The sequence below is a fragment of the Centropristis striata genome, chromosome 4 (genome assembly GCF_030273125.1).
Source record: "Centropristis striata isolate RG_2023a ecotype Rhode Island chromosome 4, C.striata_1.0, whole genome shotgun sequence".
NCBI lineage: Eukaryota > Metazoa > Chordata > Actinopteri > Perciformes > Serranidae > Centropristis > Centropristis striata.
In genome coordinates, this window is record NC_081520.1 from 14,492,049 (window position 1) to 14,780,406 (window position 288,358).

The 288,358-nt window shown below is 38.7% G+C and overlaps 15 protein-coding genes and 1 non-coding gene across 19 annotated transcripts; 11 read left to right on the top strand and 5 right to left on the bottom strand.

The window, feature by feature from the left end:
• Window positions 1-876: 876 nt before the first annotated feature.
• On the bottom strand, window positions 877-30,994 carry cog6 (component of oligomeric golgi complex 6). Of its 2 annotated transcripts, XM_059331725.1 has the most exons (20): window positions 30,768-30,994; window positions 29,490-29,633; window positions 28,798-28,869; window positions 28,518-28,576; window positions 20,567-20,678; window positions 19,862-19,944; window positions 19,550-19,620; window positions 18,467-18,560; window positions 16,042-16,170; window positions 14,186-14,277; window positions 13,059-13,123; window positions 12,864-12,955; window positions 12,171-12,288; window positions 11,197-11,328; window positions 10,905-11,072; window positions 10,289-10,396; window positions 8,504-8,557; window positions 8,308-8,387; window positions 2,862-3,050; window positions 877-2,029 (listed from the first exon to the last, which is right to left on the bottom strand). In XM_059331725.1, exons 1-19 carry the CDS (start codon window positions 30,900-30,902, stop codon window positions 2,903-2,905), a joined length of 1,956 nt encoding a protein of 651 aa, XP_059187708.1. In that variant the 5' UTR covers window positions 30,903-30,994; the 3' UTR covers window positions 877-2,029; window positions 2,862-2,902. The 2 variants fall into 2 exon arrangements, with proteins under 2 accessions (XP_059187708.1, XP_059187707.1); XM_059331724.1 differs by having other exon boundaries at window positions 877-3,050; window positions 30,768-30,993.
• Window positions 30,995-33,897: 2,903 nt separating this feature from the next.
• On the top strand, window positions 33,898-76,150 carry LOC131969427 (LHFPL tetraspan subfamily member 6 protein). The gene is made up of 4 exons (XM_059330421.1): window positions 33,898-34,223; window positions 35,092-35,609; window positions 71,755-71,853; window positions 75,367-76,150. The coding sequence occupies exons 2-4, from the start codon at window positions 35,225-35,227 to the stop codon at window positions 75,483-75,485; spliced, it is 603 nt and encodes a 200-aa protein (XP_059186404.1). The 5' UTR covers window positions 33,898-34,223; window positions 35,092-35,224; the 3' UTR covers window positions 75,486-76,150.
• An 11,252-nt stretch (window positions 76,151-87,402) lies between these two features.
• Window positions 87,403-87,475, bottom strand: trnak-uuu (transfer RNA lysine (anticodon UUU)). The gene has a single exon. It is a non-coding gene; the product is annotated as a tRNA-Lys (tRNA).
• Window positions 87,476-88,145: 670 nt separating this feature from the next.
• On the top strand, window positions 88,146-97,996 carry nek3 (NIMA related kinase 3). The gene is made up of 14 exons (XM_059331531.1): window positions 88,146-88,164; window positions 88,327-88,447; window positions 89,364-89,457; window positions 89,548-89,645; window positions 89,735-89,818; window positions 90,179-90,246; window positions 90,361-90,447; window positions 91,852-91,906; window positions 92,170-92,370; window positions 93,623-93,740; window positions 94,599-94,751; window positions 94,837-94,968; window positions 96,590-96,707; window positions 97,614-97,996. The coding sequence occupies exons 2-14, from the start codon at window positions 88,331-88,333 to the stop codon at window positions 97,678-97,680; spliced, it is 1,392 nt and encodes a 463-aa protein (XP_059187514.1). The 5' UTR covers window positions 88,146-88,164; window positions 88,327-88,330; the 3' UTR covers window positions 97,681-97,996.
• A 10,559-nt stretch (window positions 97,997-108,555) lies between these two features.
• lpar6a (lysophosphatidic acid receptor 6a) lies at window positions 108,556-111,320 on the bottom strand. Its single transcript, XM_059330523.1, has one exon. It carries the CDS (start codon window positions 110,452-110,454, stop codon window positions 109,357-109,359), a length of 1,098 nt encoding a protein of 365 aa, XP_059186506.1. The 5' UTR covers window positions 110,455-111,320; the 3' UTR covers window positions 108,556-109,356.
• A 9,815-nt stretch (window positions 111,321-121,135) lies between these two features.
• rcbtb2 (regulator of chromosome condensation (RCC1) and BTB (POZ) domain containing protein 2) lies at window positions 121,136-133,448 on the bottom strand. The gene is made up of 12 exons (XM_059330522.1): window positions 133,226-133,448; window positions 131,397-131,531; window positions 129,803-129,953; window positions 128,166-128,332; window positions 127,546-127,704; window positions 126,404-126,511; window positions 126,162-126,304; window positions 125,630-125,820; window positions 124,420-124,546; window positions 122,833-122,972; window positions 122,608-122,738; window positions 121,136-122,496 (listed from the first exon to the last, which is right to left on the bottom strand). The coding sequence occupies exons 2-12, from the start codon at window positions 131,520-131,522 to the stop codon at window positions 122,356-122,358; spliced, it is 1,584 nt and encodes a 527-aa protein (XP_059186505.1). The 5' UTR covers window positions 131,523-131,531; window positions 133,226-133,448; the 3' UTR covers window positions 121,136-122,355.
• A 4,174-nt stretch (window positions 133,449-137,622) lies between these two features.
• On the top strand, window positions 137,623-189,142 carry fndc3a (fibronectin type III domain containing 3A). 3 transcript variants are annotated; one of them, XM_059330519.1, is made up of 26 exons: window positions 137,623-138,045; window positions 141,850-141,993; window positions 155,343-155,418; window positions 167,195-167,271; window positions 167,377-167,629; window positions 168,404-168,703; window positions 169,676-169,734; window positions 170,894-171,060; window positions 171,166-171,225; window positions 171,316-171,454; window positions 172,296-172,349; window positions 172,465-172,589; window positions 172,780-172,954; window positions 173,531-173,617; window positions 176,075-176,213; window positions 176,782-176,850; window positions 176,969-177,087; window positions 178,215-178,320; window positions 178,548-178,723; window positions 178,881-178,994; window positions 179,133-179,282; window positions 180,445-180,791; window positions 182,224-182,436; window positions 182,705-182,871; window positions 184,670-184,794; window positions 186,618-189,142. In XM_059330519.1, exons 2-26 carry the CDS (start codon window positions 141,883-141,885, stop codon window positions 186,939-186,941), a joined length of 3,732 nt encoding a protein of 1,243 aa, XP_059186502.1. In that variant the 5' UTR covers window positions 137,623-138,045; window positions 141,850-141,882; the 3' UTR covers window positions 186,942-189,142. The 3 variants fall into 3 exon arrangements, with proteins under 3 accessions (XP_059186502.1, XP_059186503.1, XP_059186504.1); XM_059330520.1 differs by lacking the exons at window positions 137,623-138,045; window positions 141,850-141,993 and adding an exon at window positions 152,120-152,927; XM_059330521.1 differs by lacking the exons at window positions 137,623-138,045; window positions 141,850-141,993; window positions 155,343-155,418 and adding an exon at window positions 165,669-165,865.
• A 3,276-nt stretch (window positions 189,143-192,418) lies between these two features.
• On the top strand, window positions 192,419-196,597 carry mlnr (motilin receptor). Its single transcript, XM_059331710.1, has 3 exons — window positions 192,419-192,471; window positions 193,016-193,847; window positions 196,290-196,597. Exons 2-3 carry the CDS (start codon window positions 193,064-193,066, stop codon window positions 196,595-196,597), a joined length of 1,092 nt encoding a protein of 363 aa, XP_059187693.1. The 5' UTR covers window positions 192,419-192,471; window positions 193,016-193,063.
• Window positions 196,598-202,065: 5,468 nt separating this feature from the next.
• Window positions 202,066-217,897, top strand: zgc:153184 (uncharacterized protein LOC751652 homolog). The gene is made up of 6 exons (XM_059331961.1): window positions 202,066-202,201; window positions 213,772-213,855; window positions 214,380-214,451; window positions 214,979-215,047; window positions 215,936-216,139; window positions 216,815-217,897. Exons 1-6 carry the CDS (start codon window positions 202,196-202,198, stop codon window positions 217,199-217,201), a joined length of 822 nt encoding a protein of 273 aa, XP_059187944.1. The 5' UTR covers window positions 202,066-202,195; the 3' UTR covers window positions 217,202-217,897.
• Window positions 217,898-219,245: 1,348 nt separating this feature from the next.
• LOC131970541 (TPA-induced transmembrane protein) lies at window positions 219,246-224,915 on the top strand. Its single transcript, XM_059331962.1, has 7 exons — window positions 219,246-219,764; window positions 220,746-220,823; window positions 221,025-221,111; window positions 221,346-221,478; window positions 221,837-222,003; window positions 223,025-223,095; window positions 223,212-224,915. The coding sequence occupies exons 1-7, from the start codon at window positions 219,693-219,695 to the stop codon at window positions 223,405-223,407; spliced, it is 804 nt and encodes a 267-aa protein (XP_059187945.1). The 5' UTR covers window positions 219,246-219,692; the 3' UTR covers window positions 223,408-224,915.
• Window positions 224,916-228,829: 3,914 nt separating this feature from the next.
• guca1c (guanylate cyclase activator 1C) lies at window positions 228,830-232,656 on the top strand. The gene is made up of 4 exons (XM_059330993.1): window positions 228,830-229,039; window positions 229,586-229,735; window positions 230,797-230,884; window positions 231,528-232,656. Exons 1-4 carry the CDS (start codon window positions 228,845-228,847, stop codon window positions 231,662-231,664), a joined length of 570 nt encoding a protein of 189 aa, XP_059186976.1. The 5' UTR covers window positions 228,830-228,844; the 3' UTR covers window positions 231,665-232,656.
• Window positions 232,657-233,431: 775 nt separating this feature from the next.
• Window positions 233,432-234,145, top strand: thrsp (thyroid hormone responsive). The gene has a single exon (XM_059330991.1). It carries the CDS (start codon window positions 233,512-233,514, stop codon window positions 233,920-233,922), a length of 411 nt encoding a protein of 136 aa, XP_059186974.1. The 5' UTR covers window positions 233,432-233,511; the 3' UTR covers window positions 233,923-234,145.
• A 259-nt stretch (window positions 234,146-234,404) lies between these two features.
• Window positions 234,405-236,262, bottom strand: ndufc2 (NADH:ubiquinone oxidoreductase subunit C2). Its single transcript, XM_059330992.1, has 3 exons — window positions 235,998-236,262; window positions 235,162-235,305; window positions 234,405-234,599 (listed from the first exon to the last, which is right to left on the bottom strand). Exons 1-3 carry the CDS (start codon window positions 236,125-236,127, stop codon window positions 234,550-234,552), a joined length of 324 nt encoding a protein of 107 aa, XP_059186975.1. The 5' UTR covers window positions 236,128-236,262; the 3' UTR covers window positions 234,405-234,549.
• Window positions 236,263-236,290: 28 nt separating this feature from the next.
• Window positions 236,291-241,586, top strand: rab30 (RAB30, member RAS oncogene family). Its single transcript, XM_059330990.1, has 6 exons — window positions 236,291-236,307; window positions 237,452-237,564; window positions 238,908-239,006; window positions 239,102-239,185; window positions 239,287-239,470; window positions 239,866-241,586. Exons 3-6 carry the CDS (start codon window positions 238,914-238,916, stop codon window positions 240,114-240,116), a joined length of 612 nt encoding a protein of 203 aa, XP_059186973.1. The 5' UTR covers window positions 236,291-236,307; window positions 237,452-237,564; window positions 238,908-238,913; the 3' UTR covers window positions 240,117-241,586.
• A 1,713-nt stretch (window positions 241,587-243,299) lies between these two features.
• prcp (prolylcarboxypeptidase (angiotensinase C)) lies at window positions 243,300-258,978 on the top strand. Its single transcript, XM_059331711.1, has 9 exons — window positions 243,300-243,854; window positions 250,021-250,161; window positions 250,250-250,351; window positions 251,124-251,305; window positions 252,206-252,363; window positions 254,164-254,336; window positions 256,194-256,361; window positions 256,480-256,667; window positions 257,981-258,978. The coding sequence occupies exons 1-9, from the start codon at window positions 243,693-243,695 to the stop codon at window positions 258,201-258,203; spliced, it is 1,497 nt and encodes a 498-aa protein (XP_059187694.1). The 5' UTR covers window positions 243,300-243,692; the 3' UTR covers window positions 258,204-258,978.
• Window positions 258,979-262,511: 3,533 nt separating this feature from the next.
• Window positions 262,512-264,460, top strand: LOC131970276 (protein FAM181B). The gene has a single exon (XM_059331636.1). The coding sequence runs from the start codon at window positions 262,657-262,659 to the stop codon at window positions 263,617-263,619; it is 963 nt and encodes a 320-aa protein (XP_059187619.1). The 5' UTR covers window positions 262,512-262,656; the 3' UTR covers window positions 263,620-264,460.
• The last annotated feature ends 23,898 nt before the right edge of the window (window positions 264,461-288,358 follow it).

A 288,358-nucleotide genomic window follows, 5' to 3' on the forward strand; every position in this document is an offset into this window, starting at 1 on the left:
TCACAGTGGCCCCGTTCCTGTGCTAATAGACAAATTACATAATAGCCTCCAAAGAGAAAGAGGTTTGACATGATGTAACCTTTCCAAATCATAAAAGGGATGTGGAGAAATAATTACGAGTTTTATAGATATGAGGCAGGAGATTTTTGAGCTTCATAATAAGATGGATGACCATGCCCTGTGATGCAGGAGCTTGTGCACAAAGCATGGAGCACATGTTACATAACCAATGTCTTTATTCTAATATGCTTAATAAGGTATGTTGGGGTGAGGGGGGTGAGTGGCTCAATTCAAACCAAGAATTTGGCTGAGGCGATGAAATCCAGAAACAAAGCATTTTCCAAGTATTGACTAAAACCACATTACACATAATGACTGATAAATTAGATTTCCGGGGATAAAGGCATCTCCTTTTGTACTCAATGTTAGACAAGGCGGCAGGGTGTGTTGCAACTTTCCATAATCTGCAAGTAAAGCACAGTTTGTGAAATGAAAAGTCTAATCAAAACAGATAACACGTCAATATTGTACACCTTACAGTGAAGTTTAGGGGCACAAAGTCCATTATTTCGTCATTCATTACTTAACAACTTTCTATCGGACAGAATGTTATCTGCGTGGGAAGATTGGAGCTGGAAAGTGTTTTTACCTAAAACATGGCTCTTAGGTCAGTGTGTTCATAATCCAGAGGCTGCTATTTTATCATTTTAGTCCATATGTTCTGACTTAATTGTTCTAAATTTAACGCAAAGAACCACCAACACAAGCACAACTTAACAGCGTCTGGGATCGCAAAACTGTGATCTAAAAAAGTTAATTTTGAATAATAAAAATGCCTTAACAACATTTAAAATTCAGCACATGAAGTTTATTAATTTTACAGACAGAAAGGAAATCATTAATAAACTGTACAACCATTTCAAATTTGACATAGGCCCTAAATCAAATCATGAACATATTAAATTAACATGACAAAAGACTGCAATATGACATTTGTAATATCCTGTCTCTGCTGCTCAGGAGCAATTCGGGTCAAAATGTAATTCTAGTTGATGTAAGAACACTTCTGACTGAGCATCAAATTCATTTGTACAATGATCACTATATTATTTTTCATGTTTCCCCGTCTGCATTTCTCCTGAATTTGAATTGTGGCTGAAATCCATTTGAACAACATGACATTGTTGTGACACAAAATCCTTATTCCTCTTATTTAACTAGTTGCCAAATCATTCTTTGACGAGCTGATGATTCATTTCCTATCGAGGAAGCAACTCAGTATGAACACGGAGAAACAGCAGTATTAGTTCAGTAAGCTGTGCAGTTGTTTGAGTCATTTTCTTTCAAAGTTTCTGCTGAGGCAATAGATAAGACTCAAGTTGTTAGCTCTGGATCGACATTAATCATCAGTCACTGGAGCGAAAGGGAGGGGGAAAAACTCAATATTTTCCTTTAACCCAGATTCCTGCTGGTCTCATGCTTCAGCAGGCAAAAGCTTGGTGACCGCTGTCATATGGAGCGGATGATGGGATGAATGTTTGCCACCCTGCTCACCACTACCTGCCTCTAAGTGGTGACTCCATCACCTCTCACATCTGCTAACTCATTAATACAGCTACCGGCAGGAAAAAGCTGTCACATGCTGAACTGTGTAAGTCCACGTGCATTCACACACACAACTAATGTGAAGCTGAGTAAGTGCACAGTGCGTATTGTTACACATGAACAATATGTTGTTATTCAGTAATCTTGCTTCTCAAACATCATCCCACTTTCTGCCAAAGAGTGCTGAGTAAAAACATTCAAGAATCCAGCTTGTATCCGACCAGAGCCAAACAGTACTGGAAGAGAGAGCTGGTCTATTTAAAGGATTTAAGAGCGCCGTCCAGATGCTGAACTTTGTGGTATTCCATTTATTCCCAGTACTCAATGTCCTGGCCAATGATATCCGAGTAACATCCGGTGAGCTGGGGAAATCCTGGGTCTCAGTGCTGGCTGCGCTGCCAAGATCAGGCCTGCTGCCATGAACCTTGATGTCAGATAGCAGAAATGAAATGCTGCCTCTCAGGCCAGATACAATAACAACAGACTGGATCAATATTCACTTATCTTTACTGTTTCAATCATGTTTTATTGGGGATTATGTGGGCTAGGTGGTGTCAGATTTTCACTGATATGATACTAAACCTCATCATGTCACAACAGTCCAATAATATGGAGTGGAAAGTGAAAAACAGCAAGATGAAAAATACCACACTACTGACATCAGCTGTACTCTATGTGCATTTAGGTCAACAAATCTATGTTAAATGATTAAATCCAGTATGATTACATTGTTGTTTATACATCTTAACCAAACAGATTTTTCATTTTATTCCGACAACTTAAAACAGTTGAGATTCAAATAAACACAGCGTTGGTGCTGAAGCTTCTGAGGTTCATCTTAACATTGTGGCTGAATTTTTGCCTGACCACTCGTAAGAGTGGAAAAAATAAAATCAGTCTCTTAAATCCCTTTGTTTTATATAATGTTCAATGTTTTCAATAAGAAGGCAGTGCTTTGTACAATTATGAACATGGTAGAGTACATGATGTGAAAAGAAACAGAAAGAGGTTGGCTTACAGAGAGAAAAACAAACGGACCGTCAGCAACAGTGAAAGTAAATGGATCATATACATATAATGTTCTTTCCTCCTGGCACACAGGAGTGTCTCTCTCTGAGGTTAGCAACCCACAACCCACATTCCCCACAGAGAACCCCACCTTAACAACTACTTTTATATACATTTGTGTTATTATGTTGTATTACAATTACACAGCTCTTTAAATAACCTGCAGGTTGTCCTTCACTGGAGCTCACCTCATGTTTTTGAGATCAGCCAGGTTGGACAAAAATGTCTCTCAGGAGAGCAAGGTCTGAACCTGCTGGGGTGATCGGGGTACCAGGATCTCTGGATCTTTGTAGCTGTTAGCTGGGCTGGTCAGTGCTGTGTAAACCTCCCCATACGCTCTGCACACCAGCTCCGTGGACTGACGGAAAATCTGGTCCCTGCACAACAGATAAAACTCATTAAATTCTTATACTCCTAAAACAAAGTACCAACACTGAGTGGGCCTTTTAAAATCCAACATTTCGAGTCTAAATCAGACAAGCAGAAAGAGCTCTGCTGTAATTAGTCACTGACCAAGAGCTGAATAAGTTAGCTGTGAGTAAGAATTTGTCCTAATTACTTTTTTTTTGTTCAGTGACCATTGTGTGCCCCCACAGTGTCAAAACAATAAGTGGCAGTATGTGGTGCACACTGCCATCTATGGATACATATTACAGCATAAATGCACAAGCAACTGATTTAGCAAATAAAAACCCTTCAAACTAAATACTTTTATTCCCTGCAAACATATGTGCACCCATCTTTAAATTTATAAATGCTTAGAATAACTTATCATTTTGTGGATATTTGGATCCACCTCTACCGATCTTTCAAATACAATTTGGTTATGTAATACAGATTTTTGTGTTTTTTTGGAGTGGCAGCAATTACTGGATCAAAATTACATAACTTTGCTAATCAATTAATAATTTGCCATTTTTCTAACAAAAATACCAAAAATGTGATGTTTCCAAGTTCTCAAATGTAACAAATATGTTTGTTTGTTTAGTCTCAAATTAAAGCTAACATTTTTGTGATGTAGGTTCCAGCACTTTTTATTTATTTATAAAAAATGTCACTAGAAACAACACACCTTGTTATGCTTATTTGGGTTCTGTTTATCATTTAGTTCTTCATTGTGTTTTTCTTTGTTTAATAGTGATTTAGAAAAAAAACAACAACAACCCCTCAACATATACCATTGAGTGAAGGAGATAACAGCATACAGTATGGCACCATTCAACAATAAGGCAATTCAAAGTGCTTTACATAAAACATTAAAAGCATTGGAAAGATACAAAATGGCATTCAGATAAAAAAATTAAAATTGAAAACAAGCAGTTACAAAAAAAAAAAAAGCAGTTATTGTTTACTGATAGGCAGTGGCAAACAGAAAAGTATGGAAGAATTATCCTATCTTTATTCAAGAGCGTAGATTTTCAGTTTGAGAGCATAATTTGTCTTTTTCGTGCTCAGATTTGTTCTCCTCATGCTCACATTTTGCGCTCGCACTCAGATTTCTGCTGCTTTCTTTCAAAATGTGTGCGTGCACTTAAAAATCACATGCTTGTGCTCACATTTCTTCTTCTTGGACACAAACATTTCGCTCGCACTCAAATATGTCCTGTGCGCGCTCAAATCTAAAGTCTACGCGCTCAGATCTCAACTCTGCGCTCTCAAAACTTTTGTGCTCGGACTCAGAACACGCACGTCCTCTCAGGTTGAGGTGTCTGCTCAGACTGAACGATGTCCCGCCCTGCGCTTAAACTAGTGTGTTTCACCAGCCAATAGGGAGACAGCTAGATTGTGACCCCGTCTTAGGTGCGTTCCCTTGCCTTTTTGAGCGCTCCGTCGGGGCGGGTATATGGTCTGTTTGTAAAACTGCTTCTCTCTTAAAATACACCAAGTGACCATATTAGCCAGCTATTTGAATCGTCACCTATTTAAGACGCAGCATATTTATGTAGAATTAATCTTAAATAGTCCTAAAAAGAGTTATCGTAGTTTAGATTATATATATATATTTTATATTTTTTTATTTTTCATCATACAGTGGTGTCTCGATAGTCCAGTGGTGAAGGATGCTACCATCTGTTGCATTTTAAACCATGGGACGCCGGTTCGCATCCCGTCCGCTGCACTCTTGCTACATGTCTTATTATGATTTACATTTTTAATTGATAAATTAATGTAACAGTAATACAATCCGTGTAACCAGCTGCTTCTCTTATTGAAACGTTTAACAAGAGATGATGGGTAAATAGACTTGGCTACGTGATTAAAAAGGTATAATGAAAAATACGCTATGATGATGATAATGATTTGAGGATAACATTTGTGCGTGTAATGCAGTGTATCACCGTCCTATTTACGGGGTCAAAGCCAGGGAGCGCGTAATTAGGCTAATGTTGGTAATGCTTTCACAAGAAGGAGACTTTGAGCAGGATTTGGAGCGCGGCAGCGAATGAATGGGAGACAGATGGATGGCCAAAGACCTCAAGTAAGTTCATTGCTAAATGTTGCTACAACTCAAAACACTCGTACTTATCAACATATATAGCGGGCCTTTGTCGGCACTAGGGACAGCAACTCATTATGAATGAAGTGACGTCAGCGGGGATTCCCTTCAGCTCGCGCATCATTATGTGTGCCTACCTGCCGCTGGTACGATCATACGCTGCCAATTATTGTACTTCCGTTGTACATGTTACAATGAAGGCCCGCTATATATGTTGATAAGTACGAGTGTCAAAATGATTACTGTACTGTTATTGAAACTACTGTATATGGTCGATGTGTTTTGAGTTGTAGCAACATTTAGCAATGAACTTACTTGAGGTCTTTGGCCATCCATCTCGTAGACCATTCATTCGCTGCCGCGCTCCGAATCCTGCTCAAAGTCTCCTTCTTGTGAAAGCATTACCAACATTAGCCTAATTACGCGCTCCCTGGCTTTGACCGCTTAAATAGGACAGTGATACACTGCATTACACGCACCAATGTTATCCTCAAATCATTATCATCATCATAGCGTATTTTTCATTATACCTTTTTAATCACGTAGCCAAGTCTATTTACCCATCATCTCTTGTTAAACGTTTCAATAAGAGAAGCAGCTGGTTACACGGATTGTATTACTGTTACATTAATTTATCAATTAAAAATGTAAATCATAATAAGACATGTAGCAAGAGTGCAGCGGACGGGATGCGAACCGGCGTCCCATGGTTTAAAATGCAACAGATGGTAGCATCCTTCACCACTGGACTATCGAGACACCACTGTACAGGTGAAAAATAAAAAGCAATATATATATATATAAATAATAATTAAAAAAAATATATATATATATAATCTAAACTACGATAACTCTTTTTAGGACTACTTAAGATTAATTCTACATAAATATGCTGCGTCTTAAATAGGTGACGATTCAAATAGCTGGCTAATATGGTAAATTGGTGTATTTTAATAGAGAAGCAGTTTTACAAACAGACCATATACCCGCCCCGGCGGAGCGCTCAAAAAGGCGAGGGAACGCACCCAAGACGGGGCCACAATCTAGCTGTCTCCCTATTGGCTGGTGAAACACACTATTTTAAGCGCAGGGCGGGACCACGTTCAGTCTGAGCAGACACCGCAAACTGAGAGGACGTGCGTGTTCTGGGTGCGAGCACAAAAGTTTTGAGAGCGCAGAGTTGAGATCTGAGCGCGTAGACTTTAGATTTGAGCGCGCACAGGACATATTTGAGTGCGAGCGAAATGTTTGTGTCCAAGAAGAAGAAATGTGAGCACAAGCATGTGATTCTTAAGTGCACGCACACATTTTGAAAGAAAGCAGCAGAAATCTGAGTGCGAGCGCAAAATGTGAGCATGAGGAGAACAAATCTGAGCATGAGAAAGACAAATTATGCTCTCAAACTGAAAATCTATGCTCTTGAATAAAGATAGGATAATTCTTCCATAGAAAAGTCTTCAGTCTTAATTTAAAAGAGTTGAGAGTTACAGAAGACCTACATTTTCTCTGGTTTGTTCCAGATATGTGGTGCATAAAGACTGAACGCTGCCGCTCCATGAGAGTTCTGGTTGGTTCTCAGCTAAGCAAGATCAGAAATGTATTTCGATTTATGAGACATAAGTCCTTTAATCCTTGACATAGACTTTAGGTGATAGTAGGCTGACTTCGTCAGTTGTTGAAGTTGAGGTCTGAGTCCATGACTACATCTACGTTTCCGGCTTGGTTTGTGGTTTTTAGCATTACTGTTTGAAGCTGGGTGCTAACTTTCAATCATTGTTCCTTAGCTCCAAAAACAATAATTTTGTTTTTTTTCTCTGTTTAATTGGAGAAAATTCTGCTCTATCCCATCATTGATTTGCTCAATGCATCTACTCAGTGCTTGTATTGGACTATAGTCCCCTGGTGATATTATTCTGTAAATTTGTGTGACGTATGCATAGATATGGTAACATATTTTGTTGCTTTTCATGATCTGAGCCAGTGGGAGCATGCAGATGTTAAACAGAAGAGGCCCCAGAATGGAGCCTTGGGGAACTTCACATCATTTTTGCACGCTCAGATGTGTAATTACCTATAAATGAAAAGTAGTCCCTGTCCTTCAAGTAGGATTCAAACTATTTTAATACTGTAACAGAAAGTCCCACATATTTTTCCAGTCGGTCTAGTAATATGTTGTGAGCTACTGTGTCGAATGCCGCGCTGAGATTCAGTAATACTACTACTGAAATTCTGAAGGGAGAGTCATTGAAGACCTTTATAATAGGATGCAACAGTCTGACCGAAGAGCCCAGTGAGAGGACTCAAGGACACGGTGGGAGCGTCTCAGTTGTATCCAACTCGGGCTCTTGAGATCCATATTTTTAATTGGCCCATAGAGAACACAGAACCATAGTGCTGGGTATAACATCTTACTCCATACCAAGTGCACTAACGCAAAATGTGAAACGATGGGAGTCTAAAAGTACATTTCCATTATTTGTGTGTTCCAGGAGTGTTTTCAGAGTGCTGCCGGGTGTTTTTGTGTATTTAGGTGAACAGAGAAGCAGACTTGAGAGACAGCGAGATAGATAGCGAGAGAGATAGTGTAAGAGAGAGAGAGACAGAGGGAGAGAGAGAGGGAGAGAGAGAAAAGACAAAGAGGAGGAATGATTTCAGGGAACGAGTGTGAGTGAGAAATGGACCAGAAGCTAATTAATGGCGTCCTGCCCATCAGTCCTCCCATGTCCATTAATAGAGAACATTAACCTGAGGTACAGAGTGCTCCTCAAGCCTGCTGCACTTCCCAGTAAACGTGACTCATAGAAAGAGCCCCGCAATGTAGCAACAAATACAGGCAGTCCTGCCGACCACTCTCTCAATGTGTTGGTGGCTTTAGCAATTTAGCATCGAAACACACGATGCATTTAGTTGAGTGTTTTGTTGAAAAACAGTAATGATCGTATTATATCTGGGAAACTAATTAGTGTTGAACATTATTAGGTCAACGCTACGGTTTCTATTTTTATCACTCTGAATATGCTCTTTAGCCTGTTGAAACACCATGCGATGTTGTAAACATTTAACATGAAGCCTGAATATTGCACGTTTGCTATTCTTTCCCTGATGAGCGACTGTCAACAATAAGGATAGGAACTCACTTGATAGCTGCACTGAGCAAGAAGTTGAGCTGTGGCATCACAAGAGTGTCCGGTGACGACAAGTACCGATCGAACTGGACCTGTTGTTCGTGAAAGTTAAGAGCAGATGGTGAGTCACAGAAAATGTATTCATTAAGTTAGAATCTATTGATTCCTGCAAGCAAAATGAGCTTCATTAAGACACAAAGTTACTCACCATGGCTGCTTTCACAGAGGAGCTGTCCATACTAGGGAGGAGGGACAGAGGACCCTGAGACAGAGAAGTAAACATCAGCTTAGACCCCAACTCAAGGTCAGTGTTTGAACAGTAACAATGTTGAATCTCACAACCAAACATTAATTCAGGTTTGCAGGCAGTGTTGAAACGCTTTCTTCCGTTCTCATTTGTCTACATTGTCCTCGGCAGCTGCTAAAAATGGACGGAGGTGCGGACACAATTATAACTGAATGAATGAATCACCTCCGGCCACCTTAGTGAGTAAGAAGGATACTTTCTTTTTCTTACACTAAAAAGAAAGTGAATTAAAAGGTTTTAAAAAATACACACATCTTCAATGTGTCTTACTTAATCCTTCCACTTGATGAAACAAAAAGATGATATACATTTTGGATGGACGATATGATTTGTATCACATTAAATTATACATTTATCTTTAATACCAAAAATAGTACATATGCATCAGTACAGGATTTTTTTTATTATTTTATTGTGCCTGCTTAATTTTTAAATGCCTGACTGGTTGGTTAAACATCTGTTTGATGTCACGGGTTGTTGTAGAACTCCTCTACTTATATTGGATTCAGACTATTTATTTTTTCAAAAGCTGCAAAGAAAGACAAATAGGGACAATAAGATCCCTAATTTTGATGATTAGATAACTTCTGTTTCGTATTTTACCCTAATTTACTGTACCGAGGAGATTTATTGGGAAACATTTTCTTTAATACACTGAACTTGATTTGGACATTTGAACAGAGAAAAGGAGAAAAGCCCAGCCTGAATGTTGATAGGTAAAGACATGACTGACTTTGTGACCACAACAGCAGGTACCTTTAAGGCAATTAGCTGAGGCTGATTATCCAGAATTGCAACATTAAGTCAAGCTTAAATGCCTAAATTGCCAACATTAAAAGCAGCAAATAGAAGGCAGTGCAAGGGTCAAAGCTACAGTACAGTGCCTAGAGTGATTTTATAGGGATGTGGGCACATTAACAAACACACCATGAGCCTGCAAACTCATCTGAAAGCTACAAGCCAGTGTTGTTTTCATCACTGTCTTGTTCATCTGATGTATCACTGAAAATTACAGGGATAAAATGTCAAACAGATAGTGAAAGTAAACCTGAAAAGTCTAAAATAAACTTGGGGATTCTTTTCGGTCATTGACATCTGGTATCCCGTCTAGTGTGGACAGCTAGACTTAATCTTTTCAAACAGAAGACTATTTAAAGAAAACCCAAGACAGGCCACCCGAGGAGAGAGGTAGTCTGTAGAAGAATGACAGTTCTTGATTGAGCTTTGCGTTGAGCTCCAGCAGCAGCAGCAGCAGCAGCAGGGTGTGGTGTGTCCTGACATGACCCAGGGTTTCAAGGCTCGCATGCTAAACCACAACTATGGGACTCAGTCAGTCCAGTGGCAAAGTGTGTTACAAAGAGGGAGGAAGGCTCCAGGGCATCAGCTCTCTCATCTGCACAGGACAATTCTGGAGAATATTTGTAACAGAATAGAGCATAATATGATCTGCCTCCGAATAGAAATGCTATTATGCCATATTAAGGCATTGGCAGTGTGGTTACCATAGCAATAGCTGGTGTAAAGCCCAAGATTTAGTGTAAACAAAACTGTTAGAGCTTGTACAATGTAAAAAAAAAAAAAAAAGAGGACCATTAGGGACTAACACGAGAGATGTGAGAGAAAATGCATAATTTCAATAACTTCATGAGTGAGTGTGAATGTGTAGTGAAGAGCTCCATGTGAGACCTGTTCAGCGCTGTGCTGCTGGACACAACTGTAGATGTAACTCAGTCCGGCTCTGGTCAGCACGTAGGATGCCTGCTCGTTGATCAGAGTGTCAAGGTGAGCCTCGATCTAGAAAATGTGGGAGAGAGTGGCTTAACATCCAGTCAAAGCCTGCATTGTGAACCAATGGTACTTGTGGTTAATAGAGAACCACTGCACTATTGATAATGAAACTTCCACAGGAGCTCTTGTGGTACTCCATTACAAAAGACATGCTAAAAATAGAGGATTGATGGGGCATTTGTGTATGAACAACAATACATGACGCACACCCTTCTATGAGACAGCGAATTAAATCTTTTTAATAAAAGATTTGGGCTCTATGGGCTTTATTGAAAGGAACAAGAATATTTTTCAATGAACAATACCCCTACGCACAGACAATGTTATGACTGTAAGCTGGGTTATAATGTTGGATAACGTACGTCATGATTCAGTTTTTCTTGTTCAACTAAGGTGTGGTCTGTCATTATTAGTTTCGTGCCCTTGACTAATTGTAATAAAATGTATATAGAAAAAAATGTTTTAATTGCCTGATTCACTTTTAATTGTAAATTGTTTAAAAATTGGGACTGACCTGGAACTCGAGCATCTCAAGCCTTTTGTCTGTGAATTCAAAGAGAGCCAATGTTGTCTTCATGACATAGAGTGAGTTGACCATGTAGGTAGCCATGTCAGCAGTGCCTAGGTTACTGGCAGACACAGTACATAACTGTAGGAGGGGATCCAGGATGCAAGAGAGCACCTGGGTTGACAAAAACAAATAACACTTTTATAGCCAATACATTTACAGCAATTGGTTAAAGGTGACAATGAAGGGAGACTGGTTTGCCTTTTCTACCGTTCTCATTGTTCAAATATGAGTGTACCTGAGCAAAGTCAGCCTGGCGGGCATCCAGAGGAACCACTGATGAGTCGTGGGAAGCCAGCACCTCCCTGAGGAGGGAGAGTGTCTGAGTGAGGGAGGCTGTCGGTCCCAGATCTGCAGGAGGTAGCTCCACCTGCCCCGGTACACAGTCAGAAGAAGACAGGGCATTAGTGGATAGAGCAAATGAGCAAAGTTATTCTTGTAGAAGTTATATGCGTCTTCACCAAGACAAGCGGTCCTCACAACATGATCAAAGCATTAAACATCCCTAATGAGCAACATGACAGACCGAACATACATCTGCTTCCTGCAGCTACTCTGAGCCTCAGCTTGTTTAGAGTCAGAAGAGCTTTTTAATGAAAAGGGTTTTGATTTCATCGGCTTCTGGATACACAACACAGAACTGGGCCCAGCCACCGTTGTCTACCTAATAGAGCAAATTATGAGGAGGCTGTGTTCCTGGCATTAGCTGGAATTGACACCAAAACCCTGAGGGCCTCCAATTTGATTAACACCGAGCTACAGGGATAATTCTTGTAACTGCTATTGATCAGGACACAGCCAGCATGTTATGTGGAAGAGCTCCTGCTCGTGCTGAGGTATATTTGGACGGCAATTTAACTAAAGTTTGGTGTTTTCTGGCAGCTAGCGCCATTTCGATGCTGTGGCCAGCAGGCTGAAAATGTTTACAAGCATAAGTGCTTCAGAAATAGCCTTGTTGTCTTTAAGGGTTTCGACGCAGAGCTGAAATACACAATGTGTGTCCACAGGGTGCAATACTGAACTTCTGCACTGTCATTTAAGCAATTTTATGAAAGAACATTGTGAACCGCCTCTATTTAAAAAAAGACTTCTTCGTCGTCTTCTCAGGTGATTGATTGTTTTCCCAGCATTCAATTTTTAACAACCGTAAAGAGGAAACAGTAATAAATAAAATAAATATAAAATACAATAATTCATCCTATTCATGCTGACCTTGTCCATGAGTCTGCTTGCATGAAGGCTCAGGCTGTTGAAGAACATCTTTTTGCTGAGGATGTGCATTTCCTCAATAGTGATAAGCAAGGAGGCCACGCTGGTCCCAATGATGGAGCTACAAGAAGATAAAGTACACAGATTAGTCAAATAGGTCTGCATCTGGTTATTTATGACACACGCTCGTGTCGTTTCAGCCACACCATTTAACATTCATGTACATTCATGTATGACATGTGCAATAGGCGTTATTTTTACTGTACATGTGCAATAAGCTTTTTTTTCTGTGTGTGCAATAGGTTTTTCCTTTACAGTGCGTCTCTGTTTACAGTCCCTTACTTTTCTAATTTGTGTGATGTCCTTTTTTGCTTTGTTTGTTTGATGGGTGCATGCCTTGGTTGGTTATTTATTTAATATTTATCTTTTTTTGCACTGACGGGAGAGCTGCTGTGCCTCAATTACGTTGTGCTAACGTATTTTTTTATACTACCGTGCAATGACAATAAAGACTCTATTCTATTCTATTCTATTTACATTATCTTTTCTTTTTCTCTTGAGTCATCAAAAATCATTAATCTGATCTACTCTAGTCTGATCTAGCAAATATCAAAATATAGCAAAATGTTCTTTACAAGGTCCAAAACCCCAAAATGACATCTTCAATGCTCTCTGTTGCAAAGTAGATTGAAATACCTGATGGTGTGATGGTAGAACTTGAGCAGGTTGGACAGCTTGTAAAGCAGGACAGCACCTGGCTCGGCCACAATGACCTGTTCTATCCGAACCTGAGGATCAGATCCACAACACACATAGTGAGCACATGATATGTATTCAACAGAGCTGCTCTGTGTTTCTATAACAGCATCTTAAACGCATTTGGTTGCTCACTTTCAGCGGCCTGCAGACTCCCTCAGTGATGTGTCCAACCACCTCCTGCATGTTTTCCTCTACACCTAATGTAAGATGAAAGCACACACACACGATTACACACAGTGAGCACTAATTGGGATTGCATACGTCAATATGAGTATGGTGTTAATTAAAACAGTATTGGGGGAAAATATCCTCTTTTTGGATCAAAAGTAAATCAGCAGTAACTGTGTATATCATAGGGAAATAACATTTTTTAATTAATTCCTGTGTATGTCTTAAATTTTTACTCCAACTCTTACATTTAGTGTTTTGAGTTCTACGTGTTTAGGGGAGATGACAGCAATGCTATCTAGGGCTGCACTAACAATGATTTAATTAGTCTATAAAATGTCAGAAAATAGTGAAAAAAGACCATCCCAGTTTCTCAGAGTCGAAGATGTCTTCAAATGTTTTTTTTCTTCGTATCCAAAACCCAAAGACATTCCATTTATTATGATATAAAGTAAAACAGAATTTTTATTTTTTATGATAAATCGACTGTCAAAATAGCAATTATTTTCTGTCGATACAAAAATTCAAATCAATTAGTGTTGCAGCTCTGATTATTCAAACTATATGGTATCAACATGTATACACACATTTAGCCTGCAGGGCTCAAACTTTTTCCAAGTCAACTACCACATAATTTATCTTATCCCCCAAACGGGTAAAAGGAGATAAATGTTGTTATTGACTGGATGTAAGAGCTTAACATAACAAAATGGACAAAGGACAAATCCTGATCTTGACTGACCCCCCGACTGAGCTGTGTTAATTCCTTACTGCTATGAGAACCAGAGAAGTTAAATTAGGAAAGCAAGCACAGGATTATTCCATCAGGCTGAACTAAATGTATTGGAATTAGATTTGTTCACACTCTAATTGTTGCTGAAATCTCTAACCTCACTGACCGACTAGTTACTCAAGCTACCTGTGACAAATGAAAAGATGCAACAAAGCAAAGGTTTCCAAATGGGGCACAATTGAAACAAAGGGAGAAAAGCTATAGGTGTGATTGCGTCGTTTGTTATTTAAGGCATGGCATGAAACTGAGATGATGGAGAACGGAAAAATGTGTAATCGGCATGCAGGAAACATCAAACCTTGCAAAGTGACTTGTTTCAGCAAAGCTTCTAGGTGCTCCTTCTCTGAGGCGGTGGCTTGGTGCAACCAGGCCAGCATGTCCCCAACATACCTGAAAGAGCGACAAAACAGTCCGAATTAAAGAGTATGTCACTGAGGGGCCAACTCGAGGGGGCGAATCTTACTGCACCGAGACCACAGCTACATCGAAGCATGGGTCATCGTGTTCCACACACAAACAGCTCTTGGTGTTACATAACAGTGGAAAACAGCAAGGTTAAACTTGAATTATTGTGTGTAAGCCTGTGTGTGCGTGTTTGTGTTTGCGAGTGTGTGAGGACATAGGGAGGTGAGAAAGAACTTGATGTTCTCAGAACTGCTGATGCCTCCTATAAAGTGGAGGTGATTTTGTGTTCCACACATGGCTGGTATTCTGAGAAAATCTCCTATTTGGCTCCTGGGCACAGGAGGAAGAGGGAAGAGGACATGGTACAACAGGAAACAGACACATAAAGACACTGACAAATTGGCATTTAACATCTTCTTGAATTGGAACTAAATTGAATAGATTTATAGTTCACAAATCACGACATTTACAATCATACAATAGTTGCACTATAAATACTTAAATATTTATTAAAAGGGTAAGTTTTTAAAAAATATAATTGTACTATCTGGCAAAAATGGATTACATATGTCTCTACCATAAAACCGGATTTCAGGTAATCTCAGATTGGACTATCAGAATACTTTCATTTCTTTGTACTTTTCCTTTTTTTTTTTTTTTGGTGTTTTCCAATCCCATTTTGTACGCTTTTACATTTCCCTTGATATTTTCTGTTTGTTCATTTACATGTAAAATCAAAAACCAATTAAAAGTAAATGACAAAAAAAATATTGTACTATAATACTGTAATATCTTCAGACAAAGCTATTGATTCTATTTGAATGTCTTAGTATGTTATTTGGTTTGATGAAGTTTCCCAAGTTAATCTATCATCGTGATTATTGCATTATTACTAACTATTGTTATTATTAACAGTCTGGCATTATTACATGGAATGTATAAAATATATAACTAGTATGAGTATTAATCAGCTCTGGTTCTCTGTAAACAGGAAATAGTTTAAAAGAATGATACAATATTATAATAATAATAACTTGTGGTTAGATTTCAGTAACCATTCATTTTTGGAAATGAATAAACATAGATGCTTCTTCTTTAAGTACAGACATCCTTTAACCCTTAATAGGGCACTCATTGAAATACTTGCAAATTCCACATTTCAATCCTAGGGAATATTGGAGGATATTACATACTGCCAGAATGTATAAAAAACATACAGACCCGGGGGAGGGGGGTACTATTTTGAGAAAAAAGTTTACGAGATTAAAGTGGCAAATCTACCAGAAAAAATGTGCAGATTTATGAGATTTAAAGTGGTGAATCTGCGAGAAATAATTTTTTTTTTAAAAACTTTTTTCTCGTAAATCTGCGACTTTTTTCGAACAGATTTGCCACTTTAAATCTCTTAAATCTGCGACTTTTTTCTTGTAGATTTGCCACTTTAATCTATTAAATTTGCTATTTTTTTTCTCTAAATATTACAAATCCATGTGGTTCTGCGACCTCACAGAGAGACATGGGGACCCCATTTTGATATCCACTGAAGTTACCAAATATAGTTCTTCGCCCAATAAAGGGTTAATTGAGCTGAGCTAAAATGAACTGATCAGTCAGCATACCTCCAGAAAACAATGCAGAGACATAAAAGAAACATTCATGAGTTTCCTAAACTCTGGTTATATAAAGAAAGTGGTTTCCATAATAACTGATAGTTCCCTCTGGTTTTATAAGCTCATACATGAGTTGTACCTCATAGGGTCGTGTGAATGCATCTCTATGGGCCGGGGAGTCCCTGCCGGCCCCCCGCGGGTGAGGGCATCGATGAAGCCTCGTACCACCGCACATCTGCGCGCAGTCCCAAACTCATCCAGAGTGTACCTGATCAAACAGAACACAAAGAAGGCAACATTATACACCCAGGCCTCATGTAAGGAGACGGCAGCCGCAGTGTTTTCATGCAGACTGTGTGTCAGAGGTCAGTTGCTGACATACATCAACAATGCAGACAGCTTTTCCAAAAGGAAAGACTTTGAGGTTGTTTTGATTATTTGGTGGTGGCAGGCTCTGTGACAGACTAAACAGAAGATAGTGCTGAATTAAGATTCCAGGAACGCTATTCTCCACTCGCTCAGCCTCAACATCCCCAGCCGGCGCATGACCTTGAAGACTTTCTGGGCACTGAGACAGGTGCATTTCAGAGAATGCAGACAAACATAATGAGAGTTTGCCATGAAAACACATCTTGGGGTTTGCGTGTGAAACTTTCCTTTGTGTTGTTTTGTTCCTGGGACAAAATTAAACTCACAGACAGCTTCAGGAAATCTGTGTGAGTGCTATGCAATTCTTTGTTCTATATGAGCACAAATTACTTTCACTGTACTAGAGGGTATAAGTCATTTGCATTAATACTGACAGTCAATGAGTCAAACATTTTTCTTAACTTTATCCATTATGTGCTTGTGTGTACTTTAAAATAACTGCGAGCAATCGGTATTAGTAATACTTACTCATATGTACTTCAAAGCACTCAAAAGCAACTACAAGGAGCTTTTCAGTCGTTATGAAACCATCTCAATTTAATACTGATGCCTCTATTGGACCTACAAAAGCAAATCATCAGACAATCAGTGAGGAGACTATTTCTATCTAGTTAGTCTGAATGGCTTTCACCAGGTCATAATCAAGGTGAAAAATGTTTTACAATATGAAAAATATACACTTGAATGTGTACTCCTCACACAGTATTTGTAAGCAACCTGCAGATGCAGGTTTTTTTTACAGTAATAATTATTTATATTAATTTTCTATTTTGGTGGCTCTGCACTTTCTTCGTCTGCTGGCTGGGTTGTGGCAACATTTTCTGTTGCTTCAGGCTGTTTGCTCTGCTGTTTTCTAGTCAAGATCCTCTTTGTTACTCTCACCAAGAACACAGTGACAAGAATCTCCTTGGCAATACCTTCTCACAAATCACCTGCGAGTACCCACAGAAGACAGTAGCAGAGTGAAATACAGAGTTGCATAATCATTTGGGCACCTGCCATTTAATTTTCCATTTAACTTGCATGTACTTCTGCTCCTATGATAGATGTTGATGGGATGAGATGGGGGTGGATCTTTCCTTTATCGCCTGGATCACAGATTACCTGACAGGAGGACCACAGTATGTCAGGTTGGGAAACTCTGTTTCTGGGACATTAATGAGCAGCACAAGGGCTCCACAAGGCACTGTTCTGGCTCCATTCCTGTTCACACTGTACACAGGGGACTTCAAATACAACTCTGAGTCCTGCCACATCCAGAAGTACTCGGACGACAGGAATGGACAGGAATCTGAATATAGGGACCTGATAAAAGCCTTCAGTGACTGGAGTCACAAGTACTATCTCCTACTGAACACCTCAAAGACTAAATGATCATAGATTTCCGCAGGTTCAAGCCCCCTCTTCAGCCAGTGAATACCTGTGGGGTGGACATGGAGGTGGTGCCAAGTTCTAAGTATCTAGGTGTATACCTGGATAATAAGTTGGACTGGTCCCTAAACACAGACGCTCTCTACAAAAAGGAGCAGAGCCGCCTCTTTTTCTTAAGGAAGCTCAGATCTCTTGACATGTGTAGTAAGATGCTGCAGATGTTTTATCAGTCTGTGGTGGTAGTGTGTTGTTTTATGCTGCAGTCTGCTGGGGAGGCAGCATCAGATGCAAGGCGGTTGGACAGGTGGTGGAGAGATGACCTGTCAAGATATTCGAGGCCATCTTGAAATACCCAGATCATCCGATACACAAAACCTTTATGGACCAAAAAAACAGCAGTGGACGGCTCCTCTCTCTCCGTTGCAGGACGGAGAGATACAAAAGATCCTTCGCTCCTACAGACATCAGGCTGTCTCATTCTAACAGAGATTCTACCAGACTAACTGAATTTCCCCTCTGGGATTAAAAAAGTAATTTTGATTGAGTGATTTGATTGGTTAGTGAAGTCTAGTGCCTGTAGCTATCCGGCAAAGATATAGTGGTTTGAAAACATTTTCAGGGCCAAATTTTTACAGTTATTATTAATGAGAATAAATAAATGGAGAATGTCTATGGCTTGATTTTGGACATTTCAAAACATCCACAACTGCAGAGGTCTACTCCTAGCAGCTGTTAACGTTCTTAGAAGATGTGTAAACACCTACTTGTAAAGGACAGGTCGGTCTTGTAAGGCTTCCATGGCTTGAGTCAACACAGGGCAGATATCACAGGTCTCTTGTGTCAGTCCTCTGCATTCATCTTTGTAGAAAGAAAGAACATAGGACAAGAAATGCATCTATAGGAATAAGACACTGTCATCCCACAAACTAAACAGCTGCAGTCTTTGTGGTAAGTATGCTTGTGTTATGCCCCATTCATTGTTGCTAAATGTTTTGGACCATGGTAACCATCTTGGCAAGAAGCACATCAAAGCACCAAGAACATTTTTCAATCATATTTTCCTACAAGCTCATACCAAGAAGTCAGTTAGTTTACTTATGCTTCAGACAATACAAACAACGAACAGGCAGCAGCCAATCTTCCAGACTATGGAGAAAATGGGTCAACACACTCCACTTTTGCCAGACCGTATCCAATACTGGACGCACAAGTAAATGCCCTCTTCAAACAATGTGCATTACTGTCCTTGTCAAAAATGTTGTTCTCCCTCTTACAAATGGTTATATAAAAAAAGAGACAAAATAAACTTCTATTTCACGAAGAAACAGAATCTAAAGCACAGCACAATAAGTGTCCTTAAAGAAACTCATAATTTAGTGGATGCTGTATTTTGTTAAAGTGTAATTACAAAAGTGAGGTTCCTGTGATCTAAATGGTTTATTTCCATTTTAATTTCAATGACAAAACACATGGCTAAGCTGAGGAAAATTTGGCTTTCTGGCATTCTTTTGGCAAAACTCAGACAGAGGTTATGAGTCATATGTGTCCACAAATGTGTTCTTTACACGCCATTACTCTCACTTGAAAGAGACAATGTTTGTATTCAGCTCAATCGAATTACAAAAGAAAAACAGCTAAAAAAATCAAAGAGTAGAAGGTTTTTGGTTTTCTGAAAACGGAATCAAATCATAAATTATGTTTGTAAAATTTCATTTTTTTCCCCCCAAAACGCACCCTCTTGATTTCAAGTTTAAGTTCAGCATGGAGGTCTTGTAAAATGAGGGACACAGTGAGTCAGTTTTACCTATCAGTGTGCTTGTGGTATTAACTCTGTGTACTGTACTCACTCTGAGCCCAGCGGTAGAGCTGCTCATATGATGTCTCCTGTAACACGGCCATCTGCTCCATGATCTCTAACCTGGAACAAGCACACAAACCAGGACCACATATTACATACCCATAACCTGCAGCATAGTGTCAGATCCCCAACAGTGACATAAATACCAGACCTAGATGGGGGTTTTTCCGCTCGTCTGTTCCACCGTTCGGATTCAAAATAAATGCCATGAATTTAACAAGAATGGAATCACTGTAAAAAACACTGTTTTATTATCAGAGGAAGTAGAGCATAAAGGAAGACACGGATCCAGACACCTTACCCTGCAGTTTGCTGGTTGGTTCGCAAGAGAATTTTCACATCCTCGTGAATGTGCTTCACTCGGCTGAGAGCTTTGAAGAAATCCTGGGAAATTGAAAGACACATGAATATATTAGGAGCAATACGGCTTGCAGATTTGCAGAAGTAAATTTACATTTTTGGGCAAAACACAGAAAATTATAGCTTTAGTAAAAAATGTTTTTTGTGTGAACAGCTTTTGTAACTGATCATCTAATATTGATGATAACCTTGATTTGAAGCTGACAGATGTGTGGTGTTATTTCACATGCTAAATTATTCATGTGCAAATCATAATCATATAAAAAGTAAAAGTCTCTTAGATGATTTTTATTTGTTTTTAGCCTTAATAGTAGGTGGAACATAGTATATTGATTGGGAGGATGGCAGGAAAAGGTAGAAAATCACCTAAAAAGAGAATATTACTGTTAATTCACTATGTGATTTACTGACCATACTGTATCTTACAACTTATTAGATACTTTGGCAGCATGTTGGCAGAGTGAGAGGATCAAACACTTCAACTAGAAGACAGATAATGGAGCCTCTCAAGCAAACAAGTGAAGGGAAAGGCAGCTACAGATTAATGTTTCACTGATCTGATATTTCATCCTCTCTCCCTGTGGATGCAGATGGCAGGATTCTTTACATGATTTAATTAATTAGTATAAATTAGAATGGAGATTACCTCAGTAATAGATGCATCCCGAGCCCCTCGCAGTGTGGCCATCTCCTCATTAGATAGTTGGAACTTGGCAAGAAAGGCCTGAGCAACCTGAGCTCTAACCTCCAGGCGGTGACTGAGAGGAAAGAGATACATTCATTGTTAGAAATTGTTGCACTTGAACTCTTTTTGATTGTATTAATATTTCCTTCTAATGTTTTGTAACTTAGTTTCTGTTAAATTCACTTGGGCCTGTCTTCAAGAGCCTTGGGATTTTTCCCTGACATATGCATCCAGATTTTTTTCTCCGTCTTTTATCACTGAGTTTAATCACTGTATTTTGTCACCCCACTTTTGTTTTCTTACAAGTAAAAAGATCTGCCAGTGTGGATAAGTGGAACAAAAATGGTGCATGTTGTCAACAAGCTGTAATGTTTGAAGGCCTACAGCAGATGGCAGTCATACTCCTCCCACACACACACACACCTTCGCTCAAACTGGACTCTGAGTGAGACAGCAGGGTGGGACACAGAGTAAAGATATCATGTGCAGAAAATAAATAACAGAGGAAGACAAGAGAGACAAGAGACACAAAAAGAATACAGAGCCAGATACTGGCCAGGTTTTGTCACTATCAATAACAGCAGGGCGATCACTATCAGTGTCACGATAAGTGTCTCAACACAAAAGTGACCATGGCAACCGCCCCAGTCAAACAGGGAACTCTGTCACGGGATAGCAGAACAACAGTGAGTTCTCCCTCTGTCCCCATCTTTCAATCCAAACCACCTCGTCTATATTCTCTTCCCCCCCGTCTGCCAAAACAAGGCTGGATCAGTAAATCACCAGGTTGTTTTGGTGGAGGAGAAGAACCCAACATTATCTGACCATTGTCTCTCACACGGCTATTACCAGTGCTCAGCCAGCTGAAAGTAAAAGGTTGTAAATCTGTTACAGGATTCTATGATTTAGTATTTCTCTGTACAGCCCACGGAGCCTCACACGCAGGACCTCAAGGCATCTTTGCCCTTTATGCGTTTCGTGTGTTGAGATTTTGTCGCAGCACAGAAAGACCACATCTTAGCTGAACCACTGCCTTTTATTCCATGCACACGGACTTGAGTAGCACACTTTAAACATTGCTTCACCTGGCTACATCATCAAAATCCTGAGTAGTGACAATAACAATGATAATTGTTCTATGACAAGCAGACACAGCAGCACTTTCTCAACTAATAAAGGCTTAAAGCTTCACAATGTCTTAGTCTGTCACAAGGATTAACGCTGCTCAAAAAATCTACTGACTCAGAAAGGTAATAATTTCATACTCTGAAACATAAGATGTTTTTTCTCTTTTTCTCTTTTCACTCTGCTGAGAGTTTGCATATCTGTAAAAATATCAAATAAACTCTTCAGTCTCGCTTGTATGAACAGACATTCAGTACAAAATACTTATATAAACACCCACCACCATCCACCTAACAATGCAATGTTTTCCTGCAACCATCAGGCTTTCTCGGTGACTTGTCTTCCCCTAGAAACCATCATTCAGTACAGACTGTGCATTACTCGTCTCCACTCTCTGCTGTCACATCTCAAGCACTCTCACACAGTGAGGCAGTGGCTGGGCGGCGTGTAGCGCTTGTGTCGGAGCTGACATTACCTAACGATATAAATACGCAAATAAATTGCAAGATGCTCAAGTTATTTAGTGACATCCTTGTCCGTTTAAATAAAACCCTTCAGAAAGTCTTGAGCCCAAGACTGTAAGCTGGCTGAATTTAACTTGTGTAAATAAATCACTTCAGCTAACTAAATTAGCCTGGACTAAAGCACTGGAAACAGATTGATCCTCATTTAATTCATAAAGAAAAACACCTTGCATTTTATGATTTAGTCACTCAAAAAATTCACCAGTGTCAGTAGCTAACTGGCTAACTAGCCAAAGCCGATTTACCATACAAATTCCTTTTCACATCACAAACTGCAACCATATAGCCAATAATACAGTTGTACAGTACAGCATTCTGTGCATGTTTTAAGTTGTTTTAAAAACTGTTTTTATTACTAAACTGGAGAATATTGTCAGTGAGTGAGTCCGTTATTACTATTCACCAGTGATTTGGTTTGTGCTAAGGCAGCACCCGTACCGACTAACTCTTGTCAAAAGAGCTTGTCACTAGCAAATCCACAGCTACTTACTGCCACCTACTGACATCACAAGGCCACTATTTATGTTTAAAGGACTTGCGTCTGGCCACCGCTGCACACGTGAGAACAAAAAGGCACTGAAGTTGTAGACGGTGAGGAGAAAAGTGAATAGATTCAGAGAAAGCCCACTATGCTGAGAGATAAGTTACATCAAGAGGCACTTCAGCTACCTGATATCACATCACAATTACAGTGATACATTAAAATAACAAGCTATGCTAATGAGGCCATTAATTAAACTAAGTGATGCATAAATTTGAGAAACTATTTCCATGTGAGCATGCTTGTCTTCACACAACACATGAGCAATATTAATATGGAATCTGTTAGCCCTGTTCAGTGAGAAGCTACAGTTGTTTCAAGAAAGGAGATTTTATCACTAATATGCAAATTTATGCAGCAAGCTTTTTCAAAAATCTAATTGGATCATCTGTTCTATAGTGTGAAGCTGTGGTGCAAACTAGGATTTTTTATTATTAAAGATTGTTGAGTAATTATCTTCATAAGAGGGAGAAAAAAAGACAGAAACGCACACATACACAACATTGAATCTGGGATAAAAGGTCGCATTCCAGTTTTATGGTTCATAAAATTGATTGCCCATCCAATCTTAATAGTCATAAAGGCTTCATAAGCCTTATATCATTGGTCACATTTAACATGCCATAACTTGGAATGTCATCTAAAAAGCATTTAAGGCATAGACTGCATTTCAACAAATGGCATGTTGCCTTCAAATTACTTTCAATCCACAAAGGTGTACCATGACACACAAACATCTCACCATACACACACATGTATTTATTATTTGTGAGGTCTGTCACTGGAGCTGCAGCCCACTCTTTCGGTGAAGTCTCCTATAGGGACGTGAAGTGAGGGATTGTAGGGTGTGCTTGCTAATGCTTGTTGCATTTGTGGTCTGATAAACAGTAAATTCCTCAAATTCAGTGCTCCATAATGTCGCTATTTTCCAAAACAAGTGAGCGCAGTTTGGCAGTCGCCAAGGCTTTTATCATATTTAAGTAGATGTAATTTCATCCAAAGTAGATTTGAAAAACAAATACACATTCAAGTCTGTCCTCCTCTGTATGTGTGTTCATGCATCACCAACTACTGTAGTTACTAACTGCACCTCAAATTTGTGGACTTTTTATCGACAAAAGTCCAGGAACAAAAATGAGTCTCAAATGTCAATCGGCCCACAACTGACAGGAAACAACCCGTAAGTGCACACGTACTCATTACTTTTTTTTAACGCAATTGTTCACAATCGCTGATTTATTGTTGTTTCCGTCTATGGATGTGTTGAACATGTGAGTACCAGCTGAGAAAATCATTCTCACATGTCAAACTGAACAACAGATGCACCTGTAGAAGATAAGAAATGCCTCCAATTTCTCATGTTCAGGCCAAGAGTGACAACTTGTTCCTCCAGGACGTATATCACAACAGAGACACAGGCTGCACACGCCTGTACAAGGTGAGAAGACAAGAATTGTGCGAGCCGTTGCAGCAGAACAAAGGAGAGCAAGGGAACGGTGGAGAAGCAGGATCATTTTCTACAGTGCTGTCAGAACATGACACATTTTTCTCCAGACTGCAATTAACGAATACCAGAGAGAGGAAACATACTTGAGTGAATCTGCAACGTCACTTTGGCGAGCATGTGGAGACTCTGGATCTCTTGGATGAAAGACTGAACTCAAATGAACTTAATACTCAAGTTTTTCTCGAGGAACAGTTGCAAAGTGAAATAAGATCCAGGTTACATAATGTTACATGATGGGATGAAAAGTTACAGTGTTTGTCTCTTTGTGCCCGGGTGTGTGCGTGCTCAGATTTCTCAACGAGGCCAATTGATTTTGTCTGTTCAAGCACAGAAATCGTTTAAGCAATATAACACAGTGCAATCTTATAAACAGCTTCGTCAAACTGAAACACTGAAATTACCGATGCCTGTTTAATAACCTCACAGAGCTGAGCTGATGGTGCAGCACCAAGATTATAAAAACTGAGAGCTTGATCAGTGAATAATATTTACAAAACTAGTTATTGCATACCTACTTACATACAGCGTGTAAAATAGGAGAATTAAAAACTTGACTTGTATAAAAAGATTTACGATACATTTTTATTTCTGACTAATACAGAATAAATGATGGATCAACAATTCTTTCCAACAAGTGAATGTTCAGCCCTCTCATAAGTTGTAAACCATGTGGGTCGATTATCCATTAAAATCTATTAGGGGCCATTTCAAAGGCCTGCGTGGAAATTTGGCACTCACAAAGCTGTTAGTTAGCCACGCGCCAATGATCACAGTCACATCAGACAACACAAAGGCATACTCACAGCCATACCCTCATTAACAACCAGCTGAGCCTTAATAAGGCTCAAGTGTCATTTTACACAGGTTGTCATTTACACTTTGATGTCCCTGATCATTCTCTCGAGGGTTTTCAGAGCTCTTTATTCAGTAATGACCTACACAGAAGTCATACTGAGAACATTTGCTTTATTCTCAAGAAAAATTGTCTTACTGAATCACAGGGCTCCATGTCTGATTACGGTATTCATCAAATGCTTTAGGAATTACTCTGGAAAACGAGCCAAACGCAGGTACGTTTTAGTTGTGGTTACTACATTTATCTGCAATGCCCTGCTCTTTGGCATGTGGCCAAGTAAGTCCACTGTTGCAGCCTGAGTGGTTCAGTAATAGCTGGAGAACTAAACCAACAGAACAAGCCCTTCAGCTAGTTGTTAGTGAGGTCACAGTCTATAGAAACATCCGTTTGTGAGACGTCCCAACTTGTTCAGCAGATAACATGTCACGCTAATGCAAAGATCACACAGTGCAGGACAGGTGGGTAGCATTGCATTTCATTATGGAACAACACACAACAGCTATTAAGTGTTCTTGCTGACAGCACCTTTGAACAGGACCAGCCCAAAACAATAGAGCAGCACGTCTGAAAGCTGCTAGACAAACACTGGTCGTCTACCCTCATTGGCCCAACTCTTCCACCTTTAGTTCTGCGCATGGTAAGCAACGCGCCGTTCCTTTCCGTTTCATTAAAGCTGACAAATGACACAGTGCCACTGGCAGATAAGATAGCAGAGCAGTTCAGAAGAGGCCTGCTCTGCCGGGTAAACACACATCAGGAGCATCTGCAGAGCTTTGAAAACCACTGTGCTCTCTCAGCAGAGAGCTGCCCTGTAAGCACAAAACATGAGATTATGCTGCTAATGTTGCACTGCCATAATAAGTGTCAACAGGAGAGACATAAAAGAATACAGCGGCTTGAGACTGCAGAGGATTGTGTGACCTGAAATAGATCTGACCGAGAAAACTGGAGTGGTGTGGTGCAGTGGGCTGACTGGTGGGTGGCTGGAGGAGGACAGCTTGACTGCACACTTCCCCTGGCAGCTCTTCTGAGACAAAATTGCTAAAGACAAGGTCAAAACCCAGCATGCAGACACTATCCCATCTGGCTGTAGGGTCATTGTGGTTTTGCGAATGAAATGTCACACAGACGGACAGCAGGTCCCAACGGGACCACTATGCAAAGAGAAAGGCAAGGCAAAGGGGCACTCAGAAGGTCATTCATGTAAAACCTCTGACCAGCTACCTTCAACAAGACCTATTTCACCAAAGAATACGACTTGAATTAATTAATTGTCTGCACGTATTGGCTTTATCCCCTCCGGTGTCTTTCATTGCTGTCAGATTTAGAGCCCTCCCCTCATATGTCACCTTTCTGTCAAGGGGGTCGTGCTTTGCTAGCGGAGCATGGAATTGCCTCGGTAAATCACGGCTGTAGGCAGTGTCTTTTGCCAGAAATCTACATTATCTTTGCCCATGTCAACTCACAAGGTCACTGAGCAGAAAGGTCACTGCCACCACAATATGTTAATAAAGCACATCCCAACCCAAAGCTATCAGTGAACAGGAGCGGGTGGTTTATTTTCACATCCCTGTCAACACTCTGCCCAGCCAAATTCTAGATTAATGATAGCTAGATTAATTTTATTGGCAGGCTTTAGACCAAAAAAAAAATCCATCTGTATTCCAAGAGCTGCAGCTGGATGAGCACCCAAGATGCACTGTCTGACTCCACTTATGACTCTATGTCATGCTGAGCTATATATATTGGATCTGCATATCTGATGGCTCTTAATATGTGTTGTCAGCAAATCTCAATGCACACTATCAAACAGAGAAAGACTCCGATGGGCTGCTCTCCAGTTGTAATAGTCTGCCTTCAATATGATAAGGGAGTAACGCAGTGTAAACAAGAACCACTTTGATGTGTATCTCAAGGCCAAACATCACAGGACATAACGAATAAAGCAAATAAAGCACCATTAATGATGATTGCTGCCCTCCTTATGCAAATAGACAACTGCAGGAGAAATATTCATCAACCTCATGAATCATTCATCCATCCTCATCAAAAATAAAGATGTGCTTGCCAGCTCCTCCTGCCCTGAACCATATCTCTCTAACTTCTGACACTAAAGTGAAGTTGCATTTCAGACTAGAAATTTACTCTTCAACTAATTAGTGTTTTAACTTGGCGAGTCATATCGTTATTTGTGCAAATATTTCAAATTATCAGTATATATTTTTAATGTAACGGTTTGGCTCTAATTAAAATGGAAAGTACCCTTTAGTCAAAAACTGTCAGCAGCAGCTCCTGGAAAACAAGGAAGTGTTTGCACATTTAACAAGCTTTCACTCTTCAAATAACATGTGTGCAATAAAAGCTTATCACTTGCAAGGTGGACTATACTTTTCCTGCAGTGTGCTTTGATTGAAGTGCGATTTGTCTGGAAAGTTCCCTGAATACAGAAAAAGGTAATTTCTCTGCAAGGGAAATGAGACTACAGAGGGTGAATTGATGGTGTCTAGCTTTGGACTGATGAAGATGATTATCTGTGACGTATGCGATAGGTTTCCAAAATGACTTGTAGCCTCAGAACAGATAAGGGGAGAAATTGCAGCATCAGATTTCTTTGAAATTTCTGCAGATATTTTAGAATAAAGTTGCCTTTTTATCTCTCTTATCTCTCTGACATTTTGAAATGCTAGTTTCAGGGCGGCGGCCTCGTGGTGTGGTCTCTTTTTACATTTTGGTGATTCAGTTACAGTCAGATTGAGAAACAGCTTGTGCTTGCTATGATAGAATAAGGTTGAGTCTCTCAATTAATTCCCATATCAACAATGGCACCAGAGTAAACAATGCTACAAGTCTTTCAATGTTATCTACAATAACAGCCCTACAATAAGCAGTTCATTATATAAAACTTCAGTTTCTGTTTAGATTTCTGAGTGCTCACTAAATTCTACAGAGCAAGTTGAGGTTGTACATTATAGAAGTGTGGTGAACTTGACTGCATAATAGTAGAAGAAATACCTAACTTTGTGTTCTACTGATATGTGGAGCAAAATATCAGAAAAACCTAACAATATAATGCAGCCCAATACAATTATACCAAATTTCTGCCAATAAATGAATATGTAAGAAACAAAAGTAATGATTACACGTAAAGTAAATATATGTTTTAAAGATGTCTATGAAGATTCTTAGACAAACATTGTCAACAGGCAACTATATTTGCCGTTTTCTTCTCTGATTCCAACTATCTATCTTAGTTTAAATACACATGTATATGTCTATAAGGTTAACACTGGGCAGTAAGTAACACACACACACATCCCAAAACATGCAAATACACATACAACCCTTAAGAATAAACTCACTTCTCTCCCTGCAGCTTGTTGGTTTTTACTATGAGGTCTTGCGTTTGCTCCTTTGCAGCCTGTTGAGGGAAAGTTTGTGTTTTTAAAAGATGGCTTGCAAACATTATGTTCTTAAAAGAAATGTAAAATGTCACTTATATGAAGTGATTCATTTTCATACATATGAAACGCTGTACATAAATAGTCTACCTCCTGTTGTTGTTATGAAGAGTATAGCTTAAGTAAATCATTATATGTACAGAATAATTCTCAAATGACATGCAGAGATGATATAGTGTACCTTTAATCTGTTGGTCATTTCTTCACAACATGTGCTCATGGCCTGGACATCCTCGTGGACACTTTCAAGCTCCTTTGGAGAACATGAAGTCACAGTTACAACAGCACTGAAGCAGATACACCCCTCATACATACAAAGTCAAAGGGGCAACACTACTGTTTAAATAAACATTTAGAAGTAGCCAGCTTTTAGGCCTGGAACTAACAATGATTTACACTTTTTTTCTAGATGAATCGATTAATGGTTGGGTCTATAAAATGCCAGAATTTCTTTAAAAATGTTATTTTGTAAATTCATAACCCTAAGACATTCAGCTTAATCTGAAATCTCCATATCTGAAAGACTGAAAACAGTATTTTCTGTGATTTTGCATGACTAATACTTTAAAGATGAATCACTCATCAAATTGTTGCCTGTTACTTTTTCATCTAACTGTCATTCAACTGATTGACTAGTCTATTAGTTGTTGAAGCTCTACCTGCTTCAATTACAGGTTTTCAGAGTCTCCATTACAGTCTTCGGTCTTGTTATGGTCACTGCTCATAAATTCTCCCAACACCCCTTTAAACTTAAAACTCTGTGTCACTCCCTGAACTTTGAAGCTTGTGTGTGTAAATATTTAACTAGATATATTAGACTAGCGTGGCGTTTAATGGTAATGAACTGCATTTTCTTGCAGAACACTATGTTACCTCTTTTACATCCTTAAATATTAGTGCAAACTCCTCGTTGATTGCAAGGCTCCGTCTCTCAATGTCCCCGCGAAGATTTCTCCTGGTGCGCAAACTGTTCTCAGTGAAGAACACAGAGAGCGCCTTCAGAGCCTCAAGCATCTCCTGAAATCAACAAAATAGTGACATTATTAGAGCTGCAACAATTATTTGATTAATTGAACAATTATCGGTTATTCAACTACTACATCAACTATTTTGATAATCTAATAATTGGTTTGAGCAGTTTTTTTTTTTAAAGACAATCAGTCAAAATTCTCTGATTTCAGCTTCTTCAATGTGAATATTTCAGGTTTCTTTGTTCCTTTATGACAATAAACTGAATATCTCTTCGGTTTGTGAACAAAACAAGAGATTTGAGGACGTCATCTTGTGGTTTGGGAAACACTGATTGATTTTTTTCAACATTTTATTGACCAGACAACCAATAGATTAATTGTTTAAATAATCAACTAGATTAATCGATAATGAAAATAATCGTTAGTTGCAGCCTTAGACATTATAATGTTGGTATTTTGACAAACGTTTTTTTCACTGATAAACCATCACTGCACAATCTGTGCGGAACAAGCAGTGTTTCTCACAATCAGAATATATTTATGATGCAATGTTTAATAGGAATGAAAACGGGTGTGTGAAATGACAGTAGGTGGTTATTGTTGACGTTTTATTTTTTAAATGTATTATTACTATTTTTCTTTTTTTTGTGTGTGTTGTTGATTTGTTTGCTTGTTAATTGTTGTCTCATTGTGACTACATGGGTGTATGTGTACTTATGTGTGTGTGATATGTATGTGTAAGTTAATAACAAGGGATTTAATAAGCTTTGACTCCTTTTAGACACAAATAAGTGTCGAGTCTTGTTGTTGTTTCATTTTGTGTTGTTGTCTTGAATTTATTGTTGTTCATCTTTTATTTTGTGTTCATATAAATTCTCAATCAATCAGTCAATCAATCAATGTTTATTTTCGTAATAAGGATACAAACTAGGACCCGACACCCAAGTTTATACAGTAACACTGAATGACTGCAGCAACACGCTAACTGTTAATTGAATAAACATTTTTGTTACTATGCTCAACCACAGACAGCTGCAACATCGTTTCCTCTAAACAATTATCCCCGAGTGGGTGACAACATCACCTAAGAGCAGAATTATGTCCAGTAATGACAGGACTGTCTCGCAGATTTGGCTAATGTTAGCCGGCTAGCTAGAGAAGCTAAACCCTTCCTTCTTACCTTGTCATTGTCAAGCCTCGTATCCAGTATTTTGTTTAGCTTTCTTGACAGTGGATTGTTGGGTTGAGAACCCGCGTTTTGGTTCTGTATACCAGGGGAGTTATCAGTTGAAATATCTACTTTAGTATCAGCCATTGTACACAAACACCTCCACGTCAACTTTCGGAAAGATGTTTTGGTCCGTCTGGAAATAGCTTCCGGTTGGTGCTAGCTCCATGTAGGAGAACGATATAACGTTCCGCTACATGGTTATTTATTTATTTTTCTTGAAGGGGAAGATGCCATTAACGACTGATGAGGATACTAATGGGTATGATATCACACAAGTATTATATAATATAATATTTAGGCTTCCTCATTCCTTGAAGAAGTTGTGTTATTGTGTTATTGCATCCAGTTATTCCAAGTAAAGAAGATAAACAAAATTATATACTCTACAGAGCGGTCGGTTTAAGAATCTTGTTTAACCAGTTTATTTAGACCGTATCTTAGTCAGATAAACTTTTAAATGATAAGAGAGAGGAGAATACTGATATACTTGAATACTCTACTTCTACTCTCTCTCTCTCTCTCTCTCTCTCTTCCCCTCTGACTCTCACATACAAAGGAAAATATTTAATAGCCTACTGAGATTTAGAGAGCAGAGAGCAATGCTGCATTCATGTACTGTTCGAAATATTCTACTTATAAATTATTCTTGCAATTATCCTAGCATTAAATTATTAATAGCCTATTTTGGAAATTCAGTAATTACTAAAAGAAGAAAATAACATCGTTTTTACCATCCCTTCCTGTGTCTGCACAGTTATTGCAATGAACCAAACGTTTTTATGGATCCTTTGCCTCTATAAATTTAAAAAGAGTGGGAATACTGAGCAATAATGAGATGGCCTTGTGGTTATTGAGGTGGTTTTCCAGCTGCACAGGCCTTGGCTTGGTAACCTGTAAATTACCTGTCTAGGAACCCCTGACAGTAAGTGACCTGGCTAACAAAAGTGATAAATGACAAACTGACATCAAATAAATTATTTAAAAAATAATAATTAACTTAAACTTCCACAGATTTCTGCAATTTGTAACTCAACTTCAGAGTATAGTAACCAAATCATTGGTATATATGATCAACATCAGTTCATAAAGGGCAAAATAATAATTACATCAGCAACACGGTAGCACATTAATCATAAACAGCTGTCATTTTTGGGGTAGTTTTCATTTTTTGTCAATATCTTTAATAAGGCCTACATGGTATGTCACTGACCACTAAATTAATCTCAAGAGACACAAGAGGTGTCCTTAAATTGGTGTTATAAGCCTAAAAACTTTTTGCACAGGGTTTCACACAGTCAATCACAGTATAAAGCATGTTGAGGTAGTTTAAACATGTATCAAACGTAAATAAAATATCCATAATTATATCAAAAATGATGCTATAGCCTACAATAAAAGCTGTGATCTGATTTCTAAAAGTCAGTTTCAAAATTGCATGAAATTAAGACCTCATCATTGAGTCAGTATATGAGAAAAATATAATAAGAGTCAATTGAATGAATAAAATATTAATAATCATGATGATGATTCATTAAAATAATATTAATATAACTAGTATTGGTATTTACAATATAGTAATATTTTGCTATGACGTTTTTTTCATCACTTAGTTCGGGGGTAGGCAACCTGCGGCTCTGGGGCCACATGTGGCTCTTCAGGCCGTCTGCAGTGGCTCCCTGTGGCTGTGACAAAAAAAATTGTACCAAATGAAATTTCTTTTCTATTCTCTTTACATTTTAATTTTCATTGATTGTTGGTAGGCCCAAAGCAATTTGTATTCCTGAATTATAACAATGTGTTGCTTACATACAACATGACAATTGATGTTATTTTTACATTTTAGTCAACTAAAATGTGCACCATAGATGAATAAAGTCTAAGGCTTGGCATCTTTACCTCTGAATTTAGCCAACATCAAGCCTAGTTTTGAGTTTTTCCTTCAATTCGAAATCTCCTGAGATATTTTTGGTGTCCAGCCTTGCATTTGCACTTGGGTCCTGGCTGCACTCTAACAAAATCATACAAAAAAAAATGCTCATTATTGTTTATTGTTAATTGTCAAAAGGATCCCCATTAGCTGTTACCAAAATAGGACGAACTAATCTTCCTGGGGTCCAAATAAATAAATAAATAAATCACTTAACGATGATAATGGTAAAACAACGAAACATTGTAGACATCATTAAAAATCAACAGAAATTATTCAAATTAGTTATTACATTCACAAGTATTACATTCATTATTACATTCATACAGTCCATTCCTTACTCAGAAATTTAAATAGTGCATTCTCAAATGGTACTTGAAAGATATTTTGCTATTCAGCTTACGTATATTCAGTACATTATGACCTATTAGTATTATGGGTAGGTTCATTTAGACTTAGTAGGCTGTTTATATTATTTGATTTTTATTTTATCATATTATTACTATTAAATATTACATATTATATTATATACTGTACTATTACTAGATACTGTCTAGTCACAATAACATTATTACTATCATATCATCAGTATAATTACCATCATCTTGCCACTGTACCTTACCTACCAACTTATCATCTTTTTTACTTCTTAAGTGTCCTTGTTCTATTCTGTGATTTTTCTATTGTTGTTTTTATTTATTCTACCTTAGTATTTTATTTTATTTATTTTATTTTATTTTATTTTATTGCTTTTTTTTTTTTTTTTTAATCTATCTATCTTCATAGTAAGGCTCAAAATAAGGTATGCGGCTCCATTATGATATTTTTCTATTTTTTTGGCCAACAATGGCTCTTTATTTAGTAAAGGTTGCCGACCCCTGACTTAGATCCCCTTACATTTCTAATTTTCGCTACATCAACTCAGTAACTAGATTGAGTACTGTTATTTCTTAGACGGCTCTCGCAGTTTACGAGGCGTTCTTGAATGCATCAGGAGCATGTAGGGAATGATAGTAGCGGTGAGTCCGGCCCCTGGGTGGGGATTTCTGTGATTGATGGTCACCTCCCGAGAGTGTTTCATGGACTCGCCCCCTCCCCGCCTCCCTCTCTCTCTCTCTCTCTCTCTCTCTCTCTCTCTCTCTCTCTCTCTCTCCCTCGCGCTCTCTCTCTCTCTCTCTCCCTCTGAGCAGGAATGTGGAAACAGGAGTCCACACTCAGTCAGCCGCACGTTTCTGCGCCGCACAGGAGTGAATAATTGATCTTTGCCTCGGTTAAATATATTGATGAGGAGGAAGTGATTTGTGAACGGATTCTGCGGTCACTTTTTGGATTTTCATTCCCAGGTCGAGCGCATTTCCTTTCTCTTTCCCTCGACTGAAGAAAAGTTTGCTTTGAGACCCAACACAGCTGGAGTCAGCAGATGGAAATAACCCCTCAGTGTTCACCGAGCGCACCTTATTCCGGACCTCTCCCAACATGTAAGATTTCTTCTTCTTTCTCATTTTCTTTGCCTTTGCATTCACATTCCGACAGTGTGAGCACTGCGATAATACAGCGTGTTCCGTGAGGTCACCCCTAACGAAAAATCACTCCGTTCCAGTAGTGGCAGCTCCTGCAGGGACTTCTAGTGTGTTTCCTCAACTAAATATCCAGTTTCCATTGCTTTTGTGCTATTTAATGGACATTTCATTTCATATTATAGTTCCATCCATCACGTGCCAAAGGCTGTATTGTAGTTTTGCTGCCGTGTGTGTAGCCTATACCATCATTATAAAGTTGTTTTGTCGAAGAGTTGACATTGTTTTAAAATAGCCTTACTCAATAATACTAGTTGTTCCAATAATAGCCTACCTGTTGGGAAATACTAGCTATTATTATGCATATTCACTGCTGCCTTAAGGTAAAGTCTGTGAACTAAAAACTGTGATTTTTCTTAACATTCCTATATGATGAGAAATATAAAAAAGCTTTAAATAAATAAGTACATTGGAGAAAAATCAAAGCTCATCTTATCAAACTTGAGTTGATTATTTATTGGCCTGAGTTTGATTATTGTTGGATTGTGTTTGCTTTTGTATGTGATTCAAATCATAATATTGAATATAAAACACAAATCTGTGCCTCTTATTTATCTGTGTACTTCATAGTTTAGGAAAAAGCACTTTACAGAAGAAAATCCATTGAGTCTACTTGGATTCCTTCATATGTTTGTGTTTATAGCTGCGCTTTCAGCAGCTGGGGAACAGGTTTTTGGTTTTCAACTCATTAAGCTGTTGCTTTTCATGTTATTCCAAAAGCCGCCAACCTCTTCCCTCAGATGACTTTTCTGTCTTTTCCTCCTGACAGGGACCCGGAGTCACTGAGAAGGTGAAGGCTGCTTGTGTTAAATGCTCGCTGCAAGGCTTCCCACAACACAGCGACTGCTCATATAACTGCTGTTAGTTCAGTGACTGTGTGAACCATTCGCAGACTGTTTACCATGGCGTCTAGTCTGACATGTACGGGTGTTATCTGGGCCCTGCTGTCCCTGCTGTGTGCTGCTGCCTCCTGCGTTGGCTTCTTCATGCCCTACTGGCTGTTGGGGACACAGATGGACAAGCCAGTGTCCTTTGGCACGTTCAGACGCTGCTCCTACCCAGTGAGGGATGAGGAGAAGCAGGCCACGGTGATGCTGGAGCAGTGTGGGCGCTACGCCTCATTCCACGGCATCCCGAGTCTGGAGTGGAGGATCTGCACAGTGGTGACCGGCGTGGGATGTGGCCTCCTCCTGCTGGTGGCACTCACGGCTCTCATGGGCTGCTGCATCTCTGACCTCATCTCGCGTACTATTGGTCGTGTGGCAGGCGGCATTCAGTTTGTTGGAGGTGAGTTAACGTTTCTGAAATGTTTGTGTTTGTTCCTGCTGTGACTGGGAGTCCTGCTCTGACTGAGGCTGTGCAGAGCAGGGGCTCTCATTACAATTTTGACAGGCTGTCAAAAGAGAACTTGGAGGTTTTTAATGGTTGTAATTAACTTCTCATAAAATTTGGTTTGAACTCTTTGACAGAAATGTTGTTCATTAAAAAAGATCACATTGGTGAGGAAACAAGGAGGCATAGAAATCTTGATAACCATGAAAATTTCACTTCTGGCCAACTTTTCTTTGCCAACAAACCTGTTGCCGGCTCAGAAAAGCTGTTTTTCTTCTCAGATACTTGGTTCCACAACAAATGACAAGTGTCCCAGTGAGATGTTGGTCATGCTACCTGATTAATGATGATGAATAGTTGGGTCAGTTTACATTTGTTAACTTGTGACAGCAGTTTAAAAACAACAAACATGGTTGTGGACATTGCTGAAGTGGATGGAGTGAATATTTAAGAGAATACTTTAAAAAGTATGACATTTATTAACTGAATTGTGTTTGTGTGTGGCTTTGGTCCCATTTGAAAAAGCTTGGATTGGGCTCATGTATTGTATACAAGTGGAACATATAATTTAGTGAAGAAAAAAAACTTTTAATTCTCAAAACACTTTCCTGTATTGTTCTCTTTGTCTTTTGTGCAGCAGATTTTGGCATCATTTCATTCTTTTGTTTTTAGATCAACAGATGAAATGATGGAAAAGTGAGATTCATTTGGGCTTTCAGCATGCCCAAAATATGTCACTGTGATTTTCTGCTCTGGGTTTGATCCAGAGTACACCCCTTAAAGTTTAAAAGAAACCCAAGCTCTTCCTCATTCTCTTTGCAAAAAAAAGAGCCCTGCCCGTGCTGCAGCTCTGTCCACGGAAATGCCATTTTGTTTGTTTGTTTGATTACAGTAAGTGGACACGGCTCCGCACGGCACCAGCTTTGTGTGTGTGTGCTGTTGGTTTTGCACATGTGTTCTCCCGGGACGCGAGGTCTGAGGGAAGGCTTCCACTGAAGCTGCAAGTTTCTCTGCCCTAGTTTAAGAAGCTGCGGTGCTCCAGCCCTCTCATTAACTCAAAAACGTTTGCTCGCATACTGTGGCTCACCACTCTGCTATTTACAATCCCCATCACTTTAGTTTGGCTTAAAAAAAGTGATGTGACAGGAAAGCAGGTTGCAGGCAGATTTGACAGAGCTGCCAGGTTTTTGAGAAGGATAAATCTACAGCGGACCACCACAACGTGCCATGTCCTAGTTCTTAGCTACTTAGGAACATCAGTATTAATGATGTATAATATGGAGGATGATTAAGGTGAAGGCTGGCTGGCTTATTCAGAAATGTGCACTTTTATGTAAGGAGAGCTCCTTTTAAGCTCACAGCCATCCCATACATATAGTATTACAGCAAGCTGCTATTTCTGGTTATAGGATTAAAAAATCCCTGTCTGTCTTTCTTGCAATTTCTCTCTTTCGTAGACTCACAAATCCAGACTCACATGAATTTCGATGGAGGGAAAGCGAGGGAAGGCGTGGTACAATTCAAGGGGCACCGCTAGGTTCTTTTTAACTTGAATGCTTGTGAACCAAAGGGCAGAGATGTCTCAGAAGGGCTAATTGGAAGTGACACAATTGGGAAGCTCAGTGGGCCGCTCCATGTATTGTCTTCCATCACTTACAAAAAGTGTAGAAATGTCGAGGCGGGCAGGTTGAATTGGGAGAGAAGAAAAAATACCTGATGATTGAAACATTCAGAATTCACTTCTCATTAACCAAGAACCTGGCTGAGAAATACAGACCCGCAGGGGGAATACTAAAAAATGTGCAGAGATATGATCAAATCTCAGCGATTAGCGGCAACAGTTAGAGAGAGTAAATGAGGCGAACAGTTGGTGAGGCAACGCATTTGTATTCACCAGATGTAAAGGAGCTTCGTGGTTCACAGGCTGATGCCAGTGTCTTCCTGCTTTTGTGTTTCTGCTGCTCCTATTGTAGGACACTAATGAAGAGTGTCTTACCAGAGAGGCCAGGGCCCCTGGCTGCCACAAGTAAAACATCCACTTTATATCTCTCTGCAATTTATCTCAATCCTATGAAATAGATTAGAGCTGAAGGGATTTATCAGTGCTTGATCTCATTAACTGCAGCCCAGACTGAAGGAATACCTTTTAACAACAACTATTATTGTTGCTGGTGTTGTTGTTTACCTCCTATAATGCTTTTTTCTCCCAGTTCACTTTGGGCAAGTTGCTCCAGAGCTGGTTAATTGCTAATGGCAAAGGCCCAGGTTTCCTCTACAGGCCAGAGAGTTGGAGTTTTGAGTATGAGACTATGAGACTATGAGGCTGTTCTGGCTCATAAATCAAAGGCCTGAGAGCTCTGTGCTGCTTACATTAAACAACTGCCTGTACTGTACTTTCTTGTCTTAGTTATGCAGTGGTGTGGACTCCAAACGACTGTGGCACAGACGGGAGGCTCAGACTTTAAAAGATTCTTGACTTGGATTTGGTTGTTAGGGATTTTGATTCCCCCCCTGCAGAGCCTCGCCTTGTCTTTTGGGTTCCTCTAGCAGAGCTGTGCACAGCAGGAAGAAAGCTATTTGACATTTGTTTTCCACAGGCATAATATAAAACTTCTATGCACCTTTTTTAAATACTTTGTTTTTCCCCTCGGCACAATCTCGTGCCTTTAATTTGTGTTTTTGTGCCCTCTTTTATTTAATCTCTTTCCCTTCTGAACCTGACGGGTAGTTTTGTTTTGACATTTTGCTATTTGATTGCCTCATGATGACTGACACTTTGACAGGAATGTGATTGGATGGCGGATCTGCTCCATCACCAATTAAATATTAAGGATAGTGATGGGAGTGTGGGGACTCACCAAGTCAGTTTATAATGGGATTTTTTTTTAACTTTCACTTTATATTATTTATGATGGGCGGGGCCATTTAAAAATGCCTGAACTGGTTATGGGACAGTTTGGAAATGTTTTGATATCCTAGAGAAACAAACTTTCTCAAATGACTGTGGTGCAGTTGGAGTTTATGAAAGAATAACAGTACACAGCAGTCAGAGTTTGTGTAGACTGTGCTGAGAAAGAGACAGTTAGGGCTGAATGCCAAATTTGGAAATGTGAACAGATAGAAAAAGCAGGTTGAAATGGCTGTCTGTAGTGCCAGAGGCAAATTGTAAAGGCAAGTTAAAATAGCTTCCTAGATTGTGCATAATCTAATGTTATAATATAGTTAGTGTAGAGGAAAAGTTTTCCTCCCCTTCTCTGAAGTTGGGTAACGTTCATTTAGTAACATGAATTGCAAATGTAGAAAACTACACCCTGTTGCCCTTTCAAGACAATCAATCACATAAAACTGCCGTGATCCAAAAAAACAAAGGTGCTGCAGGTTGATTTGCAGCATTTGAATCCCAAATAACACCTCAGGCCACATTAGGAGAGATACTGAGGAAGCGTTGTTCCGAAACACGTCTGAAAAAAATATTACCTTGACCCTTGAAGAATGTCAGCTGGATTGAGATCTCTGTAACGTTTGATAAAAATGTCAGGATATATAGATGCTCGAGGTTGGAGGATAAAGGCTTTATTGTTTTGAGAAGGTTTTGAACTGCTGCATCCTTGAAACCGAAGGAGAAATAACAAGACAAACAATATGACGCATGACAGGCTGCACTTGGCCTTTTTCTGGGGGATTGTTGGGGCAGTATGGAGGGTGCAAGCAGAGGACTTAATATGAGCTGCTGCTGTTTCACAGGAGGTGCAGACCTGTGAGGTATAGTGTCCCGAAGGGATATGTAAAAAAAAAAAATGTTTGAAATAGCTCGACGCAGCATATTTCACTGCCATATGGGAAGGTTGTGGTCAGCAGGGAATCCATACAATCTAATTTTGTCTGTCATTGTTGGGAGAAGTACCGAGAGCTCTTTACAGTTTTGGGAGGGATTTTCAATGCCATCACTGCAGGATGGGCTAAAAGCATTTATTATTGATTAGAGACATTTAATGTCTATTACATTAAATATTACCCCTGGGTTCTGACAGTCCTTTGATGAAATGAGATGAGAAAAATGTGGGTTTTCACATCCATTTCTGCTTTCAGATGCGAGGTCTTGCAGAGTGAGATGACAAACTTGTAATTTATTTGGCAAACATTTATTTTGGGCCAGCTGCAAAACTTCTGGATTTGATTCATCAAAGCAGACTTGGCTCAAACTTCAATAAGAGTAAAAGTAAAAACAGAATTTAATAAAAGTAGATGACTGTATTAGGCGGGTTTGTCTGAACAAAAGGACATGTTTGTGGGGGAAACAATGCGATGCGTCGGGTCAAGCCTTAGCATTGTGCTGGTTAAATACTTCCCACACCAGCCTCGGATGAAGCTGCTGTGGATCTGAACTATCAAATAATTGGCTGTGTTGCCTTCTGGGAAAGCTTCTCCATTTCGTTTTCTGGTTGATTGGCTCTGTTTACACGTCTGTGCCAGCATCTCGTTTGCCCACACTGGTGTGGAATGTCAGTAAATGAACAAGCCGCAGAGAGGATACACACATGAAATATAGTCAACTCTGGGTCTGTTTCACTTAACTTTGCCTCTGTTTTATGTGTATCATTTTCCTGAGTAGCTCTTTTGTTCCCCCAGAGGTGACCTGTAACACACAACATGTAATACAGTATCCTGGTCATGTGTGGTTCAAATTAAATTTATCACATCTGCCTGCACCACCTCTGTGGCTCAAAGTGGATGTCAAGGGCATGAGCACGAGCGATAAATTTAAAGACGTGTAAATAAATTACAGATGGGCTGCCATTTTGGCTTCCGTAATGTTGCCAAGGGCTATTTGGCACAGGAGTGTGTTGTCCTGTTTGAGAGCCATACCAACACAGCCAGGAGCTTTGTCCTTGTGTCGGCTTTGTGAGTTCTTGCCAGCTGGATCCCACCCAGTCCCAGAATGTGTGCTTCCACTCCCCTCTCACCACCAGCACTCATTTTCAAGAGGTACAACAAAATGAAATCGCATCCATATGAGGAAGGCTTTGGGATGAAGAGCTCATGTTTCCGGGGGAGTATTCTGTCTAGAGCAGTGTCTCTTGACAGTCATTGTTTAATGGTGAGACATTTCCGGGGCGGTGGGTAAATATTCCCTGACGTGCCGTGTTATCCTTTTACTTCCAAAATCCTATCTGTATTCCTTCCTGCCAGTTTGATGTGATGATGATGGACTACACTGTCTCATCTGCCATGTAGGCATTGCATAAAACTAATGAGATAGCACCGGCCCATATGTTAGAGAGGAAGAAGCCAGGCCTTTCCACTACGGACAGGAGTCTTGTGTAATGGTTTTTAGAACGCTTTCTTGCTCTTCATTGCTTACGTTTCCGGCCACTGATGGTTATAAAGTGGACGTGTCTTCCTCTGGGTTGATTGATCACCTAAAGTGCAGACCTCTCTTGCAACACTGTAATGCACTCATTGAGCCTGGCAGCTATTTTTGCTCAACATACAGTTCCCTAAACACCCACCAACATCACCACAAGGGTGTTTGGAGTCAGAGCGGTGAAACGTGGTCTTTGCACCATAGGCAGTCTATTCTGTCTGACACTCTGCTCTATCTTTCTCCTTCACCCTTCTCAGGATGAACTCACATCTCCTTTTCTGCCCCCCTTTCCTAACCTTTTGGTGACAGTATTATTTCCAGTGCTCTCAGTCTTTAACTCTCTAGTTCAGGCTTGTTTCACCTTTCCCCTCATTCTGCTTTCTGACCACCCCTCTGTGTCCTTCCTCTCTCCTTCTCCATCTCCTTCCCTCACTCTCCTCCTCCTTCGTGCAGTGGCTGTGCACATTGCTGTCGGCTACAAGCAGGAAAAAAATAGATTGGGCCAGTACTCAGTGACCCGAAGAGTGGACCTGGGCACAGCCAGAAAGACAGAAAGAGAGAACGGATGAAAAAAAAAAAAGAGTGAGACAGAAACGGAGAGAAACAGGGCGGAAAGCCCAGCATCAACAGGGATTTAGTTTTGTCAAACAGGAAGTCTGGGGAACCAAAGGACAGACAGAAGGGTTATTTCAGTCTGTTTCTCTGTTAAGTCATTGTTTTCACTGCCATAGTAGCTGGCGTGCTGCATATCGGGTTGTTTTTGTCACTCAGAACTGTTCCAGAAAACGTGTCTGGTGTGTCTGTATTCGTGTCTGGCATTAATGCAGCTATAAAAACAGAGACCGAGAGCAAGGGAGCCTGACAGTTGTGGGGAATGAATGAATTTGGGATACAAATTTGATCGTGTCAATTGTTAATTTGTAAGGAGTTAACCAAGCGAAAATGTCAAACGTTTTCTGGTTCTTGCTATTAAAATATCAGGCTTCTCATATTTCATATTTCAGTGTTTTTCTTCAACATTTAAGAGAAAAATGTAAGTTAGACCAAACAATCACTTTGAATGTGGATCCATCAACAAGACCAAGAGTTAGCTATGCTATCAATGTTCGCAATAACAGTACTAGGATGCTAATATTTAGTAGGTATAATGTTTGCCATGTTCACCATCTTAGTTTAGTATATTGTATTGTCATGCCGACATTTAATGGATGTATTTGTTGAAGAAAATATTCTTTCGTTGTAGCCTTGGAACTAAGGAAACACATTAAACATTTCCTTGTTAAGACATTGTTTGGTGCCCTTCTCTGCTTTAACAGAAATGGCAAAGCAGACAGAAAGTAATTGTTAACACATTCTGCATCTTAACCACTGATACCTAAAACAGCGAATATGTGTGAATCACCACACAGACAGATGCTTAACAGATGGTGGAGGCTCCGCTTCTCCGTATCACTGGTGACACACATTGTGGAGGGCATGTTTCATGTCAGTGCCCTCGCCTTCACTTACAGTGAGCAATACTTTAGTCACAGGTAGGGATACAAGAATAAACCCCTTTCATGCGGTTTGAGCCTTCTTAGTCCTTGTTTCTGTGGCGGATAAAGTCCATTGTGTGATCAGAAACACAAAGAGAGAATGAGGGAAAGACAAAAACAACAACCTGTTTTTCTAAACTTCACCACATGTTATGTCTAATTAGGGATGAAGAAGATGGAAAGCCCACATTTGACCTGTTAGACTTCTCCGAGGGAGTCATAGGCCATGAGTCGGCTGAATAAATGAATAAGTATGGATTGGATGGATTGGGTCTGAGTCCTTTGGGATAAAGTAGTTTGCTCAGTATTCATACCCTGTTTTACAGTCTCAGAGGCACCGTGCCTTTAACACTACAGTTAATTATACCCTGTTCTTCCTAGTGAGGGGGAATGTGGGGTCAATACTTCTTTTGTGCTGCCTTCTCGTAGGTCAAATAGCAGGCCAGCGAGGAAATAGAATATGGGCTGGATGTATGGAGCCAGATCTGCGAATAAAATGGCAGCGTAGAATAGCCCCGGAGAGAAGTCTATTTTTGGTAAAAGAATCCACAGTAATTGCCTGTCTTTAGTTTCTTTACCCTCAAACCGCAGATACATTATATTGTAAACTTCCATGTCCCAAAGCGGCCATGCGAGCACCACTTCAGAATGAACAACTTTTCTCGCCACTTTGACTCGTGTATGTCTCATTTAATTTAACTCCCAGTATCTCCTGCATCTTATCCCTGAAGGGCCAGGAATAGCACCAAGAGCTGCACGAAGAGTCGAAGCACTCTGAGTTGGTAATGTGTGGAAAAGAGTGGCCTCTGTCTCTGGGAGAATTAGATCAGGGTCAGTGTGCAGCTCTGGGGGAGAAGCTTTGTCCCACAGTGGGTCACTCAAGCACATGTGGCCGTGCTGCTAGACAGTGAGGACAGGTGAAGGCGACGTAAAAAGCAGCTGAAGATCAGATGAGAGGACGGGGGTCACCTGTGCACAAGCATTTGTCTGTCACCAGTGGCCTGCCGTCTGTTAATGACTTGGTGACGGTGTGAAAGGGGCATGTGGTGTTGTAAAGTGTGAATTTGTTGCTTCATGTATCTCTCTGTGTTAGTTGGAGAACGCCTGTAGTTTAGCCAGCATGTGGCTGAGTTTATTAATGTCCCCGGTGCTGAGGCCAGGGCCTGCCCTTGCTGTCTGCCTTAAGCAATGCTGGGAATTTGGGGTAAATATATTCTGTTGCCCCCTGCCCCCCCCTAACTTCCCTTTCCTTAGAACCACTACTAAGTTAAATTGAGGCTTTTATGGGGTGAGTTTGCATGTGCTGCACAAGAGAAAGTGTTAGAATTGAATAAATTCCACAGCTTTCCTTTTGTTGTCTTTATAGCAGTGGGTGAAAATCTATATTTAGCTTGTGATTGTGAATGCTCAGAGTCTAGGATTTTTCCATTATGAATTCATCTTATATAAATTAAGAGGCGGCAAGACCCTTGAGAGAATGAGTGTTGGTGTGTTTAGTGATCAATACAAACAAGACTTCATGTGGGATGTGTATTGTGTGCTTTTTTGAAGCCTTGCAGAAACACACCATCAAAGGCACCTTGGCGTAGTAATAAGCAAAATGTCACCGCCGTCATTATCATAAAATGACAACCCTGTAATTGTGCCGCATGAAATTATGTCTCCGTAAAAAAAAGTGTGCATGCTTTAGTTTTTGTGAGGCTGACACAAGCTGAACAATAATCTCCATTTTGTGGCCCACGGCCTGACTTGGGGAGACTAGGGAGGGTTTAGTGTTTGGGTGGAAGGCGACGCAGTGTGATTCCAGTCTTGCTTTGCTTCCCAGACTCTCATTCCAGCTGGTCAGCAGCAGTTGGGTGGGCTCTTCCCTTATAGGATCTGGTTTCCACAGCAGCAGGGGGTGCAGACCCAAAGCAGACAGAGAGGGAGGGTCAACATTTGGAGAAATCCCCGGAGCCTTGTAGCAGCCAGAGTTTTGTTGCTTAAGATAAGCAAGTTAAGCTACAAGTTGCCTTAAGATTCAAGAAACGGCACTCCGCCATTCTGCTGATAGTCAGTTCAGCTGCAAAAGTCTATTTTTACCCTCCGCGAGCAGATTGTAGTCAAGCCTCAAGAGTTAAACAGCACCTTGTTGACTGGCCTTCCTGTGAACCCAAATGAGCGAAAAATTCAGCAACAACAGCAAGACATAAACAACACCCGGCGAGAAAGAGCCTGAAGTCAGGCATTTACCCAATCTAGCCAGCAGACAAAGGTTGTGAAAGTGCTGTAATAAGAGGCCCTGAGATGGGACACCCATAAGACAGAGTGGCTGGATGTATTTTCAGCCACTCTGTCCAAAATGCAGCCCTGTGGAAGCATAACACCAGTTCTCTGGAATGCTTAAAGAGAGCTCCATCTCAAACAGAGCTAGAGGAGGCTATAAACAGGGCAGAAGACATGCTCTACCCATATTTGTATGTGTTTATGAAAGTCAGCAGGAGCTGATGACCATATATAGGATTGTTGTGAAAAAACAGCTTGGTGGAAGAGCTGTAAGGAGCCGACTGAGCTTTATTAATCGCCACGCAGAGACGAAATAAAGAAAAAAAGTAATGTTGGTGTTCAAATCTGAGGAACTTCCTTTTCCAAGTTGTCGGGGGCAGTTTACAAATAGCTGTGTGATAGCTGGGGATAATCAGCAGCGATACCTTATCTCTTTCCTCACCTGTTATAAGAGCAGAGAACATTAGCAAGACAATGTGCCCTCCATGCCCGCTCCGCCTCTTCCTCTGCTGCTTTCATGCACTTTATAACCATTAGTCATATATTCTCTTTTCTGTTTTCACTTATTTCTTGCTTGACTCATGTTCTCTTTGCTTGGACAGAAACAAAATGTCACAAAAAAAGCTGAGCGTTGTGCTGGCTTCCAAAGGGAGCATGGGAACAAAGGTACTCTTTGATCCAGCAGAGACTTTGCTCTCTGCACTAATTCTGGGTCTGGACCAGTCTGAGCCCCCCGGTGTTGTTCTCTCAGGCCTGACAAGCCAACTACACCCAGTTTCTGGCCCATGGGCTCACTGGGGGTCCCCATGGCAACGGCGACCTGGCTCCTGTTACAGTTACATCAGAATATTACAGAAAGTTTTCCCCGGGAGTGATTTAAAGTCATACTGTGACTGAACTCAGGGCTTTTTAATCACATATTCCAGCTATTGCTTGAGCGTACTCACAAGTTGATGTCTCTAGCGGGAGATGGTGTGGATGAATCGAAATGATTAAATGTGACTTATAGTCTGGCTTTATAGACTCACAAACATAATGAAAACACCAATCTTCAGTGTATGGCTCCAAGATAATACAAACACTGACCACCATCATTTGTATTCTTTGTGTTGTGGCGTCCTAAATAAATCGTTGCAAAACAAAGTAATCTAAATCCATTCAAAAGTGAAAATTGTATCAAATTAATTTCCTTCTGGCAGTGTCTCAGCTATTCCACTATCCAACATGTGAAGAAAGTATTGATTTTTTTATGAAATACATGAACCTCATTATAGTCCCTACACCCAAGTGTGTATGCATTGTTACATGGGAAAATTGGAAGGACACCAGAAGGCTTTTAACAGACACAACTAAAGACAAGGGTGTCACCTGTTAAGGTGAAGCAGAGTGGAGGATTTGTAATTACATAGTGATTATATGTGGAGCCAAGCCCTTGGGAGGTGAAGCGTACTGCTGCGCTGCCAGAGATATCACTCACATCTACTTATCTCCTGCACCGCCAGCTAAGACTTGATCATTAGTGAATGTGTCGCTATCATGACCGTCCTGATAGTGCTACTCTAATGCTGGTCCTTTGTTGGTATTCCCCTCAGGGCAACTCCCTTTCCTGCCTCCTGCTGCCTCCTGTCTCCCTGCTTCAGCACGTAAATGCAGGAAACCTGAAGATATGGCTTTCATTAGAAAATTGTCCGAGAGGTTTTTTGAATTTTTATTTGGCTTTTTCTCAAGGCACGCACCTGATGTGATTATTTCAGGGCTAAATTACACAAATAAAAGGAGATTAACCTGATTGTTTGTCATAACAAAATAGTTTCAGGGGCTGGCTGAACTCTTCTGACAAAGTCATACCAGGATAAAGTCAGTGTTATTTTCTCAAAAAATCGCTGAATCTCTGTAAGAGCTGCTGGATCAGGAAGTGAAGTCCTTCAAAGCTGTTCTGCTCAACATGTTTCAGGCTGACCGTGATGTGCTTTACCATCTGACATTTGAAGATAACCACGGAGTAAGTGGCTGGCCGGAGTGTGCTTCTCTTTTTTTTCTTTTTTCAAACAGATAGCACTCAGCCTCACTCATGATGGATGCCGAATGGCTCGTCATGTGCAAAGAGGGAGATAATAGAAGCCGAGAAGTCAGGCACTCAGGCCTGCTGATAACACGGTGCAGACTGTCAGTCACACAGCGGAGTGGACAAAGCGTAGGTTGTACTGTTTAGATTGCCTGCTCGATATCTGATTTTTGATTTGATGGTATACCAACATCTTTCTCACACAGTCGACTGGCCCTGAAATTAAATGTTACCCAATATTGTTTTTTCCACCTCTGTAACGGATCAGCTCTCTGGTGTGGGGTGGCAGAGGTGGCTATTATAGAGTTTGACATCCGTCATTCAGCGCTTTCACTGCACATCACCCATGAACAACAGTGACATCAAGGTTAGTTTGTAAGCCATCCGGTAAACTGACCCAAGCTGCATGCACAAAATGTCAATAAAAGCAGAGACAGCTGTGCGGTGTACAGAGACTCTGCAATACCCTGCTGGGCTTTGGCCACTAAATGTCCATTATTATCTCAGCATCTTCCCTGCCAGCCTCCACTGTGTCTGGAGCTCTGAGATCATTTTGCTTCCACTTCCTTAGGCAATGCAGTTGAAAATGAGTTATCCATTATTTTGCTTGTCAGAAAAGACGAGAAACAGCTGAAAAGCATGTGGTCTCGCTGGCTGTTGATCTGAGCTGGAAATGTCCTCCAGGATATGAGCAGGATTTTATTATGCATCTTAGTGGATGCATTCTGTATGATCAACTTTTGGAACAGACTGCAAAGCAAGAGCTGCACCTCCTAATGAAAAACAAGTGGCTGCTCTGCAGTGTGCTCTGCTGGAGGAACTGGTGTATCCGTCTGTTCTACGATGGATTTCAGCCAGTATGATTGTTGCATGTTGCTGCAAAATGTTAAAAAAAGCTCTTGATTTTACATGTAGTGACCTGGTTTCTACTCTATTACTGATGATTGCTCTATTATCAGCATACCTGCACCGAATATACCTTGACATGCTGTTAACCAAAATCGAACAGAAAATATTATTCCCAGTCACACATGGTGTTCCCCAAGGCTCGGTGCTTGGTTCCCTCCTATTCATCCTGTACATGCTACCCCTCGGTCACATCATACGCCACCAACCCTCTGGAACTCACATCCACAAAACCGACTAACCCTCCACGCCTTCAAAAATCAACTCAAAACCACCTTTTCAAAATAGCTTACAAGACCCGAACTCGAATCTCTCATCTCTGTCTAGTTCTGTTTTCTTCTGCATTTTGTGTTTGTGTGTGTCTAAATTCTGTTATTATTATATTATTATATAAAATAGATGTTTTTTGAAACCGCATATAGTTTTTAGAAGGAGTTTGCTTCTAAAGCTGCCAAGCAGTCAAAAGTATTATAAGTATTAATATTAGCATGTTCATAGCCCATTAAGGATTGAAAATATGTGGTTGAACAAGACAGGAAAAAGGTACAAACAAACATTTAAAAATGAAATGTCAAAAGTTTCAAATGAAATCTAATGGCTTGTTATTTCAAAGGACTGCTTACCCAATGGTTTGGAGCTTTTATGTGCTGGTGGGCGTCTCACACTCTCTGCCTCTTCTTCTCTCAACCCAAAGGAAAGTGCATGCTGAAAAATGTCAAATATATGGTTGCTGGTCAATCCACAGCTTTGTTCTCCAAAGCTCCAGAGACACTTACAGTGAAAGACTTGAGAGGAGCTGAGCACTTTTTCCTGAGGAGTTGTCGGCCAGCTACTGGCAACTGGCGCGTGGAGATTTCCCCGGCGACATGCATTCAGTTTGAAAAGACACATTTATACCACACATACGCCACTCCAAACTTCAAACAAAAAGGCACTGGTGTCTTACAATTACTTTCAGCGTAGTCACTAACAGTTTTCACTGCTGTACCGTGTGATGGAAAGATATCAGTCCATAGTGAAAGCCTGCATGGTTTCAGAAGAAGTGAAGTAAAGTAAGTGGGTGTTTCTTATATTCGTCTTCTTTGGACAAGAGTTTGAGATTTCCTTTATGGAAAAAGAGAATTTCCCTTCTGAAATCTAGTCGGAAGCTCCCCTGGGTTTTCACAAACATCCTCTTTCTTGGAAGGCAACTGAACAAAACAAAATTTCAAAGCAGACAGCTTGTACAGTGGTATCATAGGGATTTAAAGGAAGGTGTGTTGTCGTCGAGCCAAAGTATTCAAACAGTCATCCTTCCCACTGCTTATTGACGGGCTCTCAGCAGGGTGTCGCTGAGTCAGGAAGACACCTGCCCTGAGCCACAGCAATCTGTAATCATGATCAAAGCTCAAATCTGTCAGCTGGGAGCCTGGTAGTGTCCTTGCTCTTGGCTTTGTTGTTTCGAGCGCGCTTTTCTACCCTTGGCAAGCCCTGCAGGCAGTTACACAGGAGACTAGTGGTGGTCGTGGGGACATTGAAGGTGGGGGGTATGAGCCTGGCTTGTGACAGGGGCATCTGCAGGACTTATTGATTTGTGAAAAGAGATATACATCCTATCTGAGCTAGCAACAGACCACTACTTTGTAGTTGATGATGACTGACATTCTGCTGCCTCGCTGTGCACTCTGTACATGTTTCTCCAAACACTTCTTTTTCTATGTTGTAGATTAATCTACATTCTTCACATACAGCACTTATTTTTCTCTCTCTGCCATCCAGCCATTGACCTTCTGATTTTGTCTCGCCTTAAAAAACCCACCAAATGATTGATCCTACACCACGCGTCGAGCAATTAAGGAACCCCCCTCACACTTCGGCTAAACACATCATCCTCTAACATCCTCCTCTATCTCACCGCTTTGTGATAATTACCCCGTTGTTAGACCTTGAGCTTGAGAAGTAACATCTAACCAAGGGCAACGTGTCGCGTGCAGCGCAGGGCCGTGATTCATTGGCATGTATATGGCTGGCTATATATCTTCAGGAAGCAGTAATAGGTGGGGGTGGTGAGGTGGACATGGGGGAAATGGGCTGCTGTCGCTTGAGTGGCTGCTAATGTGGTCTTTCCCGGGATAATATGAAACCAGTGGAAAGACGATCTGTTATTATTATGTGCTAATGGACTAAACAATACAAATGAAAAGCTGTACATAGGTGCTTCATGATAAATATTAATATGTTTAGGGGTGCAACTCATTTCCTTGAGCGCAAGGTGATGCCTTCAGATTGCTTGTTTTGCCAAAGCAGCAGTCCAATACCCAAAGATAATCAACTGTGATATATAACAGAGAAAAGTGCCAAATCCCTCAGTCTAAAAAGCTTGAACCAGTGAGCAGTTAGAAATAAACAATGACATCTTAGTTTCCTGTTGACTTAATCATTTATTATTTTATTAAGTGTTTCAGTAAGAGCTATGTATATCCATTATTTTCTTTAATAGAACGTTTCTAAACATCTGAAACACACAGTCACATGTTGGCTGCTCCACTTTTGAAGTACAGGAAAAAAACACTCCACCCTCTTTCTCTCCACCATCCCATTGCTTTCTGCTGAGGCACGTCAACTGTGATCCAGACCTAATCTACCAGCCCAATAGTGAGGTCCCTGCAGGGAGCCCAGGGGCCCCAGGCCCAGCACCATTGCCTCATCCGTCTTCAAGACAGGCTACAGGCAGGGGCCAGCCTCGTGCCTGTCCTGTCGTGCGTGCATATGCAGAGCTACAAGGTGATGCTGGACCCTGAAGCCTTCATCTGGTCACCAGGTGGGCACCGGAACAGTGGCCTGTCTCTTCCCCCACGCTCTGTCAGTGAGCGTGGAAATGAAAATCAGCGAAGACTGCCCTTTTTCCCTGCAGGGAGCCCCGAGCCTGCTCAGAGGCAACAAGCAGGCGTGACCATGCTCGCACTCAGAGGTGACGATGAGCAAATAGCCTGGGAAGTTAGTTTCACTAGCTGTGCTGTTTGTGCCGTTTCCTGTTTTCACTCCGGGTTCCATTTTGTTTTGGAAGCTGCTCACATGTCATACATAAATATTTACTGAAACAACATTTAATATTTTTGTTTTCTTCCTGTTGTAAATTTCAGTCGTAGCTTTGTCACACAGCCAGATTAGAGCAAACAATCAGTCTCGCAGTTATGCAAACACATGCACATGGTGCCGAGGCAGCCAAAGATGCTCCCCATCAGTGTGTTTGTTCTCTATTACGCTAAGATCTTAGGAAGATAAAGAACTGTTTGCAAGTCATTTGTGTGCTTCTTCTGCTTGTGTTTTGTCACACAATGCATCCATCTCGCTGCAGTTTGAAGGCTTCACAGTCTGGTTCAGCTGAATTGTGCATTTTTGTTGTTCTATTATCAACTAGAAACCCTACTATGAGGATCAGTTTTACAGAAAATTCAATGAATAAAGTATAATCTTGGTGATGTTTTGCACACACTGATGTTTGCACATGCTGTATATAGTTCAGCATTCAACAATAAAGCTCCGTCAGACAGACGGCCAGCCTTATGGTGAGTTATTTATTCTGGCAAGTACACTCGGAAAGTCTTGCAATTGTGGCAAAGTGAATGACATGTTGCCCCTGACAAAGCTGCTGGAGGCCAAGCTCCTTGTTTGTTCCTTTTGAGAGGAAGTCAAATACAGCTTCAACAAACTTCAAGTTAACACTCCAGTGAAGGAGACAAACGACCTGTTTCAGCTGAAGCCAGATGCTGATTAATCATCAGGTTAGAAATTGCCCAATTTTAAAGTTTTTTTTTTTTGCAGAAAAATAACCCATGAAACGAGGCATTTGAGATAGCAGCTCATCTTTAACCGTCCCTTCCCTCATTTCACCCACTTCTCTCTGCACCAGCACACTGAGTAAAGAATACATTAGAGGGTAGTGAAATAAGGGCATTTAAAGAAAGATTTGAATTGAGTGTCAGTCATGGGTAGACGATCACATTACCAGTTGTCCGTTGCAATGACTTTCCTTCCCATTAAGAGGTATTATGATCTCCTCTAAAATGTAATTATAGGGGAAATGGACTCATGTCTGTGCTGCTGAAATGTTCAGGAATATACAGAGAATTTTATTTAGCTATTCTTTTTCTTGTTGTCGGTGGCTATGTGTCAGGTTTTTGAGGATTCATTAAATAAGAAAATCATCCGTTGGCAGCTCAGCTCTGCTGCCCTACATTTCCTGCTGAGAGAAAGGAATTGCCACCTACTCTTGCTCCATTTGTAGGTACAAATCCTTGAAAACCCTGCACATCTTTATTTCGAGGTAAAGGGAGCTTCAGAGGGTAAAGATGTTTTTTAATCAGCCTCTTCCTCCTCTGTGCCCCAAACCTCAGCTCTGTTACCTCCACTCGTTACCCCTCCCTTTTAGGGGCTGCTGAAGGTTGATGGAGCTGAGGCTGGGGGAGGGTTGTGCAAGGAAAGGGGCTCTGGAGGCCGCCTGTGGAATCTTTGCATACCACCAGAAAAAGTGGGAGGGATTTTTACACCTCCAGAGGCTCCAGACCCCCCCTTCCTCCCAATGCCTCCCAGCCAGCATCATAAACTGTGCAGCAGCAGCTGGTGTCAGAGAAAAAGACGGAGAGAGGAGCGACGCCCTGCTATCTCACTTACCATCTTCTTTAAATAAAGGCCAGTAAGCAGAGTGGGGGGAGATTGCACAGAACAGCGGAAGATGTGGCACCCATCCCTACAACGAATCACCAGATGGAGCAGATCTAAATCAAGTTCCCCCAGCTATAAATACAATGGAAAACAGGCAGACACAGGGAATAATAAGCGGCAGCATATGCTGTGGTCAACCTCTGTGGGTAGAAAGGAGTGCTATTCCTCCATGCTTCACATTTCTCCTCTGAATTCATCCATGAAGGCGCTTAGTTTAGCACGCACCACAGCAGAGGAAGCCCAGGCAGCAGGACATGCCAATCAGACCAGTGGTCCTCTTTTCATGTTTCCTCTGCTGAGGAAAAACAACTTGTACCCAATGAAAATTAAGTTACGTGATAAAACGCCGCATTCACCTTTATGGTCCGGCAACTGCTCGATATTACAAGAGACTCTGTGCCTTACAATTCTGTAATTTCTGTAATTGAATGTTGAACAAGGGGGCAGTTGGGTTAAAAGCTGCTGTGGTCGTTGTTTTTCACTCCTATCGGGTGTCATAATCTCTGCATGGGTGGAGGAGGGTTTACTTTGTTGGCCCACAAGGATCAATTAAGCCATCAGGAGGGAGAGACAGTAATAAGACATGTAATGGAAGGCCCTGCTTCCTTGGGGAACAGTGTTAAATTCATCACCGCTTCGTGTTCACACATTTATCACTGGCACATTACAACTTGTAATCAGTCACAGATGTCAGGGGTGGTGCTGACTCTCCGTCACTCCTCATGTGTTGACACTGGTATCAGTTGCTGCATAATGCATTTAATGTACGTGCCTGCAAACTGTGGAGCGCAATGTGAGGAAATAATTAGATCAGTTATAATATTTTAACATAAAATTATTTAAAAAGCTTCGATTCAGAAATGGAAGATTTTCATCAAAAATCGGTCAAAGTTCAGTTTCCCTCCAACAGGATGCCTGTGCAGAGGAAAGATACGGTGGTAACACCTTGAAAATGAGCCTGTAGAGAGTAGCTCTCGCAACACATGAAGTGTGATCCTGTGGTACGATGCTTCATCTTCACATTATAACACATACTTCACCTGTCTGTCTGCCACCACAGTTTGCCAATTTACACCTTTTTTCTCCACATTTGATTTCACACCTCCTTCAACGAGCTTGTTGCATTCTAACGATGCTGGTGCCAAAATGGGGAAATTGCTATTTGTCAGAATAAACAAAAGGGTAAAAACATTAACCAAGGTGCTTTGTACTTCTCCCAGCCAGACACAAAACAGCCCAACTCCTAACAAAGGAGCTGATGGGCGAGTTTATATGTTGGGTTGCCAAAGCTGAAGTGCAACAGTTTCAGTCCAGCAGTTCAGTGTGCACCGACCAAAATACTGCTGCACTGCACCTTATAATTTCTGCATTTTGGGATAAAATGGTGTGCTCACACAGCCAAGCCGCAAATTTCACTCATTGTGGTCTGGCAGGAATTTCAACCACACTGTACAACAGTGACTGACAGTGCTATCTGTCACTCATGCATTATTATAAACCCTTACTTCCTGCACCTGATTGGATGAACACACCACTCACTTGGCTGTTAGCGACTTGTGATTTTCAGTTCAACTTCCAATTAACAGTTATTGTCAGTATTGTCAAAATTTTCTGTAAATTATCCAGCAAGTGTGGACAGAAATGAGAGATTCAGCTTCAGAATCCCACTTTATTTTACATCCACAACACCTAGGGGAAGTAGTTATTCTCCAGGTTTTGGAGTGTAGAGAGTTTTGACTCATGTCATCATCAAAACTGCTCCCCAGAGTTTAGTGATTGGTTTGCCAGCTGTCAGCCTCGTCCACTCTCAGTGGATGTTTTCTCAGTTTACAAGCTGTACGGTGGAGGAAGGACGAGGATTTTGGGGGCTATTAGCCTTCCAGACAAACTTCCTCTACCACTGAACTACCTCCTGGAAAACCAACTATTTTTAATGATGACCTCATGATCCTTGAATATGTGCAAGTTAGAACTCCTTCCTCTGGCCGTGTGCAGTAGAAACGCATATACAGGAAGTTTTAAGGGCACAATTCCATAAGTCATCAGAAGATATAATCATTTTTTAATGCAGTATGCATATTTTCTATAGCTTACTTCATTACAAAAGAATGAGGAGCCTAAATGGACAAACTTATGTCAAGAAATTGCTGCACTGATTTACAAAGAAGCTCTTACCTGAAAAGCTTCCTGAGGCCAGCAGTAGAAGTGTGTACTACCTGTTATCCAGGGATACTGTCCTCTGTTCTACTAATTTCTCTGCTGCCTAGCTGTTTCCTGATTGTATATGTCAGGGATGGGCAACTTAAATGCTGGAGAGGGCCACAATTTTTCATCAACACTACCACAGGGCCACATATAGGACCATGCACTTAACCAGATATGATGAAACTGCAATTTTAAATATGTTTATAGTGCAGTAACTTATAACATGCATAACTCATGCTCAAATGCATGTATAACAGTATAAATAGGAAAACAAAAGGTTTGAAGCAAATAAAAAATAACCACTTACTGTGATTTATTTTTTTCAGTGCAAGAACAGCAGACCAACATTAAGAAGTAATTTTGTGTATTTTACTCTGCACTTTTAAGATTTAATGCTCAAATGCATGTAGTCGTACTGAGGGCCACTTCAACTGAGGGTTAGGGTCTCCAGCTGCCCATCCCTGTTATATGTGTTGGTTTTTTTGTATATATAGTACAGTAATAACCCCTGTAAGTGTTTTATCAGATCCCTTAAAGAAAACATGGATAAAAGAGACGCTGTGAGGGTCTTGTGGAGTGCTGCCTGCCTTGTTGGCCTTGCCATATGGTGCTGGTGAAGGAGCCAGCGCCTGGGGAGGATGCAGCCGTATGGTGGCAGGAAATACACAGACACAGCAGTATGGCAAAACAAGACAGAAGAGGAATGTGAGTCTCCTTGCTGCAATGCAAAAAACAACAGACCTAACATGAGTACATGTGCTGTGACAGAGACAAATGAATGAGAGGAGGAGAATGGAAAGGGTCAAAAATGACCTTCAGACTAAATTACAAGGTGCAAAGCGATTCATTTGTTCTCCACACAGCCATAAAGACTAATGTCTTTTAATACATCACTCTGCATCTCTACCCGCTCGCTTCCTGTCCCATTAAACATTGTAACAAAAGGGCTGCGATAAAATCTGTTTTCCTCTAAAACGCCACAAGCTTCTTATTGAATTCCGCCATGGCCACGATCCCATCAATGACAGTGCGTGTCAGGCCTGCTGCCATTTGACATTTTAAAGGCATTTCTGTTCTGCTCTCTGTAACACACTTGAAAAGAATCATTGTAGAGCATTCAGAGGATTGATGAGGGACTAAAAGCCCAAGCTGAAACCAGCCTGCGGAATCTGTTCGGAGCAGTGAATGGGTGCGTGAGTAGGTGGCTCTCCCGTATTTTTTTTTGACCTTTTCAGAAAGACTCTGAGGATTTCGGTGCCATCTGTGCCCTCCGGGTACCACTAATCCCATTGCTGCTACACTCAGCAGTAATGGGTACCTTAAACCTTTGCAACATGCCCCTGATCTTAGTCACACACTCGCATACACAGGTACACACTCCTTCCTTTGTTGCTGTTTCCACTGGGCTACACCTCATATATCTTCCTTTACATTTTTACTTCTTCTTGCATTAGTGTCATTGTGTTTTAGTGTGATTTATAGTTAATGCTTACCCTCTGCTTTTCTGTGTACGTTTTGTCAGAACAAATGGGGGGATTTGCTAGAAATCATATACTGTATATCACTTTGCTATTCTGTATTGTTTACTCTTCAAATACACAAAATTAATTAACAAGAAGTCAAGATTTAGACATTTTTAAAAAAACGCATGCTTTTCCTTCTTTTGACTTGAACTTAAATGCACTACAGATGTATTTATTGTAGCTATTGTTGCTTCCTTATCAGTGTCTGTCCATCTCAAAATGCATTTTCAGCCAGTGCAGATTCCTCTTTATTCTTTTCTATTCTCTCTTAACCCCGCTGGCTGAACTTTGAAGTACTCCCTCCTTCCTAAATGAAAGTGTGCCGCCTGGGTGTGTTTATCGACTCACTCTTGCTGTCACGTTCATGCTTATGTGCCTGCCATGCCTGGGCTCCAAAAGAAAATCTTTTGAGACGGAATACTTTGGTCCCTGCTGAGAGGAAGCATATTTTAGCTTTGGCTCCATGACAAAAACTAAACACGGCGCAAAAGAATTCCCATCCTGTGTTGGACGAAGGAACCACAAATAACCGAGGATTTATAAATGAATTCTCAAACTGAACTGATAGCTCGTAAGCGCACTGATATACACACCTCACAACCACCACCAGCACCAAAGTCAGCATTATTCTTGATGTTGGTGATCTATCCTTGGCAGTCTCTGTCTCTGGCAACTTAATTTCCACTCTTGTCGTGACAATCTGGAGACCGTGCACTGTGTCAGAAAAGGTTTAGCAATTTGTTTTGTTTGACACTTGCCTCAGCAGCTTGGTTTGCTGTCAAGTGTGTTGCAGAGGTTTTCCGCTTTTCTTTTCATGACAGTTCACCTCATTTTCCTCTGCTCTGCATTCCCCTGTGTGGAGAGCCCAACTCTTATGCCCTGACTCTGTTTTCCTCTTCTCCTGGTGGTTGAGATGCAGTGTAGTGGATGATCAAAGTCTTTCTTCCTCATTGTGGTGGGGGAAAACAGAAAGGAGCTTCAGGATATGGCACTGAGTTCTTTCTGGGATATACACTGTGGACTGCCAGAGCTGCTCTTCCTATTATTCTCCTTTTGTTTTTGTTTTTTGTTTGTGTTTTTAAAAAAAATGGTAATTAGTTTTATTGCAAGCACCTTAAAACTGGTGCGGGCAAAAGATCTTTTCTCAGCCATCCAGAGACCACTTGAAGCGAAAAAGCTTAAATTGCAATATTAAACCCTGAGGAAGCGTTTTCTCCTCTGTTTTATAATGCTACTCATACTCATAATTTAAAAATCATTTTCAGATGAAGGCAAGTGATGACGAAAAGATTTGTATTTTGAGCCGCAGGTCAAATTGATAACAGCCAGATAGAAGAAAAACACAAGATTGACAGTCCAGCTGTGAGAGGAGAGTTAAGCTAAACTCTATTGGATTTGTGCACCATGGCCGTATGCAATATTTTTCTCCTCGCCTGTGATTTATTATTGTGACGCTTTCATGCAGGACAGGTTTTTTTGGTGTTTTTCATTAAACTGGCTGAAGTGTGTAAGTGCTTCCCTGAGGAATGATTCATCACTGGTTTGCCGGGACGCAACCAAAGCTCGCCTCCCTAACTTATGAACCATTGGAGCAGCCGGAAGAGTTCTCTACCTGGTGTCCCCCCTGGCTTGTGCTGTTCATTCATCTCAACATTGATTTTAATAGGTGTGGAGGGTGGGGGTTGGGGTGGCAACTTTTGAGGGATGGATGGTCTTTGGGCTACAAAGTCTGATCTCATTTTTATTTTTTATAGCTTACAAGGAGAAACACTATATTATAACGCAGCAAAACAACACTCCCTCCTGGGTGATGAATTGTGGGTGATTGCCTTCGGGGACAATCAAGCCAAAAGTCAGACTCACATTTACCTTTTTCTCCGGCACAGTGTAGGTCTTTGCATGCGGGCAACAACACAGCGTGTGCAAATAAAGATCTTAACACTGAGCCACACAAGCGCTGTTTGCCTGTGATCATCAGATCAGTAGCTGAGTAAGGACACAGTGACCTTCAGGTTTGGGGGGATGGGGCGTTTTTTTTATCTGTAGGGACTTAACCCAGTGGGCTGAACTCAACCTCTCCTCCATCAAGAGTTCCCATGTTCCCAGACACCAGCGATTGTGTCTTAATGAATTCACTGAATACTAATCAGGCAGCCTAAGTCCAGGGGGTGGGGCAGGGTTTAACACAGACAAGGTCCCATATAAATATGCAGAGGAATTTTTTTTCCCGCCGTCATCACATTCCTTCTGATTTAGGAAAACAGCAAAAATTAAATTGGGGTTAGTGACTTTGAGATATGTCTTTAAGTGTTTTCTGTTTGGTAGCCTGTGTTGCTGTCCTGCTTCATCTGTCACTTAATGCGCTTGTTTGCCTCATTATAGAGTTGTGACAATTCTGTTTTGATTTAGCTTGTGTCCTGGGGATACCCTGTGATTATTTCTTCCTCACTGACTGCAAATCTCTCCAATTCAGTGTGCTTATATTTTGCCGCTGAGACCCTGTTTATATAAATCTTTCAGCACCACTGGCCAGAGGTTATATCCTCTAACATTAATCAAGACTCAACCGACTCCTAATCTTTTATCCGAGTCCTGTTAGCCCCACGGACAAACTCTTTATGGCTCAATCAATCAGACTGACTAGCTCTGAAATGTCCGGTGGTACATTCTCAACAGCCGCTGTCAGGCTATTCAGTCACTGTTGGGCTACAGTAATCAACATTCAAGAATAAAAAAGGAGTTTGCACATGCAATGACCTATGATCTCTGACAATTCATTCGTAATTTGTGAGCAGGAACAAGCCCCTCTCAGAGCCACATGCACCCACACGGATTCAATCAGCAGACGTATTGTGGACGAGCTCTTTTGACACTGAATAGGAGCCTTTGTGGACACATGACATTACACAGGCAAACTTCTCTGGCTCATCACTGAGAGCTCTATAATGACACAAAGTTAATTTTGCTGTAAAGTTTCACAGTTTCCTCCTACAGAGTTGATCTCTAATTCATCGTTAGTGCAGCGGACCCAAATTTTATCTCTCATTTTAAGCTTCTGAAGAGAGTCGTTCATGTTCATGAATACTGATGGAACTTTATAAAGCCCTGTTTGCACAGAACTAATATATCCTGAGGTTGGGAAGTGATTTGTGTAATTGAGGGAGATCGTTGATGATTTTAATCCTGATGTGACTCAGGATGCCGTGGTTGTAATCTAAGCGAAATTCCAGAGCAAATTACCTGCCACATTTTGGTGAAGTCAGAGGTCTCAGGGTAACACTTACTAATCCTTTGCAAATTGAATTTGTTTTTGGCATTTAGTGGTGTCTTTTTCTTTGAGATGCAAAACTTAGCACTTAAAGCTGGAGGCAACAGTGGGAACTGTAGACGATGGCTGTGAACGTTTTTTGGAGGAAATTTGAAGCTTAGCTTGCTTTACATGGTGACAAATTATAAAATGTTTCATGATACAGACTGGTATCCAACATACTGAATATCATTTTCTGGTCCTTATGCTTTGAGCCAAGGAGCTAATTGATGAATTACATGAGGTCTGAACATAGTGTGCTATTAGTCCCATGAGAATTGAGCGTAAGGCAAGAAGAGTAACTCACCACCCTGACTGCAGTAGGAAACCACTGAAGCTTAAATAGCGTTGTTCCTTTCTTCTGGGTTTTTTTCTTAGAAACATCTCAGCGAGGGGCACTTTTGCAAGGACTCGGGGAACTATTGATTTTCATTCGTCCTTGCTCCCATGCTATAATCTGTGGATTCATGCCATCCACTGACTCTTATGACATGAATGCCTGCAGCCTGATTGAAGCCATATGTTTGCAGCGAGGCAGTAGTGTAATAGAGGTGTTAAGTCAGGAGCATAGTAAAAAAAGAAACCGAGGCACCATCCTGTTTTAAAAGTTCTCATTTTATTAGAAACACATCAAGCTGGATAACTGCACCATTGTTCATTCTGCATTACGTCGTGTTTTTCCACATTTTCCTAAGTGTTCACAGGTGTAAACAAAGACGAGCCGTTAATCTATTTATTATAATTATGGGTGTTCTCTGTATTCTCTGTACTTACCCATATAAACTGCTTCATTTTCAGCCCACCTGCTAATTATCAAGCCTCAAACTGCCCCAGCTGGTTTGATTTCTTTACCATAAATGTTTTACCTTAAATTGCCTCAGGGCTTAACTGACAAAAAAACAAACTGTTAATCAATATGATTTAATGAATGTGCATGTCAAAACAAGAACCAAGTCATCACATTTAGCCTTTGCTAACCAAGAAGCAAAAATAATCATCGGTTCGGGAAAACCCTCAGGCGTTCCACATATTTCATCATGTTTTACCACACCAGACATTTTTAACACCAAGACAAAATAAACAAGTGTCCCTGTCATGTATCTTTTCCACACAATCAGCGTTAAGAAACTGCAGTTTATTTTAGATGTTATTTTATTACCCATGGGTTCAAAGAAGACCCGAGCAGCTTTGTTAAGACGACAAGGCAGGCTGCAGTTTCATCACTAACATTTATCTCAACATAATAGCATCCGCTTCAATTTACCTCAGTACTTTTTACTACCCTGTCAGAGATGGCACGGCAATATACAGCGGCAAGATAATAGTAAATCTTCATATGAAATGGAATTGCTAGCCTTTTCTTGACATCTGTTTAGTTTCAATCTGTCAGATCATCGGGGCAGAAAAAGCTTTTCATCCTTGAGCGGACAGGATAAACCAGATATTATATGATTATGTAGGATCACAATACCAATTCAATATCATACAAAATATCAAGAGCACACACAGTCCTGCATAACCTGATCTCTGTCTCTCCATTATTGTCCTATTGTATCGCTCACAGATTACTTGGCACGTTACATAATGTGCTCCCATTTCAACCATTCTCCTCTTTCTCAAGGGCTCTCAAATGTCACGATAACAGCATGGGATGAAAGAGCCACTTGAGCTGCAGCATATAATCTTTATGTATCCATAACCCTGATTCCATAAAGGTCAGGATGCTATGTAAGACGTAAGTAAAAACAGAATGCATTAAATTCATAAAAACTATATCAACCTTAAATATCTTATCTTTGTACTATATTCAAGAAGGATTAGCATTTTTTTAAATATAATCTATACCTGTTTATACTGCATTTTTTTATAATAATTCCTGTATATATTGCATTATGATTCACTTATTTACTGCTTAAGCACTTCTGGTTAGATGCTATCTGCATTTCATTGCTTTGTACTTGTGACACGTGCAATGACAATAAAGTTTAATCTAATCTAATCTAATCTAAGATCTATCTAAGCATTGCATGCTGTCCAACAATTTTTTGAATTGAGTTGTATACAAAAGTATAAGATAAAACTTTTTAAAAGGTAGCTTCCACGAGCTTTGAGTTTTCTATATAAAAAGAATAGTTTGATTTTAAGGGAAATACTCTTTTTCTGTCTTGCAAAGAGTTATATGTGAAGATTGATACCACTCAGTGAAAGCAGAGCTACTTTACAGATATCCAGTTATCTTAGCTCAGCATAAAGACTGGACACAAGTACAATCATGAAACTTGAATAAAATGTTATTTTCTCAATGTCAAAATGTATTACCTCCCCTGAGGTTTGTTTGTCTGTTTTTTAGCGGAACAATACTGGTGCCATTTTTAATAAAACTTGGAAAGTACATTTAGAGTGCATCAGAATCACGTGAAGGATACACAAATTATTTTTCTCTTAGAGATATGGACATGTCCTTGGCAGACGTCTGCCCTCTCTGGGTGCCCTCCTAGTTTCCTACTGAAACTGTTAAAATCTACAGCTACGGTTTGATGCTTTGTTTTGAATATATATGTTATAATGCATCACTGTATGTGCTGGTGTTATTACAACCTTTGTATGGCTTTGAATGAGCCTCTTGGCCTTCTGAGAATTCCATTCATACTGAATTTTTTCGCATCACACCCACACAATGAAATGCTGGAAGCAAAAAATGACCTGTTGCTTTAGAGAATGTTTGATTTTTGGAGTTTGGGATGGCTGCTTAAACTCAGTCCCCAAGGGGAATAAGCTAGCCCGGTGGGTCCCCGAGGACAGTATGAATGCAGTGGGCCGGCACTTTAAACACATGCTATGGACTACTTTGTACACTTGGCAGTGGGAGTCAGTTTTTCCTCAATCCCTGAAGCGTTGCATTGTCTTTTGAAAGAAGGCTCTTTGTGTTTGCAGTGTGGAGCTGCTCACATGATGAGCCACAGTACTGTCAGAGAGGCATTTTGATGTCTGCCAGTGTCTATGTGGAAGATACTAAAACATTCATTGCATATTTGGATGCTATTAACATGAATATTAAAATGCAGATTGCCATGTCTTTGACTCCCCTCTCCCCAGAAGGCCTTGCGTTAGCATGTTTACTGCTCATTGTAAAGGGTAATTAAGGCAGGAGTGCATTGCTGTAGGTTAATGCTGACTTTAAGACACATGGCCTACCGTTGTGCTTTTCTGTCAGTGGGAGGAGGCTGCAGCTCAACACATCAGACATGACCCAGTTAGAAGAGCTACACTTGTAGGACCTATAAAGTGGATCCTACCCTGAGGAGGATTTCCATACCCTTTGGCTTTGTTGTTCTCCTCCTCGCCTTTATGATGGATGGAACAGCCATCCCTTTTTAAAATTGAAATTCCAGACTAGTATGCTTATTTGTATAACCATTTCTAAAAAAGGTGCTCATATTCCCTTTAAAGCATGTTTTTCCACTTACTTTGATTTTTTTTATTACTGAAATGTAAGTTAAATGAGGCTGGGAAAAACTGTTGCTCTGAATCTACTGTAAGTTGGCTTTGACTCTATCTTTGTCATGTGCAAGAAAAGGAGCTTATTGCCACCACCCTGCTGCCACCAAGCCTCACAGTGATAATAAGGCATTCGAATATTGCAAGATATTGCAAAAGCTAATCTTCCCTTTGACTGATAAAAAAAAGAGCAAGAAGTAGAAAAGGCAGCGAATGAACCCCGATGCAGCGTGGTAGCAGTCCGGTGATCTTGACATGGCAGGTTTTCTCAGATAGCCTGCAACATGTATAGTCATTGTTCCTTCTCCTGCATTCCAACACTAGTTTAGCACAGGAGTGACATTTACAAGACAAAGGTAAAATTGTGCAACATTTTGGAAAAGCTGGAGGAGGAATTTCTCTCATGCTGCTGAATTCTTTCTTTGTGTTTTTTTTTTTGTTCCCTGCCTCTAAGTTGACTTCTCTTGTAAATGAAAGCAGGGGGAAGAATGTCCAATTTGCAATATGAGATCAGAGGAGACATGGCTGAGGTCACAGGGAGGCGTGGGTTTGTAGCTGGAAAGAGTGAGACATACAGAAAATATCTGCGCCCTCGTGTGAAAAGCTTATTCTCCCCACACATCCAGAAGACGTCTTTTGAAAGTCATTTGTTACATATTTAGAACAACCCAGTTCCTCTATATGTGTTGTGCTCCTGAGCTGCAGACCTAATGCTGTTTTTCCCTCCTCTTGCTTAATACATGCCCACTGCTTAATGAACCAGAAGTTCATTTTGCACTTGTAATTGGTGTGTTTATTAATTACCGGTTGTATCCGGAAACTGTGTGACAAATGAATGGTGTGATTAGATAAGACCTGCTCCTGACAGAATGCCTGTAGCAAAAGCGCTGAAACGGATCAATATAACACAAGCTGCTCTTTCCGCCCAGGGCCGGTGATGGTGACTGATGGGTGGACAAGGAATGAAATGAGACTGTGTAACAGGAGTGGCAAAAGCCAACAAACCAGCACACACTCTACTGTACTTTGCTTTGGGCTTGTTTTTGTGGCCTGTTCTCAGTATGTTATCAAAACTGACAATGTAGCATTTAACATAGTCTCACTTTTGACAGGTTTCCATTAGCATAACCTTTCCACAATGTGAACTTTAAGTACCTGTCAGGATTTGGTTCTTTTTTGCATTTCCTTTGTATTTTCACAAAATGAAATGGTGGCCCAAAACAGCACCCAGTGCATTTCATCACATGTTTTCCAGGATGTTCTGCTGCACACTTAACCTTTCTCTGGTACTGGCTGTCTTGTACACTCCAACTCTTTGGTACACCTTTCTGTATTCACAATTGCTTGCCCAATAACATTGGACAGCACTGCTGGCACAGCCTGAATGCACCTGGATTTAGCATCAACTAGTCAGACTGAGAGATAATAGCTAAAACACTTTCCATTTTGTTAAGTTCCTGTAATGTAAAAAGGCAATTACCAGGTCTATATAGTAAGAGAGATGCTTTGGAGAACCAATTTAAATTCTAAGATAGGTGAGAAATGATCTTGTGCTGATGGCTGTTTAAAACACAGTTTATCATTAATTAGTCCCAGAGGGAAACTGATATGCAGCAGATAAAACAAGACGAGCAAAGAAGCAAGATATGGCCAAACAGCAAGTGAAAGACACATGAAAACAACAGTCTGTTTGCAGGATGACTTGAAAATATAACCATGCAGACCTCACATGAACACGACCAAACAAGGAGTCTTGTTAAGTCCTTTGATGGCTGCTGGGATAAAAGACTGTTTGTAACTGTTTGACCTTTTCTTGGGCCTGCGGGAGCAGATACCAGAGGGAAGAGGGAGAAATTTGTCATGGAGAGGATGGTCACACTCTAAATGAATAGTCAGAGTCTCACTTCTTACTGGGCCTGGTCAGTAATAGGGTTTCCTGTGTTTGATATTCCAGTTGTAAAGCCAAAAAAACATGGAGAAGCATGAAACCGACTCAACAGAAGGCTGCTGGCTGGAAGATCTTCTGCGGGAAATGTATCTCAAAGTACTACAGTTAACTAACCAGAAAAACATCTTCACCATGACCACACCTCTCGTCCAACTGGATTAAGGTGTTATATTTGGGAACACTTTGGCAAAGTAATATAATAAAACAGGTACACTTTTGGCTAAAAAACACTTAAATGCCAGGCACTGGCAGCAGCAAGTATTTATATGCAACACTTTGCACATCACATAGCACACGTACTTCAGATTCTCTCTTTAAATCCCTCCTTTCTCTGTATCCCCCTCATCCTCCGTCTCTCTCAACTCCAGAATCTAACGTTTCAACTGAATCTCCAGATCCCAGTCTCTCTCACATAAAAACACCAGCTTCGCCGGCAAAAATGCTCACATAGGAGTAAACCCTTCTGAAAAACCACTGTGTTGATCCAACTTGAATGACGGTTGGAATCAAAACTTGGTAAGGGAAGCAGGAATGCAAGCTGTACATGCTGATGTGTGCCTTGTGTTTCAAGTGAAGGAAAGAACATGTTTCAACATGCAGGGATGGTGCCGTTGACAGATCGGTCACATGGCTGTTGAGACTGAAGTGAAACTGTCAATTTCTCTGATATACAGCTCAGAATAGCATAAACATGTTTATAATATACTACTAATCACACTAAAATGTATTTATTTATTCATTAAATGCAAGGAACTTGTGGCAGCTATTTTGCAAGTAAAGACAAGATTGCACAAAAAGTCTATCTTGCATTCATAGTCCTTAAGATTTCAGCCCTGGTTAAAACCAGGTTCATCACAGTATCAGTGAGTGTGGTTTAATACTAAATGAAACACTGCATGAGCAGCTTATTTAAGATACAACACTACAAAATAAATAAGATAAAAAATCTGAGGGAAATTATCTTGCTGCATGGACAGGTAATTTCACTTGACAATATTTCTTGAATTAAGATTGTTGAATCTAGAAATAAGCATGTTGAACGCTTAAAATAAGAAATTAACTCTTAAAACAAGATAAATTATCTAACACATCTAAATATAAAGGATTTTTTTATATTGGTAAGAACCAAATAATTTGCAGTGCACTCTGCTCGGGCCAGTTCATCGCTGCTTGCAGCTTTAATTTATCTTGTTTTAAGAATTAATTTCTTATTTTAAGCGTTCAACATGCTTATTTCTAGATTGAATCATCTTCATTTAGGAAATCTTGTCAAGTGAAATTTTCTGTCCATGCAGCAAGATCATTTCACTCAGATTTAGTGTTTTTATCTTGTTTTTAGTCGCCCCTTTTTTTGCAGTGAACAGAAGAGCAACTGGTACATCTATCTACAGGGTAACTTTACATTAATAGAAGCAGAAGTAATTACAACTGACAGTTTTACTTAAAACAGCAGGACACAGCTAGGTGTGTTTAGCCTGTCAACTGCAACTCTTCATGTAGCAGCTCAGTGTGGCTGCTCCTCCTTGTTCCATTACTCCCCTGAAATATTTAAAACTAATTGTTGTCTTGTTTTGTAGAGTGCTTTTTTATGAATGATCACTGTCGGCACCAGTATCAGGGGGCTTTAATGTGGAGCAGCAGCAGCAGGAGGAAATGTTAGGTTTGCATTAGCAGTTCTGATATGGCAGTAGGAGAGTGAGCATTATCAATAAGATAGAATTAAAACAGCAATGCTGGATTACATGCTTGCATTGCTGAATCCCTCATACATAAGCAATTTATATCCAGTGTGGGACTGGCTAACTTCACCACTAACAACGAAAATTATGGAGATAATTACTGAATATAAATTTGTTGAACGACTACTGCTGAAAAATGCATTTGACTCTATTAAAATATTACGGATTATACCTTAACTATCCATTTAGCATTCCACCTTCTGTTGAGATTGCTTCCCTTTATACAACTGGTTTTGTATTTAGGCATTTATTAATCCTACCAGCGTGTCTTTTTAAAGTTACTGGGACCATGCACATTTATTTAAATGTTCCAGATTAGCCATCTTTGTTCATTATCAACTGCAGCCCCATGTGCAGGTGTAATGTCAGATACAAACAGCACATGAAGTACACTAAAACGTCAATAATGTGCAGCAAACACATATACTTTAAAACAAGGACAACAACTGACAGCAACAAATGAAATATATAACAGAGCATGCCTGAAAAAAAAAAACTTGGATTATTACTTTGAACAGAAAAAGACCAAAGGACACGTAAAGGTGAATATTATTGGCTCTGCTCTGGCCTGCTCTCCCAGGTGTGGTTGCTCTTACATTTCCCTCCCTCCATTGGATGATCCTCCAAGCCCAAAAGGGAATGTCTTACATTAAGCCAGCCCATTCAGGCACATCCCCACTCCAATTCCCTGGCCACCAAAATTCTCTCCAGCTTAGCGGCAGCCTTTTCTCCCTGTCCTCTTTGGCCTTTTGAATGATAACCTTGAATGGTATTGTCTCGGGGCATGAAGGAGGGTAAAGAAATTCCTTGCTTCTTGACAGAGAGCAGGAAAGCTTAACAAAAGGCATCAGCACTCCCTAAATCAGAGAATGTGGGGGATATGAAAAGGGGGCAGTTTTTCATTCAGGTAAAAAGCGTTGAGAGAAAAAGGATGGGGAACAATAGAGCAGCTCTGATGGAACAAAGCACTTCTCTGTGTGCTTTTAAAGCGATTTCAAAAGTGAGCTCAACTACGATGATGAAATCTGAGGCAACGATATGCAGAAGAAAGTTCACTGTATTAGAGCAGATTTTATGGATTGAACACTGATATGTGGGACTGATTGTATTTGGATAAGTCCATTTATCCAAACTATTTCCCAGTTCATAGAATAGCCTTTCAGAGAAGCCATTAGGCCCCAGATAGTCATTGTGATAACGACTTCATGGAGATCAATTGAAACTCAATCTGTGAATAAGTTGTCTGGCCTCTTACATTCTGCACTGCACACTCTCTCTGGCCCTTTCCTCTTACTCTTCACCCCCTCTGCCACAGGAGGCTATCAGCATCAGTCGGCTGCCATAGCAACTGATATAAGACTCCAAAATGGCCTAAGGTTTTACAAACAGTGGTTGTTGGCAAAAGGCAGCAAAGTAAACAAACAATCCTCCCTGGTGTTGATAGAATGGCACTTGAGCCTCTCCCGGTCTCCCAGAAAGCTCAGGGCATCTTTAAGTCTGACCCGAGGGCACGGTTGATGCTGCTCAAGGGAAACTAGTTTTGGTTCTTAATAACATCTGTGGAAGTCATACTGAGTTTGTGGATGCATTTGATGGCATTTCTCCCATTTCTGATCTTTCTGTCCGTCTGTTCTACACTGTCATGAAGTTGCCGTGTAGTTGCAGTTACAGCCTCGTGGTGACTTCGACTGCTTTTCTCATGACAGCTGAGAGGAGTTGTGCAACGATTTCATCATGAGACGGCCATCTGCTCACAGAAAAATGAACCTCTTGTTGAAGTTGATCATGCTGTCTGAAAGTAGAAAATCTGTGGTTTGGGGAAAGCAGCGAAATTCACAAAAGACATTTGTTGAAGCCAAAATTGTTATTTTAATTTTAGCTGAAGTTATTTGGGCATTTTGCACTTCACAGTTTTTCATTCAAGAGTTGGAATTGTCCATTTTTGCTGTCACAGAATTGTTATTTGACTTGCATTTGTGCTCTTCTATCTCTATTTTCCACCACAGAGAACCAATTTTTCCAGAGGCGATCATTAAGTTTTATCTTATCTTCTGAAGTCTACCATGTGGTTTAGTGCTTGTGATTGTAGCGTGTCCGCTAGCTCAGTGGTGTTCAAGCCGGCGGCCAGGACGCCAGATCTAGGTCATGAAATTGTGGAGGAAAAAACACATTTAATGATACGAAGTGTCTTCATATGCAGTCTGTGATGGGAGGTCATGAGAAGGCATTGCCTCAGTTTTCGAGGTCACAAGCCAAAAAAGGTTAAGAAGCAGTGCTGTAGCTGACAGCCACATGCTAAATGACACAAATCCCCAACAGTCTGTTTGTGTAGATCAGGGTGCATCTGTGTCAGCTTAGGAAATAAGAAGGACAGGAAGTATCAGTCTCCAACAGCACGCATGGAGAATCCGAGCCTGAGGTAGCTGCCTCTCACAAGTTCACACTACTCTCGAGCAGCTTGCCTCATAAACATTATGTGAAAAAGCATTTTCCATTCTTGATAATCTGTCTCCCACAGTCACCAGCCTCCCTACCTCTGGTTCTCAATAACCTACATCGTGAGTGTGGAGGATGGGATTTGATGGAATTAACTATAGTTGCAAAAAATAAATTAATCATAAAAAATAACAGGCAACAGAGAAATGTAGGACTACATATGATATGGAATTGAATTACACCTTGTTGATGTGTTTATATTTTTTATATATGCTCCCACATGGATTTTTTTTTTTTGCAGTATCTGTCTCCATAGTGTCATGGTAACATGTGAGTGCTCACATTGATTCCACCCACTGCAGTGTTGCAGGCTCAGTGAGTTTATCCCAAAAAACCAACAGAAAACACTGGCGGTTCACCCAGAAACCTTTGATTTTTATGTGGTTACACAATGAAACTGAGCTTTTGTCTGTGTTGCAGCAATAATTTCCTCTCAGTCAGTATGCAGTCTTAGATATTCAGCGTTCCATCTCATCATCATCATCTGACCTGATGTGGAAACTATGCACTGAAGTCTTTTTCCCCCCCATTCTTCACTCTGATGCGCCTGCTACAATGCAGCTCTTTATGGTTTTGATCATTTGAACAAATGTGTTAATCAAAGAACAACTGAGAATCCTCATAAATCTTGATTTTTCAAATGGAAATATTACACTTTGTGGGATAGAATAACAATGTATTTGGGAAAACAAAGCCACATTCTGTCCTGTGTTATATGTTTTTTTCCTACTTGTGCTGCAAGGAAATTCAATTTGATTACATGCTGCTGTATCTCTCTGCATTACACAACACTTGAAAGAGAATTTTTGATTTTGTTAAATATTAATCATGAATACATTATCATGCTCACATGCTTTACAGTCTTTACTGTTACAAATTTGAATCAAAAGGCATTCCATAACATTATATAACTGAAAATATTTTAATGACTGTGTGTATGCTCACTTGCTCCTAAATGCATTTTTGTACCTTGTAGAATAGTGGGTTTTTATGTTCATCAGAGTCCCACAGTGGCTGCATGTACAGGGAATTACATCAAATGCCCCGGTGTTACTTTTGCTGTACAGCTCAGCTAAAGGTAGTAATTTTGTGTCTGAAGCAGAAACTCGTCTGAAGTTTTCTTAAGGGGCTGAAGAAGAAACGGCTGAGTTGTTACGTACGACAATCCCTGGATCCCCTCTGATCCTGAGCTGTAATGACACAGACTTGGTCAGAGCCTTTTTATATCCCTTCATTCTCATCAACATGCCAGAGTTTCACTGAATTGATTTTCTACCACAGGTGCCATAATCAGCCAGTCTATTTTCTCCCAGAAGCGAGCCGATGACATTCGCCGTCCTTTTGGCTGCGGCTGGGGAAAACACAGATGTCTTTTTCACTTTTCCTACTCCACCTCCGATGTTAGCCGGTTTGTCTAGCCCATCTGCATTAGCATGTGGATTAATTCCTGCTTGTTATCTCGGCCTAGATGTAATAAGGCAGTCCTGGATGGCAGGGGTAATCAGGTTGGAAGGCAGAGCTTTCTTGCCTTCTCTTCCTCTGCTGCCATCCTCACATCCCAAAACTGATAGCAGGGTAGACACATCGGAGGGGATTAAGCTAATGTGATGGCAGAGCCACCTACAGGGTAATTTCAAGAGACAGGCCTTGGCATCCAGGGAATAACTTGTCAAGACCTGGCTGTAGGCTAATATTGAGGATATTAATCCTTAATGTAAATGGCCTTGACTAGATTTTACTCTTGTCTCAGTGCGCAGCTTTAAGCGCAGTCATAAGTCTCTTTAATCACTGACATAAAGCAGTCCCTCAAGGATTTTCCAGAGTTTTACAGTAATTATTGTGCACCAAAAAAATGCTTGGTTTTTAGCTGTTGCCTCTGTGAGAAATTGCCAAGCTATTTGCATATGTTCGTTGTTCATTTGCAGCAGTTTTATGAGCTGCTGGCAGAGGAGTGCTTTGTTTTGTTGCTGTAAAAACATGATGAAGTGTTAAAATCACAATCCGTGTCATTTTACAAAAGGATTTGAGGCTTGTTAGGTAAAACTGTTGGAACAGGTCAGAGCTGCCTCCCCATCAGTATCTGCTGCAAACGGTTGATAAGGTGAAAAAAAAAATTCATAGAGGTGAGTTCTGCTGGAAAGCACCAGCTCATTGTCTTTTTGATCATTTTAATTAAAACATAAACCAAAAGAATGAGAGAGAATAAACACAAAACCTGAGTTTCATTCCACCTTGCTGGATATCTGAGTGTAACAAAGAAAAAAACAACACACTGCTTTGCATTTTTCCTCCTCATTAATGAAAAGATTCTTAAATTATGAAAACCCACATAGGCGAGGTCGCACAAAAACAATGCAGACCTTCCTCAAGGAGTTGAGTGAACACCTTGATGGTGAGAGTTTGTCCTTGCTGCTGTTTTTACCTCACCAACGGTGTGTCTTGTCAGCCTCAAGTCATACTTGTGATGTTTTTTGAACCCCCAGTGATCAATCAAGCTACTGCGATTCCTTCATCACTGACAGACTGTCTTCCTCTTGTTCTCAGGTCTGCTCATAGGATCTGGCTGTGCACTCTATCCATTGGGATGGGACAGTGAGGAAGTACAACAGACCTGCAACAACAGCTCGGACCAGTTTCAGCTAGGTAAGATATCTACCATGCAGATCCAGTATGCATACACACCTACAGCCTGCGCACTGCGACGAAATTACACACTGATGCTTCAGCCACGACTGTGTAAATTTTTCTCGTGTTTGCTGAATGTTCCAGTTCCAGAACAGATAAATGTATGAAAAAGTGGGAAACTGAAAACAGACTTTTCTATCTGGCCCTTGACATTCTGCCTTTTTTTAGAAACTGAGCAGATGCATCTCTCTGGTAGCGTCGTATACTGAAGACACATGATCCCTTGGTATTTGAAATGTATGATAAAAAGTCAACAGAACCTCCAGTTGCTGTCGATTTCTGAAGTGTTTTATAGCTATAAATATGTGCTGAGAATAAGCAGGAGCCTGGTTTGTGCTCTGTATTCAGCTGGCATTCTCAGGACTATCTCATAGAAAATAATATGCTACTCTTTTAGACACGAGGCAGGTGGAGGGACTATTCATACTGCAGCTGCTCTTTTATTTGATGTTAATCAAATAGCGATTGATCTTCTACTTAATATACCCAGACAAATTAATTTGGTGTGATTGTAATATTTTAATTAAATGTCAAAGGTACATTTTTGATAAAGCTGTTGAGCCCATACCTTACATAATCAGGTACACTTAGATTTTCTCTCTTTCAATATACATCAATGTCCACCATGCTGGAGTTTATCCCACTTCAAACTTTTAAGTTATTATTTTCTGCTCTCGTCCTCACACATTAAGATAAACAGAGCTTCTATCTGCTAGTTGAACCAGAATACTATAATGTCTATTAGCTGCTGAAAAGGTGCGAAAACATTAGTTTAGTCCCCCTGTATGGTGTGAATACAACCATTTTTGCCATTTTTGCTGTCAATCAAAGGTAGCCACGCCCCAAATCATACGATTCTTTATCTTCTATTTTCTTCTAAATGGGGCCATTATTTACACTATTAACATTAAATTGTCTTGAAGAAGTTTTTTTTTACTAGTGATTGAGACCATAGTGTTGTCCTAAAAAAAATTCTGAGGTAATAAATCAAGTGAGAAGTTTTCTCATTTTGCATTGAAATGAATGGACAGAAATGTTTTTGCAGCCAAACTTAGCACCTGGTACCACATACCGCCTGGTGTTAACCTGGACAGAACCAAACGTCGCCATTCTTTGAAACCATTACCGAAAAGGCAAACATAGCAACAAATTTTGTAAGTTTCGTTATTATAAATATAAAAAATACAAGTTAATAAATGCAGACTACAGCAGCCAATATGTCCATCCTCAACGATAAAGGTCATCTTTGCAAGCACTTTATTATGACCCATATTGACGTTTTTTGTTAGGCAGCGACCTCTAGTGGTTATAGTAATTATGATGAGAACAAAAGAGGAAGTCAAGTGACAAAAAAAAGCAACAAAGTCGGTGTAAGAAGGACAGGGTGGATAAATGGGTCAAACGAAACACAGGACTTCAACCCAATTACTCTCTGGTTTAAGGTTATTTAAAAGTCAATGATTTTAACTTTAGGACATAACAAGGTTGCGAAACCAGGTCACTTAGTATATGTCACATAGTTATTTTAACCCAAACCATAATCATTTCCCAAACCTAATCAAGTAGTTTAATTGCCTAAATTTAACCAAGCAGTTCTCTTTCACAATGCTAGCCACGTGTTTAAAACTGTGACTGTTTTGCAGTGTTAAATGGATTGGTCATGTGTGTTCACAACATTAAACAGTCGTGTCATTTTAGGAGTCATTGGCAAATGACTTAATCTGGCAGCAGATAGATGTGACTGTTTAAGCAGCATTTGATTCCAACCCATGTCTGTATAATTCTGACAAATATAATTCTGACTGATTTAAATTCCTCAACACATCATCTTAATTACTGAAATTTCCAACCGTGTCATCAGAAGTAATTATGTTGTAAATCAGGTTTTAATTTAGTAATTTCCTCTTTGAAGGAACAGGCTCTTGGTACATATAAATTATTGTTAACAAGTGTGTTTGCTGTTCAGTTGAAGACAACTGCACCAGTTATTTCACCTCTTTCTGGGTTGCATAATGACAAGACTCTGATGTTCTCCCATGAGAAGTTATGCCACAATGAAGACTTTGAATCTCTGCTCCATAGACTCTTTCATTAACCATGAAGAGAGCACTCTGAGTGATTTAGTGGGACACATTAATTGCATGCATGTTTATTGTGAAAAAGTTAGAAAAATTGTCATATTTCTCTCTACATAATGAGTGCATGGAAAATCCAAAGTCAGTGCTTTGACCTGACATGTTTTTCAAAGAGAATATTCCCACATGGTGTTAATAGATAAACTACAGCCACATTTCAAAAAGAGGGGAAGCTAAGTGTGACGCTGACACAGAGAGAAATTTGCAACAGAAAATGAGACTCTAAGAAATAAGTATTTTCAGTTTTGGCAGTTGAATCAGGTTTCCACAGTGAGGAGACGGCTGATATGATTTGCTAATGAGACGCCTCCTCCTCCTCCCACCCGGCTGGTAATTAGATAACTGCACACAATCAGGCATTTTCCCAAAAGTTTATGTTTATAATAAGAAGCCTTGATGGTCATCACAACATTTTCCAAATTTAGAATCAGATGTGGGTCATATCATGATTTAATAATGCACATAATTTCCTTTGAGGATTATAGAAGATGCTTCTTAAGGAGGCCCTTTATGTTTTAATTTGTGCTTTGCTTTTGGCTTTTGGCTCCATTTCAGCATTTTTTTGCCACTGGTGTGCTTTCCAAAAGCCTGTGTATTGAGAGTGCATTTGGCACATACCAGACTGTCTGTTTGCAGATGAAGTTAAACTATGTTCAGCGCCTTTGTCCTAACAATGCTAACTCTTTTTCACAAGAGGAGGAGAAATGTTGTGGCTTGAACAAAAATGTTAAACAGTTCTCAACATTTTCTGCTCCCAACGCCAAAATGTTAATGCTGGATCTAAGGCAAAAGAGTGTGAAGTATTCTTATGAAACGGTGCATGCAAATAGATTATGGATGGGCACTATGTGTACACAGAACAAAGGTAGAGATATAAATTTTGGATCACAAAAAAAGTAAGATATAACCAATATCAACAACAGCAAAAAGAATATAAGGCCTTGTCAAAAGTAAAATGTCTCCAGTGCCTTAAATATTAACATTGCAGGTTCATGTCTAGAATAGAGACAACTTTATATCCTCCAGCAGTTTATTTATCTCTGTGGAATAAACAGTTTTAAACCTGAACTCTTGTATAGACGTTTTTCCCCCTTTATTGTTGAAGTGATGTGAGATTTATGAGCAGTATTCCCAAAAAGTCTCTGTAAATTTAGAGTAAACAGTGCAGACATTCTGGTTAAACCAAAATCGAATCAGTTGCTCCCCGGCCAAAGGCTTATCTGTCCAAATTTCATTGAAATCCATTCATGGGATTTGGAGATATCCTGCTGACAGACGGACAGATAAAATAAAGAGTGAAGAGATATCATTCTGAATCCTCTGCTTTCCTCTGCAGGTTCCTGCCAGATCGGCTGGGCGTACTACTGCACAGGGGCCGGAGCGGCGGCTGCCATGCTGCTGTGCACCTGGCTGTCTTGTTTCGCGGGGAAGAAGCAGAAGCAGTACCCGTACTGAAGGGAGCATCAGAGAGATGGGGACAGGCAGAGACCTCAGGCGGTATGACGAAAGGGAGAGGACTCTGACTCTGTGGACTCACAGCACATCAGGCACCAAAGACACCAAGTCATTATGGTGCTCTGGACATCATGGGACACAACTCATCTGACAACTGCAGGGACTGTTTCATAATGCAACACACACATGGCTTTGAAAACTGGTTCTTCTCTTAAAAGCTGTTCTTAAATGAAAAATGTATGGACCAATCCTATTTGTAAAATTGTTACATTTCTTTAACGAAAAGAGTATTCTCTTTTTCTTTTGTCTTCCTCCTCTCCAGTCATTGATGTTTATGTGATAGTGTGCCCTGTGATGAAGAGAAAAGTAATATTGCTTCATTGTTACGTGAAGTGTTTCTGTCTCCTCTTCATGTCTCATCATTGCCTTAAACACAAACTGAAATGCAATAATCCCTATAACGAAAAGCAATCCAACACTGGCTGCCTGCTTCCTCAGCTCAACCTTTTCAGATCCCAAAAACCTAAGCATAGTTTATTTAACATATTCATAAGATATACGTTGTGTATGATAATGTATTTTATCATATTAGCACATGTTTTGTATTCTCTCTTCAAATTATTCTTTGTCATTATTTTTGTTTTGTAAATAAATGTTTATCGAAATTCTGGATTTAAAGTGTTATTTCAGTCACAGAATATGCCCTGAGGTAAAACCAAACAGAGCTCCTCTCACATTCCTAAAAATCTTTTCCCATGACCTCTTGATCTTGGTAGTGTTCACTACATGTGGGAGTCCTTTCCCCCCAATCGATAAAGAGGATAAGGACGGACAGTGCTGCGAATTTAACTTTCCTCTATTATTGATGAGGTAAATCCCGTGACCTCTAGTCAGATTATTTGCCTTTTGATCAGATTACTCAACTTCAAAGCGTCTGAGGCTTCCAGACAAAGCCTGAGATGCTATCATACCCTGGGACATAAAGTAGCCGTGCATCCATCAGCTTAATGTCAAGGGATATCTCATAGTTCCTCCACCTGCCTTCACGGTGTGAATAACAATAATGGTAACCTTTTCATAGCAATTACCGCAGCTGTATGTGTGTCATCAGAGCTGTGAGTTGCACCCTGCTTTCCAGTTACTATTTTTAGTCATTTTTTTCCTCTCCGTTTTCCTCCTTTGATTAACAAACAACACTTCAGAGATTCATCCGAGCTCAAGTGTACAAAGTCAGCTCATTTACAATGCAGCTGTTCTCCGAGTATTTGGCCCTCATTAGCATGCCCATTTTCTCACAATGCTCGGCAACCCCCAGATGGCAACCCCCCCCCCCCCCCTCACTCTCTCCATCCTCACTTGAGAAATCTCTCTCTCAGTACTTGCTCTGTTTAATATGTTAGCATGGCTCCTCTGCTTTCTGCTCTTTCTCTGATCTGCGGTGCTGATTGATATCACCAGTGATTGTTACAGAGTGTCAACCAGATGCCTCATCAGCAGAGGCTGACACATTGGGGTCAAGTAAGAGCGTTCCCTCCTTCATATCAGTACCCGCACCTCAGACTGACAGGGTGTACGATGCAATCTGAGGTCTTGTTACTCGTAGGCGGGTGATTGTCTTAAAACATGCAAAATGTGTGGTAACTGGGACTTACAGCTGCTCTCATCAGCTGCTGGCTAAAAGGGATATTACAACCACTGTAACTGATTGAAGATGACCAGAACGGCTGATCGCTGTGAGCACTTTTAAGTATAATTTCTTTAATAGCGTGAGGACCACACACTGATTTATACTCACCACCATTGTACTGGGTAAAGGCAGAAAACTCTGACAGATATGTCAAAACCTGGGAAAGTCAAACCAAAACTATCTGCCTGGTTGGGTAAACATGTCCAGAATGCCGTTTTATACATATTGGTTAGAGTACCACATTGATTGGTGGGGACAGAAAACAAAACAAAATTAGCTCAAATTTTAAAAACATAGTCAAAATAACAAAATGTGTATCAATGTAAAACAGCATGAATTTCCTTTTTTACATACATGACCATAAAATTTATGGAAGAGCAACAGGATTACTTGCTTGGTTACAATTTGATCAACTACAAAGTGGCAAAGTTACACAAGTTACCAAATTAGCTGCTGAATATAAAGAATAGCCTACATAAACATTTTATTTTGAAATTAATTAATTTTATTTGCCCTTAAAGGAAAGTGTCATGGAAGACAACAGAAGGAAAATTCAGCAATTATACCACACAGTGAATTCACACTGAAGTCAACACAATCATGGCATCACTTCAAAACACCTTTTTTTAGTTTTTAATTTTTAAGTTTAGTTGGAATGAGGATTATTTGAGGGAGGAAGCACTGAATCACCTTAAGAGAGTTCAACCTTGGCGCCAGTTAGATACTTTCACATCAATTAATTCTTTCTAATTAATTTTTTCCCGAACCGTACCCTAGCGAGATAATTACTGCCCTTAAGAGCAACTCTGCTTAAAAAAGGTTTTGTGCTACTATAATACCAATCTCCATAAAGATATTGCATAATTGATAGTGCTGCAGGATAGCAAGATAGTGAGACATGACTGCAATCGTATAGAGTCTGTATAGCAAAATAATGGTCTGTCACCTATGTGGCAGTGGTTATTTTGTTGTGTAATCTTTGTGAATGTCCTTGCAGTAGAGTAAATAAAATGAAAAAGAAGAATTTCAAGTGCAATTTGCAGCACAGGAACTGAGATACACAAGTGTTTCACATTAACTAGAAAGCAAACAATTAGTGTGCCCAGACAGTGGTTTAGGTCAAAATCTTTGAAGTTGCTTAATCTTTTTTTATTTAAATTACAACCCAAGCCAGATATTCCATTCTTTGTTTCCTACTGTGCCTTACAAATCCCCACTGTACTTAAAGGAACTGCCAATTAGCTGCATATGTCAATTATCATGTTTATAGACTCAGGGAAATAAAGGGAATTCATGATAACATACACCAGACAAACTGCATCAGCAAAGAGGATCAAAGGCTGTTACTCCAATCTCACAGACAGGGATATACAGATTACAAGTCTAGGTTCACTGCTTCACCTACAGGGATACAGAGAGGCTGCAGGGCCTCCAAATTAGCAGTTTGTCTGAATTCCGAAAAGGTAATCCCCATACTGTGAGGGCGCATTTTAATAAGACAAAATGTCAGTCTCCGCAATATTAAATGTGTCACTGTTTACCTTTTAAAGGCCATGCTTTCCAATTCTGGCTGATTACACCTCTGCACCTCTTTAAAGAAGGTGGAGCCATGCTTGGAATTACATGAGGCCACTGCACCCAAGAATAGGATTTTACACAGCAGACATGTTGATTAGCCATAGAAGCACAGGTGATCATAATAACTGTAGTAATGGCTCAGTTGTGTTCAAGTGTCCCAGTAAGCCACGACAAAGAGCCAGACCCAATACTAGGACCCTGAACCCAATAGAGTGCAGTCATCTTTTGTTTTATTATTCACACCTGTGATTTTTCTCCTGGTCACACATACGTATGTGAATGCAGACCACACAGGTTACCACGGTTGTACTTGACGCGATGCATGCAAATGTTTTATCGGCCCCTTTTCCCACATAAAATGAAAGTGAACAGGAGGTGAATATTGAATTTGCATATGTTTGACCACAGCTTAACATGTCAAGATATCTTCCGTGGAATGTAGTATGTGTGATAAAAAGTGTAATTTGTCCCACCGTAATGTGTAAAAAAACAAACAAAAAATGAAATGTGATCATCAAAAATCAGGCATATTGGGAACAATTTGTGGATGCTGCACAAGGTTATGAGTCTTCTGCTTGCAGAATGATAGCTCCCCACTCTGTAAAAAATGTTTGTATAAATTACAGTAAAACACTGTCAAATTGCATCAGAAATAAGGTGTAAAATTTAAACTGTATATCACCGTAGTAGACACTTAATTACCGTATTAAAAAATGTATGTAAAATTAATGGAGAAATACCATAATGTCACAAAGACACAATTTCCCTGAAAAGAAAAACCAGGATTATTCAATCTAAATAACAGTTTTTTCTGATATTTACATTTAAATTTACAGTAGAAAACCCAGTCACTGTATTTTTTACGGTGAAGTTCTGGCAACAATAGCTGCCGGTATTTTACCGTAAATTAAACAGATTTTTTTTTTTTTAAATTTTACAGTGCACTGATATCTTTTCTATTATTATTGATCTATGTATTTAAAATGGACATAAAATCACAAGACTACTTCTTTGTTTCTCTCTAGTAGCACCTCTGGCCACACCCAGATGTCTCAGTCTGAGTATCTGTTTTCTATTAGCTCTCAAAAGCTAATTTGACCAACCTTCTCTGACATCAGTAATTAAGTAAACCTATTGCTTCATCAATAGCACATTTTTCATGATAGAGAAGTAATAAACGTCTAAATCCCAAATGGCCTCCACATTTTCTTACTCCTCCTCTTTACTACTTTATTCAATCATCTCCTGCAGTTATTTCCTAGTAAGAGAAGAGTGGCACTGACGGATGTGTGGAAAGAAGCAGGAGTGAGAAAGCTTTGGTATCCTCCTGCAGACGTCTTCCCTGTGTGCAGCTCGCATCAATGAAAAACTGTAGGATGCAGGCTGGCATTGCCTTTCAAGCTACTTCAGTTAAAGTTCAAACTCAGGCAGGAGCATTATTTCCAAGCCTGGGTGAGACCTGGCTACAGCAACATTATACTTTCTAAAGACCAAAAATAACGCCTCACAATTATTCAGAGAACTGAAATCATACCTCTGGGCACAGTCTCAACAAAATAATACTGTGAGCATACCCAAAGCTCACAGAGATGGCACAGTTTCTATTCAGAGTTGAATGGAGTCCCTGAATGGAGTTCTGTTGCAGTATTTAAAGTAAAAAAAAAAAATCCAGCTTCACAGCCTTCTCTTTACTCAGGGAACACAACCCCTTATAAATATCCAACATAAGAGACAATGAACAGAGTGCAAATATTTCAGGACCCTATGGAAGACCTAGTGTAGTGTGAGATATATGCAGAGAAGATGCAAGAGCAGCATTCTCGGAGCTCCTATCTAATAATTGTCACAACACTGAGGTAGCATAATCAACTTTGCTATCAACCCTCTGCCGTGCAGAATCGTCCCAGGAGAAACACGCTGATTCGTTTTATCCTTCACCAAAAGCTTTGGAGCATTAGATTCCACATCTGCTGCTGTTTTAATGCTGTCTAAAATGGTCTTAAACCTATTTTCCTGTCGTGTCTTTAAAAAGGTGTTAGTCACATGAAGTGCGTCACCTTTTCCCAAAATGTCTTCCCAGCTCAGCTCTTCCTGGAGGTCTTTGATAAAGCTAATCCCAGCATCTTATCAGTCATAAACATGCTCTCTGGACACTATTTTTTTCCAGGTTCAAGCAAACAGCCTTGATCCATCTGTAACTGTCGACCTAACCGTGCTATTTTTGAAGTTATTTTGAGTGAACTGATATTGATATTGAGAAAATCTGTATTTAAAAGACATTAAACTAGACAAGAGTAAGACACAGTCTTTGTTTAACCCTTTGGAATCTTGGGCTGTTTTGTCCATTTTTGAATACTATTCATTCTGCAATTGAAAATGTAAACCATTGCATGTCATAGTTTTTATTTTATTTATTTTATTTGTTTTATTTATTTTATTTATTTTATTTATTTTATCTATTTTATTTTTATTTTTTAAATGTATATTTATATTTTGACATTTTATTTTATTATATTTTAAAATCAACTTATACAGAGTATTATACAGTATATAATTTTCTTTGATTATACCAGAAAAAAAAATTAAGAACAAGCAAACTTATACAATTGTTTCATAGTTTTAAGCACAACCTCACCTATATGACCTGATAATTATTATTTCACTCACTGGATCAACATTTTGAACCCATCAGAAACAAACAAAAAAACAACAACATAAAATCAGATTTTGAAAATTAAATAAGGAATTTTAAATGTTACAAATGTGAAAACAGGTTGCAAATATAGCACATAAGCGGTAAAATGAGAATAACATCTAGTTATATATTTTTTTATACTAAATATATTTGACCTTATCTATGGTTTTACTTGACCTATCATCATCAAACAAAAACTGGCATGAAGCTTTAAGGCAGAACTCTAGAGGGAAGTTGACGGCAGGGCTCGACGTCGCTTTGTTTTTACATTGAAACATCATAAAGAAGTAAAGGAACTCCAGAGGGTTAACTGCAGATGAAGATCACTCCAAAACCTCTTTTGTCCAACATGTATTTGTAATTGAAGGCATTAACACTTCGATATGTTTCATAATAACACTGAATCAAATGTGCTAAGATTGCCCATAGTGACAACCTTACAGAGAATTATCAATGCAAACTACCTGTCCAGCACCAAATAACATAGCATTTAACCCTCATGCATCATTATGGACATTTTTCTCCATTTGGGCAATTTTTTCCCCTGGCATCATTTTGGCTGCGAGTGCATATGGCACAAAGTCTCACTCTTGACAGATTTTGGAATTCAAATTTAAATCTCTCTAATAGATCAACAGAACACTGTGAAAAAAGTTGACCATACTCTTAAATCATTAAGGACAAAAATGCCCACTTCGTTGAATAGTTTTTAAAGATAGAACAACTTTAAAGATTTATATTTTCTTGTGTTTTTTTCTGCATAAATCTCTTAAACAACTTCAGCCCTGCTCAAAACTTCCAAACATTCAATCATTTTTTGAGGAAATTAAATCTCTATATGTCAGTTTGGGTTGTTTTCCATATAACAAATGTTGTGGGGCTGGGGAATTAAAAAAAAAATCTGGATATGTCTAAGATTAGGCAAAAAAAATTATTTTGATGCATTATTAGTTTTGTGTAGCATCAAAAAATGGCCTCTTCCAAAAACTGCTATACAAATAGTACAGATTAAAGAGATTGTATCTTGTGTTTATGAGGTAACTTCCTCTGGTACTTGTACATGTTTAAGAGATTTATGCAGAAAAAAACACAAGAAAATATTAATCTTTAAAGTTGTTCTAGTTTTAAAAACTATAAAACGAAGTGGGCATTTTATCCTTAATGATTTAAGAGTATGGTCAACTTTTTCACAGTGTTCTGTTGATCTATTAGAAAGATTTAAATTTGAATTCCAAAATCTGTCAAGAGAGAGATGCTCTAACAGCCAAAATGATGGCCAGGGGAAAAAATTGCCCAAATAGAGAAAAATGTCCATAATGATGCATGAGGGTTAAATGCCATACTATGTTATGTGGTGGTGGACAGTTAGCTTGCATTGATAATTCTCTGTAAGGTTGTCACTATGGGCAATCTTTTTTAACAAGCACATTTGATTCAGTGTTATTATGAAACATATTGAAGTGTTAATGCCTTCAATTACAAATACACTCAGAACTTGTAAGGAGTTTAAGGACATCTACCACAGGAATGTAGTGCAGTTTGTGCAGTAATTTAACACATGTTCTGTATGTGGTACAGTCCTGTGGTTACGCTCCTAAAATACCGCACAAATCTACTGTAGTAGTTGAATAGTGACCTGGGAAAATGCATGGATTCAGAAAGAACTATAGAAGCTATGGTACATGGAATACTACAGTTATGTAAGGTATTAAAGGGAACATTGTAACTCTCTACACACTATCAAAAATCAATGTCCTGTCTCATAATGCTTATTCTTTCAGTCTTATGTCTCTTTTGTAAACCCTTAGAGCTGCAACACTTATTGCATTTCACCTCATCATTCCACAAAGATTTTCCCTTTTTTTAGGAGCAGTCCAATATCCAACCGTGCACAGGTCACTTTGATGCATTCCAGTACGGATTAAAGCAGTTTACATTATTAGGTAACTCATAATAATATTGTTAACGTACTTTCTTATTTTCTTGTAGGTCTGATACGTGCTGTTAAGCTTTGTGAAACTGCTGTAGAAGCTGCTAATGATGGTAATGTCATATTGTGCGTACATAATAAATCTGACAGGTTTCCTCTGTATTAGTAAGCTGTAACTGTTATCTCTAAAACAAAAAAAAGGAGAAAAGGCAGCCTGATCTATTCCCAAAGCCTGAATAAACAGCTCTGAAGACAGTGAACTGAAAAGGAGGGACAAGGTGACAGTATCCAAGATAATTATGTGGGGATCAACATATGCTCTGAGGTTAAGAATGGTGATAAAACCTGTTATGTAATGCTCAAATGGACCTTAAAGTTTCAATAAACTTTCTGGATCGTCCCACAAAGTGACCTTCACCATCCACAAAGCAGCTTCACTGACACGGCACAACAGATTATGGTTTTGTTTCTGTGATGTCCATCTTTAATAGCCTGATAGTCAAAGTGAGCAGCCATTTCGTTTCAGTTCAGTCATTCATTTAATTTGAATTGCTGAATAATTTTAGGATGTGATCCAATGGTTTGGAACTAGGCTACAAGTTCAATGTTTCCTCTATGAGCTGGTTTATTATATAAATGGCAAACACAAATATTATTGCATATTCTTCATGATTTTCTGTTTTCCTTATCTAATTTCTCACAGGGCATTTGAACATTTTACATTGTCTTATACTTCGCCTTGGATCACCTGGGAACCACAACATAACAATATATTGGAACAGTATATCCTATATTTTTTAAATCCTGAACCACTAAATATATATTTCTCTGGTTTTTAATGGTCCTCTGATAGACTTATGCATTCAGCTTCTCAGGCAATGGATACCCATCCATCCCCTTGAAGGACTATTTGATGGCTTTGAATATAATGTAAGCTTCTCTAAGATATTACATTGGCAGGACATCAAGATTTTCTTTTATGTTAGATAAGATGTATTTCACTGATAACCTCAAATATAAAAAGGGTAGCTGAAGCTTAGAAAATGACAGATTTTAAGACATGGGCAACTTTTTCAGAAAATATTTTCATGGAGTTATTCATGCAGAGTTTATCTGCCTTTTCTGGCCCCTGACTCAGTTTTTTGGTCCCACTCTTCTCATGGCTCCAGGAGCTTGAGAGTTATCAAGCCGCGCTGTGAATAAGGCATACTTTCATATTCTCTTTCAAGAACATGAATGAAGTGCTGAATGTATTATATGTGATGATATCTTTAAGACGGGCTAAATTCAAACAAATATCAGTGAATAAGTCTAAGAAATTGCTCTGTATATGTCAAGGAGGGGTTGGGATTTGAGAAACCTCTACCCTGGAGGTTTTTAATGTCATTCAGTTTTGATTTTTATTGCCCCACAGCTGCTTCATGTCAGTCATCTGTCAACACAAACTAGAAGAGAAGTGTCACAGCGTCTGACAGATACCATATGTTATGATTCTGCATTTTAATGCTCTCTCAGCACCACAAACACCTGCAGTAATGTCTGTTCTCGGAGAAACATGATCTTTGTCTCTCAGGTATTAACTCACAAATTAGATATTTTAAAATATGTGGTAAAAGCCCTCTCACTTACTCTTGCACACTTTGGTCTTTCGGTTTCCATCTTTAGCGACCAGAAATAAATAATTAGATAGCTGGTCATGTGAAAGATCCTTACTTATGAGCAGAGCACACTCTGACAAACTGTCTGACAGTTGCACTCTAGCCAATTATACAAACAGTGTCTTGTTACACTGCACATAAATTGGTATTTGGGGTTAAAATGTGATGTCATAGTTTAGATACCATGGAAGTAGGACCTGTTAAAATAATCTGTTATTCTGTCTCTTTTTCTGTCTCTGTTGTCTGTCCCTGTGTGGTGAAGGTCGCTATCAATTGCATGCTTAATTCACTAACCTTGTTTGTGCTATATCTCTCTCTATGCAATTATGGATTAATTATGCAATATGCTTTTGATAAAATGATTATGTTTGTGTGTTAATATTGGTTTAGAAACTATGATTACTATAAATACATGTATCCCAATTGCTTAAACTTAGTTAGATTCTATTATCACACAAAAATATATTGTATGTTTCATATTTAATGTTTTATATTTTATGTGCACATTGCAAAATCTGTGTCTCCAATTATATCTCTGTAAGTCATAACAAGGCAGGAGGTTGTGTTGAATGTTTTGGGGAACAGGCCAGGTCAACGACACAGTGTGCTGAGGAGAGGAGCTAACTATCTTCTCTGCTTGGTGACATGACGAGTCCACAACATTGATTAAAACTGACGAATCAACGGATCAAGAGGGCGGCACTTCCAGGAAGAAATCTACCTTCATCATTAGTAAAACATTGTTAGAATATATTTTTTTTAAAAGGGTTCGAGGGACAGAAGGGGGGGTCAGACCTCATGAACTGATCCGCCTTAATCATGTGTATCAGGAAAGTGAGTTTTGAACCCAGGGATCTCTGTAAAATGCACATTTCTTGACGTATTGTAATAAAATGATGTTAAACTGAAAACTTGGACGTCTTCTGCTCATCATTCCCCATCAAACGATCTGCGCAGAGAAATAGGTGAGGATTTTCTGTTGGTGTCAGATAATTTAATTTAAAGGTTTCCTCAATGCATTTCTCTAACAGACCCAAAACATGCCTTCACTTTCAGTTTATTAAAGTTTTATTTAAACATATTTTACAGTTATTGTAATTTAGCTGTGTAGGGTCTCTCCCTTAACAGAGTCTGTGTGTTTTTATGTGTTAAGTTAAGACATTTTTATTCTGAAAATACAATGATTTGTCTCTCTACTTGTGATTTAAACTTTATGAAAATCACTAGCTGGAGGTTGTAGTTGCCCCACTTTCTGATTTATATTGGTATTACATTCTGTAATGCCTAGTGAAGCTTACTGCTGCTTTAGGAATAGTTCACTCGTCATAGTAGGAGCTCAGCTAACCAGGCGGATTGTGAGTTCGAGCCCAGCGTCCGGCCATTCTGTGTGGGGTTTGCCTCGTCTTCCTCCTGTGTCAGTGTGGGTTTTCTTCGGGACCTCCTGCTTCCCCTCACAGTCCACAGACATGCAGGTGAAGTAATTGTTAACTCTAAATTAACGTCAATGGTTGGCTGTCTCGCAGTCTTACTGACTGGCGACCTGTCCATGGTGTAGCCTTCCCCGCCTTTCGATAAATGTCACCATGCATTGACTCCAGCCCCCGGGCGGCCCTTTAAGGATAAGTATGTATAGATAATGGCTTCTTCTCCGAGAAAAGCAAAACAAGTCCATCACATTTCCCCAAACAGCTTGTGCAGCATAATCCAGGAGCTGTAGACAAACTGTTGCACCATGCCCAATATTTACCTCATTATTGCCTTTATTTTCCTCCTGTGGAAGATTATTGGCTGATAGGACCAGAGCGCTGCCAGAGAGCAAAACGCAGGAAGTAATGAGGCAAACACTAGACATTTGGACCTGCTATGCAATCGTTTGGCAATGAAGCACTTGGTTTATGCTGCACAAGATGTGAGGGGAATTCTGCCGCACATTATACCAGATTTTTATCCCCAGCTTCTTAACGATCTGCAAAACACGTACACTTTACATCTGTGCTGCTCGTTTAAAAATGCATTGCATGTATTTTGATGCATTGCTGTGTGATGTGAAAATCCAGATAGTAGATTTTCTTTAAAAGTTGCTTACATTGGGCAAACCGTCACAGGGAACGTCAAGTCGGTAGTACTGTTTTTGTCAGTTTTACATAAACATGGCACTGGGATATACTCTTCAAAGTATGATCTCAAAATTTGATTTATACATATATATTATGAATGTGAACCGACTTGTAACAAAATGGAACCAGTTATTTGATCACCTCCATCCAAGGATCTATATAAGCTGTATCTATGTTACTTTACCAACTTTATTTGTGTCTGAGCGAACTTTTTTCTATATAGGGTCTAGACAACAAAAAAAAAAAATTTACCGCCCGAACAGGGACTTGAACCCTGGACCCTCAGATTAAAAGTCTGATGCTCTACCGACTGAGCTATCCGGGCTCTGACTGAGCGGGGACGGGTAACGTTTAAGTACCTGGACAAAATCCGTGTTAGCAGACTTGTACTTTCAAAATAGTTAGTCGACGATAAAGGACAACCTATTAACTAACTATTTTCTTAACTTAAGAGAAATAAATGAATTCTGAATTCTAAGAGTGACACAAGCCTGTCAGAAACATGACATGACAAGTATCATGAGCATTAATGTTACTTCAAAGTGTCATTAATGTTCATGACACATCCCATGTCATGTTTATGACACGCTCATGTCACTCTTATGTAGAAACTTTCAAAATAAAGTGTTACCATATCTTGCTTAAGTCACAAAGGCATGTTCAAAAAATTGCCTAAATTACATTTTATTTTGATTTAGGCATAATAAATCCGCTAAATCACACAGTTGACATAGGCCATTATCTTAAAGGGGTAAAATCACATGATCTGATCAACTGAGGATGTAGGTGATTTTACCATAGGTGGCCATGAGGAGATGATTTAGGCAACAACAAAAAAAGACAAAAAATGATTTAGGCGATTATTTTAACAGTGTGGCGATAAGAGTCTTTATCTGGGTTTTAGAGATTATAATCTAACGCTATCTAGCGGCCACGCCGCGCAGTACACCTGAGTCACGTCCTACGTCATACAATAATAAGGAAGTAGCGGCCAAACAAACAGCACGAGTCCAGGTAGATTTTATTTAGGTGTATTAAGCTTTTATTACACATTGTAAATGTCTCAGTGTGAGGACTAGAGACCAATTAATCTTTTAGCCTCTATCGACTCAGTTTGTTGTTGCTGGATTAGTTGTTTTTTAATCCTTCATGGTTTCTTTGTGTTTTATGAATAAGCCTTATGGAAAGATACTCACTCCAGAAAGTCATCGGTGAGGGGTCTTTCGGTCGGGCTTTGTTAGTCCGGTGCAAAAGCAGCCAGGAGAAGTATGTGGTCAAGGAAATCCAGCTGCCAAAGGTACGTGTATATAAATATATAACTGCTACTGCCGCTTTATTTTCTCACCTGGTTGGTGGAACAGGTACACACGTGGACAACATTGTTGGTACCCCCCGGTTAATGAAAGAAACAAGAAACAACTTGAATCTGACAAAAGTAATAATAGCCTAAATAAAAATTCTATGAAAATTAACCAATGAAAGTCAGACATTGCTTTTCAACCATGCTTCAACAGAATTATTTTTAAAAATAAACTCATGAAACAGGCTTGGACAAAAATGATGGTACCCTTAACTTAATATTTTGTTGCACAACCTTTTGAGGCAATCACTGCAATCAAACGATTCCTGTAAGTGTCAGTGAGACTTCTGCACCTCTCAGCAGGTATTTTGGTCCACTCGTCATGAGCAAACTGCTCCAGTTGTCTCAGGCATGTCATTTTTGTCCAGGCCTGTTTAAGAAGTTTATTTTTTAAATAATTCTGTTGAACCACGGTTCATAATCAATGGCGGATTTTCATTTGTTCATTTTCATAGAATTTTTAGTTATTATTACTATTGTCAGATTCAAGTTATTTCTGTGACCATTGTGGGTTTTTCTTCCATTAACCAAGGGGTACCAACAATTTTGTCCACGTGTGTATGAACATAACTTGATCCCCTGCAACGCAGCAAGCCTTTCTGGTTAAAAAAAAAAAAAATCATATTAGTAACAAAATAATGAATTAAACATAAGGAGTTGTTGGATTTGCACCACCCTGTAAACTACACTGCCGCAGACTAGAAGGCTGTTATGTTATAGCCTGGGGTCTGATATGGAAATGTTATTTGCTCTGTGCTGATAACCTACCAGATTGTTGCCAACGCAGGGACGTGGAGGCTGTTTGTTTTGCATAATAGAGAATGCATTCATGCTTGTATTTGCATTTTTATAGAATCACTCCAAATTGGAGAATTCGAGGAGGGAAGCCGTCCTGCTGTCCAGAATGAAACATCCTAATATTGTGGCCTTCAGGGAGGCATTCGAAGGTATTCACAAAACCAAACTCTCCTTATAACAAGACATACATTTATTATTTTTTGGACTGTGGAATAGGCAGTGTGATTGTGTTTGTCCAGCCGATGACCTCCTGTGTATTGTTATGGAGTACTGCAGTGGAGGAGACCTGCTCCAGAGGATCCGGCAACAGAAAACTACACAGTTCTGTGTTGATGATGTAGGCATTGACTTCCTGCAACTATTCTGACAATTTTATGTTTTGTTCCTCTTTTTAATTTTTGCTTAACCAAAATATTTTGTTTGTAGATCTTGAGGTGGTTTGCTCAAATGTGTTCTGCTGCACTGCATATCCATGATAAACGGGTTTTGCACAGAGATCTGAAGTCAAAGGTACAGTAGTCTCTAGACATTATAGTTTGATAGATTTAAAAAAAAAATGTATGTCCAAAAATAGTTGACATACATAGATAGGCTACATAGAACTCAGCTAGGAACTCGTGAGGAAGATCAGATTTTCTTCGTTCTCTCAGAACAAGAAGTCGATAATTTAGTTTATTGGTTGGATGCATGTTGATAAAATCTCATCAGTGTGAGCGCTGTGGAGTGAAATGAACAATGATGAAATTGCTGATCGAGATAAGATCCAAACATTATCTCCCACTCATGCATAATATCATCATTTTGCCACGGTTGGCTGCTCTTATTTTGCTTCATGTTAAGTCATCATTCCTCTTTCATTTCCTTACCCAGAACATTTTCCTGACAGATAATGGGGCAATCAAGCTTGGGGACTTTGGCTCAGCGTGTATTCTGAACAGGTACAGGAAGAGAACTGCAACCATTTATAGTTTGCCTTTTTTAAAGTCAATGTCCTTGATTTGCTGCTGTTACTTTTTGGCTCAGACTGTTTTTATTTTGTAACTGTGTTGCAGCTCAAAGGCATATGCTCATACATATGTTGGGACACCATATTACGTAGCTCCAGAAATCTGGGACAACAAGCCATACAACAATAAGAGGTAAGTTACCATGTTTCTTTGGCTGGTTGCTCTATTTTATATGGCACAAGATCAAATGATAAGAAAATGAAACCTTAATGACTTCGGATCGATGTCCATGTGGAGAAATTGGGTCAATGCAACAGTAAGTATTAATTGGCCTGACATAAAAAAAATGGGCCATATACATATACACAGTCTCCAGGCATATGTTGGTGCATTAAGGAATACTTATTAGCATACACATTAGCATATGTATATTAAAAATACTTAAGTCTATAAGATATCAACAGAATGTGCACATAACAATATTTACAGAAATCCCTGGAACAATTGACTCTATGTGCAGAAATATTATAATATTAATCCCTATGAGGGGAATTTTGCCTTACAAGAATCAGGTAAAGAGGTACACAGGAGCAGCATACAAATAGCTCACCGTTAGCACATCTGTATACAGTACAGTATCCTATGCCATGTTTAAATCAACACACTGCAAAAAGGTGTGTCTAAAAACAAGATAAAAACAATAAATCTGAGGGAAATTATCTTGCTGCATGGACAGATAATTTCACTTGACAAAATTTGTTAAATTAAGATGATTAAATCTAGAAATAAGCATGTTGTACGCTTAAAATAAGAAATTAACTCTTAAAACAAGATAAATTAAAGCTGCAAGCAGCGATGAACTGGCCCGAGCAGAGTGCACTGCAAATTATTTGTTTCTTACCAAGATAAAAAAAAACCTTTAGATTTAGAAGTGTTAGATCATTTATCTTGTTTTAAGAGTTAATTTCTTATTTTATGCGTTCAACATGCTTATTTCTAGGTTTAATCATCTTAATTTAAGAAATCTTGTCAAGTGAAATTATCTGTCCGTGCAGCAAGATAATTTCCCTCAGATTTAGTGTTTTATGTTGTTTTTTTAGATACCACTTTTATGATATTCCAGTATGTGCAGTGTATCTATTTTGAACATAACATCGGAGGTAGAACAAGTGCAGACAATGTACCACATTTTTCAGATGTATAGAACATACAGAAACACTGTATATGCTGTGTTTTCGAAACAAATCCTGTCATTAATACGTTAAAGGGGAACTCTAAGATCTGACACTTGTTGTCATTGGCTAAACAGATAACAGATGACAACATCATCTTTCTTCAATTTCCATGTTTCCTTCGAGTTCCCCTTCCAGGCTTGATTTTCCATCAACATAGCTTGTGAACACAATGTTTTTAATCATCCAGTCTTGGATGTTGGAGTGTCAATAAAGGCACAAACAATGAGGAGTTTTCCAAACAGTGTTTTCAGCTCAGCAGTGATTATGTAACTCATGCGTGGGTTAACCAGTGGATTGTGCCAGAACATGACGAACGTCTGGTGTGAGTGAATAACCATCTCTATGTTTATGTGTTCTGCAGTGATGTGTGGTCTCTGGGCTGCGTTCTCTACGAGCTCTGCACCCTGCGACACCCGGTACTTCCCCTGCCTTCTCTCTCCAGATTCCATGTTCATGGCTTTGATTGTGGGCCTCTCTCCAAATATTGTCAATGAATCATTGTGTACAATTCCTGCAGTCATCTTACTGCACAGTGAGATACTGCAAGGCATTGTTGTGGAATGATGGCGGCCCAGTATCTTCAGCTGAGTTACATTATCTGCTGTATATTTTTTATGGCTCAGATATTCCGGTGTGGTTTGTTGTCTCAGGGATCGTCACGGCTCGATCTTGTGTCCAGTTTCAGGCATCCAGCTGGAAGAGTCTGATTCTTAAGGTGTGCCGGGGTGCGTACCCTCCTCTCCCTGAGCACCTGCCCTACGAGCTGCGCTATTTAATCAAGCAGATGTTCAAGACAAACCCAAAAGACAGGCCGTCCCTGCACAGCATCCTGACCTCCCACAGGGTTTCCAGAATCCTACGAACACATCTGCCCTCCCAGGTACACACTCAAAAAAAATAACTTGTTCCCAGAAGGTAATAAAATTATGGAAAGGAATCCCACCTAAATAAAATGCTTTAATTTAGCGAGACACAATTTTGTTGAGTGAACAAAATGTAAATATGTTGGGTCAATGTGATTTATTTGCGTTACTTTTAATTAATTACCAGGGTCAGTCCAACTAGATTAGTAAGGGTAATTGTAACATACTAATGTAATTTTCTTGGGCCATTTAAACTTGTATGATATTATTAAGAGTTACTTAATTTAATAGGGTAGTTACAACTACTTTTTAAAATAGTGCAGTACATGAATTAATTGTGCTGAGCCAACAAAACAAAGTTAGGTTGAAGTGGTTTAGCCTAAAAGATTACCTTTATCATATGAAAATTAACGTAATAGTAATTATTCAGAAAATAAATAATTTTTAAACACAGAGTATTATATTCAGCAATGTAAAGATAAATGTCAATCTATATAACCCCAGCTGGTGTCAAGTTTGGAAAAGAAAAACACAAAGCAAATTGGATTTGTTAGAATCACTTTAGCAGAAAAGGTAAAACTGAGTTTCTGTTGATGTGAAAATACAACAAACTTCAGCCTAAAAACAAACAGCCTAAAACTTCAGTGTCCAACAGTCTGTGATCATGTCATACGATATTTCTTCTCAAAATGACAATTACTCTTTGCCAGCCAGAGCCAGGGATTCACCTTTGACCTATGACCATGGCCTTCAACTAAGAGCGGCACTACTAATTAGGGATGTGCACATTACTGCCACCTACTGCTCTGGAGCTGTAAGCAGAATTGATTTGCAATCTTAACCCATTAGAATTAGGTTGTTTTAATATAAATTATTCTAGTAAATTTTAAATTGTTGCATTTTATGCTAAAACTACACGTTTTAAAACTGTTCAACCACAAATCTACATGTTAGACTAAGGATAAGGTAACAGACACCCAGTTTGCTTTTTTTTGAGTGCAGACACAGTTAACACCTGTGCACTTGTGTTCCTTTCACTGAAGTTGAGTGTTGACAGTCAGTCAAACAGTGATTTTATGGCTGCCCATCCATCAGTGCGACATACTGTCACAACACAGTGTCAAAGCAAGACTTTAAACTCTTACACACTTTCCCCAGCTGCAGTGACCCTATGTGGAATCTGACCTTTGACAAGCTGCTGTTAGTTCAGATGGCCACGGAGCTCATGTTATGTGTTTGATTTATTGCGATGCTTTGAATCTTTTACAGGCGGCAGAGACGCAGGAACAGGGGAGGTCGATGCAAGGTCGATGGAACAGAGAAGAAGGGAAGAAGGTGGCTAATCTTCTGGGAGAGAAGAGTTTAATAAAAACATCAACATTTGAAGGTAGAGTCCAAGTTAAAGCTGACAGTGTTGTAATGAAAAAATGATATAAAGTCATGGAAAAAAATATTAGAACATCCTTTTTCTTCAATTTCTTGTTCATTTTAATGCCTGGTACAATGAAAGGTACATTTGTTTGGACAAATATAATGATAACATCAAAAGTAGCTCATAAGAGTTTAATTTAAGAGCTGATATCTAGCCATTTCCCATGGTTTTCTTAATAATAACCAAAACCATTATCAAGAAAACCATGGAAAATGTCTAGATATCAGCTCTCTTAGGAGCTATTTTTGTAGGGTGTTCTAATAATTTTTTCCATGACTGTACTGCTGTGGTTCTGAGAAAAAAACTTAGGAAGTTTAATAAGGTTGTCAGTGGAAATAATGAACCCTTTCATTTACAACCATGATTAAAAAAAAAAATTGGGACATTGTATAAATGTAAATGGAACAGAATGCGATGATTTGCTTATACTTTGCGCCATATATTCAATTGAAAACAACAAAGATAATATATTTAATGACGCACTATGAAACACAAAGTTTTGATAAATCACAGGTTTCCCTCCTCAACTCAGCCATACCCAAAATATAAATAATCCATTCTTGCGACAACTCAAACAAATCTTTAAGATCATGAGCAACTCTTCAATGCTCTCTGCTGCAGATATCTCTTGCAGCAAGCAAGGTTCCTGAATCTCATTGCCTACATCTTCCTCTGTTTATTTTTTATGCTTTTTTTTCTGTTCTTTCTTTGTCTTTGTTTTTTATGCATGCACCTTCTACAGAAAATAAATGTTATGTCAGGGCCTGTTTGAAAACAAGAATCTAACAGAAAGTGTATAACCCTTTACCTCAGGTGTGGAGTTGCCTGAAGCACACTGCGAAAGCACAGAGTCGGCTCCTCGAAAGCAGTGGGCCGCTCAGCCTTCAGACACTGTGCTGAACATGTTGGCCAAAGCCAGTCTTGTCTCATCTGACAGTATGGCGTCAACCAACCAGACCCTCTCAGGTTCTTTCTCAATTGTACAAAAATTCCAGTTTGGAAAATGGAATACGATGTCAGTGTGTATCAGCTGTATTTACTGTTTTTCCAGGTGTGTCAGAGGAGCCAGAGGACAGCAGGCAGAGGAGACAATGGGACAGAAATCCTCCTGAGAAGCTTCTTGGTCTATTGGAGAAGGCCAGGCTGAGCCGAGCCTTCAGCACCTTTTTAATAAACGCAGGAGGTCTGTTAACATCCCAAATACGTTATTTAAGCAATTAACCTTGCTGTAGCTACCTTCAAGTGATCTATATAGATACTTACGAATTAGACATTATGTCACAAAAAACACAGATTGGGAAAACATGCAAAAGGAACCTACAAATATAGAAAGTTACTTCATACATTTGTTTGAACACTGTTCTTTAACAAAAAAACTAATATCCCACATGTACAAAAAATGAATGCTGGATTTGTCGGACAATACACTACACATCAAGCAACAATGGGAAGTGGAGCTGAATATAATAATAGATGATGACTCTTGGGAAAACATGTGTTCCAGATGCCATAAGGGGGTTGGAAGCCAACTATACAAAGAATTTGACTGTAAGGTCAAAATTAGGTTCTTCAGGACACCACTAACAACCTTTGGTTCCAAGAACAATCCCAGCAACAAATGTTGGAGGAACTGTGGCATGGTTGGCGACCATACTCATGTTTTGGGACTGCCTGAAATTACAAACATTTTGGAAAAATGTCAAAAAAAAAACTGGAAATTTTTTTGGCAGTGGAACTTCCAATGGACTCTTATTTTAGTTATTTTTATAAGATGTGTTTCCTGATCACCTGTTATATATTACACATTTTGTTGATGATTGCAAGAAAAATTATTACTATAAATTGGATGAAGACTAACCCCCCCATGATCACTCAGTGGTTACAGAAAGTAAAACATGTCTACATGATGGAATATATGACTGCCCAATTACAGCTAAAAGTACCTGTTTTTATGAGAAGGTGGACCTCAGTTACCGACTATATCACTTAACACTCTTATACACTATTATTATCTAAAATATCCCTTTTTTTTGGAATACAGAACCAGATAAAATATGTGCAATACCCTTTACAGTGCTATTTGTGTGACAGATGAGACCCAATCTCAAGATGTTTTGATTTGTTTTCCTCTGTGATGTTAATTGCCTGTTAATGTGCATAAATGCAATAGAGCAGGGGTGGGCAACCTTTACTAACTAAAGAGCCACTGTTGGCCAAAAAAAGAGAGAGAAAATTGCGGAATGGAGCCGCAAACCTTATATTGAGCCTAAAATGAAAATTAAACAGCCTAATAAGTCTAAATTAGCCTGCCAACATTATTAATAGTCATATTGAGCATTTATTAATATGATTTTGAAAACTAGTCTATCTAGGGGAACTCAAAACTAAACGTAAGTTGACAAAACTTAAAGCTTAAGGCGCCGGGCCGGAGACTTTCGTAAGCTATGAAACACATTTTAGTTGACTTAAATGTCCAAACTTTTTAAATATGCAGTAAAAAGGCTATACAATTTTACAATTGAAGAATACAAATAGGTCTACACCATTGATAAATTAAAATTTTAAAGTAAAAATATATATGTAATTTTTTTGTCTTAGCCATGGGGAGCCCCTGCAGGCGGCCTAAAGAGCCACATGAGGCTCTGGAGCCACAGGTTGACCACCCCTGCAATAGAGTTTTTAAAAAAACCCTTACTCTAGCACACAGTTATCCTAATATGCATGTGTTTATTTCAGTTATTTCACTGTTAATTGGAATATTTCAGTGTAGTTGGTAATTTAAACAGTTCTCTGTTGTTTTTCAGGTGACGACCCTCTGGTGGGACCGCTCTCCCCTTCACAGGGAGACGACACTGACGGTCCTGAACCTGAGGTGGTTGTCGATGAGGAGCGTCTGCAGCCTCGCTCTGATGATGAGGACACGTAAGTAACCCTGCTGTGTTCCACATGATGTTACCAAAGAGGAGCGTATTTATCTAATCTGACTGGACAAGAAGGGAAATGACTACCTGTAGGTTTCTGGTTTTATTCTGACGCCCTGATAGAGTCATTAGCACTGCTGTTGCATGGTGTTCACTGCAAAAAAGGGGCATCTAAAAACAAGATAAAAACACTAAATCTAAGGGAAATTATCTTGCTGCATGGACAGATAATTTCACTTGACAAAATTTCTTAAATTAAGATTATTACATCTAGAAATAAGCATGTTGTATGCTTAAAATAAGAAATTAACTCTTAAAACCAGATAAATTAAAGCTGCAAGCAGCGATGAACTGGCCCGAGCAGAGTGCACTGACAATTATTTGTTTCTTACCAAGATGAAAAAAAAATTGATTTAGAAGTGTTAGATAATTTATCTTGTTTTAAGAGTTAATTTCTTATTTTAAGCATTGAACATGCTTATTTCTAGATTTAACAATCTTAATTTAAGGAATCTTGTCAAGTGAGATTATCTGTCCATGCAGTGTAGCACTGCATGTACAAATAAAATGTATTGGCTGAGACAAAAGGTATACAGAGTGGGAAAGAGATGATTCTCATGGGTCAATTATGTTTTTTTCTTATACATTCAAAATAGATATGTATTACATTATATAAGGCATTCAGTAATTACTTTATTGAGCTTTGAAATAGAGTATTTACATAAAATGTAGACCTGACAAATAAATAATATTCACATTAAAAATTCACATTAACTATTCATGCATAAAGAGAGAGTTGTTTGAATCTCTGTTGGATGGATGGATCGGTATTGTGTCATCAACATATGTGAAGTCTAAACTGAAAACAAAGTTCAAATGTATTGTTCTGTTTCTCCTCCTTTTACAGAGACTTTGAGGAAGAATCTCCATGTGACTGGATGGATGAAGTGGAGAAAATGTTTTCAGAACACTAAATCCTCGTTCCCTCCAAGCCAACACAATCACAAGGCTGTGATAATGTTTACACTCACTAAAGGCACTAACTGTTTGCCAAAGTCATTTCATGTATAAGAGACCAAGTATAAAAGAGGACCAATTTTTATAGCAGGTTAAATCCAAGTTTAAAAAAGCACAATTAAGCTCAGACAGTAACACTGAGACTTCTTTTTTTTATTGTATGTTTCCATTTCTGTGCTGATTTTTGCCAATGTGATCACACTACTGCAACAAAACACTAAAAATAGAACTGAATATGTTTCAGCCTTTTTTACATAAAGATGTTGAGATGTGTGTCTTGTCTCTCTCAGCGCCTTTCATCTGATTTGAACATCTGCTGCGTACTGTTCAGGTTATTAGTGATAACATTCCCAGTAAATTGAGGCCGTCTGGAAGCTTCTGTTTGGCTTGTCGGGGAGGCAGGAAATATTAGATTCAGAGCAGCTGGGTCTCCATGGGGTCACACTTTTTTGAGCCCGCCTGCACCTTTTGATGTCCGTTTCCTTCGCGATATCAAAAGTAGACTAAACATGTTCAGTCATTGGTATTCTGAGTCTTTAATTCTCTTGGTGAAACACTAACAAATCATACATCTGGACCCTTTAGTTATGTTTTTTTAAATTTGCTGTGACCACAGTGGTGCAGACACACAGATGACTGCTGTTCTCTCCTACAGCAAGTGTTATTATGTACCACTAGATGGAGCATGAACCTTTTGCTGTGTGGGAACGAGACAAGTTAGTAGTTCAGATATAATTAAACCTTTGTTGAAATGCTTTTGATATTCAGAATCAGATATAGTTAGATATATATGGAAAAGCTCGCCCTTTTTATATTTAAATTTAAGGGACTATGTTCTTTGTTATTGGCACCCTGAAGAGCGTAAAGACATTTAATATAAGGGAACAAGAAGAGCCTGTTGCGGTCTTTGCTTTGCCAAATTATAAACTCTACAATGTGGAGTAAATGCGAACAATAGCTTAACCACACGTTTGGCAGCAGTAAAACAGAAAGCAAGCCTCGCCCATGACAGTTTAAGCTCAACAGGATATAGATACTACAGACCATTGAGTCAACAAAACCATAATGGTGCTGATTCACCAACAGTCACACTAGCGATGGATTATCCTGCTGCCAAAGTTCCTCCACTGTGGGAAACCTCCCATTGGCTGAGTCTTTTTCCAGATATCTACCCAAGATGTGTTTTTATTGAGGAAGCCCGGGGCTGCAGCTTGCCCCTTATCTTGAGGCCACACTGAATCCCCCTCCAGGACTCACAACCCAGCCCCCGGCTTTTTTATTCCCACTATATTTCCTCTTGTACCTCATAAGATGTTTATGTTTAGTAAGGATACAGATAAAGTGTTCTAGCATAGCTGAACTAGTACACCACCATGCTGTGTGTCCTGCAGATACGAGGGTCTCCCATCAGTGTCCATGACGAGCTAGACAGCATCTTTATAGCTCAGCCATATAATGTAAACTGGGGAGAATGGCTGCTTGAATGATATAATGAAGACTCAGTTATTAAGGTCTGGGATAAAGTTTCCTGCAGGGTTTCATTTATTGAACACAGTTCTTTTTGTATCGACTGAATCTTTCCTATCTTAAGATTGTTTTTCATTTGGCTAAAGTTTTGGGGCTTTTTAAAATATCTTTTATTGATTTTTATCAAAACAAAAACATAAACAACATATAAGTGCTCTCTATATTCACAAAGATATTGCAACAGATAGGAAAATAAACCACCGTCCAAACCAAAACGACTTCAAGTACCTCATGACTGACCTCACTCCAAAAAAATAAAATTAAAATAAATAAAGTAAGAAAGGCAGCAATCAAAGAAAGAAGAAGAAAAAGTGGTCTCAGTCACCCCCAGCTGTCGTATCAAAGTAAAATTAAACATTATACAAATACACAAGACAATAACAGGGTGGAAGACGGATAAAGAGTAAAATTAAATTTCATATACCTAAAAAAAATAAATGAAACCATCAGTACAAATATAGGTATATACATATATATTTGGTTATTTTATTATTCATAATCCTTGATTTAAAATGTCTCTTATATGACTTTATTACCTCTTTTATTGAGTTTAAAGACTGCCATGCACTAAGCCTGGAGCCTGTTTTCTACCTTGCCTTTTTTTCGGGGTTTTAATAGACTTTATCATATTAATTTTGCTTCATTTCATGCTCTATTATGTCTCATTTATTCCATGTTATTTTATTATTCATGGTATTTTATTTTATACGTCTCTTACATGACTTTATTACCTCTTTTATTGAGTTTAAAGACTGCCAAAGTGTTTTGTTAAACAATAATGCTTTGAATAGATTTGCCATATTTTGTAATTTAATTAAAGTTTTTCAAACTAAGGTATCATAAAACTAATACTATTTGGCTACTCAGGTATCATAATAGAAGAAAACAATATAGTAAATACAGTATACACTGTCTTGATGTATTTATGTGTGCTATATTCTAATATCCTCATTAATTCTACATGTTTTTCTCATTTACTCCCCCTTTCTTATTCTGATTATTAATTATTTCATAATGCTCAGTGCAAGCCAGTAAATAAGGCCGGCATGAGCCTTGAGTCACAGCACTTGATGTGGGCATTAATCCCCCTCTTTATTATTTTTATTTTTTGGCAACCAGTTAAGTTGTTAAGTTATACCATTAATAAATGACATAATCTCACACTATATTTCTGTTTTCTAAAATGACATAAATCCTGAAAAAAATGTCTCTCTACAAAAATCAAACAAACACCATTATAAACAAAGATGGAATGCATTGCAGGAACTTTAATTTGCATGAAATTGTGAAAGTGTTTTATCTTTTTATTTAGTTCCGCCCTCTTCAACTTAAAAAAAACAAACCTGAACTACTTTAACAAAGTTATACATCAAAAAATCTAGAGCCTAACAAGCAGATAAAAGGGGCTTCCTCTTACAGGAAGGATGTGAAGTCGTGTCTGTTGTGTCTCAATGGGTATGAATGGGTCAAAAAAAATAAATTTCTCATTGAATAAATTGCTCATCTGTGATGAGTAATATATGAGTGTAACTGTAGGGTTGTGAGGTCAAATCAGTTTTATAATACAACTCTTTTTATTGTTTATGGGGAGGTACCCAATTTTTAAAAAAAATATAGAAATAGAAATAAGCCTTAGAGCTTTATTGTGTCATCTCTGACAATTTTTATTTATTTATAAAACGTATGGCACAGATTGCTGTTTCATATTTTCATATCAAGAATGGCCAAATAAAATCAATCAATCAAAAACAGGAACTGAGAGGTGAAGTGAGCCATCACAACTCGAGGTGACAACATGTCTGTGAACGTGGTTTAAGGATTACAAGTACAAGCAAACCACAATATCCTGGTACCCTTAACTGAGCAGCTTGCATAAGAAAAGCTGAAACTGAGGGCATGCATGGTAGTAGCATTTCCTCTCTCTTTCTCTGTTCGTCTCATTCATATGAAAACAGGCAACATCTTGTATTTCAGTATCTACTCAAAGTCACAGTGAGGTCAAATCTCTAGCTAGTGCTCAGACATCTAATCTGAAGTGCTTCATTGATTTTTCTTCTTGCTCATCCTGCTGACCTGATAGCATACACTCAAGTAGCTTCCCCTCTTATCAAATGATGTACAAAAGACCTTTCATTTTGTCTTTTTGGGAGATTGTCTGGACAGCTCGACCTGCAGCTTCTGTCATCACCCGTGATGAAATATTGACGCGTGTTATCTGCAACAATCTCTGTTCCCCTTTTGTGTGCCTGTCACAACGCCTGTTTTTCTGGCCTGCTTTCTGAGCGCTCCCTGCTTCACACAGGAAGAGCACTGCAGATGCAAGATGACCCAGTGATCTCTGTCTGGCTACTGATGCTTAGAAAGGCATTTTCTACCAAATGCCTCTTTCGGTTTTCTTATTCAGAGCAAACTGAGGGCAACTTAGTGTCCACACATCTACTGTGTGTCTACTGCTTTGTTTTTGTTTACATATTTAGCTCATTTTCTGTACTGTATTTGAGGTTTTTTGTGTGTGGTATCAACCACACAATGAGGGAAACAATGAAACCTGCTACTATGACTCACACAATAAAGAGAAGTTGTGTTTATTCTTCACGGCGAGCAGCTCTTCCTGTTAATAACAAAGCACTTAGGCGCTGCAGTTCAGAGTCTTTTTGCAACTATAAATACGGGAGCTGTCATTGTTATGATTATTTCAAGCCCTCTGCAGTGACCCTCCATTGTCTCCTGCCAGGGTTTTGTTCCTCTTTATCAGACAATAGACAAGCAGGGTTTGCCGTGGAACTCCACAATTCATCAGCGGCTCAAAGTAAAAAGGTCAGGAACAGTTAAATCTGGATCCCATGTGAAGTGGTACAGTGCTGGCTCTGTGCAGGTTACCAGGTCATTTGTAGTTTTAAACGCTGCTATTGTTTGTGGCTCACACGCCTGCTGAATCCTGATCGGCCAGTCCACCTTTAGGCTGGGTTGGGCTTCTAGCCTGTCCCTTTGCATTCCTTCCTTTGAGCCAATAATAGATCAATAGTTGACTTTAAAAGCTTTCCTCTTGTAGCATACTTGCAGTTTACTGCCACTATATTTTGAATCAAGTAAGTAATAGACTATTCCTGAATCTTCTTAGTCTCATTTTGAAGTTGTGAAGTTCAAATCATCCTGCCGCTATAAAAACCTTCAGCTCCCACAGAACAGAATTGCGTGACAGCAGCAGCAGCAAATGATCAGATATCACTTAACAAAGTGAGTATCTTATGGTGAACGTATGGTATTCTAGCTTGAACTCTGAACTAATCTTCTATCTTTTCATGTGAGTGTAGAAATTGAATTTGAGCGCTTGCTTCCTTATCACTTCACCGATCTACACAGTGATCTAAACACAAATTTCATGTCACACATGACACTCCCCCACCGTACACTCCAGTTTGCACTTTTTCCACACATCTCACCACCACCATCTCTAACACCATGCTGCATACATTAGATGCAGAGAAACTCTTGTGGTTAACACATCTGCAGTGAAGAGGCCTACAGGCTTTGCTATACAGTCATAAAAGGCAGTGAAATGTTTTTAAAAATAAGTATATAGTATATATATAGTATATAGTTTGTTTAACAGTGCAGCACTGAGTGACACATTCATTCAAACTCAAACTGCAGGATACGTAACACATGAAAAAGGAGACTGCAGTGGTGAGGCGTGAATCAGATCTTTCAGTCTTGTGATTTCTGTTGAGGCACCGTTAGCATTTATCTCACTGATCTAAAGTGATGCATCCACACTGCATAAGTTCAAACAGGAAAGAATGACAAGTTAATGGTTAATGCCTTTATCAGTCATGCCACTTGGACTTTCCATGCATAATTCTTTCTGCATCACTGGAAAATTAACACAGATAAAATGTTTTACGTTGGTGTGTGCTGAAAACATAGGTGTTTGAAATGTGTTGTAAGGTCATACTAGTGATGTAAATGTTATTATTTTGCAAACAGTGTTCTAGTGTAGGCAGCTTCCATTCATTTCCATGTGGCATGGAAATCATTTAATAGACTTTTGAAGTTTAAAAATTGTGTCATCCATTACAAAAAATCAGTGCTGTCCTATTGTAATGGATTAGATGACTTAAGTGATGGGTTTTATAACATGCAGAAATAATTAAGCTAACATAGAACTAAAAGGGCCTAAGTAGGCCTATATGGAAGATCTGAAACTCAAGAGGGTGGTTAGTAAAATTGTATAAAATAAAACAGTATACATTTTTTTCTTGAAAATAAATAATTATAATAACTGTATTTGTGTTTGTATATTTCATCCAAAGTTCACAAACAGATCAGATGAAAATAAACAGTAAAGTTAACTAAAAAGAAATAGCAATGAGTGAAAGAAAAACAAACAAACAAACAAAACAGTTAAACTAAAACTAACTAACTAACCCACATCAAAAGTAACTAGACCTTGCAACATGTTGTCCCTCAATGAGGTGTTAATGGAAATGAAGTATGATAATAAAATCAATATATAATGATTAGATAGCAGTTGCCTCTCTTGCCTGATGCTACCTCTGTAGAATTATCTTGGTCTTATCTGTCTGTTACATAGGGCTAATTGCGTGTGTGTGTGTGTGTGTGTGTGTGTGTGTGTGTGTGTGTGTGTGTGTGTTTTGGGGGGGAACAATGCAGATAACCTTGGGGGTATCAATGAGCCGTGTCCTTCCCACCCTAAGGCCACAGTGTCAATAAATTAGGTGTCTCTCCGGGAGCTCGGTTCAAAAGGATGTGAAGGCTGTATTTTAAGCATCTTTTTTAAGTTCAACTCAGAACCACCAATCCTCTTCTGGGGGAGATAAATCCCTATGTAGAAAAACAGGAACTTGTAGTATAAACAATAAACATAATTAAATCTTAGTAAGAACTGTGGCTTTCAGGCAGCTGTGGGTTGAGCAGATGAGGACGTCACCTCATGTGGGAATCAGATTGATTTTCTGCGGTTAAAGGAGACAGAATTCTGCCGAAGAAGAGAGGGAAAGTATTGTGTGGTCTGAGAGGCTCTGTGGAAATTCCTCATGAGGAACATGCTGACCTCAAGGCTGACCTGTAAGCGCTAGCTTTTATGTGTGGTTGTGCTGTGGAGTGTGCTATGGGCATTTGTTTATGAGTGTGTGCTGTAGCGGGGCCCGGGTATCACTAATCCTGCCATGTGCTTAGCGGAGCCGCTGTATAAAACTTGATAGGTGGGTTCCAGGATTCAGCGCTTTACTCCACAGCTATGTACAGCGAACAGGCAGATAAGGATTCTGCATTGCTCAGGAGCTGCAGTAACAGCCAGTAGGTGATAAAAAGGTAGTAACTTTTTAAAATGTGATAATGTGCCCTGCTAGCACCTGTAAATGTATTACACTAAACCTAATCATTACATTAGCTGGTTAATTTCCTCTTCAAAATAGGTGTATTAACTAATTATCTTACTACGGTATTGACTAATACAGTGAAAGTCATCTATTCATATCATATTTAAGCTTTCATGTTGTTATACATTTATATGATTAGTTACAGTTCTTATAATGAAACTACAAACACTCTAAAATGTTATAATTTTGCTAAATGTCTTTGCTTAAACATTTGGAGCACTATGACAGGACATGTAGGACATGTGGCTGTTTGGGGTTCGACCCAGTGACCCTTCCTTTCTCTCATGAGACTGTCAGTCGCACCAGTGGGTTGTCCTCTCCGGTTAGAAGCTGTAGCTACTGGGGAGGATTAATGTGTCCACACTGGCTAGTCAGACATTGTTTAAATCCCCAGGAGTTTCCAGAGGAAGGACTCCCAGCTAAGGAAAGCCCAACCTGTCCCATCAAGCAGAACACACCTAATCATAACGGGGTTTTTTTCCTCCAACAGACTGTAATACCATGTTTAGTCAGGCTGAAACCCTCAGACTAAAAAAAAAAGGATGAAGACTGGATGTACTGTTGTATGTGGATGAAGTGGGCGTAGAGACAACCTGCAGTGTAGCCTACAGCACTTTAATAGATAGTGAGGTTTCCCAGAATAGCGTTTGTTCACTGTAAGTGTGTGTATGTGAACTCCCAGCTGGATTGACAGAATGGCTTTAATGAGAACCACCAACCCGTCTTTCTTCCAATAAGTCCGATAACATGCTGGGACTTGTGACAAGTTAATCAAAAATTAAACTACAGATACACTTCTGAGGTATTCTTTTTACATTTTTGATGACACACACACAGTTACTGAAATAATTTGATCACAAAAATTTTGCCTCATATTTATTATTTATTTCCTCAATTTTAGCAAAAGTGCAGTGTTTTTTCATGAATCATTTCCTGTCAGATATTTTGCAATATCTCTAATACTAATGTCACATACGGACCAACCACCATTTTCAGGCACACACAGGCTCTGACTTCTTGCCTCAAGGTAAAGACTCATCCGGTCGATGTACAATGAAGGGCATTGTGCACACAATGTGGCAAAAATTGTTGAAATGTCACAGTTGCATTTCCTGTCTGCATTGCTGAACCATATATGAAACCAGCATGAACTTTGCTGTTGTAACAGGCTGGGCACACTGAATACATGTTTTTGCAAACACCATGCTACCCAGATGAAGGGAGTGTTTTATCAACATTCTGTTTTTGCTTTTTGTTTAATTCCTGAGATGTTATGCAACCAAGAGCTGATCTGGTCAAATAACTCCTCCAGGGATTGATAAGGCCTGTTTATGGTTGGAGGCGACAGGGAGTTAAGGAGGTTTACATGTGACTGGTTGGTGCAGTTATTTAGCCTGCCTCCCTTCTTGCAGACACTCAGCCCTTCCACCGCTGGTTATTAGTTCAGTGCTGCTACTGATTTAGAATGAGTGGGCCTGTGTACAAACACAACAACCTTCTTTTTTTGTCAAACCACATCCTGACAAATTGTTATTTAACGCAATTTTCTGTCTCCTGCATTGTGTGTTTTTATTACCTTCTCCTTCCTAGTCTGGAAAGTTGTCTTGCAAAACTTTTTATAGAGTAATAATTATACCCAATTACCCCAAAAACCAAGGTGGGAATGTAAATACCAGAGATGTGGAGCATGATTTGAGTGTAATTGTGGGAAAATGTTGCAGATATGAGGCTAATAACAGCCATTTCCTCTTAAATTTTATCCTGTTAGCCATACAGGGAACATTTTTTGCAGAGACCCTCTTCTGTCCAGATTCATTTAGTGGGACAGGCGCACCTCTTGTCATGTGATCTGGAGATGTGGAGTGAATCTGAGGACAAGGGCCTCACCCCGATTTCACCCCCTAACCAGCCCAATCTCATCTTCCCCAAAAGGGCACACATACTGAGGTTCTCGTTAGTGGCCCAGCAAATATTACTCCTGACATGACTTCTCAACACACCAGAGGATCTCCATTCAGCTGGGACTGACAGAACTTCAAAGCAGCCATTAAGAGGTTCACTGGAGAAAACATGCTGGGTTTACCACAGGGAAAAGAACCTAAAGCTATAAGTTAAAGGATAGCTCCAGACTAGTTTTGACCTGGAGGATCATGGCACTGACTATGATGACCCTGCAGAGGACATGTACTCAAAACAAAACACTGTTTTAGATAAAGATAAATTATTAGATGTCAACCCTTCTTTGGATGGCATAATCTTAGAAGGATTGTGTGATTAAAAAAATAAATATATATATATCTGTGTATCATTCACACGATAAAATTTCCCGGATCCTTGGTCCATCTTGTACAGTACAAAAATGCTTTGATGCATGCTCCAATCTGAAATTACCAGAGCAATGCAGAACAGAGTGTATGTGATGACAAGCAGTGTGGCGTCTGTGTTTTCTCACCCTGCAGCCTGCTGAGAAGAAGAGGTCAGGCTGATTAGATAACTGTTGTGTATGCAAAGGAGCCTGCTGGGCTCATGTGAGCAGTTCGATCCCTGACACAGAGAACTTATACAACTTAAGTGTATACACAACTTCATGTCCTTGACATTCAGCAATATCCTCACTGTAAAATGGGAACAGTCAATTACATCAGTCATTGTAAATGAGGAAGGAGCTTGTTGAGTTTCTAAGAAGATGTTGAAATATTCAGTTAAAACTTACTTTAGATAACAGATTTGTTTATTTGAACTGCATTTAAAGTGTGATTTCCTGTGTTTGTCCCTCTCTGTCTCTACCCTGACCTTTGACCCAGATGACAACAGCCACAAACACCTGGTGGTCAGATAACAGTCTTATGTGATGAATAAACGCCGACTCACCCATATAGTGATTAAAGAATGATGCTTTCTTGAAATAAGTCAGCAAGATGTCCGGGGAGTCCTGAACAAGTTTCATGATGCTCAGTTAGCATGTGGCTGAGTCGCAGCTCCTCACACGAGGATGCCACTTTAAGATGGCTTCCTGTGCAGATGACGCGACGCTGCCTCAGAGTGAAATTATACTTGTTTGTTTTCACAACAGCCTTGGTCTTTAACCCTGTCTTTGACTTGCCCGTATGGCTTCAGAACCAGAGTTATAGGAGGAGTATGAATAAAGTGCCGCTGACTGACCTTCAGGCTATGTCAATAAAGTTAGAGCACCATGTGCTCTCTGTTATTCACTCTCATGCTGTGTTGACTCCTCACTGATGCCATATCACTTGTAAATTTGTCCACAGCAGGATACATATTTCATACATCTGGCTTTCTATCAAGCTGCACACAAGACTTACTTATGTCTTTTTTATTTTATTAATTCAGTGGGTTGTTTTTTTTAACATACAAGGCTGTGGGCGATTGTGTTTTTAATTATACTGTTAGAATTGTAATTTTGTGTTGATCAAAAGCATCCTAAAGAATTGTGTGGTCTGTGTGCTGCAGGGGATCAGCCAGTCACTGCCGATATTAAAACACCATGTCCTTGTGGAGGAGGAAAACAAAATGTTCCTGGATGATAAAAAGAAATTCCTATCTAGGTTAAGTTAAACATAAAAGACGTTACCCTGCTTTCACTCCTTTCTAGTATAAACTGATCCACTCACTATGTTTAAGAGATCATTATGGCATGCAGTCCACTTTCGACTTGGTGGTTCTTACATCATATTCACATAGTTTTTTGAAAATGTAAGTAGTCTATTTTGTGAGTCACCCTTGAAAAGGTTCCTCTCATTCAGCACTGGTTGCCACACAGGAAGCTGGCACTCCCCTGTGTGAGTCATCATACTTTCTACTTCCACTACTTAACCTCCTCATTTGCTTATCGGACAATCATCAGGAAAAACGGTTTAGCACTTGAATAATGTGAAGTCAGACCTGTTTGCTGTAGAGTGAAGTTTGACAATCTTCCTGTGACTGAAAGTCTATTGTAATTTTTGAGTTTTGGTCCATTATGTTATGTTCAGGTTCAATATTTAAAATCATTCATATTGCTTCCTCTAAAGATAGCACTTTCTTCATTTAAATGACAAAACATTTCAGGTCATTTGTTTTAAACAGTTCATGACTTTTATTCATTACTGTGGCATGAGTGCAGTAAGTGGAATTCTGTGTCAGTGCATTTAATGGTCAATAAAGACAAAAAGGCTACAATGAAATGGTGCCAGGACCAAAAAGGCACTCATGTGACCTATTTGTAATTCACAATTTATAAAAAGCCCTGTACAATCTATAGCTTGATATAACTTTATGTTAACTTAATACATACTATTCTAAAGTCAGCACCACAATATACCACGGAAATGTACAAATATACAGGCACATGTTGCATTCAATATCATAACTGTCCTGCTGCTCAGTGATCACATTGCCCTCTAGAACACATGCAGCGTAACTGTGCTTAACACAATTACATATATTCCACAGGAAAAGGAAATTAGTAAGTAGTAATGAGGAATCCACAGATGTGAACGAAGGGTCATGTAGCAGTAATACTGCAGAGCTGAGCTGTCAACGACAAGTCCAAACATTTGACCTGAGATTAAGACTGAAGTCAGGTAATACCTCTCTGGCAGGTGCTTCATAACGCACTCCAAAAAAAATCAATTCCCATTGTCTCAACAAGTGTTTTTCTGTGGCCGGATGGATTTCAACACTTTTAGCATAGCAACCCCACCATCACACTGAAGACTCATTGTGGAAGACTTTTGCTTTGAGATTCCTCAGGCTGCACTGCAGGTTGGAGCTGGGAGTTTCTGACTGCAGGGCCTCTGAGAACTTGACGTCACCAAACGAACGGTTCCCCTGAGACTTCCTCTTGATGGAGTTTTGGATAGTCTCAGAAGTGAAATAGTAAACAATGGGATCAAAACAGCAGTTGGACACTGCGATGCAGAGGGCTATTGGGTAGATGGTTCGGACCACAGACTCCACAAAGCATCCCTTCAAAGTTTTGGTGCGGACCAGAGCATAAAATACCAAGTTTACATTGTAGGGAATGAAGCAAAAACAAAAAATTAAGAGATGCACAATTATCATGCGCAGGATTTTTGTTTTGTTCAGCTTCCCTCCACGACTGACAGTTTGGGGGCGACGCAGGGTCTGCAGCACCATGATGGAGCAACATACGTTGAGTAGAAGCGGAATGATGAAGCCCACTGTCTCTATGAAGATTACCACCTTGGACAGGTGAGATTTCCATTGCTTGGAGGAGAAGTTCTCAAAACAGAAGGTGTTATTGATCTTGCTCTTGTCAGTTGAGGTGGTCTCCAGCAGGAACCCTGTGGGGAGACTCCCTGACAGCACCAACACCCACACAGCAATGCACACTATCTTAGCATTGCGCTTGGTCCTAAGCGTCCTTGAGCGAAAAGGGTGCACAATGGCTAGAAAGCGATCCACGCTGATGCAGGTGAGAAAGAGTATGCTGCCATACATGTTGGTGTAGAACAGTGAGACAGAGACCTTGCAGAGCACGGGTCCAAAAGGCCAGCTCTGGTTGATGAAGTAGAAGACCCTCAGAGGCAGCGTGAAGACAAACAGCAGGTCCGACACTACCAAGTTCATCATGTAGGTCGTGGTCTCGTTCCTCAGCTTCAGAGAGCAGGTGAATATGTAAATGGCCACAACATTGGTGACCAGTCCCACCACGAACACAATGCTGAAGACGGTACTGTACAACGGGTATTTGAACCCATCGTTCTTGTCGCAGGTAGAGTTGTTTATTGAGTTATTTTCAGCCAATAGCTGGGTAGTGGGTAGGGTATTGTTGTACATTCTGAGAGACAAAGAGTGGAGGGATGGGGGGTGTCTGTTATGTAATAGCTATATAATGAAAGGGTTGCCCTACACAATGAATTCACCATGAATGGAGAGTAAAGCACAGACCAGTCTGAAACCAGGATACATCGAAACACACTCTGTAGTCTGATAATTCACGCCATTGGTACAGAGGTTTCTTTCCAACACAACTGTCCATGGTATAGAAGACTGCTGCACATGGTTAACATGATTCCTTCCCTGTCTTGATGTAGTTATCTTGTGGGTTACCTCATATTGAAAAGACCCCTCCCAGAGGACAGAGATTCAGGCTGGAGCGTCCTCCCCTCCCCCTGCCCTGTCTCCACCAGGCAGCACCCCACAAGTTGCAGGCTGAGCTTTACTTACTCAGATTAATCAGTCACACACGTGTCTCCTTTCCACTCAAGAAGTCCTCAGTTACCACGAGCTGCTGAGTCCACAAAAAGAAATGATGACATATCTACATCCAGGTCCGTTAGAGAGATGTCCTCATGGCAAAATCCTGCCTCTTTGTCAAAACTCAGTCCTGTGTTTTTGTCCTTTTCAGCTCCAAAGCAGCAAAGTTGTCATTATAGCTTTTTAAGGTCCTCACCACAAACAGCCAAGCTTATTCACAGGAGCACTGGAGCTTGAGTGGAGCTCCCCTGCTCTCAGCCGTCTGTGTGTCACAATGTGAGTGCATCACAGTTTGTCCTCGGGGACTGTTTCCTGTCCCCCCTTCTTTCTTATTCTTTCTCTTCCTAACTGACTGAGTCACCCAGTGTCTACTTCTCTCTCTCTCTCTCTCTCTTGCGACTTTGTCTGTCCCTCTGACAGTCTCAGGGCTTCTGCTCTGCACGCACCTCACTCAGACAGAGCTCTACTTCTCCTTTGTGCCGGTATCACAGGCAGTTTTTGTACTTTGGAAGGGAGAGCAGCTGTAGTAACTCCTCCCACTGTCTCCCATCTAACCCCTCCTACTCCTTTGTCTGCTCTACAGTTAAAGTGGGAACCAACCAAAACAACTCTGCATTGTGAGGGAATTCATCAGCTGCCGCATGCACATAATTAACTGGAGTACAGTCACTATTGTGAAACACATCCTGATGCATATTAAAAACAAATCTTTTCAACTATTCTTACTTGTGCAGCGAGAGAGCAAAATATACAAATATTTAGTTTAATACCACAGATAATATCTTATAAAGTAATTTCCCATACCAATGAAAATCTAAAAGTGTGCCTTTTTCCAAGAATCTTCATTTGTTTACTACAAATACATGTTTAGATATTTAAGCATAATAAGTTCAGTCAGCTACATTATGGGTTGAATCATAACTTTATGATAATTATATTAAAAGGTCAGCTTCCTAGTGACATTTTGGGATAAACTGTGATGTGATGATTGAAGACCAAAGGCCCCTTAAAGTGTTTGTTTGTGTTTTCCGTACATCTTAAACCCTGTATAAGCCCTGACAGAATCATTGGTGGAACATTCAGTCAGCTACTGTACTTTATGCTCACTTTATACTTCTACTACACTACATCTCAATGGGAAATATCATACATTTAAATAACTTAATTACATTTACTAATCTGCTATAGTTACTTAGTTTAAAGAGTAGGTTATTACAAGTATGATGACCTTATACAGTGCATTGCTATAAGTTCAATTGCCCAACAGCATATAAATTAAAAGTAGCTCCATAAACCAACTGCATTATAATACATACATAAAATAAAATATATTTTTACCGGTATGCACAATTCATAATAATAATATGATTCTTTTTAGTTATTTTAAACTAACAGGAGCTGTTCTTATGAATAAAAGAAGGCTACTTTTACCTTATGACACTTCTGACAAGTGCATTTTACTGCTATTACATACTTCCACTTAAGAATCATTGTGTCACTTCTAAATAAGTAAAAATCCAGACCATTTCTTCCACCACTGTACAGCTGACAGAAATGACAAAAATAAAATGAATGTACATGTATAGATATATAAAGTTATTTAAATGGTTTGCCGTTTGATTTTTTTTTTTCCTCATAAGTCAAGCTGTTAAAAAGACAGCAGGTCAAAAGTGCCTGAGAAGTTCACTAAAACCTCCACAGGTCTGATGGGAGGTACACCAAAATTGAACTGTCTCCTTGTTGTTTTTGACAGCTTGTGTGGGCAGCAGCCCTGCTGAAGAAGAACAGTTTTATTCTGCAAAGGACATTTGAAATGAGACTGAACAGAAAGCTTTCTCTATTCAGTGGTTTTTCAGCTGCCCTTGTCAGTCCGTGCCCACAGCTCTCTCTTGTCAGCGTTCTGAAACAGCATTCAAGTTCTGCTGTAGTAGAAACTCCCCACTTGGCAGTCAGTAAAAACATCGAGGCCTTTGTTGTGAGTGAAGTAGCTTAGCAGGGAGGAATGTGAAGTTTATAAATAATTAGTCTCAGACAACTTGAAAGTGGTCTCGGCTTCTTGATCGGCCGTGTGGTTTGAGTGTATTTGTGTTGGGTGACTGTAACTGTGTCAAATAGGAAGTACACTACCTGCTCGGGTTTTTTTCCATCAGTAAACGAAAGCTTCACTGGCAGATTAAACAAGTGTATTTCTGCCAAACCCACGCTTTGTAGTTTACATCTGAATAACACCATGCAAAGATAAGAGAATTTGTTCAGCTGCTTTTTTATCGAATACAAAAACATTTCCTGAATTTGGAACTGACTCCAATTATACAAATATATGTGTTCTAGTTTAGTAACATGACACTAATCCAAAGATGGTTCATTTTCAACTTCACAGAGTTACCAACAATAGCCAAACAAATGAAGGAAAATCTTGCAGAGAATCAAAGAGACAGTGGGTGTTTTATGGCCACTGTGCCTCTCTTTGTCAGCCCACCACAAAATAAACATCATCAAGGCTAGAGAGAAATGTTCAAGAAAATAGAAAAACCTGCACTATTGTCTTTTCCCTCGCAAAATAGTTCCATCCAGTACATAAAAACAAGCTCTTCACATGCAAGTATGTGGTCGCTAAACAAAAACATGTGCCTTAAATCCCTGGACTGTTAAATTTCTCACAATGCCAGGAAACTGTCTGGCACCCCCAAGGCCAAGAATGAAGGCTTTCAAATGGAAGAGAAAAATGCATGGGAAAGATAGCAGGTGACATAATACAGTTGTGTAACAAACATCAGTGGCAGTCAGAGTGTCACAAGTTAATGCAATATGAATGCTATTGCACGATTGTGATTCAACTTAGAGCTAAAGTTACTGAATGTTACCTGTGAATTCAAACCCACAGTAAGAATTTTTATTGTGTCAGAGACAAACTAGACAAACTACATTCAGCTGCCTGGAGCACATTTTGGTCCTGAAACCTGTACAGCAGGCTAAATGTTCCATAAAGCAGAACTATAACCAAGAAATGGGCAGCATTTCCCAAAATAATGAAATGTTCAGTTGAATAGAAAGGAAGTGGTAATTTCACTTCACTTTAAAGGTGCACTGGACATCAATTTGGCGATCGATGTCACAGTGACTCGTTGGCCCCTCGAGTCACAAGTGATATTACAAGGCCGGGGCTGGCTAGTATGCTAATTCCAATAGATATCTCTGCAGCAGCACAATATACAACAATACAACAGTAAATTAGAAAGTAAAGTTATTTTAAAAGGTCATTCAATTTGATGAAGTATTACTTAGCAGTGTAAGACTCATTATTCCCACCTTTTGCAGAAGGATCTAAAATAACAATAATAATAATAATAATAATAATAATAATAATAATAATCCTTCAGCAACAAATCTCATTGTGCTTGATCTCAGCAACATGAAAAATGAGCAGCTCAAAAGATAATTGCCAAACAAATGTCTAACTTGGCAAAAATCACATTCTGGACCCCAGACAGCTTCACTGCGACTCAAAGGGCTTTCGGCTCATTCAATCATGTTCACCTTGGAAACAGAGACTGCACAAATGTTATGCTGGCGTCCACAAATAAACAAATGACAAGTGAAACCTGCAAAACCCAACAGAACTGCAGTCCATACACGAACCACTGAGGCCAAGGAAGTGTTCCAGGACTGCCACAGCAACAACAAGTCTCTTTGAGTGCAGACCAGAGCCCTTAAACGAGTCCCACACATCTTTTTGTAAGAATAATAAAAAAAATGTTTCACCCAAGAAACTACCTGCATGAGCTACGAGCAACACAAAGATAGTGAGAATTCTAACTTTATCATCTTTATCTGCATCTTCTTGTGGACAAAGTGTTTGTTGCAGCTATGGTTTGATTTATAACAAAATGTAAACTAAATTTAGAGACCTGACATTTGAAAAACACAAGAAAAGATTCTTCTGCTCGTCTTTGAACAGCTATACTCCCCCACACCACCTTATCAACTTAAAGCCTTTTGACTGCTTTGTAAAACAAATACTCCCCACCCACAAATATTCCACCCTCCCCCACTGCAACCACTGACTGCATGTACAGGTGTGTATTATGAGATTTCTTTTGTTGCACAATTCTTTTTATTAAGTAGGCTTATTAGAGAATACAGTGAAAACGTGATCTGGTCCTCATGCTTTCTTTTTACCTACGACTCAAAAGTAATTGTAAGTCATTTACCAAGTCAGACTATTAACATACGGGAAGACCTGGGTTACAGAAGTATAAAAAAGTAACTCTATCACATGTCAGTCAATGTGTTTTCACAACAGACACTCTCTGTAGCGACAAAGCCTGAAAACGAAACTAACAGCAAGTTTTCAGGCTATTTTAGATTCAATGGGCGGTTAGGTTGTTAAGTAAAATAATAAGTTTCATTACCAACATTTGTATGTGTGCATGTGTGTGTGCAACTCATCAAAGCAAACTGCATGAGCTATTTATTACCTATAAAGTGAAAATGATAGGTGTTTTTATTACCTATAATTGTTTAAATAATGGAGATATATATAAGATTAAAAACAATCAAGGAATATGCAGCTGATAATAAAAAACTTGAGTCTAGATTGTTTGTGAACCATTTACTAATGACTTTCGATCCTGTATAGCTTATTGTAAACTGGCACGTGCAGTATTTGTGTCCTAGATTCAGAGTATCATGTTGCATGTAAGTAAATGTATGTGCTTTAATGTAAGCCTGAGGTTAAGCTTTGCTCTGCTCCACTGAAAAACAACATGAACAGGGTCGTCCGGTCTCCTGGCACCACTAGCCCGAACTCCATGTTTGGAATTTTAAGACCTTGGCTGTTGTTTCCATTTTCTGGATAAAGCTTGGTATGTATGAATTGATAAATTCTTCACTTACCAGAAATAGCTGTGCATATGGTTTCATTTTCCCGCTTTACCATTCATTTACATGTTCCACTACATAGTGTCAAACTGAACTGGAAACTGTTGAACCACTGATTTGAATCTGTCTGGAGGGTAAAACAAGCTGTACTGCATGGTGGAATAGCAGAATGCAGAGTGGTGTTTAGGTTATTTCTGAGGGAAAGATGAGCTGATATTACTTTAAGGGTTTCACAGATACTAAAGCATGAAATACGAAATAAGACAACTGTTATCATTGCTGTGGTGTCAGAACTCAGGAGTCAGAGCAGACAGCCACACAGGAAACAAAAATTGGTCTTCAGAAAAGCCAAAGTCACCAGTAACAGCAGATTGTAAACCAGATGAGGTGCAGGTCTCTTCATTTAACCCAACAGCTTCCTGTCAACACAGGGGCTGATGTTTTATTTTTAGCCCAGACTAAACTACTGTACCACTTAAAGCAGAAATACTGTAGGTGACTCTTTTAAATAACAGAAATAAATCTGGTGGGGAAAAAGCACTTACTTATGAATGTTCTTTTATTGCATTGCATTTTTTTATTTTTATGTTTCTTCATACTTTTAACTCTCCACGCCATTTCAGAGGGAAATACTGAACTTTGTCTGATGGCCTTTGGGGTCCTTGCAGATTGAAAATTTTACTTACCGACCTATCAAATATCTTAAACTACAAACATTAGTTTAAGTAGTAGAATTAACTCCAGCCTGACATTTAAATTCTGTTACATTAGCTCAAGTTGCTGTGAATACTTATTTTACTCAAGCTAAATTGAATGTAGAACTACTTTGTAGTTTTATATTTAATTACATTTTTATTTGAATTGAATATAATTTATTTATACTGTCATGCTAATGTTCTTACTTAAGGGATCAAAATATTTCTTTCAACATCTTTTTTTAGGCGTATCAAAGGGCTTTATTGGGATCAAATGAGTTCATATTTTATTGTCACAGTGTAGAAGGTTGCATCACGTGGCAGTGTGCCAGTAACCGTTGGCAGCTGTGTGTGCTTCCTGATTTCCCGTGTAAAAACGTTTAACTTGCGTGTCAGCTCTCCTGAAGAATTATGTGCAACAACCAGTGGTGGAATATGACGGAGTACATTCACTCAAGTACTGTACTTAAGTGTATGTAACTTTTCACTTCTACTCCACTACATTTTGAGGCAAATATTGTATTTTTTTACTGCAATACATTTAGCTGCCAGCTTTAGTTACTTATCAGGTCGAGATTTGATTATTTTTTTTTAATCAAACCTCATAACAGTATATTAAGTAGTTTAAATTACCCCTATCTTTAGAAAATTCAAACACTGCCTATATAAATGCATCACCAATAATATATTTAGTATGTATAAAACAATCTGAGTGGGGCCATTCTGGATAACAAGTACTTTTACTTTTGCTACTTGAAGTACATTTTGATGCTAGTACTTTTATACTTTTACTTAAGTATGTTTTGAATACATTACTTTTTTTTGTAGTGGAGTAATTACACAGTGTTCTGCCCTACAAAGTCTAACTTCACTCTACACAAAGGATAAAACTGAGAAAAACTGCTTTAAACTTTTTGAACATTTTTTTTAACTAGCCAGCCAAATGGGTTATAGGTAGGTAAGTGATATGACACCTATTTCGATATGTATTGATGATGTAATTTTTACGCTCCAAAATCATGACAAATATTTGACCTTTGACCCCAAAAATGTAGTTACTGCACTCTGGTTTTGCATTGCTGTAAAACAGTGGTTCCCAAATGGTGTGCCGCGGCACTCCGGTGTGCCATGAGACAAGTTCAGGTCCGCCGATTTTGTGACAACCATACACTATTAATGCAGTATCTTAGGTAACTATTTTAAACATGTAGTTAATGTTTTCAAGGGGTCGCGAGTTGTTTAGCTTTAGGCACAAAAAGAGTTAAGTGCTGTGGTTTGACTGGTTAAAACACCTGTCATGTAAACGGTACCTCTGAAGTCGATGCAGTCGACATCACTTGCACCTGCTGAAACATCCCATAATGACCCATAGAGTCTTTGGATAAAAGTATCCATATTGCAGTTTGCGGAGCATTATAAAAATAATGCACACGTCATTATGCATACATGTACGGTTTGCGGTTGAAAAAAAAGGCTGCAGTTTCATTGAATTTAGGCTACAAAACCACTGATCTAGGTTTAGGGCAAAACATTTCCTGTTGAGGCTTTATAGAAGACAGTTTAAACAGTAAATAAATGTATGTACATTCTGGAAGTAGTCACGAGGACGACGAGACTACCGAAAATGACATAGTTGCATAAAACTGTGAGGCACGGAAGTTCAGTGATGTTTAATCCACATCGTTTACGTTTGTTTTCACATGTGACACGAACCTCTTTCGTGTCACATGTCACTTTCACTTGCACCTTGGTGTGCCTTGGGCACAAAAAGTTTGAAAACCACTGCTGTAAAAGGTGATATAAACAGAGTGCAGTAACTACAATGTTGTTGTCGTCTTCAGCTTTTAGATTTTGTTTACAGTTAATTAGCTTTTTCAAATTTTGTTATAAGTGTATTTAAAAGTGTTTAACAACTCTATTCAAAGATTTGTCTATTTTAGACTTAATATTATAAAGTAATGTTATATTTTAGTCTTAATATAATTTTATCTCACTTTTTTTCTGGAGTTTGTAGTTACTGCAATTTTTATATCATTGTTTATCTGAAACAAAGCAAAAATGAAATGTAAACCTTTGTCACAAGATAAAACAGACATCAAGGAGTTCATTTTTAGTTATAACTCAATTTTGACCAGAAATGTAGTTACTGCAGTTAGGCTTTGTAGGGCAGTGTTGTATTAGTACTTATATTTATGCAAGGGATCTGAATAATTCTTCCACCATTGGCATCAATGTACATATGTTTAGTCTGAGGCTTTATCCATATGATAACATATAAACTTGACTGAAAGCCTAATTCAGCATACTTTACTATTAAAAAAGCTCTTTGCCCTATGAGAAACATGAGAAGGTGAAATTAAATGTTAAGTGTTTTTTTGGCAACTGTAGTGAGAAATCAAAATAAAAAATAAGAAAAGTGAAAATCATCAGAGAACCTTACACAAATAGTCTTCTATACTGCATATCACCGAGGGTATTATCCTCAAAGCCATGTGCCCATAAATCCAACATCATTTGTTTTGTTTAGCCGTTAGCTGGAACCAAGTAACTGAATTATTGTCTGCGAGCTGCTGATCTGGCTTCCATCACAATGTGCCCAAACATAGTGTCTGTCTCAGCATACTATGAAGCTTATGTTTCATTTTAGACTGTAGAAGTAAAATTAACATCAAAATCTGACAATTGAAAAAAAAGAAAATAAAAATCCAATTATATTAGAATGCCTTATCTTGCAGTGTTCCCCTGTTACTCTGACCACATCCTGTATGTTTCTGTCAGGTAACTAAAATCTGGAAGAAGTCTGACTGGATGATTTGAGGCTATAAAGTTACGCTTTAGAACATAAACATATACGTCATACGTGTCGAAAAACAGGAGCTTCCTCTTGCAGGAAGGCTTTGAAACTTTGTCTGGTAAATCTCACCTTGCAAATGAGTCAGATCCTTCCCATGAAGTAGAGTCATTGCCTCTACTTGCTTCATAGATTACATCTCATATCACTATTAACATTTGCACAACAGTTAGTTCAACCTCCACAACATTTAGTCATTTGTGCACATCATACTAGCAGTTCCTCATTCCTTCCAACAAATTAAAAATGTTTTTGGACATGCATCAATTGCTTTCATACAACTCTCTGCTGCCTTATAACATTATCATTTGCTTATGTCATGTCAGTCAAAATTAACTATACTTGCGAATGCTGAATAGTCATTCCATATAAAACTAATAGTCCTCATTTCATTGCTTGAGTCACTACATGCAATAATGTTGAACTAGTTGTCAAAATCGGTCAAGCAAGTTTTATATATTTTTCTAAAAAAAAATTTCCTGAAAATGTCTCCTAAATTGAAGTGAATCTCAGCTTTCACGGATGAGAAGGGCTGTGTAAAGCAATAGTTGCAACCAATGATGAGCCACTCTACTTTCACTCAGAGCTGAATCCCATAAACCCATAAACACTTTACAAGTCAAGTCAAGCTCTAACCAAAGGGACTTAATGTTTGTTGTAAATAAGGGTTTTTTTTTCCTTTTGCACAATGCTGCAAACAAGTTTAGAATTGCAAAGAGCATATGCAGTAAAAATATGAAACAAATATTCAGTGTGTTGTACTCAGTTACCTCACTAAATACAGTAATGTGTAACTTTACGGTAGTTTTCAAATGGATGTGCAAATAGCATATAGTGCTGTCTTAAGCATTTTCAGGTAGTGTCAGCAAGATCTGACTTTTTTGCATTGGAAAACGTTTACAGAGTAAACTGTCATAATGAAAACATGACAAAGCCATTTGACTATCTTCAGGGTTTGTACACTTTAGCAGTGGACAAATTCAAGCATTTTTCAAGGACAATTTTCAAGCTTTTCCAGTATCTTACACCTGATGTAAATTGCATGTTTTAGATGATTACTTACATACTAAAAGGGGCAGATTTCACTTAACCATACCAACAGCGACAGTATTTCACTTTTAGGAGGAACGGTCTTCATTTCAGATAGGCTACTCATTATTTTTTTACATTTAACATGTGATTATCTATAGTCTATAGATGGATATAGTCAGATTGCAAGAGAAATACAGTAAGAATTTCAAGCATTTACAAGCACTTTATCCAAAATCCAAGCACTTTTTAAACCTTGAAAATATAATATAAATATTTAAATGTAAGCATTTTCAAGGATTTCAAGCACCCGTTCGAACCCTGTATCTTGTTCATAAACACTGCTGTCAGGATGTGAGAAATGCACCAAAGCGACTGAGAAAAACTGTAAGTAAAACACACTGCCCCCTTTTGGCCCAGAGCTGCTACAGGTAAAGCTTATCACAGCTGATGTGTTTGTAGCTTCTCTACTGCAGGTCTATGTTCTATGTGCTGAATATTTACCAGCACTTTACATTATGTATATACACCAAGGGTGTAAATAAATCCAACACAGACAGACCACCAATCACAGTAATAACACGAACACCAAATTATGTAATTACTCATTTTAATACATTTTAGATGAACCAATGTTAGCCATTAGTGCCACTGTCAGCAGCTTACAGCATTTTCCATACAAAATGAGAACACACAGGCATTAGTAATTATCAAAATGTTCCAAAAAAAATACAATAATTGGCTCGTTAAAGTAAAAGCAGTTTGTTACATTCCATTTAGATGGATCTAGAAATTTAATGTGGAATTATCTGGAGACTACATGTAAAGTGTGGTCCTGTATGAGACTTGGGCTATACTCAGCACATTAGTTGGCAATTACACAAAGCCAGCATTATTTCATTACCACGAGGTGCTACCAGGGGAGAGGTATAAAGGAAGACTTGTAAAAAGATCCAGAACATTGCTGCCAACATACAAACATTTTTAAAAAAAGAAGCAATAAACAACCAAACTTTTGTAAACATACCAAATTGCAATGAAATACAACTGTAAAATCAGCTAACATCACCAACAGGCTACACAGGAACCAATATGCTTGTGTAAGTCAGACACTGTTTCCAGCTGCACAGAGAGGGTTAATCTGAACACAAGTAAACATGCGGTAGGATGTCTTTATCTCTGCAACTGCACCTTCTTTTATCAGTCTGCTGACAGTGGTCAAAGTAACTGTCTACAGCAAAACAGTGCAAATGTTAGTCAAAATAAACACCAATCAGGAATTAATAGTTTGGATGGCAATATAAAAACAAAGTGGCAAAATTTAACATTGACTTATGCAATAGAACAGATACTATAATTGTTTAGATACACATTCTAGGAGTTCGTAGAAGGTGTAGGTTGTCGTTTTTTCTAAAAACAGAAGAACTCCTTGTTTCTCCACATTAAATACTACTTCTCAATCCACAAAGTTTGAGAATCAAGGCTTCGAATAAAAGCAGCACAATGTGAAGGGTCAATTCATGGCTACAGTACTATATACACATTCATCATTTTTTTTGCTAACTGATAAAGGGCAGTGTCATAAAAAAATTACTTCGACCTCAACGCCACACCCCTGTATTGCGATGAATTCTGTTTAGCTTACTGCCTGAGCGGGATGTCACTGTGAGCACCCATCCACCTGTTGACTAGCTTGATCAAACAGATCAGACACTCAATTAGACAAACCAATTGTCGGTCACACAAAGACAACAGTTAGACGACCACTGTGGCACGTCTTCCTATTGAACCTCTGCAGCGTCCAAACCCAATATTTATTTACGCCCCAAGCAACTACCATGTTTAGAGCAGTGACAGTTAAAGGGTGAAACCTGAAACTGTTTGCCTCTTCAGTGTTAACATCCCCAGCGACAAGGCTTTAAAGTGCTGATCAGCCCGTGTTTACTTTGGTCTAAGGTCCACTCTCAGGACCTCAGTGAGCTGAGCCCTCATCGTGTTGAATCCATCACTACAGGGACGCTCTAGTCAGTTTTTGAAGGCCCCGTAGCGACTGGCTTTACTAATGAAGTTCTTGAGCAGGTCGTGGTCCATGTCTGCAAAGGCCTGGGTCTGTGTGACAGCTGTAAGGTGGTTGACGCAAAACTTGAAGCAGAACTCCTCCAGGTCCTAAAAATGAAGAGGTCTGTCTGGTCATTTGCTGAGGGGTAACTGACTAGCTACTGAGAAGGAGCCCCACCACCATGGTGTTTGACTGTGTGTCAGGGGCTATAAGCTTACCCGCGCCTCATACTTGACAGCAGCAGAGAGCAGAGTGATGGCGTTCTCCTCAGAAATGCCTCTCTTGATTGTTTCCTGGCACAGCCTCTTCAGCCTCGTCTCTCTGTAGAATGTGGCCAAGTCTAGCAACCCTGCACACACAGAAACATCACATAAGGGAGAGTGTTTAGCACTAATGCTCTGACTTCCAGTGTGTAAAGGACTGTGGTCCATGTCTGGGCTTACCAATAGCATCCTCTGGTGGCAGGTTAATAGTGTCTGTGTAGAGGTACTCCAGAAAGGCTCGGTACACCAGGTATGAGAACTGGTGAATTTCTATGGCATCCTCATCAGTTTCATTAAGCAGTGCACGAAAATGCTCACATCTGGGGAGGAAGAAAAGGAGCTGACCACTCAAGTGACATGGTAAAAAATACCCCACCAGGATGTAGCAGGTCTATTTATTAAAAAGGTGTATTTAACACTGTTGCTATTTAGCAAAGCATGCTGTAATTATTAAAAAAAACATGACCACTTCAGCTTACATTAATTTGTTAATGTTGTCAAAGTTATATTATCTTTGTAGGGTAATGCAGTGTGGTCTGCACTAACAGCAAATTACATTAGAAATGATAACAAAATTTGCTGCAAAGAAATGAAACTTGAGATTCACTGTGATCGATCACACAAGTCAAGCATGAGTCTGCTAATTTATTTTCATACTATATGGAAATCGATGGAAACTGGCTCCCTTGCTAAAATTACCACTATGCTGTTTTAAAATGCAAACAGGTGCACTGGGAGATTTTCTTCATTTCCATTCATGTTGGCAATTATTAGTAATCACTATTTACCTGCTTTGAATGTAAATCAGGACCAGAAACACCAAAGGGTCTTTTTAAATATACTGTAATTATAACTGTGACACTGTGTCAAAATTATAATGAAACTTAAAATTCACTGTAAAAGCCATAATACACTTCCTGAGGTAAAGCAGAGGCACTATGCCAACAACTATAGCCCACAGTATTTTTCCCAGTTTGTTCCTTCTCTGCATTATAAATACTGATTACCATTTTCCCCCCACTGCTAATCTCCACTGGCTCAAAACACTGCCTCCCTATCATCTCTTCTCAGGACACGCATGAACAAACAACTGAATCTTCAGTCTCGAAGTGCATCTCAAACGTGTCATTTGCATGTGATCCTGCCAAATCGCTCGTTTTGCTCTGTTGCATATTCGTGTGAGCATGTGCACCAGGGTTGACGTCGCAGACAGTCTGGCTCCTTCCGACTGACAGTGCAAAAGAGCAAGGGACTGGAATGCAGATACTCTGTGTCCAAGTGTGGTTATAAAAAGAAAAGCAGGAAACAATAGGTCTGTCTTTGCTTCCCTGTGACATTAACAGGAAAGACGAGGAAACGCTGTCTAACAGATGGAGTTTAAATATAGGCGTTTAGCGGGTATATGTTGAATTCAGCATCACAGAGGGACCTGTGCGTTTGCTGTCATGGTAGCTGCACATTTAACAAAAAGATTTGTTTGTCTTGATTTTGTGTTTCTATAATTAACAATCACACAGTTCTGCTGCATCAAAGTGTGTTTCTGTTCCCCTAAAATCCCGCTGTGGTCTCGCAGGCGCCTTCATTACTCATGACCAAGCACAACCTCTAAATGTGAAAAATAGACTCATATGACCAAAATGAAAGTCAGGATGGAGAAGCAGCCTTCTCTGGTGAGGAAGAAAAGAAAAGTATGTCTAAAAAATAACAGTCAACAAAAGAAGAAAAGAGTGCAGTGACACGGCATCAGAGAGAAAACGCTTTCTGTACCTGATTTTCAGCAGGGCTTTGTGGACATGGATACACTTCCCATCTACCAAGAACTTCAGGTCTGAGATCTCTGGGCTGTCAAACTCCTTCTTCAGAGACTGGGCAACAGTCAAGTAGTCATCGCCATCTGGCAAAAATAAAGAGAAGAAACTTTGTTTTTAAAGAACAAGTAAATAAAGTGTTTCCTGTTAAATGAGGTGAAGATTTAATCTATGTTAACTGTAAATATATAGCACAGGTTTGAGTATGCAAAAACATTCCTTTAACATCCCATAAGTTACAATAAAAATGATGCCTTAAGACCCTACAGATACCACTCCCTCTTTAATTTAATTGGAGTCTCTATTTGTTCCTATAGCACTTCAGTTAAACAATTAACAGATAGGAACACATGGCACTTACTCATGGATATTACTGATGAGTTTAGTGGTTTGTTAGTTGAACAAACAAATAATAATGGTCTCAAAGTAACAGGTCTGAGTTAGGTTTCACCCTTTATAGGGCACTCCTAGAAATAGAAAATGTCAACCCTGAAGTGTTGGAGGATATTGCAAGACCTTTTGCAAAATGTTTCATTTTTATATTGCAAATCGAGGTCAATTGAGTCATTATTATTATTATATTTATTATAGTCTCTTTCCCACGGCAACCCTAAATAGACAATAACACACCATTTGCATCCATCACCACTTTATCTTTTACCTTTAAACTATTTATTATTTTTTTAGACTACTTATTACATATGTGTAACGTCTGAATGTCTTTTTTAAAGCACCTTATATATGAGAAGCACACATACATTTAGTTGTATACTTTTTTAATACAATGACAATAAAGGAAAGCTTGAATCTTGTGTGATTTACTGATTGGTCAGAAACCAGTGTCACTATATGTGATGTAGAAATCCATGTGGATCTATGAGCTCACGGAGAGCGAGGAGACCTGTTATAGATGTCCGCTCAAGTTACCAAATATGGTTCTTTGCCTGATAAAGGGTTAAATGAGATCAATTGGTAAACATATGGACATACTTCCAGGAATTTGTACTTGTGTGTCCACTACATGGTATCCTTACCTCTGACCAGTGACAGGGTAAATGGGACAATGCCATATGATTGGCAAAAAAATCTCTATTCATTAAAGATAGTTTGGAAATTTTTGGGGTTATTCTTGAGGTTTTTTTGGAGAATTAGAAAACTAACACTCTTACCTACTGACAGGAGGTGCCACGTGACTGCTGGTGTGGCGAAGCATGCGAACACATCGTCTGTGCTGCTGAAATGGGTGAGGTGGGGGCTGGCCACAGCCTGACCTCGACACTGACCCCACATCAGAACCTGCCCGCTCTGCGTCTTGGCAGCTGACGTGTGGCTGGTGTGACATGCAGCCACCTCCACCATCCTGGTGACAAAAACACAATTCAAACCTGACAACACTACTAATGTACAGCCATTTTATCCAGACTGGATGCTAAAATGTGTCTCATATGGCTAATAAAGACGCAAGGAAAGCATGCTATCATCAACAAATAGATTTCCACAGTGAGCACTACTTCTATAATAACACTTCTTTAGAGTCAGGAATCACTCTTTTATTACTCTATGATGTTAATAGAGTTTGTGCCTGTGAGGCATTTAGCGGCTTAATCTCTCAGGATCTTGTCATGCGGCCCTCAGTGACCTGTTGTGGTTGCAGAGAGGTGTCACTGCGAATTGAGGCCGGGGTAAAAACAAAGTACTAACCTCTCCTTGTCTATGTTTATTAGGGTGGGGAGAGCTTGGTTACTCTTATTGCCTGTTCCCAACTGTCCATATGAGTTGGCTCCCCAGGCGTAAACCATGCCCTCATCTGTGAGTGCCAGTGTATGTGCATATCCACAAGCAACCTGTTTATAGAAAGAAGACAATAATTCAGTTGAATGTTAACTTAAATTAATGATTAAAAAAAAGAGCTTAATGAGATTTATCTCTCTCTAGGCCATTACCTGGACGATGTTGATACCTTGGAGAGCAGCGATTCTGCATGGGGTCTGCTGATTCCCATTGTTGCCCAAACCTAGCTGTCCATTGCAATTATAGCCCCAACCATAGATCTACACACAGGGGACAAATCACCGTTTTCAGCTTCTAATAGCATTTATCGGCCAATTAGAGCTGCAACGGTAAGCTGATTAATCAATCACCAACTATTTTGAGAAGGTCCATATTTTAAGAAGTATTTACTATGAACTGTGATGAACACTGTTTTAAAATGTAAATATATGGGGACATAAAATAGGAGAAATATGTGTTTACATTGATCTGCCCTTTTGAAAGAATTTGTATATTTCTGAGAAAAATACAACAAGCTACCTGGTTGATCCTGCCAGTAGCATATGCTTGTCTCAAAGATTAAGCCATGCAAGTCTATGTACACACGGCAGGTACAGTGAAACTGCGAATGGCTCATTAAATCATGATTAGCCAAATATTCCGGGTCCTTACCCATGTAAGACTTAGAGCAGTTGTGAAGGGTAAAGAGATGTCCTTTAATTAAATTTGGGCTCTTCTCCTTAACTATCTACCTAACGAATTGTCTCAGTTAGTCATGAGGGGCCAGTCTTCCTTACAATGGTCACGCCCACCTGTAATAAATCCATAAGTGTCTTCTTTTGCAGTGTGGCACTTACATACTAGCATATTTTATTGTTTCATGCTTGCTTGATGTGTCACTGCTGACTTTGTAGGATGTTGGTGTGGCTGTGACAACATTAATGGGTGATGTGTGTGTATGCAGAGCAATATGGGGAGGGGCTTCTGTCTGTGTTGTGAGGTTGGAGGGCGGGCAGTCAATTGGAAGTCAATTTACCTGTTGAACATTGATGGATGGCATTTTTTTTATTTTTATCTTACTCTGTTACTGACATGATGGCAAAATGTATGTTCTTGTTTTTCTGTTGAAAAACAATAAAAATGTGTTTAAAAAAAAAAAAAAAAGATTAGCCATGCAATCTTATGCTTAGGAGTTATACCATATGGCTGCATTAGCCAACCATCTTCACAAAACCCAACTGTTAAAATCTTGACCAACTGAGATGACTGATTTGCTTGTTCATGCTAAACATATGCAGATAATTGATCCCATTACCTCTCCATTGTCCAGTACAGCCATAGAGCAGAGCTGACCACAGGCTATGTTAACCACCACTTTGTTCTGCAGGCAGCTGCTGACCCGGCGTGGTGTTGGCTGGTTGGCTGTAGACCCTGAACCCACTTGGCCTGAGTTGTTGTAACCCCATGCGTATACCTGAACAAAGAGATAAATGTTCAGTCAAAAAACCCCAGAGATTACCAAGGTTCATACACTTTTTGAGTGGTCAAATTCAAGCACTTTTCAAGGAGTTTCAAGGTCCAGTTTTAGGTTAAGTTGCATGTTTTAGATGAGTACTTACATGCTAAAAGGGGTAATTTCACTCAACCATACCAACAGTGATGGTTTTACACTTTTAACAACCAAAAGTACAGTTTGCTAATCTCAATATTCAATTTATAATTTTTTTCATTGAACATGTGATTATCTATAGTCAGTTTGCACGAGAAATACAGTAAGAATTTCAAGCATTTTCAAGCACTTTATCCAAAATCCAAGCACTTTTCAAACCTTGAAAATAAAACCTTAAAATTTAAGCATTTTCAAGGATTTCAAGCACCCATAAGAACCCTGGACTGCGCAGAAAGAAACTCACAAAAGGACTGATTATAGGTTACCTCTCCATCAGTTGTGAGGGCAATAGTGTGGTGGGAGCCACAGGCCACCTCTGTCACTCTCTTGCTAAGGAGGTTGGTGGACACCAGGGCAGGGGTCAGACCGTGATTGGTGGTGCCATTACCCAGCTGGCTGTAGCCATTGTGGCCCCAAGCGAACACCTCTCCATCTAGGTAGCAGGGGATGAAATGAAAGTTTCATTCATGTTGTCTCAGTGGTTAATATTTTATTAACAGATAAGAAACAGTCAACTTCGCATTACCTAAGGCAATGTAAACTTACTCTGGATAAAGGCTAAATCTGTGATCAAAATGTGAACTAAAACATGCTATCAATCTGAAATAATAATTTACAGGTAGAAACACAGACAAAAATAATTTACTGATGTTGTTTAAGTTTGTTTATACAGCAGACTGTATAAATAAATACATTAACGTTACAATCTCTTTGTCTATGGAAATGCAAGTCTTGCACTGATTGGATAAGTAAGGGTTACAATAATTGTCTTCTGTTAGATACAACTTTGTGCAACTAGTTTACCCTCAAATAACAAGAAGGTTACCTCTGTACCAAAACTGAACTGTTCAATGGCAGCATACATACCTATTACCTGTAACAGATCAGGGGCCGGATTCACAAAAATGTTCTTAAGATAAAACTTAAGAAAATTCTTAAGAAAAAAAATAGAATGTTCCCAAGAATGTTCTGGCTATTCACAATTTTTTTCACCATTGTCATATGTCTTAGGAACTTCTTAGTTTTCTCCTTAGGAAGTTCTTAGATTTTTTACTTAAGATCACTTGATCATGAATTAATTAGTATCAAATACAACAACCGCCTCTGTGATTTACGAAGAGTACATTGCAGTGTAATCTAGGAATCGGTCTACATGTCACACAGACTGAAAGGACATTTCAATTATATGTCAACTGCCAGAATAATATTTATGTGATACATTATAAAAAAAACCTATCCTGACCAACTTCAATGAACAAAACTTGTTAACATATTGTCTATGGCTAAACTAAATATTAAAGAAATCAAATTAATGTCATACAAATTTGTTCAAGTAAATACAAATCAAGACTTATCTTTTCACTGTAGCTGTTTTAAGACTGGTGAGGGCTTCTCTTAAAGTTGCAAAGAAATTTGAGAAGAAATCTAAGAACTTTGTTTTCAAGAATCTCATTTGTTCTCAAGTTCTATCTTAGGAAAACAGTTATGGAGAAAGTTAAGAAAACAACTAAAGAAAAGATAAGAATTTCTTCATGAATACCAAATCTTCTTAAATTTTGTCTTAAGAGCAAAGTTAAGAAAAAAGTGGTTCTTAAGAAACATTTTCTTCTTAAGAATGCTTTGTGAATCCGGCCCCTGGTGCCTTAGCTGAAAGCTAAATTATTCACAGAGCATTTAGTGTACTGAGATCATACTCATCTGAATACATTTTATGTGAATTGTTTGACAGTTTTGTTTTGAATTAGGCAGTTTCTGATAGTGTTTTTGCAGCAATGACACAGCATCATCAAACGGGATTCTAGCCATTTGCATGAATCATGTTGTTGTTTGTGATGTCATTCCCTCGCATCCAGAGGATAAAGTCCCCCCAGGGACGAATAAAAGCTTTTTTGGACTGGATTACCTGCTGTAGCGATAACCACATGCGGTCCAGTTCCATAGCTTAGGGACACAATCTTCTTTCCACACAAGACATCAATCCGGCGCGGCTCGATTGTGCTTTGAAGGTCTCCGAGCCCTAAACAGCCGCTGCAGTTGGTGCCCAGAGCGAAGACCTGCAAGGAACAAACATCAGTGATGAAATGGTTCCAATACTGCTACATTTTATTGTTTACTGATAAATAACACAGTAAGCACAAAATATTTGGTGAGAAGATACAGTGGAAGGACTCTAAATAATACCAACAATTTGTTAGGAGGATTTTATTTATGATTCAAAATAAAGGACTCAAAAGCATGATAATATTGAATGCAACTTTTTTGCCTCTACTGGATTACAGTGATCTGCTTTTCATGAATGCTACTAATCAGAGCCTTAAGGAGTTGGACTGTGTTTATCATTGTGCTCTGCATTTCATTACTGGCCTTGGGAAATCGTACACATCCTTGTACTCTGTATGCCACGGCTGAAATGCCGTCTTTGTATGTTCGCAGGCTCTCATTGGTTAGTTTTCATCTATAAATGTTCTTGGGCTGCTTCCCTCATACCTGTGTACATACATCTGTCGAAACAAAACTAAACATGGTCTACGTTCTTAAATCATTGTACAGAATCTGTAGAATGATAACTCAGTTCTCACTCTTGGCACCAGCATCTGTACTACAGATGCAGGTGCCAAGAGTGAGAGCTGAATTAGTTAAGAAAGCTTTTAGTTACGCCCCTTTATCATGGAACAATCTGCAAAAGGAATTGAAATTGTCTGAGTTGATCACAATCGCTGAATTTAAATCGATTCTAAAGGATAAAGAAATTATTTCCCTTGGTCGGTGTGACTGCTCCTTATAAGTCTCTACTAATGCGCATTCAGTGTTGTTAAGAAGGCTGTATTTGTATTCAATTCTTATGATAACTGTGTTTAAATGATGTAATTTGCCTCTTTTTATGCTGCTTTCTTGGCCAGGTCTCTCTTGGAAAAGAGATTTTTTTTAAATCTCAACGAGACTTTTACCTGGTTAAATAAAGGATATATATTTAATCTTTTTCCACTGTCCCATTTGAATTCACCAATATAACACTGCCCCCCAACTAATGATATTTTCATTATTAATATACCAAATAATGTCAAAGTTATAACTGTGCATGCAGACAAAGAAGAATGTAACATACCCCACAATTTTAAGTGGAATCCACCAAAACATATCTTTATTACACCCCAACTGACTGATTAGAAGCATAAACTATTTAGGTCACAGGGACAAACAAATGAGCAAGGGTGGCAAGAAGAGGCACGCCCTACACCTTTCCACTCCACAGGATATAAATGGAGCTTGCTCAGGTATTAGGCCTGTATGGCTAAAGATAGCCTCATTCTATCTGCTTATCCCTGTGCCTGGAACTGCATCCTGTATCAACCACAGAGTGATCGCCCTTTTTCCACTTTGAAATAGACAATGATCAAAATAGAAAATGAAGGAAAATTGAGTCAGTCAGGTCGTGCAACACCGTCTTCATGTAAACAAGAGGATTAGAGCAGCCTTGCTTAAAGATAAGGTGTTACCTCATCATTAACTGTGACATAGAGGGCTTCATTTGCAGCACTGCCAAAGACACAAGCCTGCCGAATAAGCCTTAGTTCCTCAGGAGGAAGGAGTGCAAACACTGGCCACTTCCCCACGTCCAGCATACTACTCAACTGTGAAATGAGGAGAGAATACAGTTAACCAGATCTGAATATGAATCATACATTGATTTTGTTTTGAAAGTATGTGTACAAAACAAAGAAATGTGGGAAACAGTCCTTAATGGAAAGATAAGAATAAAAGAAACATCTTTTAAATTCTGCATGTTCTTTTTCCAAAGCATTGTACTTTGGCTAATCTTTGAAAGAAAGAACAGATTCATAAAGTAAAATACTGAGTTACAGTCTAGCAAGAGTATGATGAAGTTAAAACCTAGTCCAGTCAATAAAATCCTGATTCATATTTAAATTTCTTATGCTGTTGCATTGTCCAGTCTGCAACAACCAATGCATGAAGTAAATGCTGAGAGGATAAATTATCTACATGGTTGTCGATGTCTGAAAAGTGCCCAGCACAGACAGAAAGTTGGCGCTGGGCCCAGTATTGTAGACAGATTAAAATGTATGCCTGCTGGTGGAGGTAAACCCATTAACAGTTTGTTTACTGACAGAAAGAGTGAAGTCCACCTCAACATTTTACTTTGCTCTACTTTATCTAAAGGCTTATACAATATGTCCAATGCAATGGTCAAACCATAAATCGCCACACTGTTAAAATAATCACCTATGTCATTTTTTGTCAAAATTGTTTTTTTGCCTAAATCATCTCCTCATGACGCCGGCCACCTATGGTAAAATCACCAACATCCTCACTTGATCAGATCATGTGATTTTACCCCTTCAAGATAAAGGCCTATGTCAAGTGTGTGCCTAAGTCAAAATAAAATGTGACTAAGGCAATTTTTTGAACATGCCTTTGTGACTTAAGCAAGATATGGTAACACTTTATTTTGAAGGTGTCTACATAAGAGTCACACAAGCCTGTCAGAAACATGACATGCCAATTATCATGAGCATTAATGTTGCTTCAAAGTGTCATTAATGTTCATGACACATCCCATGTCATGTTTATGACACGCTCATGGAACTCTTATGTAGAAACCATCAAAATAAAGTGTTACCATATCTTGCTTAAGTCACAAAGGCATGTTCAAAAAACTGCCTAAGTCATTTATTTCTCTTAAGTTACAACATTCACACACAGTGTTATTACTATGCCAACAGCCATCCTTTTTGAGGGAAATGATAAAAAAAAAAGTCATATGTTACACTTTTGGTGAAGTTTTTTTTGTTTTGTGCAAAACTTGAAAAAAATGAGTTAGGCGATTATTTTAACAGGGTGAAAAAATGAAGGATGCACTCTTCTGTGACACAACCAGCATACAGAAATAGATTTAAGATGTATTTAATGGAGCTTATTTCTCATCCTGACTCAGTTGTTTTTCTGGATCAATATATGTTCATTAAACCTCCTTACTGCCTTCCTCGGAAGTCATATTATACTAGGTAAAAGACATAAGCAAGAAAGTGAATATCGTATTTATTATGATTGACATTACTTAACACCATCCCTGAACAACTCCAGTACACAGGTCAGTAAACACACCTCAACTACTACAGGGTATGCAAATTAACATTATGTGTTGTAACACTTTATAAGCTAGTAACGTACAAGTTGCTAATGTAGCATCTATTATTATTGGTTGCCCAAAATTCTATAAGACGAAACTATTAAGCTGACTTAATTAGCGTAAGGAGTGCTGCTACTGCTGCTGGGAGCCATTAATGCTCCAAAGTGTTGGCGTTACCTTGCTGTTGCTCTGCTAATGTTTCCTCGGCGGTGTCGTTTTCTGACAGTCAAACATTGAAAAGTTGTCCGCCAACATGTTGGCGAATCAAGTTGCTGAAGGGATCATGTTGGTCGTCTGGTATGGATCATCAAGCTCCACAGTTACTGAGGTTGCACCTTGTTGTAGTTAGCTTTGATCGCTACAGCAAAAACCGACTGAAAAAACACACCACTTCCTGTAGTTGGATGATGCGTTCACTGTCAGTCGGAGCTGGGGGCTTCTAATATTTGTTCGTGGCAATACATTTTTTTCTCAGTCGCTTTGGTGCATTTCTCACATCACTATTAACATTTGCACAACAGTTAGTTCAACCTCCACAACATAAAGTAAGTTGTGCACATCATACTAGCAGTTCCTCATTCCTTCCAACAAATTACAAATGCTTTTGGACATGCATCAATTGCTTATGTCATGTCAGTCAAAATTAACTATACTTGTGAATGCTGAATAGTCATTCCATATAAAACTAATAGTCCTCATTTATCATCTATCTATCTATCTATCTGTCTATCTATCTACATACAAAAATGTTGAACCAGTTGTCAAAATCTGTCAAGCAAATTTTATTAAAAAAAATTAAAATCTTTATGTTTTTCTCAAAATGTCTCCGGAATTGAATACATTTCTCTCAGGTGAACCTCAGCTTTCACTGATGAGAAGGGCTGTGTGAAGCATTAGTTGCAACCAATGATAAGCCACTTCTCTACAATCACTCAGAGCTGAATCCCATAAACCCATAAACACTTTATATGAACCAAGCAGGACATAGTCTGGACCATTTCTACAACACTGTGACACTCTACTGTGCACAGCTCTACCCAAAGGGACTTTATGTTTTTTGTAAATAAGGGTGTTTTTTTCCCTTTTGCACAATGCTGTAAACAAATTAGAATTGAAAAGAGCATAAGCAATAAAAATATGAAACAAATTCCCAGTGTGTTGTACTCAGTTACCTCACTAAATACAGTAATGTGTAACTTTTTTCAAATTGCTGTGCAAATAGTATATAGTGCTGTCTTGAACATTTTCAGGTAGCGTCACCAAGATCTGAATTTTTTGCATTGGAAAACATTTACAGAGTAAACTGTCATAATGAAAACATGACAAAGCCATTTGACTATCTTGTTCATAAACAATGGTGTCAGGACTTTTCATCTTGATGACACTGACACTTTCATTGACATGAATACTTGCTTTTAAGGAGTGAGCTATCCATTTTGAGCAAGTGACAAACTTTTGCAGGTTATCAATGTTTTGAGAAATGTATTAACTGTTTGTGCAAATGTTAATAGTGATGTGAGAAATGCTCCAAAGCGACTGAGAAAAACTGTCATATTTACCCTTAGCTAACTATTAGTAATACACTTTGTTACGCTTAAATCGTGTTTTGTGAAGCAGCTTTTATAAACAAAAAAGGATAAATATTCAATTAAAACTCAAATAACTTGTTTTGTGTCTGGGATATTAAAATGGTGAAAAGTGCTGTACATTAAATTTAAAAAGAACAACAAACAAACAAATAAATAAATAAATCAATAGAGTGGTTGTTACTAATATGGAACGGAAACAACATTATAGCTAATCCCAGTTTAGGGTGATAAGTAAATAGGAGAAATGTTTTGCATCTTGTTTAATTTGTATTTGGCCAACTTACATTGATTTTACCATCATAACATTTAAAACTGTATGCTAAACTAAACTTTATTTCATTTGGAAAATGAATAGGCCGTATCATGTAACAATCAACTAAATTCTGTTTAAATGTCATCAGTTGCATCTGATGCAGGTGGCTACTATCATCATATCATATCCATCCTATTTCCCTCTTTTGCATACAGGAGTCAATTTGCTTTGATTTTGTTTTTGATTATTTTCCTTTTTTTCATGTGATTGACACACAAATCTGCTTTATTTGGAACTGAAATGTAAAAGCAATGAATATATAAATCAGTTAAACTTTAAATTAAAGTGTCAGGTATGTAATACACATCGACCAGCAGGTGGAGCCATATATATCTTAGTCAAGTGCATGTCAATGCATGACACATTGCACTTGTTTGTGCCAAAGCCTTACAGACCCTAATTTGACATGCTCATATTTTATTTGAAGATCATTTCATGTGTGATGGTAGGGATAATGTGTGTCTTAAAAACATAATAGATACATTTTAATTTCCATGCGCACCTATTCATGGGACAGTAGGCTAGCTCAACATAGCTTACAAATATGTAATTTTTATGCTACTAATCTCTATGCAGTCCTGAATGTTCAGCTTTACCAAAGGTTGTGGTTTAACACTTGCTCTTTAAGCCTGTAGGTCTGTGTTAGAGTTTGGCACTGCATCATGCCATGACATTTAATGGGATTCACACAAGTAAGACATACTATAGTGATAGATAGATAGATAGATAGATAGATAGATAGATAGATAGATAGATAGATAGATAGACAGATAGACAGATTAGATAGATAGATAGATAGATAGATAGATAGATAGATAGATAGATAGATAGACAGATTAGATAGATAGATAGATAGATAGATAGATAGATATGTGTTACAGCAGCATTAGTAATGCAAGTCAATAAATAATGTTATAATAATGATAATTTTATATGCGATAAAGTACCTAGCCTACAGGATTGGCCCAGGACTTTAGCACTGTATTCTTAAGACTTTGAGGATTTAGTGGGGGTGATATGTACACATTTTTATTTATTTCTCTGTTGTATTTTGCAGATGGAATAGATCTGAATTAATCTATTTCCAGTTTACTAGATCGGTTATTGATAGCATAGGCCTAGTTATGGTAATTTCCGAACAGGAAACACGATTAAAAAAAATGAATGAACAGTAGTAACCTTTAAGGCGATATGATGCTGTTAAGGTGGACCGGAAATGTTCAATAGGAAGCTGGCCACGGTTCGGTGTTTGTCTGCAGACCCTTGTGGCTCGACAGGCCAGGAGCGAATCTGAAAAGGTGACATCCACGTCAATAAAATGTATTTCTGTTGTCAGACAACATAAACGCGTTTTTTTACGACTGATTTTGTGAACAAAGCTATCACAGACTACAGAGGTCTTCCTTAACCCATAAGAACTCAGACCCGGTAATCCGTAAAGGAAAATTATGGGGGATATACCACAGACCAAGTGGACCACATAGAACACAATTATGATGTTTAAAAAAAACAAAAAAACCCTACTACCCCTAAATGTGAAATATCTGTGATGTGAAATATACGATACATTGGGCGTTTGTGGTTTTTGTGTTTATAATATTTTAAAATAAAAAAAAAACTAGATACATTTTCTGCTTACAGACACACAAATTTGTCTTTTCTCTGCATCTCCACAACATTTATCAAAATTGTGACATTAATAGTGCTGTTTAACAATAAATTATTTTTCAGATTTGTTTTTAAGTAACAAAATCAAGAATAAATCAATAATAAATAAATAAAAACAAATAACCATTTGCCTTTTTGTTTGCATCTCCATAACATATATCAAAATTGTGACTTTAATTTGTTCAGGAAATATGGTCAGAACAAGTTAAATGCAATACAAGACATCCTTTTAACGGATTAGAATTGTTAAATGGGTTTAAACTTGGCCTCGTAATAAAAAAAATTTGCTTTGTGAAATTAGCTACTTTTTCACATTTCTGTTTCCAGTTACAGCAACTGAGAACTGGAGTTTACAGCCAGAACTTTTCTGGCTGTAAACTCCAGTCTGAGGCCAGTTTCAATTTGATGATGATATACCAAGTATAACTGGAGACAAGGTCAAATATATTTTGTATAAATTGATAGAACTGGATGTAACCCTCTTATGTCATATTTGCAACCTTTGTTCAAATTTGCAACATTTAAAATTCTTTATTTGAGAAAAAGATTCAAAATCGCATTTTATGTTGGACCAAAGGCCTAAAAAACACACAAAATGACAAAAAAAGACACACAATGACCAAAAAAGACAGGAAGACAAAAAAAAAAAAACACAAAATGTCAAAAGAAGAAAAAAAATGACCAAAAAAGACACAAAATGACCAAAAAAGACACAAAATTAGATGACAAAATCACAAAAAAACCCCCACAGAAGACACAAAATGACAAAAAAAGACAACACAACAGACACAAAATGACCAAAAAAGACACAAAAAGACACAAATGACCAAAATAAGACACTAAATTAATTACAAAGACACGAAAAGACAAGAAAATGATTCAAAAATTGACAAAATAGCCCTATAAGACTCCACAGAGTTAAAACAATTTGACAGTATTATAAATGTTTCTCTTCTCTATCTTGGGATTCGTCATGATTTGCTGTAACACGCATGCGCACAGAGCCCTGAAAGCGATGGCGAAATTCCTGACTTTTCTGCGGAGAGCAGGGTTGGATGGAAAGTTATCTCGATAAAACTGCAAATCAGGCGACCATTATCGATACTTAGCATCACCACTGTCGCTCGTTAGTCACTTCGATCTGTTTTAGGCGTAGTCGACACGAGCGATCGTCGTTCATATTAGGAGAAAAGCACATCTTCATCTTGCTAACTGTTAGCTATTAGGTAGCATTAGGTAGCTGACACTAGCATGTCACATTTTTTCCTTGTCTTATGTTCATCTAGGTAGCTAGCAAGGTTTCCGTCTCAGGTGTTGCAGAAAGCAGCTGGTCGTTGGAGCTCGCTGGCGTTAAACATTTGTGGAAGAGCTGCAGAGGAATCATCGGCGTGTCAGTCAAGACTGCTGCTGCTGTGCCGACTGACTGAGTGAGTAACCTTATGTTTCTGACAGTCTATGGTGCATTAACTATGCTCTCTGAAGGGAACTCGAAGCAACCTTAAACTCTAGTCATTTGTGAATTAGCTGACTGCGATGTTATGTTGCAGTTAGATAACAGCTATGACATAACGCTTAGCACACACACCTGTAGCTAGAGTAAACAGTTGTCTTGGCTGCAACGTAGCTAACCTAGTTAACTTATCTATTAATGCAAATAAGGAACATTACCTCCCTTTGTGTGACCAGTGTGACATGATATTAAATGCAGAATTTATATTTGGTAGACCCAGGGCCAGATTAACGCTTTGCTGTACCCTGGGCAACAATATTCTAGGGCCCCATCATCACGACCCCAGAATCTCCATAATCTTGCAACATACAGAATACATTACAGTTATATACAGTTAATATACTCAGTACATCAATAACTGTTGCATTTTCATGTACAGATGTGCAAACGCTCATAGAACTACCACCACAAGGCCACTCACTCACATATGATGTTATGAAAACAAAACACATGAGCATCAGTATAATCTGGCAAAACTGACCCACTACATAGATAATAATAATAACAATAATAAAAATAATACATTTTATTTGGAAGGTGCCTTTCTTGGCACTCAAGGACACCATACAAAAAGATAGGGAAGGAAGTGTTTTCAATTTTCCCAAAAAAATAAGTAAGCAACCACTTTCAAAGCATCCAATATTTATTTAACAACACCTATTACTAGCAGCACAAATGTATTGAATTGATAGAGCCATCAAAGAGGAAGACAAGACACAAACAAATATCAAGAATCTAGAATCAAGTAGCATTTTGGTCCTCAGCTCATTTTAAACAGAAATCACCCTGTCACCCCAAAATTCATTTTTGAGCAACGACTGCTACGGACAGTTTAACATATAAGCGAGCGATAACCAGATATTTTGATTGTGCCCACACTGCCCTGGGCCCTTTAGAGGCCGAGGGCCCCTGGGTAATTGCCCAGTTGCCCACATGGTTAATCCGGCCTTGGGTAGACCTGGTAAGTAAGGCAGAGATAGGGTTAGCATAGTGGGTAACGGGTCATTCATACATGCACCAAATGGATAACCAGCTGTTGCACCGTGTGAAGCTGTCTGGTATAGGGAAACATTTCCCAGGTTTTACATATTGGTTAATACCTGGTTCAGTTTTAGTCGTTATTAGAGCATGACCAAAATGTTCAAATCATTATTATTTTTGCCTCATCACTATTATGCCGTTGGCTAATAATTGGGGATAAACGGATGTGCTAGCTTGGCACAATGTCTTAATATTCTATCCATCCAGGGTGTTTTCCCCATCTCACCAAAACTGTAACTGAAAAACAGCTGTTGTTTACCGATTGACTGCTCTGCAAGCCACAGTCAAATGTGACCTACAGTCAACAACAGATGTTATCACATTTCTGATGAAGAAGTAAAGTTTATTGTGCTGCAACAGGAAAGGTGATGCACACTTTAACACCAGAGTCAGCTGGTGTTTTTCACTCGCTCTTTAATTTGAGTCTGTGGTTATTTCAAATTCTTTATCAGCAAATTTATATCCATATCTTTTCTTAAAGAAGGCGTAGGAGCAAATAGAGGAAAGTACCAACAGTATGTGTTCATATTTTAGTGCAGGTAATATGACACTCATGCAGCCTCCACAGGTAACTCCCAGTAATTAATAACTGGAAAAAAAACAGTTAATTTCCCCCATTTACCATATTAATGTATGTCATATTTGAGAAAATGAATTGGTTTTTTTCCAAACTTAATTTCCATTTAGGGTTTTATAAAGTGTGAGAAACGCGGGTTGTCGTGGGTAATGTAAAGAGAATACCCTGTGATCCGGGTTCCCCCTTTGTAAGTTCTTATTTCACTGACCCTCACTGTATTGTCTTCTGTTATAAAGTAATATGCTAAGTGATAGCAGTGATTGACTTGGAGGCCTCATGACCACAGAAAGACCCTGCCATAATCTAATGCCTGCTGGTAAAACTAGGCTAATCACATGCCAGTCCTCGACTTTACTGTACTGCAATAGTTCCCTCAAACCCAGTTCATTGACCATCACACTGTAAACTGACTTTGTTGTTTAAGCTTAAGGAGGGGAGGAGCTAAAGCTGACAGATAAGCCAGATCACTGTGAGGTTTAGGGGCGCATGCGCTGGATTGTAATTAGGTTCAAGGACACATGTTACATTTCTCTTGTGGTGTTCTGTTGTTCTTTGAGAGATTTTTTTGTTAACTATCTAATCTTTTCATGGATTTTTCCCCACAAGTGGTTTGTCCTCAGTGTTGCCTTATTTAGTCTTATTGCAGTGTTTAAAAGGAGCTGTAACCTAACTTGACATGAGCTTATGTATAATCCCCTTCTTGGTAGATTTGCATTAATTGATTGCTTGAATTTAGTGACATTACATGTCTCCATGGTCACCTTTTGGATATTTGTTTGTTTTTGTGAAGAATGTGAGCAAACTAGTTATACGGACTGAGAAACGTTTCTATACACAAATATTTGGATTTCCTTCTCTCTTCTCATATGCACCTCCCCCTTGAGATCGGTGTTTAAACACTGTATTGTTATGCTTAGTAAGTTGGCAGTAACTATCACCTGGCAGAGATCATTCAAAATACAGCCTGGTTTCTGTGGAAATAAAAATGTAGTCACATGGTTTGCATTGAGGTAGATGCAAATCCCATTTCATTGGATCATGCAAAATGTATCCGAGCAGGCTGTCCTTGTACAGTCTGTATTAGTTCCTTTTTTTAAAAATGACGCACTGAAATTCATAGGTATCCCTCGAAATTGTGATTGGAGATCAAGCAATGAATTCTACCAAATGTTTACCAAACAGGAGTAATCAATGATGTAGATACCCACATCAGCAACAATGCTACAGCACCATGTTTACATCCTATAACTGTAAATTGATCTGATCATCCCTCATTTTGTTTTGAGGGCAGGTCCTTTTGGTTTGAATGGAACAGCTGGTCTAACCTGGCTGCTCATTGATGGCATCAGAAAATATATTTCAGCAACTGGGCTGCTGTGCCAGAGAGTGCTGCGAGTGCATGACCAGCAGTGGAATACAAAGGATGTGTTTTGAAATTAATTATGATGTGCGTCACATTCCCACTCAGTGTGATTCAGCTTGTCACAAAGTCTTTACTGGAAACAGCTGTGCATTTAAAGGTTATTTTCCTCATGCCTAATATCTTGTTTACTAGACAGGCAGAATTTTTAAATTCCATATAGACTGTAATATCATCAACTAGAGGAAAAATCCACCAGCAATGGAGGATAGCAGATGCGTGTTCTGTCAACAAACCAGATAATATTTACAATGTCTTTGTCAGTGCCATTGTCACTCTTCCATCATGTAAATGAAAAACATTGCAACATCTCCATAAATTGATAAAGATAGTTGGAAGTGATAAGTATGATCCTATTATTTCCTAGTAATCAGTACAAAAATCCACATCCATCCATCCATCCATCCATCCATCCATCCATCCATCCATCCATCATTTTCATAGCTTGTTCAAGAATGTTTAAACATTTTTATGCTGTATTATTCAATATACCTGCAGTACATAAAGACATATTGTACAAAAGTGATTATGTTGGAGAGGGAAGCCGCATCCTGTGGGCATGTTGGGTAAATGTAGCTCTCAGAACTGGTCTAATGACTGGCTGGAAGACTCAAGACGATGATACCACAAATCTTTGCGGTATACTTTGTGCATTTCCATTGATCGCAGTGTCTTTGTTGCAGGAGAACCTCCTCAGTGGTGTGAATGAGGGAGACATGGCAGACCACACCCCACCTCTGGAGTCCGGCCAGCTTCTCAGCCCTGATCTCCCAATTCTGGCCTCACCTCCACCCCCAGCCATGGTCAATGGAGAGGGCCCCCAGCAGGTACACTCAGACCCCTCTGCTCTCATGTCTCTGTGCTATTAGTCACAATTACTGCATCAAGTCTGTTATGCCCAAATTGACTTTTAGCAATCTGCCATATAATTACAGTTGAAGAGATTTGTCAGAAGTGGTGCCTCTGGCTTATTCTGTCTGTTGTTGGCCTTAAGCCTTCAGCTGTTAAACTGTTGCTTATTTGAGTCTATGTAGCAGAGTAATGAAATGGAAACCAAGCCATAATAGCTTCTGCTAACTTTTTTATACATGTCAGAAATATTTGTACAATTCCAAGTATAACACTGGACTGCTTTAAAGAAGCCACAAATATAGATGTCTATAAAATGCACTACATTCATGGACTTCATCTGTGAAATTGAGAGTTTTGGCAGGTGAACTTTAAGTAGTAACACTAGAGGCAATTACATGGTGTATAGTTTGATCAGCACAGCAGGGAAACCCTAATGTGGTATTTGGCCTGATATATAGTCCAGGAGCGGCTGGAGCCAGGGTTGTGTGCTTGTGTCAGGCAATAATAAATCAAAATCACTTCATGTAGAGTTGGTTGACATAATGACTGTAGAATAATGAGATGGCACTGTGTGAATTGGTTTAAATATATCTTATTAATTTATTTATTCTGACTGTACCCTTGCCTTAACCTGCTCCAGCAGTGGAATAATCAAGACTGCAGTATCTCAAACCAAGCCGTATTTTCAAGAAACAAACTTTCACTCTATTGTATTGCTATCACCTCTATGATTTTGTGTTGTAACTGTTGTACCTGTTTTCAGTATGTATCTCTTGTGAAACCTGAGTTGTTGGGTGGCTTGTTTCAGATGCAAAACAAAATTTGCACATATGACACAGATGGGTATTGAAACAAAGGATTTGCTGTCCTCACTCAGCAATATGCACATGGAACATATTTCACAGGCAACAGGTGTTTGTTAAGTTAGGAACCATATCTCTCTCGGTTTTGATAACAGCCTATGCTGTATGGGTAAAGGATATGGGGTGATATCCCCCATCATCTCTTGTCAGAGTGAGATTGAGTGGCCTTGACAAGCCTGGGTGATTTCCCTGTCATTTTGATGGTCATCAGTTCGATTTGCTTAAGTTTCCGTGACTTCCTGGGGGACAGCGTGGAACCCACAGTGATATCTTTTCCGTCATTTCCTCAGTCTTATGCAGTTTGTCTAGATAAGACTTGCTAATATTAGCGCTGCCCTATAAACATGCCTTTCCAGCCATCTTGTCATTTTCCACAGTGGAAAATCCTTTGCCCGAATCAGGCTTTGTTCATGCAGGGATCAAATTTTGCTGGTTGTGTTGGGCTGTGAGCGTGTTGTTCTCATGGAATTCAGTTACCTTACCACCTCCCACAAAGGTTACCCGATTACCTGTACTCGTCCCCTGTCAGTGTTTACAGTGTTTTATGAAAGCAAGAGGTATAAAATGATGCTGTTCCTTCCTGGTTTACATCATTACCACCCTGCTGCTCACACCAATTTCAGACACTGCATGTTCATGATAGCTGAAATGTACTATGAAGAGGAATAACAGGTATCGGATAACACAGAGCAGTTACTGTGTGACGACTTTGTTTTTGCACTGGAGGTGTTAGTGTATCTCTCTGACATATCAATACCCAGATACATTATATTTAATAAGTTAAAGAGACAATTTATTGCCATTGAGCTAAAATATGAAATTATTTGATATTTTAAATTTGATAAAAAAATTGAGGTTTAAAGGGCGTTAGCTAAGAACCAATATTATCAGTGGCAAAAAAAGCAAAAATCAATAGCAAAGAATATTTTTTTTATGATGAAGGACCCATTGCAAAAAGAAGCATACAGCGGCATTAACGATAGCAAACAATGCAAGCACAAGGCCGGACCTTCTGGGCACCACCCATTACGCATGTATTTTTCACTGAATTGCTGCCTGAACTGGATATTATGCGCTGTGGTGTCAGGGTCAGTATCATCAATCTGTAGCCATACTTTTCAACAATGCTATATGGGAGCATGTCCTTGCAAATATAATAGCTTATTACTTCAGCTTATACATTTGACCGTGAGGAGCTGGGTGAGTGTGCAGTTGCTAATGCTAACATGGTTAGCTTGCTTCAGGTTGACTTTTATGGTTGTTTCACATTTTGCATAGTTCCATTGCCCTTTTGTACCCCCAGGTGGTTGGTGATTTGTTTATTGTGAACTTTTTAGCAGTAAAGGGATTAGTGAGTTGGTCACACACACAAAAGCACACATACTATCCATTATACTCATACATATCGGTGCATCTTTGCATGCCTGTCTTCACAGTGTCTATCATTTTTGATTGTATAAACCCTTAAAGCTATGTTAGTTTGCTCAATGAGAATTGGCACAAATTTTAATACCCTTTTAGAGCACATATGATGCATAAGGCGATTTGATGTGACTGATTTCGTAGTGTTTCCTGGTGGTGATGGAAAAAAGACATTCATTTTTTTTATTATTCAATGTAGGGGCTTTTCAAGGACCGTTGTCTGAGTATTGCTGTGAATAAGATGTGGCTTTATGTGTGATGTGTGTCTGAGGAGGTGTGTAAATATCATGACAGCTGCAGAGTGAGGAGCAGGAACCACTGGAGGGGTCTGGGCCCTGACAGAGCGAGGCAGGACTGTGGTGACAGTGAAGAGGATTCACAGCGATGGCTGACCCCACTGTTTCTGACCTTTAGTTGGAGAAGCAGCAAGGACACCTCATTCTTTGTTCTTGGTTTCTTTATCTCAGTCTTGGCTTGGTATTAACGCTCTGTTGGACCAATTATTCTGAGTCAGAGAGGAAGCTGTTGTCTTGGGGTCATTACCTGAGATGATTCCTTTTTAGAGATGACTTTGGCTACAGTATGATTCACTGCTTCCATCCATTTAAGCCCCCCTCCCCTGCAAGTTTTTTCCTGCTCCTGCCGTTTGGTTTGTAGCTAAATTGGTAACGGATGAATCAGTCTGTTTCTGTCAATGTTTAAGCCCGACTAATGGCTTATGTACTTAGCTGTTGTCTGTGCTGATGGTTATGGATATTTTCTTCCATTTTGTTCATTACCCTTTCTCATTAGACGTGCCATTTAATGTTTTCACGTTCTTTGTGCTTGTGTTTTTATATTCCTCTGGTTAGATGTTTTTTTCATGTCTCTGTTTGTAACCAGAAAAACTGATGATGAAAGTGATGAAAACCCCTTTTAGAAAAATGTCCCTAGCCTGCGTTTCAGAGCCCCTCTTTCTTGACCATTTTAACAACTGAAGGCCAAGTTTCATACAAATCTGGCCAGATTTTTATTTTTTTTTTGTAATCCTGCTGCCGAAATGAAAACATAACCTTAGCAGAAGTAATTACAGGATCTTTTAAGACAACAAAGGACTTTTGAGGTAGCATAGAAAGAACAGTGAATGGAAGAGGAAGGGATTTTTCAACTGCTTGATTTCCTTGCTTTTCCAACATTGATATTCAAACATAATTGTGTTGTTTTTTAAAATCTTGTATGACATGAGCTGAGAAAACACTGACTGCTTTGGTTGTGTGAGAACACTCAGCATTAAATAGTAACTACACAAATTGAACAGGGAGCACACAGCCATGAGTGTGTGGTCTGCTTGTGGCTTTGTGCCATGCGTAGGCTAATGTTACTGTGGGATAGTGAGACCTCACTCCGGACTCAGCCGTCTTTAGTGCTGGCCTTGTATGCTATAGCCAGACACAGGAGACAGGGCCTTGGACATGTGCCCCTCACAAGTTGCCAGAGGCCTCGAGATGTTGTGTCAAAAACACAACCCACCTCTGCTCGTCTCCTGGTCGGCCACTGACTCATCTGTGAAGATGAGGGTGAGCCCACTATTTGTCAACTATTGTGAGGAGGTGGACAGTGCGTGACTCAGCAGAGTTTAGGACACTTTCTTGTAAGCCAGTGAGACACACCATACCATTACTTGTACACCAATATTCAGAACAGACCCAAGTACTGAATATTTCATCAAGTAAATCAATCAATATAAATACTGATCTGAGCTCCACTTAATAATTGTTCAAAGTGCAAGTTATGGTGGGGGAAAATCGATTCATGTACACATATCGAAATTTTTTATGGGGTGATTTTAAAAATCAATATTTCTCCCCGGAATCGATTATGTTAAGTCATATCGGTGTCCAGAAAACTTCGGCCCTGCCATCAGTGTTGCCAACTTAGCGACTTTGATGATATATTTAGCGACTTTTCAGACTTTTGGAGACTCGTTCTTACTCTTCTTAACGACCCGCGGGTGGTGCTGCCGGCGGCCCCTCCCTCGTCCCAAAGCACTCATAAGCGGCATAGTCCTCCTGCAGGAGTCTCTCCAATCTGTAGTCAGAGCTCGAGGGGATGTTAACCCCTCAGTGTCCAGACTGCAAATCACACTTGATTCCAGCATGATAGAGGAACGTGCCTACCTGTCTATATCAGTCCAGTCCCCACATCATCTCTCCGTGTGCGTCTAAGTGTGTGTATGGGCCGAACAAAATACTATCAATCTGTCCGGGCATTCTGAGGTCCAAACACACTGCTGCATTATGCCGTTCGTTAGCCGCAAGCTAACATTAACTAACAATTAAAGTTGTTTTAATCGCAAAAACCTACTATTTCTTCCTATAGCTATATACATGCAACTTTCAAATAAGAGCACAGTCTGTTAACAGAATCCACCACTAGAGGCTCTATTTTGGCCAAGTGTTTTATTTTTTTTTATCTTACAGCACTAGTTCAGAGAGCATTGAGTAGTCAGAGCACTTTACTTATTAGTTATAAAACATATTGGTTAATCTATTGAACAATTCATCACATTAAGTTAATTATATTAAAACTAGCCCACATTTGTGCTGTGTGGACATTTCAATTCATGTAGCTGTAAACTTTAAAAAAAATGCTGTTCATGTTATGAACCTCTTTTTGTCTCAGTTGAAATAAATGCTGCTGGGATGACTGACACATTATGATGTGCATTGTTTATGGGAACAACATTCATGGTTTATCATCTCTAGAATTGTATGATTCAACTTGTTTGTTTTTAAGAAGGAAAAGAAAATTGTAATTATTGATTATATTGAATTGCAATACTTGTAGAATCGCAATTATCAAGAATTGTGATACAATCGAATCATGACCAAAGCATATCCTCCCACCCCTACAAGTTATGTATTGATCAAGATATGCACTGAAAGCTTTAAGCTTACTCTGGTTTAAAACATCATATGTCAACATTTCTGATTGATACTGTGGTAAATCATGGTACCTCACATATTAATTAAATGGAAGATGAGCAGAATGTGTTGTTAGCTTAAAATTACATTTTATGGTCTATAATGATACAACGTGTCTAAATGAATACAGAGATATTGGTATTGACTGATATTTTAGTGTTGACCTGCTGGCTGGATGGAGGGAGACAAACCTGTGAGAAACCTATGGATGGTCTATGGAAAAGAATAAAACATAAATATGCCGAGCGAATAAGGCTTCAAATGGCCAAACTATACTTTGGCTTTTCCTAGAACAGGTTGACTGACCAAACACAGTGACCATGCTTTAAGGAGCTTAGCCAAGAAGCTGACCTGGACCCCAAGGATAACTCTGACATTAGTTTAAAGTGCCTTAGCTATGATGAGAGATTCCTCTGGAAGTACTATACACAGTACAGCACTTCACAAGTCTGGGCTGTGTGGTAAAGGAGCTAGATGGAAGACACTCCTGAGGTGGTAAAAAAAAAAAAAAAAAAAGCACATGACAACAAGCCTGAAGTTTGCAGAAATTAATTTGAAATTTTCAGCGGGCACGAGCCAAAAGATAAATAGCAGTTTCACAAAGTCACAAGTAAAATCCTCTTTACAGCAGCATCTTCACTTATTTGTGTGCTGATTTGGCATTTAGCACGACAATAATCCTAGCCATGTACCCAGATTAATACTGGCTTCATTTCTTTATTGATTCTATAATAAATCATTTTTTGAAATTAGTTGAATGAAGTCCCACCACATTTAGAGAGAAGGGGAGACATGACAAATTCTAGGTGTACCAAACCAATAGACATAGATGCTCATGAATACTTTCATATCAGTGTTGAGTAGTTATTGGGGGAAAAATGTAATTGCAGATGTCCTTTATTACTGACATAATGTGTGTTTTTCATCGTTCAGTTCTTAGTGTTATTTATGTACCTGAAATGGACATCACCATATAAACTCAATGTAATATTGTCACTTTTAATCATAATACATTAAACACTTATAACCACCAAATGCTAAGCCCTAGGTCATAATCAGTCAGTAGTGGTTGATGATTATTCATGACAGTAAATATAGACATTGAGCGGAAACATGAAGCTTGTTATCATAGTGAACAAAACTGGTGGAAAATACTGTGTGGCTCAGGTTTCATGTTGAATATGTGCTTTGATAGTGTTTCCTCCTGAAATACATTTCACAGATTATCTTGATCTTTAGAAGGGCGAAGAAGATGCTACTAATATTTATGAGAACTTGCTACAGCATGACCAAAGATTAGGGGTGGGCGTTATGGCCCTAAAAGATTATCACGATATTTTTGAGATAACGATATACTTCACGATATTAAAAAATACTGAAAAATATATAGAAAAATATTTTTTAGTCTGTATAAATAAATAAAAATCGTACAACAAAATAAAAATCAATCATAAATCTAAATGTAGTGTAAATTGTGAATCTCAACAGTTGCTAAATACAAAAAATATACTCTTGACTCTTGAATATTAGCAAATAATAAAAATAACCATCTAGGTGGTCCAGGGGGGCCCCGGAGAAAATTTTGTACATTTTATAATACAATGTGATCAATCTCATCCATTTTGAGAGCTAAATGTGAGCAAACACCTCACATAACATTTTTCACAGTCAACAGGGCTTTCCACTAGGACAAGGAGCAGCTAGACAGTGTGGACTAGAGACATTTTTTTCATAAAAGCCCAGATTTGGTGCCTCTCACACATTCTAATGCCACTATTCCATCATATACACTGATCTTAATCATTGCCTATTTTAATTAATTATTGTAAAGGAGGGTTATTCTATGTTTTATTTAAGGCATCTCATTTTGACAGTATTCTTGTAAATTCTGTTGTGGATTCTGTGCTTTTATTTTGAAAGCTGCATTGTTTAGCGACAGGAAGTAATAGTAGCTTTTTGTGATTAAAACAACTTTAATTGTTAGCTAATGTTAGCTCACGGCTAACGAACGGCATAATCACAGTGTGTTTGGGCCGTTTGGACCTCTGACAAGACCGGATAGGTTGATAGTGTTTAGATTGGTGTGCGCAGATGCAGCTTGCTGTATTCAGTGCGTGTGTTTAAATGTGTTAATGCGCGCGCATGTCTCGGAGGAGGACGGAGAGGTGCGGGTCAGGTGACAGACACTCTGCTGACCAGAGACAAAACGCAGAATAACTTGATATTATGAATAGTGTAGGCTACATATACTTTCAGTAGCTTGAAATGTGACGTTAGCGCAGTACATGAGACTACAGCAGGCCGCCACGGTCTAGGTCATTAATGGGGAATCCTTACACCACTATGTCAAGAAGTTGGAATGTTGCCAATATCATGATATGCATTTTTTTTACCCCTAAAAAAAATATAGCGGTATAATCGTGAACAATACGATATGGCACACCCCTACCAAAGATTCTTTTTTTTCTGTCCATTTCTAGTCTACTGTCCCATCATACAATGTTTCCAGGGGATCCTGGACAGTGGAGGCTCATTAAATTGCCTTGAATTGTTATTAGACAAGTTGGTATATGTCGTCAGCTGCAGGGAAGCTCTGTAAGTAGTCCTGGGTAGTTCCGCCACTGGCAGGATTTTCCCTGTGTCATCTGGCTCCTGTTTCCTGTCCACCCAGCTGCTAGTCCACATCCGCGCACAGTAAACAATTAAGAGGAACAAATAGTGAGAAACCTGAACTCTGAGTCACCAAGGGCTGAGAAACGTCAGAGCTAACAGCCATGAACGCACAGAGCAGGCCCATTCTCTCCGGTAATAAAACACAGCAGTGGCCACCTGTGTGACAGTGTGTGCTAATTGATCCACAGTCACTCTGCATAGGGTTCATACGTGGATGAAAATCTTTATAATGGTGTGAACTCGATGCAGTGTTTGGACATAGTGTTCTATGAATTTGTGGTAGTTTATTTTATTGTCCCTCTTTTCCTAATGCATGGTTTCTTCCATCCATTGCCCTGTTAAAAAATCCCTGTTGTGAATGTGACCAGGAAACCATTTCACATTGCAAATGCTTAGTCATCTGCGTGAAAAGTAACCTTTGCAGTATCCTAGCACTGTTTCTGATTCTATCTACTTCCAAATAAAGTCACCATAGCAGCTTCACATTCAATGACACATTTGTTCTATAGGGCTAGACTTGGGCAGAACTTGAATCTATTTGACAGCAGCACTGTAAATTCAGCATTTCTAAGTTTATTAGAGCTGAGCTTCAGGGGAAATGTAAAAGCTTGGTTTGTGTATGGATGAATAACTATGATTGGCAGTTGCCAGAAGCAAAAGGAGTTATCAGAAGAGGAACTTGACTTACCTTAAAAATGTACTCATCTTTTGTGTTCTGGGAATTATGCAAACGTGTTTGGCTACTTGACATATTGTTACTAATCATGTTGTAGATAATGCTACTCAAAAAATGGGAAAGCTAGAGGTCTTGTCTCTGTTGCCATTGATGTAACATTATGAGGCAATCCTTTCCAAAGGGAGATGGTTGGAAGCATATAAGCATCTAAGCACATATTAATGAAAATGCCTTTAATTATCCCACTAACCTGTCTTTATTCTAAACCCCAAAACAATATTATGCAGTTGTTTTGGCCAAGACCTCATTCCAATTCCAGGCTCTTTTTTTAGGACATTTTTCTCTAACAGCAGCCTTGAATTGTGCTGTAAATATGCAAGGAGTGGCAGAAAGGAACCAAAAAGCTGCTGTATCAGGTTATTTGTCTTAATAGTATTGAATTAAGGGTTCAATTTATTAAGTTTATTTAGTTGCTGAGGCTGCTTACAGCTGTCTTAACTGTCTACAGTTTAATAGATAGATAGTAGATTTAACAAGGCTTTGCTGTGGTCTTTGGTTTACCATCAAATTAAATGGCATTTGTCTATAATTATGTGGAGACATTTTTTTTTCCCTGCCAAAAATACAAAAAAGCTGCATGAGTTTTTTTTAGGTTTTTGTTTTTATTTATTTATTTTTTGTTTTAAAATCAGCTTACATGGGGCTCTGTCCTTCTTTCACTGCGATTTGTTCATAACTCCTTAATTGTAGTTAAAAAATAAATTCTTATTTTGGCAGATGTTCAGCATCATGTCTATCACAGATTATTTATTTAATCAATGCAAAACCCTTTATTGCAGTGTGTGCTCGGTTCTGTTTCTTTTTCTTGGCATTCTTCTTCTTCTTCCAAAATTAATTTTCCTCCTTATTTCCCTAAAGTCGTCTTACTTCATACGCCTATTATACTTAAACCCTGATCATTGCTGCCTGTGGCTATATTTATCTAAGTCCTTAAATCCATCTCTTTTTCATTTTACATGGAGTAAAAAAAAGAAGCGTAGGATTTCATTTTGTAGAGGATGTGCCATAGGTGTACCCCTTGCGCAGCAGTATCGGTGACGCAGACTATCTGTTAACTTGGCACATGCTGATCAAGTGATCAGCACTGTCGCTTTAAGGAATGATCCATTTAGAATGAATGAGGACAGATGTTACAGAAGCAGTGAATGCTTGCAAGCTCTTGTTTATTGTGTCGCTATACAAATACTGTCTCTGTTTTGACTGTCAGTGGGCTGCTTTGTGATCTTTGAAGACAGTAAAGAACTCGAGGGTGCAATTGTCGCTGAACGCTGGAGCTCTGAAATTGAACTCCCACCACCTCATCTCCTCTCACATCGATCGGAGTATTAAGAGAGGGTGTATGGCATGTCGCTCTGTGAATGGGAGTGAAAGCCGGAGAGAGTATGAGGGGGAGGGAGAGAAGCGGGGGGAGGGAGAGGGACTGTAGCGTAGTCGTATATGTCCGCCTCAGAAGCTGCGTGGGTCGCTCAGCTCCCTCACGCCATTGTTGTTGTTGTGAAAAAAGGCAGAACAAAGGACTCCCCACGCTATGGAACTCTTATACCTTTGCCGGCTTAGCTGTGTTATGATCACGCCCTGATGGAATGCTATTGAAATTAACCATATTAAGGAGCACAGCAGGCGTTAACTGAGCTGGCACACAGTCAATGACAGAGGCAAGAAGGGAACTGAATAGCAAACTGAGGCATCATCCTTCTCATATTTGGTCCTGCTTTCTTGGGCTCATCCGCCTCCTTTTGCAGAGAGTGGCCACTGCTGATAAGGTTTCAATCCCTTCTCTGAAGGCTTGGCGCGGACATCGCTGTGGCTTATTTGTTGAAGGGGTTGCTGTGGATACTGACGGTAGGGAGGCTGCACTGGAGCCAGAGGCAAGAGTGAACAAGCCGCCTGCTGCAGAGAGTGCCGCTATGGAGCAGATGAGGCTGAACCAGGCTAAGCAAACATGAGATTTACGCCACACTTTCTGTGAAGGCTACATCCAGCGCAAGAGACTAAGCCCCATCCACCTACATAGCTCCTGCTGCACTCCTTGCCTCTCGCCAGTTTCTTCCTGGATTTTGTGCAGGAGTTGATGGAAGTGGAGGGTGTAAAGGACCAGCCCAGCCAGATGTGTTAGCATCGCAGGTCATGTGATTTCTCATGAGGGTTGGGTGAAGTGGTGGAGGGTCTGCTAGACCCTGGAGCATCTTTTTGTTTTCTCTGAGACTGCGTGAATAGCGACGCCTGAATGAGAAAAAGCAATGCGGGCAACAGTAAGTAGCAGTCAGATCTCTTGCAAGCAAAATTTCCTTGTGATTTCATGAACATGCAGTGAATGTCTCAGTATTGATTTCAATGTAACTTCCAATGTTAAGATTAAATTGGAAAAGGGAGCCATCATCGTAGGAAGGGTGCTTGCTTCACACAGAAGGGGGTGGACAACAAACATACACATGCACCCAACTGTGAAGTGCCTAGACTTTGATTCAATTAGACCTCCATTGCCCCGCATGCCCCTCCCACCCTCAACCCCCCCCACCACCCACCATCTACACTTGCTGCTGACGCTGGCTATGTGGGTGTGTATGAACATATGAGCTTCTGTGTGTGGCAGTCAAAGGGCTCTTTCCTCTCCCTGCTGAGCACATGAATGGGAGCAGTGTCAGAGATGGAGGTGCTGATGATTTCTGTGCTTGAAGAGAACCGTAGCCAAAGCCCTTTGCCAGGGGAGTGTAGATTCTATGACAGCGACTTCCACAAGAGTGAGGTAACTAGCGCCCACACACAGCCGGGCAACAAAAACCTAATTATCTGTGTTCTTTTGGAGTTAAAAAGAATATGTTAAAAGAATGAGGAATTTGAGATCATTCAGAGGGAGAAGTTTCAAGGTATCCTGATTTCATTTACATAATCTGACCTGTTGATCAGTGAATGAAAAAAACATTGTTTGTCGTCAGTTCTATTAATAATTTTAGATTTATTTGGCTTTTGTCAAAAGAAGGTGACGTTGTCATGGATGTTAAATCATTTGAAAAGTTTGTTCCTTGGACAAGATCCTTTTTTATGAGGCTTTTTTTTTTCTTGTTCATTTCTGATTTTTAAGTCCTTTGTGATGACAGAATGAAGCAGCATGACTCAGTGTAGGGTAGCACTGTGTACCTGATGAATTCAATAAATGAAAGATGGAGACATTAACAGTTTAGAGCTTGTTAAAATGCATGTAAAGACTGACAACTCAGGAAGAATTGGTTTTCTACGCATTAAAACCAGGTATGGGGAGAAACAGTCAATACAAATGATAATATGAAGCCAAATTGCTTTCATTGATTCAACAAGTGCAACAAGACACATCCTGATACATTAGGTGGCTAGTCAGTGCTATTGAGTATTTAATCCAATGACGTGTCTGATTTGACAGATTATGTCAAAGTCTTTTATATGGATACTTAGGCAAAATGCTCCCTAAAAGCAAAAGTAGGTTTACAACGTTTTTTGATGTGCTTTACCAGAAAGAACCAGTTAGATTAGACTTTTTAGACATATGGTATAATGTTAAAAATGGGTTGAAATAATAATTACTTAATTTGTTCCCTAGTTTTTACATCTGATGGCAGCATCTGATGAATGTTGTTTTATGTCATATATACAGTACCTAAGAGGACTCTTAGTCTTGTAAAATCTCAAGTTAAAAATTAAACAATTTCATGTAACTGATTTACAAAATGAGCAGCTGTTTAAATATATGATGTGTTGTGAAAGACGCTCGGACCATAATTTCATCATTATAAGTTCATTTTTTTATAATCACGAACCATAATTAGCTGTTCAGCTTTTATGTGTTTTTCCAGAGGCAAGGCTTGCGTAGCAGACTAATATTTTTCTCTCTGTTGCCTTATTCAAGTTATTGGTTCATCAGTTCACACTTTATGTGAAATTGAAACAGTTTTTTTTATTATTATTTCACTGTGCTGCTTTTAACAAACAATCCCAGATTCTATGAATGATAGTTTACAATTGACAGGGAAAGTTGGTGTCAAACATAATTGAAGTATTGATTATTTGGTGTGTGTGTGTGTTTTTTTTTTTTTTTTTTTTTTTTTTTTTTTTTACAGTACATTCAACATCCTCTTTTCAGACACATAAAGTGTGCTATGGATTGGGGTTTCCAGCTATGGCAGTGGTTATTGGTGTTCACACTTAAGGTTTAATAATTTTTTTCATCCCAGCTACATTTATTGATTCCCCCCCCCCTGTGATTAAAATGTTTCTACTGCAATGCAAACTGGCTGCAGCACTTGTCCCACAGCAGACAACTTTGTGTTGCTCGTACCTGTCTCTGCCAGTGTTGCCGACATATTAGGCATCTAAGAAGTGCTCTCAACAGAGATTAAGGATTTGAGTTTTCCACTACGATTTTCAGGTTACCGTATCACCAGTGTAACACCAAACACTGTTGGTGTTAAGATTGTCTGTTGTGTGCTTTTCACAAAATATTGCTGCTATTGTTCACACCAGAACAGTGGAGGAGAATTCTCAGACAACCTCAGGATCTTGTAAGATTTCTAACAACAGAGAGACTTTTAAAGAAAACCCTCTGTTGCTTCCATTTAACAATGTTCACACGTAAAGTTGTCCATGTGAAAGGTAACTTAGCTGTCAAAATTAATTGTTGCTTTGTTTCCCCACAGGTAATCCTGGTGCAGGTAAACCCAGGTGAGGCCTTCACTATTCGACGAGAGGATGGTCAGTTTCAGTGTATCACAGGTAAGAAAGCTGTTCCGTTATTACACCTATATCTGTTTAGTGTGATTTTGGATTTGAATGCATCTTGTCAAATAATCCAGTCATAAAAGTAAATCATAAAATATGATTTTTATATATTAATGTTAAGAAGATTAAGAGGAGGATGGAGGAAGAAGTGGTCATCTTTTCCAAAAGAAAAAAAAGCATATGAAGTTTATTTTTAAAAAAGCACTGCCACAGCTGCATCAACTGTTCCTGCTCAGTTTTAGGGAAGATCTAACGTTAATGATTAAAGTAAGTCATCGTACTAAAATCCTTTCTTGTAAATTGTCCGGTATTATCACGATTTTATTCACAGCTGGGAAAAAAATTCTTACTAAACATATAGACATGCAACATACTGTATGTACAGGCTGATTCTTTTAACAGTACCAAGAGGTACAGTATATATTCAGTCAGCAACGTTTTCCTGCTTTATTAGAAAGTGCTTTAGTGAAAACAGTCAACATATCGAGAGTGAGTTTCAGAGCATTCTGACTGCAAGACAAATGTCTTCTTGTCGACACTCTTTACACTGTGAAAAGCTCCAGGAAATGTATGGTTCATTTATAATGCTTAGTACTCTGCACATACCCTGACATCTTTTAAAAGCTAAGAGGCTTGTCTAAATCAATTAAAATAGCAAATGTTGATAATGGCTAGTGCCGGGCAATACAGTTTAAGTTAGGGGGAAAAAAGACAGAATCATTTAATTTGATAATAAAAAAATTGAATCAGCTTAAAAAACTATACTGCCTAGTTTAAGTTTCATTACATACAAGCTGCCTCTACACTCTCTCTCTCTCTCTCTCTCTCTCTCTCTCTCTCTCTCTCTCTCTCTCTCTCTCTCTCTCTCTCTCTCTCTCTCTCTCTCTCTCTCTCTCTCTCTGAGCCCAATAATTAATAATAATGCAATGCAAATTTACATGAAAAGACAATAAAATGAAGTTTAGCACAATAAATGTTAAACATCACTTGAGACAACTCTTCACAACAGCTAATTAAAAACTTGATATTATCCATCCATTTTCATCTGCTCGTCTTATTTTGTAATTTTAACAAAATGTGTCATTTAACTTTAAATTTAAAGTTAAAATCTTTAACTTGGTCGTCTGTTAAATTGCACACCAAAACAAAGAGATTGTGTTCAAAGAAAACATTTTGACGGATATGCACTTTTTTCAAAACTTACAGACTTAAAGACAAGAGAGGGTGTTATTACTGTATATTACAAAATGCAAAAATACAAGTCTGTTTGGTTGTATGTGTCTAATTGAACATGTAGATAATTGTGACAAATCAGGAGGCTTTTTTAAAATCCAGTTTTGACATCCCAAAAATTGAGTGCTAATGGTTGTAGGAACGAACAGTAAGTTTCATGTAAGTGCTCAAGTCTGATCATCTTAACAAGTGTCAGATTTTAATAGGTGTAAGTATAATCTGAATGACAGAGCTATTTTTTTGCCTTCATGTCTTTATTTTCAGCAATCACCTTCAGCCAGATTCATTCAGCTTTTTTTTTCAGTGTGTTCGGTGAAGAGGGGAGGGGATTGGCTGTGAAGCATTGACGTATTTTTACAGGAATGACAACAGGATGACAGTCATGTCTCACAGCTCCCAGGCTGCTCAATGACATAATTGCATCTTATGGTTCCAGCCAGTGTAGAGAATAGTACAGCTTGAAAGAACATGTTATGTAAGTGCATCAATATGTTTTAACAAAATTAGATGTTTTTCAAGAGACACTGAGCTCATCAAGCTTGATCACAGCGATTCACATTACAGTTGCTTAATATTCATAGTGACTAAACAAAGAGGAGTTAAATACATCATGTATTCTTGCATGATAAATAACACAATACGTGTAGAAGATAACAGGTAAAAATACAGACAAACTGCTTTCTGAACCCAAGAAATTGTACCATCATCTTTATTCTTAAGTCCAGAAACTGAGCAAACAAATATATTACAATATTACATTATTCCCTTCCTAAAATATACAATGCTTTACCCCTGCCTAATTTCCCTAAGATTTTTTTTCATTTGGCACACTGCTCTTCCTGTTTAATGTGACAGATGATGAAATGAACTGTGCATCGATATACTGTCATAATGTAAAAATGAGCATATGGCAGGATCACAGTGTGTTGTTTGAGGAGTTAGGGCAGAATGGCGATGTTTGAGTAAGATGTGTTACACATTCTTATTTTTCCTGATGGCAGTCATTTCCTTTTCCTCAATTGTTGGTGATTGCACTGGCTTTGTGACAGCAACAATGAAGTCTGGCTCCAACACGTCGCTGACATTGTGAACGGAAGACAGCTGGAGTAGTAGGAGGTAGAGCTGTGGGGCCATAATTGTAAACGATTATGATAAAATGTAGTTACCCGGGAAATCATAGATCTGAAAATGATTTGCTTTGTTTGTTAAGCTCCATGGACATCCCTCCGTGTATTGACATTTCTGTGAGCTCACTGCCACTCTTTTCTCTGATAAATGTTCAATTTGATTTAATAAAGAAAGATAAAGGATGTCAGCATAATAAAGGTTTGTGTGTGAATAATGATTGCTACCCTTTGCGACCACAGCAGGCAGGCGCTCAACATTTTAGCATAAATTTAATGACCCATGTACAAACCAGTGTTTAGTGTCTTACTGTTGAAAAACACTGGTATTTCTTGTCTGGGGCCTTTGGCTATACATTGTGATGTATAGAAATAAAAGCGAGACAATAGGCCTGTGCAATAGGCCTCAGGCATCTGGTTTTAGATGACAAAGAAGAAAAAATGGTGATTTAAAGTGATCCTGCCCAAGCAGGAAGCCATCATACAGTTTCCGCAAGCCGGGGCTCTTCTCCTACTCCTGTCTGACTGAGCTCCCACACCGGCCCCCCATTATGAGCTGAGTAAACCTTCCTAATAGGGAGCGAGCATACATAGTCTCTCCATCAGAGGAGAAGCAAAGGGAGAGAGGTGCCACATAGATCAGTGTGACTGCTACTAACTGGCCTGTCACAGGGTGCACTCATCTCTCGGTGACGTGAATAGAGGGATGACTCACCGCTTGCGGTGCAAGGAGGGTGGAAGAAGAGTGTGTGTGTGTGTGCGTGCGGGCATGTATGCATGTATGCACATGTGGTTGGATGGTTTGGTTTGTTGTGTGTTCACAACAACAAATTATCCTTGTTCACTTAAGTGTCTGTTGTACATATGCATGCTTTCACCTTTTACCCTAGTATGGACTGACAGGAACAGCGTGACACAGTTCTAAAGCCAGGCTGATCACGTATAGTTGAGGATTTGCTCCATCCCACACCAATTTGTTTATTCAATTATGTATTTTTAGCAGTTGGATGTGTGTAATTGCGACGTGTTAGCGCATGACAGCCTTCTCAATATGAACAGACAACCTTGTAAAAGGCAGTTTATGGAAGCCGTTTTTCTTTTTTTGATATCTGCCTGTGAGGAGGGGCCTTTAGCAAGAGAGGCTAATTAGAGTGGTCATTTAGTATCTTCCTGCTAGCTGTCCTCCTTGCCTTAAGGGGAGTTCTGTATGTGAGTAGACATGCCCCCATGTCACCCAGCATTTCCTGGGCTGTCTTTTCTCAGTGTCTGCCACTGTAGATCTGAGGACTGTATCACTGGCACCAAGTGATAGACCACCTAATAAGCTTGGTGACTGATGAGGCAAGTCAGCACCAGGACCATTGGGTTGATTAGATCCACTTCTTTATCTGACTTAGTCTGCAGGTGATTCACTTCACTTTGGATGATTCAGTCTCTGGTGAATGGCTGAAAGCACCATCCAGTTCCACTTGGCTTCTTATGCCTTATAGAGATGTACCTTTTCCCACAAAAAATAAGACAGTTATTGTGGCATCTAGACAGGGAGCTTAAGAGTGTCATTGTGTGTGTGTGTGTGTGTGTGTGTGTGTGTGTGTGTGTGTGTGTGTGTGTGTGTGTGTGTGTGTGTGTGTGTGTGTGTGTGTGTGTGTGTGTGTGTGTGTGTGTGTGTGTGTGTGTGTGTGTGTGTGTGTGTGTGTGTGTGTGTGTGTGTGTGTGTGTGTGTGTGTGTGTGTGTGTGTGTGTGTGTGTGTGTGTGTGTGTGTGTGTGTGTGTGTGTGTGTGTGTGTGTGTGTGTGTGTGTGTGTGTGTGTGTGTGTGTGTGTGTGTGTGTGTGTGTGTGTGTGTGTGTGTGTGTGTGTGCGCAGACACCTGCCTCAATTTCAAGTTATTTTGCCACTGTCCTTTGCCTCTTCCCTCTGTTAGATACCGGTCGGTCAGTCAGTCCATCTGCCTACTTGTCCCTTATCTGTGATGCCATAGCTGTGAAACACCTCATCTCATTCCTGATGGAGCTAGTCTATTTTCTATCAGAGGGACTTGAGGCTGTCATGTCCCCTGTGCCTGAAACTGAGCAGCCAGGATGTGCACTGTTGAACATCTGACATTGTGTGGCGAGGGGGTGAGGGGGTATCCATACTGTCAATACACAAGAATGGTCTGTCTTGAGAAATTCCACTGGAATTTACTTTTAGAGGGCTCTACTGCTGTGATAGACGTTTTCCATTACGTGTCTGCTCGCGGCAAGTTAGGGTTTTACGTGAAAATAATCGTGAAATGTATGGTATCAGTCAATTTAATTAGCACCGTTAGGACCAGGTTGTGATCAGAAATAAATAAATAGATTATATGACCTGTTGTCCTGATCCGTACAGCCAAACGTATAGAATCTCTACAGCGAGAAACGGCAACGGGCAGTTCTTCCGCCAACATTGTTTTGAATGAAATCGCAGATGCCATCGCTTATTGTACATATACTGTCGCTGCTCTGTTATAGGGCATTACAGTCTCCTCCCACTTCGTTCTGCAATGCCTGATTGCAACGTGAATGGACACCAATAATACGCATTTGCAGAATCAGCATGAATGTCCTAAGGTGACATGACGGCAGAGCTTGTTACAGCACTTTTGTGGAAAACGCATTTGAAAAAGGCTAAAAAGTTGCAGAAATGATAGAGCAAGGCCAATATATCAGTCAGTCGATATTATGGGCCAATATTGTATATCACAGCCGTATCATCATCTATTGGTTTTGGCATACATGTTGTCCAATATGAAAACAAATTATATAATGCAGAAAACAACATTTGGAGCAATTTAGAAACAGTGTCATCATCAAATGGTAGAAGGTAAATGGACTTGTATAGCGCTTTTATAGCCTTTGCAACCACACTACAGACTGCACTCATTCACCCATTCACACACACATTCATACTGGTGGCCGGGGCTACCCTAAATGTTGCTACCTGCCACCATCAGGAATTCATTTATACATTGATGAATGCAGTGGTAGGAGCAATGTGGGTTTCAGTATCTTGCCCAAGGATATTCAACATGTAGGCTGCCAAGATCAGAGATCAAACCACAAGCTTCCTATCAGTGGGCGATCGATCTACCAACTGAGCCACAGCCAGCCCAACACATAGTTTATCCAGCAGAGTGCAGAGTAGATATAAAAAGATACTGATACTATTACTCAAACATGACATAAATGATGACTATGTTTTTTAATGTACATAGGAAGCAGTTGGTCAAAGATCACATATTTCAAGATATTGAAGAAACCTAGCCCAATACCTAGGAACTGGAGACACTGGTTTAGTTCCTGTCTTAACCGGTTTATTGAATTACTTAAAATAGCACAGAGAGAATACCAATAAGTGTCGGAATGTCTTAAGAAAACCGCATTCTTCCTAGCATCTCCTGTGTATGTATATCAGCAGCTTTACTAGACAAACACAAGTATCAGCTTTCAAGAAGCATATCCCTCCTTTATTCACGCTGACTTTCATTATGTTCTTTGACACGCTGTCTTTCTGCCTCCCTTTCCTCATTTCCTACCCTCTCTATTTATGCAAAGCCTTCCTTTGTAGCTAGTGAGTGGATAGCAAAGACACATAAACATCATGAAACTGTGGTCTTGCACAGTGGCTGGTGGTACAGGTATTGTGCTGGTTGGTCCATTATTTTTACTGGGAATACACAGCATATAAAATTGCATGGCCTTGGCTGTATCCATTAAGATTAAAAGCCATGCGCACAATTGTGGGGTGGTTGCATGTTTCCTTACCCCCTGCACCCTCTCCCAAACAAAAATCATCACATATGGTTCATGTAATTGGACCGTAAACATCCGACACATTAGCCACACATTATTTTTATACTCTGCACCACCCCCATCTAACTCCAAGTACATGTACACAAACATGTGCATGTGAATGCACACACAGGCGAGGTTCATTCACAGATTCTGCAGTGAGTAGCTCTAAGAATGACTGAGCTTGTGACTCATTCTCCTATTGCTGTGTGGATGCGAGGGGGGGAGGAGGGGAGAAAAGGTAAAGAGGAAGATAGAAGATGATGAAAGGGAAGGCTGCCTTAAAAAAAAGAACAAAGAAAACAAAATAATGTTTTTCAGGGGGCAAGGTGTCTGGAGGAACAAGGTGATTCCATGTCCACTCAGCTGTTTTTGTATTTGTTAAATTGCCAACATCACTGGGTTTGTGAGGTTAGCTTCTCATTACAGGAGGAGACAATGGTTTTAGAGTGGAATCTTCATATCCAGAAAGGAGCCAAATAATTAATTATTAAACCCGGCCCCTGTGGTCATGGCCATTCTCTCATTCAGGGTTCGTCTGGCTGAGAACAGCAGCAGCAGTGTAATGTTCTGTAATAAGCACAAGCTTGAAGGTTACTGATTCCCTCCCCTCCTGTAAACGTCATTCATGCTGGTTGGGTTTTAAGAGCCATGCGGATGTCTTTAAATAACAGGAATTCAAACAAAGTTTACTTACACCTAAAAAAAATGCTATTCTTATGAAATTGTTCAGTTGTTTACTGTACCGCTTCCTCCCTCAGTCTCTGGTTTGCACACAGATCAACACAGAATGCCCTTTTCCTCCTTTGTCCACTTGCTCCCCTCCTCTATGTGCTTAGATTGGTGGTGGTTTGATGCTAAAGGGCACGTTGTGAAGAAATAGCCTGGCTGAGGATAAATGAACACATCCGTGGCTTTGTTATCTGCTAATACAATTTTATGCTTATTCCAAATTACAACCCTCTGAATTGATTGAAGATCTTTCCTGCCTGCAAGAGAAACATGCCATGCCATCCAAAAAGAGAACCATTTGTCACAGTGTCATTACGAAGAATTAAGGTTAAGGTTTTAATGAAAACAAGTACCTTTTTGTTGTATTGACTCTGTCAGTTACTGTAGATTGCTTGCCTTCACTTGCCCGTGCTGTCTCTCTCCTCTTTATTTGTGGATGGAGACAATTTATTAGGTCTAATTAATAATCAAGCCCGCTCCATCTTTATAGGCTCACAGTTCATCATGTTGCCATTGAGAGCTTATTGACGGCTCCCATATGAAACCACTCTGTCTCTTCTCTGTCTTTCTACCTGTCTCGCTCTTGTCCTCTCTCTCTGTCTGTATGCCTTTCTTGATTTTTACACCTTTCCCTTAACACCCTCTAGCTTGTTTTCTCTTCTTCCTTTTATTCTCCGTATCTAATTGAGGGTTCATTTGCACATCCGATTAAACCTGACAGTTTGCTTGGATTGTTGCCTTTATTCCAGAGCCACGTCTGCCAAGTTTCCTCGGTTTGCAGTATGCATTAGGAGACATGCGCAAAAACCCCACTTGAGTTTGTTTGTAATGATCTCTATCCACTTTCAGACACAAGGAAGCAGGTGGGTGCTCAAAGTGGCCTTTCCACCCCCTGTGCATCTGTGTGGACATGTGTCTGGCCCTTGATAAGTCTCTGCTTCAGCTTTTTCACCCATCCTGAACAATTATCCCCATCTCCCCGCGGTAACCTCCAGCCCCCTCTCAACTCAGACACGCCACACCAGTTGATCCTGTCGGCTTGCCTGAGGAGGCGTGGAGGTGAAGACGGGTTATGTGATGTTGACGGGAGATGATGGTGTTTCCAAAGTGTTGCCTAGCCTCTGTTTACACTGCCAGAACGGGCAGCTTGTTTGTGGCTATTCTTGGCTCAGTGGCAGCCTGCCGTTTTGTGGAGGAGGACTGATGTTTTTCCCGTGGCTGCTTCCTCTGGAAGGCTGGCACTCCACGGCCACGTCAGCACAACCAATGCTCCAGTTGACTCAGGGGGAGGGGGGGGAGGGGAGGGGGATGTGGCCTTTTCTATCTGATCTCTGTCAGCACTCGTGCGTCAGTCTGATGTAAAAGAGTGGGTGTTTTTTTTCCCCCCATTCTCCACCCTACCTCTCCTCTCTCTTTCTCTCCGTGGTAGATGTGTGTGCCCCCCACATCCTACCTCCCTCACCCTATGCTTTCTGCTGGTCCTCTCCTCCCTTTGCTCTCCAACTCAATACACACAAAGTCTTTCATTCTACACAGACAAATAATGACATATTGAATGCTAATGTGATTCATCAGATTTCCTGTTAGTCAGCACCGGCGACACTAACTGGAGTTGCCTAAGTCAGTCATCACGCAGGTGCACAGTGGCACTCGGCATAAGCACGACATAATTTATTAGTCTTAAAAGTGAGTGGAGTTAACAGTACACACGTTGAACTCCCACTCAAATGATATTGTAATCTGAAATCAATGAGGGCTGAGCCAGTGTGACTGCCTTCATTCAGGCTGAGCTCTCCCATGCTCCCTGAATTGAGATTTTTGTCCTCACACACCTTGTGTTCTTGGGCAATGAGTCACGTATCAGTCTGCTGGCTCAGTGTACTGAGAGGGGCTTCAAAGCTGTTTGCCCTTTTGATACCAGTATAAGAGGCCCACCTGCTATCTGTCTTTTCCAATGAAGTTTATAACAGGTAGACTAATGCAGTATATCTCTAATGATTTTTCTACTGACACAGAGTAATAAATTGTGAGACTGTCTGGCATTGGAGTGAAGAACAGCGCATCCTTCAGCCCACAGTACACAGTGACTAGAGCTTTCCGATGACAGTTTTGGAAAGTATCTATTTGGCTTCAACAAGTTTAAATATCCAATCCAGGCCTGTGCCAACCAGAACCCTGATCATTTTTGTTTTTGTGAAACAATCCATTCCTTTATTGCTATTTTCATTTATAACATTATTTAATAATCATTAAATAATACTTAACTGATGCATAAAAATATGTTAAATTATCATATCTCTTTTTACTTTATGTCAGCCATGTTAACTGAATTCACATTTGACCATTGCTAGCCACTTGACCATGGATCCAGTAAATATTAAATATATTATGGGCATTGTAGTTCAATAATGGCAATGTCTGTATGGGTTGTTTGGTTTGATTTGATTAAGGATCCCACTATTTGGTCTTATAGCAACCAGCTGTTCTTTCTTGGATCCACATAAAACACATCAAAAACTGTCACACATTAAAACACCATACAAATACAAAGAAGGGAAAAAACGAAAAAATGTCATAATTATCAGAAGTAATTACAAACATACAAACAGGACATCTGAGATAACATACCAAAATAAAATTAAAAAAACTTCCAGCAAACAAATTCTTAGATGTGTAAGATAAAAGTTCAAATAGACTAACAGTGCAGCAGAGATATTGAGGCAGATTATTTCAGAGAGATATTGATCCATAGATGAATGATCATGGACCATCTGGTATTATGATCATGCACAGTATTAGTATAAACAAATTGGTTGGGATATCTGTGTTGAGCCACAAAATCAGCAACTGTGATCCAGTGATTTAAACATGGTGAGTGTATTATATTAGCCTGCCACCATGGAGCTGCTGAGGGCAGCAGTGAACTCTGGACCCGAGTCAGTCTGTGTTGACTTGTAGACTGTCAGTTTATTAGGTTTACCTAGATAAAACAAATGCAACAGCCCTACAATAAACTGTATGGTGTTTTGGAGGTTGTAGTTTATGAGGCAGCTGACGGAACAATGTTCTACTGAGAGGTGTTTCCTTTATTTTTACTACCCTCAGTATATGTATTAGAAACACCTCTCAGAATAACACCAAACAATTTAACAGCACCACAAATATCAACTTCCAAAAAGACCATGCAGTTGATTCAACACCTTTTTAAAACATTTTGCAACAATAATTAACCTTCCTATAGTTAGGACGTATTACAGGGACGTAGTATAAAGCTATATAGCTTCATTAAGTAAATAACAAATATATAAAAATGTCTAAAAACATCTTGTTAATCTCCTCTGAGAGGTGGAGCCTGGACTTCAGCACCTGGGGAGGTGGCACTGCTGCTTAGAAATGGGAGGTTTCAATGTATCATTACAAAGGCAGCCTCTGTAGTTGTGGCCACATCATGGCTGCTCAATGAAAAGTGCCTTCTCACTGCTTACGCCAGTTTTTGACAAAATGAAGGAAAATTCTTCCTCAGGCAGGCTGTTGGGAGGTCAGTGTGTGTTGTGAATCTTTTTGCTCTCCTGCATGCCATGTGCTGTTGGGGCCCCAGTGTAATGTCTTAGCTTTGTAAGAAGAGAAATGTGTGAATGTGCCATCTTAGCAAAGAGGTCCCTCTCTCTTTCTCCCTGCTGGGCTTTCTGCTGAGCTGTCACTTCTCTGAGCTGAGCTAAGCCGCTGCACTGGCCCTACAACAGAGCCACGCAGGGAACTTTGTTGTTTCTCAGCACTTTTATAAAGTGGTCTTCTTGCATTTGCCAGTATTTTAAAAAAAATGCATTTGTCTGCTTTTAAAAAAATTAAATAGTCATTGAAAATGCAGCTGGTGTAGAACAATGGATTGACTGTAGGGAGCGTCCTCCTGCAGAGGAAGCGTGCCAAGTGCAATATGCCACAGGTGGCAAGTTGGGAGGAGTTACCATAGTTACCCAGGGTTAAGGAATTACAACTTAATATATTATCTGAATAAAAGGTAAAAGGCAGTCAGATCATTTTCAAGGCTTGGGTTGACAATGCAACAATACAAAAGATCAGCAACTGTACCAAAATAAATCTCTTTTATTACAAAGTAAAAGGAATGTCAGAAGGCTGTGTCTACAAAAACGTTGAGACAAGTCAACAAAGCCTCAGTCAATCACCAATTTTAAAAATCTGTCTTCAATTTTGGATTCTAGGTCAATTTGGATAAATTCACAACTAATGTGTGTTGTTTTGATGTGTTCTGACTACAGTTCTGTTTGTTTTTTTTCTGAAATATTCTTAACTACTTTAACATAATCTATAGTAAGTTATACTATATATTAACTGCTATATTGAGCCACATTGATCATTTAAAGGTATAATGTTACTTTTCCACATCAAAATGTCTAAAAATGACGATACCTGTGTTATATATTTTATTGAGTTGTGTACTTACATTATCAAATGTTTCCAAAATCTTCAAACCTAGAGATATCCGCAATTTCAATCAATGGTCCATTTGGTCCATCCAATGGTGATAGTCCATTTCTTCTTTATTCAGTGTTTTTGCTAGTTTTAATCTGTGGGTCTGTTTAATTTTGAGAGGAGAAGAACTATGTGAATAATTCGTCTTTGGGTGAAAACCTTCTGAACAACACTGAAGGGAAATTAAAGTCAAATGTTGGTGTGAGCTATGTATGTGACACTGTTAGCTGTAGAGCCCAGGTTAGAGCTTGAATGAATCAATTCAGACTAGGGCTGAAATTTCAACCCTGTACACTACTCTAATACTTTCAGCACATTCCCAACAGCTGTTTGCCCTGGGGAAAAGTGTTTGATCTCGGTCCTTCCTTCTTCACAGGTCCTGCTCAGGTTCCCATGATGTCTCCAAATGGTTCAGTGCCTCCAATCTATGTGCCTCCTGGATACGTTTCACAGGTATTCATGCTATTTTATTTTCACTGCGATGTTTCTGATTGGCATCTGGTCGAACTCGGAGCAGCTTAATATCTGCTTTCTGTGCTCTTGTGTTTCCTCTCTCAGATCATAGAAGAGAACGGAGTGCGGCGGGTTCTGGTTTTACCTCAGCAACCAGAGTTCCACCCAGGGGGCCACTCCCCTCTCCACCACCCTCCACCTCCACCCCATGCCCACCTGCCTGCCTTCATCCCACATCCTGCCATGATGCCCCCACCACCTCACCTGTACACGGGCACACACATGGCAGGGGGCGTGGGCGACATGAGCTCTCAGTACATCTCCCAGTACCATCCAGCTCATATCTACCCAGAGCAGGGTGAGTTGGAGCCAGCAATGTCGTGTTGTTATATTACGATGTTGCCAGCACTTCATTTGCACAGTCGAGTTACAATCAAGGCCAGAGTCAAACTGTTTACTCTTTCAGTTTCTTCATCTTAACTCTATGGAGTCTTATAGGGCTAGTTTGTCCATTTTTTAATCCTTATCGTGTCTTTTTTGGTCATTTGTGTCTTTTTTGTCATTTTGTGCCTGTTATTGTGTATTTTATGTCATTTTGTGTCTTCTGTGGGGTTTTTTGGTCATTTTGTCTTCTCATTTTGTGTATTTTTTGGTCATTTTTTGTCTTTTTTGGTCATTTGTTTCTTTTTTTTAGTCATTTCGTCTCTTTTGGTCAGTTTGTGTCTTTTTTAGTCCAACATAAAATGTGATTTTGAATCTTTTTTTTTACTTTCAAAACACTACTATGCTCCATAAAGAATTTTAAATGTTGCAAATGTGAACAAGGGTTGCAAATATAACATAAGAGGGTTACATCCAGTTCTATCATTTTATACAAAATATATTTGACCTTGTCTCCAGTTTTACTTGGTTTGTTTTTACGTCTGGATGTGATGAAGACATCATGCTTTGGTGCTTTTCGAGACTCCAGAGGGTTAAGGGGTTTACCTCTACTGCCCTGTTTGTTTATGTCTTTTTATAGTAACCTGTGAGTTTGCAATTTTCTTGACCTACTTCTCTGGCTGCCATACAGGTCTTATTTGTACTTCTTTCTTCTGTCTCACCTTTTTCTCTTGCCTTGTCGTTGCTTCAGTCTCTACAGATTCTCACTCCCAACATGGACGCCCGCCGTTTGTTCACAGAGACGACAGAACTAGCAAAACATACGAGCGCCTGCAGAAGAAACTGAAGGACCGTCAGGGAGGTGGGGGAGGAGGGCAGGTGAAGGACAGCCCTCCCCCTTCGCCACAGAAGACCTGCAGCAGCCCCCCGACAGTGGACATTCACAATGGCGTCGGAGGGAAAGGGCTGGAGGCGGAGCAGGGGCAGCTCAGCCACGCTGTAGCTGGCCCTGACAAGCAGACAGGCAGGGGGAAAAACGGAGAGTCAGGAGGTAAGAAGGTTAAAGGGTAGAAGCTTTTTGAGGTTCACAATCGGGTACGCAGCATTCACAGCCATTTCCGGATGTTGGGAGTGTGTTGTGTTCAGGCGATGAGAACTGTGCCTCATTAGCTGCTGCAGCTGGTGGCAGTGAGGGATCAGCAACACGGCCAACATTATTCTTGATTACATGAACTCTGACTGCTCATTAATCATGGAGTTTAACACTGCTACTTGGCGACACTGGTACATGATTTAAGAATTAATGTCAATTTTGAAAGTGGAGAGAAAAATAATTTCACCTTATGACCTCATAAAGGTTGCTGAAATTTAGGAACACTGAAATATTAGCAATCTACTGTTTAAATGTAATGGGATGTTTAAAAAGATATAGCTGTTTTTTTTTGTTGCTTTTGATAACTCCTAGAGAGACCTAACCCTCTCATGATTGCATCATTTATTTTAGCTGCATTGCATAAAATAAATGGTCTAGTGAGGCTATCAGTAACAAAATTCTTACCATTACTTTTTTACACAATTAAACCCTCAGTTTACCCGCTGATTCTAAATCTTCATCTGTAATGTAGAATTTATTAGACATTTTGAGCAGCTTTGGTTTAGAGCAACTGTCTTACATTTTCTTTTGATGGTTAATGTTCACTGCTTAGAATTGTAGCTGCACTGAAATATTCTCAGTGTCTGTTTAGCATGCAGAAAGTAGTGATTCCACTAGTTGACATCTTGGATGGATGCTGCAAAGTGACATTCTACACTGTCCAATAAGAACACACACAATATGTCAAAAATGTAACAATAGCAAGATAGATATTAACCTACCCACAAAATCCAGCAGAAGCAATTTCAGGCATAGAATAAGTCAGTGTTACATGTTCATGTATCACTATGTATTTAATCTGAATTTTGTCTTTATTTTATAAGGCTGTGTTTTTTTTAAATTCATATTTACCTGTATTTCTCTCCTCAGAGCTGGATGAGGAAGCTCAGGCCCTGCAAGCACTATTGAGTACCATCAGTGCACCAGTGGTTAGTATTCATTACTGTTATCTTATTTCGTTGTTTTTCTTCTTCTTCTTTTTTTTATTAAAACAACTCGGCTGATTTTATGTGACTCCATTAGCGCTGTGTTCATGAAAATCTCCAGTGATGCAAATCTGTTGCGTCATTAAACATTCTATTAACATCCATGATGAATTCTTGCAGACATCTCGCTAATGGATGTGTGGGGTTTTTCTATTCCCAGATGTACCGCTAAAACACTATGCTTTCAGTTTTGCTTTAAAGGAAGTACTGATTTTTAACTAAACAATTACCAATGTGTCAGGTCTTTGTGGTACCATGCTTTGAGGATGACAAATTACATTACTATTGAATTAGGAAATTAATCATAAAGAAATATACATGTATGCAAAAGTCGCTTTGGATAAAAGCGTCTGCTAAATGACATTGTAGAATTGTAGAAAAAAAGGTTTAATGGTGCTTGGCTTGCAGCAGCAATTCGGTTAAATAAAGAAGAGAATGGTTGTTTTTACTGCAGCTAGATGGGAAACAGTAGAACTAGAAATAGAATTTCCTATACCTCATATAAGATGGGATTTGTCATACAGTGTCACTAAGGTCTGAACTCCTTGTAAAAGTAGCAAAATGATTCTATTGAAACGATGATGGATAAAGTCAAGGGAGGATGTCTAATACTGGAAAGGTTTGGCTTCAAAGGAAAGTGGATTTTTTCCGTCTTTGCTGCCTCACTGTTTTGTTAAAGGACTAAAAATCGAACTGTGGGAAGTGAAGGAGTAAGGTGGGCCCCCAGGGCAGAGGGGAGGAGGAGGTACGGACTTGACCCGATTGAGTTCTTTCACATATGAATCCCCCCTGCAGTGTTGCTTGGGCTATTTTAAGCCTCCTCAAAACAGAATGAAAAATCTTAAGGTTGCACAACATATCCCTGCCAAGTGCTGAAAACCTTTTTCCCAAAGTGGCATCAGCTTGAATATTTTGATCCATCTCCTCGTCTACCAAGCAATGTGATTTTTGTTTTGGGTTCGAACATTTCAGACGTGACCCTCTTCGGACTTTGAGACATGGCAGGTGCAGTGTCTAAAATAATGAAAGTTTTTATCCCATGTCCAGGTTTAAATTATTTTCTGAAGACTTGATTGTGATCCATGTAACTTTGATATGACAGGTGTCAGACATCCAGGCCAGAGGTGCAGTAGCTACCTGGGTTGCGCCCACCAGGCCGGAGGGTGAGAACGGCAGTGCGGAGGACGACTGCAGCCCCCCGGAGCCCTTCAGTTACGAGGTCTCCATCTCATTTAGTGGCAAAGATGGGAAGTACAAGAGCATGTACTGGTGAGCACTAGCAGCAAAATGCTACAACAAAAGATTTTAAGAGACAGTTATGTGAAACAAAACTAAATAATGTAATTTTTGTTTTGTTTTTTCGTTTTGATTCAGCGGGGAAGAACTAAGTGCTACTTTAGAAGACCTTCGACCAGCAACAGACTATCATGTCAGGTTGGCACATCCTTCCTCCAGATTTTGTTTGTACTACAGTGTTAATGCACGGAGGAACATTTTGTTATCACTTTGTTCTTCTTTCCTTAGGGTCCAGGCCATGTGTAACTGTTTACAGGGAAGCCCGTCGGAGGCTGTGAGCTTCGCTACTTTAAGCTGTGAGCCGGATCCCCCCAATGCTCCCAGGAAGGCCAGTGGGACCAAGAACACACTCGTACTCCAGTGGAAGGTAGAAACAAGTTGGATGATTGAGTTGGGATTTAAAACTCCAGTTTTTGGGCTAGAGAACAGTCGGCAGCCATATCTCTGTGACAGAAAGCAGGAAAGAGATTAACCAAGCATTTAGACCATGTTTTTTTGTGTACAGTATTAATACCTAGATTAGGATGAAATATGTTTAATTGGTAGCCATGGCACCTTTTAGAACAGGTTTTGTGTGTGATACCCACCACACACGCACTTCTCCATTTAAGTAGCCGTATGGTAGTAGAAATAGATTAATGGATTAATGACAAAATTATCACCCAGTTTAAATCCCCAAACTTGCTCGGAGAAAGAGAAAATAGTGATTCAGAAACGATCTCCCTTCCTCAACAACCACTGTTTCAGTGTGGTACTTTACCTTATGTGGCTTCATTAAAGTTGCTCAATTGCTAACAATAAAAGGTAGTGGTTACACAGATCACCTCCCAGGTGTGATTGTAAATGTGTGAGAGGCACTTCAAGAACAACCATGCATGCTCAGCAAACTTCACTGAATTAATTAAACCATAGATGAGCGTGCACACCTGGATGCACCTTAATTGTTAATGGTGATGCTGAAGATTGCTTCTTTGTAATTACTGGCAGTAATAGGAAGTGTTTAGCACAGAATTATGAATGAAGGGTGGTGGGGCTAGGAAATGCCATTGTTTTGACACTGTGTGGATACATTTAAAGTCAAATAAATAACTAGGCATTTCTGTGTGTATATATCTATATATATATATATATATACATATATATATGTACATTTTCTACATGTATTTGATTGGGATATAACAATTGAACCTTGCATGGCTTATCTACAGGCTCCATGTGACAACGGTTCCAAAATCCAAAACTACATTCTTCAGTGGGATGAGGTAATTCTTTTTTTATCCTAAATGAATTTTTGAGCATTGTACTCATTGTCAGGTCTTGTGTACCACTGAGATTTCAACTGGCTTGTTCTAAAACTAAAAATGTTGTACCCTGAAGGGGAAGGGCACTGGGATTTATGAACAGTGCTACTATGGACCTCAGAAGCAGTACAGAGTGACCAAGCTCACACCAGCTTCAAGATACTCCTTCCGCCTTGCAGCCAAAAATGACATGGGTGTAAGGTAGGCACACAAGATTATTATTTCCTGCTCGATTATTTCCTGGATGGCACCCTCCCTGTTGTCCATTTTTATGTTACTGTTTCTTCCATTCACTGTCTCCATCTGTGTGTGCATGTGTGTCTCTCACTCTGTCTCTCCTGTCTCTTTCTCCCATTCTCCCCCATCCTCTGTCTCTTTCTGCCCTCCCCAGCGAGTTCAGTGAAGTGGTGGACCTGTTCACCTCATGCAGTGTGCCATTGCCACCCTTCCCTCCAGAGCTGGAGATGGCAGGGGTGACCTGGCTGTGTATGAAGTGGCAGAGGCCCACTAGCTCTCCAAAGGAGGATGACATCTACTATATTTTGGAGATGGAGGAGGAAGGCTCGGTATGTCTCTCAGTCTCTTATTAAATAAAAAAAACTGGTTATCTGAGATGAAAAAGCACAAATGACACAGTAATATCTGCAACTAAAGGATTTTTGTAAAATATTATACATATTGTTTCACTCGCCATTACTGCTAAGAGGGCATCTCTTCTACTTATGTTAATTTTCAGACAGCATGAAATAGGTATGCTGTTAACAAAAGTACAATTACAATTTTGACACTAATAATCAATGAATAATTGACATCCATTTTTTCTGGTTGATGTGCATCATCATGTAGCTACTTAAGTTTTTATTCATTTCAATCCAGCCAAAAGGATTTTTTTTCTCCACACTTCAAACTGTTTCCTCTGAAAGTTACATGACAATTATAGCTACTGTCACCTCCGTCTGCACTGCCTCAAGCTGCTACCTGCAGACATAGTGCCTGTCAGGGAAAACACAAAAGTTCCCCTATCCCCTCTAGCTGTTTGTATCCCGTAGACCACTTTATTTTCTCTGCTACAATTGCTGTCTTGTAAGCCATTGCTCACCTGGTTGTTTTCTTTCCCCATTTGTCATTTGTCTTTGTCCCAGGGATATGGCTTCCAGCCAAGCTACGACGGCGATGAGCTCTCCTGCACCGTCAGGAATCTCCACAGAAGTACAAAGTACAAATTTAGGGTAAGGGAGTCCTGTTATGTTTGCAGTTAGAGTCGGTGATCTACAGGTTTAATTTAGGCTGCAGCGGAGTGTGTTTGTGCGGAGGGGACAGGCTTTAGGCGGGAGAGGGGGGGCTGAGGTCCACAGTGGCCCTATGACTCATCCATTTGCAGGATTCTGCCAGCAGGGCGGTGGGCATCTGACAGCATAATCAAGAGGACTCCGCTGCTCATCACATGCGGGGCCCCAGTGAGAAGCTAGTCAAGCAAAGCGTTTGAGCCACGTTGTTGTTTAGTCTGGCAGTAATGTGATCGGCGTTACGGACAAGTGGGTGATTCTCATGAAGCCAGTCTAAGTTATGTCTGTGAAGATTATAAGGACATACTTTATTAAACTAAATATATTTCACTTTTACATGAATTAACAATATAGCCATAATGAGGCACAATTCATTGTTTTGTGCTAAAATCAAATTTTCTACATTTTTGAACTTATTTTTGATTCACAAATTCATTACCAAAATGCGTCCAGATAAAAATGTCATGGTTTCCCCACACTTGTATACAATGAATATTTAAAAAACTTTATAAAAGTAAATATACATTTGTTTAAAAATGTATAATTTAACAGAATATAATCAAACATAATACTTTTTAACAATGTATAAAGAACAAAATCAATGAAAATTGATGATAAAAAATGGTTAAATGTTACGGTAATGATACAATTGTTTTAAAATGTGTATATTTTAATAAAATACATTTTGGTGATACCCGCTAACCTTGAGTGCTTGCCAAAAAACCTTTCGTTGTTTTTTATTTCTAATTTAAAATGTGCTACGGTAATGATTTTTTTTCTCAGTGTCTCTAAAAATGTCAGAAAATGCCAAATCTTTCAAATAGATTATAAATTCATATTAAACAGTGACTTTAGATTGTATATGTTATAAAGGGTCAAAGAAAACATGTATTCAATGCTCTTGGATTTTTGTTATGAGCTGTACCATCTTCATGAGAATCATTCAAGTGTCTTTCTCTCAGCGTTGCTGTATTTCTCTTTTTGTCTCTCAGCCTCTCTTTCTCATCTCGTGTTCTCATGTTAATTTCCTCTCAGTTAGACTATTTGCTAAGAGGCCCTGAGGAATCACAGGTGTCCATTCTTCACCTGCAAGTGATATGCCTGATGCTCCTGATAATAAACAGAATAGTGGCAGTCCAGTGAGAAAAGTTGGCATAGATCAACAGATAAATTATCAGCAATAAATTGAAGTCCTACATTATATCTGCATGTGCATTTGTTTAGGCGGGGTGGATCTAAAAATATTGAAATATCCCTCGCATTGTTCCCACCTCCGTTTGTTGGAGATAGATTGATTCATTTGTTCTTTCCTTTTCTTAAACATTTTATCTTTTTCTGTCAGTTTTGTGTCAGATCTTTGATTTGCAATTTTCAAACAAAAATCAATTTGTTTTAAAGCTTTGCTCATTGGATCTGTTCCAGGTAGATTTGTGAAGGTGTTGAACCTCAAAATTGACTTTGTGAGGGCCGCAGCCTTTTTAATGTGTGCAATCGGAGTTTGACTTGGTCAAAATGAAGGGGAAAAGCACAACATGTCATGACGAGCGGGTTAATGATTTTAGAACCTTGCAAATTTCTGGGCAGGTGACAATTCCTGCATACATGCAAACACTGCTTGGGTTAGCGCTTCAGGCCATTAAGGCCATTAATGCTAAATACATATGCAGTAATTATATTCAAAGGCACTTATAATAAAAGTGCTTGAACTTGTAATGTAATTACTATGCATTATGAATGAAAACAAATTGTATTTTAAATCATAAGGCTGCAAATATTTTGAATATAGTATTTTATTGTGTGTAGCCTTTGTGCTGTAGATCAGCATTGTTGCAGCACCACAGAATTCCTAAACGTGATTCTGACTGAAAGCTAGCAAACCGCCATATGCCCAAATTATAGAAATGTTCATTAGTCGTTCTCAGGACCCCCTTGCTCATTTCCAATTATCTAGCAGCGTGGTGTAAGGGGAGGCTGGTCGCGGTGTCGGTTTGTCTTGCTACAATATGTGGATGAGCTGTGCTCAGCAGGCTCGCAGACATTTCCATATTATTGCAGATAATATTGCAAATGGCACGGAAGCTTATTGCCTTGTTTTTTAAATTGCAATGCTTGTGGTGCCTTAACAGTCTTGTTGAAGTGTTTTCGTAGCTTTAAGGAGCTGAATTTTCTTAATAATATGGTATTTGGCTGTGGCCAATTTAGTTTCAGGCTGAGGGTTATACTCACTCTCACAGATGCCTCCATTACCCTCCTAGTCAGTGCTTGTCATCAGGAAACATAATGACCTTTATACACTTGCTCTTATTGAGCAGCTATGCAAACAGTGGTCAAAATTCTAACTGAATAATAATAATAATAATAATAAAATCTTCACTGCATGCATTCATGTGCTTCCTCCAGGTGGCAGCATACAACTCAGAGGGGAAGAGTAACCCCAGCCAGGTGGTTGAGTTCATCACGAACCCTGACAGACCCAGCAGTCCCTGCAGGCCTGTCATTAGAGGAAGAGTCCTGCCCAACAGCTTCAAGATGGCCTGGGGTGAGCATTTTTTCTGCCAGTTGCCCTTTCCCTTATCAAAACTCCTCAGTCTTACATGTGGGTAACAGCCTAGCAAGGCCACTTTCCATTTAAACATTGTCATTGAGCTCTGCCTGACCGTATATAAATCTACCAGACAGATGGCATTACAAGAAGTGAGTACAGCACATGACTGACAGTTCTCTACTTCATTCAGACATCAGCAGGAATCCTTCCTGCACCTCACTGGACAAGCATATCACTCACTGCTGTACTTGGTCTCTGCTTCCAGTTTCAAAATGGATATATTATGTCTGCAGCTTTGACGTAAATTGTCTTAGTTTCCACCAAAATGAGTTCCTGAAGAAAGTTGCAAGAAAGTTATAATACAGATTTCATTTTTGTGTTTTCAGTTTTGTGAATTTTGCTCTATTATCTCTACAAATTTCATAGTTTGTTCATTTGCTTCAGTACACATTTCACTGCAGTAAACCGATTCTCTAGTAAATAGTTAATACTGCGCTTGCTGGCATTACCTAGTTGAAGGGTTAATAGAGTTTAATAAAGATTGTCTGTTTATCTATTTTAGAGCCTCCAAAAGATACTGGTGGAGGAGAAGTAACAAAGTATGTTGTGGAGCTGTCTGAGGGCTTGAGCGGTAAGTTGCTAGTGGTGATTATAGAAATGGTTTAAGCATTTTTTTCAAATTGAACATTGAAAAACATGATTTTAAAAAATATATAATTTTAATGTATTGGCAATCTGTTTTTATTCAGGTATGTCATGGGAGCTGGTGTACTCAGGGCCAGCTATGGAGCACGTGTGTGAAGGCTTGAAGCCCGGGTGCTCCTACCAGACGCGAGTTTACTGCATGAGCGAGGGGGGGCAGAGCCCGGTGAGTCATTCAGCATCAGCACATGTGCGCACACAGTCGCACACACTGCCTTGTGTTTTGCCACAGGAATTCTCAGAGTTTGCTGATCTGTTACGATTTTATTTGATCACAGGTAGGAGGTCACAAAATTGCACCTGCTTTTTTAAATCAATGTACACACACCAGTGCCAAGATTACAATCAAAGTTAGGATCTGCTACACAGATTTAATTACCTGATACCTTTATTTTATCTAACTTAACTAAAAAATACAAAGCAGGATCACTCTTAATACACACACACAGTATGTAAACAGACACTCTCACTGTGTTGGCCACATCTGTCCACAAAACTGTAGGTATCCGTTGTATAAAATGGTTAAAAAACAAAACAATATTGTGCACTGTTTTTGTAATGGCTCTCTTATTATTGATACATTTCTCGGCTGTTACATACACTGTAATTGCTAGGGCTGGCGGCCATGATTCTCACCACATCCAATGGTTAATCTGATAAACTTTACATGAATAATTCTAGATATGCACTCTATTTATGGTGAGTTTTAATAGGAAATTGTCATTCAGCCAGTGTCCTATGTTGGAGATTAGACTGCGCTTCCTGGTGTGTAAGAACAAGACAAAGCCTGCTAATCGATTAACCCTCCCTGCATGTGTCAGAGGATGTTTTTCTTAATTAGTTCAGTTCACAGACACTCTTCATTAATTTCTTCATCAGCTGTTAGTGCATGCATTTATTCATGATGGGGCTTGTAAAGAAACATGACTCACGATGGCGAGATCCTGCTTCTTGGTGCAGCACAATGTGACATAACACTCACATGTTTGCCTTTTGTCATAGAAGTTGAAAAATGAAGATCTATTTTTTTCCTGCGCCAGACAGTCTGTCTAACTTTCTCCACAGTTTTGTGAGAAATACAGTGCATTTCTCTGTATGCTGGTGTACCTTGAATGATGCATTAACATTTGTCTCCTTTTTGGTCTGTCGTAGCCTGAATCAGCCTGATAAGCTGGGGAAAATGACAATTTGTATTTGCGGTGTTTGTGTTAGAGAGAAAAAGAGGAGGGGGATGAGATTGTCAATTTGTTACTTTCTCTGGGTCTTAATTGGTGTGTTGTCTTCCCTTGCAAGCTGTCGGAGACCCTGCAGGTCCAGACTCCCGCAGTGCCCCCAGGGCTCTGCCAGCCCCCTCGGCTGGTGGGCAAGCCCAAAGCCAGGGAGGTGCAACTGCGCTGGGGTGAGTCATTCCTCTCCAACTCAGATTTGTGTGGGATGTATTCTAGCTTCTGTTGATGCATTTATTTGTCTAGCAAACCACCTCAAAGCAACAAGCTTTGATGGTGCGGTTAGTGTTACTTTGCTGTTTGCACATTTGTCTTTGTGTATTTACTGTATTATTTTTTTCTTGGAAAACCCTTTTTAAAATATATTGATTTATAAACACTGGCCTCACAATTTTTCTAGGTCCGCCTCAAGTAGACGGAGGCAGCCCAGTGTCCTGCTACAGTGTAGAAGTGAGTGGGCCGCCGTCTGAGGAGAGCAGGGAGGTTTACCAGGGTCCAGAGCTGGACTGCTCTGTGGGAGGCTTAATGCCTGGCAAAACCTACAGCTTCCGGCTCAAGGCAGCGAACAAGGCTGGGGTGAGAGACTATCTCAACTGATCTATCAATAATAACAGAAAAGACTGTTTTTTCCTACTACATGCTTTCAACAATCTCCCATTAAATTTGATTTAAAAAGTGTAATGTGATTTTTTTCTTGTTGAATTGAATTGTGTTTGTTCTTTTGAACGGATAGTTCGGACCTCTCTCGGAGCGATGTGAGGTGACAACCGGCCCCGGGGCCCCTGAGCAGTGCAAGGCTCCTTCCACCACATGCAAGTCCCCCAGCTGCGTTGTTGTGAGCTGGGAGGTAAGCCTAGCACCACTTTATTCACTCAAATAAATTATAATATCACATGCATCATTCTTAGGTATACATAGTGGAAAGCTTATATATAGCTGCATTATTAGTGCTGGTGGGTATTTGCATTGATGTTTTGTCTTCCAGGCCCCTCCTTGCAACGGAGCTCAGGTGACAGAGTTTCGTCTAGAGTGGGGAGCAGCTGAGGGCAGCATGCAGATGTGTTACAGTGGACCAGGGCTCAGCCATGAAATGAAGGGACTGCTGCCTGCAACCAATTACTTCTGCCGGGTACAGGTGAGCAGCAATAAACATTTTTATGAAACTTTTGCTAATTTTCATCTTTTCCCACTGTTAAAGACAGTGATCCCACCTTTTCTCTCTTTCTGCCTGTAGCTTTGTGGCGCAAGGAATAATGCTTAATTCTAGCATTATCAGGGTGATGGGTCCAATCCCACTAAGGCACAATAATGTTTGAGAAACCCTTTATCCGAAACTATGTGAATTGTTACTCTTCCTGTGTGCAGTACGAAATATCTGGAAAGATAAGATCTGGAGCAGTCCAGCTTCAAGTGGAAAGGAAAATGCAGTAGTTATAAATCCATATGTCACACCTCAGTACTCGTAATTGTGATCATAATCATCCGAAAACATTGCAACCAAGTGAATGCCAACAGGCAAGACAAGTCTCCATGTTGTGAGGTTTCTTTAGTTTTCTTTAGGTTGTTGATGATTTGTTGAACATTTGTGAACTTGATTTTTGATGTGATGTTCTTCTCACATCAATGCAAAAGTGAGATGAGAAAGTTTTAATTTTGTAAGCAAAACAGAAGATAATTACTTTTTTTGATTTACTGTAAAGGTGGGCAGAGGTTTGATTTTTATTTGCTTGCCTGCGATGTTTACTATTTTTATCATGATGAATGAGCTGATATAGTAGCAAGTTAGACCATATCTCTATAGTGCTGTTGCACTGAATGCTATTTCAGACTGTAACCAACTGAGCCAGCGTTTGTGGAAATCAGAACATTGGCGCTGTCCTTTGGGTCTGGTTAAGGGTGAAATCACAGGCAGTGCTGTACTTGCAGCCTTTTTTGTGGTCCAGTAGAGAAGTAATGAAAGTATGCTGGTTGCTTATGGGTTATCACATAGTGTGTGTTTATTTTTCCCACTGCCACTAATGGTTCACAGTACAGGCAGCATTCCTACTCAGACATCCCTAAATATTACACTCTGGTTAAGGCTATATACTTTTATCATAATAGTTGATTTAAATAGGTAATTTTTATTTCTTCACTTTGTGATTTGGCTTGAAAATAAAAACAATATCCTTGTAATGACTCGTGGCAGTAATGTTTACATTGGAATGCCACCTTGTGGCCAAATATGGACACTACACGTGTCCTCTCACGTCACTCGTGACTTAATTAGTTGGCTCTTTTGTCTTGCTGTTGTGCAGGCTGTGAATGTGGCTGGCGTGGGGCTCTTCAGTGAGGCCGTGTTGTGCCAGACGCCCTGTTCTGTGCCTGCAGCTGTCAGCAACATCTACGCGGTGAAGGAGTCAGAGCTGCAAAGGTACGAGGCTCCAGTGGACGCAGATGAAGACGATGAAGATGAGGATGGTGATTCCCGACCACCACCACTTTACTCCCCGTCAACCTGCCTGGGCATTAGCTGGGACCCTCCATGTGATCACGGCTCTGAGATCACGTCCTACCTGATTGACCTCGGCGAGCGCCAGCCCGTTGTCGTTGGTCCCGTCACCAAACACATCATCCAGCATCTGCAGCCTGACACCAGCTACAGGTTGGTGCTTCCTCATCATAAACTCAAAATGGTAACCAAATATTCCCTGTCCTTTGTACCACACCGCTTTGCACCTTTCAGATGTCCCCAGGAGCCAGCAGTTTTTAAACTGTTAGATCTTAGTGCTCACAAGTCATAGAATGTGATGCAAATCAATTACACACACACTGCACGCGTATAATGACTTGTTCTGTGATGCTGTGTACCAAAGGAGGCCAAATGGGACAACTGTAAATCCAGTTTGTTCTGTCTATGGGCTGGCAGCTGTTTAGAACAGTTCTAACTAGAGGTGTGAATCAGCAGAGTCCCCACAATACGATTTTATCCCGATACTTGAGTCACGATACGATATTATTGCAATTTAATATGGTGAGTTTTGCGAGACAATATATTGCGATTTAACTGTGGGTCCAAAAGATCAATAATATTTCAAATTCAATCAAGAATTTTTCTGTCACATAAGAGAAAATTCTCAGTCTATTCATCTCACTTCAGTCTTTTTATTTCTCCACAATGAGAGTCAACTTGTGGGAACCCAGAGAGCCTGTTTTCATTGAGATAGCGTGACATCAGAGGTCACATGACCGATTTGAAAATCACCATGAAACAATAAAAAAATAGTCTAACTTTGCAGCGTTATTTCCACAACTTCCCGACACGATGTCATGACGCACATAGATTCCTTGCCTATAGATTCCTTAGATCTTCTAGTTTCATATGATACCAGTATCTCCAGTATATTCCTAAAAGTGAGTGCTCTCGAACACTAAATATCGATATCGATATCAAAAATATTGCGATACTATGCTGTATCGATTTCCCCCCCATCTTTAGTTCAAACAGTGGGGAGACCTGACACCAAAAATTCTTTCTTCTCACAAACCTACTAAAGCTTGAGTAGTAACAGGCCAGTCGCCTGTATGTATTTCTTCAAGGATCTAAAGCAAGTGTATTTTTTACAGGAGACCCAATTCATGCAAAGCTTAATTAAATAAAATGTCTGTCAAGGATTAATATTTTAAGAAGGTCTTATTTATCCACTCAGGGACATATTATAGAGTTGTTTAATTATATGCAGTTCATGTTAAGCTCACACAGAGCTGTGGCAGTTGTACAGTGCAGTAAGTAAGCTTTAGGACACATATTGTTCAGTGTTGTGGCTCTACACATTGGACTTGTAATGAAACGAAGACGGTTGAATTAAAATGTTGAATTTTGGCTTTAAGCTAGTGTGCGTGTGTGTGTATCAGAGGCAGATAAAGAGCTAAAACATAAAATCTCCGACTTCTAACAGTGGCTGAACATCAGCATCTGCAGACGAGAGAAAATACTGTTAATGCCACTCTGCACTGTCACTGCAGTATTTCAGCACAGGTCAGCTCAGTCCTTGCAGCTCTTTGATGTTGACATCCTTCTTCTTTTTCTTCCTCAGGATCCGAATCCAAGCCCTGAACAGCCTGGGAGCAGGCCCCTTTAGTCACACCTTTAAGCTGAAGACAAAGCCCCTGCCCCCACAGCCACCACGCCTGGAGTGCACTGCCTTCAGCCACCAGACCCTCAGGCTCAAGTGGGGCGATGGCCCAGTCAAAGCCGCCACCTCAGATGCCCTCCAGTATCAGCTGCAGATGGGGGACAAGAGCGGCAGGTCAGTGGCCCATTAGTCAGACAAGGGGAAGTGACTGGATGAGAGATAAACTGATAAGAGAGGAAACTGGTGTTTGAGCAAAAGCTTCAGATAACTGTATGGAGTCGGGCGGGGTACATGGAAAGAGTGGAACTGATGATGTGCTTTATGCCACTGTATATTTCCTGACAGCGGAGTCACTCGTCTCGTTTGCTTTTTGTCATCTTTTGCTCATTAAATCCGTTTTCTCTCTCTCTCTCTCTCTTTTTTCATGTTCCTGTCATTGCAGATTTATATCCTTGTATAAAGGACCATGCCACACACACAAAGTCCAGAGGCTTAATGAGTCTACCTCTTATACGTTCCGCATCCAGGCCTTTAATGAGGCGGGCGAAGGGCCCTTCTCTAATGTTTACACATTCACCACCCCACGCTCTCCTCCAGCCCCTGTGAAAGGTACAGTGGCAGCCCTTTCTTTCTTCATTTCTCTCAATATGTCTCTCTCTCTGTGTCTCTCTCTCTCAGAAAGCAATATTTACAATAAATTAATTATAATTCTATCATTCATTTTAAAGGAATTAAGAAAAAAAACTAATAATAAAAGAAAGCAATATTTACAATTAATTATTATAATTCTATCATTCATTTTAAAGGAATTAAGAAAAGAAAAACTAATAACAATAAAAGAAAGCAATATTTACAATCATTGAATTACAATCAATCTATCATTCATACAGTCTACCCGTCCCAGCAAAGAAGAAGAATGACAAAGAAAAAATAAAAACAAAACAAACAACAGCTGTGTGTCACTCGCTGTCTCTCAGTGTGTGACAGGCAGAAACATAGACTTCTCTCTCTCTCTCTCTCTCTCTCTCTCTCTCTCTCTCTCTCTCTCTCTCTCTCTCTCTCTCTCTCTCTCTCTCTCTCTCTCTCTCTCTCTCTCTCTCTCTCTCTCTCTCTCTCTCTCTCCCCCTCCCCCCACCTGATGAAGTTCAGCTCTTATTATCTTTACAAACACTCTCTGCTGACATACAGACAGCCAGTGTGCTAAGATTTTAACCTCAGTTGACCCAAGTTTGACTTGCATTTGATTAAGAGCCAGCAGCCCAAGATTCACTTGTCGGCTGTCATCATGAGTCGGGTTGTTCAGCACTGTGCTCTGGTCTCTACCAGCCTCTGCAAAGCCTCTTTTGATCCTACACGTTGAAGTCAGTAATGAGGACGTGGGTTTTTATTCTCAATGCGGCACCTCTTTTGATTCAAGCAGTCATGTGCCAGCTTGCCGGTGTTACTCAACAATGTTTGTCTCCCCACACAGTGAAGTGGACTCTCAACCGTTAACTCTTTAAATTCAGACTAACCATTTCAGTGTTAAGTTTAAAGCCCATTATCGTAATACAAAAAAGGATTCAAATCCTCCCCACCACTGTGTTTTTTTTAATAATTGCAAGGGCACTTTACCAGTTCAAAATAACCTCTTTGTTGTTTTTGCTTAAAATGCCACCTACCTAAAGAAGAGCATGACTCATAACCATGGCACTCTGCTAATGGGGAAAAGTTACATGTAGTTATGTGGAATTCACTCATCAGTTCATCAGCTGAGCCACTGTATATCAAAGCAAGTTTTACTGTATTTAAGTGAACGGTTTCTATAGCAGGCTGAATTTGATAAATATCTCTGATACAAACATAAGGTTGAGCACATATGAACATGTTTGGAAGTGTGGTGTCTATGTTGTCTTTAAGTTTGCCTTCTTATTATTTAGCTTAATATTTAGCTCTTCAGAGAGCATCTTCTCTCCTAGCACCACACGGTGATTCTACCCCTTAACGAACTGTCACTAGCACTTATTGCTGAACTAATGGCTCTTACTGCACTATACTTTTTTCTTCCTGTAAGTCGCTTTGGATAAAAGTGTCTGCTAAATGACTAAATGTAAATTTAAGAGAAAAAACTGCAATCATTCTAACCCTGAGGATTTGTAGATTACACTACGTAGGTAGTTTTTCCCAAAGTATTCTGCTCACATCTCAGTGGCATAAATGTTTAACCATTTCAAACCTTTTAATCACAATTATAAATGGTGTCAGTGATGCCTAACGAGAGCTGCTGTTGATGTTGTTGTGTTTTTGTATATTCTCACTCATTAGAAATCCTTTCTTTAATAGACAGAAATGTTAAGTTGACTGCAGATCTTGCCCATCTTCAGCAGTCCTTGTTATTACATCTGCACTTTGTTCCTCCACCTTTCAGTCCCTAAAGTGGAGCGTCTGGATGACAATTCCTGCGAAGTCACATGGGAGGCCCTGCCGCCCATGAAGGGGGACCCGATCATCTACACCTTGCAGTGCATGATGGGAAACTCTGAGTTTAAACAGGTACTGATGATGTCATGTGATGGTTTGATACTCCCTCTTTGTATTTAGTGTCCTTACCTGCAGCTGACCTGCCATTCATCACAGTGGCCTTTTTATGTAGATCAGGAAACAGATGGATCTGGGGCCTTGATGTTTTCACCATCATGGCTTTCTGCGTTAGTCACTGCTGGCTTTAAATTGCCCATTATGCAAAGGTCATTGATCCATGAGGTATCCCAGGTGTCAAGCCCTCGCCCGCACATTCATCCCTCTCAGTGGCCTCCAGCCATGTTAATGTGGAGTAATGGCCACTGCAGGCTTATGCTAATCTCACCACATCATATGTGGCAATTGAATCAGGGGGTTGAAATATGTGGTTGCCGTCCGGCATGACTTGGTTTCCATCCTTATTATCAGTCTCATTGGCCTGGACTAGGAAGCTTCTGTTTAAGAAAGGGGAATTATTCATCGGAGTTTGATTCAGTCTGTGCACCAGAAGCATAGTATAGTTTGGCTGGTGAATAATGGACAATTCAATATTTTTATACTTCAGCTAGTTTGAATAGGTGCTCTCTCCTCAACATTTTTTTATTTTCCATTTTCATTGTACAACAATAGATAACAAAAAATATAAATACAACCCCCCACCCCCAACAACAACAACAACCAAACACCATCACCATCAGTGCTAATCACTTTCTGGTTACAAGCATCTCTCACCGTGCTCCTCCATGTACATCTAGTACACTCATACAGAACATAAAATAAATTGAGCCTCATACTCAAAAACTGAATCAAGGAAGGTCAATACAACAAATAAATAAAATAAGCGTTGCATGGAAGACATCATTTGTTAACAAATAAAAAGGTTAAGAATAATAATAGCAAACATAAATACATACATGAAAAAGAAGAAGCACCAGTATATATTTATCCACAATTAACTAAATAAAAAAATAAAAATAAAAATAAAAAACAACTATATATATATATATATATATATATATATATATATATATATATATATATTATATATATTTACCCCATTTTGCTTCATATAGATCCAGTCTACCCAGTTGTTTACATGACATTTTTTCGAATGCTGCGATTCGTGACATCTCAACAGCCCATTCTCTCAGAGAGGGCACACCCTCCGTCTTCTCTCTCCTCTATTTTTATTATATTCCCACTATATAACCAATAAAAACTGTTGATTTGTTGAATGCAATTTTAGGCTTACTATCACATTTTTAATGAAAATCTAGGGCATTCAGCAAAGAGAATAAAAGTTTCACTACACCAGCCAAATAGATCAGCTTCACAAGGCTCTTAAAAAACATGTGGGTGTGTCAGCTGGGAAAACAGCTCAGGCAGATGGCTTCCCCCTTCATCCAAGGGAACAAACAACATAACTCAACAAATAAGTCAGAAAAAAGTCTGTTAATTGAAAAATATTCAAAGCTTAAAGAGGGAGGCAAAACTGTGTTTTCTCTATTATGCCTGACTTGAAAGGGCTGAAAAGCAATTTCATCCAGAAAGGCAGAAGCCGTAAAACAGGAAGGATTTTGACAGCTTTATTGCCCAGTACATGTTTAATACAAATTACCAAACCAACCTAACTTTGTCAATATTGTACACCAGGTTCAGGCCTGTATCCATAATAACAGTATTTACTCAGTCATATATTATCATAAACAGTGTGATGAAAAAGACACAAATAATTAATTTGTGCATTTAGGGAGAAAATCAGCAATTGCTCACTTCAAAAGAAAATGCAACTTCACACTTTTACTATGTTATTTTCATTTTTTTCTCCCTCTTCTCCTCTCTCTTCCTGTTTACAGGCCTACAAAGGCTCTGCCACATCCTTCCATGTCCAGAACCTGCAGCCCAACAGTGACTACCGTTTCCGGGTGTGTGCTATCAGGCAGTGCCAGGACGCCCCTGAGCTGAGCGGCCCCTACAGCCCCACAGTGACCCTCTCCCCCCAGAGAAACGACATGGCGGTGGGCAGCAGTGCGGCCGGTTCGGGCTCCAGATCCAGCACGGAGTCCAACCGAGCCAGACGGAGCTTGACGGACGAGCAGTGTGCTTTCCTCCTCCTCATGGTTTTTGCCGTCATTGCCATCCTCATCGCTTTTGTCATCCAGTACTTTGTCATTAAATAAGGAGTTTGCGCCACCCAGCTGCAGGGTTATAGCTTTATTCTTTCCCCCCTCTCTCTGTTGTTTTGTATTCTTCGTTTTGTACTTTTCGTTTTCAGAGTAATCGCATTAGCCGCATTGGGGTGCAGCGGGAGGGAGGGAGGGCTGGTGAGTGACAGCTGAATAGCAGTTAAAAATGGAGGATGTAACACCTTATTTGGCACCTGTGATACCTCCCTGACTTTACTGCCTTTGTTGCCCCGTCCAAACTTTGTGGTATCTGTTGTTCCGCTCTGATTTCTGTTTCATCATGGTCAGCTTCCTGTGCAAAAGGAACCTGGAAAGAGCACGGATGTGGTTTATTTTGGGAGGAGGATCAGGGAGGGAAAAGGGGCGCTTTGACTCATGTACTTGTTGATTACAGTATATATAGATATATATACAGATATATATATATGTGTATAGAAATAGTCATTATTTATATTTCCATTTATGTGTCCAGTATAAAACTGTTTTGATAGATGTGTTCCAAAAATAGTATGTAGGTGTGTCATTAGCCTATGTGCTATTTGATCCTGGGACCTGGTGGGCCAGTGTTTGCACAGTGGGGTGTGTGTCCAGATGTGTATACTGTATGTAGTTAGTGCCACAGAGGTACACGGCTGGGAGGGCTTCAGGGCCAGATGAAGGGACTTAACCCCCTGCTGGAGTTTAAGGGGTCTAGTGAGAGAAGAAACGTAAATGAAAATCTTGTTCACACTATAGAGCGTTCATTTAGCACTTTCCAACCTTTTTGATGTTCAGAATGTTTAAGGATGCAAAAATGACTGGAGAAATGTTAGTATATTTTTGTACAGTGAAGACACAAGGACCTGTAAGTTTGAGGAAAAAATTGCTCAGTATAAAGTTAGAAAACAAACAAAAACCAAACTAACAGTGAAATCTAATTATTTTTACTATCATATAGTTATACTGCTGCTTTACTCCGAAATATTGTTGTTCAGCACAAAAAATGTATGCTTACCTGTATGTTTTGTTTTATTTTGTTTTTTTGTTTTTCCCCAGTAATTGATTTTGCACCTTAGTGAAAGAAAACCTTGACTGACTGCGTCTTGGTCTTGTGATGCATTTTATAGAACACACTTTGAGATTGTGCAACCCTACTTGTGTTTTGGGTGTTTTAAAAGTTGTAGTACCACATAATGTGTCACTGAAACAGCTGATCTATCTCAGCAAAAAAAAAAAGAGGGGGAAAAAAGAGAAAAAAAAAGTATGTACCAGTTGTTTCAGAGGCCTTAATTGGAGAGGAAAAAAATCTCGGGAGAATTTTCTTAATTTCTCTTAAGTTTTGATGTTTTTTCTTTTAGTGTTAGTAAACTATAAAATGTGTTTTATTTACTTTTATTTTTGCAACATTTATTTGATGTTAGTAAACATACGTAATCGGGAGAGAAATGGAAAGTAGTTCTATGTATTACTTATGATTTATTTGATTTCTTTTGTCAGGTCATACATGTGTGAAGTATATTTTTTTATAATATTGAAGTAATATAAGTTAATACTCTCCAGAGAAAATAATAAATCCTGAGTACTCATGAATCATGGAACACAAATGGCAGATACAAAATGTGTTATATCATATACTTCCTGTGAATCTAAATTTGCCTTTTCTCTGTGTGTTAAGTATTTGTAACAGATTTCTAACGCTGAGTTTTCAGTGGTAATCTGGCTGTAGGGTCTGGTGTTGTTTGGTTTTGGGCAAAAAACTGCTGTTGCAACTGTAAAAATGAAATACAGGTACCTTGCAAAACGTCTTGGATAATTACATGATTTGGTCTTTCAGACATTCTGCAAATGTCTTCTCTTTGTCATTTAATGAATTCAAATTCCTATTTTTGATAGCGATTGCAACGTGTGCCATTTTAACACCTCTTCACCCTGGGCTTACTACCTTTGGTTGGGGAGATTAACAAAATGCTACAAAAATGAGTAAAATATGCACAAAAATAGAGACCATTTTTATGTAATTTTAATGTTTGCAGTTACCTCATACACCGTACATTCCAAAATGAAAATTTGTTATACTATACATACTACCAGACATATCACTTTAAAATGTTCGTTATGGGAAAAATGTATAATCATAGATATGTATCTAAAGTGTATCTGTATAGCCATGATATCTACAAAGGATCCATGCACAATAAAAGATTTATAATTCTTAATCATGTTTGAAGTTCTGGCATATGTTTGTCTTTGCACTGCTCAGCAAATATAACATTGCCATGAAAATATTTGTTCTTAAAGGGCTGTCAGGTGAAACCTTAAACAATTCAATTGACAAATTCCCTTTTTATATCGATATCAGTAACTGAAAATTGGTTCTAAGCTATTCTGATGATCCATTTATTGGTTGGCAAAGTAATAAAACAAATATCCATTTTAGAATATCCACTGGTTTTAGCAGTTGACGTGAGAATTTTGTGCTTTTATCATCTTTTCACCCTTGTAAATGAACTGTTGGTTGGACAAAACAACATTTGAAGATGCATCTGGCTCTGTTAAATTGTGAAGGATATGTCACATCATGATATTTTGATGATTTATAGACCTTAAACTGATTAAAAATAATCAACAGATTGGTTGATAATGAAATTGTTAGGCTTAAATGACAGCAGCAGTCCCTGCCTCAGCTGTCACCATAATGATAAGTTAAAATGTGTCTATTGCCACTTTAACAATGGGTCATAAAAACAAAATCTTTCCACAAATCAGATGGGCTCCGCATTAATAACCGACTGTGTCAGACCCTGTAATTTTGTTGAGAAAATCTATATTGCTGGAAAACCAACATTAAAAATAGGCAACATCCCTCTAAAACTACAGAAAAAGGTTCTATCCCTTCTTTTCCTTAGGTCTTCTAGATCTAGATCTAGAGGAATTGAATCAACTACACTGTAAAAAATGTCTGTAGATTTTACGGTGAAAAACTGCTAAACCATGACAGTAAAAGACCATAAATGATAAATAGGTTAATTCAGTTTCAGTACCAATGAAACACCGTAAATGTATATATCAGCCAAAATTTTTTTGAATACTTTACTCCACTGTAAAATGCACTGGCAATGTTTTTGTAGCAAACATATCCTGTAATATATATACAAGCTGTCATTTTTGCATTTATTTTTCATAAAAATATTTTTTCTCACTGTTAAATGTACTAAACACCATATCTCTAACAGAAATATACTGTAATATTTAATGATATAATCTTTAATTTATGCAGCATTTATAAAGTATATATTATATGGCAGAACAGCGTTTCTTTTGATGGAAAAACTTTATTTTTACGGTAAAATATGGAATAAAATGGCAATCTTAAACGGGAAATCATCAGTGCTAATATAATTTTACTGTAATATTACAAAAAGTTGCACCATATTTATTACAGTAAAGTTCTGGAAACCACAGCTGCCTTTTTTTTTTTACCGTTAAAACAACAGGGTTTTTTTTTTACAGTGTACCAATCGAACATAGAATATTAAGAAGTGTCATCCTAATGTCAATACAGGGATACTTCTACTGTCTTGTCTTTATTTTGTTGTGACTTTAGAGCTTAACCCTGCTGCTACACCTCTCAGTATTGTGTGTAAAAGTGTGTATGCAGAATGAAAGCTTCTGTCCTGTTCATTGCGCAAGCACACCTAAGTGGTGTAAGCAGGAGAGCCATGATTAATGAGGGTGAAAGTGGGCTTACTTGTCTCAGTCTCCATTCTGTGTACAACATTGGCTGTTGTTGAGAGACGGACTGGAAAAAGGGCAAACAAGCTTTCCCAGTCGTGTTGCTTTGACAGGAGTAAACAATGAGAGAGGAGGGACATCCCACTGCCCCTCGGAGGTCCGAGTGGTGCATCTGGCAGTGGATCGGCTCAGTGTAAACACACAAATACACCCCAATGTCAGTGTGACTCTCGTTACAAAGGTCCATTTAGATTTATTTGATATGGAGGCTCTGAACCAACAGAGCACACTCCTGGTCATCCAGCAGGTCACACAGGCTTTGGTGACTAATGTTTCTTCCGACACAAAATAGAATAGGAAAACCTGAAGATCAGGAACTGAAAAACACCCGTTTTTGTTCTTAACCTTTTGCAACACACTCATTGGGAAATGCCTTTCTTTGCATGGGTTAAGACAGTTCACACACAGATGCAAAAATAATCAGTTTTCATATTGACCATGGTGGAAGAAGTTTTCAGATCCTTTACTTAAAAGTGGCAATACCTCACTGAAAATGCTCATTTCAAATAAAAGTCCTGCAGTTAAAACCTTCCTTGGTACTGTCAACTATATTTACTTAAAGTATCAAAAGTAAACATACTCATTATGAAGTAAATTGTTCCTTGTCAGTATTGTCATGTTATATATATATTTCTGGATTAATATTACTGATGCATTGTTTTTGCATGTTGAATATTAATACTTAATCCTGAGTAAAAGTGAGATATAAAGTTACTTAAAATGGAAATAAGTGTCTTGAATTTGTACTTAAGTACAGTACTTGAGAAAATGTCCTTCCGCCACTGCATATTGGTCTGCAGGCTTTAACTCCAAAATTTAAAATCAGACTGAAAACCTCAGAATTTGTGGGTTAATGAGATGTGAAGTTAAGAACACTGTGTTGTGCACTGGATTGCTGGAAGTCGCACTAAATTAGAGTTTATATCCTATTTTAAAAAACCAGACTGTAAACCACGACCAGGTGGAAGAACTCACACAACTTTTGACCTTTTTTGGCCCTGTACCTCCAACGACTGACCAAACTTTATGTAAATTCTTAGAATGGCATTCCCCTTTTACCGGCATTGTTGAAGTCAGGTTTATTATAACAAGCCTGATAGGTAACGTGATGCTGAGGAGAAGGAGATGAACTGGTGGGTGTGTGGAGTGATGAGGCCAAGCAGAGAGACAGATGGGGCTGGTGGACAATTAAGCAAACACAGAACTCATTTTTCAGTGACTATATCAGACAGTTTGGCAAACACACTTGGACCTCAGTGATTGATGCATTAATTAATAAAGTTACATCCCTCTTTATATGAAAATTTCTTGTGTATATACATACGATCAGTACAGATTAGTTTGATACTCAATCTGCATCCAAGAGGAGCAGCAGTGGTGGTGGGGGGTTCCCTTAAATCGTATTCCCTTTATCTTTTGCCTTTTAACATCATCTGTCCCGTCATCATTTGATTATGAAGATTACTTACACACACACACACACACACACACACACACACACACACACACACACACACACACACACACCAGGCAGACAACCTCCCTGTTGCTCCCTGACTCCTCAGGGTGCTGTGGAGGAGGTGCTCCTTTCTTCGTCTTTCACCAGAGCTCGACTGGCTATTAGACATTAAGGACCGGCTCTGCCACTTCATGAGACTCTGCTGCTGCCCCTGCTGCTCTCCATCGATACGCTGCAACACAACAGAGACCGAGAAAAAGTTAAAAGGTTGAGAGATCCAGCTCAGTTTTAAAGGTAATGTCACCAGCATTACTTATTTTACACTATGATTTTATTACTGTTTTGAGAGCTAAAGGACCATAGCAGTTTTGCATGTTTTAGCTCTCTTACTACAACCTGCTTTTACTTTATGTTAACTATTATAATATATTAATCATGCTGTTTTAGTTCAAACGCTGAATGCATTTTTCAAGGCATCTGCTGGTTTCCATTCATTCCTGTATGGTAAATGAATCAGGAGACACTTGAGTTGTGTAATAATAAATTGTGCATTTATCTTTGTCAGACGTTAAATCATTGCTACAAGGAAATGCAGTGCAATAATTTAAAACGAATTAACCCTGCATCAATAATAATAAAAATATAATGTAGAATTTCTGTTCATCTGCAGTAACACGTTTTAAGATACTGCTAACAGATCTTTATAACCTACATGGATGAATAGAAACCAATAGCTGTCTGGACTTTAAACAAAAAATAAAATCAAAAATCTTCAAAGCATGTTGTTGTTAAGAAACTCTGATATAGTACTGAAATGGTCTGATTTTTCTCTCCTCAGCTACTTGTTGATTCTCGATTTTACACTTTGCACTTGTTGGAGGTTGGCATGCCCTGGACCAGACCCCAGGTGGACCTTCATGCTGGTGGAGCGGAGGCCATGGACCAGTACAACATAGACGACCACCACTATGAGGGCTCCCTGTTCCCCACCTCCACCCTCATCCCCGTCACCGTCATCTGCATCCTCATCTTCATCATCGGGGTGACGGGCAACACCATGACCATCCTCATCATCCAGCACTTCAAGGACATGAAGACCACCACCAACCTCTACCTGTCCAGCATGGCGGTGTCTGACCTCATCATCTTCCTCTGCCTGCCCTTTGACCTCTACCGCCTATGGAAGTATGTGCCCTGGCTGTTTGGCGAGGTGGTTTGCCGCTTATATCACTACATCTTTGAGGGCTGCACCTCGGCCACCATCCTGCACATCACGGCCCTGAGCATCGAGCGCTACCTGGCCATCAGCTTCCCCCTCAGGAGCAGAGTGGTGGTGACCAGACGCAGAGTCCAGTACATCATCCTCGCCCTGTGGGGCTTTGCTCTGGTTTCTGCCGCTCCCACACTCTTCCTGGTTGGGGTGGAGTATGACAATGACACACATCCGGACTACAACACAGGGCAGTGCAAGCACACCAACTACGCCATCAGCTCCGGGCAGCTACACATCATGCTCTGGGTGTCCACCACCTACTTTTTCTGTCCGATGCTCTGCCTGATCTTCCTCTACGGCTCCATTGGTTGCAAGTTGTGGAAAAGCAAAAACGACCTGCAAGGCCCCTGTGCTTTGGCCCGTGAAAGGTCACACAGACAAACAGTCAAGATCCTGGGTGAGTGCTGACAGATGTGTGTGAGTGTGTGTCTTTTATGCTTTCTAAAACCTCCACAAACCAAAAATACAGGCAATTCAGATTCAGGAGGGGCAGCATACAAAACTCTCTCTGTAGGTAAAAGATTAAACCAAAAATCCATCAGTTTTACACAATAATTCTACCTGTCATTGTTGCTGAAGCAAAATCAGACTGACAGAGGACTGTAGAATCTGTATTTCTTGTTTTCTGCACTGGCTCTGTTGTGTGTGTTTGCTATGGCAAACTTTAACTTTTGTTCTCATACTGTCTATATTTTAACAATTGATTTGCACTGCATTTATAACCCAAAGCAGTGTAACGCAATCTGTTAAATCCAGCTCTCTGTAAGTGCTTTCACGGGGCATTGCGTTGCTTTTTCCAGCAAGTTTGAGGAAAGAGGGTGCCATGTGTGTTGTTGTTGATATCAGCTGGTTAATTATTCTGTTGTCTGAAGCAAATCATGTCCTGCCACTGCACATACTGATTGGCTTAATTTGCAGCTCTGGCATATTGTGCAGGAAAACCTGTTTACAGTAAAGGACCATGGCCAGGACAATCTGTATTAGCCAAATATTTAATCATAATGCTTCCATCAGGATATTAATGCTGTGCGCTGAGCACACACTGCACAGAGCTCATGTTGTCAGACTTGCTGCCATTTGTATCCACATTGGTTCAATCCCAAATTGGATTGTCATCAGAGACCTCCATAAATCAACCATAATGGAAATTTACATGCTCCCATAATCCTGGACTCCTTTTTAATCTGCCGGTGTAACACATCCCAGAAGTCACTCAATGATTTCTGTCCTCATAAGACAAGACCTGATGCATTTTAGGCAAAACTGTGTTATCTGTTCACTCCCCTTATTGTGAATCCAAATAGAAGGTCTTTAATTCATCTCTTATTGTTAATTCACAAATAATTAGGCTTTTGTAGGCCAGATTTACCTCTCTTTTAATTATTGAATAGACATTAATTATCCTTACAGAAATTACTGCCCCCATCAGACAAATTGATGGTAATTTCATTTGCTTGGGCTTCTTGATCAATACCAGTGACTCACTGATTACCGCACCCAGCACTGAGATTTCTGGCTTCCAAAAGCTATTTAAGCTTTGTTCCTTTTCAGATTTGTAACTCGTTTTCTCAGTGGCCTTTCTGCTGCATATATGTTCTAATTATCTTGTTTACTTGCCTGTTTTGTAAAAATGTGACTTCATTGTTGGGGCCAATTGCAGGCCACTATCACTTAAGAACAAGAGAGGTCGTGCAAGGGAGTGTGTGTTTGTGCGTGGGCATAAGAAAAAACTCTTTTGATGATATTTGCTGCTGGTCATTAATAAATGTCAAGGGTAACTACTTTTAAATTGTATTAATCAGCTCCTGAATATAAATGAGCGCAACATAAATACTAGAATAATAGCGGTTATTTAATGTTTGCTTTGTGTGTTTTATTTAACAGGGTTCTCTTAAATAAAAACCCAACAATGATGAATAAGAAATAGAATTAGTTGTTGCTAGAAAGATAACCCCTGTCAATTAAATATGATCAAACTACTCCCACACAGTCCTAATGAAGTGGATTAGCTAAGTGTTTATGAAACTCATTAATTTTAGAACTTAGGATCTTTTTTCCTTTTTTTCCCCTTTAACTTTAGTTGCATATTTAATCACATCCAGGAGCCAGAGCCAGGCTGGTTGTTTATCCATGTTTCCAGTCTTCATGTTAACCCTCTGGAGTCTATTTATATACCACATAATATTTACAATACCCATGTTTGGTATTTGGTATTTTCTCAGCACAACTTCAACATGATTTGACAATTATTTTTTCACTTTAACCCACCTATTTATGACAATAAAAAACACAAATATCCTCAATGAACTGTTTCGGACCTGAAAAATGTAAAACATAGGTTGCAAATATGAACATATAAAGGTAAAATTCAAATATAATAAAACTATACACAAAAAATACTATAAAATCATATTTATTTATAGTAACAGTGTTAGATGATTAGACCCCTTTTTTCCATTTTAACAGAATGCCACGCCTGCCTCGTCCCATCCTACTTTTACACTTGAATAAATATTTTTGTACTATCAAATTAAAACGATCATATCTTTGGTTTTACATGACCTCGGAACATCAAACAAAAAACTGGAGAAAGTTTCAATCTGTAATTTGGAGTGAAGTCGACAGCAGCGCTCCACGTGACCTCGTTTTATTGTTACAGCGATTTGAAAAAAGCCACGTTATCATAGACCCCAGAGGATTAAGCTTAAGCTGCAGCTTCATATTTATTGTAAAAGCATGAGAGTGGTATCAATCTTGTCATCCAAGTCTCAGTAACAAGTGTTTCTGCAAATGTTAATCTATTTCTTAAACATCTAATTTCCTTCATTTTCCCCCTCAGTGGTGGTGGTGCTGGCCTTCATCATATGCTGGCTGCCCTACCTCATTGGCAGGAACCTCTTTGCCCAAGTGGATGACTACGACACGGCCATGCTGAGCCAGAACTTCAACATGGCCTCCATGGTGCTCTGCTACCTGAGCGCCTCCATCAACCCTGTCGTCTACAACCTCATGTCTCGGAAGTACAGAGCTGCAGCCAAACGCCTCTTCCTGCTGCACCAGCGGCCCAGACAAGCCCACCGCGGCCAGAGACAGCTCTGCATGATTGACCACATCTCCACCCTGAATGAAAGTCTGACTGGGGTCTGAGGGGCCTCTGAGCAGTGTTTTTACTGGCTTATTTGACTTCATCACCAAGGCAGAGTTTGCAGGCTTCTTTAAAGTTCAGGAGTTGCAGCTAAAGAGTAAACTTGATGAAGATGTGTAGAGGAGGAATGCTTGTTTCCATGTTATCAGTGAGGGGGAAAGCAGGGCTGAGAGCTCCACTGCACTTCAATGCAAAATCAGATTTACTACTACTCAGTGGCATTTTGTTCACAGAGACTGAATAATGGTTTTCAACCATGTCACATTTAATTTTTTTTCCCAAGAATATAGGAATTAAGTGGATTACAAGCGAAAAAGTTGCAATTTACATTTTCCTGCTCCAGTGTTACGCCTCATGTGAAAGTGTAAAAGTCTACATTGTGTGCTGCTGTGTGTTTTTTCTTGCTTTGTGTCAATGCTTTTTGCACACATGCACATTTTCAGTTCATAATTCCCATCAGTTCACAGCACTGACTAATAAGTGATCCCTTATCCCCTTATTAATGACAGATGACGTTTGCCACATTTGAAATGACTGTTCATTCATAATGCTTAATTGTAGCCTTGGTGACATTCTGTTGTTGATTGAATCTGTTTAATGTATGGTGGACTTATTGTTATCATGCAGTTTGTATGTTGTTCTCATAAATCAAGAAAAACAAAACAAGTAAACCTATTAGCTCTGGTCCATTAGTTGTGCAGACTTGAAATTGGGTATTCCAGTGTGTGTGTGTGTGTGTGTGTGTGTTTGCAGGGTTGTGTACCATCTCTCCAATGAATAGATGCAACATAAACTTCATAAAAGCAGATTACTATGAAAATGGGACAGTTGATGTGTGTGTGTGATACAGAAGCCACCTGAGCCCTGAGGTTTTGGGGCTGCGTACGTGCCGGCCATCATGTAATCTAACACAGCTATTATATTACCTGGGCTCTGAGTTAGATTTAGGATGGCAGCCAACGTCCCTGCATCACCATATTCAAAGTAATGGCTGCTCTAAGTGCATTTCAAAGAGGAAAAAAAGATATTACGTTGTCAGCAGCAGCAGAGGTTATTGCATTTATTGCCTCCACTTGCATATTCTTGACACCATTGTACAATTCTTCTTTGATGTTGCATTTTGGATTAGAAAGTGTTGTAACTCATGCACTCTGGCAAGAAAGGTAACGTCAAAGTTATGTATTTTTAACCTGAACACAGTCTAATCCCAAAATAAACTCAGAGTTTTTCAGGTTCTGTCTAGCATACATCTTGTTCTTTAAAAGGAACTGTCGTGATTTTGCCCATGAATCATCTGGCCTTGGTTTGCACAAATACAAAGAGACAAAGTCGCTCTGGGCTGACTCATCCTCACGACATTTTTTTCACCGAGCCATTCATCTCTGCCAGATGAGAGCTGAAGCAGCGGGTAAAAGCTTATATACCACAGACCATCCTGCCATCACCTGGGGAAAGATCAGCAAGCAGCACGACTCCTCTGTTGGTTATTTTCTTTACTGATAATGAAGAGAGTGTCTGTGAGCGGCTCGCACAGAGCTGTCAACACCTCCCTCAGGCCTTCTTCACACCAACTCAAATCATTCAGCATTAGAAATATACAGTTTGTTTGTTTTGACTTGACTTTTCAGGTCATTCAGGACTTCTTCTCAGCCAGCAAACCTCTAACTGCACACACCTCTTCCTCTCATCTTTAAACCTGGAGGATTAGACAGTGATTGCTATATATAATTACTGAAAATGAAATTATTATTGTAATTATTCTACATCTAGATAAAGATGATAAATGATGTATTCTGCTGATATTCTACTGTTATTGTTTACTGTTTAATTAGTGTTTCCCTCAATTTGAGGCTGTGTTCAAAAGTGTAGCAGTCTTGAGGCCTGTTATTAAGCAATTCATGCACAAAACCTTTTTAACCCATTTAGGCCTAAAACACCTGGAAAAAATGCCTGTAAAACCTTTGAGCGATTTTAAAATAAGCCCCTAAAACCTGAAGTTTTTTTTAGTAATTGTATGTGTTTTTTGGTCATTCTTTGTCTGTTTTGGTAATTTTGTGTCTTTTTTGGTAATTCTGTGTCTTTTTTGGTAATTCTGTGTCTTTTTTTTGGTAATTCTGTGTCTTTTTTAATATTTTTGTGTCTTTTTGGGGTAATTCTGTGTCTTTTAAAAAAAAAAAAAAATTTGTGTCTTTTTTTGGTAATTCTGTGTCCTTTTTGGTCATTTTGTGTCTTTTTTTGGTGATGATTTCAAAGTTCTGGAAAAGTCCAATGTTGCATTGCCACATGTATTCTGATGCATTTCATTGGCCAAGAGACCGAAAATAGGTGGAAAAAAACTAAAAATACTACAAAACGACGTATCCGCAAGTGTTTGGGTGTCTTTATCTGTCTTGTTTTAACATTTGGAATGTGTTTTGGTATTACTGAAGAATTATTCCATCTTAAAGAGATAAAATAACCTCATTTTAAACAAGACATTACTTACGGAGGAACTACACATATAATGTTATGATACCACCCCATACTGATTTGTAAGTTTTTGTGTTCATTTTCATTCAGCTCCAATGTTGTTGTTTTGTTTATCTGCCACAGCTACAGACTTAATTTCAGTGTAATGGTCTTTTCCACCAGAGGAGGGAGCCATAGACTACTGATACCAGGATAGGTATTGTGTGTTTTTATGCATGTTTATTAAAGACAAAATACAGCAATATGAAACATTTCCTGGGATTTTGATTAGAATAAAAAAAAGCTTTTTAACTACACAAACTCTGCCATTTTAATTCAAGGTTTTTGCTTCTCCCTGTAAGAAATCTTTATCAGCCTCTGCTTTCAGCCCATTTCCACAAATTATCAGCAACACATATTCACTTCCTGTTTGGCTCCCTGTGCCTGCTGGTCCATGCATGTAGCCACAGGAAGCAACACTATAATGGAGGTTATTTAGGAAAAAGGGTCTGCACGACAACTCTTTCTAGAGAGTCTGCTGTGGTTCACTGTCTTTCCTGCTGGTTTCTGTTTCAAACATGCTGTTTGAATGCCCTGAGCTGACTGTGTGGCCAATCTGCAAAAGTTTGCTGTAAAAACTGCTGTAATGGAGAGCCCAGGGAATTTGGTGACCACCAATATAGAAGTGTGGGGTAAAGTAACTTCTGCAAACATAAAAGCTTGAAATGGTTGATCTATCTCCCCCACTGGCAATTACGTCTCTCTGCAACAAAGATCCAGACGTGCTCCAGCGTCACCTCAATTTCACTCTGCACTCTTCATGTCACAGCTGGGTGACAGTAAGGCAACAAACACAAATGTGTCTTTGGCTTTTGCAAACCATCAGGCACTCCCACAGTGCTTTCAAATGTCCTTAATGGCAGTAATAATGATAATAAGCTTAATTTATAAAGTCCTAATCATCATGTCTTCTAAAGCTTTTAGTAAACAGTTTCCATTGTTTAATGACCCGTGTTTCACACAGAAGAGTCAATGCCCTGTTTCTTTCTCCAAATTACAAGTAGATTTCCCTGCAATTTGCAGGCTAATTTATATCTACTTGGTATCTGTAAAGTGTTTGTTCATGAACAATATTTGACATTAGGGCTACCGAGAGAAATATGTAAACTCTCTAAACAACAGAACCCGTTTGTCTGTCAATTTCAAACCTGTGAAACCAGATCACAACTTGCTTTTGTCTATTTGACAAGTAAACAAAAGATAAGTGATGTCAAATAAAACATTTAGGCTTTGAAAGGGGATCAGAATAAATTCTTCACGTGAACAGATTCAGCATATAAATTTCAAATGTTATGGTTTTCATATTGTTTCTCTCCATCATGAGCTAGGATAATGTAAAGAATATTTTGTGGTCAATATACCAGCAGGAGGAATAGTCTCTCCTGCAGCTGTGTGTTGTTGGTGAGTTAGAAACCAATCCATTAGAAGGCCTCTCTACATCTCCACACCACAAACCACTTAAGTGACTGACTCTCCTTCTTCCTGGCCCCAAGCAGGACAGCAGAGTTACTAAAGGATCTTGCATCAGAAGAGCTTACTAAAAAGCGGCTAATAGTATTATCTACATGTTTACTAGCTGTAAGTGTCCTGGACTTGAATCACTGGAAAACCAAAGACAACATGCAAAACATGCAGTATACTTGGAGGAGAGAGAGGAGGAAAAATGTGCTACAGTGAAAGAAAACTCTTGCAGTGCTCCAGGCTGAAATGAGGCTTCAATTGTAGGCATTTCAGACATGTACATTTAGGCCTGGACCTGCAGCCTATGGTTTGTGCATGTAGTGTTATTCATTATTTAGTCAGCCTATAGTTCATTGTTCTTGAAAAGAAAAGAACACATGTTTTTAAATGTGTCTATTTTATTTTTTTATGGATTTCTTTTTTTCAAGTCAAATTCAGTTTTAGAGACTGTGGCAGTATGTAATCATACAATATGAAAAACTGCTATAAACTCAAAATTAACTCAATCACAACTGCCTCTAGGAATATTAAAGTTGATTTTAAATAACAAAACATATATATAATAATAATTATTATTTTTATCCATCATGATAAATATATTGTGGGTGTAAAATCATACACCATGTTGTAGTTCTGTGGTGATGCCACACCTCACACAGCTGAGTCAAGGCAGAGACAGACAGTTGGAAAATGCTGCCTTCAAAATAAAAGTATCATGTATGTATATATGAAATTCTGGCTATAAAATCATATATATTTACTTTCTAGGTGAGAGTACATTGAATGTTTGAAAGGGTGAACAGAGAAGTTTCTTTGGACAGAAAATTGCTGCTACATTGCATTCATTATTTGGATTAAAATGTTCGAAATGCTGCTCATCTGCCCATGTTCCAATCATTTATTTATCAGCAGGTATTTTCCATCAGCAAAAGGTGTGGGGACTTTACCCCTAGTATATACATAGAAAATATGCACACTTGAAGGTCCGGGCTTGTACATAACAGCTTTAATTGATGATTAAATTGATTGAAATGTTTCGGAAGAATAACAAAATAACTGCTTATTTTCTTATGCAATTGTGTTTCTGATTTTTATTGAACATTAAAGCACCATGAGCAAGGATATCTATGTAGAATATTAAAATTCATATTTATATATTATATAGGCTATCATCACTTATCATTTATTTTGGTTGAGCATGCTCTGCACACAGTAGTTGTCAGGTTACACTGAAAATAAGCTTTAAAAAAATACCATCTAATTTGAAGTTCCAGTCTGCATCTGTCAAACCTTCAATCTCCTACAGGAAAATAATTTTATATTTGGTCAGAAAGGTTCAATAAGGCAGTGCAAAATTCTATTTTTTATTTTATTTTGAAAATCTGCAGCAGAAGTAGTATTCTTTTCTCTAACTTGACAGCGCATACGGAGCCAAACGTGCGTAAAAGTTGTCTACTCCTCCTCCTCGCCCATGAGGCTCATTTGGCTCCAGATATAAACACAGAGCTCCTCTCTGTCCCCGCTGCGCTCCTCAGTCTCCTCACAACTAGCAGGCAGTTTGCTCCAAGAAGCCGAAAAACAGAAAAAAAAAAAAAAAGCAGGAGGGGACGATCTCTGGCACATTCCCCAGGATGGAGGTAACAACCCTATGACTCTGAGCGTAGTTTTCTGTCGTAGTCTGTACTTTTAGACCACTTGAGCAGATGTTTTTAGCATTTAATGTGGTTTTGTGCAGCCATGCGTGGTTGAAATTAAACATTACATCATTAGTGAGTAACTGTATAGTATTTTTTACTTCTCTGTGTTATTACTGTGATATTTCTGGAGGGCCTGTCTGCAACCAAATTTAACAAATTTTAACAAATAATATTGCATTTGTGTCACTATAATTCAGAAGGACTATGTACATGTTTTTCTTTTATCACTTTAACAAGTTCCTCCTAATTTTGATATTATAAGTGATGTTTTACTAATGACAAACAATGTGTTAAATATTATGTGTGAAGGCAGTTGCATGTGATATTTATGATGTAATTTCAAACACTGAAACTATGAAAGGATCACTATACTTCTCTTTCCTGGGGGTGTAGTTGTTCTGTTATTAAAACACACCTCAACATGATACAAAGATGATATCTGTTCTGCTCAGTATACTTGAGCTTCAGCCTGATATGGTTCAAAACTAGGTTTGTGGTGACGACTTCATAACAACAAACCACAATGTTAGTGGAGGGAAATGGCGCTGACAGAACATCTGTCATGAGCCAGTGTTTGTGCGCTGTTATAAATGTGTGAAGTAAATGCCATTAGTTGATTTTGTCTCCACTATAACTCTGCACGTCTGCAATTTCCCACCCATAATACCCTCAGCTCAGGAGCCATACTTTCTCTCCTCAAAGGCCAAACTGTCCTTTACCCACTTGCACTGAAGCTAAAAAATGTGCTTCTTCAAGTCATTAAAAGGCCTGTCCAAGTCTGTTTTTCCTGCAGGGTTTACTCACAGGTTTGTGGCCTCCTCCCTGCAAAACAAGCCGTTCCCTCTGACTTTTAACATCTTTCTCTAGTATTTGATGTCATGTGGCAAATAGGAAGAGAAACGCCCATTTTTCCCCACAGCATGTGAGGGAGCACATTAGTAATTTGCCACAGAACTACCCTCGCATACTTGGACTGCTCAATGTTAGGACTCAAATATGCTTTAGGTCAGTTCAGCTTGGATTTAAGACATTATTCTTCTTTCCCTGTTACCAAAATTTAGGGTAAAGAATTCGGACTGCCCCGAAATCTGGAAATAGTATGATATAAGGGTAGAGAAGGGCTTTGGTAAACATTTTCTTCTCATATAGTTCCCGTTTCTGTGAGATAAATCGGTTTTGAGAGAAATGCAGGTTTCATTATTACTGGTGGTGACTCCAGCTTTTTCTGGATGAAGCCTCACAAACTGCAGCCCAGATCTCACATGCTCAGTTTTCACGACAAACTAATAGTCTAGCAAGTGTATGATGGCAATGAGCAGCACTGTAATCTAAATTTAAACTGCTTACTTGCCACTTCTTTACTGTCTGATCTTGGTGAATGACTACCTAACCAAGGCACTATTATTAATTTAACCATTGCTCAGTGATTTCATGGTTGATTTCTGGCAACTGATTTTTTTCAGAAACTGAACAGTAAAATATGACATTTACATGGCAGCCACGGTCTGTTTAAAAATGTAAAACTTGGATTAAAACCAGTTGACAGAGTCCAGTCAGGTTCGGGTGTTTGATGTTTGAAACATCAAACACCTTGACGCATTGATGACACCTTTGCAATGCTTACTGAGTCTTGCCACATTTATGAATAAAGTGACACCTGTGAGCTGGTTGCATAAGAGTATGATGATGCTGCTGTTGATGATAGAATGAATGTGACTAAATAGATTTTTAAGTCACATCCTGTTTGCAGATAATTCCGAATCAGTAAATCTGACACCTGAAATGAATTTGGATCAAATGGATCAGTTCTCCAAGATGTTGTTGTTGTGGGAATAAGATGCTTCAGTCTGATGTAGCCTTGGTTAGAGTTTGATAAGATTTTTGCATGCTGCATTATTCCTCAAGCACCTGTAAACAAGCACTAAACCAGCCTGTAAAGTCAGTCCCACACTCAACATCATTTAAACTGCTTCAACTTTGCTCTTTGATGACATCACCTTTTTAGTGTCAAAATTCTACTGAGTGTTTCTAGCTTTAGGAACGACATGTTCATGTTCTCAAACAAGGATTTACAACTACCTCAGGCAAGCCTTAAGAGAAGACTGACGCATGGAAATTCCTAAATTTTGTATTTCCTGTGCTGCAAGGACAAGTTAGTGAGTGGAAAAACTGGAAATTTTGTACTTTTGTGCTTGTTTGTGTGTACTAGTATGTGTGCATGCACCTGAGGATGTGTGCTGTATGTGTGTGTGGAGTTGTAGATTGAGGGGCGGGGGTTTTCCTTTATGGAAAAACAACACCACAGCTAAAGGAGTTCGTATTTGGGATTGCCTTGCCAACCATATGGTGTGCACATTTATTATGTAATATGTCCATAGTAAAGTTAAGAGACCAATAACAGAGGAGCTCAGTCTGTACCAGCCAGACGTTTGCTAATGAGTCAGTTTTTTCCCATTTTGCTTCACAACAGTGTGCCATTTAAATGATGTCACACTATTATTAATGTTATTATGACCTGACACTTATATCCATATACAACTACTACTTGCTCTACAGTCAGTACCACTAGAACCAGTGTATGGTTCGAGCTTGTCTGATGTGGACATTATCAGTGACAGATTCAGGCTGAGGCTTTACATTAAGCTGCATGTGTTTCAGGGCAGTATGAATGGTTCACTCTGTCTTTGACATTAATACTGACGGTGAAGCTTAATAGAATCTAAATCCTCAGCATCAAGGAAAGCCTACGGAAATTTGGCCCGTTCTTCAAGTCACAGTTATGGTTGTATGTGTGCTCCAGAGTGTGTATAAAATATATAAATGCATTTTGATTTCACAGCCTCCATGATTTCTTAAAGTTCTTCTAAGCTATGAGCTGGATGAAGAGCACGTATTGATGATAGGGCAAACCACCAGCATCTCATGTGACTTTAACTCAGATTCCAGTGATGCTTCCTGTTGTGGGTTTTCTAAAGCATCCTTCAAACCACATCTGCTTCTCTGATATTGTCTCTTGTATGCATGTTTTCTACCTTCTGTCCACATATTTGAACTCTATCATCTTTTGTAAGCAGCACTTTGCAATGACAAAAATATTGAAATTGCAGAATCAGTTGGAAAAGAGAAGCAAACAGCAGGGATTGCATCATTTCTGCAGAATATGTATATTTTCACTGCAGTTTTTTATGTTTCACAACATACTTAATGTCCCTGGTTATAACAGTATGAGTGTGAAAGCTAGAACCATTATTTGTGTGGCAAAATGAACTTTGTTGCTATCAGGCTACACTGATCATCAAAGTACTCTGTGTGAAGTATTTTTATCACTTAAGGTACTTTTTTAGAAATGTCCCGCCAATGCATGCTAAGGATGAGTAAGATGATTAATTTCTTTTGACTGCATCAGGTATTAATACATATTGAGAGATTGCAGTGGTACTGTGTTGCAAATGAACTAATAAAAGTTGAGGAGAAGAAGATCTGCAGACCATAAAGAATGCAGGTTGCATTTAAAATATGGCTTTGTATTTTGAATTTTGAAAATTGGACATGCCTGAAGGATACATAGGAAGAAATCTGTTTAAAGGTAAAAATTGAATCTGACTTTAATCTGGTTCTGCAGCACTTTTTTTTAGCCTGAAGGCGATGCCATATAGTACAAGCTGGAACATTTCCTGCAGACTCTTACAAACAGAAGATATATTCTTTATATGCAGCTCACAGTCTTTGGGGATTGTAGTGTGCACAGACTTGCTTACTTGAGCATTTAAATTGTATGTAGTAAATGTGTGAAGTTATTCTACAACATGATATAGGTTGTAGTGTCATGTGGGAAATGTAGCTTTCTGGTTTGTTGCCTGTATTTACAACACCATGCTGATTTCTGTTTTAAAATAGTTGTTGTGCTGAAGCTTGGCAGGTTGGAGGATATGTGTGCCTTTATGACCAATCAAATGGTCCGTAAAGCCTCGTAATTCCTGAGCTGCTTTTTATTGCAGAGTGGTTGTTCTTGTCTTAAACATCGTTATAATATGTTGCCATTACGGACCCTATACATGCAGCATGGTTTCCTATCAGAGATGAGATGATCTCAGACCCTGCCTCTCCGAGTTTCAGGCTGAAACAGTGTGTGGGGCAGAGAGATAGCCTGGGTGGGAACTACAGACAAGATAGTGAAGTGTACACTGTGATCTGTAAAAGAGAAACACACATGCTTTTGGCTTTCAAGGAAGTTAGGTCATGGATGGTACATGAAAAGTGAGCCAGAGAGGCAGCCATGTTTCTCAGCTGAGAGAAACGTGAGATACGTGCAGACAGGATTTAAGAACAGGCAGAGGAAGTGACAACTTTAGAGAACCAAACCATCCTGACTTTATAACTTACTTCAAAATCTCCCTGAAGAACAGTTAACCCATACTGCCTGTATCTCCTCAACCACCCTCTTCTAAATTTGGCATCTAGCCATGCTCTTTATTTCCTTTTTTGGCAGAAAGGAGTGCAAACACAATAAGTGCTGCAAGCTGCTTGTACATTGCAAGTGCCATTTTTTTTTCAACCCAAGTTTTCCATTTTGTGAAAGTTTGAGATTTTTGGGTTAGGTGTTTGCTTAAAAGGCAGGTGCAGGCTGCAAGTCTGAACATGTTTATAAACCCATTCATCTTTTGGAATGGCAAGGTATACAAGAGATAAGGAAAAAAATGAACATTAACTGCTGGCTGAAACCAAGACAACTCAGTTTCAGAACAACAAGACAAGTCCACGATGTCAGTAGAGTTGCTTGGAAACTGTACTGTGACCTTTCCATTAAAGGAAAGCCAGTCTAACCAGATCCTTTAAGCTACATATGGTACAATACTCCTTTGCAAGTTAAAAAAAAATAAATCTACAGAAATGTTATCAGCACAATCTGTGGAAGTATCAGAAATAAAACTACTCATAATGGAGAATGGACCCTTTCATTGTGTAATACAGGGGTGAGCAATACATTTTCCCAAGGGGCCTCATGAGATACTGTAAAGGTTGTGGAGGGCCGAACCAATACTCTGAACTAAATTCTGCTCGATATGAATTTCATCGCTTTATAAAATGCAGTAACTTATATTGTTTTAGAGCTGTTAGTGGTAAGAATATATGTTATGAAAAGACTATGTTAATGTGGAGTTAGTCAAATATAGCAGTAAAAAATTTTAAAAAACAATTTATTTTAAACACAACATACATTCAAACCACAAAAACAATATAGAGCATGTATGTTATGCAGTAAATAAACAATTTATGAGCAGGTGCTTATGCATGCACGCACATGCATAAATTGCCTTCAAAATAAAAGCACTGTATTGATTTTTAATTTCGGGGTAACCTCACGCGTGCGGCGGGCCGCCTAATGCCACGGGGCGCCTAATGCCCAGATCTGATGTAATATATAGAATATTTGATCCTAAAACCTACAATCTCCCAAGTGTGCCATGAATGAATGGATGCCTAACCCTGTGGCGATGGATCTCTGCATAAACTACACAACGTTTTAGTGGGGAAGGTGCAGGACTTCACTCAATGAAGTCATCCCATGTCTGGGCTACTCAGCCTCTATTTCAACTATCTGATCCAGTGTCCAGATGGTTTTTGTCTTTGTGATTGCTGGCTCAGAGTGGATGAGAATACCAGAACACCATGTAGAATCCCCAACAGATGCTTATATCAAAGTTTTCTTGCTTAGGAGGACGTACTATCTGCTGTGAGCTGTTTACATTTTTTTTTCTTACTCATCATTCATTCTCCATTACCCTGCCTTCTCATTGCACAACAGTTTAGATAATCTTAAGCAGGCTACTGAAGTTATCATATTGAAATATCACGGTGCATTCCTGGCTCTGTCATCTGTTTTCATATCTTTATAATTTGCCAGTCAAACTTTAGTTAAAGAGCGTATCTCCAAAGCCTCTTGGGGTCTTGACTCGTTTGTTGACACATTTGTCAGACTTACACAAAAGACATATTTGTATTATTTGTAGTCTTTCTTTGAAATTATAACTTTATCAGCAGGTTTCTGTTCCCAGGTTATCTGGATTTATTTACCTCCTCTGTGGACGATTATTTTTTTAGTACATATTTGTTTCCCCACCCCACAGTACTCATCTGTGTCTGCAGCACCTCCCATTTCCCTTGATGCAGGGGCAGCAATGTCCTGTAGATGAGAGTGTCCATTTACCTCATCCCTCCCTTTCTAGTGTACTACACGTACATGCCGCAATGCTGGAAAAGTGAGATATTTAGATGAGGTCCAGTCCAAAAACACATCATGTTTTCCTGGAAAGGCAGCGAGCGAGAAGGTGCCTGTCTGCTCTCTTACCATTTAACAAGTGGAGGCAGAATGGAGCTGCTCACTACGCTGGTTTTCCCCCTGGCAGAACACGCTGACTTGTGAAAACAAAGTCTGCAGACTCAAACTGAAGCCATTACGCTTGGCGATCTTATTGAACAAGCGCTTGCTCAACAGCTGTGCTTTGGTGTGCTTTATTTATCTTCACTTACACAGATTTCCACTGTATGGGGCTCACCAGCGAGAGCTTATGAGGATTGAGAGTTCCTACAGAGAGGTTAAAGATCCCGAGCCAGACATCATCTTTATCAGCTCCGTGGTAGATTACATGGCTTGTTGCTCTCTGACCACCGCAGAGCAGATATGTTAGGATTTACTAGAACTAATATCATGTGCTTCTTCTCCCCTGCCTCTGGAAATAGGAATAACATGAACAGACAAAAGCAGGCTTTGTGTGATCTGTTTGTTTCTGTGTTCTCTTTCCACATCTGCTGGTCATACAGTAAACCTCGTGTCTCCATGTACAGCCTGGAAATTAAGACACTGGTTGGGATTAACCTTTACTTATCCAAAACTCACTGAGGATGTGCAACACTTCTCATTCACACTTTAAAACCCAGTCTTCAGAGAGCTTCCAGGGTCATGTGCAGTGTCAGCCATATTAAAGGTCAACATGGCTGACAAAACATCTGATTACATCTTTAAACCGTACTATTCAGTAGAGCTGTGCGGTGTAGATATAGTACCATAAGCTGATGGAGATTTGTCCACTCCCTTCAAGACAAATTGAATACATCTATTTGGTGAAGCACTTTGATTTGTCAGGTATTTAGAAACTGTTTCCTTTAGAGATAGACCCATATATTGGGCCAATATTTGTGTTTTTTACTTGTATCGGCATCGGCCGATATGTGCGTGCATTCGCCGATCAATTAGCCCATTTCACTGAGCCAACGGCAGGTAAGGCTCAGTGCAACATCTGCCATTTGCTGGTGAGCTGCTGCTGATACTGGAAAAAAGAAAAACACATCAAATATGTGGGTCATCTGAGGCGCCACCACCTCGAGGCCTAGAACAACATACACATTGTTTGCTATCCAACTGGTAATATGTTTTGGTTTTTTTGTTAATAAATGTTTCTTTTTTTGTTTAAATTGAGACTTGTGTAACATTTGTTATCATTGTGACATTTTTATCATGTAAATGGAGGAAGAAAAGGCAATATCGGCTTCAAGGATCGGCCAAAAAAAATCGGCAGCACATATCGGGGATCGGTTAAGACTGATGTGAAAATAATCGGCATTGGCATTAAAAAACCCCTATCGGTCGACCACTAGTTTCCTTTCTGTGTGATTATAGCAGCATTAAATTGTTTAATTTGTGAGTTGCTTTCAGTCACAATGTCCTCTTTGATACCACCACTACAGGGACACCAAAGTCAGCCGCTCGGCACCTCCACTGCAATGCTCAAATATACCTGAACAGTATTAATATATACTCAAGTGGAAACAGTGCTCACAGGGCAACACACTGCCCATGGCAACAACAGACACTCTGTGAGTTTCTAGGGAGGGAAAACAACCCCAAAAAAGATTTGTTACATAGACATCAACACAGTAGTTTCTATGTCCTGCAACTATTAACTTTAAATGAACCACACACTATTTTTACAAATGACTTGGGGACTCAAACTAACAAATTCTTTTTGTGACACTGTACTATTGGTTTTGGTCATAAGTTGATTGTATTTTTGTCATGCATTCTATAATCACAGAAAAGCTTTTAACAGTGTATAAAATATGTTATTTTGTTCTGCTGGGGTTCTCTCAATAAAAACAAGACAGACCAATGTTGTCACTGCAATCAGTTTCTCTCGGTTAGAATTCCTTCAGTGTTCATAGTTCAGAAGGTCACCCCCTCCTCCCCCAAAACAAGTGAAGCAGCTCTTTTAAACCAGTAAACAACATTTAGAACGTAAGCAACGTTGATGTATGGAAGAGGGAAGATACCATTGACAGGGACAGAGTGTGATTTACAACTTTTCTCGGTTCAAACAATGTTGGAAACACTTAGGGTAATGTAAGGGATGTAAGTAACATATATAACATAGGTCTAGTCTTTTTTTAGATATTTTGTTGCGTTGTTTAAGTCTGTACTGTATGTGTCACTGTAAAACCAGCAACATCTAAGAGATGTATTTCCATGAAAGTCAGAAATAGCTTGTTTCTTTTTAGTCTCGACATAGGCCCCTTTTTGGAAAACTTGAATCACATGGCTAAAGCTCTATTTAAGAAGTTTTTTTCAGTGCTTCCTTGTTTAGACATGCTCAATTGCTCTGTATGCTAGATTACAGTATGTTTCAGATGTGGTCGAGCATATCCAGGGACACTCTCTCTTAGGAGCTGAGGGGTTACAGAGCAGAGCTGTGATCCAGGCTGCCTGCACAGCTCTGGGGCTTTTTCCCAGGCCTACAGCCCCAGAAATAGAGTCAGCCCTGCTCTCTCCTGCAGTGAACCAAAAGTTCCCACTCTTCCACAGAGCTTGGGGTCCCAGCTGAGTTAAACATGCGATATACTGATAACCAACCGGAGGCCTTGTATGAGTCATTGAAATAATGTGTCTCCCTTGTCATCTCAGTGAGATCATTTTAGTTTAAATAAGAGAAAAAGATGTGTGCATTAACAACGACAGACAAATAGGCAACATATTGAATTAGTCTTGATCAATATACTTTAAATATTGTATATTCTTTATAAGGCAGCTGACAATGCCTCTGTTCAAACTTTGCCAGACTCTAATTCTGAAGTAACCGTGGACGTTTTGTTACTTGTAATACAACACTTTTACGTTAAACATGGATAAAACTGCATCCATCCCTTTTAAATACTCTTGGTCAGTGTATTTTTAAGTCGGGGAGGTATTTGCATTGAGTCGTCACATATTTTCATTCTGCATGAAGAAGCTCATTAAAGATAAGGGCTCTCTCTGAAAAGACGCAGGGAGTAGTATTAATGGATCTGAAATTACTTCCTTTAAAACTAGGAAGTTGTTGAATAGTTAATGCTTCTGAAGCCTTTTAAATCTTCATATAGCTCTAACGTTTAATTTAAATAACTTTAGCAAGTAACTGATAATTATTTCTAAAATGATGAAAATATAGGAAATATCTTTGCTGCACATGACCAAATTCCATTCCAAGAATTAACCGTAAAAATTACAGAGGTCACCCTCAGCATAGTGTAGAAATTAGATGTTTTTCCTCTAAAATGACCTTTTACCTAAATATCATTAAACCATATGTCAGGAAAATAAGTAACTATCCAGAAAGACATTTAAACAAACTTTCAAAAAACTGATTTTGTTCACTCAAAACACCTGAGCAGAGATTTAAACAAACAAAGCCCGACTTCCTTTGCCTGCACTGTTGTGACTAGAGTTTGCTCTGAAGGAGGCATTTGTTTTTGAAGGACAGGAAAGAGTTAAACAATTAGAGGTTACAAAATAATGGTGTTGAGGGTGGGTGGTCCCTGGTGATAACTATTTATCACGGATGAGAAAGGAGAACTCAGGAAAAGGGTTGGGGTGTGGATTAGGACACAGAGGCGGCATGGAGAAGCATTAACAGAGGCACTGTGGGGCTAGCTGATGCTGTAATACGTTTGGGTGGAGGGAGCAAGGTGGTGAGGTCATGTTGAGAACAAGGGGAAAAAGGAAAATAAAGCTTGTGATTAGAACATGGAATGTGTGTATCTGTAAAGCTTGGGAGATTCATGTTTCCATGGGATCAAACTGTGCAGAGAGGGAGGGAACTGAGAGTGCACACCCAGGAAATGTGACAGAATTGGCAGCTGTGAAGAGAAGCATGAGCTTTTAAGTGGTCAATAAAAGCAGGATGGGATTGGGAATGAGATGTAGCATGAAAGCCAGACAGAAAAAGGGAGGAGCAGCACAAGCACGGACTGTACAATGCAAATCATTAATGGCCACATGATGCATGAGAACCTGCACATCCTGGCACAGCTCAGACTGCCGTCATGTTGTACACTGCAAAAAAGGTGTGTCTAAAAACAAGAAATCTGAGGGAAATTATCTTGCTGCATGGACAGATAATTTCACTCGACAAGATTTCTTAAATTAAGATTATTAAATCTAGAAATAAGCACGCTTAAAATACTAAATTAACTCTTAAAACAAGATAAATTAAAGCTGCAAGCAGCGATGAACTGGCCCGAGCAGAGTGCACTGCAAATTATTTGTTTCTTACCAAGATAAAAAAACGTGTTAGATAATAATAAAAAATAATAAAAAAGAAGTGTTAGATAATTTATCTTGTTTAGTTAATTTTTGTTGAGTTAATTTCTTATTTTAAGCGTTCAACATGCTTATTTGTAGATTTAACAATCTTAATTTAAGAAATCTTGTCAAGTGAAATTATTTGTCCATGCAGCAAGATCATTTCCCTCAGATTGTGTTTTTATCTTGTTTTAGACACACCTTTTTTGCAGTGTAAAAAAAATGTCCCGACCCATTCGCAATCAGAATCCTTAGCACAAAATGAGTAGAAGCAGGAAAACAGAGTAATGCTGGAGTGTTGTTTTCATGGCTCATGTTTTTGCATAATACAGCCTGCAGCCATCAGCCAACTTATCACTTAGGCTGCAGATATGTGGAGTGAGTTAATGGTCATGAAAGGGCAGCGCAGAGGAGGGAAGTTTAGCAATCAGCTTGGGAATAGTGGGAGAGACAGAAAGTAAAGGGGCCGGGAGTGATAACACTGTCGGGCTGCAAGGACAGGTCCCTCCTGTCACAGGCTGCAGGCTGATGTTGAACAGCTGTGAAGAGAGGGGCTCACTTCCTGTGTCCAAACCCACAAAATATCCTCTTTAGCAGAAGAACGGATGAGTTCCTCCTAGGACAGCATTGAACCTTACACAAATTTTTTTTGTTTGTATATTCACACTCTCTGGTGTATTTCTCAACCCGTCTGCATTTTCCTGTTGAGAAGTGGGAAGTGAAACATGTTCTTTATCTTAAAACATCTCCTTGTTTAGCTGCACAATGGCTCTCTGCCATGCATAATGAGAACGTATTGTGCATCGTCCTCGTCCCTCAACAATACAGAGTCATTCCATGCATATATCTTAAAATAAAGTTTTACACAATTAATTCAACTGTCTTTCTTTTCCAATAGGATTCTCCATCGAAGCCGTCTGTGGCTGAGCTGGCTGGAAGGTTCAAAGGTCACATTCTACCAATGCCCACCTCAAATGACGAGGTACTTTATTTTTTATATCTCATGTGGGGTGTCACAATTCTACAAATATACGCAATTCAGTTTGACGCTGGATTTTAAGGTCATGATACGATCCATTATATTTTCAATTTAAACATTTTATATTAACACTGAAATCTGTGCCATTGTTATACTCTGGAGTCTTGATTGGTAAAGCTCAATAAGTCATTGGTTTTATGCTGTGACAACTGTCCATATATTTTCTAATTCTTCTTTAAAGATAGCCTATCTTTGTGGGATCAAGTTTGATATAACTGCCCCATTTTTTTGGAAAGTACTACACTTTAGTAATTGAGTAAAATTTTCAATTTCTCTGATCCTGCTTTTGATTTTGATTATCAAAATTTCAAGCTAATTTCAATCGATTTTTAATTGAAATTGTGTCTAGCTGCCAAGAAGAAACATTCTGTATTCTTTTCACACTTTAATAGAGTCGTTAGTGGATACATATGGACTGCATGTGATTACAGTTATCATTTACATTTACACCTCTTTCTTGTTTGTAGTTGCCATTCCGAAGAAGACCTCCATGTTCCCTAAAGTTGAAAAATCAAAAAGATGATAATGAAGAATCAGATGTAAGTAATTTTCTTCTTTTTACTGATCAATGTGCTATAAATCTATCTTCTTATACAAAGGAAGTCTCTAGAAAACAGACTTTGGATTTGTTTACTTTATATTTTTATTGCAATCTCACAGTTTCAACACAGTAGACAGTGTATTGTTGCCAAATCGACAATTTTTCTATTTTTTTCTTCTGCCCCAGACATTGGAAAAGTTGTGTAAGTGCTGCTGTTTTATCTTCCGGGAAATTACTGCCACACAAACCACACAAACATAATCTTTGCACTGTCACGCAAGGAAAGCACAAAGAACTACAGTGCAAAATGTATACATTCCAAGCATGAACAACAAAAAAGTTATTTTATTTATTTTATACTATTTGATATATTTTCATATTTACAGGGACATCGGTTTGTATGTCCCAATATACTCCATAATGCAGTACACAGGAAGTATCACTTAACAGTTTTCCATGTTTCGAATGGATGTTGTGATGATTTGGTCTTTTCATTAATTCTGCTCTGACTGTGTTCTCTTACAGAAAACTACTGTCTCACCAAATCCCTTCAAAATCAAAATGAAAAACTCCTCCATCATTGAGAAACTTCAGGTAGGGGCTTCTTGCAACATGTGAATATTTTGTGAGGAAATGGGGAAACAAATCAAATGCTAGCCTCACCAATGATGCATCATTATAAGATGTGGTATACAGGCAGAAGTAGTCAGGAGTTTGTGTAATGAGGAGATTGACATACGTAAGGCATTACTGCCACCCACTGTTCAGTTGACACTGGTGCCTCGGCTGTTTGCATGCTGAGAAAGAGGGGAAGGGCTTGTCCCTGATGCCACAATTGGCTCAGATTAATGAACTAATGGGATCATGGGCCGCTCAGCCTCTAGTGAGGCTCGAACTTGCCACACTTGTTCCATTAGTTAGCAGTTCACACGGTGGGCAGCCATGGGACAAAAGGGCTGCCGCTTCTCCCTCTTCCTCTTCTCCCCAGTGCAGGTAGGACACTCTCCTCTAAACTCAAACTGTGGCTTGGGGACTAACTCTAGATTTTGTGTACTTTAGTTTTCACATTATATATGACAGGTGTTGTTTGTGACACATTTAAAGGGCAATTTCAGGTCAACTTCAAGCAGGTGAGTCTTCAAAGTAGGACAGTGACAGGCGTAAACAGCAATGACCTATGTGACCACCTGTATAATACTTATATTTTCAAACCAATATTTTAATTGTTTATTCTTTCCTTCACTTATTTATTATATTCCCTGATAGAATGACTCTTATGTTTAACTTATGGCTCACTCTCTAAGACAGTCTCAGGTTTTTCTCCCATTTTAGGTTCGAAATAAGTTAATTTTGAAAAGTGCTGTTTAAATACATTTAATTCCAGGAATTAATGCCATTACCTTACATTTAAATCTTCTTAGAAGACAATGTACTAAAGAGCTTATAGTGCACAGGGTTCAGGATCTTCCTTTTTCCCTGTAGGCCAATCTTGCTCTGTCACCCACTGCTCTGCTGCCTTCACCCAAGAGTCCTGAGGCGAAGCTCCAGCCAGCACCGTTGTCCCCCACCACACGCTGCAGTCCACAGAGCCCCCTGAGCCCCACCTCACATCTGTCCAGTGAAGAGGAGGATCCCATCAGCTTCGACAGCCCTCCTGAAGGCATCCCGCTGCTCAGCATCAACAAGGTAAGCATATGGACTCGTGCAAAGCAGCATATTGGCTGGAAAAAAAGGAATAGTTGGGCTATTTGTTACTCCTTATAATGCAGTTTGATTAGTTTTGTGGTATCACTTTAAGTATGATGTTGAATAGAACCCTAGATCATCTTATTCTATTTAGAACTTTTTCTGGTAACGGCTCATTTGTAAGCATTTTTGAGTAGTTAGTACCTCAATCTTTCATATATTTGCTGCTGAGTGAAGCAATGTACTGAGTCACTAAATGACAAACATGAGCAGCTGTCACATTGAGGCCCCTGAAGTCTTTCTCACGCTATTCGCTGACTGAGCTGTGACGTCACAGCCGGACACATGGTCCCCATCCACGCTGGCGTGTTTCTCAGCGGGTGTTCCGCATCTTCTTTTTAAGTAGGCCTTGGATAGATAAGCTGGAGTAAGATGCCCCTATAGTGCATGAGTGCTGTTGCAAGGGGGATTGAAGATGTAATCTCCTTAGCCTAGTTAGAGTCCCTTGGTACCATTTTGTACTCTTGTACAGAAGAGTGTACAAGAGAGTACAAGAGAGACAAATTGAAATTGAATATAGATTGTTAGTTGTCTTATAGAGAGAAGTTACCATGATTTAAGTGTAAAAACTTTATCCAAATTTCCTGCTGGTTCTTGCTCATCTTTTTCACACAGACACGTGCACGGCTATCATTCAAAAGGCGCCCGCCCACAAGACAGCACAGGAGGTCGGCCGGAGAGGAGGCAGGAGCCTTCGGGAGTGCTTTGTCCCCATGTGAACTCTATAGCCCAAAAGAAAATGGGGAAGTGGACCATGTTTTCGAATATGGACAGCCGGCAAGTGTGAAAGAAGCTGAAGAGAATGACAGGGACTGTGAAAAATCGGAGGATGAGGTAACAAAGAGTAACCCAGATGACAGGAGAGATCTGGAGGAGGAGCAGGAAGCAGAACAAGCCCAGAATATGGAGGATTTGGAGGACGAGGAGAAGATGTCAGAGCTTTGCCCTGCTGAGCAGATAGAGGCTCAGGAGGAGCACCAAGTCACCAATGGCATGGTGTGAACTGTGAATGTTTACTTTGAGAAAAAATATATATGAATAAGTTATTCAGTGCTTTGATTAAGAGAACTCTCAAAATACTCCCCAGAAAAATTTAGATTTCTTGGTACCTGTTTTTTCTTGTTTTTTTCTTGTTGTTTTTTTAAGTCATTTTGTCTTCCTGTCCTGGCTGTCTTACAGAACAGGTCTATAAACACTGGAGAGTTATGAGAAGCAGCTGTTCTGTGCAAATATGCAAATAAGCATCACAGCTGATACAGTATACATTATCAGACAGATGAAATTTGTATTTTATTAAGTCTGCATGACCAGACTCTTGTTTTTATGACAAATTTCATTTTTTTCTTTACAAAACAAAGATATTGTTATGAGTGCACTTCAGAAGTATCTGTCATGTACAGTGGACTTTGGAAATGCTGATTGCTGGGTAAACAAAGGAAAAGCAGTATTGGATTTCATATCTATTAGCTGAAATATAAAATGTTCTGGGTATGATCATACCAAATCCCTATCACTTTAGGTTGGAATTATATACTTTGCTTATATAGTTTTCTTATAATCTATGTCGGTCTAATTTTCTGCTTGTCTTTTTCTTTCGTATTCTGCAAAATATTTGAATCACAGTGCGACTGTGGAGGGGGTTGGGTCCTCAGCAATTATGCACAGAAATGTTAAGAAAATAAACATTTTCGTATGTAAGTTGGAGTTGCATTATATTAATTATTTGGGTTGAAAGAATCATGATGAATGAAAAGATCAATGTTAACAAATACCTTAATTCTTGTCCTGTCAGTTCTTTATGCTGTGTGTCATCTCTGAGACAATTGTTGCCAGTGACCATGCTTCATATACTAGACAATATTTAGTCAGATGATGCCAAAAATTTAATTTTTATAGTTTATAAAGGTTGACAAGGGATAACACTGCCAAAATGCATATGAAAACACCCCTGCACACCCACACCTGGTCAGACCTCTTCTCAAAGCTGTGTCTGCGTGTGTGCAAACTGGAAGTTTGAAACTGTGCTTGATAAACAGCTTCATAGCACTTATATGTATGAGTATATATGTATATATGTATGAGTATATATATATATATATATATATACACACACACACACACACACACATATATATATATATATATATATATATATATATATATATATATATATATATATATATATATATATATAAACTGAACAGAGGTCAAATCAGAATAGCTAAAAAAAACACTTGTGTGAAAAGGCAGAGAACATTAAAGTTATTAAATGATTTTAAAAGAATTGCAGTATTTTCAGAATTAAATTACTTGGATATCTCTACTTATGATCTGAACTTTTTAGGACAAAGGTTACCTGTTCCCTAGGGCATATTTTCTTGGCATGAAAACCTGTTTAAAAGGGAAAGAAAAAAAGGAAAATAATATATATTTTTTAAACCTATGTCGACATCTACTGGTGAGTATTTATAATGCACCAATTGTAATAAGGATCTGTACCTTATTGTCACCTGTACTTATACTTTACCACAAAACCTGCAATTTAACTTGAACATGCAACTCATGTCAAAAACGAACTTTGATTTATTCATCCATAAGCTCATATTTTCTATTTTCACTATAGGTCCTTTTAAAACAATTTTAATAGTGTAGCAGCAGATAAAATGTGCCCCTGGTGTAATTACCCCATGTTCCTTACTGTAAAAGATATTCTTTACTATTTAATTTAATTAACAACCATGGCTGATTTGTGTTATGTACTCAACTAAATGTAAACAAAATAATTTTGTAAAATCAATCAATCAATCAATCAATCAATTTATAGCGTTTACAAAAGTAAAAAAATTATACAAAAATGCACACACACACACACACACACACACACACTCATGCATGTTGACTCATGTATCATTTGGTTAAGCAAATATTGAACAATCATACATCCTCGAGGCCTTTACCTGGTTAAAAAAAATAGTCACGTGGTGTGCATACCTAAAATACCTTACGAATAAGCGTCAACACGCAGTTTCTAATGTATTAAACCCGAGTAACGTATCTCAGCAGTAAGGCTGGTTGCGATTCGCGACAAAGTCCCGAATGCAACTTCCATGGAGTAGAGTGGTTGTGACTCGTCCAGTCGTCATGACACTTACTGGTAAAGTTTCCCTCCCACGGTTGTCTTTAACTTGACAACGCCTTGCGACGTCAGCTGCACCGAAACTTGAAGGACTCACCTGGCTGGCTGGGAGAGGACGAGTGGTGCAAGAAGAGAGAGCAACTTTCCCACCAGCCGTAAGGTCTAACAATGTGAACTAACGACCTCTTGTTTTTGAGGAATTGTTGCCTTTTTGGACCGCAACTGGGACGTTTACTGCCCCGTGGACAGCGCAGTTTCATTTTTAAAAGTTAATCTTAAGGCACTTCCGGGTGGCGACTACAGTCAGGCTTACAATAATAACTCCCATTTGGTACTGGGAGCTGAAAGCAAACCAGCATGGAAAGCATTCAGCTTCAAGACATCAGGACGAATGGGAATAATGGAGCAACATATCTCCCTAATGAACAGGTGAGTTAACAGTGAGCTAAATAAGTTGATCGTCAGTGACCTGCCTAATTCCAATAAGAGTAGCAATAACGTTACATAATATATAAGTAACTTCAGCTGCGACTACATCTGGTAGTAGTTGTAAAAATAATAATAATAATAATAATTTAGGAAATATTATAGATATATCAAGAAAAATAAGAAAAAATATTTTATTGTGCTTTTTGTCTGTTTTTTGGTAAATTGATCACACATAAAATGCAAGTGTAGAGAGGTGAAGGATCAGAAAAAAAAAAGATTTAGGAGATGTTGGTTTATGTACACAATTTTATCACAAGTGTATTATAAACATTATATCAATATTATATCTTTAATATATCATTGTTATTGTCAATAGACTACCGGTATATTCCAATAAGAGTAATAATAAAGTTACATAATACATATTAGTTACTTCAGCTGCTACTACATCTGGTAGTAGGCTAGTTGTAATAATAATAATAATTTAGGAAATATTATAGATATATTATAGATCATTGTGGCCAAAAAAGCAGATAATGTAGATATATCAGTAAATTTGGGAGGAAAAAATATTGTGCATTTTGTCTGTTTTTTGATAAATTGATCACACATAAAATACAAGTGTAGAGAGGTGAATGGAGTCTGTAACCAAAACTCCATTTTTAAAAAATCAGAAAGAAACAGGATTTAGGAGATGTTGGTTTACTTACAGAATTTTATCACAAGTGTATTATAAACATGTTATCAATATTATATTTTTAATATATCATTGTTATTGTCAATAGACTACCGGTACATTGTGACACGCTTAAGCTGTATTATTACTTTTATATACTTTGTTTCCCCTGTGAATTAAACCAACAAATGAAACTCATTTTTGGTCTGCTCTATACAGCATACATCATCATCATTTTGCACCAATTCTCATTGTAGTGTTAAGCATTTAATAGTAATAATCCCCAATATTTTTTCTCCTCCTAGGTGGCAGCTGCTAATGGAGACAGCATCCCTGATCCTAAATCTCTCCCAACAGAGAGAGAAGGGCTGCTTTATGTACAGGTGAGATTCCACCAGAGTTTGCAGTCTGTTAAGTGTGAATTTTCCAATTCAGTGTAAAACACAAAAAACGACTAAAAACGTATTTGAGTCACTTATTTTCAGCACTCCTGGAAGTGAACAAAACAATGTACTTTCCCTAGATAGCTTATTCCCTTTTTATTAAAGGAATTAAAGTGACATATCTGCTGTGTTTTTACTCAGAGTACTGGTTGTAATGGGGAGACTGTGCCCTCTGGCCATGCAGCAGAAGCTCGGATAAATCTGGAAAATATATACAATCCACAAGAGGTAAGGAGACTTTTAGTAAAACATGTATCTGGGGCATTACCTCCTACACTTTGAATTAAGGAAGTGTAACTTTTTGGTTATCATGTGAAAACTCACTGAATTAATTCCCTATCCCTCCCCTGGATACTAAGGGGACAGTGTAGCTATAAATAACTTTTTGAAACTATGCATATTGTTTTTTACGCTCTGTTAGTGTTATTTTCTTGAATATTCATACCATTATGCATTTTTTAGAATAGCGCCTTGTGCAGGATACGGCGAGAGCTGAATGAGGAACTCTGCCCGAGATTCAGACTATGGATGGCCCTCATCTTCATCTTTGTCATCATCGGTGCTGTGATTGGAATTACACTGGCCGTGTGCAGCTGTAAGCTTTCATGATGAGTCTGTTGTTTATTGGGGAGTGTAAGCTAATTGTACATTATGAAAGAAAATATGCATAAATGAAGGTAAAAGTCAGGTAAAGATTACATATTTTGTTATTTCTGTAACAAGGCAGTTTATCATACTTCAAAGCACAAATGTTACGAGATCATAGCCAGCAAAAGGTCAAAGTGTAAGTTAACACTCATGCAAGAACATGGCACTTTGTGCAATGAGTGTGTTGACTATTTCAGGTATATTAAACAGTGCAATGCTAATGATAACTTAATAATGTCACCATTTCAACACAGCAGTTATGTTTTCAGTATTGTTATTTTTTAACCTACTTTTTCTTTGAGCAGTGATCCACGAGGACAAGGATGACAACTTTGACCGATCGTTGTTTAAAGTTCCTCGGTATTTTAATGGGAGTTTCCAACTTCCCAATCTTCAATCAAATGTCTCAACAGAGGAACTTCTCACGCTCTTCTCCAATGAAAGCCAAGCACTCACTGACCTTCAAGGAAAGGTTTGCACCAAATATGACTCAAATAATGTATTATGCTGACAGACATTGTTGTTTTATTTTTCTAATGCATCAGTTGTCTCCTCCTTCTCTTCTGTATTAACAATATATTGATGTGATATATATACTGTATAATAGTTTAATATAAGACAACTGGAGGGAAGATGCAGGAGTATCGTGTACAGTAAGGTAGTTACTTTAAATGTAATAGTAGAGTTAAATAGTTCTGTTATCAAGTTAAGTTAAATGTATTGATAGAGTTTAACACATTTGCTTTTTCTGCAATATACTTTAATTAAAGATATGTACAGAAGACTGATGAATAACATATCAGATAATACAACAAAAACAATTTGGAGAAGATGAAAATTTGTATTTGCATGCAGTGGCAAAGTGCTAAAGCTTTTACCTAGTCTGACTTACTCCAGGTTTAACTTTAAAGGTGCTATACCAGCATTCAGAACATAAGTAAAGCAGTAAACAAAATGTTGCTATGTAAAGATACACTGGAGTAATGGCATCCTGAAGCAGAAAGTTGCCCAAAACTAACAATGGCAACTCCATAGCCTACAGCAGTGGTTTTCAAACTTTTTGTGCCCAAGGCACACCAAGGTGCAAGCCAAAATCTCAAGGCACACCATCAGAACTTTCTACTTGGACATGGATTAGACAGCTAGTGAGGTCTGGGGTGCATGCAGACCCTGGACTTTCACCCAGGAGAACGGGGTTCGTGTCACGAACTTGTCTCATGGCAAACCATTTGGGAACCACTGGCCTAAAGATGTCAAATCCATTACTTCCAAATGAGAACACCTTCTAAACTGAGACAGTCATGCTACAAGCTTCACAAGACAAAAACCTGTTCACAGCTGCTGTTACTGAAAGCCCTCCAGCTTGTTTTCAGATCTTACAGAAAGTCTTCAGCTACTGTGAGAATACGGCCCACTCTAAAGTGAAAGTGAGTTAGTATCAGCCCAAAATATCTCACTCTTTGTTTCTGCTTGTGTCAACCTGCCCCACCCAGCTGGCTGACCTCTACACATCCTCCCCTGCTCTGGGACGATACTTTTCCAAAGCTGAGATATATCCTTTCAGGTAAGCACTCTCATACAATGCTTATGAACTACATTGTTCACTTCTGCTATACATGAACTTTATTTACGGTAGCCTTTTGTGAACTTTATGAAGTTTAGTTTTTACTCTCCCCACAGGAACGGATCAAGCATTGCTGACTTCCAGCTGACATTTCTCATGCCTACAGAGAAGCAGGATCAGCTGAGAAACTTGGTTCTGAGCAGGGAGATGGTGTATAACGTGTTAAGACAGTTTCTATACGACCAGGAGTCAGATGAGTCTGAGGCAATGTACATTGATCCAGCTTCCCTGAAGATGTTTTTAGGACACTAGTAACAACAGACTGGAAAACTGCTGTATCTTGCTTTTTTTTGTCATATACATAAGAAACTCTGTGAACACTAAACCTCTTACAGTAAGGTGGTTGCTTGTAGCATATGATCGGTCAGGCTTGTGTGTGATTCTCCCACGAGTCTGGAGAAATGTTGCATATCATGCATTTTTACCACAGGAAACTACATGGCCACAGTCACGCAAACCCATTATGGCTTTACGTCAGATGGATGATCCCATTGTGTCTACACTTTAATAGGCTTTTAAGACTTAATTCTTAATTCAAATCAATCAACAGTATGTGGCCTCTAAAGTAAATTGACATCTAATGTCAACTGAGTGGATTAACCCACATTAGATTCGCAACAAAATCAGGGTCTTGCACTCAGAAATGCAATTTTACGTTAATTTTTTATTGTGCATTACTGTGCCTTGTTTAACTGCACGTTTAATTGTAAGTGTATTGGTATTAATGTCAGTGCTGTAATTATTTATATTCATTTCCTGACTATCAATGTGATTTCTTGTATGACCATTTGTACAAATCCTGTGGCTGAATAACTGTTTTTTTTTTACAAGTGTTTATATTTGCATGCATTTGTGTCATTGTATTACCTTCCATGACCAGAGAGGATTTGCAAACCAAAACTGTGGACGGCTCTTAACATTTGCCTAGAGAGCAACAAACACTGGAGGTGAATAAGCTTTAAGGAACTGTACAGGCAAATAAGCCTGCTGATGCGACCATTTTGAAAGTGACAGCTGTACTTGCTCATATATATTCCATACACAAATAATTATTTATATGCTGTATTTTTAATGTTCTTTGTGGTTGAACAGTAGAGGGAGTGCAAGTCAAACATGCAAGTCAATATTTTTTTCACTCTGGCTTTCTCTGTTTCTGTTTGGAGAAAATGATATGCTATTTTCCACTTGAGTTGTTTTAGCAGCAGGTTGTTGCGTTTAACTGCACCGCTGGCGCATCACATGCTAATCAAGCAGAACTGTGTCAGTGTGTGAGACCGCAGTCTGTTACCTGGCAGTGATCATGTCAACACGTCTGTCTTCTAATGAGATTACACCTGTGATTAATGTTTGTGCCAAATTATCTGGTCACAAACAGTCATTCTTCACATCCACCAGATGGTAATTAATTAGTTCTCCCTTCATCTGTTTGCTCGGTACAAGACTTCATGAAAAGAGCTGAAGCTTGAGCCAACCATGACAGTAATTGCCATGTAGGGTTTTTTTCACTTCATTTTGTGGGAAGAACTCGTCTGATTTAAATTGGTGGTAATGGTTTGATTTTTTAAAAATCATGTAAGACAAAATGATCAAGGCCTCAAATAAAGAATATTTTTACAGATAGTCGCAGCTGAAACTGTGTAGTTATTGTAAAGATCACGTGTCAGAGTTATTACACTCATTCAGTTACAGTATAACTTCATAGTCAGCTCTGTCTTTTTACAATGGACGTAATCAAAATTCCAGAGGGACAAAAAGTACTAGGTTGGCATTTAATTATACTATATTATAAATGGTATACTTGAATATAAGTGTATATCAATAGCTTATAAAGTCAAATGGCAGTGCACATTAAAAAGCTTTAGATTCTACATGTTCTGACACTACATTTCTGAACAAACTGCCGGTGATGCAAAATAACATATAACAATAACAATTCAGAAGGGTGGGAATGCAGCTTGGAGTAGAACAACACAAACTACATCTTATGCATAATGTCATTAACCCTCTGAAATCTTCGGCTATTATGTCTGTAAAAAAATCTGATGAAAATCTTTACCATGCCATGTTGGTATCAGTTTTTTCAGCGTTACCTCACCTATATGTCCTAATAATTAATTTTTAACTTTGACTTACTTGATCAAAATGTTGAACCCAAAAGAAACTAAGGAAACATAAAATCTGACCTTGAAAATTATGTTTCAAAACACAGAATTTTAAATATTACAAATATGAATACAGGTTGAATATATAACATATGACAGGTAAAATGAGGATAATATCTAGTTCAATATTTTATACTAAATATATTTGACACTATCTCCAGTTTTACTTGGCCGAATATCATCAAAAAAAAATCTGGCCAGAACTTTAGAGGGAAGCTGATGGCAAGACTCAATGTTGCTTCATTTTTATGTCTTCACGTCATGAAGAAGTAATATGCAGGTGTTTTCATGGACTCCAGAGGTTTAATGGTTATGCTCCTCAACATTTATGTTTTCAGATAGCAATGGTCCATTCTAAGAATGCCAATACTACCATGGCCAATGTGAGTTCATGCAAATTGCCTCAAGTGAATAAATAGCTAGAAGTTTGTTTTATTACACTGGTGCCAACCAGCCGACACTGGAACAGCCTTCTGCTCCACAGAAAGTTTTAAATATGAGATGAGGTTCATGGAAGTCAGGTTAGGGCTTTTCTGTGGAATAAGGTAACTGATTAATAATAAATTCTGCATTGACTTTTGTCATTGCCCTTGTGGTTACTTGTTGTTGTTTTTTTAATTGTGGAGATGCATTGTTTTTTTTCTGGATTGTTTTGTTTAGGTTTTTATGTTGGATGTTATCTGTGGTTTTTTTGTGTGTCTTATTGTGAATAAGTATTCACACTTTATTGATAATCCAGAAATAAACACAACCACATGAGTTTTATTAAAGGTGGCTATTCTGAAAAGTCATATTAAGAATAAAAAGTAAGATTGTCTAAATTCAAAATAGCACTGAATCAGACGAAAATAACCCGGGCCACCTTTTCCTGAAGGGGAAATAATATATTCCTCACATGCAGCTCTAAAACGGCCTTGCTGCATGACTGTCACATGCTGGTCAAAAGGTCAAGTTTAAACAGCAGTTCATCAGTTGGATCCAAGAGATTTCAACAGCTTATTACTGTACATAAAACCAAATTACTTCATCTGCTCTTTGTAACCCTCAAATATTGCAAATGTTGCGACGAACAAGAATAAACCCGCAGATTTCTGTTCAGACTGAATTTATTGGTTTTTACTGGATGGCCTTGAATGGCATAAGCTGCTCTTCACTGTTTGGGTTTGTTTCTGCATGTGACTGTCTCTGTTCTTTTTCTGTTTAAAGTAAACACTGTTTTTATCTTCTGGCAATAGAGAGGCCATGTGCTCTGGCACAGGGCAACAGCATGGATCCTGGTTGTCAATACCTTACAGGCTAATATATGTACTGGCCTGTACTTCCAGTAGTACAGTAACTGGTGGTCCATCTCCTCAATCCTATTTTGAGAATTGATAATCGTCTAAAGCCAGATTTACTATAATAAGGCCCCTGAGCTTCAATAGTCTGGTTGACTTAAACACCACTACTCTCTATCCTGTATCGTGGTACACATGATCCCCTGAGATTGGTTATGCAGAACGACACTTAGGTCAGTAAAGGGTCAACAGTGCTGGTTAAACATGTATTTATCCATTCTTAATATGTATGCAGGGTTTTTATATATCTATTGACTCACACTCAGTAGATAAAATCTACTCTTAAATGCTATAAAAAAATTAAAAGGGGATTTTCACCACAAAGCTTGAGTTGATAAATTACTTTAATACTGTACCTAATACTGTAATTTCAGGAAGAGTAGCAAAAACTTTTTTTTTTAGCATTATACCTTTATTGAGAACCATCATCCATTTTTAATGTAAATAGATGAAGGATTACACCCCCTTCCTCCTAATCACAACTTATTTTGTTGAACATACGATCATAAGATGCAACATAAGAAAAGTTAATTTCCAAACCAGCACAAACTAGCAGTATGTGTAGTGTTGTGCAATCTCCCGGGGCATCCCTCAGGAATGTAAGCTCCTTTTTAGTGACCGACCTGAGCAGCAGCCTTTTCACTCCTGGCCTGTTATCAGTGTAAGACCTTTTGCATTAAATACTGTATTGAGCCATCTGAATTATAACAGTATTGTTACTTTAAATGTTCATAGCTTTTGTTCATTGTATCTTTCAAAAGTCTGAGCTTTTTAAAACATGGCCACAAAATACATACACAAACACACAGTTTAAACCTCTGAAGTCCAGGAGATTTTGGTTCAAATTTGTCAACTTCCTATGCATTTTGTTTTTGTCTGTTTAGCATCTTTCACTCTGTCCTTATATCACATGCATGGCTCCTTTTACTCCACACAAATTTGGCTATCAGTCAGATTTAAATTAAAGTATAAAGCTGCCAGGAACCCATAATACAAACAAAAGACACAGGTGTCTATGGAAATGGTTTTTTTTGTTTGTTTTTTTTGTTTTTACTATGTATACACACAAAAACAGCAGAAAAAATAAAAAAAAATAAAACTACAAAACAGTCTATTTGCATGTAAATAAAAAATAGTAATAGTTTTCATTGTAGAAAGAAAATTCACATTTTAAAAATGGTCTAGAAACATAAATGTCACACTGTGAAAGCTCCTATGATTGCACTTTCAACTGGCTTTCTCAGCTTTGTCTACATGTCATTTATAACTAAAGTTATTACTGTAAATTAAACATGTGTATTTTCAATAAATAGATGAACTCCAGAGGGTTTAAAGTCTAAATCATTAGCTTTTGGGGACACATGCATTTACATCTTGTGAAATATTGCATAAAAGTTAATATAATGTACAATAAGCCTATGCATAGAATGGGTATGCATCCTTTCATTTAACATACCCATACAATATATATCTTTATTATAGATTGTATTAAATTTTATGTAATATTTCACAAGAGGCTTAACATGTGTTTTGTAACTCAGAAATGTCCTCTAGTCTGTTAATGTTTGTAAAGAGGATGAGTCGGTTCCAAGAGGAATTCCCTTGGTTAATTGCTTAAGGCATTCCCAGAGGTGTGGGATAGCCTAGTGGGCTTACAGCTATGTGGGCAAATTAGGACAACTTATTATTTAAAGACATGTGACGATGCAGGTAAGAATACAAAATAGTGTTAGTTATTAATACCTCACCAGTTCAATGTAGAAACTGCAAAACAGAAAAATGAATTTAAAAAAAATGTACATGGGGGAAATAAATAGGGGAAAAAAATGTAATTCCTCCTCAGCTCCAGGGTAAAAGTCTTCAATAAAACCCTGCATCTCTCTAAGAGTCAAGAGGTCAAACCCTTGACACTTAAGAGTCCCACCTCCATTGATATTGGTAACCAAGCCCACTTTAGTTCCATTGCATGCAATGTCCTGTTGTTCTTGGAAGACCTGTGCAGTGATCCCATTAAAGGGTTATGTCTTCTTTTGGCTGTGCCAAGACTTAAAGATTAAGGGGGTCGTTGCATGAGATATCCGCCGGTCTTCAGTGCTGCCTGAGGTCTGTGAGAACACAGTCCTCTCTCGCCTCAACCTCACCACGGGCTCTCTGCATGATTCTGGACCAAATCACTCCTCCTGAGGAATAATGGGAGGCTTTCACTCCAATCTGGATGATATCTTGGAGGCGGACATGCACCACTGGTATACCAAATTCATGAGGGAGTCTCCATCAGGGCTCATAACGCTCTTCGAACTCAAGACTATGCTTGACATGAACGGTATGACAGAAGAGGCCGGCAGCTATGTGGACCAGGTCTTCTTCACATTTGACATGGATGGGGTAAGAAAATACCTGCAAATTCTTCTCTGTTCAGGAAAATATGTATCGTGTTAGTCACCTAAAAGTCACTCTAGTATCAATTTTACAACTGACAAGACCTGTCAGTGAACACCTGAAGCATGCAAATTATTGAAGAAATAAAATCACTTCTCTTGTATCGTAGAATCAGACGTTTCAATGTAAAATAAGATGATTTGCTTCATTATTTACACTTTTTTTTAAACATAAAAGTATAACATTTTAAAAAGACTATTCACAGTTGGTAAAGATCTTGGGATCAATTGAGGTTGACTCTTCTCGACTCATGACGTCTAAATGAAGCTTAGCACGAAAGGTCATAAATTGTAAATAAGATGAACATGATCTATACATATCGACTATAGTTTCCCTTAGAGTTGCATTACCCCCTTGACCATTGCATAAAATGATATAATGCTATGATGCATTGATAATGTTTTGAAAATCTTAATTGAAATAAGTTTTGATGTTGCTGTGTAAACAAATCGATCCCTTTTCCTAACTGTATCTTTCATGTTTTTTTTGCAGGATGGATATATAGACTTTGTGGAATATATTGCAGCAATAAGTTTATTACTGAAAGGAGAAATTAACCAGAAACTAAAGTGGTACTTTAAGCTATTTGATCAAGATGGAAACGGGAAAATTGACAAGGAGGAGATGGAGACCATTTTCAAGGTACAGTATGTTTTCTATGAATGTTCCTTAAGTAGAGTTGCATGAGAGCAGCTAAAACTTGAACCCTGAATCTTTAAGCTTAGCAGCTTTACGCTGAAAGGGAAGAAATGGGACACGAGCCAGACATGACATAATAATCCAGGGGGGCTTCTCATTATTAACCCAAGTCTAAATTTAGCCTCTAACCTAATTCAATCTCTATAGCATTTATACAGCAATCACCCTACAGATATATGAACATTTTCACCTTTTCACGATTCAATTAACCCATTTGTGCCAACAACTAAAATAATAAATAAATACATTTTTGCGGTAGTTGTCTGGGCTTGCCTAAGCACAGATGTGAAGAAATTTCCAAACTCATTCAAACTATCTGGCTAAAAATCTTTTTTCTTATCTTATTTTTGGGCACAATGGATTAATAACTATATGTGCTGACACTTTACACCAATCAAGTCAAATTCTGTTCTACAGTACTGGTGCATCTCAGTAAATTAGAATATCATAGAAAGTTTATTTATGTCAGTAATTCAATTCAAAAAGTGGAAATAAGACATTATATAGTAGATCCATTACACATACATCTATTAAATTTCTTCTAATTATCATGATTATGTCTTACTTTTAATTAAGACCTAAAATCCAGTGTTCAATTATTATTATTATTATTATTATTATTTTTTTTTTACAAAAGACCAATTTTAAAAAGTATGTTTAATATGGACATGTTGGCCTCTGAAAACTATGTCCATCTATATGCACTCAATACTTGGTTGGGGCTATTTGACTTCATCTACTGGAAATCGATTTTTCCATCATATTCTCATTTATTGAGATGCACCTGTATGTACAGTGGAATGCACTTAAATGCGCAGTTCAGGCTGCTAAATGTCCTGGTTGTAGTAATAGTTGTCGTAATGGAACCTGCATGCAGTTGTATGGAATTTCAAAAATATTATTAGTTGTACATGATGCTCACTTAATAGGTCATCTATTTCTTGCATTAATCAGCTGGAAGTGTCTGTTTAACTTACAATTATCTATGTAAACTTTTCTATCAGGCTATTCAAGATATCACCAGAAGTTATGAGATCCCTCCAGAGGATATTGTAACTCTTATATATGCAAGGATTGATGTCCACGGAGAAGGTAAGGAATATTTTATTGTCAACCCAGAACTAATTTAATGATCAAATATTTGATTAGCCTTGAACATAAACACAGCATTCATGGTTAGACATGCATGTATATCTTTATTTATTCTATTAAACCTTTATTTGACTCAGTAAGTTCCTTTTGAGATAAAAAAAAAAAAATCTTCCAAAGGAGCCCTGGGAAAGATAACAACAATTCAATGTTTCAAACAACATACACACAAACATTAAAACAGGTAAAAGAAAAGAAAAGAAAAGAAAAGAAAAGAAAAGAAAAAAAAAGAAAAGATTAACTCACACTACATTGTTTTAAGCATACAGGCAGAAGTTCAGTCATATAAAAACAAGGCACAGTATCACCTCACTAAATGATGTGCCTAGGACAGACAGGATGAAACAAATCTAGCTAAGGTTAAGGATGCAATCAAATTCCAATTAAATTAGCCTTCAACCCCTTCACTAAATTCGTAATTGTCCTAACTGGGATTAGCCTATAGCTGCAAATCTGCCTGCAAAGGGTTCCAGCCAGGCTGCAAGGACATAGGAGATAGTGATGTCCACATGGTCAGCAAAGCCCAGTAAATGATTGTGTTGAAAGGTGTGGATGCTATTTTCATATTTTCTACTTGTATCTTCAGGTGAGCTGACGCTGGAGGAGTTCATCAGTGGTGCCCGGGATCATCCCGACATCATGGACATGCTAACCAAGATGATGGATCTTACCAATGTCCTGGAAATCATTCTCAATGGTCAACAGAAGAAGTCTGTGAGCTGAATAGATAACGAAACCAGCTGGATTGTGTGGACAGTTGAGATCCTTTTTTGGAAGGTTTTCAGAATGCAGCAGTGGTGAGGACAGTCTGTCTGCTTGATTGGCCAAGTCCCATTTCAAACTGCAGGGACTGAACTGAATGAACTGACTGAGCAGACACAATCTCTCACCTGATGGAGAAAGACAATTTGTCCTCTGCTTGTGCTCTCACATTTCTTCAATGGAGGCCCTTCAATTCTGACAAGTTTTAAAACATTTTTACAGGTTATACGTCTGAAGAGTCTGAATAAAGCAAGGCCCATCTGCTTGCAGAATCGCATCATTGTTTGAGTAGAGGGCATGAAGCAGGGTGAATAAATCAATTTGATTGACTGTTTTAGGAACTTGTTGAGCCGCAAAAATTATATGGGACTTTTGGTCTGTCAGACACAAGACAACTGCCAAACTGCAAATTTTCTTACCAAACTTCATTACAGAAAGCACTTCCTATGCCATCTATGACATAATACCAGCATGTGGTTATTAAAACATTCACTGAGATTGGTTGTTCTTTGTTTTGTGTTGTCGCTTGTGGAAGATATGTGTGAAACTAAGCTGTTACTTGTATAAAAACTGGATTGAACTGAATGCTTGACTAGATTTTCCAATAATTAAGGTTACAATGTTGCCTTAAAAATCAATACAATGTTTTTGTTAAAAACAGTGTTTGTGTTCTTTTTTTCAAACTGGCAGTTTACTGTACCATTCTTCTATTTTTATGCAGGAGTAGAAGTAATACAACATTTTCTTAATGGGATGTATCATTTCCCTCAAACTGGACTATTTTCTATTGAATTGGTGGCTCCACAGTTTTTAATGTTACCATGTTTACTAAATGGTTATGCATAGTACATCACCAAATGGTGTCAATCAGGGTGAGAAACGTTATGTAACACAGTGCATGAGACCACAATATCACATACATGCAGCTTGCAGAAGCAGTACTTGTAGGTCACTCAATAACAGAAAATATTTAATATTTCAAATTCTATCTAAGTGCAGATTTCATATTCTAAACAATAATCTCTGTCTTTTTAAGTCACATAAACTGGCATTTGTGTTTAGGGGTGTACTTGGCTCCTCTTCTGAGCTAGCCTGCCAAGGGACAGAATGTCTGCAGAGCTTTCATTTCCATTTGTACAGAAAATACCGGAGCTCTTCTTATGCATGAAAGAACCTTATTATCAGCCATCATTTAGTTTCAAGGGGAACCAGACCTGAATACAAATGTTTGCATGTTTGCACCCAGGCCCATCTGGGCTATTCTTTCATTTTTTATGGAGGACTACAATAAGCTTATTGGTCTTTTAAATGCTAATCATCGTAGCTCTCTTAGCCTTTACAGTATTATATGCAAACTGACAACAGAAGAAGCAGAGGTTCAAGCCTCTTAGACTACCTACAAATGTAAACACAGGTGGCCTTGGTTTAACACTGAGGTTTATTTTGCTGGGTCCAAATTTAACATCACTCAAAAGCATGTTAGCCCTCTGCACTGGGGCCATTCAAACATAAGGGTTTGCATGGTTAATGATTTGACAAGGTACATTGACATCATTCAGATGTCAGACATCATTATGACCTCAGAGATACTGCAGGTTATGTAAATCAAATAAAGATAAGAGTTTGACTCCACATAGCACTAAAAGCGTTCCTAAATGTATCGGATGATGTAATTACGTCAGTGCACAACCCACCTGCGCTCATCATATAAATTCAACAGTATCTGCTCTCATGACTTTGCACTGCACACTGCTTCCTACTGTCATCCACCACAGCACAGGAACTGCCAACCACATCCAACTGGAACCATGCAGTCTGCCGAGGCCAAATGGAACAAAAACAGCCTGCTTCTGGCTCTGAGGCAATACAGCTCAGCTGTTAGCAACATGGAGCACACCATTCTCCTGCCGAGCCTGCTGCGAGATGTGCCCTCTGATGAGGTGTTGGACTGTGAAGCTGAAGAGGATGCCTGCAGAGACTTGTACAGCAACTTCCTGATGTTCAAGGCCATAAGAAACACAGTGGAGAACAGCCTACATGATGACCACATGGCCAAGAACACAGCACTCAACAAGACCCTGGCACCTCTCCTGGACACAGATCCTGAAGCTCTCTTCCGCTTTCACCTGAAAGGACTGTTTTCTGTGATGAATGACCTCACCAAGAAGACTCACAATCTCACTGAGAAATATATGGACATTATTGGAGTTTCAAATTAGAAAACATTTAAATTATGTGGGCATTGGCAAAATATCTGGTGTTTGTAAAATAACTGTTTAAATTTGGTGTCCATATTCTTCTAATGTATTGGATTCGGAACAAATGTGCATTGTGAATACCGATCACTTCTATCTCTTCTTTGCCAACTGTAAAAGTTCCTTGGAAACTATGGTTTGAAGATATGGCAAAATGTTAAATATATTAAATGATCATGAAACAGAACAGTGTTGTAAAAATGAGTCTTTATGAATGTTTATGATTGTTGCTCTTAAGTATCAGTCAATTATGTGATTTTTAATGGGGTTATTGTTATGGTTAATTGACCAAATGGTAGTTAATGTCAACAGCCATAAATATTTCTCCAGATTAATTTATGTGTCATGTCACACTTATAATCAGCAGTCTTATGCACAGCCCTTCAAAGTGTTACTGAATCATTCTTATTGCTCTAACTAATAAGGAAAACTTCAGTCAGAAAATGTTGAATTTTGGTATTTTTTATTTACATATCTATATTTCACACAATATGTGACAGAACGATTTCACAAAAAGACTACTCAAGACAGATGGCAGTCTAAGTGTTTTGTCTCTCTCTCTCCCTCTTCCATCTCATCAGCCATAGACACTTAGCGCACAGGATAGAAAGGCTCGACAATCTCTGCAAAGGTTTTCTTTTCTGGTAAAATAAAAGACACAGAAACCATTTGATTACACACATACATGTGCCACTGTGGTTTGACAGTAATGACAGTAAGTATGGCACAACAACAACAACAACACAGCATGGTGCGACTAGACTATGCTTTAAGATCTGTTATGAGCACATGATTTCTGTTACTGATGGTAAAATATAGGAGCAAATATTGAGCACATATGACATTGTGCAATAGAATAATAGAGCAGACACACAAAGTAATGAATATAGCCAAAATACAGAGCATTGCATGCTTCTGTTATTAAATAAATAGATAATACCAGCACTGCAGTTCCTTCTTTGACCTATCGTTCCCCGCTGTTAAATGATAATCCAGCTGACATACGATGCAACAAACTTTTTTCAAAAACCAGTGATGCCCAACAGAATTTGCTTAAATGCACAGATAGGTGGAAAAAGTGACTAATTTGTAGTCTTCCCAAGACCTTAATAATAAGATACATCAAACATTGACATAAAGACAGCTGTATTGATGGGTTCTTGTGCCTAATCTTACAGCAAAAAACAATGAAATGATTCTTACTCTTTTGTGCAAATTCCTCTGGGTGTCTTCTGACGTACTCGTTCATATCTCGATCAAGTCTGGCGTACGTGTAATTTTCATGTTTCGTCAGGTGGTAGCCAAGGAACCAACCAATTGTTGAAAATAGGACTTGTCGGTGAACACCTAAAAAAGGGAAGAGGAAAAAATTGTGACACATATGACAATATTATAATATAATATAATATTTACTAAATAAAGACTGAAAGCACAAATAAAATATTTTATTGTTGTTAATGTGGACGCACAGATTTGCACCTTATACTTTTCAAAAATTAGTAGTAACCAATGTCATTAAGTACAACTTAGTTGTTGTTGATTTTTTTAATCAATGCTACCTGATATAGTAAACCATCATAAATACATTACCAATGCATAAGAAGACTACATCAGATTGAGTACACAGTTTGGATCTAAAAGTAATTTCTAATTAAAATGACACTGAAAACGTTGCTGTTGGGTGACTTTATGGTTCATTTTATGCCAAGCTGTTACGACGCATGCCGTCAAAGTCATGTCACTTTACAGTGCACGAACCGAGACATTGTTTTATAGTTAGTTTGTGATTATTTACCACTTGATTTGTTACTTAAATTAAGCCATCCGAGACCAGAGGAATTAAAGGTGAGTAACATCCATAGACTGCATGGTAACAACACAATGTGTCATACCATGTTACTCCTCTGCTATGAATATGTTGACTCTTTTTAAGTGCACCATGCCAGGGCAGATTTTTATAAATGTCCCATACGCTTGACAGGAAAGTGCACCTTGGTATACATGATTAACGCTGATAGACGGCTAACAAACATGCTAACCTGATTTCAGCGGCGGCCTGTGGTTGATGGCGTTATGAAGCACCGCGGTGGCCCAGCCCATAGCGCCCAGCCACACAGAGTTCCTGTTGACGATTCCCGGAGGAGGGAGATCCTTTGCCTCGTCAGGCATGGTGAGAAATTTCCCCTTAAATTCAGATAAATAAGTGTCCTGCCTGCGTTCACTTATCGGCTATCACCTCTCTTAGGAAGTCAAGGGCATGGTGTGCAGCCGAATGAAACGTCCGGACAAAAACATATGACAACCGCTTCAGTTCCGCCTGTTCTGTTTCCTAGCAACCAACGCGAGAGGGTAAAACTTTAACGTTTAGCAATGAAGGCGATTACTTTTCGATTACATTTCAAGTATTAGATTTTTATATAAAATAACAGAAATGTAACGCATTAAACGGGGCTGCCTATAAACAACTGGATCTCTTAGCTAACTAATGCTAACACCTATCAATTTCAACTACTAGTAGTTGATAGTAACGTTAACAGCCTAAGATTCATGGTAACATTGGCTGTAAAACACCACCATGGTGCGTCAGATTAAAGCGTTCAACCTGAATGCCTCATTCCATTAAATCGTTGTATCATGTCTGGCATGTCTTTAATTTCCAGCTAATATACATCAAGTTCTTTAATCAATTATGGGCTGAACATACTGCAGCTGACAGATCCAAAACCTTATAGAATAAAATCATATCGTCACCCTGTTGAAATAATCGCCTAACTCATTTTTTCAAGTTTTGCAGGAAACACAAAAAACTTCACCAAAAGTGTAACATATGACATGTATTGATCATTTCACTCAAAAAGGATGTCTACAAAGGATGTCTATTGGCATAGTAATAACACTGTGTGTAAATTATGTAGCCTAACTTAAGAGAAATAAATGACTTAGGCAATTTTTTGAACATGCCTTTGTGACTTAAGCAAGACATATATATATATATATATATATATATATATATATATATATATATATATAGTTGGTCTGCTGTTCTTGCACTGAAAAAAAGAAATCACAGTTTTTTATTTGCTTCAAACCTTTTGTATTCCTATTCATACTGTTCTACATGCATTTGATCATGACATTTGTTAAGCTACTGCACTGTAAACATATTTAAAATCGCAGTTTCATCATATCTGGTTGAGTGCACGGTCCTATATGTGGCCCTGTGGTAGTGTCGATGAAAAACTGTGGCCCCCTCCAGCATTGAAGTTGCCCATCCCTGATTTAGGCAATAAAAAACAAAAAAACAATTTTGACAAAAAATGACTTTGGCGATTATCTTAACAGTGTGACGTTATGCAAGGTATATACTGTGAAAAACGTGCCATAAATGTTTATTTTTGTAATTTTCAATAAAGCATTGGGAAAAAAAGAGAGTTACTTTGCATGTGAAGTGATGACATCATTGAGTGCAGTTCTCCTCCTCCTCCTCTAACAGACAGACAGGCTGCTGAGGATACACAGCCCTGCCCAGCAGTGGCTTTGCCTATTTGATGAGGTGACCTATGCATACCAAGTAGTTATAAGTCCGGGGATATCCCCGTGTTTTTGGTAAGTGCAAACTATTTTCTGACTCGTTTCGCTAGGCTGACTTTGATTTTTTCTCTCTGCATCTGCAGATAGTACCAAAATGGCTAGAGGCGCACGGTAGCTGCTCGTTGCTACTGTTGCAAGCTTCGCCCTAATGGCTATCAAGCCAGATTGAATAGGAAGCATTAATACAAAAAGAAATGTAACGGTACACAAATTGAGTCTGCAGAATGCTACAGTGTCACTTTGCATCACCAAACAAGATAAAAGGGCGAAAAAGGAAATGCGACACCGGGTTCCATTTATATTGCGAGCAATTCCAGTTAGATTTAACCCTACAATATGGTTCTTTGTATTCAGGTTGGCATTCAGTGATTCACGCCGTCTCGCAAGCAACAGTTTGATCTCTAAGAATGTTAATTATTATTATTGTTATTATTATTACAGTGAGATGTTAAGTTTTCAAGCACGTACAGGCCCGACCCTCGGTGCTGGTTTCAGAGCAAATGTAACGGAACTGCAGAGAATATTAAAATTGTACATGACTACCCCTGTTTATGCCGCTGTGATGTGTATAGACGCCGACAAAAGAAACAGAGATATGTGCTTAACATTAAAGATATTATTTATTTACTCAAAAATATGTTTTGTGCCTCAGTGCTTCCATTATCCTCTCCCAAAAATTGGTGCAGGGCCCCCTGAAACTGCAAAAAAACATTAGTAATGTCACATTGTGTACTTATCATATGATAAAAATGAAAATGGGGAAAAACAGTGGAGAAGTGAAACTATAATTTTTCCTCTGTGTAACTATATATTACTGTTGTCAATGTTAAAAAAAGTCTGTTGTGTTCAGGGCCTTAATAATGGAGCGTGAGGACAAAATACAATTTATTAAACATGTATTTTAACCAGACAACGTTTATTATTATTATAACCATTTTGTCAAACTTGCGGAATAGAAACTTGTGATTTGAGTAAGTAGTTAGCAAAATTGACATTTACTTGTATTGTATAGTTTCTATTGCTGTCAGTGTATTTGTGCAAATGAACTAAATAAGAGTTCAAATTTACTTACTGTAGATCTGAGCCAGGGAATATTTATCCCTCTCTTACTCTGATTTTTGTGTTTGTGAAGATTATTCGTGTCAAATGTCAGCTGATCCTTCTGTGGATACTGTGTTTTCACAACAGTTTGGTATATTTTCCTCAGCTTTTCACTGTCTGCCTTGGGACTTTTCAGAATTGTGCCAGTAGCATGAACTCCAGCTACAGACAAATGTGATCACTTTGGTGAAATGCAGTGGTTTAATGTTAATACATTTACTTAAAATACATTTCTTTTGTTTGTTTATCTTTCACAGTTTAGCATGAGTATGGAAGATTATGACTACCTGTTCAAAATAGTTCTGATTGGAAATGCTGGAGTGGGGAAGACATGTCTCGTCCGGCGCTTTACTCAGGTTTGTATAAGTCTACGTTTATGAGTTTGGAGGTATTTATTTACAGTATGTAGAGATTATGAGTGTCAGACTATATCATTCTGTTTTAATTCTAGGGCCTTTTCCCACCTGGACAAGGGGCAACTATTGGAGTAGATTTCATGATTAAAACTGTGGAAATCAAAGGGGAGAAGGTCAAGGTATTCAAAGTTTAAATAGATTTTAATATAAAATCAAATGTCTTTTTGATTTCTAATTGTTAGGATGGAAAGTTGCTGATTGCAGATATTCTGTTTTCCAGCTGCAGATATGGGACACAGCTGGACAGGAGAGATTTCGCTCCATTACTCAGAGTTATTACCGTAGTGCCAACGCCCTCATTCTTACATATGACATTACTTGTGAGGACTCCTTCAGGTGCCTTCCAGAGTGGCTGAGGGAGATTGAGCAGTATGCCAACAACCAGGTGGTGACTATATTAGTCGGTAAGAAGCTTTACTTTAATAACTGATGGTCCTTTTATCATAAGAACACTAGTGTGCTCTACATTTTACTGGAATGTAGCTGCTTTTCTGATTTTAATTAAATGTAAGATGATATCAGAGGCCGTTTCTGACCAGATATGCAAAAGCCAGTTTTGTTATCAACATACCTTTTTGTGTGATTTTGCTTCTCAGAAAAGAAATCAATTTTGTCTTGACTGAAAAGCTCACACACTGTCTTTGTTTACATCCATCCCACACATGCATGCACACACCTCCACTTCCATCTGTCTCATCTACACCCACCACTGTTCACAAAGTCAATCTGTGTTGAGATGCAAGAAGCCGCATTGTTACTTGTTATGTATGTTGACAGATGAATGCTGTGTGTCTTACAGGTAATAAAATAGATCTGGCAGAGAAGAGAGAGGTTCTCAGACAGAGGGCTGAAGACTTTGCTGAGGCTCAGAGCATGCTGTACCTGGAGACCTCAGCCAAAGAGTCTGACAATGTTGAGAAACTTTTCCTCGACCTGGCCTGCGAACTCATTCGAGAGGCCAAACAGAACAAGCTGGATAACAATGACACTGCCCCAATGCCCGGTGAGGGTAAAACCATCAGTTACTTGAGCTGCTGCAACCTCAATTAGAGAGAGCTCAGACTTGTGGCTGTGGTAACTCAGTAGCCATTGACTGTAGAGGGCAGATGGCTAAGCCCCAATGCCTCCGTCCCTCTAAGATGGCATAAAGCCACTTCTTATTCCCGTCATTTCTAGGCCCATGCCTTTTTTAAGCTGTACAAGGGAGTTAGTCAACTTTAGTTTGGCCTTCCAGGAATAAGCATTTTAGATGCTGCCAGTATGGAGCACATTGTCCTCAATGCAACAGGATGTAAAGTATGTCTGCCTGATGCATCCAGGAAACTGAGTAGGGCTCCATTTTGTCCTGGTGAAATGGCAGGATTTTCCTGTTTGGTCTTAAGGATCCATTTAATTTCACATCAATATTCACCAGCAGTATTACGTGAGTAAAAAGTTCTACCAGGGATTTTGTTACAGATTCCACTTAGCCGACAACAAGTGTCATGATCATTGGAGGTTATCAGCAACTGGTAACGATGTGTTTACATACAGTAGTTTTTGAGATTACCAAGTCTGATCAAGTTGCAAAAAAAGTTTTGCAACCTTACCCTAAAATCTGTTGCACAATCATTTATTCCCCACTACTTTCTTCTGCCCTGAGAATTAAATATAATTTTATTAACTTTCATAATCTAATTTTTGAGGAGTTATTTGCACCCGTCATTACAAACTGTGAAATATTTGCTCCCAATAGAAGACTTTTACTTGCTGCTAAAATATGTTTTTGTGTCAGATAGCATAAACTGAAACACACATATAAACTCAACATTGAAACAGTATTCTGTGACGCCATTATTATTATTATTTTGCATACTTGCAATGCTTGCAGTTAGTTGGATGACATGGTGTGAAGCAGTTGGAAAGGTCTCAGACATTGTCAGTCATCAGTAGAACATTAGTGGAGTTTTTATTTGACTGTCAGCTGTTTCTTTTATCCATAGACGTGAATATTTCTGCCTTTGTTGTTGCTGCCTAGCCATGAAATTGTATCACTTCTTATTTGTTTGAAGAGGTATGTTCATGTAGTTTCGTATAAGACTTGTTGTACTTCATATGCTTTTATTGTGAAATTTCTTGATTGTCCAGCATGTTTTGCCATAATTTGTAGTGTCTAACTTTATCTTTCATATATTTGCCATAACTGTAATGTACTGTATTGCACAATGCCATATACTGCACACTTATTATTTTTGTTGTAACATTTTGTCTTTTGTTGTACAGACTTGTAGTACATCTTGGCACTTTGCTTTTATACTTTTATTTTCAGTAATCCCTTTGTACAACTGGCGAGCATTTTGTTTTGCCTTTTACCTTAGATTTAACAGCAGTGACCTATTGTTAATCCCTTGCATCTTCTTGTCAATACAACATGGGAAATACAAAGGAAAACACTATTGGGATGTTGTGCTTCTTTTCCTTTATGTGTACAAAATAATCCCTAAAAAAATACTCTGTATAACATTAAATAATTACACTAAATATGATGTACTTGTCATGTTATTATTGCCACGACTCTTAAAGGTGCCCTCCTGCGGTGAGTACAAGTAACTACACGTTTGTGTAAAATAATGTTTTATTTTTAAAATAATTTACCAGAAGTGTGAATATGACTACTGACGCCACAAGAGGGCAACAGACATTGGTGATTTTAAATAGTCAGATCAAAACCTCCTACCACTGACATAATGATGGATATAGATGTATGCACCAGAGTATTTGCTAATGCTTAAAATATGCACATTATTAGAGTTGAACAAATGATAAATTAAAAATAACTTTTTGCTTAAATGACCTGTGTATTTAAAGTTTTACTGTCCTCCAGTGGTCATATGTAGGGGCTTCACTATCAAATTTGTCATGCTAGCACCAATTATAAAATATTTTAGGTCGCAATTACATGCAATATGTTAAGAAAGTGTACATTTCTGGAAATGTACATATGTTTAGGTAAATTACAGTTCTTCACACTGACAAACTAAAGGGTAGTGAACGCTCATGATTAAAAAAATCCTATTAAGAGTCATATATTAATTAATTCAATGCAAATTGTACTTATTTGCACGTATTACGTAACTGTGATATATTTTTTCCAAAACAAATTTTGTATTTGTTGTTCAAATATGTTTTTGGGTCAGATAGCATTAAATGAAACACAAATAAATACTCCATTGAAATAATATTCTGTCACGCCGTTCTTCTCCTAATAATAATAATAATAATAATAATAATAATAATAATAATAATAATAATAATAATAATAATAATATAATAATAATAATAATAATGCGTACTTTAAAGTTTTATCTTGAAATTATTTACCGGAATGTTCTATAACATCTGCATTGACGCTACCTTGACCAAATCAATAGCGCAGTTCCTTGCAGTGACCACAAGAGGGCAGCAAACACGGTGTAATTTGAAATACACTCAGGTCAACATCGCTTATTATATACAGTCTATTATTTAAACGGTCTATGGTCATCATACACGCACAAACTCATGCTTAAAAATAATAAATACTCTTCAGGTTAAACAACTGCTAAATTAAAAATGGTCAGTTGCTATTTTGAATCTGTGTATTAAATACAAAACTTTTGTAGCCCTCCAGTGGTTACAGGTAGCTAGAAACTGCACAGCGCCATTGATTCACAATATATTTAATATGTTAATAGTAGTAGCTTTATAATACTTTGTTACAAAGATATATAAAGTCATGCACCAGCACCATGAAATGTGTTAATAAGTCTCCCAGGAATGCTACTATGTTGTCATTGATGCTACCTTGACGATTGTAATTTTGCAGTTGTTCCCAGTGGCCACTAGAGGGCAGTGAACACTCGGGATTTTTAATACACAGATCATCACCTAGCAACAAGCCACTGACTGTAGAATATGTAAGATAAAAGTTTTTTTGTATATTACATTAAAAAAATGCTGTTACAATAAATACTAGTAATACTATCATATAATCATCATTATATACTAATGAATATTATAAATATTTGTTTGGTGAATAGTTCACCCTGATATGTTAAATAAGTAACGGCTTGATTTAAGATATCCGGTAGTAACTTTCAAAATAAAAGCCCGAAATTACACCGTGGCAACACAAAGGGGATTTTACACTCGAGGCAAACGTAACAAGACACCTTAGTGATGGAAACGAGCTAAAGCGAGGTATCCATGCAGACTATTTCAGCTTTGAAAGAAGGGCATTCTGTTTCGAGTGTAACATCGACGTGCACACGAACTCCCATCAACCCTTGCGGTCGTATTTACAGTAGAAACCATCTGCTTTTTGCTCGCTGCTCGCCGGCTAAAGTTGTTTAAAATGTTGTGAAGACATTGAACCTGATGCTTCCTGTGCCGCACCGGGCTGCCTCCTCTCTGCTGCTAAATTTAGGTCACATGCTGTCTGACAACACCTCTCTGTGGATTTGCTGACAGGCGAGTCTCACTTCCTTTTCTTTCTGCGGGACAGGTCTCTTCTTCCCAGTGCAAGCCAGAGAAGAGAGATCATGCGACCTCATTATCCTGTGCTGAAGAAGATCCGTCTGTAGTGAGTTGTGTTTGACAGCAGCAGCAATGACGGCTGGAGTCAGAGTTGCAGCTACCTGCATCTTAACGCTGTGTCTCGGCTCTTTACACGTGATCGCCCTCAAATCACAACTTTTCACAAGACTTGGCGGCTCATCTTCCTCCACTCAGCCCCCCATCAGCTATGAAACATTTTATTTTGACCAGAAGGTGAGTGTAAAATGTATCTCTTTCATTATGCTTTTATGCCACAATTTCTCCATGAAAACAATTTTACAGTATGTTTTGCACTGGTGTCTTCCTCATTTGCATCTTTCTGTTTCACTTCCCTTTAAATTCTATTGCTTATACACAATACAAGGGCTGAATTGAGTGTTGTAATATAGTAATAATTGGAAGAAATAGAAACTATCACTATATTTGAAAAAATAAAATAATAGAAAAAGTATGATCAGACTGGTGTTTAATGCCAACAGGATCTCTACAGAACAAAAAGAACAACATTGACAACAACACTGTTGCTACTCCACTCTGTTTGTGCATTACTATTAGAAACTTTTACACCAAAACCAGAGTGCAGTAACAAAATTTTTGGGTTCAAAGGTCAAATAAATCGTCATGATTTTTGAGCGTGAAAATTACATCATCAATACATGTAGAAAATAAGTGTTATATCACTTACCTACCTACCTATAACTAATTTGGCTGGCCAGTCAAAAAACACTTTAAAGAAACTTTAAAGCAGTTTTTCCTCAGTTTTACCTTTTGCGTAGTTACTGCAGTTAGACTTTGTAGGGCAGTTTTAGTTTGCACACCATTTCATTTACCACTATATTACCTGCCATCATTGGGCCTCATGTTGGAACATTTTTGTATTCTAACCTTCACTTTCTCTCACTATATAATTTATAACTTGCACAGGATTTAAAAAAACTCAAAATTGCTTCCAAGTAATGAAATATTCAATACGTTAATGGAAAACTGACACACGACTCCTATAACAGGTCTGGACCACTTTTAAACTGTGTTTGTGACGAGAAGATAATTCCAAATTCAAGGAAGCAAACTCTCTTACAATACTTGCAACAAGTCACTTAGGGTAAAATCAGTTGGCCTGTTCACCAATATCTGCAACACTTGCTCTTTCTAAAATTTTAATGCACTTATCTCCGTATAAGCTGTTCGTGTGTTGTGTCTGCAGACAATAGGGGTTTTCCTCCGGCTTCCTGTAGTGAAGGGAAAACTATCACAATTGGCTCTGTTCCTGCCAGCAGAACTGTAACTATTCTCCTGGCTCGCTGCCTAAAAAGGTCTCCGGGGCCCAGTGAATGTGAAACACTTTACCTCAGGGGGGTTTGAGAGATCTTCATTCATCCTTTCCATTTTCCATTTTACTGTTACTTCATGGGGAATCAGATTGCATGTTGAGTGTATGGGGTCATACTTAATGCAGCATCACAATCAGTGACTTGTAAACCTGACTCACACAGTCACAAGACTGTACTTCTGTCTTCTCCCTGCAGTCAGGGGTGTTGTTTAAGGTAAATTTAACCAGGGTACCAGCATTTAAACATGTTGAGTCAGACCCCTAGTCATGTGGTATCTGTGGTAAACTTTAAACTGTGTTTAAGCTCTGCTAACTTGTACATTTGACCGCTTTTCTAAGCACTTTTCCAAGATGTTTGTAGACACTGTGGGGAAAAAAGACAAACCAGTCCACAGGAAAGTAAACACAAACAATCTGTAATGCTGATTCAACCATCTTTAAAATCGAGAGAATAAATAAACACTTTAGAATTATTCAGCTACACTGTAAAAAAAGAAAAAAAAACCTGTTGTTTTTACAGCAAAAAAACGGCAGCTGTGGTTGCCAGAACTTTAGCATAATAAATACGGTAGAACTTTTTTTAATATTACGGTAAAAAGATATTGGCACTGTTGATTTCACGTATAACATTGACATTTTATTCCATTTTTTAAAGTATAAATAAAAAAAATTTTCCATCAAAAGAAACACTGTTTTGCCATTATTATTGACAAGAAAATACTTTATAAATGCTGCATTAATGAATGATTTTAACATGAAATATTACAGTATTTTTTGTTCGAGATATGGTGTTTAGTACATTTAACAGTGAGAAAAAGTATTTTTTATAAAAGATAAATGCAAAAATTACAGTGATGCTTGTATATATTAGAGTATATTTTGTTACACACACGGTGACAGTGAATTTTACAGTGGAGTAATGTATTTTTAACAAAAAAATGTAAAAAATACTGTTTTGGCTGATGTATACTTTTACGGTGTTTCATTGTTACTGAAACTGAATTAACCCATTTATCATTTTACAGTCTTTTACTGTCATGGTTTAGCAGTTTTTCACCGTAAAATCAACAAACATTTTTTACAGTGTATGCACCGATATAAAAATGTTTTTACATAACATATAATGCAGAATATGATGCTTCGTCCAGCAGAGCGTTGGACAAACAAAATCTTCTTTCCTCTGTCATGTAAAGATGGCTGAAAAGTGACAGCGAACAGCCAGTAAGACGTGGGAGTACAGTTTAACATGGTCTAATACATTATATAATAATGTTAAATGTGCTTTAAGAAAGCAGCCTTCTGATATCTCTACATAATTATATTGGTGCTAAATCTGTGCACAATCCACATAGAAAAGGTTTCTTTTTATTTCAGCTGCTGGGAATTTTCCCCCTCTAAAATCAATATTGATATCTGCCTCAAAAATCCCAGGTATGTCGAGCCCTGTCCTCCTTTTCTTACACTAAAGATGAAATATCTTTGTGTTTTGGAACTGTTGTTCAGACTAAACTAGACATCAATCAATCAATCAATCAATCAATCAATCAATCAGACTTTATTTTCATACAAGAGAGATGTAACACAAAGTGCTTTACATAAAAATGGAGAAAGTAATAATATTATTAATAATAATAATAATAATAATAATAAATAAATAAGATAAAAAATAAAAAACAAAAGTAAATAATAACAATAAAAAGTAAAAAAAAAAACTAGATAAAAGTGATAAAAACAATGAATAAATAATTAAGAAGTAGAGCATGATTATGTATGTATATATATATATATATAGAGAGAGAGAGAGAGAGACACTAATAAATAGTAGTAAATAAATAAATAAAAGAAAAGATGTTCTAACACGAAGACGCACGAGCAGAAAAATCTCAAAAAATGGCTCAAGTAAAAGCCAAATTAAAAAGATAAGTCTTAAGTTTGTTCTTAAACATATGAACAGTCTCTTTATTTCATCACATTTTCCTCTAAAGTATTGTGATGAGCATTCTTCAATATTTTCAGATTTTATTTAAATTGAAAATATAATGGAATCAAGAAAATAATCGTCACATTAACCTAAGATAGAAAAAACACTTAGCTGCAGTCCTAAGTGTGATATTAGTGCTGATAGTGTGCGAGCACACAGCAGTATTTGCTCCACACCTGGTCCAACCCACGACATCCTGCCTAATCAGCCACACTGACAAGAAGATAAAGAGCATTTCCTCCCGCCTGTCGCCCATTGTCTTGTCTGATGTGCTTTCTTTGGCCAATCAACAAGAAATTATATGCTTCTTCTCGACAAGTACAACAAGTAAAATCCCCTTTATCAATTTTTCAGTAGCAGTAGCATGTCGGCTGTTTTTACAATAGAATCATCAATCACGCGGCCTTTTTCCTACAGTCTCTGTGGGACAAGCTGCTGTGAGGAGAAATCACAAAGTGATCAAGAAGAGGAAATCCTCTTGCGTTTTGCCTCCAGACAATGAATGGAAGTGTCCTTTAGCATCCTCCAAATGATCTGTTGTAGTTTACTGGAGCTTTGGTTGTTTCCCCTCATGTCTTCATTTGCTCGACTGTAACACAACAGATGCAGTCTGTTTTCTCGTGGAATAGTTAAAGTTCTGGTCCAGTAGATGTGCAGCATGTGAAGTGAATTTTAATTGGAACAAAGTGCTGCCTGCAGTAACCACATGGTGGCACTACTCATCAGGGTGTGGGCTGCTTATGAAACTAGTTTCATAGGTTTTGTGATGTGCATACTGAGTGGGTGCAAGTGATACAGTACTCACCAGGGGTGTTTTGGGTGAAGCACTTTATATTTTCGACCACTTAGTTTGGCATTTAGATGAGAGTTTATATGGGTTTTTCTGTTTGCATTGTAGGAGAATTTCAATAACTGAACAATTTTACACCCAAAGTCAGAAATGCACCATGTAAAACCCTTCTATGTATTAAAAAAGACCTAATAAAACATAAGCTAAATGTCATTTTTCATCTTTTTTAAAGGAATTAAAGCAACTTTAATGCTTTCTTCACAAAATCCTAACATTACACTTTGGATGACCGATGCCACGACACTTATTTTGCTGCCAAACTGCCAAACTTTTCCTTTAAACTGTCTCATGTGTCCCCTCACACTTAAAAGCAGTGCCAAGCGCTAAGGAGTCGAGGCTTGAATGAACACATTGAGGCCCCAGAATCTTTTTGGTGTCACTGGCTCATAAAATTGCTGCCTCCTTTGTATCCACTGAGGAGGGAAGTGGGCGAGGAGGGGGGAAAAACAAAACAAAAACATTTTTGTATTAAGTGTTGGTGCCGTTTCAAGGGTTGGACAACTCGGCAGCCTCATGGGGCCGTCTTCTCTGTGAAGTTGTTGGTTTTGTTTCGGCTTTTGTTTAATAAAGAATACAGGAAATATAGTTGAAAGGGGAAGATACCCCAGAATCCCTGAGGTCTGATGAAAGGATATCTCAGATCTTGTCTAAAGTGGAACTAATGTGGCATCCCTTAAACTGTCTCCAACATATTTTAATACAAATTGGGGCTAATTACCCTAGAATCCAACCTCGGGACTGTCATTTCACAACGCCGTCGTTGGCACAGGGCCAGGTGTCTGTGGATCACATCCAGCTCTGAGCAGGTTACGTGCACGGAACCTCTAAAATGTTATTTGTACATTTTAACATCAGTAAACTATTGGGCTACATTGGATTTTCTTTCAACTTGTTTAACCAATGCACAAGAGACATTTAAATCTGATGTGTTTTCATGTTTTCTTCATTGAAATGCATAAAAAACAGCTAGATCTATGTGAAATCTATTTTGTACATGCATTATCCCAAACATCTTTCAAACCCAGAGAAATCTGTAATTGTAATTAAGGTAATGGTCCATTTCATTTGATCTCCTGTCAATGACTTCATATTCACTTTGCACATGCATCATTGTTGTGGTTGTCTGCTGAATGCTGTCATAAATGGACTTTTGATCCAGTTTTTAGCCAGGTTTTTAACATACACATCGAAGATCTTGTTTTCTGTTTAACTATATCTTTAACTGGGTGAAGAATTTCAGTCTTCAGCCATCTGGATCTTAAGTTATCAGAGAAACCAGCTGAGTAAACATTGCTGGCAGCTTGGCTCACATTGGAGAAAACCTTTTTTAAAAGCGTGAGACTCCTTTATTCAGTATTTTTAGCTATTTTAATCACCTCGTCCGTTTGTTTTGGAGAGGAGGAGGATCTGTGGATAATTCTGTTTAAAACCTCCTGAACGATGAACACCGAAAGAAACCTTACTCGGAGAAGCTGACTGCAATGTTGGTGAAAACAACAACTCCCATGATCCCACGCTGCTTCACAAAGTCACTAAACTCTGTCTTTTGTCATAAATATTTCTATTAAGAGACCTGTAGCAGCAGAAAGTTACTTAGTGTGTCTTATAAGGCAGTGATTCCCAAGGGGGATGTAATAAATCTAATGTGTTAAATATAGATGAGTCAGCATTTAATTCATTAGTGGGACAAAAACAACTAAATTACGGCTACATTAAACGTTTATTCATTTATTTAAATAGAAAAATCACTATAGAAAAGTTTAAAAATAAAGGCTAAATCGCGAGAACAAGGACATGTGTAACATCCCTCCTGCAGTATACACAGGTAACCTCACCTAGCGGTAACCTCACCTTGCGGTAACCTCACCTAGCGGTAACCTCACCTTGCAGTAACCTCACCTAGCGGTAACCTCACCTTGCAGTAACCTCACCTAGCGGTAACCTCACCTAACAACAGAAGCGTCAGGGAGATGAAAATGCTGAATATCTCAAAAAGAAAAAGAGAGGGTACCATGAAAGTCACATTGAGTTCGGCTTCATAGAAGCAATGGACAATGGGGGGTCGCCAAAGTTTACAATGGTAAAAATGTGGGTCCCTCAAGAGAAAGGTTAGGAACCACTGTTCTAAGGCAAAGTACATCTACACTGAGAGCAATCATGATAACTGAGAATATTTGAAATTGTACACTAATTTTATTTGATTTCATATTTGTTACAGATTGATCATTTCGGTTTCCTCGAGGACAGCACCTTCAAACAGAGATACCTTGTATCTGACAAACACTGGCAGCGGCCTGGAGGGCCCGTTTTGTTCTACACTGGTAACGAAGGCGACATCGCCTGGTTCTGCAACAATACAGTAAGCACCCCATCTGTTCCACTACCTTGTATTTACACTGTGCATAATCAGCAGTCTGATGCAACACCTGTCATTGTTTTCTCTGTAGGGCTTCATGTGGGAAATTGCGGAGGAGTTGGGCGCCATGCTGGTTTTTGCAGAACATCGTTACTATGGAGAGTCGCTGCCATTTGGACAAGACTCTTACAGTGTAAGTGAAGATGCAGTGGATTAGATCTAAGAGGCTGATTTTCGGCTTTTTTGGGGGGGTTCCCAGCCAGTAAGAAATAAACAATACAAACAAAAATGTGCCTTGTTTTTCAGAGAGTGTCTCTCTATGTTTAATTTAAAATTCTAGTATTTGTTTGCCAAAGGTGTTCAGTTTCACTGCCAGTGCATATCAAACAAAACCAAAGGAAATTTTTTTTTTGTACTAATTTTTTAATTGGTTTTCACAGGTACACTACAGGCCAAAAGTTTGGAAGCAAGACCAAATTTGTACAAAAAAAAGATCATAGTTTAATTGCTATACTTTGCAACAAAATAAACGTGATTATTATTTAGAGTCACTTATTAGAACACTCTAATTATCAGGTCTTTGGGTTTTTATTGCTTAGACTTTGTGTATCCTTCTTTCCTTAATGTATAAATCTGTACTCTGGAAGAGCTTTTTGATCACTAAGTGTTAGAACAACTCTAAAATCAACACTCACCAACTCAAAATTATCAACACTGAAAAAACAACACTACAGATTTTGCTGTGTAGGTTAATGTTGTATTTTATTTGTTTCCATGCAAATGTGTTCTTTCATGTTGTTGTTTTTTTTCTAATGTCCATGTTTGTTGTTTTCATCAAGGACCACTTCAGAAATAAGTGTTATTCTATAACAGTTTGTACTTTAAAAAATGAAAAAGTGCCAGTAAATATTTTTTTCAGGACATTCACTGTTAATTTTACAACATTATGTGTCATTTGCTTGCAGGACAGCAAACACCTGAACTACCTGACCTCAGAGCAGGCCCTGGCAGATTTCGCAGTGTTGATCCAGAACATGAAGAGCACTTTACCTGGAGCTCAGCAGAGCCCTGTCATCGCCATTGGAGGATCCTATGGAGGGATGCTCGCTGCCTGGTTCAGGATGAAATACCCCAATATAGTTGTTGGGTAAGGTCCGATTTCCCAAAAGATCTAACAGGCAACTTTGCACGTTTTCTGCTCAAAAACAGCAGCAAAAGTTAAAAGGAAATGTTTCAGCTGACAATCAAGCTTATTATAATTAACAAAAACTAACTAAATAACAAAAACTAGAATTGGAAAAAACATTTATTTTAACTGAAATAGAAATAAAAATGAGAGTTTAAAAAAAGATAACTAACTGAAACTGTATTGTGTGGTTACAAAACTAACTAAAACTAACTAAAATTTAGTGAAAATGTCCTTCATTTTCGTCTTTGTCAACTTTTTTCATACGTAAACCTTTTTGGTTGATATGAAATCTATTTAATCTATCTGGTTTTATGACTTAATAAACTTATTGGGGCTGAGATGGATCAGACAAAGGAAATAAAGGAAACATTTATTGTGACTTTCTTGAATCTGGCACACAACAAATACCCCATTACAAAAACCTAAAACTAACACTTAAACTAATAAAAACTAAACTAAAACTAAGCATTTTCCAAAACTAATGAAACATCCAAAACTATTATAACCCTGCTGACAATATAATGATGCAATTCTTGTGTTTCAGCTGCCTTTCTGGCTCCTGTCTGCTAATAAATATAATAAACAACAAGCATTCATTTCAGCCAACATAGTGAATATTATAATCTGTTCTACAATCTTGCTATGGACCCTTGCAGAGAGCCACAGTAGATGTATGAGATGTTAGATATCAGAGTCTGAATCAGTGATCCATTGATTCTAAAGCACCTTTGTCATCACTGTGCTGCCCCAAAAAAACATATTATATAAATTATATAAAGCTTACGCAGGGAAATGGATGTGTTGTGTAATTTAAAGTAAAAAATTGTCTTTTTTTATTTTATTTTATATGTATTTCAGAGCTCTGGCAGCCTCTGCACCAATATGGCAGTTCCCTGGTATGGTGCCATGTGGAGACTTCTACAAAATAGTCACACAGGACTTTGCCAAGAGTGGGTACAACTGTGACGCAAACATCAGAAAGTCGTGGAAGGCTATTAATAATATCTCCTCCACTGGTAAGTTAAACCATGTTTAATCTAATATGTGAGCAAGGCTCCCGGAGCTGAAGTATTTCCACATGTTTGTTTCTATCGACTACATTGATTAACTCTGTGCTAAAGCCTGAAACCAGACAGCTGTTACTAAAACTTGTTGGACTATTGGGTATAAAGTCTGGAGCCTCTCCACAGAGGACAGATTGTGATGTGTGGATCCATAAAATTTACAACCTGCATAACTCAGACCATCTAAGTTCTTTAGTATTCCGCTCAGATCTGAATAAGAAAGTGTGCCCACAGGATGCTCAGCTATCTTCTTCATTTTCACACTGTAGAAATAAGCTTTATTGAATTAAGTGGTGCTTTTTTATTCCCGTCACACCATTAGTGGCCAAAGTACTCCAATAAAAAGTTAATACCACTTTCTAATAAGGTGCCTCTTATTAATGGTTTATAAGCTAGATTTCAGGTATGCAGCTGCAGTTTATGGTGTGATTTATTGTTATTAAATGATTTACTAATGCTGTATACAACAACTATAAGCTGTTGATTACAACAACTTTCAGGTTGCCAGTTTCATGTTGGTAGTTAATGCTTAAATTCTTTACAAAGTACCCCTTTAGATTAACTAAGAAGTTAACTTTTCATTAAATCCTGAAGAAAAAGACAATCAAGATGAAGTTGTTCTGTAAACCATCAATGAATGATTAACAACAACTAGTTAAGCCATTACTTACAGCTTGTTAATACTGCCTAATTTCTCTAACAATATCAACTCACACGCTGTAGGTTTTTGTTTTATTTTTGTTCCACTCACACTAGATTAAGCATTTATTGTAGCCAGGGCAAACAGAAGCTGTACTGAAGATTCACAGCAATCTTAATAAATATTACACACATTACAAGCAAGTACCGAAACAGCCTGGTATTTGTCATTATCAGCAAAAATAAGTAAGTAAACAGGGAAAACATCTGGATTATTGTAGCCCAGAAGCTTCACATAGATGGATGATGGTTGTCACTTTGTGTGCATGTTGGCTGTTTTTGTTGCACTGGGCCCAAAAACTTGAAACGTTGAAAAAGAAGATGTGATATTTGCCAAACCAATCAGAGACTTAAGTAAAAGTAGAAATTCACTGTTTTTTTAAAAAATCTTTTATGATTAAAAAACAAAAACTTTGCTAACAAAAGTGTAAAGTATGTGTGTTTCTTCATTCTCCATTAGGGTTTCTGTCACCACATTTCTCTTAAAAGATGAAATCATAAATTTTCTGTGCATATTCCAAATTAAATAACAATTTGCTCCTGCACTCATCACCTTCGTTTCGTTTCCGAAGAAAAGTAACAAACCAGAAAAAGACATTGGTCAAAGTAAACAATAAGTAAACAGAGAAAGAAAACTGATAAAAGACATTTGGACCGAAAAGGCTGAAGCATAGCTTATTACGCCAACCCTGTTACAACTCAAGTTAGTTTATAAATTAGAAATGTACAATCTGTTATTTATTAATAAAAGAAAGAAGCAGTCACAAAAGAGAGAAAAGATTAAAGATTAACCTTAACCATGATAAGGTTTTGCTGCTAAATACTAATAAAATAACCTTTATCTATCACAAGGTTTTGATATAAAACCTGTGAAGACCAATGGGAGCTGCAGTCCTTAAATTCTAACAAAATAACCTTTATTATATATCTTTATTAAAACAACAAGTCAATGTCAAATTTTAGCACCCAGCAGTAGAGATAAATGCAGTACACATAAAAAATGGTTTACTAATGTAATGACATTTAATTATTTTTTTGCTCTCTTCTGACAAGCGTCGGGTCTGCAGTGGCTGTCAGAAGAGTTCAGTTTGTGCAGCCCTCTTAAAAACAAGTATGATGCTTTCGGCTTCAAGAACTGGCTCCAGGAGACCTGGGTGAACCTGGCCATGGTGGACTACCCCTATGAAGCTAATTTTCTGCAGCCACTTCCTCGCTGGCCCATCCAGGTACAAGCATCCACCAGTAAAAAAAAGTTTTAAGATTAAATCAGCATTTTGACAATCATTCAGATACAACAAATTATAAAACATTGAAGTTCTAGCTCAACTTCAAATTGATTTACTGTCAGAGATCTTAACTTTATTACAACTTTAAATTTTGTTTGTCTTTGGTTAAGCGCCTGATTTGGCCTGACAGCCTGTCTGTAATTGAAGTGAATGTGTGATCCAGCCGATTGTGTTACAAGTGTTTGTTGTGGTCTCCCAAGCTTTTGTTTACAACAGCTGTCAATTAACTTCATTAATATTCATAAGGATCTAGTTTCTTTTAGATTTTAAGTATTCTTTTGGATGAGCAGCTACAAGTAAGCCACCGTTCTTTTCTTCTCTTGTACCAATGGTCCTTTCATTTGCACACTCCGTCAGATCTCTGAGGTGTTCCTCTTAGGACGCTCACATGGCAGCACAGAAAGAGGACATTTGCCCAGAGCAGCTCATGAGGCCGTTAAAACAAAAGCCCGCCACTCTCATTTGAATGTGACTGTAACAAATACTTCACTAGACACTTGATGTGGAAAAGAAATAATCACATAGTTTGCTAAAATTGAAAAGAAAAAGCTTTAATCATGTAATGTGGCATTTTTCTTTAACTCCTAGCATTACAAAACACCCTTTGTTTTCACGTAAAAGAGCTTGTGACAGTATAGCGGATGTTTTTTTGCGGAGGCTGATTGACTTGGATGCAGTGTATTCCACCAGTCACCTTGGCATGTCACGTGCATAAACCAAGCTCTGCTATTGACCCCCAACTCTCTGTTTGGTGCTTCAACACCCCTCCGAGTGCCCCAAACAGCAGACTCACACTACTACTTTTACTAGTGTGATACATTTTTTGTCCGCTTATTTGTTTATCATTTAGCCACTGAATAGATCCAGGAGCAGCATGTCAGGTGAAATAAACACTAAATGGTCATTTTGAGTTTTTTGGCTCCGTGCCTTTAATGTATGCGACCCCTATGGGTGGTTTAAGCGGTTTAGGCAGTGGGTGCAAAGAGGAGCTTTTTTAATGACAAAGCTAATGTGATTATCTGAGTGAGTGTGAGAACGGGGTATTGAGGGCTTAGAGGAGGGAAATCTGTTGGCAGAGATGAATGTATAAGCCTAATCCTATCTGAAAAGTAAGGAGAAGATGCTTTGGAGCAATTGCAGTGTTTTTTTCACGGTATAAATCTTTGGTTGGACATGTCTGTGGCCCTCCTCATCCATCGACCACCAACTCCTCCCCAGCCCGCAGACAAAAGCCTTAGTAACAGACTCCACACTAGCGCAGCTCCCCTCCAACCTCCAAACAAGAAAGCCCAGTTTCTCTGCCTCACAAAGAGTGCAGAACAACAGCCACAGCCAACTCCGCTGCTGCAACCATAACAACACGCAGTGAAATTAAACAAAAGCTGAAACTCAAATATTTATCATTCACGCTATTAATTCTGAGAAATCAACCATGGTCAAAACAAAATAGTGGTAAGGAGAGCAAAACTTTGCAAACTTTACATCACTGGCTTTAAGTAAATGGACGTTTTTCCATCTCGTGCCAAGATTAGAGCAATAAATTCAAGTTCATTCCAGGGAATTTCATATGCAAATCAGGCGCCACCACTTTTTATGTGGAAAAAGTCTTTACAGGCCACAAGAAAGCAATCTCCAGTCTTGTAAACAACTTGGAATTAGATATTGATATTCTTCTCTTTAATGCTGTTTATAAAGAAAATGCATGAAGCTGTTATTAGCTTGGCTAAACTGGGATGTAACCACAAACTTCTAATTCATTATTTTGTGTTTTGCTTGTTCCTGCATTATATTTTCAAGGTGGTGTGCAAGTATCTCGCTTTCGAAGCCGGCGTGTCTGACCAGCAGCTGCTGCACGGCGTCTCGCAAGCGGCGAAGGTCTACTACAACTACACCGGAAGCTCTTCCTGTCTCAACACATCTCAGACAGCAACCGGCAGTCTCGGTTTCCTCGGCTGGTTTTACCAGGTGCGGTAACACAGAGCGCACTGATCAGTCTTGTCTTACTAAATAAATGGCAGCACAGATGTGTCAGTGGGCAGCTTTACCTGCCACAATGAATATGTGTCCAATCCCTCATTCCCAGTCCTGCACAGAGATGGTGATGCCCATGTGCACTGATGGCGTCCAGGACATGTTTGAACCTGCCGAGTGGAACTTCCAGGCCTTTTCTGACGAGTGCAACACCATATTTGGTGTCAGGCCACGAGCTGATTGGGCCGGCACGGTCTACGGGGGGAAGGACATCGCCTCTCACAGCAACATCATCTTCAGGTAAACATGCAGACTCAGGCAGAAGTTTCTTTGTGTTTGTCTGCAGCAGTGAGAGCCATTCAAGTGGATTTTATTGCAGACAAATTAATAGTACCCACCTGGGTAGCCGCAGGAGGTAGACAGAAGTTTGTAATACTTAAATGAAAAAGCACTGACTCTGATGTAGCTCAATCACAAACACTAAGGTGGGTCTCATTATTATGCTGAATACCAATTACAGCTTTTGTCGAGCTATAAAAAAGGTCTTACAGTCAGAAGCTTTATGTGAGTTTTCGCACCATGTGAATTAAATGTCATAACATATTCTGATCACTAAAAAACAGAGCTGACAAAAAGGACCGGGAGTTTAATTTGTAACTAACAGCCCATGTGGGAGGTTGACAGATTCTGACATACAACCTCTCAAGACCCGCCTTTGTGGCAGTATTTGCAGCTGTGGTTTAGTCAGTTGGAATTAAAGTGTCTTATTATTTTGTGTAGCATATTTATGGTACTTTCAGTCTTCTTACGTCTGTATTTTATGTCTGTTGCCTTATTTTTATATGGGAGGTTCTGGTGTTGAAAGATGCTGTTTAAATTGACTTACTTACATTTACCTGTTGTAAAGCCCAGTAGATGGAAAAAATAAAGTAGAACAAGTCATTTTACGTTATACACTTTAAACAATTCTTCCAAAAGTCTCAATTGATATTACTGTGTCATTAAACAATTTTGTTAACTCATCGATTAGTTGATTTAATTATCAGGTCTGTAAAATTTACTTTCTCCTCATAGAATCATGCAAAAGCACATTAACATTAAATCTTGCATTTACCAGAGGTGTGTTTATAAGTTTCTTGGAAATAAGTAATTCAGTCGCATAAAAAATGATGAATCAGCTAAAGAAATTTTACTTGACTAAGATCAAAAGACCAATTATTCAACTATTCGAGGACAGCCCTACTAAATAAATCATGGGTCTCAAACTCGCGGCCCGTGGGCCAGTTACGGCCCTTGTGACAATATTTTGTGGTAGTTTTATATGAATGGCACTTTACCGTGTTGTGTGTGGAAGGTCCCTTTAATTACTTTTTTTTTGGGTCATTTTGTGTCTCTTTATAGTAATTTTGTGTCTTTTTTGTGTCATTTTGTGTCTTTTTTTTTGGTAATTTTGGGTCTTTTTTTGGGTCATTTTGTGTCTTTTTTTTGGTCATTTTGATACTGCCTCCAGCGGCCCCCAAGTAATTTGAGTTTGAGACCCCTGCTCTAAATGAACAACTTTATAAGTGGTACAAAAGCATCTGATCGCACTGTTTCTGCTCTTTGTATTTCAGTAACGGAGGATTGGACCCGTGGTCGGCTGGTGGAGTGACTCACAACATAACAGATTCTCTGGTTTCCATTATGATTCCTGACGGAGCGCATCACTTGGACCTCCGCTACAGCAACGACCAGGACACACCTTCAGTCCGAGCAGCCCGGGCGTTAGAGGTGATGTATTTTCGAGAGTGGATCAAGCAGGCTGAAAGGACACCTCAAACTGCATCAAGCCCTTAGTCCCTAAAGCAGCACGATGTCGCTGCAGTTGCCTAGCTTTAATTCGTGTGATACTGTTTTCACACTATTTCACAGGGTGCTTTCTGCATTATTATGCCAAAGTTTCAGCTTTTTTAATGATTGTTGTTGGGGATGACTTTCTTTACACTGAATGATGACATATTTTTAAATTCCAACACCACCCTTGATCTTAATAACTAAGTCATTAACCATGTGAGAGTGTGTTATAATCTTAATCATGTAGCCAGTGTTCAGACTCTTTGACCCAATGAAACACTCTATTTCTTTATGCCAAATTATGAACTTCCAAGGGCTTTGAGAGGTACTGTATTATGAGGAAAATATGATCTGCGTGTGACAACAATGCTGTAGCGTAAATGCCTTTTTTTGTTATTTCATGTAATCACAATATCAGCATGACTAGACTGGATATTTTGATTTCTCCTGTGTAAAGTTTTCCAAAAATGCATTAAGGCCACTCAGCCTCCAAACTTGTGTTTTCTCATTGTCAGTCTGTGTTACAATCAGGGATTTTATCACATCTTTTATTTAGGTTTTATCCTTTAGTTTCCTCTTTACAAATTGGCACCCATAACCTTTATCATCTTGTCAGTCTTGCTGCTGTCATTCAGGTGTGTTTGTATTTGAAGTGTGTATTGTGATTTGCTTGGTAACACTTAAAGACGTCTCAGGAGAAAAAGTTTGGCACCAAATATAAAGAAAAAATATTTTTTAATGTCATCACAGACTGTGCTATTAAACTTGATTTGTTATCGTTCACAGAAGAGCTGTGCCTTCCTCACTTTTTAAAAAATAATTTCTATTTTTGTCTTTCTATATTTAATCCCCAAAAACGCATCTTCCTGATTAAAAAGCTACTCATGATATTGTCATATAATCTTTCCATTTGTCTTTTGATTATAAATGGATGTGCTGCCTTTTGTTGAGCTCTTTGTCATGTTTCAGAAGAAGCTTTTAAGTTACTTTCACCTCGCAGGAACAAATGCATGTGGCTGAGATTTAATAAAATCGGAGGAGGCCAATAAAGTCAGTGGTGGGAGATTATTGCAGCTACGCCTGCTGACCTCACCCCTGTGGACCAACCTGTGGGATTCCCCCTGGCACGCATTCATTCACTGGCTGCCATTAAAGCTTTAAATTGCGGCACCGAGGCAGCCCATAGACTCTGGTTTGTTCCCCCCTGCTAGTAATATTATTAATACAGCTCCTGGGGTGCCAGGGAGGTTGAGAAGGGTTGATGGAAGGTTAAGAGTGAGTGGATGGGGGAATCAGCAGGCACCAAGAAGCTTTTTGTAGTTTACCATGAAGTCACAGTTGTTTTTTTTCCCGTTTTTTTTTTAAATGTCAAGCTAAAAGACTGAAATGACAAAAAAGACCAAAAACAAATGTCAATGAAAACACGTCTTCTTGCCTTTTAATATTCTTTGAACTATTCTGTCTAATTATTTTTCCAACCCCCTCTTCTTTTAAAGCAAAAGTTCCTGACATGACATGACTTTGTAAAACAGATGGGGAACATGTCCGGCACTGGTATGTGGGTTGATTTTCTACCAGGAGACACAAAGCCTGACTTCTCAACATTTTGTCACAGGGTTGACTGGATTTCAGACACCCTAGTAGAAAGAAACATAGCTAAACATGGGGGAGGACAGGGTTCTCCGCCACTAAATGCCGTGCTTTAACTTTTCTCAGGACTCTGAGAGGTCATTAATTTTGCCAGCCTTTTCTTAGTCTGTGACACAGGCCATCAATCAAAGGTGTTATTAGTATTCTCTCGACCCCAAACTCTGAGTATGTCCCTGCTCCGACAGGGACCACACACTAGTAGGAAGAGATTAAGCCTGTGTGTGTCACTTCACGTTGCAGCGAGCACCCCGCTCCCTTGGAGTTGGGTGCTGCTGAATAAGTAAATTCTCAGGCACAGAGGGCGTGGTGGTTGTGTTTAACAATATCCCAACAATATGGATGTGTGTACTTAACAATTTGCTTGTGAGGGGAAAAGGCACAGCAGATTACTGATGATTTTCTCCAAATTAAAATTCCCCAAAGCTCCAAGCATAATGAGTTTTTGAAAATTAAATCTAAAGTTTGACCTGTGTGATTAACGCTAATATAAATGCCGGCCCATTATAACAATTTTAAAAAAATAACTTTACAATTAACCTCACACTTAATGTTTTGAGAGTGGGAACAAGTCAGAAGCTCTCACTTCGTATATTTTTTCCGAGCTGCTCTACCACAGCCCATCCCCTCTCGCCCTCTCAGCCTTTATGCAACAATAGAAACTTGTTTCCGGGGTCTGTGCGTCAGGCTCTGTGATGTGAATGACCCACCAGCACAAAAGCCAAAGCCCCTTGACTGGAAAAAAAGGGGGATATAGCTGCCATGACTGTGATGATGTCACTTTGCCAAAATTGTGCTGCTAGCAAAGAGAGGGAGGCAGGATGGCTTTGGGCAGGCGTTGTTAAAAACTCAGTACTCCTCCACTGAATTGATGAGATGTTGTGATTTGGCTTCTGCTGACCTCCATTTCCCTCCTACACTTGTCACTGTAATGTACTAAAAGTTTTGAATTTACAAATAAAAGCCTGTAAAGCCAAAAGTGCAACTAAAATATGCAAAGTTTCTGCAGTTCCCACACATAAATCGGTGTTGTTTTTTTTCTATCAGATGGTCTTTTATGGCCAGCTGAATCAACAGAAAGGTATTCTTTATTTTGTATCCATTTGTTGCTCATAGATTTGAGTTTTTCTGGATTTCTTTTCAGTCTCAGACTTGTGTTGGGCCACAGATAATTAGATCAGTGCTATCACTTTCACTGTCCCTTTTCTCCCCAGAAATTAACATAAGAAAGAATTTTTTAACAGCCTCACTCCCTCGCTGCTTCAGACTTTTCTTTTCATCCTTCAAACTCTTAAATGAGTCACTGCCTCACCTCAACATGCACTTTTCTAAGTGCTTCTTTAAATTATTCAGCTGTGGCATCTCTGAACTTAAAATGAGAATAAAAAATGAGAGTTTTAATGTGATCAGATGGAGATTTCTCTATTCTCTGGTAAACAAATATAATATGTGTGCAGTGTAACAGCAAATTACACATTTTTATTGTATAGTTAAACTATGCCTAAGAGTCCATTCACTTGAAATTCAGTTGAAATTCCACTTAAATTGGGATAAGTGCTGGCAACATTACAATCTGGCTCTCGGACACATCCTTCATTGTATTCACTGCTGGCCAAGAAACTTCCTGTAAATACGTTATTGTTTACAACAGAAGTTTCATACCCAGGATTTCTTAAGGTCAACATTTCTTCTGGCACACTGAGCCTGAACTGCACTTTATTCCCCTTTAATTTAACAGCTCCGGCAGCTTTTCTAGTTAAATCGACTGTTCATTATTGAGACCCATTTTACGAAGGGGCTGTGAGGTGCAATTTAATGAATCTCTGGCACAAAGCTCCCTTTCACTGCCGGGCGAAGAATAGAGGCTATTTAGACCCTGTAGGGCTTTATGTCAAAGGCAGCCCATAATAGTTGTCAGGCCAGGGCAGAAATTCCCACTGGCCTGGGAATGCACTAGAAATCAACTTTTGCCATGAGCAGATTAAGACACAAGCAAGCAGTTGGGAAGATTCTCCCAAATAGTGGCATCTGTTTGGGCACAAAGATTTTCCCACAGAAAAGAAGCCTTTCTCACTACTGTATAGCCTTGATTTGATGGTTGGGTTTTGTTTCAGTTTCCTAAATGAACAGTAATTAGATTACAAGTGAACTTCTATTTGAAAATCCACACAGGATACACATAAATAGGCAGGATGATTAAATAGTGGTTCAAATGTTTTTAAAAGCAAGCAAGAATCATGTTAATAATGACACTCATTTGTTGAGGATTTAACTTTAACAAAAAAGTAGGTTTGAATGTAGTTTATTTTATTATCATGTTCATCAAGTTTAATGGATACTTTTTATAACAATTTTGCCCAGGAAAAATACTCTATCCACCAGGATTTAAAGGCTTTTCTGCTCACTGTTACAGTAATATCCTCCAGTTTCATGAAAGCGTTTTTGGTTCAGAGCACACACAAACAGTTAAACTAGAGGGGGAGAGTTCTGACAGAGGTTATTGTGTTGAACTCAGCAGGGAATTTCAGACAAATCCCTCTTAGATGCAGGTGGTCAGGCACAAGCAAAGAGTTAAGTCCTGCGGTCCCTTTGCCCCTCCTCTTTGATGTTCTGACATCATTAGTCCAGCCCCCCGAAAGATCTCCTTGCTTTCCTCAGAGCCCGTCACTTCTACTCTGGAATGTTTACAGGAACTTCATGAGCAGCATCAGGACCAAGTGTTTGTCAGAGAAAAAAATGCTCTGAAGAAACTTTTGGTTCAGGGATCACAGCGGATGCCACAGGTGTAGCCGCCGGGCTCAACAGAGTAATGGCTGTTCAGACTGCAATCATGAACCCTCAGTTCATGAATTTCTGCTTCCCTGGTTCTGTGATGGAATACGACGTGGAGAAAAGTCTGGATGGGAGTCTCCTCGGTGAAGCAGAAAATGACGAGGACTACAAAGAGACCACTAGGGACTTGCTGAGCTTCATAGACTCAGCCTCCAGCAATATCAAGCTGGCTCTGGACAAGCCGGTGAAATCCAAGAGGAAAGTCAACCACCGGAAGTATCTACAGAAGCAGATCAAAAGGTGCACCGGCATTATAACACCAGGAAACGTAGCAGAAACCCCAGTTAAAAGACAGGGTTCGCCCCTGGCTCAGCCCAGCCCTTTGCAGAGCAAAACTTTTCCTAAACGTGATGGGGTCCAGGCCAACTTACAGAGCAAGAGCTTGGCAGCCCTCTTCAGCCCTGTAAAGGATATTAGGGGTGAAAAAGCCAAGAAACCACCCCTGAGGCACCGCAATCTGCCCCCCTCTTTTTTCACTGAGCCTGCCAACTGCTCCAAAGTCAGCTCCACATCTGGGATGACACTGAAGGACTTGGAACGAGGCAATCCTGAGGCTGCAGAGTTCTTCGAGCTCTTGGGGCCTGACTACAGCAACATGGTCAGCGACCAGGACCTTTATCAGAGTATGCCTGTCCGGGTGCAGCCAGAGATGGGAGGCCCGGATCCAGTTTCCTACGATGCTCACCATTTAGTTGGTGGTCTCCTCTACTCTGAGCCCTGGACTAGCTGCTCAGGACCCTCTAAGAAACTAGGGGAGAGCCTGCGTACAGGCCCAAGCCAGCCTCCTGTCTACAGTCCCTCTGAGGCTGCATCTGGGTCCATAGAGGACAACACACTGTGCACTTTGGCCTTCCCGAACTTCTTCACAGACTGCTCCATACCTCAGGTCACTTATGATTTAAGTGGTGGTTATAACAGAGCAAGTTATTCATCTCTATGAGAAACTGTGTTCCTAGAGGTGCTGGTAAAAAGCAGGTTTAACACTAGTCTAAGAGAGTTGAATATTACTGTACCTTATTTGTTTATCTGTTGTGAAAAGTAATAATGCAACTGGACTTAAGAATTTTGTATCATCCCCTCTCAACAGCAATATGTGTCACTTTCCCCCCAAGAGAAACAAAGAAATGTCCTTTATAAAGAAATGTCCAAAGCTTTTCAAGTAACTGGATATGACTGTGCTTTTCAAAACCCATGTTTAATTTACTACACTGTTCCGTTTAATGTTAAAATGTTTCACATGGATAATTTTTTCTTTATCTCAGGCAATTTCTAATGACATTCTGGATGAAAACGCATCTAATTTTGGGTAAGCTTCAGTTTTGTCAGCAGAGTATGTGAGTCTATTCATTAGCATGTATTTTATTAAGTTGGGAATTAGCTAAGCTAAGAAGACATTTCATTTTAACATTGTCATATTTTACAAAAATTAAACAAACAAGCTGCAGGAATAGTTATTGGTTTAGTCCACTAAACATAATTTACTGCTAGAAAATGATAGAACTGTCTGTCACATTTGACAAAAACATGCTGCAACAATCTCTCAGCGAGGCACTTTTTCGTTCCTGTCAGCAACTGTTCTGTGTAAAGGGGGAAACTCATTTTGCTGAAATGATGTTTTACAACCATGTGTGATGCTATGTTTGTTTTACAACATGTTACAGCTCAGAAATGCTTCTGCAGCTGGCAGATTTACCACTTGTATCCATTTTGTTGGAAAAGCCTTAAATGTATCTAGCTATTGTAAGAGGACAAAATAAAGCTGGTCTTTATTACTGTGACAACAGTCTGTGTTTGTGTTTTCTCTAATCCTGGATGTTGAGGTGTGATTATCAGCGGGTACCGAGCAAAAACACAGCATGGAATAATTTGTATGTCTTTAAAATACATTTATACAGTCTTTGACTGAGTTGACCTGTGTTTAGTAATTTGCATGTAATCACAAAAACGTGGCAATATGTAAATATATAAAAACAAACTCCTGTACCTCCTCTGGGGGTCAGATCAGCAAACATTGTTTAGTATTTTACATTTTATCTCAACATCTTGTTATTGATGCTTCTTTGCCCTGATTTGTTCTTACACAGTTGTTCTTGTTTGTATTTATTTATTCAAATGATTTATCCTCTCTCTGTAACTGTGACGCATTGCGTAACCCTGGGTTTGATAACTGCTTTATTTTACTTATTGCAATGCAGTCAGATGCAAATGCCTTGTAATGAACTAGGAGTTAGGTAGGTACAGTTTAAGTATTACTTTAGGGCTATTGCATTGCAATACATCACAGAGGTGTTTCTAATTGTTGTAGACACAAAATGTAATATAATTATGAAAAATATAGAATTCACTCTCATAGTTACACCCATACAAGTTGGCTGAAAAGACTGTATAATGCTGATTGCATTCTATGCTAACATTTTTTGTAGTCTGGTCCAATACATTCCAGTCACATTTGTTGAGATCTTAAGCAACAGGGGGGTAAACACAAACACACAAAAACAAACTATTCTGAGGAGTAAAAAAAAACATTTTTTTCTGTGTAGAACATTGGAGAAAGAATTCAACGTTGCATGATTAATTTTACATTTCTTCTGGGACTGGGAGCCGGCTGGCAAACACCGTGCGACATAAACACCTCAAAGTGAGATTGGAAAAATGAAAGTTCATGTAAATGTTAAACCTCTCAACATCATTACCCTTAATTAACTTCTTGACGTTTCAACAAACATGTCCTTATTTCCACTAATGAGCAAAGATGGAGGAAGTGTGACATTCATTTAAATTAAATTCACACATTTGGCTGCCACACCAATCAAATGGTCCATTTGGTGGCTAAATGTTTAAATGTGGGTATTGTGCTAATAGTTGATGTTACATTAATTTCCTGCCAGTTATTGCATTAACTTGGCTGGGGATTTAAACTTCCAACTTCCACAGTTTAACCTTCTCACAGGAGATCTCTCCCTGAAGATTAGAACACCACTAATAGCATACATTATTATCACCCTCTGCTGGCTATTGAGGGTCCATTCATTTACCTTCTAACATGGTGGCAAACCTCATCATAGTGCAGAAAACATATTGTCTTTTTGTATGTAAATGTGGCACAAAAAAATTACATCTGCATGTTATGGCCTGAAACCCTACATTTGTAGTACATTTTGTATAAAAAGCAAACATCCTGGTTGCTGTTAGAGACATTCTTATAAAGAACTTCAAGTATTTTGTAATCAACACAAAAATACTTTTTCTGTGAAGTCCGACTGTCAGAATCAGTAGGTATTTTCAATCTCTCATTTTTCCAAATTTTCTGAAATATTACACAACTAAATTATCTTTTCAGTTGATTAAATATGCATGATCTGGCTCAGTGCCATACTCATACAGCGTATAAACAGTCTTACTGACCAGCAGTCTAGTTGTTCACTGCTTGGCAGCTCAGATGAAGTTTACAGGGGGTTAAATGCCTTGGCTTGTTGTTGAAGAGAGCAATTTTCAGTTTTTTCTACGATTTATTGACCCATAACTTACTCCCTTTCTCAATTTTCAATCAAGAAACAATATAAAATGGCAGAGCACCACAAATATGTCCGACAGTGCTGTATCCTCAGGCCTGCAAACAGTGGCTCAACAATCACACTAGATGGCAGTAATGTTCCACTGAAAACTAAAGTTCACCACTCCCATTCGGGCAGAAAGACACTGTTTCTGCTGTATTACATTAAATTTGAAATTGTAGCCTTGTGTGGTGAAAACGGCTTTTTTAGATGTCTTTCTATAAAAATGAATCTTTACAGAAGTTAGTACGCCGGAGGGGAATGAATGCTTGTAAACTATGATTTTCAATCTTTCAGTCTTTGTTGATTTAAATAGATTTCCACTTACTGGTATTGAGATGCTTACTCCTGTAAGCATATTCTTTCATGTTGTGCACACTCTTTATACTGTAGTATATTCTCTGCTTTGAAGCTAATATTTCCTGCCAGGCTTTATTTCTTACCTCCAACCAGCTGGTGTTGTTTGCAGATTGGTCAACACTCCCCTATGTCATATGCAGGACAAAACAATATCTGGCTATTTGCAATGCAGCAAACTACACACACAGAAGGCGTATGGATTTTCTGTCCCTGAGTTGACACCGGCTGATACATTCAGATTAGACCCTACTGATGGAGCCACAACTGTATCCTGCTTTGATTTATGGCACACTGAAGATGCAGTGTTTGTCAAAGCGATTAACTAGATCTCTGTTGGCGCAGACCTGAATAACAAGAGCCAGATATCTAGGTAAACTAGATAATGTACAACAGATTTTCTCTGGCATGGAATGAGATGTCCTATAATGCAAAAAAAAAAAAGTGCAGACGCAGATGATATAATGTGTTGTATATGCACATGCATGTAACGACTGGAAACACAGGAGCGTTGTTAAAAATACATCCAGTACTGACATGAACTCCACTGCAGAAAAGTTATATATTTTAGACTTGTTTGCTTCTTATTGCTACACTGGAAATTGAGTATCCATCCACACTTGCCCTCTCACTGACCTTTCACAGCTAGCCCTCATGTCTTGTTAACGCCATCCGGGGTGGATGCACAGTGCCAGATGATATCCACAAGCCTTTGAAGCCTCTCTCTGTTACATGCAACTTTTGTCTCAGAGCTGAAGTCAGATAATCTTTTTTTACATGTTTGTTTTATGGAGGGCAAATAGAAAAAATTCACATGCAGACTATAGAAGCATAGCATTACCATAATCATTAATTTAGTGCATGCAGGAAACAGGCTTGGCTTAATAAAATAAATGTGGCTAGTGGTATCTGCTGATTATCCACTTGTTAAGATATTTGCACAACATACAGTATAAAATAATTATCATACAATACATCTTTCATAGCCCAATATTAGCTGAGAATTTCCCCTGTGCTTCAATGTCCAAATAGTGCTTTTTATATTATCAGCCCACACAGCCATTGATGTATTCCTTTAGTTCTTCCTACGTCCTTCCAGAGATTTCCAATCGAAGTCTTTAGATATGTCCTTTGTGAGCACCAAATTAAACTTTAAATTGTTAACTTCAAAAATGTTATTTAATCAAAGAGGGTGTTGCTTCCCACCTTTCAAGGACCTCCTACTGCAGGCTCTTCAAGGCTGCAAATAAAGTGCAAACAGATATGACTTCACAGTGTATTTCTCACATCTTGTATTGCAAAGCCTCAGCCAGTAAATGCAGTTAGTGTCTGTGAACATTAATTTAACATTAATAATGCATCCTTGCCTGATCCTTTTCTTGTCTGTGGTAGTGAGCTTACCCCAAAAGACAATTTGCGTACAGTGCAGTATATTTCTTTCCATATGTATTTCATGTCTCACTGCTTTCCATTTAAGTCAGTATTCATTTTCAGCAGCTATGATGCACTGTTTCCCTCCTCAGGGTGTTGTGGGTATGCTTGCTTACATCTGTGTGTTTTTGTCAGTGTGATAACAATTGCAAGCTGTGCAGATGACAAAAGTCTTGGCTAGATTAAAGACAATACTGCTCGAGATTTTTCATCTCCAGCAGATGCTCCCCATATTGACAGACACAACTCTCTCATGCAAATCACATTAATAAATATCAATCTGAAAGCCATTCCTTACTCAGATGACTTTAATAGGTGGAGTCACTCCTGTTATGACTCCACTCCACATTCTATCACTTCAGTATGATTAAATCGAAAAAAACATGAACTATCAAAGGTGTCCAAGAAAGCCAAATGAAAATGTCACTATAGTAAATTTAATGTGAAATTTGTAGGAAAGGCTTGACAACAATCCAGTGAAATTCAAAATATATAGATATAATTTCACCTGTATGTTATCTGTTGAGACTCTTTCACTGTGAGGAAGCCATCCATCCATCCATCCATCCATATTTATGCTGCTTATCTAAGTCAGAGTCATGCTTATGTGAGCTGAGTATCCAAGGCGAAGCACCCTCCTCAGGTTCCTCTCCTCATAGTTGGTCATGCTCCACCAGAGCCACAGCTAGAAATTTTAGGCCCCCTGACAGCAGCTAAACAGAAGCTTTAACACACTGAATATCTAATATCCCTAAACACAGCCTGTCCAGCTCTGGGCTCCTTGAATTATTCAGGACTCCCACCACCAAATAAGTATCTCCGTGCTCTGTACACCTCCAAAGAGAGGTCATCCTGGTTTCCTACCAAGGTCAGCTCTTATTGATGACCCTCTCATCCTGTCAATTTGCTCCATTTGTCACTGCCATTCAGTCACTATCGAAGGCATGTGACCACAGGTGAAGGTCAGAGAGAAGATCAGCTGGTAAATCAAAAGCTTTGCATTGTGCTTCTTCATTATTTTTCCAATACAATGTTCATATTACTCTATCAAATGTTCCAAACTGGGAGCCAAACCTTCTTAGCGTTATCAGCTCTGCATCATCTGGATGAGGCAGGTGACCTTTGACCCACTGCCTAAGCTTTGGAGGTAATGATGCACATTTTTGCCTACTTCCTGCTGCAAAGCATTCAAATTCACACTTCACAATCATGTTGATGGTTAACAATAGAAGGGTGGCATCATCTGCAAAACAGCAGCACGGCATTATTTTTAATACAAAGTTGAGCAAATGCAGCTGCTGTGCATTGATTTCCCAAACTGTCTTAATTTCCTGTCTTTGAATATTACAAACAGGAGATGGGACAGGGTGTAACTGTTGGTGATCACAGCCCACCATACCCCTGCCGCACTGCAGGGAACATGGTCATTAGCCTTCTCTAAATCCTCTAAACACATGTAGACAGGATTTGCATATTCTCATAAGCCCCTGATTATCTTCACGAGGGTAAAAAGCGTGTCCATATTCCATAAGCAAGGCAGAAATGTGAAGCTTAGTCTTTTTCCCACCACTTTGGCACTGACCCTCTGTGGATAAACTACCAGAGAAGGACTCTCACAAACCAGGCAGGTGACAGGAGCTAGCACAAAGAGAATTTCAAAAACACTTACAATTAGCAATGTCTCTTTTCATGCGAGGCAGCCCAAGCTACTGTGCACTGCCTGATGCCTCGCCCAAGTGCTTACAGATGAAACAACTTGTGACTGCTTATTTATTTACATGTTTGTTTTGTTTCTCAGTGCTGTATTCCAGCACTGTGTGGCAGTGGTTGGTATCAACTGTATGAAAATGAATTTGGGCAGCTTTTGATGTCCAGTAGCTCAGTGAGCCAAGTTCCACCCAGATACTTCCAACAATAACATGAGTTGTTGTATTAATTATATAGTGACATTGTTTATGTGCCATATTCTACATATAGTGTTACAAACCATGCAATCCACAGTAAAGAAAAAAACAAGTGTGAATTTGCAATAGAAAAAAGAATAGAAGAGCATTATGCATACACATATGCATCAATGCAGTCATGCATTCAGACACACAACCTCACAGACACTTGACCTCCATGCCAACTTTCAGCATCCAAGGTTTGGGAGATTTTGTCGGTTTTTTTTTTTTAACTTACCGACTCAGCAGAGCGAGCTATAGAGCTGCTGGTCGCAGCTAAGAATGCCCTAACGCAAACATGTCAAAGATACATTTCCTTAGTTAATTATTTTCTTGTGTTGCATTTTTCAATGAAAAAGAGAAAATATAAGTACTTGTTGCACAAAACCATATGCAGAAAATAAGCAGAATTACTGTCAATTTTATTTAATTTCACCAGGAAGTCCCACTGAGATTGAAAATCTCCTCTAAAAGACAGACCTGGCCAATGTTAGCCTGGCAGCACCAGGCTAATTCGCAAATGTGTATTATCTGTCTCATCTGCCAGAGCAAACAGAAAATGAACTCGGCAGATTTGTCTGGTTTTCAGGATAGGCCGATGTAGCAGCCATACAAAATCAGAGCATATTTTAAAATGCATAAATAAAGCATGATAAAACAAAAGCATAATAAAACAGAAGGACAGCTATATAACACAATGGCCTCTTCGGAAAAACAACCACAGCCCTCAATCACCTCATTCTTTATGATGCCCCTAAATTCACTGACAGATATGAGACTTTATCATTTTAAATCTTTTTGCAGATAACTCCATGACCGAGGTGCATATTAGGAAAATGCAGTTTGTCCCAGATCTGTCAAATCTACGAGAAAAAGTAAGCATTTCGAGAAGCTGGTAACTATCAGAGCTAGGACAGAGAGCAGTACAGAGGTTATCTGGAAGTTTACCTGTTATCACTTTATAGATAGAAATATATATATACCAATGCTGTTGTCTGTCAGTGGTCAAAGATGTCCAACCCACCAGATCACAAAGGGTGCAGTGGTGAGTTAGGGTTTTGGCATTTGAAATGAAACATAGAGATGCATGGTACACTGCATCAAGGCTCTGTAAAATAGAGGAGGCTGCATATGTCACCATAATCAATCACAGACAGAACGTAGCTTCTACATTCAACCTTTTTGTCCATTCACTTCATTTCCATTCTCTACCTGTCCACCAGATGTCCTTAGACTTTTCCACCAGTCACAGTCACCTGATTCCCTTCACCTGACCTGCCCCGCCCACCTGCTCACCTGTTTCCACTTCCTCATCATCACTGCAGTACATATACCAGAACTTTTACCACAATCAGTTTCCAGATTGTCAATCATGCGTGTGCTTCAGTTTTCCAGGCGAACCCTTTACCCTGAAATCTGGAGCTTGTACCTGCCTTTGATTTGATAATAATAGGTAATTCACATCATAATCTTCCTCAGCACCCTTGTTATAATTTTTCTGAGCAATGAAAAGAGCACTCATTATAATTGCCAATGGCAAACAGAATTAGCAGTGACACGCAGCAAGCTCTGACACTTGCCTTGCAGCCATTTTCAGTTTTGAGTCTGAAATGCATTCCATCTATGGTTGTGTCCAATACCTCGGAGCGGAAAACAAAATGAAAAAACAGCATTTCATTTCCATTATTATCACTTACTGGCTTTAGGTAGCAGCAGACTTGAAAAACAAGATTGTTGCATAACACCTCTGCTGAGGGCGGGATATGTATAGCCCGTCTGTGGTGATTTAATGCAGCCAAGTCTGCCACTGCACATGGCATGATAACACTTTTTTTGAAAATTCTGCTTGTCTTCGTGCAAAGTGGGAACGTGAGTAACATTCTCACCTTAAAATAGACGTTACTGAAAATCATCAAAATTGTCTGCCAACAAGGCCCATGGAGCTGTTCAGTTTTTTTGCTGCAATTATCTCTCTATTGAATGTCTTAACTCATGACTCATAACATCCTGTAAAATATATTTCCTGCCTGGTTACTGTCGAATGAAAATGTTCAAGGATGTTAGGATGGAAGTGCATTGTGAGGCCTCTCTGTCTTTGTATCATACTGAGGGCAGGATCCGATCTGAAGATATAAATGATGTGCCTATCATCTGAAGGAGAGAAAGCTGTATTATACCACCTGCACATCCCTTGAGAAGCATAATAATCTTTAAAAGCAGAGAAAATCCCATTACCTGTCACAGATTTCTTCCCCCATAATTGCTGGAGCCTTCCCTTTGGGAGGAATGGGGGGGTGAAGGACGCCAGACACGCTGATATCAGACTATCTTCAGGAAAAATCTAGGGGACATCTATTTTCATCTTGTCACTCCCATAGCAAGGTTTGGCCTTTCTAAACCCTCGAAAAAGAGTTTTGATATAAAACATCACTGCAACAGCACCACTGTACCTTCATTTGATGTTTAAAAACTACAAACCTTGAGGCTGTGAATCAAAAACTAGCACACTTATTTGCAGATGAAAACTGAAACATTGTTTCACTAATGTCTGATTTGACATTTTAGTAATTGTAGTTACGTGAATGTGCAAAAATTAATTTTATGAGAAAAACTAATTATTTATAATTACCAAAATTACTTTAATCAGAATGACTTTTATTTCTAATGTGAGTTTAATATGAGTGCAAAATGTTTTCTTGTGGGTGCTCAGCTGTTGCACTGTATCAAAAAGAACTTTAAAAAAATCAAACTTCCAGCACAGAGAGACAATTATATTAATTCATTACATTAAAAAAAAGGAACTAACTATGTGTTTAGCATGCTGCTTTGTCAGATTTGCTCTTGAATGCCATCAAATGTATCTTTTAATAGTCAGGTATGGTTAGTGGAGAATCCCCAGCTCACACTTCACAACACAAATACACCTCAAAGAGTCAACAACAATAGGCAAAAGCAACTACAACAAGTTTAGAGTCAAATATTACATTTCCATTTATACAAGACAGTTGGATCCGATTACCGTTAAAAAAAATTGAAAGAAGTACAAGAAGTAAGAATGTAGACATTTACCTAAGATATAATAGAGTCAAAACCATATAATCAATATATCAATAAATGCTTACAATTGAAATCTTTGTACATTTTAAGCTGGAAATGGTCTGATTAGAGGTAATAGGTTAGTATGTAATTTTGGCATTGACCCTCTATCCATTCATCTATTGATCAATCCATACCTCTATCTCCTTTTTCCTTATCTGGGTCCAGGTCACGTTAAGAGTAGGCTCAGCAAAGTAAAGTTCTTCCAGGGGCCCTTTGGGTGTTCTCAGGCCAGGTGAGATATGTTTCCTCTTGATCGTAATTGTCTAAGATATTCCTGAGGTACCTGCACAGAGATGCCTCAAAAAAGCACTTTATTAAATGCCTGAACCATTTCAACTGGCTGAGTGTGAAGGAGCAGAGTTTCTACTCCAAGCTTGTTCTGGGTGCCAAAGCCCATAAGCCTTTCTGTGAGCCAAGACACACTATGAAGCACTGGCTATGTGTGTGTCTACAATCTCACTCTTTTGGTCACCTGTAGGTGACCTTTTGGAGCAATACAAGACTCCCAAAAGACACATGAGTGAGCCCAGTCTCCAGAAGAAAAATGTTGGCATTGTACATTTCTGTAAACCACAGATATGTTAATTTGAAAAGTTTTCAGTTTTCTAAAATATTTTCTTCCTAAGACCTGTGGTGGAAAAAGTATCCAGATCCCATACTTAAGTAAAAGTACTAACACCACACTGTGAAATCACTCCACTACAAGTAAAAGTCCTGCATTCAAAACTTACTGAAGTAAAAGTAAAAAAGTATCAACATCAAAATGTACATAAAGTATCAAAAGTAAAAGTACTCGTTCTGCAGAATGGACCCACTCACATTGTTTTATATATGCTAAATATATTATTGGATTATTTGTATTGATGCATTTATGTAAGTGTTTTAATTTTGTAAAGACAGGGCTCATTTTAACTACTTAATATACTGTCATGAGGTGTGAATTTAAAAACATCAATTTTAATTTATCAGGTCTTTTAATGTTAAATCTCGACCTGAAAACTAACTTAAGCTGTCAGCTAAATGTAGTGGAGTTATAAGTACAATATTTGCTTCTAAATGTAGTGGAGTAGAAGTATAAAGTTACATAAAATTAAAATACTCAAGTAAAGTACAAGTACCTCAAAATTGTACTTAAGTACAGTATTTGAGTAAATGTACTTAGCTACTTTCCACCACTGCCTAAAACATTACATTCCAACATCATCCTACCTAGTTTTTATTTTCCAAGTATTTATTTAAATTTCTTCCAGTAGTCATGTACCGAAGTAGTTTTTTTTAAACCCATAACACACATCTTTTCCCTCATATTTATCAAGTAGTTTTGTGATTTTGTCTGAATGTAAACTGCTTAAAACTGCAACCCAGTCCTCTTTATACATATTTTTTATATCTTTTCTTTATGCATCTTCTATATTTGGTACTGGCCCTCATCTCTCTCTCTCTCTTACACACACATACACACACAAAATACATAAAGAAACCTCTGATGGAGCAAAGCCCACACATCGCAGAATCTTCCACCACATCAAGCCAAAAAAGGTGAGGTTAATCACATTGGTTCACAAACACTTTCCCCTCAGGAGCAGCACAACCCCCCCAGCTCTGTGTGCTGACATTAGAGACTTAATGTCGCACTCTCTGTCACCAAAGATCACACGGTCCAGACAGCTGTTTGTTCTGCTCCCCCAGATCCGTTTGTTCAGCTTTACATCTAAGTCAACCCAATTACAGAGTTTCGAAATACCTGGGGTCTTCTTGTCCACTTAATGGCTCTGGGTTTTCTTCTCCCTTTGACAAGACAATAAATCTGCTTTTAATTCAACAGAAATTGAAGAAATAGCCTTTTAAAACTGAATAAATTCACTGAGCAAGTTATGTAAGAATCCTTAGTCACAAACGCCTGCAGACTCTCTTCACAGGAATTCAAACATAGTAAATGTACAGAATATTAAACTGCTAAATATCAAAATATGGTTGTAGCACAAATCATCTTTGGTCATCTTATACTTCTTAAACCTCTGGAGTCTCCAAAAGCGCCAAAAAATGACTTCTTCATCACATCCAGACGTAAAAAAACAGTTTGATGATGATATATCAAGTAAAACTGGACACAAGGTCAAATATATTTTGTATCAAATGATAGAACTGGATGTAACCCTCTTATATGTTATATTTGCAACCTTTGTTCAAAATTTGCAACATTTAAAATTCTTTGTTGAGCATGATAACGTTTTGAAAGTAAAAAAAGATTCAAAATCACATTTTATGTTGGAGTAAAGGACTAAAAGACACAAAATGACCAAAAAAAAGACACAAAATGACTAAAAAAAGACAAAAAAGACACAAAATGACCAAAAAAGACACAAAATGACTAAAAAAAGACACAAAATTACTTGAAAAAGACACAAAATGACCAAAAAAGACACAAATTAACTAAAAAAGACAAAAAAGAGACAAAAAATGAAAAGACAGAATGACCAAAATAACACAGAAAACACAAAATGACAACAAAAAAAAAGACACAAAATGACAAAAAAAAAACCCACAAATGAACTAAAAAAGACAACAACAGACACAAAATGACCAAAAAAGACACAAAAAGACATGACATCAAAAATGGGCAAAATAGCCCAAGACTCCATTGAGTTAACAACGCTGTCTCTTTGATTCATTTATTTTTGGAGCACATTTCTATTGTGTTGCTGGCTTTCATCACTTAATCCTCTTGTCTGTTTAGATGGTTTGACTAATGTCCAAGAAATGCTTCTGTCCAGGTGTATCCCTGGTAGAGACCGCTTTGTTTGTTTGCCTTGTTATTCCTTCTGTATGATTGTGCAGGTTGAGTGGAGCGATTCTGTGAATGATGGCATGCCCTCGTTTTTAATGAACTGTTTATCTTGTGTCTGGTTGCTGGCAACGTTTGATGTTTGCTCATGGAGAGAAACAGAGAGAGAGAGAGAGAACCCATGCTTGTGACAGTTTGTTTTGTCTCGTTTTGAAATGTGCAGATTTCTGTACGCTTTTAAAAGAGCAATAAAAGATAAAAGGAGGAATGATCCCAAATAATTCATAGGAATCTGACAATTGAAGCCATCAACTCTGAGGGTATTAAGTTGTGTTTAGTTTAGTTTATTTTAGTTTGTTACCTCTCCTGTAAATTAGGTAATCTCTTAATATTATACTGTAGTTCCTTCAAAATAAGATAATAAGATACCATAAGTTTTACTATTCCTTGAAAAGGTCATCAGAAAATATGGCAGTGAACTTAAAGTTCAGTGATGAAGGACATCATTTTAAACTGTTAAATACCTTTAAGAAATTCAGGCAATTTAGTACAACAAACTAAATAGACTTTGCTTTGAAAAATGAGTTCAAGAAAGTCTCTTGAACTTTTATAGTTAATATTTTAATCCAACTTCAGGCTGATTATATTAAGGGTAAAGTAATCAGAGTGACTTTCAGACCGCTGGTGAAAAAGTTATTTCAATGCATACAGTAGTTTTCTATAATTATTGATATAATTATTATTTCAACAATATTTCAATGGCTGTAGGACCTCTGATTTGATTGAATTCAATAATTATTTAAATACTTGTTTCACTGAAGCCTTTGTTATATGTAACCTACATCTGATGGATTTAACTTTTCAACTAAATTTAGACTGATTTTGACTAAATCAACACTTAAAGGGTACTGGTTCTCTTGTCTTATTCAGGTGAAATAAATAAACAAAAGCCAGCTACTTCTCAATAAACATGTTGTTCAAACACATTTACTCAAGCACTGTTTCCATCCAGAGTCGAAGCGATGAAGTTATGAAGACAATGTGCCTCTTTATGTCCTTGTACGTTTTTGTGATATGCTAATGTATGCAGATTAAGGGTCCATTAGCATCTCTGTCCCAGGAGATGTCTGCATGTACTGATTGTATTTCTGGGGCCAAAAAATTCATATAGACCAGCCAAGTTTTTTCTTTCCTCGTCTGCTAAATTGTTCCATTAGTGTTCCTCCGAAAATAATTTTAGGCTTTCGAAATAACCAGACAGCCTATTCTCCAGCGATATCAATAATTATTACTAGTTTCCGACAACACAATTACATGTTGGAAAAATATGCTTCATAAGTGCTCACTGCTGTGGAATACAGTTTGCAAGATAATCTATTTCTTCTATGAGGTGTGTGTAAAAAATGTAAATCAACTTTATTTTATTTTTCTTTCCAGCAGCCATTTAACAAGTAGAATTTCCTCAAGCAGAAATCTGTATCTGATGGCATATTGACAAAAGTTTTAATATCTTAAACTCTTTCACAGAAACTAGGCTGGCTCACAAAGTGCAAGACCAACTCCAAAGCAGATGTGTGTATTAGGTGAAATCGTCTTGAGCAGCTGCATTCAATACTGGTTCATTGACCATACAAAGACAAATGACTAACAGCTGTGTTACTAGCAGCAGTCACATTTTCAGTAGGTGCATTTCCTTCCTTTACTGTATCCATCTTCTGTATTCTGCACTATGCATTATGCTATCTGACACTCGTGCAGCCAGCTCACTCACTGCACACAAACCAACAAACTGCATTGTACGTCAATTTTACAGAACGTACTGAAATAGTTCTTAAGTGTCTGATATGCTTATTTATTTAAGTGGAACAAGCCCAAGAGCATGGCTCATTTTAGCAGAGCCTCTATTGAATACTGAGCCTCACAAAATATGAATATAATATAATACTTAAGATCCCAAATCATTAGCAGGTGTTTGAAGGGTTTGAAGTGGTAACAAGGCACATAAAAATGGTGTTTATATATCAAGACAGCTTCCTGATATAGGGTGGTACCTCACACAATTTTATGTTCCCCTCTGTCTCTGTTATTGATAGAGCTGTTTTGTGCTGACTCATCGTAGCTATAGTGCTGGAAATCAACTTAGAACAGACAAGTAGGCAGACGTGCCTGTCAGATATCCCTGTTTCCCTTTGTCTCGTTATAAAAAGACAAAGACACAGGGAAACATTTGAAAAGAAAAGACTCTTTAACAAAATGAGAAACTCAAAAGAATAAAGCCAGGATAAAGGCTTGACTTTTTGTCTTGCAATGTTTGTGTTCAGTGTTCTTTTTTTTATATTGAAAACTGTATGTATTTATTTACTTTACATTATGCATACAGAACCTGCTGCTAATACCAAGTTCAGTAAACATGTCAAAGGTATATAGATACAGATATACAACTCATTGTCACTAGCATGCAAGCCATTCTCGGTGAGAAAACTTGTCTTATTTTCATAGCAACAAGACAACAGATGCTCACTTTATGAGGGGAAAAAAGTCCAATTTGATCCCAGGTTATTGTTGTAAAACAACTGGCAGTTGTGACATGTTTCGGGGCTCAATTTAATATACTAAATCTAACAGATGTTGCAGTAGTTGAATTGAAAATGAAACTAGTGTTTCATCTCAATGCCCATGTTTTTACCTGTTACCTCCTATAATGCTGCACTGTTATGAAAACACATCTAACAAATCCCAGGCTTTGAAAGGTGCAATCACATAAAGAGACACAAAGCTTTGCTGCCCAGCCAACGGGGATCAAGGTGTGATGAACATTAAAAAATGGCAGTGAGGAGAAAGACAAGGCATTTATTTACATGCACAGCAACAACATTATTGACTCATCAATAAACCTTCATCCCAAACCAGTAAATCTGTCAAACGCTTAATCAAATAAAATCTTAAACCATCAGCATCTGATCCTCAACATGAGGGCGCATTAATGTGTTCTATTGACATTAACGCAGACGTGCAAATGTGCATACAAATGATGCCAAATTAAGGCTGGATCACTCTGGGACTGCCTGCAGGATTCAGGTGCAACATCCACATGCAAAGTGTTTTATATTAAAAACAATTACAAAAAATGAACCGCCATAAAAGCTGACCTCATTTGAATAAACAGCCTACCTCAAATTTTTATCTACATAATAGTATCACTTTTTAGAAAAAAGATCATCTTTTCTCATTAAAAATTAACTGGAAAACATTTTAGCTTTATGTGTAACTACAGCTCCAAGCCTATCAATCAGGATAAATATCATTAGTATGAGTGTAGTCCTCTGTGACCTTTTCAGATCGCATTATGATAGTGAACATAGTGAGAAGGTCAACGAGTGTCCTCTCTGTAGCGAGCAGGGGGCTGGCACAATGTGAGCTGCTCTGATAGAGACGTTGCAGGAAAGAGCAAAGAACATGTAGATGAGGAAAGGCCGAGAAACAGAGAACATACAGAAACATACGTTTGTTATCTGAGACTTGCCAGTTAACCCATAAGAACCCATGGTGACACCCGTGTAACAAACACTTTAAATCTTCTATAATCTCCCATATTCAGCTTTATGCTTCACCTTAACTCATTAAGTCCCTAAGCGACGTATACTCAACACCCTGGTGTGGTGGTCATGTGACTTTAACAAGAAGTGACTTCTCCAAAATGTGGCTGTGACTGGAAAGAGAAAGGTGAAAAAGTAGCTAATTTCAAAAATTATATTTTTTGTTACGAGGCTAAGTTTAAACCCATTTAACAATTCTAATCCGTTAATAAGGAACTGAACAAATTAAAGTCACAATTTTGATGTTATGGACATGCAAACAAAAAGGCAAATAGTAATTTTAAAAAATGTATTATTGATTTATTCTTATTTTGTTACTTAAAAACAAATCTGAAAAATAATTTATTGTTAAACAGCACTAATAATGTCACAATTTTGATAAATGTGGAGATGCAAAGATAAAGGCAAATTAGTGTTTCTGTAAGCAGAAAATGTGTTTTAAATTTTAAAATAAGAAATATCATAAACATAAATACAATAAATGCCCAATATAACGTATATATGTCACATCACAGATCTTTGACATTTAAGGGTAGTATTTTTTTTTTTTTTTTAAACATCATAAATGTGTTCTATGTGGTCCACTTGGTCTGTGGTATATCCCCCATAATTTTCCTTTAAGGATTACTGGGTCTGGGTTCTTATGGGTGAAAGTCAAACAGCTACAAATGGACATCAATTATAAATGTCAAGGCAGACTTTACCTTGTACTGTTTTGTTTGATCTCTTCACAGACTGCATGAAACAATAATCTTAAAGCATGAGTCTTGTGTGCAGCCTTCATAACTTATTTGTGCGACTATATCGATGCCGTGAAAAACATTTTCTATAAACTAGTCAAGACTGCATAAATGAAATAATTACACTGAATATTTTACCACTCATTAGAAATTACTTTAACTAAGCTAACACAGACTGCCAGCTTCTTCTGCACAACAAAAACCTTTATGTTTGCCTGCAGCACCTTCAGCTGTGGAGCAAAATGAGAGCTCTAAGCCACTTAATTCTGCTCAGGTAAGGCTGAACTCAAAACAACCCCATCTTTGACCTTATTAATTAATTTCTCTGGGACTTTCTATTGATTGCAGAGACATGGCTGAATAGGCTGCTGGTGTATATTTGGCAAATATAACAGAAATATGGAAAGACGAGCCAAGGGCTGGTCAAATTACTTTCTATTTGTCTGTCTTTCAGTGATAGATACTCAGGAAGAAAAATTATACAACAGGCAGCTTGTTATAAGTTGGATCTTAAAAACGACCCAAAGAGGTTAAAGAAGAGTATGTGATGGTGCTTATTGTAAAACTATACATGCCTTTTCTATGAAAAAGCTACAGTGATTGACGTGTTTTTGGATGGTGAGAAGAAACCAATCGGACTGAAAATAAATTCTGATGTTTCTGTTAATGAAATCACTTGCTTTTTCTATTATTTAAACCCTTGTTTCATGTAATAAATAGCAGTGCATTAATAATATTGGGCTTTGTGCAAACCCTTTTTTTGTTTTCTTATCTTCTTTCTTCTACATCATTTATATTGGATTTTCAAACTCAAAATTGCTTCAAAGTAATAAAATATATAATCCACTAATGAAAAACTTACATGACCCCGACACTGACACACGGACACTTGTAAATTGTGTTTGCGCTTATAAAATAATCGGTGAATGCAACATGTTCTTCTAAATCACTTGAACAAGCCTCTTAAGAATCTATTCATACAAGTTGTTTCTGACGTTTTGCAATAGTTAAACTCAACCTTTTGCTCAGTATTTGCAGCAATCACTTCGTTCTACAAATCACTGAAGCATTAAACTACAGACAAAGTATTTCTGGCTAAATCTATGAAGATAATAAGAACAATTTAATTGGAACTGAAATGACAATTTTTGATACTGTCAGATAATATATAACATTTGTTACAGCTACTCTTGCTTTCAAAAAAAGGTCAGAAACATCAGAGTAGTCACAGAGTCACTCACAACAACAACAGTTTCAACCAAAGGTGGTGGGATTTAGTTACCAAAACAGAAATATTCTCCAGGTTGACTTCCAACAATAAGCAAAATACTCCATGAGGCCAGTTTCAGTTTGATGATGATATACCAAGTAAAACTGGAGACAAGGTCAAATATATTTAGTATAAAATGATAGAACTGGATGTAACCCTCTTATATGTTATATTTGACACCTTTGTTCACTTTTGCAACATTTACAATTCTTTATTGAGCATGATAGTGTTTTGAAGGTAAAAAAAGTTTCAAAATCACATTTTATGTTGGACTAAAGGACTAAAAAAGACACAAAATGACCAAAAAAAACACAAAATGACTATAAAAAAGACACAAAATAACTAAAAATAGACACAAAATGATCAAAAAAGACACAAAATGAGAAGACAAAATGACCAAAAAAACCCCACAAAAGACACAAAATGACTAAAAAGAGACACAAAATGACCAAAAAAGACACAAAATGACCAAAAAAGACACAAAATGAGAAGACAAAATGACCAAAAAAATCCCCACAGAAGACACAAAATGACCAAAAAAGACACAAAATGACCAAAATGACCAAAATTGTTACGCTAGAATAAAAACCAGAGTTGGATGTTGGAAGATCACATTTATGTTGGTTTTCCTTTGTTTCTTTTGGCGTCAAAATGTTGATCCAGATTATTATTAGGTCATATAGGTGAGGTTGTGCTGGAAAAAATATAGTAACATGGCATTTAAACATGTTTTAAGTGGTGTATATAGGCAGGATGAAAATGATTCAAAAATGGACAAAATAGCCCAAGACTCCATAGAGTTAATAGGCTCCAACAACATTATTTGAAGATCTACTCTATGGCCATTCTTACTCAGAGCTAGCATTACTGTAAAATGCAGCCAAACATCACCACCACTATTATACTGTGCAGTAGTTAGTTAAGTTTCCATGCTACTATTTTGAAGACTTCAGGGCTGCATCACATTTGTAACACCTGCACTTGCTTTTCAAAACAGCATGAGTCACTTCTCACTAAGCATGCATATGAATCTCATGTTATTTGGGAATATTCACACATCAACACCTCGATGCAAAATGTTCCATTTACATAGCAGTGATTAGTGAACTTGCAAGAGAGCACTCTAAGTAGCTGACATTCTTGAAGAAAAGGATTATTTACACTGTGATGACTGCACCCTGGCAGACACAGTCAAAGGTGTTATGGGAAAAATATTTCACTGCTGCTATAGTCATTTTGTTTTGAGCAGTTGTGCCTAGGAGCCTGAGATCGTCTTTTAAACTAAACTAAGTATTTGTCATTTCACCGGTGTACTTAATGATTTGAAGATAAACTGTAATTATAATGGTAAAATGTCAACCTCGTAAAAAGAACATTTTCTCTAATGATAACACTGGGGAATCATTTGTTGTGCTAGAAACTGTGATAATGTGATATTTGCACATTGACTATTCTCGTATTGTGTCCGTGTTATCATGACATTTAATGTCTCTAGCAACAATCGAAGTAAAGGGCAGTGATAACAGAATAGCACTTGAGGCTTTTTTTTTTTTTTAGCACACAATGCTTACCTACCGTTTAATTTTGTAATTAACATACATGAATCTTAAGCTCATCTTAATTGAATTGCGTTGATTTTAATTAAGGGCTATTTTAAAACTGTAATGGGACACGGCGCTATCACTCTTTGTCTGATAAATGCAGGGGGCAGGGCAAATGCACACGCTCACCTTTAATGAAAATCAAGAGATTGTTCACAGTGTCTGAAGAACGAACGCTTAAAAATAAACTCTTCCAACACACACACACTCTATATCCGTAATGTATTTCACTGCAGGTGATGTTTGACGTGTAATGAGTTAAAGAAATAAGATAAAAACCAATAAACATGACTTTGTCCTCCCAGGATGTTGCCTGATCCTTTCCTCTCATCTTCTTGTGACTCACTTGACACTCCCTCTATCATGATTGATAGAAATTACACAGTTATAGTAGACAGAAGACAATTCCACTGCATATTTCTAGAAAAGGTAATAACAGGAAAGGGGTTTTGTCACAGATTTAAATCAAAGTAACGGACCATTAGTGTTCTCCCCGGAAACCTCTGCTCCAGGAGGTGAAGACAATATCAAAGGTGGACACTTTCACTTCAAAGAATTGTACATATACATATGACATTACAGTTTAATGAGCCACATGTCTCCGAGTGTAATCCTTCAGTGATTCCCATGCTGTGCAGGCTATATTAGATGCATTGCAATGCATTGCTATTGTACTGCTTTGCCGTGGAGGCTTTGGCAATGTGCACGCATGGAGCACGCTGTAATATCATCTCAATGTCATCCCAGAGATTATCGTGAAATAGCTTTGGAGTTACTGATGAAACTGAAAGCGTGAACTAATAATAGCATGAACAAATAATGCTTCATCAACTCCGCGGATAAAAAATGAATGATCAAGGGAACAGCCTATGAGTGTTGGTTAAAATGGGAGAAAAAAAAATCCACCCTGAGATACTCTAGTTAAATATCATCAGTTTGTCGTTCAGTGTATTATTGAAGTGTCGGAGTTTGCTATTTTTATTGAACCCACTTTCCCTCAACATTGCTCATCAACCACTACTTGAGACTAGCAATTTATATGGTTCTTACAGAACAACCTCCGGAGTGAACTTGCATTCAATCAAAGGTGTTTGCATGGGCTTAGAGTATAAATATAGTTGTCCAGCTGTGTGTGATTGCAGCCACACCCCCACACATAACCCAGGGTCTTGTGGCTGCATTGCATTCCCGTCTGCTGATGCTGCTGTCAGTGGTGAAATTGGTATCTCTGCCTGATCTTGGATACATTTCTTCCTGTCTGACTGTTGAACGTCGGTGCACAGTAACTAGAAACAAGCCCGAGCTGCTTGATTCGGAGGCAGTCAAACCTGATGTTTGCATTTTATGTTTTAGCAAAGTTAACATTCAACAAATCATAGCCAAACAACAAATATCTGAAGTGTGTTCTGTTGGGTTTTTCCTTTTCACAGGCTGACTGTCCTCTGCTCAGATGTGCCCTTGTATTGTGAACAGCAGAGAGACAGTGGGAGGACTCGTGGTCTGCTGGTCTTCCTATGCCCTGCTGCTTTCTGCTGCGGGGAATGAAAGATGCTTTGGCATGAGGGTGATGATGTCTGCCTCGCCATGGTTACTGACTGTTTGGAAAACAAATCTGTTTATTCCCACAAGACCAACACTAAGCCGTCACTACTTGCTCAGGAAAAGGTTTTGTTTCTGTAGCCATCAAGAAATAAGCCTTTAGGCAAAAACTGTGCAGTTGGGACACCTGATTTGAACCACATCTTTTTGATCTATTTCATCTCTAAAATATTATTGCAGTGGAATAACTCTAATTTGTTCTTAAAGGCTACCACATAGATGTCTGATATCACACAGTGAGTAAATGTTGGTATGCTGGCTTTGACTTCAACACCTGGAGAAGCTTACGGCATGAGTAACGATGAGAGCAGACCATAGATTTAAACTCTGTGGATAATTTAATGAAACAGATGTGAAAAGAGCTCCCCAATAGAGAAATTAAACTGGAAACACAAGGCACATGGAGCATGATTGATAACTTCTAGACGAGGATGTGGTGTATTGCACTACATTACATCATATAGGTGTTTTTATATTTCTGCTGTATTTTACCAATAGGGTACAGTTAGGTTTGCTTAGTTTTGCTCTGATCTGTGAGTGTAACAGTCTGCGCACATATCAGCAACATTTTTATGTTGTGAGATGCATTATTTTGTATAAAAGCAAGGTCTAAATGACATGATATTTGTCAAAAAGCAGACAAGCAAACAAACTTTTATTATGTTTTATTATTTGTTCTACCAAGCACGCCTTAATCATGTTCATTCTGTGTGTCACAATTATCAAAATTTTTAAGCCTGGTAGAACATCACTAAGCTTTAATATAGGCTAAGAAATTTAAGTTTATACTTTTCTGATGATGTACCTAAGAAATCTATTTTCCCTTCCATAACATTCCAGAAACAAATCTTTTATTTAAACCAACATATTGTGCTCATATGGTTATGATTTTCCAGGAAGATAACAGCAAACAAAACTTGGCTCAACAACAACAGAACGACGTTTGCACAGTCTGGGTGAGAGAGTGTGTGTCCATCTGTCATAACTTGTTCATAGCAGTTCTTTTGCTTATTGATTTTCTCAATATATCTCTTCAGTTTCATGTTCTGTCTCTTTTCTGCTCCCTTGCCACTGATCGAACTGGTGTCCCTCCTGACTTCTTCTCTGCTGCTCTTTTTAGACCTTCCCAGGCAGCTGGTCCTCTGTTTGTTTTCTGTTTGTAGTGGCATAATGATCTCAGACTTGTAACATTAGAAAATGCCACTTGTCCATATGCGTCCATGTGGATTGCTGTAAATTAGCTGCGTTTAATGTTGAAGCACATTCCGACAGTTTCACTGTGTCTATGATTAGGTGTACTAGTTAAAGGAAAATTAGTCTATGATTACATATTGAGTTTGTTTGTCGATACAGTGGGTGGCTCATGTTATTCACATACTCAACTTGTTGTAGTTATTGCATCAGGAGCGCAAATGACTTTCAGTCTTGCTCTCAGATGTCCCACCCTAAGTAAATTATTCTCTTGCATGTTGTCTTAATGCTCGCTAAAGTATGTGATGTGTCTAATTGCAACTCAATTATCTGAATTATCAATGTAGAAAATGTGACAATCTTTTGTGAGTTTTAAACACCCCTCTCGGAGCTTGGCATTTCTGTCACGATCACAGGCTTTGTAATTAAATGGGCTTCGTCTGCACATGGATCATTGCTTTCAGCTGATTAAGGAATGATAGGAAAGACTATATAAATCAAAGACAACCAACCCAACTAATTAGCTATCCTAACCATTACATCCACTAACAACCGCTGGAGGTGGTTTCTCTTACATTATCAACTTCATTATGAGACTGTGTCACTGCAGCTTGTAATGGATCACATCTCGCAGTAAGTCAGCAAAACATAGTGGGAGAAAAAGCATGTTGTATTATTAAATCTTCTGTAATGTCATATTTGAATGTGATACAGATACAGGAAGCTTATCAGCGCTGCTGTGAGTGGAAGCAAACTATTTTTTAGGCTCTCGTTCCCAAGGGCAAACGGGGGGCCGGGTCATTTCAATTACTGCGTCCGGTGAAACACTTTGGCTCAATTTTAATTTGTCTTTATATCAATTAATAAACCTTGACAGCAACATTACATCAAGGTACAAACCACAAGTATGAAGGACATGCCGTTACTTAATGGTTTAATTACAGAATTATACATTGACATTATATGAATACAAAACAACTCCACCCCCCCTGTATGAGCAACACTCAGGACACAAAGCCACAGAGATAATCTACTAACTGCTAAAAAAAAATCTGTGGCAATTGTCTGCATTGAGTAAAGACTGTGCCCTCAAAAGGTTCACCTTCAGAGTGGGGCTATTATGTTTCTCCTGATATGGGGCTGATGCTAATCAGTGTGGATTGTATTTTATGCCTTAAGGCAGGAAAATGTGCTGATGAGAGCCCACAATAAATGAACCTTATCACCTAATGGCATCTCAGCCCACCCTGTGACTTATTGAAAAAGCCCTTGCTAAATGTCACGGGCAGACAGAATGCACATGTGAGGTAATTAGGGAGAAATGGATGATCCACAGATGGATTGGTCAATCAGCATTATTGCTGATGGCAAACTCTGGGGTCTCCTGGAAACACCATCACCGATTTCAAATACCATCTTCTGAAAATATTTTGGTCGATGCTCAAATGTAAAGATTAGGCAAATTAAACTATTGGCCCTGACCTCAACAAAGGGCAAAACCTGAAAAGTCTGTTAACATTTATTTATCCTGCATACATTTGTACTTGTGGTTATAAAACTACAACTTACACATGACATAATAGAGCTCTGAACATATCCGAACACATTAAAAAGTCTGCAAACTTTACTGCTGAACCGGTGCCCTGCTGTGTGCAGTAATTGCAGTAAAATGAATTAGTTGCTGTACTTTTTTTTTATCAAAACGCTAAACAGGCAAAGTACTCACTAATTGTACACACACTTAAGAGCTGCCAGGTGATGTTAATTAAGAACACACAATTACTGTAAGTGTTTAATCTCACACTATTCATGTTTTTATCCGCCATGAGGCATGCAGAGTAGAACTTGAGTGGAAATTCTTGAGAGTAAAAGCTGTGTTGAGTTGAGTTCAAGTTGGAGTTAAAATACTGGAACATGTAAATGCCTTTGACAGAGAGCTTGAGGACACTTTGCTTTTGATTTAATGTAATTTAATATAATTATTATCCTTTCATGTGTAAGGAGAATTATGTGAGAATGTATCATTAAAAACCAGATAGACCAATAGTATGTTACAATGCTATATGCATCCATCAAGAAAATCAAGCTGGATGTGATCGCTGGCTGCTGTCTGTGCATGCTAGGTGCCGAGATTTGAATTTCAAATAAATATTAAATTTATTGAAAGACATTAAACTAGTTTGGCCTCCTTGTAGTGCTAGTGTCACTTTGCTAAAGCAAAGCATCAGCCACTCAAACTTTGATACTTTATAATTTGTCAAAACTTTCTGTTCAGTATCTCAGATGATGAAGCTGATAAGTGGGTAATTGTCAGTACTCTTTAAAGAGGTTTTAAACAGTAATTGCCAGCTAATTAACCCTCCTGGGTGAACACACATTTTCACATAAAAATAACACATTTTTAGCCCTGTATGTAGTTTGAAATCGAGTTAATCTCTTCTGTGTTTTATTGAGATTATCACTCCAACCACATACTCTGTGCATGTGTGTATGTGTGTGTGTGGATGGAAACG

Coding starts and splice junctions, on each gene's coding strand:
- prcp (XM_059331711.1), top strand. CDS start 243,693: ATGACGGCTGGAGTCAGAGTTGCAGCTACCTGCATCTTAACGCTGTGT. Junction 243,855..250,020: donor CATTTTATTTTGACCAGAAG/GTGAGTGTAAAA, acceptor TATTTGTTACAG/ATTGATCATTTCGGTTTCCT. Junction 256,668..257,980: donor CACAGCAACATCATCTTCAG/GTAAACATGCAG, acceptor TTTGTATTTCAG/TAACGGAGGATTGGACCCGT.
- nek3 (XM_059331531.1), top strand. CDS start 88,331: ATGGAAAGATACTCACTCCAGAAAGTCATCGGTGAGGGGTCTTTCGGT. Junction 91,907..92,169: donor TCTGCACCCTGCGACACCCG/GTACTTCCCCTG, acceptor TCTTGTGTCCAG/TTTCAGGCATCCAGCTGGAA. Junction 93,741..94,598: donor AAAAACATCAACATTTGAAG/GTAGAGTCCAAG, acceptor CCTTTACCTCAG/GTGTGGAGTTGCCTGAAGCA.
- LOC131969427 (XM_059330421.1), top strand. CDS start 35,225: ATGGCGTCTAGTCTGACATGTACGGGTGTTATCTGGGCCCTGCTGTCC. Junction 35,610..71,754: donor CGGCATTCAGTTTGTTGGAG/GTGAGTTAACGT, acceptor TCTTGTTCTCAG/GTCTGCTCATAGGATCTGGC. Junction 71,854..75,366: donor CTCGGACCAGTTTCAGCTAG/GTAAGATATCTA, acceptor TTTCCTCTGCAG/GTTCCTGCCAGATCGGCTGG.
- zgc:153184 (XM_059331961.1), top strand. Junction 214,452..214,978: donor ATGATAATGAAGAATCAGAT/GTAAGTAATTTT, acceptor GTTCTCTTACAG/AAAACTACTGTCTCACCAAA. Junction 215,048..215,935: donor CCATCATTGAGAAACTTCAG/GTAGGGGCTTCT, acceptor TTTTCCCTGTAG/GCCAATCTTGCTCTGTCACC.
- thrsp (XM_059330991.1), top strand. CDS start 233,512: ATGCAGTCTGCCGAGGCCAAATGGAACAAAAACAGCCTGCTTCTGGCT.
- mlnr (XM_059331710.1), top strand. CDS start 193,064: ATGCCCTGGACCAGACCCCAGGTGGACCTTCATGCTGGTGGAGCGGAG. Junction 193,848..196,289: donor ACAAACAGTCAAGATCCTGG/GTGAGTGCTGAC, acceptor TTTCCCCCTCAG/TGGTGGTGGTGCTGGCCTTC.
- ndufc2 (XM_059330992.1), bottom strand. CDS start 236,127: ATGCCTGACGAGGCAAAGGATCTCCCTCCTCCGGGAATCGTCAACAGG. Junction 235,306..235,997: donor CAGGCCGCCGCTGAAATCAG/GTTAGCATGTTT, acceptor TCCCTTTTTTAG/GTGTTCACCGACAAGTCCTA. Junction 234,600..235,161: donor AGAGGAATTTGCACAAAAGA/GTAAGAATCATT, acceptor TTATTTTACCAG/AAAAGAAAACCTTTGCAGAG.
- fndc3a (XM_059330519.1), top strand. CDS start 141,883: ATGGCAGACCACACCCCACCTCTGGAGTCCGGCCAGCTTCTCAGCCCT. Junction 176,851..176,968: donor GCTGTCTGAGGGCTTGAGCG/GTAAGTTGCTAG, acceptor GTTTTTATTCAG/GTATGTCATGGGAGCTGGTG. Junction 178,995..179,132: donor GCGTTGTTGTGAGCTGGGAG/GTAAGCCTAGCA, acceptor TTTGTCTTCCAG/GCCCCTCCTTGCAACGGAGC.
- lpar6a (XM_059330523.1), bottom strand. CDS start 110,454: ATGTACAACAATACCCTACCCACTACCCAGCTATTGGCTGAAAATAAC.
- rab30 (XM_059330990.1), top strand. CDS start 238,914: ATGAGTATGGAAGATTATGACTACCTGTTCAAAATAGTTCTGATTGGA. Junction 239,186..239,286: donor TCAAAGGGGAGAAGGTCAAG/GTATTCAAAGTT, acceptor TCTGTTTTCCAG/CTGCAGATATGGGACACAGC. Junction 239,471..239,865: donor GGTGGTGACTATATTAGTCG/GTAAGAAGCTTT, acceptor TGTGTCTTACAG/GTAATAAAATAGATCTGGCA.
- cog6 (XM_059331725.1), bottom strand. CDS start 30,902: ATGGCTGATACTAAAGTAGATATTTCAACTGATAACTCCCCTGGTATA. Junction 19,621..19,861: donor ACCAACCAGCAAACTGCAGG/GTAAGGTGTCTG, acceptor TGCTTGTTCCAG/GTTAGAGATCATGGAGCAGA. Junction 11,073..11,196: donor GCCAGGCTGACTTTGCTCAG/GTACACTCATAT, acceptor TTGTCAACCCAG/GTGCTCTCTTGCATCCTGGA.
- LOC131970541 (XM_059331962.1), top strand. CDS start 219,693: ATGGAAAGCATTCAGCTTCAAGACATCAGGACGAATGGGAATAATGGA. Junction 219,765..220,745: donor CATATCTCCCTAATGAACAG/GTGAGTTAACAG, acceptor TTCTCCTCCTAG/GTGGCAGCTGCTAATGGAGA. Junction 220,824..221,024: donor AAGGGCTGCTTTATGTACAG/GTGAGATTCCAC, acceptor GTTTTTACTCAG/AGTACTGGTTGTAATGGGGA.
- rcbtb2 (XM_059330522.1), bottom strand. CDS start 131,522: ATGCTGGACGTGGGGAAGTGGCCAGTGTTTGCACTCCTTCCTCCTGAG. Junction 124,547..125,629: donor GTGGCACCTCCTGTCAGTAG/GTAAGAGTGTTA, acceptor TATTTTTGCCAG/ATGGCGATGACTACTTGACT. Junction 122,973..124,419: donor AAAGCCCTGCTGAAAATCAG/GTACAGAAAGCG, acceptor CTTCCTCCCCAG/ATGTGAGCATTTTCGTGCAC.
- guca1c (XM_059330993.1), top strand. CDS start 228,845: ATGGGAGGCTTTCACTCCAATCTGGATGATATCTTGGAGGCGGACATG. Junction 229,040..229,585: donor TCACATTTGACATGGATGGG/GTAAGAAAATAC, acceptor TTTTTTTTGCAG/GATGGATATATAGACTTTGT. Junction 229,736..230,796: donor AGATGGAGACCATTTTCAAG/GTACAGTATGTT, acceptor CTTTTCTATCAG/GCTATTCAAGATATCACCAG.
- LOC131970276 (XM_059331636.1), top strand. CDS start 262,657: ATGGCTGTTCAGACTGCAATCATGAACCCTCAGTTCATGAATTTCTGC.